This window comes from Spermophilus citellus (genome assembly GCF_964194105.1).
Source record: "Spermophilus citellus genome assembly, chromosome: 7".
NCBI lineage: Eukaryota > Metazoa > Chordata > Mammalia > Rodentia > Sciuridae > Spermophilus > Spermophilus citellus.
Genome location: NC_138188.1, coordinates 63,123,009 through 63,411,366, shown reverse-complemented (window position 1 = coordinate 63,411,366; position 288,358 = coordinate 63,123,009). Strand labels below are relative to the sequence as shown.

At 36.0% G+C, this 288,358-nt stretch overlaps 2 protein-coding genes and 1 pseudogene across 5 annotated transcripts; 1 reads left to right on the top strand and 2 right to left on the bottom strand.

Annotated features, from left to right (window-relative positions):
• Nucleotides 1–41,973: 41,973 nt before the first annotated feature.
• LOC308653299 (cytoskeleton-associated protein 2-like) lies at nucleotides 41,974–49,388 on the bottom strand (annotated as a pseudogene). The gene is made up of 4 exons: nucleotides 49,241–49,388; nucleotides 47,787–47,803; nucleotides 42,487–43,091; nucleotides 41,974–42,246 (listed from the first exon to the last, which is right to left on the bottom strand). The product of its transcript is annotated as a cytoskeleton-associated protein 2-like (transcript).
• A 111,106-nt stretch (nucleotides 49,389–160,494) lies between these two features.
• SERPINI1 (serpin family I member 1) lies at nucleotides 160,495–244,097 on the bottom strand. Of its 2 annotated transcripts, none has more exons than XM_081301136.1 (9): nucleotides 243,521–244,097; nucleotides 195,676–195,943; nucleotides 194,275–194,505; nucleotides 192,408–192,602; nucleotides 190,498–190,702; nucleotides 180,192–180,289; nucleotides 165,294–165,380; nucleotides 163,453–163,542; nucleotides 160,495–163,200 (listed from the first exon to the last, which is right to left on the bottom strand). In XM_081301136.1, the coding sequence occupies exons 2-9, from the start codon at nucleotides 195,923–195,925 to the stop codon at nucleotides 163,124–163,126; spliced, it is 1,233 nt and encodes a 410-aa protein (XP_081157262.1). In that variant the 5' UTR covers nucleotides 195,926–195,943; nucleotides 243,521–244,097; the 3' UTR covers nucleotides 160,495–163,123. The 2 variants fall into 2 exon arrangements, with proteins under 2 accessions (XP_081157262.1, XP_081157263.1); XM_081301137.1 differs by having other exon boundaries at nucleotides 243,532–243,649.
• A 298-nt stretch (nucleotides 244,098–244,395) lies between these two features.
• Nucleotides 244,396–288,019, top strand: PDCD10 (programmed cell death 10). 2 transcript variants are annotated; one of them, XM_081301138.1, is made up of 8 exons: nucleotides 244,396–244,550; nucleotides 264,297–264,509; nucleotides 272,785–272,838; nucleotides 275,340–275,457; nucleotides 276,792–276,918; nucleotides 283,052–283,130; nucleotides 283,390–283,472; nucleotides 286,534–288,019. In XM_081301138.1, exons 2-8 carry the CDS (start codon nucleotides 264,414–264,416, stop codon nucleotides 286,613–286,615), a joined length of 639 nt encoding a protein of 212 aa, XP_081157264.1. In that variant the 5' UTR covers nucleotides 244,396–244,550; nucleotides 264,297–264,413; the 3' UTR covers nucleotides 286,616–288,019. The 2 variants fall into 2 exon arrangements, with proteins under 2 accessions (XP_081157264.1, XP_081157265.1); XM_081301139.1 differs by lacking the exon at nucleotides 244,396–244,550 and adding an exon at nucleotides 244,626–245,093.
• Nucleotides 288,020–288,358: the final 339 nt, after the last annotated feature.

Sequence of the window (288,358 nt, the reverse complement as noted above, 5' to 3'; positions counted from 1 at the left end):
CTCTTATTTCCGTCTCTCAGCATCTCCCCATCCCAGATGGCCTAAGCAGTAGGATATGATGAGGGGTTGACACAAATCTAGTGGGCACTGACACAAACCTTCTGGCAAGGAGTGGGTAGGAGGCTACGATATGGAGACATCAATATTTTTCTTCTTTGCTATGTCAACTTGGAAGTTGCAAAGTTTGAATTACATTTGTAAATTTTAAAATTTTAAGCCCTATTTCTAAAGAAAATGAAGGCTCAGAGGATGCATCTGAAAATGGCTCACTCAAGTCTTTGCTTTTAATGATTGTGATATTTACTTGGGTTCATTTGTTTGTTTACATAAAATAGTAAAGATTTCAAAAATATTATTCTGAATCAAGTCAGGTAAATGATCTTCTAGTTCAATTTTTCTAAAGTATAAAAATGGATATGTGTGACCATTAAAATATTTTTGTTGCTTTTTATTTCGATGTATATTAGAAAAAAATTTAGTGGATTATTATTATAGCCCCAATAGTGAGAAGAGAGTCTGCCCCATAAATTTACTAAACAAGTTGACATCAAGTGATATTTATTTTCAAAAATTTATGGTAGTAATATAAAGTTTCTTTTGAATTGTTTTTATGTGTATATTTTTAAAATTAGTTATTGAAAAAGAGAAGAAGTAAATTGAAATGCTGTGCAAGTCATCTAAAGATTCAAAGGGACTTTGAAGGTGGTGGGGTGGTACCCAGCTTAGGTTCATTGCTATTAATGGCACACCTTTCTGCCCAGCTGTTTCCCTCTTCTATGCAGCGATGTTGGTCTCTTTTTGTAGCCCTCTCTCAGTCCAGGATCAGAAATATTTGATCTAGAATTTACTCTTCCTTTCTGTGACTTGATTTTCCTCATCTCCTAATTCACCTTGAGGATCTCACACTGCTTCTCAAAGCTCAATCCATCTACTCATTCTACCTAGTCAAGCAGAGAGCAGCTCCTACAATCAGAGAAACAGAGTATCTTTAACAATAGGAGTTTGGGATCTTTGGGTAACCGAGGGGTCCACAATATTTTCTTTTAATTTTTAATTTGTTTCTGTCACTAATCTGATCACCAACCTTTGCCCCTACAGTAGAATTTAACCTTAAAGCTAACACTCATCAACTACCTTGATAGATTCTTTTCTCACAAGCGGTTCAATATAGTTAACTAAAAATCACTGTTCATAGCTGTAATGTATAAGTAATGGAATTGCACTTCCAGTTTATGACATGAGGAAAATGGAAAGATTTTCTGCTCACAGGTTCTGTAACTACAAATTACTTGTCTAACAATTCACAGTAAATCTGTTAATTTTAAAAAGAATAGACTTTCCCCCTCTAAAGTATGATGTTTTATTATAAAATTTTTCTTTTTGGTCTTGCCATTATAAGTCACTTTAGAATAAAGTATCACTTTTTTTTTTTTAAAGAGAGAGTGAGAGAGGAGAGAGAGAGAGAGAAGAGAATTTTTAATCTTTATTTTTTTTAGTTCTCGGCGGACACAACATCTTTGTTGGTATGTGGTGCTGAGGATCGAACCCGGGCCGCACGCATGCCAGGCAAGCGCGCTACCGCTTGAGCCACATCCCCAGCCCCTAAAGTATCACTTTTAAGACCTGACCACATAAAGTGAGACACAACGTGTGTAGACAGTGGGAATACATATTCAAATACTCAAGATTTAACTTTAATGTGGTAACTTGGTACCTTGGCAACCTTATGGCACTTAAATCCAGCAGTGAATTATCCACTAACAAGAGGGTTTCGACTCGAATTAATCTTCTGAGAATCCTGTTAAAATTTTCAACTTGATAAGGGTCCCCCAGATCCTGAAATGAAATATTCAAAATCTAAGGGAAAAACAAATTTTAAAATGTAAGTTGATAATTATTTAAACTATTAGTTTTCATCTCTCTCTCTCTCTCTCTCTCTCTCTCTCATTCTTTATAATACTCATCTATCCAAACACAATTATATTGCAAGGATTTTCAAGGTAGGAGAAGGTGAAGCTTTTGATCAGAATTACTGACTGGTAAACAAGGTTCTCAGGGGAAGGAGGGGAAAAGAACAGAAACCTCAAACAGACTGAAATTCTCTAGGCATTCAGAGTGGAGTGGGTAAACTTCTGTTTGAGAATTGAATGATCAGCTATCTTTAGTCTTTTTTTTTTTTTACATGAGCACTCATTATTATTATTATTATTGGTTTTTGCATTATAATTCTTAATACACCTTTATACCACAATTTATCATATCTCTGTATATAAGATATGTTGACACCAAATGCGGGGAAAAAGGTACACTCATATACTGCTGGGACTACAAATTGGTGCAGCCAATTTGGAAAGCAGTATGGAGATTCCTTGGAAAGCTGGGAATGGAACCACCATTTGACCCAGCTATTCCTCTTCTCGGATTATACCCAAAGGACCTAAAAATAGCATACTACAAGGGACAAAGCCACATCAATGTTTATAGCAGCACAATTCACAATATCATTAGTCGTATTTGAAAATACTCAGAAATCACATTTTTAAGAACTTCAGAGTAAGAGAACATCCTCAAAGATTAAAACTATGATTTTGTTTTAAAGCAATTAGGGATGCATACCTAAAAATGACTGCATATTTCAAAGATAGTTGTTTTTAAGTTTTACACTTCACATCAGTCAACCTTGTTGCAAAGGAAATTAATCCCATTCTTGATGTTGGCATTGGTCTTGGAAACTATTCCTAAGTTAGTTTAACTTTTTTATTCATATTTTATCACCAATTTCTGTCAAAAATTTTGAGTAGAATGACAATCCCCCATTATAAATCTGAAGCAAAATAATTTGTTACTTAAGGAAATCTAGATATTGCTATATTGATAATTTTACACATTTAACATTATAAAATTTGATACTTGAAGTTTTATTTTACAAAAGTCAAAAAGGTCTTCATCTTAAAGGAAAACTTAAGAAATCATAAAAGATTATATCTAACATCTTTACTCATTAAATGTCACCTCCTGAGAGAAGTTTTCTTATTTACTGTTTTTTCCCAATTAATCATTCTATGATAGTTTGGAGTTTATATAGCTATTCTCTTACACTTACTGAAAGGTCAATTACATTTTCTTTGATAACTTATTAGAAAGCCCCTAGTCTCTTGATGGTATTCCCATGCTTTAAATTGCAGCTATAAAGAGTGAATTCATATATACACCAGAACCATTACCTCTAAGGAGAGTCCTGGGACTAGAGATCAAAACCTGGGATGTGTTGTTTACATTTTTATAATAAATAAGTAGGAATATTATTAAGTTTTTCTGAGAGTAGCATGCCTTTATTATTTATGAATATTTTAAAGTACTACAAAAAAAAAGCACCACACTAGGACACAGAATTCTATTTTTATATTAAGTTGTGTCACCGAGGGCAAATTATTTCTCTTTCTGGACTTCCTTTTCTTTTTTGAAAGGAAAGAATTTAGATAAGACCCTCTTGGAAGCCCCTCCCACTCGCTAATTTTATAATTTTAATGATATTATATCAGCCTGTGAAGCAAAGGAGGCATGAGGATTCCCAATGAGGACCTTTCAAACTCACTTTCATTTATAAAAGACTTAAAAGCATCCATTATAATTTGATCATTTCCACTCCATTTTGAAGAGGTGGATAGCACTCCTTTATAGTTACCAGTGCTTGTCTTTCTCAGTTAAACCTTCAGTCTTTTGCCCAAATGTGACTTGATTCAGCTGGAACTAGAAGCCAAAGGGTTACAGCTTGATGGCCTTGTAATGGTTGGGCTGACCAGCTGTAGGACTGTTTCACCACCAGTAGTTCCGTCAGCTGGATGGTTTCCAGCACACACACAAAAACCACAGCTCATGACCTTCACTGGTGACAAACTTGGTTTGTTCCCAACCAGATAGGTTGTTTCAGCTGATCAAAACTGTTAACCTGATGTGTTATTCAAGGGATCCCAGACTGCACCACAAATTTGTAGATGTGGATTTTTGTCCTACATTTGATATTTGTTAACCAAAAGGAACAATTTCATTTTCAATGACTGTATACTTTTTTCCCTAAAGTTCAGCAATATCAGAATAATATAAAACCACATATGTAACATGTCAGAATGAAGAGAAGGTAGAAAAATGAAACAAAGCCCAAACACCATACATTTGAGAGCAAGTTCTGAAGAGTTGCTAAAAGTTTTAGTATTTATGCTGGTAACTGTCCCTTAAAAAAAAATGGTGTCATAGTTGAATCAACAGGGAATAGAGGTTTCTTACCGTGCAGTCCTCCCAATTTTCTTGTAGCCATGTTTCCCATTTGTTTTTTTCAAGGACTCTTTTCTTTGGTGGCAAGTTACACCTTGCCTGTTGAAAAAGTAACTCTTCTTCAGAGGGTCCTCAGCAAAAATCAGAAGGTAAGATCTGGTAAGAAAGACTTAGAGGAACAGGACTGGCATCTTCACTTGGTATCTGGGTCAGTTGTTTGAAAGTTACACCCAATATCAGGATTAAGGAAAACATGGTTTCACTCACATCATATCCAAATAGTGTGAGCAGTCACAAAATGTGATTTAATCCACTATAATTTGCCTAATCCCGTTGACAGAGGAAGCAAGGAAGTGTCCCCAACTTTACTACATTCCCCACTTTCTGTGTGCTGAAAAATAATTTTTCTTGAAAATTGCCAAATAATCTTCCTCTCATATTTTATAAACCATATACACTTTGGTCCTCTCTATCTGCAGTTTCTGCACCCCTGATTGGTTAAATATTGGATGCAGAGTTGGCGGCTAAGAACCAACTGGGAGTGAGAGCTCTGATTTGGAAACATCAGATTCATAGGTTTGACAATAATTAAAAAATTTAAACCTCACAGCTCTTTTGTTTCCCCCACCCCACTGAAGAAGCCTGTCTTGATGGGCTCACTGCCTGGACCCTTTCATCATAGAAGGAGTTACAGGAGAGAGAGGAAATACCAAATCAACAGCTTAATGTTTTTTTCACCTTATTATTTTTGAAGAACGTTATCAGGAAAGTGAATATCGTAATCAAAAAAAAAAAAAACAATTAGGGCTCTGGCTCATCTTAATTTAAAGAGTTCATATTTGTGATACCTAGGATCCAAGTTTCTATAGATGATGGACACACAGCTTTGGCTTAAATTTTTTACTTTTATGGGCTTAGGATGTAGCTCAGTGGCAGAGCATTTGTCTACATTTGTGCCAGGCCCAGGGTTCCATCTCTGGAACCACAGAAAACAACAACAAAATGCAGCTGTAGATTCCTTTCTAAATCCAATTTAACAACATCATTAGAACAAATGTGATAGTAAAAATGCTTACTACCTGTCATTTTTATTAGACTACCTTAAATTCTGAGCCTATCTTTTGAAGTACAGAGATAATTTTATTACTTTTGTAGAACTATTGAAAAGACATAAAGGAGTTAGTTCTATTAACAGAAGAAAAAAGTCAGCATGTAGAATCAACTTTTAACCCTGTATAAGTTATATCGAGCCAAGAGAAGTGAGAAAAATCACTAGTACCTGAAGTCTTCATGTAATCCCTTTGGGGGATTGTGAAGTCACTCCTGATTCTCTCTGTCATCCATTCAAAATGAGCTCCCTCATCCTATCATTTTTCACTCTGAGAATCTGGCTTCTCCTGTTCAATGTCCGTATCATCACATCTTCCAACCTGGACTGCCCCTGATTTCTCTGCGATCTCCCTCCTTGCTTCTCTCCTCCAATATAAATGACACAAGTTGCCATCCAGCCTTCCTTTGAGCTTTAACATAGGATTCACATGCTCAAAATACTGTAGGAATTCTTACTGCTTACAAATCTCAGCTTGTCATCATGGCTGCCCTCCATCTTATCTCAATTTCCATTTTGAAACTCATTTCCCACTATTTTCCAACTGTATCTTCCAAATAAGTTTTGTTCAAAACTCTCAGGGCTAGCAAAAGCTGTCCTGCTTTTAGTTTGGAGTTGGGTGGAAGATAATCATGTGACTCCAGATGATTAATTTTAATTTTCAAAGTTTTATTTTCCACACCTGCAAAAACACAAAAAGGGCTTGAAGCCAGAACCCAACATAAGCTGAGTTTGGAGAGAAACCATGTTTGTTTGGCATTCATAGTGATTTTTAAAAACAATTATTTCTAATATTTTAGACCAACATATGCTTTCTTATTGCCACAGGCCCCCTTGGTTGTGTTACCCCAGGCAAATTTTTCTCTTTTATGATGTCATCCAGGCCCCTAAAAGCAATCCTGCAATAAATTATTTCAGTTGCCTCCAACTCTAACATATTGTGTTTCTACATGTCACACCTAGTAGCATTTTCTCCACTCTTTTTTTTTCCTGAAATGCACGACTCCCCTTATTTTAAAGATGAAGAAGAAGAAAAGTAACACTGAAGGCATCAAAAACAAGTTTTGCTTTTCTGGCATGTTTTTTCGAATTATGATGGGAAAGAAAGAATCCATTTCCAAGGTCTTATGGAAGCAATAAGAAAACAGCCCAATATTTTATTATTTTGATGCAAACATCAATTTTTCACCGAGGGAAGTGAAGGCTAAGGAGTTGTCTGGCCTTTAAGGTACCCAGAACATCTTATGACCCTGAGTGTGGAAGGGTCAACCAATTTACAAGTCAGATAACCTCAGTTAGGTGATGTGCTTCTTCATTGATGAATATGATTGTTGTTAAGTATCAAACCGTGGAAAACTGGAGTATTTACTTAATTGATTAGGGGTAACTTTGACTTCGTTGTTGCCTGTAACTCAAGCCTCGCCCAAATTTGGAAGATTTCTCTGTGTACTAAATCCCCCAGTGTTATTAAACTCTTCCCTGTATTGTTTGTTTGAGTGCTATTGATTTTCTGCTCTTTTAATTATTTCTCTTTACAGTAGCTTTCAAAGACTTCTTTGACATTGTAGGCCAAAGGTCACTTCCACTGTGAGCAGTTGAATTAAATTGGATTCTTTTTTTTTTTTTTTTTACTCGGATTTGGTTGGTTCATTGAAGAGAGATCTTAGCGGCTAAGAACTACAAGCTAGAATATCTGACAGCACAGGGACTGGCTTTTACCTGCTACCTCTGAGCTTGCTCTTTGTCTCCTCACTGGATTTGTAACTTGTAACAGCAGTCACTGAATTAACTTGCTGGGAGATTTTCAAACAGAAGGAATCTCTCCTTTAAAAGAACTCTGCCAACAGTTTGCTCTTTTGCTTCATTTAATTGGGAGAAGTGAAGTCAGTCTTGATCCAGCAATCAAAGCCTTGGGAAATAGCTGTTTATCACATACACAGGATAACCTTTCTTTTCCTACAAACTCTTCCTGGATGTACAACTGGGGCAACTGAGATCAACCGAGAGTTTTGTTGAGTGGTTCAGGTTTTAATCTAAAAGGAGGGTAATTCTTACCATGATGCTTTTCAAAGCATTTGTCTCCATCTCATAAAACAAACGTAAACTGACGTAAGGGCAATGAAGAAGGGACATCTATTTCCTCTATGGTTTGAGGTGATGGGATTTTTCCAGTGTTTTCCATCCCCTCGATCATGCGCTGTTCCTTTTATGACTAGTCACTTAGGAGAGATCAGGTGTCGTTAATGATCTATGGAAGGGAAATGTGCCTTTGTCTGTGCAGAGCAATGACATCCTCTGCATGAATGGCCACCATCGCCATTATGTGGGATTGGTTTTGCAGAATGATGATCCCAACCCCTGACCTGGCCACTTAAATCAGGGAGGGAGGGAGACCTGTGGACCCTCTGTGCGCAGGCTCATTTTCAGCTTTCTGTCACATTTTATTCCCGTCAGATGCTCCAGATTCTGCAATTCTACAGTTCTCTCTAACCTTGACCCTCCACTTGTACTCAGAATGCAATTTCTTTTTGCCCCTCTGACTGCCACCAATGTCATGAAGCCCCCCATCTTTACCAACTTTTTCACTTTTCCTTTAAAATGTATTCTCTCTTCAAGTCTCTACATTAGATTTTCTCATGACTATGGCCCTCAGATGATCTGAAACAGAATTTTCTGCAATAATTTTTCATAAATACACATTCTAGAACCCCACACCATACGAACTACCTCCGTTCTTTTGGGTGTAGGAAAAGGGAATCTGAATTTTTCCCATGCTATGTTTTAAAAAATAACTTGTGGGGCTAGGATGGTGGCTCAGTGGTAGAGTGCTTGCCTAGCATGTGTGAGGCACTGGGTTCTATTCTCAGCACTGCATTTAAGTAAATAAAATAAAGGTCTATTGATAACCGAAAATAACAATAATAAAAATCAAGCAACTTTCATTCTGCTCACTTTACCTCATGAAATTGCCCTCTCTTTTTCTGGAAAACTCCTTATACACATTAGACATTTGACTTCTACTTCCTATGGTCTCCTTCCTTCTTAATGTCCTAAAAATTCTCCCTCTTTGGAAAAAAATATCCTCTTTAAGGTTTTGAAGGCCAATTCTAACATATCTCTAGTAATGGTATTTACTAACATTTGAAAATATAAGACAGGGTTTAGCTGAAAATATAGTTGACAGAGTTAAAGCATAAGAATACACTTTACTTCAAAAAAAATGCTATTTCATTCTTCCTTTGTTAACTGAGTTTGAGTGAAAGAAGACAGGTATCATGTGGGCAAAGTAATGCCACTGAGAGGGAAACGAGAAGATGAATACATCTAAAGTCATTTTTCAATATCAATAGTATAAATGGACACTATAAAGTATTACTGCAACTCTTCAAATATAGATAAGAGTGTCAAGATGAGTGATGTTTTATAAAGACGAATACTCACTGAAGCAGGCATTACATCTTATTATTTCATTGGCTTATAGAGATATTAAAAATATGAGAAATGCATGGTCTTTGTTTTACAGAATTTATAATCTAGGCAAAATCCAAGGTCAAAGTCCTGAGAAACTGGAGTTCTGATACCCAAGGGCAGGAGAAGATGGGGTGTTCCAGTTTCCAAGAGAGAGCCAACTTACCTTTAACCTGCATTTTTGTTCTATCTGTGTTCGTGGAATGGTGCCCAATGGTGAGGGCAGATTTCCTGACTCAGTCCACTCATTGCAAAGTAAATTGCTTCTAGAAATACCCTCAAAGACATACCTAGAAATAATGCTTTGCCAGCTATCTAAGTATCCTTTAAGTCAAGGTGACATTTTAAATTAACCATCACAGTCCTCAGGATGTTACTGGGAGAAATCAGTGTTTGAATCAACATGTTGGATACAGAAGATTAGCACTCATCCATGTGGGTTGGTATCACATGATCTGCTGAGAGACCACAGAGAACAAAAAGGTGGAGCAAGGGTAATTCCCTATCTCTTTTGGAGTTGGCACAAGCATCTCCTCCTAACCTTGAACATAGAACTGAAGGTTCCCTGGTCTTCTGACTCCAGAACTTTCACTGGTAGGCTCTCAGGTTCTCAGGGCTCTGGACTCAGACTGAGTGTTACACCCTTAGCTTGCCTGGTTCAGACTCAACCTGAACGACATCACCAGATTTCCAGGTCCTTCAGCTTGTGGACCACATATTATAGGACTTCCCAGTCTCATGTAATCATGTGAATCAGTTTTCATAATTAATCTCATATATATTTTTTAGGAGGGAGATGTTTTATTTGTTTTGTCTCTCTGAAGAACCCTAATACATTTATGATTCTCTTCTGTTTATTTTGTTAACAATTAAATTAGCTTGAAGTCATCAATTGAAATGGCAGTGTTATTCATGATTCTGAAAAATAGTAGATAAAATAAATTTCTACAAAGGATTGCTGATTAAAATGAATACATTGATATCCAGTATCTAGATGATATAAATCCATGCAACCTTTAGAAGCATGTTTTGGTAATATTTAATGTCATGGCAGATATATTCACAATATCATGTTATGGTAAAAAATTAAAAAACAAAATTTTATGTCTGTATATATTTTACACTGCAACACTAAATGGAACCAAAAGTCATAGTGATTATTTTCTAGATAGCTTGTCTACAATTTATCCTTTATCTTTATTTTTTTTCAAATAATTAGTACTGAGAGAACTATTTATATAATAAGTTATGAGTATATTCTTATAGGTGACTTCACTGTATCAACAATTTGATGGTATAAGAAAAGGAAATTTTACTACTTCCATATAATGTCTTTTTTGCCTTAAATAATGAATTTTAATTTTTAAAAAATGTACTCAAAGCAGGTACACAAAGAATATGCACATTGGTTCTTCTACCTTTTCTTACTCTTGGGCAACGCAGTTGACTTCCTTGAATGTCATGTTCTTCTACCTTGTGCCAAGTGAGGTACTTACAAGAATCTGATGGAAGCTTTAAAATAAGAGAGAAGAGAAATATCATGTGGAAACATGCAATTCATTGACTTTTGTATATAAAAGGAATGCAAATCCATACCAAATATTCAGCCAAATTGAACTCCAAATGTCCAGTGATGTGCCTATAGATGTCATCCTAGTCCATTTGAAATTATGTATTCCTGTTCAACTTTGCCACCCCAATACCTCTGACTGATTTATGTTTGAAAATAAATGACCAAATGAATAAATATATGTAGCTATCATGAATCCACTCTACACCAACTCTGATATATCATCCGTTAATACTTACTGAACATTCATGAAGAATCTCATTTCATTTTAGAACAGTTCTGATAGGAAGCCTTCATTATATGTATCCTCTTTATTATAGAATTCCTCTAACTTGCTTCAACTGTGCAAGATGTGCCCGTGAGAGGTGCACATGCAATTTCCACTTCAAATTGTTGAGAGCCACAGCCAAAGGGCCCCAGCAAACTTCCAGCTGCCAACAAACTTCCAGCTACCAGCTGATGATTGGCTCACAGCGGCCCCAGCAAACTTCTAGCTGCCAACTGATTGGCTCCTCTCTGGTGATGCTCATTGAGCTGTTTCCCCGCCCTTTCAGACCACGGAGCTGCTCATTGGGGGACTTTCTTTTGGCTCCACCCACGTGACCCAGCCAATCAGCCTCAAGAGCAGGAGGAGTGGGAGAGGTTGAGAGGCTTGTGAGAAGCTGATGGTGGCAGTTGGGTTCAGAGGGTTTTTCCTGAGGAGCTGTGTGGTGTGGTGTGTGTGTTCTAAAAATAAAGTTCGTTTCTTTTGACAAGTGGCTCCTGAATTGTGCCCAGCCAGACTGCGGCATCAAATATTTCATAACATCTTCTTAAGTCATTCAATTGTTACAGATCTTGGTTTATAAGTTATAACCAAACATCCTGATGGCTCTTCTTGGGAAGAGTTTCAGTTCACTAACATTTTTTTTAAAATGTGTAGGCACCACTGAATAAATAGTTCAGGTTTGGTCATCTTCCTTGTTCTGGCCAGTATATCACTGACCAGAACATGAGCCAAAAGCACATTTGGGGCAATTTTATATTATTCTAATACTACAGTTGTATTCAATCAAAATTTCATATTTTTAAAAATATTTTTTAGTTGTAGATGGACACAATACCCTTAATTTATTTATTCATATTTATGTGGTGCTGAGGATCGAACCCAGTGCCTCACATGTGAGAAGCAAGTGTTCTACCACTGAGCCACAACCCCAGCCCCAAATTCCATATTTTTATACACACATACACACATATATAGTTAATGATAGTTTCAAGTTTAACAAAAACAAAAAAAAACTAGAAAAGAATATTATGTTAAACACATACATGCACCATAGATTCATTCTTCTGTTAGTCAGCATTATACACATATGCAAACAAACAAGCCCAGAATAATTGGTTTAAAATGTCAAGATAGTTCACTGAGCAGCATTTCTCATAGATTATGCTTTGATTCATCTGCAAATTTGTGTAACCAATGCAAACACAAAAGTATTTCCACCTTCAGATAGACTCTAGATTAAACCAAATTAAGTGTTTCCCTTTCTGACAAGACTTCTCAATGTATATGCTAATGATGCTAGTCTATGCTATGAAGTATTTCCCTAGACTTAAATCATAAAATCTATTATTCTTGGTGCAACACATGGGACCAGTGAATCCTACAGAGTAAAACTGAGAAATGTTGGCCTCAAATTAAACTGGAAAGAGGTGAATTTTTTTAAATACTAATTTACCATTGATGTTTTAGCTTCATTACTTACTTGTTAAATGACTTTGTTCCAGTAAATACAGAACTAATAGCAAAAGCTCTCTACCTTATTAACAGTAACTCTAAGAAGTTAATTAATACTTTGAGATCGTCCTGAGGATTTGCTAATGAGCTTTCAAGGAATTAAATTCTCCTTTTGAACTGTTTTTTTTTTAAACAACCAATAAACACAATGAATTTTAGATTAGTAAGGAGTATAGTGATCAAATTATTATGTTGACTGTTTATATGTTTATAAAAGCTTCTTAACGTGCTATCTGTTCTTAAAATTTTCCTTTTTCTTGCTTCTATTATAGAATAAAAATTACTTGCAAGTGAAATTCCCTGGGGCTGCCACAGTCCATTGCCTCTTTGTGCTGCTTTATGAGACTCCTACTGGAAAAAGAAAAGAATCTAAGCTAAAGCTGTATTTGAGAAGAAAGCTTACAAATTTTACCTGCTACCTAATTTTGTATAAAAAACCATTTTTTTTAAAGGAGCCTCATGTTTAATTTGGATCTTCTGACATTGTAGGAGAATGAGCTATTGCATCTTTGTTTATTTCCATAGAAGGTTGTCAGTGAGGTGCAGCGTATGACCACTGTTTATCAGTGAATAATTGTGTCTTGCCTTGTTTGTTTTCCCTTTTTAATTTTGACGAATCAATTGATTAATTTAGAGCATCATGAACTCTAGATTTCATTAATGTAAGTATTCTGAGTTTGTTAGTGTATGGATAGAGCACTGCCTAATGGTACACTTCATTGCATTTCATTCATTTATTTAAAAATATATATTGTAACTCATTTATGTGATAGAAACTCTGTCAGCCATTGGTGTTACAAAGTTGATAACTGGGCTTGAAAAACCAAATTTCTGTAATTTTTAAGGCAAACAGAATATATGATTGAAAAAATATATTCAATATAATATAGTGTGTGTTTTATAAACTTATCATTATACTTAAAGCCTAAAAGGCAACTGAGAAATATTTACCAAGGATGATATTCCAGAATCTGAACGTGAATGGAATGTTCTGTTCTTTGACAGAGCCGATGGAGGGTGAGTCTCACTTGGACCAGAATAGTAAGATGAATTAGATGGACACATATCTTGACCACTTGTGTTTTGCCCTGAGGAGCTGAGTGAAAGAAAATGTTTTAAGTGTTTATGCATCTCTCTTAAAGTCTTTAAAAGTAAATACCTATGTTTATAATAAAAACAAATTATAAGCATAAGCTTTTCCATTTGGAGAAGAGATAAATGATACTCAGGATTTTACCTAGACCTTAAAAGGATTTTTTTCATCTGTCCTAGTTGTAAGCATAATTTTTGGGGGGCTAATAGTCACTTTAGACAAATTCTCCCCAGTGGTAAGGGTATCTCTATGAACTGTGTGTCTTAGAAAATGAAACCTAAAAGTAGACACACAAATACACACACAGATACACACTCACACACACTCACACACATGAGGTACTAAGAAGTCAGCCCTCATGTTGGAATATCATTCTTACTGAAGCTGCAGATTGGGCATATGTGAGTATCCCCAGTCACTTAACAACTGCCCAATTATCCCTGTGTTTCCATTTCCCATTTTTATACTGCTAAGATAGAAAATATCTTTTCTGCTGTCTGGTACTAATTCTTTGGCTTACTATTCCTCTTATACTTTCTCTTTCTCCTGAGCAGTAGTTGTAAGTTTTTTTTTTTTCTGTAACTGGTGCTTTACATGACTTTAAGCCAGCTTTAAAAACAATATTTAAAGATGATTTGTATTAAGTAAAACTAGAAATTATATCTCTCTCTTTTTCTCTCTTGATAGATTATTTTCCAGGCTTCAAGAATCTTAAGAGAGAGCATTCCATGTTTTATAGCACAGTTACTAGATTTCTATACCATTTTTGCTTAACAAAAAATATTTGTCTTATATAGTGAGGTTGCCTTCATTAAATACACTATAGAGAATTTTTTTCATTTTTTTACTTAATTTCTGAACTGATACAGTAAGAACACTTTTATAGACATTATATTCTAAAAATAACATCATCATCTAAAAACTACAAAATCATGCCATTAAAAATACACAACAACAATCTCTATTATCAAGGAGAAAATGATTTCTCCATCTGCCATTAAACTAAAAAAATCAGAAATTTGTTTTTAAACATGTGAAGAAGTCAGAAAATATATGCCGCTCATATCTTTCCCACTTTAATAGTTTTTGATATTGTTTCTTGAAATTACCAATGAGCATCTTCTCATAAAAACAAATTAACAAACATTAGAAAAACAACATTAAATTCTCTGAATATTACTCCTAGAGCAAATATATCCTGATGTCTATATCTGGAATTTTAACCACCAATTATGAGAAAAAAAATTGAATGGAAATAGAATAATATACTTGAGAATAGACAGGGTATAAAAGTTTAATAGACTTTTTTAGTTCATTTGTTTTTATTGAAGTATACTAGCTATTTTCTTCCAAAATTAAATCAGAAAAATAAGAATAATGATCATAGCTAAAGGGTGTCTTGTGATTCTAACTACAATGACGAGTGTTCAATGAGGGGCTGAGCTAACAAAACAACTTGGAAGTCTCCCACTCTTTTTTTTTAATGTGAAGTATGAGACCTAGTCTTATTTTGCTTATATAATCTCCCTAAAGTCTGAGGGGGGGAAAGTTCACATAATTAAAATATCTGATAAGAAAGATTCAGTTTAAATGAGTATTTTGATCTGGAGAGCCACATATCAAGCTCAACAGCTGCATGCTGGGACTAAGTTTAAAAGTAAGTAAGCGTTATCTCGTCATCTCAGCTTAGCTTACATTAGATCTTTTTCTGGCTTATTTATTTATTTATGTGTGGTATTGGGAATCAAACCCAGGGCCTTGTCCTTGCTAAGCATGTGCTTTACCCCTTAGCCACATCCCCAGTCCTATTTTTTTTTTCTGGTTTACACTAGAAGAACTCTTTGTGACATTATTCTCACAACAGCTAGGCACTTACTAGAAGGTAACTAAAATTTTTTATTAAATTATTTATTTATCCTAATTTATAATGCATGATGTCAGAATGAAATTCATTTCATATTACACATATAGAGCATAATTTTTCAAGTCATTGATTATACACAAAGTATTTCCACTCCATTTGTTTCTTCATAAATGTACTGAGGGTAATGATGTCTAATTCATTCCATCACCATTCCTCTCCCCTTGCCCCCTCCCTTTTTCTCCCTTCCCTTTGCCCTATCTGAAGTCCCTCTATTCCTCTCATGCTCCCACCCATTGCCATTATGAGTCAACATCCTCATATCAAAGAAAACATTTGGCCTTTGGTTTGGGGGGATTGGTTTACTTCACTCAGCATTATATTCTCCAACTCCATCCATTTATCTGTAAATGCCATGATTTTATTCTCTTTTAATGCTGAGTAATATTCCATTGTGTGTGTGTGTATGTATATGTGTGTGTGCATACCACATTCTTTATCCATTCATCTACTGAAGGGCATCTAGGTTGGTTCCACAGTTTAGCTATTATGAATTGTGCTGCTGTAAACATAGATGTGGCTGCGTCCCTGTAGTTTGCTGTTTTTAAGTCCTTTGGGTATACATCAAGGAATGGGATAGCTGGGTTAAATGGTCGTTCCATTTCAAGTTTTCTTTTCTTTTTAAAAAAAAATCTTTGTTTTTTAGTTGTAGTTGGACACAATACCTTTATTTTATTTATTTATTTTTATGTGGTGCTGAGGATCGAACCCAGGGCCTTGCATGTGCTAGGGGAATACTCTACCACTGAGCCACAATCCCAGCCCCATCCCAACCTTTCCAAGGAATCTTCATACTGCTTTCCAGATTGGCTGCACCAATTTGCAGTCCCACCAGCAATGTATGAGTGTGCCTTTTCCTCCACATTTTTGCCAATACATATTGTTGTTTGTATTCTTGATAGCTGCTATTCTGACTGGAGTGAGATGAAATCTTAGAGTAGTTTTGATTTGCAGGTATCTAATTGTTAGAGATATTGAACATTTTTTCATATGCTTGTTGATTGATTGTATATCCTCTTCTCAAAAGTGTCTGTTCATTTCTTTGGCCCATTTATTGATTGGGTTATTTGGTTTTTTGGTGTTAAGGTTTTTGAGTGTTTTATATATCCTAGAGATTAGTGCTCTATCTGATGTGCTTGTGGTAAAGATTTGTTTCCATTCTGTAGGCTCTCTGTTCACCTCTCTGATCATTTCTTTTGCCAAGAAGAAGCTTTGTAGTTCGAATCCATTCCATTTATTGATTTTTGGTTTTAATTCTTGAGCTACAGGATAATACAAGTAAGTCTGTAGCTAGTACTATCCCTCCTTCCCTTCTCTTCCAGCTTTTTTTTTTTTTAAGAATAAGTTGAATAATGGTCAAGAGTCTCAGTTGAGAAGATTCTAACCAGTTAACGCCTAGTTAGACCTTAGATGACATTTAATTATAAAATCCCTGAATTTCTTTCTTTATTTTTAAATTGTAATTGGACAGAATACCTTTATTTTATTTCTTTATTTTTATGTGGTGCTAAGGATCGAACCTAGGGCCATGCACATGCTAGGCAAGCACTCTACCGCTGAGCCACAACCCCAGACCCCAAATCCCTAAATTTCTATTCTCCTATTTCTCTGGATTCCTGCCCTCCTCAGTGATAAGGGGTGGTGGCTTTTGGTAAAAACCTCTGGAACATTCTCAAAATCTTCTGTGTTATGCTACTTCTATCAAAAAGCCCATATGGGATTTTTCTTCATTCTTCTTATTTGTTTTAGAAATCTCAGCATGACAAAATGTTTCTAATTCTTTGGATTAAAAAATGAAAATAAAACTAAGGCGTCTTCCAGCTAATGTAACTAACCCAAACTCCTGCTGTGTTTCACTGAAGTCAAAATTGTAAGGCCTGGGCTGGGGATATAGCTCAGTCAGTAGATTTCCTGCCTCACATGCACAAGGCCCTGGGTTCAGTCCCCAGCAACATGACCACAACCCCTGCACCCCACCAAAAAACTTACAAGACCTGAGAGTCTCAGGAACCCGAGGAACTGTGAGGGCTGTGACCCTTGACTTAGTACCTCTAATTGTCAGTTGTGGATCTTTCAGATTCAGAGATGATGCAGATTCAGTGTGAGTGATAGGTTCCATTTGTATTCATGTTGTAACTTTCTTCCTTCCATTAGTAACATATTTATGCAGCTTTGTTGAATACTTGCCGTAGGATAGGCACCATACTAATGGCATTACATGTATTAATTCGTTTAGTTGATCTAATCACCTAACAAAATGGGCAGCATTATTTTCACTTTGTAGACAAGGAAACTGAGGCATAGAGAGGTGGGGTATCTTTCCCAAGTCACACAAATAAATGACTATGTGCTAACGACCAGGATTCAAATAAGAGTAGGATAAGCTGAAGTGCTGCTTAAATAGCTGTAAAGCTCTATCATTATCAGGATGCAATTGTTATTAAGGGAAAATCATTACTATTGATTTTTCTTATTCTGATTACTCCACTTAACCATGTATAAATAATTTCCAAATGAACAGAACCTGTAAATCTAAGCAGTTCTTATTTACTGAGAACAAAGGCCTTCTATAATAGAACTTCTGAGAATACCATTTCAGATAACATCACACCGTTTTTAAAACCCTCTCCTAACTCGCCTGCCCCTGAATAAAACCAGACACGTGCAGTTTAGTTGTTATATTGGTTTACTCATTTTTAATCTCTCTGCCTGCAGTGAACAAACAGTTGTCATAAATTACAAATCTAAACCTTTATGAAAGAGAAATTAATTTTATTAATGTTCTAATATAAAGCTGCCATGGAGAAGGTGCCAGGGCTAAAACTGTATAGCATTTGTCAGCCATGATTTATAGTATCTTTAAAAATAGGTGGCATTATCTGAATTGGCCATCTATTCTTGGTTTTTAAAGTATAGAATGACTAACAATAAGGAATCAGGTGAGCTGAGACTCCTGGGTGAAAAACAACAATATAACTTATCCATTCACGAGCACCTTTCTGCAGAAGATTGCAACATCCTTTACAATCAAGGATTTATAAGCCTCATAAATTGTCAGCAGCAATGGGTGCTATCTGTTTAATTAAAATGTCAAGTTGGTGATTATGTAACTTTGTAAGGCAAGTGAAGGAGGAAGTGAGATGGCCTAGTTCCTGAGGTGAAGCTGTACACTTGAGCTGAATAAAGTGACCTTGGGCACCTGTCAAACAGAAGGCCAGGGGCCTCCTTGAAGACCCACAATATTATCAAAACAGCATTGAATATGACTCAGTTTCTAAAGGTTCCATTTGTATTCATGGCTTCACCATTTGGTGTATTTGGGAAGGAAGGGAGTAGGTTCAGTTTTAATTTTCCATTAGCAAAGGGCACTCTTTCCAATCCTGAAAATCTTCTCCCCAAACAAACAAACAACCATTACTCTAGGTCTCAAATCCAGTGAGATCTGATTAAAACTGGGCACTTTCAAGAGGTTCTCAAATCCAGTGAGATCCCGCTAAAACTGGGCACTTTCAAGATATGAGCTAGAAGCAATTACAGTCAACTCTAGAGTATTACATTTGGATGAAAGGAGACACAAATTCAGCCTCTTTGATTGCATAGACCACTCTTCTTCATTTTCTTTTAAACCTAGAATTTCTGTCCTTCCTCTGACTATATTTTCTTCACTTGTAAATGGATAACGACTGTGCTACCTATATGCTAGAGATGGCAATAAAATAATAGAAAGTACTGTCAATGGAGTTCTTATAAAATCAGAAAAAAAAAATTCTAGTTTAAGTTGTTCATTTCGGAAATGCCAAATGAAATATGCCAGGTTTGAATTTGGAGATTTTTTACTACTTTCTGATAGCTCTAGATAATGTTTCTAGAACTAAAGCCATGAACTGAATAAATAATATTTCATCAGCTTTTCTGTAAAACTGTATCTTATAGTTATTCCAAAAATATTTCAGCTACCCCAAAGCCTAAGATTTCAACAGACCCATCTTATATTATTTTGTTTGTTACCACAAAACAGTGACTTTAAAATTTGAAGAATATATAACTACAATTGTTTTTTTTACAATCTGAATGAGTCAAATTTTAATTTTGTATGTCCCATTTTTATTTTTATAAATTTTATGTATTCATTGCTCCAGCCTCATGCTCAGTCTTAAAAACATCAAATGGTTCCCATTTTAAGGTAAAAACAAAAGTAGAAGAACAATTACAAAATATCTTTAGAAAGAAAAGTTGTAAACTTCAGTAGCTAGTCATGGATTCACTGACATTCATGAAAGCAGAAGAAATATGCAAATACCAGAAACAACAAAGATAGAGGGACTGAAATACCTCTATGCTCCCTCTACAAATTATGCTTAGAAACTCATAGAATTGGGCTGGAGTTGTAGCTTAGTGGCAGAGCACTTGCCTCACACATGTGAGGCCTTGGGTTCTATCCTCAACACCACAAAAAAATAAATAAATAAAAATAAAGATATGTGTCCATCTACAACAAAAGAAAGAAAGAAAGAAAGAAAGAAAAACTCATAGAACTACATTGTAGCAACAGATCACTTTTTTCTACTGCTCCCTATGTTGTCAGGACATTGAAAGCTTACCCACATACCATAACACAAGAGAGAAGATGAATAGAGACACTAAAGGGTATGTGATTGAGGTAGATCTTGCAAGCAAAAATAAAGTGCACAATCCCAAATGAAACTGACTATAGTTTAGGAAGTTGATGCGAATAAGATTCTTGTTTCTTGATGTACAGCAATGTGATCAGCGAGATACTAGTGTTCAGAAAACGTTCTTTCTTCTTTTTGTTTCCTTTTCTCCATCCCTCTTTCCCTCCCCACCCTAGCTCCCTCTCCCCTTCCCTTCCTTTCCCTGTCAAAATTTGAAGACTAATATTAAAGCTATCTTTGATTATTTTATAAAGAATATTATTCAACAGATATAATTATTAACATTATTTTACTAATTGAAAAATTAATAGTAACAGTAGAGATCATTTTATGGAGAGCTCTCAAATAAACCCTCTTGGTATAGTGTATGTATACTTTTAACATGTGGGAGGAAAATGAAGTTCATAATTCTGTGCAGAATATCTATCCATTTAAAAAGTATTATTTTACATGCCCATTTCTCCAAATAATGACACATTTAGATTTTAATATTGAAAGCTATATAATGTCTTGACACTGGTTGAGATGTAACACAGTAGGCTAACAAAAATTAAAATTTTCTCACTCTTTTGGTTTCTAATTCTCTCCCTAAGTATAATTCTTCTCTTAACTAGAGCAGTAAATGGAAGCTCTGAATAAATTCCATACAGGTTTCTGAAGCCACAATTTACTCAATTTTGAAAACTGAAAGATGAGAGTTGGGTTATACACCAACATGAAAACATTCAAGGAAACTTCAAACCCCTTAATTATGTGCATACTTTGCAAAACACTTAATGAGACTCATAAGTGAAATGTAGGAATGAGGAAACAAGGATTGGATTTTGGTCTGATAATCTGATTTGTGGCTTTAATGAGTTAGTACTAGTCTTGGGTTGTTGGTAGTAGTAGTTTCATTTCAATCTGGCTAGTTGACACTCGGATTGCCTTTAAGTTGTTTCCTCTACTTTTTTCCTTGAAATTCACACACGCTTTCTTAAAGAGTCCTGTGTATCTATGGACAAGCCATCACTAAAAGAGAAAGCCCAAGTCTCTGTGTTACAACATTAATCACAGGAATTGCATTGCATTTTTAACTAGCTGCCGGGCATCAGCAGTAACACAGGTTGCATGATTTTACATCTTTAAATAAACTTTCATCTGGTAACACTATCTAGGTTTGTTTGGCTTTTCTCTAAGTAATGACTAAGGTTACTTTTCATTTCATTTTCCTACCTTTGGGACATGTCTTGCAGGTGAAAAAAGTTCCTCTTGTCTTTGGAAAGTTATTTTTCTGAAGACATTTTTCATCATGTTCCCAGGAGGAGATCCAAGAGCTGTCCACCAAGAGTCTGCAGCCACCTTTGGGGGTCTTCCACGGATTCACCGTGACCAAGGAGACAAGCTGTTACCTAGCAACATGGCCTTTTAGAGGTATTGTTACCAGTCTCTTAGAGTTCATCAGAGGGATTCCTGTGCTTCTACAGCAGTGTTAAAAGTGAACACTGTTTACAGGGAGTTGGCTAAACTGTCATTTAACTGAATCTTCTTTACAGCAATATAAATGATAGAAATAAACCTCCACAGCATCCCTGAAATGTGCACTGTTTTCAGTCCCATTATTTCCTGAATTGTTTGTATCTAGACTGTGTTTTGCTGAAGTGGTGTTTGTGCAATGTGTCCCTCAGTATTAGGTTTCTTGCTCCTCTTCTATACTTTTCAGAACTAGAAGAATGAGCAAAAAGGAAGCATCTGATTCTTGCTTGAACTTTGCTCAGATAAAACCCCTTTGAAGTAAAGGTAGGAAATTCTGCCTTGTTCACAAAAAAAAAAAAAAAAGAAATAATACATTTTTTTTGTTCCAGAGCAAATATCATATTATATTTATAATCCTTTATTGGTCCAAGTTTGCTCAGAGTATCTACAAAACAGACTGAATTTTTTTCAACTTCATGCACTGAAAAAACAGAAGTACTGTAAATTTGAAACTTTCAATGTCCTTCTCCTCAAATGCAAAGTTTTAATGTGCTTTTGTGGACTGAGAAATTGCTGTTGGCCAAAACTACAGTGAACTCTTTCAGTCTTTTCTTGTTTCATAGAACAAGATCTTGAGAAACCATTTTACTCAAAATGTAGTCTTTAATCAAAAACATTTGTCATTTCTCAGAAAAATATCATGTTTTTCTTTTCATTCTTTTTTTCCTGTACAATAGTATCCATCTATGGACAAAAATGACTCAGTTATCTTATGAGTGTGTTTCATAGAGAGATCAAAAAAAGAGAAGTTTCTCTTCATATTAAGTTTCTGTCAGAACATCAATTTTATATACTAATGCTCCAGGCTAAAATTTAGCATAAAAATCTCCTGTGCTAAATATATATATATATATATATATATATATAAAATTTAACTTATTTTCCAAAGATCCACAAATTGATTTGTTCCTATCCAAGTTAGTATCATTTTTTAAAACTGCCAAAATTTTAAAATAGTAAGTCTAAATTTTCTGTGTCTGTTCCCTATGCTACAGGCAGAGATGACAAATGTCAGACAATTCCTTAATTTTATCTTTTCTCAGTGTCCTAGGAACTTCCCCAAGTTCAAAAATTCTAGGCCAAGATTATACAAAAAATGAATAAGATACACAAATCTCAAGTGGCCTTATCTTATCGTTTTCACTCTGTAGCCCACAGCAACTGCTACAAATCCCCACTTGCTTCAGGTGGAAGCTGTGTGACCTCATAGTGGCTCAACTCTGACTTTGCTTAGAATCATGTTGGATGCATTTTTAAAAATCCAGTGACTAGGTCTTTTCTCAACCAAATAAATAAAACTGTCAGAAGTGAGGAGAGTCCAGCCATTGTCTACAGTCAGCTCCTCCATTCACTTGCACCTTCGTCTCTACGTGGTTCAAGGAATATGCACCTCCATGATGGCTGGTCTCACTCTACAATATACAACTCCTCACCTTGAGGTGTTGTCTGGAAACCACACTGGAGTCCAGATCCATTCTCAGTGTCCTCAGTCTTCCAGATGACTTTCATACCTATTCCCTTTTCTTCATCTTCCCTATTTTTTATCCCTATCCTATTCTCACCTAGTAAACAAAAAGAATTTCCATATAGTATTTTGCCATCCATTTATCCACCTATTCTCATCTACCTGACCACTTACTGTTTCCCCTCTTTAACAAGTATGTCTAATCATTACTTTATCTTTGTGACTAGATCCTACCCCATCATCTCTAACTCAAACTATCAATCCAGAAATTTTCTGTCTCTACATTATCAATTTCTACTTTCTATTGGATCATTCCCACAAGGATATAGATGTGATATATTTTTCCCATTTAAAGCAAAAACTCTCTTTAGCTCTTCTCCCTGAAGACAGCTGAAGCTTCCATCCCAATGGATTACTTTACACTTATTACAGCATGTAGGAAAAGCATTAAAATTGTTGTCTATGGCTGTTGCCTCCAATTCTTTTCTTGATCTCTCTTGAACTAACTCAGATGTTTTCACTCTACTACTCCATTGAAGGTACTTTTGGCTGGATCATAAATAACTTCTGAGAGACTAAATCCAATGGTCAATTCCTAGTCCTTATTTTCTTGACCTACCTGTTGCACCTGAAACACACAGTTACTCTCTCCTCCCAGCATGCTTTTTATTTGACTTCCAGGACTCCACACTCCACCAGTTTTCTTTTGACTTCATAGCCTCTTTTTCAGTGGCCTACTCCAAAGCACAGTCTCTTAACACCTGTATGCCTAGAGCTCAATCTTTTGACTTCTTTCTTTCTTAACTCACTCCATTGATGATCTTATCCAGTCTCACAGCTTTAAAAACCATCTATATGCTAATGACATGACTCCAAAATTTATAACTCCAGCCTAGACCTCTCTCTCTTTATCTTCTCTCTCACTCATCCCAGATTCATATATTCACCTGCCCACTTGAAATTCCTTTGGGATGTCATATACGTATCTCAACCTAACATTTCAGAAGTCAATTTCTAAAATTCCTGTCCACATCAGCTGCTTTCATTTTTTCCATCTATTCAAAATAAAAATCACAGAATCCTCCACAACTATTCTTTGTCCCAAAGCCTACTGCATTCCTCATGAAATCCTATGAGGTGTCCCTTCACAGTATGTTCAGAATGGGACCCACTCACCCCTCCCTGGCTACCAGCCTGAGATGCAACCCCACACTTTTGAATGTCATTGCAACCATGGCAACAGCTGTTGTACTGGGCTCAAACTTCAGGCCATCCCTCCCTGTAGTCTGTTCTCAAACACAGCACTCATAATGATTTTGTTAAAATACAGTCACTCATCTGATCAAAACACTTCCATGATTACCCATCTCTCAAAGAATAGCATCCTTATAATGGATTACAAGGCAACCATTTATCTGATTTTAAAAAACAATATCTCAAAATTATATTACCTTTTTCATTGTCCATAAAACAATCAATTTATTCAGTTAAAAATGACTGAAGTTCTTTAACAGCTTCCAAGTTGACTAATATCAGTTAAGGATGACCTAAAACTATCAACAGAAATATTAAATTCACTCTAAACCTTAAAAGTTGTCAAGCAAACCAAAGGACTACAGGGAAAAGACTGCAAAGTATGCAGGATGCAAAAGCACAGGTGTCCTATAAAGGGGCCATGTCTGAAACACAGAGCTAATGGAAAGAAAAAAGAAAGAAAAGGGTGAGAAGGAAACATCACCTTACCCAGCAAAGATGAAACAAAGTTGCAGATAGATGGAATTAGGGTTGCTGATATAGTTTGAATCTTAAAATGCCCCTTAAAAGTTCATGTGTTAAAGATTTGGTGTCCAGCCTATGGCATTATGGGATGGGGAAACTTTAACACTGAGGCCTAGTGGGAGGTCTTTCAGCCATTGTGGGGGTGCCATTTAAAGGAAGACTTGGATCCCTGACTACTTACTCTCTCTCTCTCTCTCTCTCTTTCACTTTTCCACCAGGAGCTAAGTGGTCTTCCTCAAAGATGTGCTCCTGCCATGCTGTGCTGACTCACCACAGGCCCCAAAGCAGTGGAACCTATGACCATGTATTAAAACCCCTAAAACTGGGAGCCAAAATAAACCTTTCCTCTTTATAAATTTATTGTCACAAATATTTTGTTATATAACAGAAATTGACCAACACAGTTACCAACAGTTTAAGATTGGAAGATTTCCCTTGGTTTTCTAGATAAGTCCAAAGCAATCAAAGTGTCCTTAAATATATATATATATATTTTTTTTTAAGGATATATATATATATATATATAATATTAAATATATAAAAGAAGAGAAAGAAGAGTCAGTGTCAGAGTGATGCAATGGGAGAAAGACTCAACTGGCCACTGCAGGCTTCGTGATTGTAGGAGACCATGAGCCAAGGAATGTAGCTAGAAACCGCAAAGGCAAAAGAAAATTGATTCTCTTCTAGAACCTCTGGAAGATAGACTTGTCATCTACTTGATTTTGGCCAAGCAAAACCCAATTCTGAGTTTTGACCTCCAGAATTGTAAGATAATAACGTTTTAAGCAGCTAACATAGTGATCATTTGTTTCAAGCAGCCATAGGAAAATAATGCATCTCCCCACACAATTTCTTATTGAACCAGTTAAAAGCAAAAAACAAAAAACTCTGCTAAAGTATTTGACAGAAGAAGGCATCATTAGATTAGGATTCTATAAAATGGTTGTTACAAATAAAGCTGATGGAACATACATTTCTGTCTTTGTATAGACATATGTTTTTCCCTGCTCTCTGGTGAATATGTAGGAGTGGAATGAGAGGGGCATATGGGGGCTACATGGGAACTGCCAAACTGTTTCCCAAAGTGACTGTATGATTTTTACATTCCCACCTGAAGTAAAAGAGAGAACAGAATATGTTGATATTCAGTTGGTACAGCAATATTGGCTTAATTTACCCCTTTGCAATAGATGCATTGTACCTTTATAGAAAACTAATTGATCATAAGTGTAGAGGCCTATCTTCTAAACTTTTCATTATGTTCCACATTGAAACAATATTAGGCTTCTATAAAAATGAATAAAAATAAGGTATACAAGTCTGTATAGAACTACAGCAAAAAAATAAAATAAAATAAATCAGAAAATGAAATGTCACACATAACTGCTAAGAAAATTTCTTATTCCCAGAAAACAAGTATATAAAAGAAAAAAAAACTGTATTTGAGCCCTTCAACTGGAATTTAATATAAAGTCATGCATCACTTAATAATAGGATATGTTCTAAGAACTGTGTCACTAAGCAATTTTATCATTGTGTGACCCCAAGTGTATTTCTACAAACTAAAATGGTTTTTACCTCACTATGTGATAGAATCTCTTGGGACCACTAACATGTAAGTAGTCCATCATTAACCAAAATGTTATTATGTACTCAAAAAAGGTATTATAACTATATTCAAGAAAGTATTTGAAGTATTTGAAAATATATGCTATGATTTGTATGTGGTTTGTGCCTGACAAACTCATTGACACTTGACTCTCAATATAATGTTATTGAAAGATGGTGGGGCTTTTAGGAAGTCATTAGATTGTTGAGAAGGCTCAATGTCTTTCTCATTGGAATTCCCTGAGAGTGAGTTTTTCCTCTCCCCAGACTAGATTAATTTCCTCAAGAGCAGATTGTTATGAAACCTCTCATGTTTTTCTCTTTTATACATACCCATTTGCCCTTCTAACCTCTGCCATGCTATGAAGCATCATAAGGCCCTCACCAGATGCAGCCATCTGATCTTGAACTCTACAGCTTCCAAAGGCATGAGCCAAAATAAACCTCTTTTCCTAATAAATTACCCAGGCTCAGGCATTGTGCTATAACAACAAAAAAATAAACTAAGACAATCTATTATACCATCCTTGAATTAGCAATTTAAAAACTGAGAAGAAAAATGGACAAAAAATGGAGAAATGTAAAAAGAATAGATTGAAATGATTAAATAAAGATACAAAATCATCTCACAAAGAAGAAAAATTATAAAGTACTGAAGGGATAATAGACTCAAGCAACAAGTACTAAATGAAAAATAATAAATTTACTGTGAAGAATAGTAAAGAAAAAGAAAAAAAAAAGAAAAAAAGAGAAAAGAAAAAAAGAATAATAAACAGTATTATGAAGATTAATAAAATTCCAGTTTCTGACATGCCATCTTAACTATGTGATCAAGATTAATATCAGTATTAAGACAGATTGACATTAATGACTGATGTGTCACACTGAGAGAGGCACAACATCACTTGCATTGTGTTCTTGTCAAAACTACATGATATCAATCTAATGAGTGAACAACAGATTGCTAAAGTAATTGACAGAAGAAGGCATCTGTCAAAGGCATCTGCAAAACCATCACAGATTGGAAGACAACTTATGAAAAGTGGGCTCCCAGACTGGAACCTGGAACAAAAAAAGAGCATTATTAGAAAACAGTACTAATTCTTATAATCTATGGTTTATTTTATAATATTGTACCAATGTCTATTTCCTGATTTGGGGCAATGTGCTATGGTTATGGGAAATACTGGCATTAGAGAAGCTGGATGACAGGCATATAGAAACACTTTGTACTATTTTGGGGCACTTTTTAAAAACCTTTTTTATAACTTTATTTTATTTATTTTTTATGTGCTGTTGAGGAAAGAACCCAATGCCTCACCCGTGCTAGGCAAGCGCTCTACCACTGAGCTACAGCCCTAGCCCCTATTTTTTGTCACTTTTTGATAAGCCTAATATTGTTTCAGTGTGGAACATAATGAAAATTTTAGAAGATAGGTCTATACACTTATGATCAATTAGTTTCCTACAAAGGCACAATACATCAATTGCAAAGGGGTTAAACTTTTTAGCCAATATTGCTGTAACAATTGAATATCAACATACTCTGCTCTCTCTTTTACTTCAGGAGGGAATGTAAACATCATACAGTCACTTTGGGAAACAGTTTGGCAGTTCCCATGTAGCCACCATATGCCCCACTCATTCCACTCCTACATATTCACCAGAGAGCAGAGAAAAGCGTATGCCCATACAAAGACAGAGATGTATCTCCCATCAGCTTTATTTGTAATAACCAAAAACTGGAAACAAATGTCAATGAAAATGCGAATGAATTGAAATTGTGGCATATCCATACAGTGAAATTTTACTCACCAATCAACAGGGACTAACTCTTGATATAAATGAAATTTAATTCATTGTGACAGAAATCAAATCAGTGTTTGTCTGGACATGGGGGGACTGTGGGAGGGAAGGACAGTGGGATTATAGAGGTGCACTAGAAGAACTGTGGGTGTTGGATATGTGTATTATCTTGATAGTGGCAAAGTTTTCACAGGTGTATACAGAGGTCAAAACATCAAATTATTTTAACTGTGCAAAATTTATTATATGTCATTATACATTTGTGTGTATAGATATAGATATGTAGAAAGAAAGAAAGGAGGAGGAGAAAGAATAAAAGAAGGAGAAGGGCACGGAGCTCATAAAGCAGGAAGAGGAGGAAGACAGTAATACACAGAGGAGGACAAGAAAAAGGATAAGGAAAAGATAGGGAAGAGGAGGAGGAGGAAAAAGCAAGAAAGCAGAAGGAAAAGAACAGTAAAATAAATGCAGAGGCCTAATAGCCACACACATGTTTTAATCCCAAATATTTTGTGCTCATGGAAATAACCTTTTTCTCACTGATTGTTTTTATGAGTTATGTAGGTTTAAACTTTAAATTGGGCTTACATAAATAGACTACTGCTTTGAGCTGTTTTATACATGGGTGTTCAGATAAAGGGTTTATTTATTTATTTTGTTTGGTCTTGTTGTATGTTGCTTTTCTTTTTGAGATAGGTTTACTATGTAGTGCAGGCTGGTCTCCACCCCCAGGGGCTCCAGAAGTCCTCCTGCCTTAGCAGGACTGGGGATTCAGCCCAGGGCTTCACGCATGCTAGGCAAGAAGGGCTCTGCTACTGATTGACATCTCCAGCTGTTGTTGTTGCTGTTATTGTTGTTTGAGGGATAGTTTTGCTTACATTTTGAAAACCCCCTGAGTACTTGACCCTCAGAAATCCTGCTAAAGAGATGTGCATGTTTACTAGAGGTCAGGTCGATGCATTTTAACAGATTTAAAATTTCACCTTGGAGTGGCATCCTCTTTAGAGTGCTCTGCAGGTAGGTTGATTCATCTGAGCCCCCGCACCTCCCCAAACTGCAGGCAGAGTTGTATATTTGAATATTTTACAAATCAGTTTCTGTATAAGATTTAGATTGACAAAAAGCTTGTTCGTCACCGGAAATTCCCTTAGAAATTTCCTTAGAAAAGGAAACCAAGGGATGGGGGGGGGGCAGGAAAGATTGAGAATATGGCACCAGGAAAGGTCAGACTTAATTTGTAAAACTCCAGTGGTGGAAGTAAAGGAGCATCATAAAGTGAAGCATGAAATGAAGAGGAAATAATGAAAGTACCTATGGGTACCTACCAAGCAAGGTTACTGGGGAGGGCCTTACCAATCTCTGCTCAAATCTTTAAAACACACAATGTATAATTTTCTAAGCTTTGCAAGCTTTTTGTGATCATTACCTGTTGCTTTTATAATCTATTTTAAATGAGGCAATTTTATAGAGCAGTGGCATTTCTAGCTTTGTGCTAAGTTGGACAGGAATTTGGGATGTATTGAGGGGATATCAGACACTCTGAAACAATCAATCCTCTTTTCTCCAAATTCTAAGTCCCAATCTGTTTTGAAACCATCAGACTAGTAAGGTGATTCTTACTTGCCATGACAAGGCAGAGTAAGTGAATACACTTAAGAAGAAACTGAATGTTCTTGCTCCTGGAGTTAAGATTTAGCCATTAACCCAATATGTTTTTATTGAGGGACTGTGATATGCTGGGGGTTGTTTGGGGTTCTGAAAACAGAGTGAGGAACATACAAAAACAACCTCTACTTTCATGGAACCATGTAGAGATCAGGAATTTCCGTGGTGTAGATATGAGGCATCCTTTAAAAGCTCCTGGGTTAATGCAGGAATATTCAGAGATGAATGATTAGATTTTGAGAGCTGTAAACTAATCAATCCATCCTAATTTGAATGGACTAACTTGGTAGTAACTATGGACAGGTGGGGAGTGGCTGGAGGAGGTAAGTCACTGGTGGTGTGCCCTAAAAGTGTTAACCTTCCCTGTGATCTTTTTCTCTTTCTCTCTATGCTTTCTGGCCAACATGAATGGAGTAGCAGTCCTCTACCGTGCCTTTCTGCCATGATGTTCTGCCTCACCTTGGGTCCACGTGGACTAAACTTCTGAAACCATGGGCCAAAATAAACTTTTGTTCCTCTAAGTTATTCTTGGCAGTTTTTTTGGTCACAGTGACTAAATCCTAACATCAGCATCAAATGCTGACCCTCATTAATTACCACAATCTCTATATGATATAGTTATATTCGGTGATGATTTAAGAGATTATTGCAGAGTAAGGGGACTAATCTCATCTAGAAGTTCAAGTAATGGCTTCTATAAACAACTGACTAGCTAAGCAGTCTTCCTCTCTTCTTTCCTCCATGTTGGTCATTACCTACTGCTAGTAACTGACAGCTACAGTAGGTTCCCTGTCTATATTTTTACCACATTTTATCTTTTCTATCATGCTGAACAGGGACTGCTGTATCATCAGCATGAAGTAAGTATTGATTAAATGAGTGACTGAAAGTTTAAGTGTCCAAAGTCATCCTGCTGATATAAAAGATGAAAACAGCTCACAGCTAGTTGACAGGTGGCCATGAAAGCTGGAGAACCCTTCACAGGATAATGACTGGGAAATGTTTATGCGTCCACAGATGTGTTGTTGCTTATGGACAACATTTCAAAAGGCTATTTCAACACAAATTCATTTTTAGTTCCCCCAAAATCTGACCTGGAAGCTTCAGAAAAAAAGAAAGGTTTGTATTTCTTATACAAGTATAAAAAAAATAGATCAGAAAACAAGGCCAAAAGTGAGAAAAATCCCATGGCATATTCGAGGCATAGATGGATGCCATTTTCCACTTTTTCAGTTTCCATTCTTCGGGAGTGACAATAGTCATGAAAGGAAGCTGGGTTTTGCTCTTCTTTCTTTCCTGTGATGTGAACAGTGATGTGCTCAGTCTACCAGAGTTCTGAGGATCTGGCCCAGGGCATACATTAGGCACTCTGTGGCAGAGTAAAACCAGTGAACTAGAAGTGTTTGGAGAGATTGACTTTCCTAATTAGGAGAGAGCAAAAATCTTTTCTCCAAGGTCTGCAGCCATACCAATTAAAATAAAGTAGGCTAAGAGAGCTAGAAATACAAACTGGAAGAAATTGTTTTCAAGTAATAAAATTAATAGAAAGTCTGAGATGGGTTAGGTTTCTGTTATTTTAGATTTGTATTAATATCCAGGCTTCATAGGCATCTTCTATCAAAATTATATCTGTGGGTGTGTGTAATATGTATGTACAAAATATAGTCAGTGATTTTTTAAAATTTAACTTAATTTGCTTATTATAAATTCATATTGTAGAGTAGTAGTGGTTTCCGATTTGAAGATTTTATAAATATGCAAAATTTTACAAATTCATTAATTGCTAACAGATTAGCATTTTTTTTCTTCCAAATAACGGAAATAAAAACAACAGGAGGGGCTGGGAATATAACTCAGTTGGTAGAGTGCTTCCCACACATGCACTTAGCCCTGGGTTCAATCCCAAGCATCACAAAAACCAAAAATCACTTCTGAAACAAACAAAAATTACCAAGTACTCTAATAGGAAATATACTACCCTAAAATGAAAAATGATTCTTGAGCAAACTCTTTATAAGAGTTGACTATGTTTTCTTTATTTTCCTTATTTGCCCGTAGCTTTACTGTCACTAACTTGGGGACCAGGCTTTGGGTATTTGGGAGTGATAGCTCTGGAGTTCATTCAGAAAAGGAAAAACCCACAAAGGGCCATAGGGCATGTCATACTAATATAATCACATATTGCTGTATGATAACATCGCGTGTGCATGAAGAAAGGTTTTCTTGCTGTCAGATAAATAATGGGATGTTAACAACTCTTCCCTAGAGACCTAAATTATGAGCAGAGAGTATTTGGTTGAAAAAAATGTGAGGGAATAGGAAATGAATTTTTAGGATTGTCCTAATTCTGATTTGATAGCATTGTTGATTTTTAGAATATTAAAATTTTTCCTCTTACAGGTATCATCTTATTTAGGCTTCCACAAACTAGCTGATCAGTTCTAAATATTTTCCTTTAATAAGCTAAATGTTAATGTAACTCACTTGCAAATGAAAAATATAAATTTAAAAATATAGGATATGATATATGCTAAGGCTTCCATGTTGTTTTGTGAAAGCCTTTAAAATATTTATGTCTTCCAATCCTAATTAATTGCTTCTTTTTTAAAATTTATTTTAATTAGGTATATATGACAGCAGAATGCATTTTGATTCATTATACACAATTTGTACACAATTGTAGCACAACTTCACATTTCTATGGTTGTACACGATGCAGCAAGGCACCATATGTGCAGTCATAAATGTAACTAGAGTAATGATGTCCCTCTCATCCCACCATTTTTCCTACCCTTATTCCCCCTCCCCACCACTCCCTCCCATTTGCCCCCATCAAAGTTCCTCCATTTTTCCCAAGTCACTCCCCTTATGGATCAGCATTCACTTATCAGAGAAAACATTCAGCCTTTGGTTTTGGGGGATTGGCTTACTTGACTTAGCATGCTATTCTCCAACTCCATCCATTTACCTGCAACTGCCATGATTTATTCTCTTCTAATGCTGAGTAATATCCCATTGTATATATTGTGTATATGTACTACAGTTTCTTTACTCATTCATCTATTAAAGGGCATTTAGGTTGTTTCCACAGTATTACTATTGTGAATTGAGCGCCTATAAACATTGATGTGACTACATACTATAGTATGCTGATTTTAAGTCCTTTGGGTATAGACTGAGGAGCAGGAGAATGGGGTCAAATGGTGATTCCATTCCAAGTTTTCTAAGGAATCTCCATTCTGCTTTCCAGATTGGCTGCACCAATTTGCAGTCCCACCAACAATGTATGAATGTGCCTTTTCCCCCACATCCTTGCCAACATTTATCATTGTCTGTATTCTTGATAATTGTTATTCTGACTGGCGTGAGATGAAATCTTAGAGTAGTTTTGATTTACATTCCTCTAATTACTAGATTGAACATTTTTTCATACATTTGTTAATTGAATGTATATCTTCTTCTGAGAAGTGTCTGTTCAGTTCCTTAGGCCATTTATTGATTGTTTTTTTTTCTTTTTTTTTTTTTGGTGTTAAGTTTTTTGAGTTCTTTATATATCCTGGGGATTAGTGCTGTAACTGATGTGTGTGTGTGTGTGTGTGTGTGTGTGTGTGTGATAAAAATTTGCTCCCTAAATGTAGGCTCTCTCTTTACCTCATTGACTGGTTCTTTTGCTGAGAAGAAGCTTTTTAGTTTGAGTCCATGCCATTTATTAATTATTGATGTTATTTCTTTTGCTTTAGGAGTGTTTTAAGAAAGTAAGAGCCTACAGGAGATCCAAAATCGTGGAATAGAGGAGATCCCATTACTGGCTGCTCTGTGGCATGAAAAGCAGATAGGTAGCTTCTCTATAAGGTCTCTTCTAGATGGAAGACAACATCTCAGAGAGAGTGAGAGGACCCCTATACAGCAGATTTTCATAGAAATCGCCAGCGCTGTGACCATCTGCACAGAAATCAGAGCCTCTGGGCTCAAGTAAATCTCTAGACTCCAGACCCAAAGCCTGCAGTTCCAGCTCACACACAGCTCACAAGCAGCTTAGCAGAACCACCTATAAGCACCTTTGCAGAACTCCAGACTACACTCCATTCCCACAAAGGTCACTCGGCTGCTACCTATCCACAGCACAAGGCCATCACCCAGCTCCCTCCACATCACCAGACACCCACCGGGGACTGGAAGCAGACCGACTGCATCTTGGAAAACCTTCCTTACCATTTTTTGGTGGGTGTGGCTATCAGATTGGATTGTCATCTGAGCAGGTACCTGATTTCCAATCCACCCCCCATTGGCGGTAACTCAGGACAGTGACCACCCAACACAAGAACAGCTCTCAGTTGGACAGGAGTGCAGTGTGAACAGGGCACCACCCACCTGGTGTGAGCCTAGGGGTGAGAGGTCCCACAGTTGGGACCTGATAAGTAAGAGAGGAGAGGAGACTAAAGTCTAGAGCATAACAGCGAGACAAGGATCTGGGAAATATCCAGGCAAGAGGGAGAGACGATACCCAGGGCTCAAGTCAGATGAGTGGTCACAAAAAAGACCCATGAGGTGCAATTTTCGGCTTGGACTGGTGGGCGGTACTCCCCGCTTCCAGACGCTCCACACCAGGTCCAGTCTTTACACCCTGGTTACCTAGACACCTACTGGATGAGACAACCCCACCTACTGGATAAGAGAAAGAAATGGATCTCTGAGAGTATTTTCTTCTTCTTCTTCTTCTTCTTCTTCTTCTTCTTCTTCTTCTTCTTCTTCTTCTTCTTCAACCCTTCTATCCTCTGGCCCTCACCTCCCCAACATATGTAAAAACCAAGAATTTTGCATGACATAGGACTCTGAGGACTGAGTTACCTGAATAATATAATATAGAGGAGTTGCATAAGCCCCCCTTTTTTCTTTTTCTTCTCTCTTTTCTTTCTTTCTTTCTTTCTTTCTTTCTTTCTTTCTTTCTTTCTTTCTTTCTTTCTTTCTTTCCCTTTTTTCTTTCTTCTTCCTTCACCTTCCAAATTTTACTATTTTTATATCCTGCATTTTTCTAAATACATGGTATGTCTGTTTTATGTACTCTACTGTCTTCCCACATAATTGTTTACCCCAAATTACCTCCTATCTATTCTCCTGATACAAATCTTCTTCACTAGATTTCTCCTTCACATTTCCTAAGATATGTTAACCATATACCCTCACATTCTCTCCCCTCAACATATCGCCCTACACCTGACCCCCATTTCGTTGTTCACCTCCAGAAACTGTAAACCTTTTTATGAAACTACTGATTATATTTTAAATAATAATTGAGTCCAAAATTTCTCAACATTGAGACTAAACTGCAAATGTCTTAATAACAGCAATTTATTCATAGGTGATGTATGGTTGATATAGGGATCTGTTAACATTGTCCTTCCCCACAAAGGAGAGATCTTAGAACCCTTCAAGAGCACTACAAATCTATAGGGTAAAATCAATGACACACCAGATCCATAGAGCTGGAAAGGAAGAAACATGAGCAACATGAAAAGACAGGGGAAGAAAGTGCCACAAACAAATCAAGACAACACATCATTAGAAGCATTGGCAGCTATAGCATAAAAAATTACAGACAAATATTTAAGGATATACATGGTTAAAATATTTTGGGATGTCAAAGAAGATATAAGAGAACAAATACAGGCAGTGAAAGATCACTTCCACAATAAGCTACATAAACAAATCCGAGAAGCAAAGGATCACCCCAACAGGGAGATAGAGGTTTAAAAAAAACACAAAAAAAAAACAACTGACAAAAAAAAAAAAAGAGAAGAAAGTCATCCAACATGATGAAGATTTGAATCTACTTTTTCCTCTATTAGGTGCAGGTCTCTGGTCTAATTCCTAGGTCCTTGATCCACTTTGAGTTGAGTTTATGCATGGTGAGAGATAGGAATTTATTTTTATTTTGCTGCATATGGATTTCCAGTTTTCCCAGCACCATTTGTTAAAGAGGCTAACTTTTCTCCAATGTGTGTTTTGGTGCCTTTGTCTAATATGAGATAACTGTATTTATGTGGGTTTGTCTCTGTGTCTTCTATTCTGTACCATTTCTCTACATGTCTATTTTGGTGCCAATACCACGCCATTTTTGTTACTATATTTTTGTAGTATGGTTTAAGGTCTAGTATTGTGATGCCTTCTGCTTCACTCTTCTTGCTAAGGATTTTTCCAAATGAATTTCATGATTGCTTTTTTCTATTTCTAGAAGAAATGACAATGAGATTTTAATTGGAATCACATTGAATCCGTATAGCACTTGGGTAGTATGGCCATTTTGACATATTAACTTTGCCTATCCAAAAGCATGGGAGATCTTTCCATCTTCTAAAGTCTTCTTCACTTTCTGTCTTTAGTTTTCATTATAGAGGTCTTTCACTTCTTTTGTGATTCCCAAGTTTTTTTTTTTTTAGGCTATTGTGAATGGGGTCATTTTCCTAATTTCTCTTTCGGAGGACTCATCATTGATGTATAGAAATGCATTTGATGTGTGAGTATTGACTTTATATCCTGCTACTTGCTGAATTCATTAATTAAATAGAAGTTTTCTGGTGGAGTTTTTCAGATCCTCTAAGTATAGAATCATATCATCAGCAAATAATGATACTTTGAGTTCTTATTTTCCTATTTGTATCCCTTTAATTTCTTTTGCCTGTCTAATTGCTCTGGCTAGAGTTTCAAGGTCTATGCTGAATAGAAGTGGTGAAAGAGGGCATCCATGTCTTGTTCCACTTTATAGAGGGAAAGCTCCCAATTTTTCTCCTTTTAGAATGATGTTGGCATTGGTTGTGGATAGTTAGTTTTTATAATGTTGAGGTATGTTCCTCCTATCCCTAGTTTTTATAGTGTTTTGAAATGAAAGGGTGATGCAGTTTGTCAAATGCTTTCTCTGCATCAATTGATATAATTATATGATTCTTATCTTTAAGTCTATTGATGTGCTGAATAATATTTATTGATTTCCATATGTTGAACTAACCTTACATCCCTGGAATTAGCCCCACTTGATTTTGGTGCATTATTTTTTAAGTATGTTTTTGTATGCAATTTGCCAGAATTTTATTGAGATTTTTTGCATCAATATTCATCAGGGATATTGGTCTGAAATTTTCTTTTGTTGATGTGTCTCTGCCTTGTTTTGGTATCAGGATGATATTGGTTTCATAGAATGAGTTTGGAAGGATTCCTTCCTTTTCTATTTCTTGGAATAACTTGAAGAGTACTGGTATTAATTCTTCTTTGTAGGTCTTGTAGAACTCAGCTGTGAATCTATCTGGTTCCAGACTTTTCTTGGTTGGTAGGCTTTTGATGGCTTCTTCTAATTCCTTGCATAAAATTGATCTGTTTATGTCCTGTGTATGTCCTCTTTGACTCAGTTTGGATTGATCATATGCCTTTAGAAATTTTTTGGTGTCTTCAAGGTTTTCTATTTCACTGGTGTATAAATTTTCAAAATAGTTTCTAATTGTCTTCTGTATTTCAATAGTGTCTGTTGTGATATTTTCTTTTTCATCACAGATTTTAGTAATTTGAGTTTTCTCCCTCCTTCTTTTTGTTAGGATGGCTAAGGGTTTATCAGTTTTATTTATTTCTCAAAGAACCAGCTTTTTATTTTGTCAATTTTTTAAATCATTCTTTTGTTTCAATTTTATTGATTTCCACCCTAATTTTAATTATTTCCTATCTTCTACTACTTTTGGAATTGGTTGGTTCTTTTTCTATGGCTTTGAGATGTAATATCAGGTCATTTATTTGTTGACTTTTTCTTTGTTTAATGAAAAATGAGCTTAATGCAATGAACTTTCCTCTTAGCACTGCCTTCATAGTGTTCCAGAGATTTTGAGAAGTTGTATTGGAGTTTTCATTTACCTCTAAGAATGTTTTTATCTCCTTCCTGATGTCTTCTGTTATGCATGTTCAATAGCATATTATTTAGTCTCCAGGTGTTGGAGTAGCTTCTCTTTTTACTTTTATCGTTGATTTCTAATTTTATTCCATTATGATCTGATAGAATGCAGGCTATTATCTCTATTTTTTAAAATATTTGCTAAGATTTGCTTTGTGGCATAACATATGGTCTATTTTGGAGAAGGATCCATGTGCTGCTGAGAAGAAAGTATATTTGCTCATTGATCGTTGGAATATTCTATATGTGTCTGTTAAGTCCAATTTATTGATTGTATTATTGAGTTCTACAGTTTCTTTGTTTAGTTTTTGTTTGGAAGATCTATCCAGTGGTGAGAGAGGTGTATTAAAGTCACCCAGTATTATTGTGTTGTGGTCTCTTAGGTTCTTGTATATGAGAAGGGTTTGTTTGACATACATAGATGCCCTATTGTTTGAGGCATAGATATTTATGCTTGCTATGTCTTGTTGATATATGAATCCCTTAAGCAGTATGAAATGTCCTTCTTTATCCCTTTTCACTAGCTTTGGTTTGAAGCCCACTCTATCTGATATGAGGATGGAAAGCCCTGCTTGTTTACATGGTCCATGTGATGTGAGTGGTACATTTTTTCCCACTCTTTCACCTTAAGTCTGTGGAAGTCTTTTCCTGTAAGATGAGTCTCTTGAAGGCAACATATTTTTGTTGTTGTTTAATCCAATCTGTCAGTCTGTGTCCTTTAATTGATGAGTTTAGGCCATTCACATTCAGGGTTATTATTGAAATATTATTTGTATTCTTGGACATTTTTATTTATTTTGGGTTTTTAACTTGACTTGGTTTCTTCTTGGCCTTCCCTTTAGTGTAGTTCCTCCCTTTGCTGTTTTTCATTGTTGTTTTTCATTTCCTCCTCCTAGAATATTTAGCTGAGGATGCTCTGTAGTAGAGGCTTTCTTCCTGTAAATTCTTTTAACTTTTGCTTATTATGAAAGGTTTTTTTTATTTTTCATCAAATCTGAAGCTTAATTTTGCTGGATATAAGATTCTTATTTGGCAACCATTTTCTTCAGAGGTTGGTATACATTGTTTCAGGATCTCCTGGCTTTGAGAGTCTGGGTTGAAAATCTGCTGAGATACAAAGTCATCTCCTTTTATAGGTAATCTGATTTCTCTATCTTGTGGCCTTTAAGGTTCTATCCTTATTCTGTATGGTAGAAATTTTCAATATAATGGGCCTTGGTATAGGTCTGTTGTGATTTTGTACATTTGGTTTCCTGTAAGCCTCTTGTATTTGATTTTCCAATTCATTCTTCATATTTGGAAAATTTTCTGATATAATCTCATTGAAGAGATTGTGCATTCCTTTGGTTTGAATCTCTGTGCCTTCCTCTATCCCAATAATTCTTATATTTTGTCTTTTGATGCTATCCCATAATTCTTGGATGTTCTGCTTGTGGTTTCTTACCATCTTCATTGTGTGGTCAACCTTATTTTCAAGATTGTATACTTTGTCTTCATTTTCTGCCATTCTATCTTCCAAGTGATCTAGCCTATTGGTGATGCTTTCTATTGAGTTTTTTATTTGGTTTATTGTTTCCTTTATTTCAAGGATTTCTGATTTTTTTTTCCCTGAGAATCTGTATCTTTTTCTTGAAGTAATCTTTTGCTACCTATATTTACTCCCTTATCTCTGTTGGTGTGATCAATGGTTGCCTTTATTTGCTCTCTTATCTCCTTGTTAGAGTGATTAATTTTTGCCTGTATTTGCTCCTTTAGGTCATTCTTTAATTCACAGATCATTTTAATTATGTACATTCTTAATTCCTTCTTTGACATTTAATCAACTGTGCCATCCATGAATTCTGTTACTGTAGTATCCTGGTTTGTCTGGGGGCACTTTCTTCCCTTGTTTTTTCATGTTGTCTATGTGTATTCCTTTCTTGCAGTGTGGATCTGAGGTATTATGGTTTCTACCCTATAGTTTTATAGTATCTATGCAGATTATCTGTACATCACCTTGGTGTTGGGCTTCCAGACCCTGCCAGTGTCCTGTGATGAATGCTACTGCAACTAAAGGTGGTGGCAGCAATAGCAGAAGTAACTCAAGATAGCAGTGGGGGTGTCCCAAGATGAATGCAACCACTTTCAGAGATGGGGCTGAAAGGGTAGGCCTTACAATGGCTTTGGGCTCCCTGTTCTGAGATGCAGCTGTCTGTTTTTGCAAGGTGAAGGCTACTGCATGGGGAGGGCTATGGCAATGGGTGTAGTGTCCCAAGATGGAGGTGAGCTAGTCCTGGGCTTCCAGGTGGGCCCAGGGGGTGGTGCTGGGCCTAACCTGGGCCTGGGCTCCTACGGGGAAGTGGGTGGTGGTGGCAGAGGCAGCCCTGGGCTGGGACCTGAGCTCAGGTGTGGATCTACCCTGAGTTGCTTCTTAAGAGAAAGAGAGATTAATTACTAAGTGTCTGATATGTAATGAGATCACCATGTGCTCAATACTTCTTTTATTACACTCTAACTTGAATTTCCAAATTTAGTTGGCCTATGTCACATCACCTTTCAAGAAACAGCTTATGCCTAGAAACTTATAATATTTTTGTTACTTTCCATTTTAAAGTTGATTCACCTCTCATTACCAGTAAAACCCCAGTGCTTATTGACAAGGCCTAACAATGAGACCCCATTTCTGACTCTACTGTGTTGAATATCCTTCAGACTAGTAACCAGCCTTTTGTCTTTTGGGACTTATTTATTTATTTTTATTATATAGATTTTATTGTATACATACTAGGTGTACCATTTAAAAAGAATGAAAATCCTACTCTCGAAAATATAAGACAATAAATAAAACAAAGATAGTATATAAATGGCATGAATCTTAGACCAAATATGTGATCTTCAGATCCATATTACATAAGTAGTTCAATTGTTATTTTATAGTTCATTTATTTAAAACTGTAGAGTGATATAGGATATATGCCACTTAAATATTAGTTCAGGGCCTTAGAAAACAAGTTTGTTGGTGGCGTTTATGTATGGGGAAAAGAAAACTGTTCACTGTATGTAACTATCATGTCTAAGGGCTCATGATTTAAGAAAAGAAAGCCGTGTAAGACTTAATTATTTCAGAAATATTACCTACATTGAAATGACATTTCTTAAATATACATTCCTGCTGGGCATGGTAGTGTATGCCTGTAATCCCAGCTGCTTGGGAGGCTGAGACACAAGGATCATGAGTTCAAAGCCAACCTCAGCAACTTAGCAAGGCACTAAGCAATTCAATGAGACCCTGTCTCTAAATAAAATACAAAATAGGGCTGGGGATGTGGCTCAGTGATTGAGTGCCCCTTAGTTCAATTCCCAGTATACACACACACACACACACACACACACACACACACTGCATCCTGAACTCCATTCTAATATAATTTATAAACTCTCAAGTGAAGATATGGGAGCTGAAATTTTAATATAATCCAACTATAAAAGGAACTCAGACTAGATTGAAAGTTTCTAATATTCACTAAATTTGGCACTTTTTCATACACAAAGTACTTTCTCTTAGAAATGGGGTATTTAATTAAACTTCCTTTTTTATAACCTCAGCTACAATGAAATACAGAGGCCAACAGACTACACATGCAGATTCTCTATTACAGATAAAAATAAATAGCGAAGAGCTATAGGCAGTTCAAGGGACACAACATAGTACAATATTCTACAGTCTGGGTAACATAAATTTGGTGGAAAAGCAATCTAAATCTTATATGTGTTTATATTTGAAAGGAGTCACGCTACACATTTTAAATTTGAACTTTTTTATGATAGGGATTGAACTCAGTGGCCTCAGGCATGCTCAGCACACACTATACCACTGAGCTCTATTCCAGTCCCAGTTTTTTACTTTCATAATAATTAAATTAAGGCAAAAATATTGTCAATGTTCTGTTTAAAGGCAGGGAGGTACATCATAAAGCTTTAAAATATGTCAACATTAAACATATACTTTTATCTAGAACACCTCATTTCCCGATGATACATCATTACTGTACTTATATTTAGTAAAGTGAACAAGCTACCATTATGACAAAACCTATTTATATTTAAGGAGCACAAAATTCACATACGTTAAAGAGAAACTCAGTCTGTTGAGATTGACAAGGCAGGATTAGTTTCTTGATGCATCGAAGGAAAACTCCTATATAACATGAACACTAGTAAAGAAGCTCACTGCCATGAATACTTAGAATCTTTGCCAACTATAGACCTAAAGGAAGTAGAAAGCCACACAAAACAAAGGAAACCAAGGAATATTAAAAAGCCTCATTCCTCATTGGAGCTTTATTTCTCTTCTGTATCAATCTCAGAGTACGTAGGGCACAGTGCTGCATTAGGGCAGCATATGAAAACCTTGGTTTTACCTTCCAGCTCTGGCAACTGTTCCAGTGAAGACACACAAGGATAATGGTCTTTTAACATATCTGATAATTTAGAAATCTACTCTTGAAGATGTTGAGAACGTCTCACTGGTGTTAGAAGCTTCAGCTCCTTAAATGCAGAATTTGTTTTATCAGGTTGCATCTTCTTTTTTATACTTTGCAAGTATGGTGTAATATATATATATATATATATATATATATATATATATATATATATATATATATATATATATTTTTTTTTTTTTTTAAGACACCAAAATGAATTTTATTGGAAGACAGGGGAGGGGGTGTTGGGGGGGTGCTCCTGTAGAAGGTTCACCACCATTCCGGAGAAAGGGGCGGGCCAGGGAAGTTGTCTAGATACATTATATTTAATTAAGCAACTTGTTATAGTTTCTGTATCATGGGTTTTAACATCATTGGTTAGATCTTTCATTTTGTCATCTTGTTCCTTTTCATATTCTTTAAATACCACATTTCTATGACATGTATTCTCCATTTCTGGTTTTTCTGGCTGTAGGTTATCACCTATGTCTTCAGTGTTAACTTCTTGAACTTGTTCTTTGGATGCATAAGACTCAACATTTTCTCCCAAATTAACTTTTTCTCGACTCTTCATTTTTAGAATATCCACAAGGCCATGTCGCATCTCTTCAATAGACTGAGCCCCTGCCAGAATGGCCTTCTCTTAGATTGAGATAATATTTTCAGTAGAACTTGCAATTGGCTCAATACAAACAAGACATATCTAATATTTTACAAGTGTTTTTGGCATCTGGAATATTTTTAATTAGAACATTCAGTGTAACCAATATTTCTTCTTTTGGGCTTCCCTTATTAATCAGGTTCAGGCATTCAGAAATTGTCTTATTTACTTGCTCAGTAGATAACCTTTGTTCATCTTCTTCTGCCATGGTAGTCCAAAAGGACCCAACTGGTTTTTCATTTTTGTCCTTTAGTCGTGGGCTGGGTAACTACTGAGCCCAGGGGCCTTTTAAGTACTTTTCCTTTGCCAATTTTCTACTCGCTCAGACAAGCTCATTTTTGTTTTGTTTTCTTTTTTTTTTTATTAGTTGTGCATGACAATACAATGATCTTGACATATCATACATTTGAATGAAATGGGGTATAATTTCTCATTTTTCCAAGTGTACAGGCTGCAGAATCACATTGGTTATACAGACACGTATATACATACATACTGCAATACTAGTGTCTATTTTATTCTGCTGCCCTTCCTGTCCCCCTCATTTTTGTTTTCAGTTTCAGAATTTTTGTCTCTCCTTGGACTTGGTCCTTAGATGTCATCACTTTTTGGGCTCTAGGAATGCAAATTGGGCCTTCCAACTCAGGGGCAGCTGCAGGTCCTGGTACACAGCCAGGGATGCGACTCCATCTTGAACACTTGGGTATTGCGCAAGTCACCACCATGCCTCACCCCCGCCTTGTGTTTTAATTTGAGCTATCTAAACTGGTAGAAGTAAAAGGTGCCCAGTACTTTTACTGTTTCTGAAGTAATTTTTAATTACCTGAAGCTCCTGGGTAGCCTGGTAGTTCTGAGATAAGTAATTAAAAAGGATTGTGACAATAAGTAGTAAAGGAAAATATAAAATTATATTTTAAAAAATTCATAATCATTTCTTCAATGAATTACATGGTTCATTGTTGACTATTTCCTAGTGGCAAAATTTGTCCTCATAGATATGGTCGATGAGGCCAAAATGCAAATGTCTCACTGCTTATTAAATCATAGGATAAATCAATTTTTATAAAGAGATCTCATCTAAATTTAGATAAAATTATGTTCAAATTGATTAAAAATTCAATCATGGTTCATTAAAAGGCATTTCAACTTCTGCTGTGTATTCTAAGCACTATACTAGGTAATAGAAATACAGTAGAGAACAAGTCATATTTCTTCCAACATATTGTAAAGGCAAAATAAATGGTAGGAAATTATTAATTAGCATAAAAAATCTACAAAAAAACCCACTACAGAACAGGATAGAATCACTTAGAAGGAACACTTAATCTATTGGGGTGGACCAGGGCTAGAGCAGGCTTTCTGGAAGAAACTTTCTCAGGAACTGATACCTGGAAATTAATTCAGGAGTCAGGGAGGCCAAGAAAAGGCATAACTAGCCAAAAGCTGGAAAGAACATTGTGTTTAAGGGTCTTGGGAGTGAGTGTGCCTAGGGTTTTGAAGGAAAAAGAAAATAACAAGTGAGGGAAGAGGCTGAGGACTCAAGCCAAAATCTATGAAGAGCTTATAGACAGGGTAACAATATAAATTATCATCAGAATCAGGACGTTTATGAGACACTTTAAAAGGGGCACTAACTGATAGGACCCTGTAGCTAACAGGCTCAATACAATTCAGACAATCGGGGATATATTCTTACCCCCAAGGAATTTAGCTTGATCTTGACATAAGTGAGAACCATTAAGGAGTTTTAATAAAGAGAGTATTATGATATGGTATGGATGTTAACAAGGTCAGATGATCACATCAGAGAAATGGATTGAAAAGAGCAACATTAGAGGACAGAGGGAGTGTAGGAAAGTTGCAGAAGTTCAGTAATTGTACAGAGAGGATAAGCCCAGAGGAATTCAGAAGTGATCATTGACAAGACCTACCAGACAGAGAGGAGTGAAAAACAAAGATGACCTTTAAGATTTCTGACATTAACAACTAGAAGAATGGTAGAATCATGCACTAAAATTACAGCGGAAAAAAATGAATCCACTTTTAGAATGTGTTGGGTTTGAGAACCCTCAAGGACATCAATAGAACCTCTGGCAGATGCATCTCAAGAGAGTGACAAATGCAAATTAGGGATACAGATTTGAGAGGTGTCAATAGTTGGTTTTTTTTTTTTTTAAGAATGGGAAGCATGGGACTGAATCTGATTGCATAGAGAACATATGAAGACCAACCCTTGAGAAATACTAACCTTTAACAGATGAGGAGAGGAAAAAAGAGAACCCTTAAACAAGACTAGTAATGATTATAGAAATGGAGACCAAAAAGTAAGAGAGTAAGTGGGATGCTTTCAACACCGAGTGTGTTACAGGGAGACATCAGAACTGAAAAAGGCATTAAGATAAGGATAAGATCCCCTAGAGATCTTGTTAAGAGCAAATGTAATGAAATTAATACAGAACTCAGAATGACAGAGGGAAGGAGTAGATGATAGGCAGTAAAGATAAAGCAGAGTTCTCAAGATCTTGAGCTATAAAGGGAAAATGATGCACACTTCTCACCACTTCAGCTGCTGCTAGGCAGGAGCCAGACCCAGGAAACAGTGAAGGAAGGTGAGTAATTGATGGAGGGTAAACTAGGGAGATTAGAGACTAAGGATCCAGAGTTAAGATTTAATGATTTTTCTTAAGATTTCCCAGATGGACAATTCATCCATTATAACAAGAAAAGAGAAATAAAAGAAAATTTGTGAGTACAGGCACATTTATAGTTGTGATAGAGAAATTGGGAGAGCTCACCTCCCTAAGGCTTCACTTTTCTTGGGGAAGAGGTGAGGCTTTCAGTTGAGTGGGAGAGAGGGTGTGAGTAGAGAGAACATTTTCCTAGCAAAGAATGACATTTTTGTTTTGTTTTTGTTTTTACATACTGAGGATTGAACCTAAGGGTTCTCTACCACTGAGCTACATCCCTAGTCCTTTCTATTTTGAGACAAGCTCTTGCTCAAGCTGGACTGGAACTCATGATCTTCTTACCTCAGCCTCCCAAGTACAGGGGATTATAGGCATGTACACCAAGCCCAGCAAGAATAATTTAAATTTAAATTTAAAGTAGTGATCCTCAAGTAGATTTAAAATGAGCACTTATGAAAATTCTTTAGCTCTATGAGTAAACTGCTAAGATGTTACAATTAGGTCAAGGGGGACTATATAGAACAGGTAAATTTATGAGTTGGAAAATGAATGTTGAAATATAGGCAAAACCAACATTTTCCATATCGAGTGAGGGAATACAATTGAACTTTTATAAAAAGAATTTGCATGTAATATCTACAGAGGAAAATTATTCTGCAATGTATAAGTTATATATAAGATATAGAGTTGCAGAATTCCTATCATCAAACTCTAATCAAACAACAAAGAAAGGTTTGTTCTAGACAAGTGTCCAGGAAAACTACTGTCTACAGGATCATGATTGCTTTTTGTAGGAGCTGTGGTCCAAGAATGGTTTTGACCTTTTTTTTCCTTTTTATTAATTCTTTGTATTTATACCTAATGTTCATTTGGACATAATTATAAAAACATGGAATATAATTTGCTCTAAGTCAGTCCCAGTCCTTCCCCTTTCCCTCTTCTTTCTCCCCCATTTCCTTCCCTCTACTCTGCTCTCTTTCATCAATGTACTTGTAGTTTTGAAAGGTTTGTAAAAACACAGCAAATAGGTAACAAAACAAGAATACGAGATTATGATATAATAAGAAATATGAGATATGTATTTGATCTCTGTCCCCAGTACCTCACACAAAAGATTTTAAGACACTTATAATTTCCTGAGTGACAAAGGTGATAGGCACATCATTTGTTATAATATGAGGTCTTAATTTCTAATTTCTGACACCAGAGCTTCTAAAACCCCTGGAATCTTCAGAGTAATTAGAATATCTTTTTGTGCACAAATGAAATAACTGGTAGCTAGGGTCCCCAGATAGCTTAAGATGGTTACCAGAAAGACCAAGGCATGTGTTATGTTTTAGATATGAGGTGTCCTCCAAAAACTCATGCATGAGACAATTCAAGAATTTAGAGGTGAAAAATGATTAGATTACCAGATGTGTGACCTAATTGGTGGATTAAGCCACTGATAATTAACTGGGTGGTAACTGAAGGCAGGTAGGGTGTGGCTGGAGGAAGTAGGTCACTGGAAATGTATCTTGGGTTTTGCAGTTTGTCTGTATCCTGTGGGTGGAGCTCTCTTGGTCACCATGTCCTGAGCTGCTTTCTTTGCTCATAATACACTTTTCATCCTTTAAGTTGTTCTTATCATGATTTTTGGTTACATCAACAACAAAAACAAAAAACTCACTAGAACTGTATGACTAGATGTTGAGAACTTTCAGTTCCACTCTAACCCTGACCACCATCCACAGAGGGAAGAAGGGCTAGAGTTTTAACTAAATCACCAATGATTTCATCAATCCAGCCTGCTTAATGACACTCCCATTTAAAAAAGAAAAAAAAAAAACACCCTAAAAGATGAGGTTTGGAGAGCATCCAAGTAGGTAAAGACATGGAAGTGCTGGGAACAGATGCCTGAAGGAGCTCCACACACCTTCCCCCAGACCTTGTCCTGTGTACCTCATCATTTGATGGTCCATTTGGACCCTTTATTAAAAATTGGTCAACATAAATATAGTGTTCCCATGAGTTTTGTCACCCATTGTAACAAATTACTGAACTCCAGAAGGAAGTCATGGGGAACTCCAGTGTGCAGCCAGGTTGGCCAGGCCCAGGACTTGCAGTTGGCATCTGAAGTGAGGTGGCCATGAGACTGTCCCCTTAGCCTGTGTTTCTGATGCTAACCTCAGTAGATAGAGTCAAGACTGAATTGAATCGAATGGTAAGATAACATTTGGTGTTGGTAGAGTTTGGAGTCGGGAAAGAAGACTTGGTGTGGAAAACCCATTCCTTTGGTGTAAAAAGTGTTCTGGGCATAAAAGAATTCCAAATCTGACTCACAGTCACTTCTGTAGGACCTGTGAGTTGAGAATAGCTTTTATATTTTAAAGGAGTTATAAAAGCAAAACAAAGAAGACTACGTGGCACAGACATGTGTGGCCTCCACAACCTCTAATATTTGCTACCTGGCCATCTCTGAAAAAGTGTTGCTGACTAATATATTGACCCCTGCTCTAATCCAGGGGCCAGAAAGGTATGCCAATGGGCCAATCTAGACAGCTTCCAGTCAATCAAACCCAGAGCCCTGGGCATCCTATGCCAGCACTGTACCAATGAGCACACCCTCAGTTCCGTTTTGAAATTTTTAAGCAAGTTCTCATTGGAATACAGCCATGTGTATTTATTTACATATTGCCTATGGTTGTTTTTATGCTATTGTAGCAAAACTGAGTCCTACCAACAGAGAAAAGCAAAAAATACTATTCTAGCCTTTGATAGGAAAAGTTTGGCTAAACCTCCTCCAATGCATAGTCTCCAATAAAGTACACATTTATTGGGGCTAGAGTTGTGGCTCAGTGGCAGAGCGCTCGCCTACCACGGGCGAGGCACTGGGTTTGATCCTAAGCACCACATAAAAATAAATGAATAAAAATAAAGGCATTGTGTTCACCTACAACTAAAAAATATTTAAAATAAAATAAAATATGCATTTATTCCTCCTGTGTACATCTGTACTTTTTCCCCTTTAGTTTCTATTTTCCCCCTGGTTCTTTTGCTCAATTTTCCCGTTCTTTCCTTCCTGTCATCCATGATTCTTTCTGATATTCCCCCCCCCCCGTAATTCTTTCTTTCTACTTCAAATAGTTATAATATGGACTAAAGATACTTTAAAATGATTTAAAGGCTTAATTTTTAGATTCATCCTTAAATTTAAAATAAAAATTATATTTTTAATTCTCATCTCAATTTTCTAAAGTTAATCAGAAGTTACTTTCACTCCATGGCAAACATGTATGTACCTGTGGGTTTGTAGCCTTAACAGGAAAAGAGCTCCTCACCTGTGAGGAGAGGATGGAAGGCCTCAGTCCTCATCCCCACTCCAGGTAAAACAAGGGACGTTGTCTATATTTCACTAAGGAAACTTAGATGGTGACTTCCTACTGTCTTCTCTGAATGGCTCTTCTCTTCCACTGCTGTGTAGTTAAAGCAGTATGCAGTTGGGATTGACTACTGAAGGCACAACATCTGCATTCTTAAATATAATTTACAAAAACAATGTGAGTCATTGTATATTGTGTCATAAACATGTAATGTCAGCATTTTAAAAACCACAGTTTTTAAATGCAATGTCAGCATTTTAAAAACCACAGTTGTCCCAAACTGTAAAATGATTTATAAGAAAATATTTTTATCACCTTCCTCTGCCAATTCCCTTTTGCCTCTTTAATTCCTTACTGTTTTCTTTTCTGTTCACGCTGTACATGACTTGAACGTGATTTTCATCAGGATACTACCTGGGGCTTCTTCCTTTCCTAGTCTCTGAGTGATGTCATCTTCTCTGTTAGTTTTCACTACCAGTGGGTGATTCCTAGTCCGCATCTCCAACTGTGCAATCTGACGAGAGCTGTAGATGGCACCTGTGTCTATGTATAACTCAGGCATTCAGTTGGCATCTCCAATCCAGTATTATTGGGTTGAACTCAACACAGTATCACCAAGGCCACCCCATAAACTTTTCTTTCTATATTCTTCTTCACTAATCACAAACTTAAAGAATGATCCACTTTCTTTTACAACATTTTCAATCAATCTTCATTATTTTCATTGAGAAGAATACTAATGTTTACAATTTAGATTGAAATGTATCCAAAAAAATAAGATAAATGTAGGCATTGATAAAGGAGTGAACAGATGGATAGAAGTGTGATAAAGCAAGTATATTAAAATTAAAAATAATAAAAATATTTATTGTAGAATTTAGGTGGTGGTATTGTTGTAGGGGACAAATAAGGCAAAGCACCAAAGGTAGCAGGAAACAGTTTTATTTGACTGCAGCCAGGTTCAGAGGGTACAGTTTTCGCTGTAATCAATTAATCCACTGAACCCCGAGTTCAGGTAGTTTCAGAATTTTATATCCAGCATGTAAGGGAAGGGGCTCAGAAGTTCACAGTCTGCAGAAGTTCACATAAAAGCAGCTTTTTCTTTCACTGTTTTGGGAAAGTTAGCCCTTCAAGGACAACACCTGAGAAGGGGAGAGCTTCTTATCCCCTTTCTTTCCTCCCCCTGCCAGCTGTTACCTTGGAGCCCAATTGGTAATTTCTCTTATCTTAGATATGTAGACATCTCTTAGACATTTCTGTGAAGTTTCAACTTAAGACTAGAAGCCTTGTTAAAGGACTTGTCTTTTTTTTTTTAATCACATTTTGCATTTGCAAACACACTTCTACAAATTACTATACTGAATAAATGTTTGTGTAAAACTAGTAAAGGGGTTAGCACCTAGAGGGCTGATTTCTTCCAGACCAGTGGCCAAGTAAAACACAGCAACAGGAAAATAACCACTACGGTATATTGGTGTTCACTGTAAAAGTATTTATATTTTTTGAATTCTTCCGATCTTTTTTCATTAAAATACTGTTTTGTTGTGTGAAAAGGTTTTAATTGATTTTTTTCTGAAAGTTCTAATAATTAGATTTTACCAATTTTCATGAATGACAGATAAAAGTATAATGGTATATTTATCAATAAATGCAATGAAATACCATTTAGATATTCAATGAGTAATCAGTCATCCATTAAAAAAAAGCAAAATGTTTCTTTTTTTTTAATTTTTGTTTTTTCCAATTTGCTCCCAAAACATCTTCAGTTGCTGTCACTGTTTTGGCCTGAATTCTCATCTCTCACCTAAACTACTGCAATAGTCTCCTTGGTATTCCAGGAGTCATGTTTGTCCCTATGGGATACTCCCAAGAGAAATCTACCTTAACTGTTGCCGCTTGATGTGTTCACAGCCCCACAGGCAGCAAGTGTCACCTGGGATATTGCTAGAAATTCAGGCCCCACCAGGTATACTGAATCAGAATGTGCAGTTAAAAAGGTCCCTAGTCAATTGTATGAAGTTAGGTTTGAGAAACACATCTCTATTTGATAACTCTACCCTGCATCACTCCCTTGCTTTAAACCCTTGGATGGTTTCCTGTTGCTCACAGGTGGTGTTTAAGAACAATGCTTAATGAGCTTAATTAAAGTTTGGCTAATCTCTGCATCAAGAGTCTCATCTCGGCCGGGTACAGTGGCACACACCTGTAATCCCAGAGACTCGAGTGGCTTAGGCAGAAGGATCAAAGCCAGTCTCAGCAATTTAGCAAGGCTCTAAGCAATTTAGCAAGACCCTGTCTTTAAATATAAAACGTGCTGGTGATGTGGCTCAGTGGCTAAGCTCCCTGGGTTCAATCCCTAGTACCAAAAAAATAAAAATAAAAAAATCATCTCTAGCTTAGTTGTGTCACATGCCTGTAATCCCAGCTTTCTGAAGACTGAGGCAGGAGGATTACAAGCTTGAGGCCAGCCTGGACAGATAAGAAAAATCTTGTATAAAAATTAAAAATAGAAAGAGCTGGGGATGTAACTCAGAGTGTAGCTCAGAGGTAGGCAGAGTGGTTACATAGTGTGGTGAGGCTCTGGATTTAATCCCCAGTACTGGGAAAAAAATTTAAAAGTGGCTAGCTTTTTAATTTGAAAAATCAAATAATGTTAGAAGAGAGCCCACAGATTGGGAGAAAATCTTTACCACATGCACCTCAATAAAGCATTAATCTCTAGGATATGTAAAGAATTTAACACTAAAAATACAAACAACCCAGTCAATAAATGGACTAAGGAACTTAACAGACACTTTACAGAAGAAATACAATCGATCAACAAATATATGAATAAATGTTCAACATCTCTAGCAATTAGAAAAATGTAAATCAAAACTACCCTTAGATTTCATCTACTCTAGTCAGAATGGCAAGCATCAAGAACACAGGCAACAATAAATGTTGTTGAGGATGTGGGGAAAAAGGTACACTCATACATTCCTGGTGGGACTGCAAATTGGTACAACCATTAGGGAAAGCAGTATGGAGATTCCTCAGAAAACTTGGAATGGAACCACTATATGACCCAGCTAACCAAATCCTGGGTTTATACCCAAAGGACTTAAAATCAGCACACTACAGTGATGCAACCACGTCAATGTTTATAGCAACTCAATTCACAATAGCTAAACTATGGAACCAACCTAGGTGTCCTTCAATAGATGAATGGCTAAAGAAAATGTGATATATATATTCAATGGAATATTAGTCATTTTAAAGAAGAATGAAATTATGGGATTTACCAGTAAATGAATGGAGCTGGAGAATATCATTCCAAGCAAAATAAGCCAATCCCCCAAAACCAAAGGCCGAATGTTTTCTCTAATATGAGAATGCTAATTCATAATGGGGGGGGGCACTAGAGAAGAATAATTACCTTAGATTAGATAGAGAGAAGTAAAGGAAGGTGAAGGGAGGAGACCTGGGGATAGGAAGGATATTAGAATGAAACAGATATTATTACTTTATGCATATATATGACTGCATGACCACTGTGATTCTACAACATGTACACTCAGAAAAATGAGAAATTATATCCCATCTATGTATGATATATCAAAGCGCACACATGCATTCTACTGTCATGTACAACTAATTAAAACAAATATTTTTTTAAAAAAAGTGGATAGTTTCTTGCCACTATTCCTATTTCTCTTCTATCCCCAGCAATATGCCTAACTATCGCAGCTTTCTAATTTGAACATGTGTCTTTTGTCTCATTTTGTTTCCTGTTTCTAAAACACTCCCCCCACACCTTCTCCTTCACCCAAACTCAGTCCCATTTGTCTGAGGTAATTTAGCCTCTTTGCTCTTCTACTTTCTGTGTGTGCATATATGCATATCTTTTGCTGTGTTCTTGTATTGCAATTTTGTTGAATAATAATTTGTTAGTTTTCCCACTAGGTTCCTGAGCCTCAGGAGGCATGAAATGTGCCTTACTGGAAATGTATTTTTTTAACTTTATTTTATTTATTTATTTTTATGTGGTACTGAGGATCGAACCCAAGGCCTCGCATGTGCTAGGCAAGCGCTCTACCACTGAGCCACAAATCCAGGTCCAAGGAGTGTATCTTTTTTTGAAATTAACCCCAACGAAGGTAACAATTCTGAAGGTGTTTACTTCATTGTAAGATGTTAGTTTGTAGAGAGATTTCAACAATATGAACAAATAAGTAAAAAATAATTTTTATTACAATTGTACCCATTTAGCTATATATCTACCAACTTCCCCATATATATTTTGTTCTTATATCCATTTTCCATGTATCTAGGTTTATTCAAATAAAAGTTATTTCATTCATGTGCATATTCTGAATGCAAATGAAAAGCTTGTGCATTCATTCATTTCATATATATATATATATATATATATATATATATATATATATATCACCTTTAACAGAACAAAGCTAATCTTACTGAGATATAATGTTGTTTTGTTGTGTGTAAAAAGATCTTCTAAAGCTTGTTTCCCCAAAGTTATAGTAATTAGATTTTACCAATTTTCATGCATGACAGATAAACGTATGATGTTATAGTTACAACAATTGCAATGAAATTTTCTTTAGATATTCACAAAGCAATCAGTCATCCATCAAGAAAGCACAATTCAAATTTCATTTTGACTTTTTCCTGTGATATTATGAAAACTAAAGAAAGAATTTTATATTTGTCTACAGCTTTAGTATTAGTAGGGTAACTTGGAGCTGAAGGCAAAAATACAAGGACAGACTGGTAAAATAATAAAAATTTATTTTTTAAAAAATTAAATTTTAGTATGTTGGCAGAATTCATCTAACTTAAAATAATAATTTAATCCTGATCACACGAAAGTAAATAAACTAATTTCTGAGAAATAGAGATTCTCCTATTCAACCACCTTTCTTCCTTTCTGGCTTCCTTTTACAATATTTATTGAGCAGATAAACAGTTTAAAATCTTGTGCTTGTGGGAGAACAGAGCAAGGATGCTATTTTTTTAAGCTAAAGTGGCCAGAAAAGTCTTTTCTGAGAAGATGATATTGAATAGAAAACTGAATGACCTAAAAGAGTGAGCAATTTGGAGACTGGGAGTGGGATAAAATTATCCCAGGTGGAGGGAAGGACAGAAGGCTTGAAGATGAGGTTGAGTTTAGGATGTTTGCAGCAAAGAAGCAGCAAAGCCAGTTGGAGCTTAGGAGACCAGGTGTGTTTTAGGGACAGACAGGCAAGGCACCGAAGATAGCAGGAAACAGTTTTATTTGGCTGCAGTCAGGCTCAGCTTTTGCTGTAATCAATCAATCCCTTGAACCCCAAGTTCAGGTAGTTTCACAATTTTATACCTAGCATGTAAGGGGAGGGTTTCAGAAGTTCACATAAAAGCAGCTTTTTCTTTCACTGTTCTGGGCAAGTTAACTCTTCAAGGACAACACCTGAGAAGGGGAGAGCTTCTCTCCCCTCTTTTTTCTCCCCCTGCCAGCTGTTACCACGGAACCCAATTGTAACTTATCTTAGAAATGTAGACATCTCTGTGAAGCCCCAGCTCAAGGCCAGAAGCCTTGTTTATACATTCTACAAACTACTATACTGGATAAATGTTTGTGAAAAACTATACTTGGAGTGCAGATTTATTCCAGGCTAGCAGCCAAGTAAAATAGGGCAACATGAAAATAGGAAGTTTATCTACATTGAACTCTTTTGTAGAGAATCTTTTGCTGACACTCCTAAAATCAGCCATGGTGAAGATTCCTGGAGAAGCCCAGTTAAGATTTTTTTTTTTTTTTTTTTTTTTTTTTTTTTTTTTTTTTTTTTGTAGAGGAGGGGATGCCACTACAGTTGGAGTGTGATAGGAACATAGGTCAGGAGGGTAGGCATGGCCATTTTGTTTGAGTACCTTACCATTTTGAGAACACGGTGACAAGTCTGAATTTTATTCAACATGAGCTCAGAATCCATTAAAAAGGTTTAAGCAGAGAAAGTCTGAAATGATTTTCATCTTAGAAAGACCACTCTGGCTGCTATGTGGAGAAAGATCCATCATTATACAAGGGGGACTGGTCAGGAGGCCATCATAGAAGTTCAAGCGATCAGCAATACATGCTGAGATTTTGCTTCATGTAAGTAGAGAGAAATGGTTGAATTGGAAATATATTGTAAAGGTAAAACTGGCGAGATGTGTGTTTGGATTAGATCTAGGAGGGTTGAAGGGGAATAAACAAAGGAGACCCAGGTTTGAGGAATGAAGCGAAGAGTGTATTAAATTGGCTAAGGGAGGTAGAAATTTGTGGGGAAAATTGAGAATTAATTCCATTATGCATCAAATGGAAAAGGCAATCCAGTTATGTGTGACTGGGGTTCAGAGGGAAGATTAGGTTTGGAGGCATAATTCTCACACAAGATATGGTTAGAGGTTAGGAACTAGATGAGATCACCTAAGAAAGGATCTTTTTCATTTCTTTTTGTTTTCACCTTTACTTAGAGATGCCTGTGCTAACAGGAGTAAATTACTAGATCAAATTTGGCACTAAAATAACTTTTTAAAATAAGTATCTGTATTTTACTTTGTTGAAAAATAAGGGGGGGGGGGAGTAGACGAAGTACAATGACCAAAAATTTGCTCTCTCCTTGCTGTTACTTATAAAAATAAAAATTTCTAGTTTATCATACAGTAGGTTAAGTTAGCCACTAGATGGCAGATGTTACCATATTCCAAAAATCCTTCCTGAAATTAAACTGGTTACAAGACCATTTAGAATGACAAGTTGCAAAAATAAAATTTTATTAATTCATTCTCTTTAATTTTTTGGCTTTTAAAGAATTTATTTTGGCTAGAGAAGGAAATTGATCAAGTTATATTTTTCCATTCAGTGTATGTATGAATGTGTAACATCAAATTCCACTATTATGTTTAATTATAATACAGAAATAAAAATAAGAAAATGCTTCAAATAAAAAAAACATTCATTTTGTGGAATTATTTCTAGGATAGTTTAAAAAATAAATATGGAAAGATTAGGGGCTGGGGTTTTGTGGCTCAGCAGTAGAGCGCTCGCCTACCGTGTGCAGGGCCCTGGGTTTGATCCTCAGCACCACATAAAAATAAATGAATAAATAAACAAAGGTATTGTGTCCAACTACAACTAAAAAAATAAATATTGAAAAAAGATGAAAAAATTAAAGCTTTCCTCTATATTCAAGATGGATGATTTTGAAAGCAATTTTGGAATCTTGTCAACTCTGTGAAACATAAAGTGTAATCACAAAACTAGGTAACCAATTGTGTTTAAAAGACTATAAAGATGAATTTTTTCAACCAAGTCTGAATGGATAACCTTGTTGATCTTTCATCTTTCAGCATACCCCAAAGTAAAAGGAAATTATATATATATATATCACAAAGCAAAGCTAATATTATATTTATTGCTATATTGAACTAGTTATATGGCATTTAAATTTTTAAAATTTTTTTTTAGTTGTAGATGGACACAATATCTTTTTTTTTTAATTTATTAATGTGGTGCTGAGGATCGAACCCAGGGCCTCATACATGTGAGGCAAGCGCTTTACCACTGAACTACAACCCCAGCCCAACATTTAAAAATTTTGACATATTATTTATTCATTTGATTGGCATGTTGGTTTCTTATTCCTTATATGACAATTTAAATTTGAAATACAGTAAGGAAGAAGAAACCTGAGCTGGTAGAATTTTCTCACTCAAATTATGAAAATTGAATTTCAGAACTTGCTGAAGATTATTCTAATGGACCAGTCCCTTCACAAAGTTGCATATTACTTACATCTCATCAACGACTTGAAATATGTTTAAAGTAGCATAGACTTATAAAATGTGAACCTTTTTGTTTATAAATTTTCCAAGTGAAAATATTGATCTGTCCTTATTCTTGTTGTTTAATGATTTTTTGAAAATTCACTTCCATACTGTAGCTGTAGATATCTTGGAATATTTCATTCCGGACATCTTGTTTTGGAAGGGAAAAAGGGCAAAAATATTGAAGAATGAGAATTGCTTGGCATGGAGAAATTTTGGAACTAGATAATAAAGAATCATGGTCAGAAAGTAAGTTAAATTCCTTACATGATGTCTCCATCCTTCTGAGAGTGTGTTCTCCCACGTTCCATGTCAGGCTCTATCCTTGTCTTCCTCTTCTCTCTGCTGCCTCTTGTCAGTCTCTTTCCTGGCTTCCTCTTCTGCCTGTTTCTTAAATTCTCTGGCTCTCAGTTTTTTGTTCTCATCACTCTTCACTACTGCTCTGTCTACTCTTGAGGGATAATTTAATTCATTCCCAATGTTTCCACCATGATGAATTCACAGGTTGCTCTCTAAATCTTAGGAGGCTGTATGGCATAGAAGTTATACTTAGGCTCAGCATTAGCCACTTGGGTTTGAGTATTGGTCCCATCACTTAGTGATTAGGTAATCTTGATAAATTCCTTAACTTCATTGTTTCATTTCTATACTGTGTGGTATTGTAGGTTAGAATAAAACAATTCTTAGAATATCTTGTCCATAGTATCTGGCAATAAGTAAAAACCTAATAAAATATTTGGGGGGGGCACTTTCTTGGAAAATAAAGCCACGCTTATTGGATGTATCCATTCAGATGTAGATGTCTTACAAAAACCTCAAGATGATATATCCAGATCCTACAAATCAATATCTTACCAGCCCCCAATTAGTTCTCTATATACTTTAATGGCAATAGTGTCACCTAATTTTTTCTCTAATCATTCACATATATTCTGCCCCTATATCCTCTTGACTACCTGGTAAATATCATCTGGGTTTATTTCCTACAGCTGACTCTATTTATTCATTCATATTTTAAAAATTAATTCCATCATTGAATATGCCATCAATCCTACAGTTGGGATCTGGAGACATGGAAATGAAGAAGACAACTAGGCCCTCCTCTCTTGAATATATACACTACAGATGAAGCCTGACATTAATCAGAGAAGTTTCAAATCCTCAATCTCTCTCCTTAGCAATTCCTCACCTAGAACTTTACAATTATCTCTCATTATTTCCTCCTTCTACCATGTCTGTTAAAATTTATCAAAATTTTCTCCTTAAAATCCAAATCCAGCCAGGCATGGTGGTGCATGCCTGTAATCCCAGTGGCTCAGGAGGCTGAGGCAGGAGGATCATGAGTTCAAAGCCAGCCTCAGCAAAATCAAGGTACTCTACAATTCAGTGACCCTGTTTCTAAGTAAAATACAAAATAGGGCTGGGGATGTGGTTCAGTGGTCAAGTGCCCCTGAGTTCAATCTGTAGTACCAAAAAACAAAACAAAACAAACCCTCAAATCCAAATCTTAAAATACTGACCAGGCCAGCACCATTTTAAACAATGGATATGGTGGAGTTAGTTTTATTCTGAAATTGCAAGGGTTGTCCAATGTTGGGAAATCTACTATTGTCATTCATTAAATTAATGAACTAAGAAGAAAAAACATATATGATTATTTCTACTCATGTAGTATATGTGCTAGACAAAATGAAACACCCATTCCTATTAAAAATACTCTGTAAACTTCTTTTAGCTATTATAATTTATTCAACTTATCCCCAAATCTGGGGAAGTTTCAATGTTTAATATTTAAAATCTTAATATTTTTCCTTTAAGGTCAGGAACAAAGCAAAGATGCCTATTATATCCCCAACTTTAAACATTATGCTGAAGTTAATAACTATATTACTCTGAAGGGCTTCCATATCAAAATATTTTGGGCTATATGTCTTAAACGATTCTGGAGACTGAAAGTTCAAAACTTAGGTGCCAACAGGCTAGTGACCACTGAGGGCTCCACTGTGGGATTGTGGATGGCTACCATCTTGTTGCGTGCTTCTTCTTCCTTGTATGCATGTGGTATGTGGGATGGGGGGAGGAGACAGAAAGAGCCACCAAAGACACACTAATCTTATCAAATCAGGGCTTTATGCTCATTTATCCCTAAATCACTCCATAGAGAGCTACACAGGGAGTTAGGGCTTCAATATGTGAATTTTGGAGCACACAGACATACAATCCATAATACCAACCCATGCAATTATTGGGCATGATAAAGCAATTACTGTACTATCATAACAATAGGAAGCAAAGAGGTAAAACCTCATGTGAGAAGATGTGATGTGCAGAAATTTCAAAATGATCCATGGAAAAGTGTAATAAACAATAAGAGAATTTGGTAAAATAATATTTTAAAATGAGGATTATTAACTTTTCATCTCTGTGGTAAAATACCTGCAAGAACAACTTAGAGGAGGAAAGATTAATTCTGGCTCATTCTTTTAGAGTTTGAATCCAAGATTGGTCCACTCTATTGATATGCACTTATGGTAAAGATGAATATCATGTTGTTAAGAGTATGGTGGAGGGAAGCTGTTCAGTGCATAGCAACCAGGAAACAGAAAGAAAGGGGGGGGGGGGTGGGAAGGGCCAGGCAGGAAGATAAATCCTTCAAGGGCATGCTGAAGAGACTTAATTCCTCCAACTAGACCCCACCTCCCAGTAAGCTATACAGCTATCAGTGGATTAATCGGTTTGCTGAGCTAATCCACTGATGACAGCAGAACCCTCATGATGCAATCATTATTGAATGCACCACCTTTGTATCATTACGACGGGGACCATGCTTTCAACACATGAGCTTTTGAGGTCATTCCAGATCCCAACCAAAACAACAGTATAAAAATCAGTGTCATGGGCTGGGGTTGTGGCTCAATGGTAGAGCACTCGCCTAGCACACGCGAGGCACTGGGTTCGATCCTCAGCACCACATATAAATAAATAAATAAATAAATAAATAAATATATTATGTCCAACTACAACTAAAAAGAAATCTATATTTTTCAAAAAATCAATGTCATGTGTGTAAGTAAGAATGCGTAATTGAAGAATTAATCCTGTTTATGATAGAAAATATGAAAAAGAGAAAAAAGTATTTTGACAAAAACTTGAGAAGAAATTTCTAATATTCATATAAGCCATTCTATAAATAACTTCAAAAAAAAAAGAACTAGACCTAAATGAATGAAAAAACAGACCATAATCTGGGAGCAAAAAGAGCAATGTTAGGAAGATGTCACTTCTCACTTCATTTAAATTTAACTTGATCCTAATTAAATACCTGTAAGAATTTTTCTTCCCTCCATATCTAAACAAGTTAATTTTAGGAATCAAAAAGCAAAAAAAGAACAAATATATAAACTCTGAAGAAGAAAAGGAATATCAAGGACAGGAGCCCATGAGAAAAAAATACCATAAGGTCTCCATAATTCAAAACAGTTGATATTAGCAAATGATTAAGCAGAAAAAGCAGAATATCTAAAAATAGATGCAACTGCATATTGAAATTGAACATAAGTGGAACTTCAAATCACTGAGTAGAAGATGGACTTTTAAAATAAATGTTGTGATAACAGTATAGCCATATGGAAAAAGATAAAATTGGATTCATTTCTTACACCGTAAGCCAGGATACATTCCCAAATGGATCAGATATTTAAATCAAGGGTTAAAAAAGGAAACATGCATGTATCAAAAAAAAAAGCACTTGTGAATTATCTATAATCTGAGAGTAGAAAAATATTCCTCAATATGACTCAAAATTTAGAAACAAGAGAAAAGATTGGTAAATTTTATTACATAAATATAAAACAATTTTTACAGCAAAAGTATACCATAAGAAAGTTTAAAAACATACAATTGACAGGCTGGGAACAAATATATGCAAAGTATACCATCAAAGGTCCACTCAAACACAGTACAACAATATCTGTAATGCATAAAGAGCTTCTAAAATAAAGAAGAAAAAGAGTAAGGACCTTATAGCAAGATGGATTGATTTCCATTAAAATTCATAGAAAATAAATAGAAATTACATTTAACCATCTAAAAAGTTGTCCAGCCTCACCTATGAGGCAAAAAATATTAATTAGTCCCATCATGTACATTCATACATAAATCTGATTATATCCTTCATTTGGTGGAGAGTGTCAGATGGCTTTCCAGAACATAAGGAATAAAGTCCTAAAAGCATTGTAAGACTTCAAAATTAGGGTTCTGGCTAATTGCTTAGCCTAACCTTTCATTATTATCCAACTTCATGTTGTGATCACATGAAAAGTTATGTCATTTCACATACTTTTTAAAATACATGCATGTCTTTACTTATTCTCCTGTCCATAATGACCTTTCCTATCTTCTTTGCTTGATAAAGTCCTATGATTCTTTAAGGCTCAAATGTTAAATTTCCCTTGGAAAAATTTGCTTGCCCTTTGAGTTCCCATGAGATTCTACAGGCATCCATTAAAGCACCTTTTACAGAGTTTTGTGGCCACTGACTTTTGTTTTATTTATTCTTTTTAGTTATACATGACAGTAGAACGTATTTTGACATTATACATACATGGAGTATAACTTCCCATGCTTGTGGTTGTACATGAATGTATTGGTCTTGTATTCATATGAACATAGGAAAGGTATGCCCAAGTTCTACTATCATCTCCATTCCCATCCCCCATACCTTCCCTCCATTACTCCATGTCCCAATCTGGTGAACCTCCACTCCCCACACCCCAATTGTGAGTCAGCATCTGCGTATCAGAGAGAATATTTGACCTTTGTTTTTTTTTTGGGGGGGGGATTGATTTATTTCACTGAGCATGATAGTCACCAGTTCCATCTATTTACAGCAAATGCCATTTCATTCTTCTTTAAGGCTGAGCATATTCTGTATATGTAGCATATTTTCTTTATCTTCTCTTCTACTAAAGGGCATCTAGGTTGGTTCCATAGTTTAGCTATTGTGAATTGAGCTGCAATAAACATTGATGTTGCTGTGTCAATCTAATGTGCTGATTTTAAGTCCTTTGGATGAAAACAGAGGAGTGGGATAGCTGGTCAAATAGAAATTCCATTCCAAGTTTTCTGAGGAATCTCCATACTGCTTTCCAGAGAGGTTGCCTCAAATTGCAGTCCTAACAACAATGGATGAATGGACCCTTTTCCTCATATCCTCACCAAAATTTCCACCAGAAAAATTTTAAAACTCTTTCCTAGGAGGATCAATTACCTTGAGATAGATAATCCTGTCAAAATATTGGAGGAGGGGGAAGTAGTTTGAAGGCATTAGCATTTTATTTCCTTTTGAGTCAGCCCCCATCTTCCTGACCCAATCATTCATTATATAAACTGACTGTATTTCTGCTGTGGTCTCAAGGCTGCTAGCCCTGATCTATTTTTAATCAATTTAATTTCCTTGGCCAGGCATGGTGGTAAATACCTGTAATCCCAGAGGCTTAGGAGACTAAGGCAGGAGGATCAGAAGTTCAAAGCCAGCCTCAGAAACTTACTGAGACCCTGTCCCAAAATAAAAGGGATGGGGTTGTAGCTCAGTGCCCTGGGGTTCAATTCCCAGTTCAAAGGGGACAGGGGAAGTATATTTGAGCTTTGGACATCTGTGCAGTTGCCACATCTCAGCACAGATTGCTTGGTCAGTGGTGGCAGTTCTGTAGTGAAATTGATGTCACCTGGATCACAGGCCTCTACAATCACTGCAAGAGAAGCCACAAGTATTTGGCCATTTTTAGCTCCCATTGGGATGGGAAAATGGTTTCTGCCCCTTGCCAAGACTATGGTGGGAAGAATCTGCTGAACACAGATGCTTTAAAGTGCTCAGTGGCCAATACAATGACATATGTCAGTGTAAGAGAAACAAAATTATTTTCTCCTAATATGTAGCTGAGGAGGAGGAGGTTGAGGGATACAACAGGGACTTGGCAATGTCACAAGTCACATCTGGGTGGCACGATTTGTTGCTTCAAGGGCCAAGGTGGCACCCCAGGCACCAGGTCTAGCTTCAAGACAGAAAGAAGTGGACAGAGCTCTGCCAACTGCATCATCTTCCCTTTTATGGAAAAGGCAAAAGCTTTTCCAGAAAAATTCAACAGACATTTGCACATGTCTCTTTAACAGGAATTGTGTCATAAAGCCCACCCTTGAAATGAGGGAAACTGGGAAATTATTTAGTTGGATAGATTGCTACATTCTTCCCCACCCTGGAACACTGTTACAACAAAAAGGAAGAAGGGGAGACAGGATAAGCATTGAGTGCTGTCTGCTTCAATTAGCACTGGGCCTGAAAGGATGGTAAGAATCAGCCAACTTCTCCACTTGCCATCTCCCCAGAGAACCTGTATTAGCCTGCTTTCTGTTGCTCTAACAAAAATACAAAGAATGGTTACTTTATAAAGAGACAACATTTATTTATCTCAGAATCCAAGATTTGGCAGCACCTGCAATTGACCTTTGGTGAGGGTTGTTGTCACAACATGGTGAATGGCAATGGTGGGAGGACATGCAAGGGGTACAGATTGCATGGACAGAAACCTGGGGAGGGACGAGTCTTGTCCTTTTTATAACAACCCATTCTCACAGGAACTAAGTGAGGGACCATGAGAAATAGATAAGTCCCTCCTGCGGGCATCATCCCCAGTGACCAAATTATCTCACAGTAGGTTCCACCTCTTAGATTCTACCACCTCCACATTGCCACACCGAGGACCAAGGCTCCAGCCTATGAACCTCTGGAGGACAAACCACATCACACCATCACAAGCTCCAACAAAGCCAACATCATAAGAGCAGGATGTCCCAGTCTACAAATGTGTGCATGTGGGGGTGAGGAAGGTTGCTCTCAGAAGTCACTGGAAGCAGCCAGAGCCCCCAATCTGGAATCTTTGTGATGTCACACTTGATACTTCTTTCCTTCCCTGCTGTTGCCATGGCACTCTGGGTGTCAACTAGAAGAGGTCACTGGTGGCTTCATTTTGCTCAGAAGAGGAGACCTACTCAGAGCATTCTCCAATGACTTGAAGCCCCCAGCCAATGTCCAGTTGGACATGCTTGGATTATCCCCAGTATTTTTGCCACAACATGCTGTGGTTGCTGAATGTCAGTGATGTGTTCTTTGCCTTTCTGTAAGTCTCCGTACAAGCTGTCAGGTTTCTTACAAAGACATAGAAGGGAAAACAGACAGTGATATAGTGCAGAAGCAGGGAAGTGGAGAGAGAGGGTCAGGAGGGGAAGAAGGATATATATAGTTAGAAGCACAGAGGTCTAGAGTTCCTGATGCATTTAGGGAACTGTGGGAGGCTGGTAATGCTGGTGACATTTGGTGAAGTCTCCAGGGTCTGTCTCTAACCTGGATATTTAGATCCATCCTTGAAGTCTGTGAGTCCGACCTCAGGTGATCCAGCCCTTGTGGGGAGCTCTGGGTTGCCCCAGACTAGAACTGAGTCTTCCTCTGGTTTCAGATTCAGGTGGCTTGTCCAAAATAGGGAGTGGTACTTTGCCCTGGTTACTGGCCTCTTCTTTCTGGTTACCTTTGGCAATCTGGTGTCCCTGAACTTCTCTGACCTGGGCATTTTGCATTGAGGTAAGGCCTCAGACCCCTGGAAGAAGGAGGTGACACCCCCAAAGACTGATGACTATAGGGGTGATTTCTAAAGTGCTGACCCCACCTATGGCTCAGGATTCCTTCTCTCCATGCCATCATCACTTAGGCCCTGGCACTTCATTTCTCAATCCACTGAGGTGTGAAGAAACAGAATCCTGGAGGTTTTCCAGTTGCTTTAGAAGGGAGGACTGGGCAGGCTGGCAGAGAGGCCAGCAGGCTCTTCCAAACCATACAGCTCCCTCTTCCTCCTTCCCATTTCACACACGACTTCAAGCACTGGTCACTATTTTGAAGTGGGGAGCTCTATAGAGAGCACTTATGGCTAAAAACCCCCTTGTCTTTGACTGCCAGCCCATTGGAGTGGTCAGCTTGCTCAATAGGTTCCCCTGCCCATCTCCTCTTATCCCTTTTTATTGCCCAGTGATGCTGTGGGGCTTCCCTGAGTAGCCACATGATGGAAGGTCCTCCTTCCACTGCCCCAACCTGTTCCCATGCCTGGCTCCTTTGAGCAGGACCCCCAGGCAGCATACATTGCCTAAACATACCAAAGAGCATTTCAGATGCCCTGGTACCCTCATTGTTCCTTCCACCACCCACCCAGGACCACTGCATATTCTAACATCTGTGTGGAGGTGATACTCCTCCTCCATGTCCACTCACTCACTAACCCATCATGGTGCACATGGCCAGGACTAGCAATCCCACAGCATAAGTGGGCCAGACTGCTGAAAAAGACTCCCAGCCCTCTTGGTCACTTAAATCTGTTATTGCCTCTGTGTCTGTACCTGTCCTGAGAGGCTTTCCCTGTGTGCACAGATGCTAACATGGAAAGGGCAGAATCAAGGGGAAGAAAGGCAGCACCTGTCCCATCCCCTGGTTTGCTGATACTAGGTACCCAGACCCTTAGGCCAGCTGCTGCCCTGTTCTGGGGATCTTTGCCTGTCTTCATCTGGGTGTCCAAGTTGGAGGGTGTTCTGGGTTCTGAGTGCTCTTCTCTCATGTGCACACCCAGCACGGGTTTCCAACTGCAGAAGGCTGGCTGGACCAGGGAGGTCTTTCCATCCTCATCCAGTATCTGAGAAAATAGAGGCCCAGAGTTATTCTATATCCTGCTCTAAGCAACACCAGGAAGGTCTAGTCCCTAAAGACCTCATTCATGAGAGGTGACCTGATGAGCCATGAAGTCCTGTGCTCTAACAGTGGAAATGCCAGATTCTCCTTAAGATGGGAGCCCATGTTTAGGGCTAAAAGTAAGCAGCCTAGAGGGCCACTTTTGGAGGAGGCCTGAGCATTTGGGGTTAATGGACGCCAGATCAGATTAACACCAGCAGATACCCAGGAGCACTGAGAGGGGTTCAGTCCTGAGTGGTGTAGCCAACTGGAAGAAACTAGGAGTTTGGCGAGGCCAGAACCTAGGTGTGATTGTGGAGATGCAGAGGACAGGAGGACATTGCCTGTGAGAGGCACACCTGTGCAAAAAGGCACAGAACCCCAAAAGTAGAATGTTAAGGGAATGATGAGGATATGGCTCTAATTCAATCACAGGGTGGCGTGGGCAATGAAGCTGACTCCATGGGCTGTTGAGATTAACAAGGCCCAGAAAGTCAAGCATGGAATTTAGTTTGGATGAAGTAAAAACCTGGGAACCATGGTAGAATTTATCCACTGAAGGGCATCTAAGTTGGCTCCACAGTTTAGCTATTGTGAATTGTGCTGGTATAAACATTGATGTGGCTGTGTCCCTGTAGTATGCTGTTTTTAAGTCTTTTGGTATAGACCAAGGAGAGGGATAGCTGGGTCAAATGGTGGTTCCATTCCCAAATTGCCAAGGAATCTCCATGCTGCTTCCCATATTGGCTGTACCAATTTGCAGTCCCAGAAGCAATGTATGAGTGTACCTTTCCCCCCATTTCCTCACCAACACTTATTGTTGTTTGTATTCATAATTGCTGCCATTCTGACTGGAGTAAGATGAAAGCTTAGAGTGGTTTTGATTTGCATTTCTCTAATTGCTAGAGATGATGGACATGTTTTCATATACTTACTGATTGATTGTATATCCTAAGTGTTTGTTCAGGTCCTTGGCCCATTTGTTGATTGGGTTATTTGTTTATTTTGGTGCTTAGCTTTTTGAGTTCTTTATATATCCTATAGATTAGTGGTCTATCTGATGTGTGAGGGGTAAAAATGTGCTTCTATTATGTAGGCTCACTGTTCATCTCATATTGTTTCTTTTGCTGAGAAGAAACTTTTTAGTTTGAATCCATCCCATTTATTGATTCTTGGTTTTAATTCTTGTGCCATAGGAGTCTTATTAAGGAAGTTGGGGCCTTTTATTGTTAATTGAGTCAGGGTCTCATTAAGTTATTAGGACCTGACTAAGTTGCTAAGGCTGGCCTTGAACTTTCAATCTCCTATCTCAGCCTCCAGAGATGCTGGAACTATAGACATGCACCTCCATGCTCAGTTACACTCATTTTTTATGTTGAATAATTCTTGCATTCCTGGGATTAATCCCAATGGCAATGATATATAATCTTTTTAATATGTTGCGGAATTTGGGTTGCTAGGGTTTTTTTTAAAGGATATTTGCATTTATACTAAAAAAAAAAAGGCTATTAGTCTTAGTTTTTCCTATGATATCTTTGTCTGACTTTGGTATCAGGGTAATAGTTGTCCTCTAAAATGAGTTGAGATTGTTCCTTCCTCCTCTACTTCTTGGTAGAGTTTGAGAAGGAGTGGTGTTTATTTTTAAAGGTTTGGTAGAATTTGCCAGTGAACCCATAGTCTTCTTTAGCAGAGCCAACTAAGTTGCCAACCTTGGTGATTTTCCTGTTTTCAATTTTTAATTGTTTTAGATAGATTCTTACTAGTTGTTGGTTTTTAAGTAATTTAAGTGGAATTCTAGTATGAGTTCTATTTACATCATGAAATACTGCCTCTTGCAAGAATTTTAATTTTGCTTTGTAATAAGTTGTCATTATAAAAATGTTTTACATTGCACTGAGATTGATGTGGAAGATGTTAGTGTGTTATTGTTTTGTTTTGTTTTTTTGTTGTTAATATTTTTATTTGTTTTTAGATATACAAGACAGGAGAGTGCATTTTGACACATTATACATACCTGGGGTAAAACGTCCCATTCTTGTGGTTCTGCACAATGTGGAATTTCACTGGTTGTGTGCTCAGGAAAGCTATGTCTGAATCATTCCTATGTCTTTCCTATTCCCATCACACCTCCCTTCCCTTCATTCCCTTTTGTCTAATCCAATGAACTTCTATTCTTTCCTCCCCCTCCTTATTTTGTATTAACATCTGCATATAAGATAGAACACTTAATAGCCTTTGGTTTTATGGGATCAGCTTATTTTACTTTTGCTTGTATTTTTTAATTTTTTTAAATTGTAGATGGACACAATATATTTAGTTTATTTATTTTCATTTTTATATTTTTAAAAATATTTTTCTAGTTGTTGATAAGGTTTTATTTTATTTATTTATATGTGGTGCTGAGAATAGAACCCAATGCCTCACACATGCCAGGCAAATATGCTAACAATGAGCCCCAGCCCAGACCCTTATTTATTTTTATGTGGTGCTGAGCATCAAACCCAGTGCCTCACATATGCTAGACAAGCATTCTACCACTGAGCTATAACTTTAGCCCCTTGCTTTGTTTTTTGAGATGGGATTTCATATGTTGCCCAGGCTGGCCTCAAACTTGTAATCTTCTTGCCTTAACCACTGAGTAGCTGGGATTATAGCTCTAGCCACCATGCCTGGCTCAAGATGCCAGTTTTAAATGAAAGAAGATGTTTGTGTGGAAAATCTTAAGTGAGTTCATTGGTGAATATTTTATTTTATTTTATTTTGTGTGTGTGTGTGTGTGTGTGTGTGTGTGTGATCCAACCCAGGGCATTGCCTCACATGTGCTAGGCAAGAACTTTACCACTGACTTACACATTCCTTGTATGGTGTTTTATAATAACTCTATAGATTCAGATGATAACAACTAAGAATACAAAGAGCTTCTTTTTATTTGAAAACTACAAAAAGAAACAACAACAATAAAATACGTGGTGCTAAAATCAGTAGATTAATGAGACAAAACTTCCACACACAAACTCTAGATATCAACATGCAGGATGTTTACAGGGAAATGATTTCAGGATAAACAACCATGGAAGGAAGGGAAGGAAAGGGGAAGATAGGAGACTGAGCAGAGGGGAGTCATCTGAAGTAGGGGCCCAACAAAATCTCAGCAAGCCCCAAGGTCACATGGCCCTTCAACATTACCCTGCTTTGAAGCAAAATGGCTGGGCTTTTACACCCTGTAGTGATCACTCCTTGCATGCAATCTGTCCCAGGACAGAGGAAAGGCAGTCCCCAAAATTGGGGCTCTCTCCCACCTACACTCCACCAACTGGGCACATAAGTTTTTCACTCCTGGAGCAGAATCTGAGAGACACCTCTCAGGGTCGAGTCTATACATCTTAGCATATATGAAGAACTCAGTGTCCAATGTAAGTGATGGTCACAAATCAGGGAAATGAAATCTCAACTTCATAAATGATGCAGGAACCATGGTTTATAACTATGGAGAACATATATGGATTAGACTGTTAGCTCATCTTACCTAACATTGATTTCAAATGTTAAAGAATTGAAAGAAAAAGGAAACAATGTATCTGATATTCATGAGCTTGAAGGAGAGGGCAACACAATAGATGATGCTAATAAAATAATAGATTTGATTACATAAAACAAACATTTTACATTCACAATTTCACACAAAATTAAAAGGCAAACAACAAACTCAAAACACATTCGCAATAAACACACCAAAAACATTTAAGTCTATTAATATATAATTGTTTGGTTCTTTACATTCTCCTATCCTTCCCTCTCCCCTTTCCTTTGTTTTTCTCTAGCTTCTGCATTTGAGAGAAAACCTTCAACCTTTGAGTTTCTGGAATTGGTTTTTTCCACTTAGCATGATATTCATCCAATTACCAGCAAATGCCATCATTTCATTCTTTGTTAAAAGAGTAATCCTGGAGAGAGGGGGGGGGGGAAGGAAGGAAGGAAGGAAGGAAGGAAGGAAGGAAAGAAAGAAGGAAGGAAGGAAGGAAGGAAGAAAACCCAAGAGTTACATCAAAAGTACAGTAAGCTACCACTTCACACCCATTAGATGTGACTGAGATTGGGGATCCCTGATTGCTTCATGGCTGTGATGCATCTACTGCCTTGGAATGTTTCTTTGCAGGGGTACAGGATGCCCTGTTGCTATGGTGACCCCTCTCCCAAAGAGCCTCTGTGCAAGAGTCTTATCAGTTTATACCTTGATCTAAGGCACATAACCTCCACATATAGAGGAATTCTGTGCAGGACCAGACAACTACAATGTTTCACCAGCATTGCTACTTCTGAGCCTGACTGCTTAACAGAAACTTTGAACAATGGGATTCCCAAGTGCTGCAGGAAGCTCCAAGCACTGCAACAGTGATATAGCTACAGGAATGTTTCTAGCCCTGTAACTTTCTAGTGCACAAAGAACAATGCTTCTCTAGTTCTTTATTTCTTGATAATGAGACCTTATATGAGTCAACTTGCTGAGCCAGCTCTTCAGTCACTGTTTCTCCATCAGAATGCATTGTTTCACCTGATCCCGACTTTTCCACAATACCTCTGTGTGTGTCTTTCTTAATCCCCCATAACCCGTCACAGGTTTCTCAGGTTCAGCTATTCAGGTCATGGCACTATACTATGCTAATTTTAAGTCCTTTTGATGTATGCCAAGGAGTGGGATAACTGGGTCAAATGGTGGTTCTACTCCACATTTTCTGAGAAATCTCCATACTATCTTCCTGAGTGGTTGCACCAATGCAGTCCCACCAGCAATGTACTTTTCCCCCACATCCTCACCAACATTTATTGTTGCTTATATTCTTGATAATTGCCATTCTGACTGGAGTAAGATGAAATCTCAGTGTACTTCTTAATTTGCATTTCTCTAATTGCTAGAGATGTTGAACTTTTATATATATTTGTTGACTAATCATATTCTTCTGTAAAGTGTATGTTCAGTTCCTTAGCCCATTTATTGATTTGAGGGTTTTTAAAATTTTTTTTAGTTGTAGATGGACACAATACCTTTATTTATTTATATGTGGTGCTGAGGATCAAACCCAGTATCTCACACATACAAAGTAAGTTCTCTACCACTTAGCCACAACCCCAGCCCCAAATTATTTAGTTTTTTTTCCTTGATGTTAAATTTTTTGAGTTCTTTATATATCTTGGAGATTAATGCTCTATCTGAACTGTAGTGGCAAAGATTTTTTTCCCATTCTCTAGGCTCTCTTTTCACATTCTTGATTGCTTCCTTTGCTGTGAAGAAGCTTTTTAGTTTGATACTTTCCCATTATGGATTCTTGATTTTACTTCTTGCACTCTAGGAGTCTTGTTGAGGAATTCGGTTTCTAAGCCACTCTAATGAAAATTTGAGCCTACTTTTTCTTCTAGTAGGTACAGGGTCTCTGGCCTAATGCCTAGGTCTTTGATCCACTTTTGAGATGAGTTTTGTGCAGGGTGAGAGATAAGGTTTTAATTTCATTTTGTAACATATAGACTTCCTATTTTCCCAGCAAACAATCCCAATTTGCTGATGACATGATTCTACATTTAGAAGACCCTAAATATTCCACCAGAATACTTCTAGAATTCATAATCAATTTAGCAAAGTAGCAGGATATAAAGTGAACACCTATAAATCAATTGCATTCCTATACATCAGTGATGAATCAACTGAAAGATAAGTTAGGAAAACTGTCCCATTCATAATAGCCTCTAATAAAATAAAATATTTGGGAATCAATCTAAAAAAAGAGGTGAAAGACCCTTACAATGAAAACTAAAGACCACTAAAGGAGGAAATTGAAGAAGACCTTAGACTATGGGAAAATCTCCCATGTTCTTGGATAGGCAGATTAATATTGTCAAAATGGCCCTACTACCAAAAGCACTACACAAATTTAAAGCCATTCCTGTTTAGATTGCAATGACATTCTCACACAGAAATAGAAAAGGCGGTCATGAAATTCATTTGGGAAAACAAGAGTTCCAGCATAGCTAAAGCAATCCTCAGGAAGAAAAGTGAATCAGGAGTCATCACAATACCAGACCTTAACTTGTACTACAGAGCTATAGTAACAAAAAAGGCATGGTATTGACACCAAAACAGACATGTAGTCCAATGGAACAGAATAGAAGACACAGAGAAAAATCCACATAATACAGTTATCTCATACTAGACAAAGGTGCCATAAATATATGTTGGAGAAAAGAGCCTCTTCAAGAGATGGTGCTGGCCATTGACTTTCATGTTTGCCTCCACCATAGAAAGGAAGCACTTTCTTGTTCCAGTCTCTTAACTTTCCCAGTGCTTAACACAAGGTCCACCCTCAAAGAAGCTTACTAAATGTGTTGAATACTGTTATTATTGGGCATTTGCCAGAGGTTTCAGTATTTCCTATTCAAATTTGCTTTCAGGAAAAATGTCAAAGGGAATGGAAAAGCTCGAAAATAGATTCTTACACATTGTGTTTATGTACCACTCTGAGTCTTGGCTACTATTCAGTACTCTTTTGGTTAAATGATGAAGACACAGTTTGAATCAGCTCTGTGAATGGGCGATTTACTTGCTCTCTGTGAATGGGTGATTTACTTGCTTTTAAAAGCAAATATTGGTAAGGAGTTTGTCCTCAGTGTATTTCTCTCTCTCTCTCTCTCTCTCTCTCTCTCTCTCTCTCTCTCTCCTGATTGCTGCCTTTGTCTCCTTAAACTTACAGTCTCCATGAGGCAACAACTAGTAGCAAATACCTCTGGGCTCACATATTCTTGCAACTAGCAAAGGAGAGAGTTATTTACTGCCAGCTCTGATTAAAAACAGTCCCCAACAACTCCATGAAAAGACTTCAATTGGCCTGAGTCACACACACTAGGTTAATTCCTATGATAGGAAGGTAGGGTATGTGTCAAACCCATTTCCATCCTGGTAATGGGATAATGTGATTGACACAACCCAGCAGAGTCATATTTTGGAGTACAAGAGAAAGCATTCCCTAATGGAACAAAAATAACTTCTGGCGATACAGAGAGGGAACTCTCTACCATAGATGTGAAGATAAGAAGGATATTGGTAGGAATGTTTGTTGGTTTTGTTCTTAAAGTTTTCTTATTTCTTAACCCAATCAATAAATGGGCTAAGGAACCAGACACTTCACAGAAAAATAAATACAATCAACAAATATGTGGAAAAAATGTTCAACATTTCTAGCAATTAGAGAAATGCAAATCAAAACTACACTGAAATTCCATCTCACCCCAGTCAGAATGGCAATTACCAAGAACACAAGCAACAATAAATGTTGGCAAGAATGTAGGGAAGATGGTATACTCATACATTGCTGGGGGACTGCAAATTGATGCAACCACTCAGGAAAGCACTCAAAAATGTGGAATGGAACCATCATTTGACTCAGTTATCCCACTCCTTGTCATATACCCAACAGACTTAAAATCAGCATACTACAGTGACACAGCCACATTAATGTTCATAGCAGCTCAATTCACCATAACTGAACTATGGAACCAACCTAAGCCCTAGATGAATGGATAAAGAAATTGTGATACACACACACACACACACACACACACACACAAAATGGAATATCACTGAGCCTTAAAGAAGAATGAAATGATGGCATTTGCCAGTAAACAGATGGAACTGAAGAATATTATGCTAAGCAAAATAAGCCAATACCAAAGAATCAAAGGCCAAATGTTTTCTCTGATATGTGGATGCTAATTCACAATAAGGTAGGGGGGAGATAGAGGTTGTGGATTGGATGAGAGTGATGGGAGGGGAGGAGGTATGGGGGTAGAAATGATAGTAGAATGAATCAGATATTATTGCCCTATGTACAAATATAATTACATAATTGGTGTGATTCTACATCATGTACAACCAGAAGGATGAGAAATTATATTCCATTTATGTATGATGTGTCAAAATGCATTCTACTGTCATATATAACTAATTAGAACAAATAAAAACTCATTAGAAAATAATTTTTTTCTCATTTCTGATATATAAATGTTGTAGTTCAAAGGCATGTTAAAATTATATCATTTATGCTTACCCTATTTGAACATTACATTTATATACACATATTGAAGCATCACATAGTACTCCATGAATATGTAGAGTTTTTATGTGTTGATTTAATTTTTAAAATAGTAAATAAATAAGTGTATCAATAAAAGAAACAATTGATAAGGAACTGTATTTGGACACCCTTGTCTTTTCTTTCCCTCCTCTAATTATTGTTTAAATAAGCATCTACCCAAACTAAACTTTCATAGTTTGACAAACTGTGCACTTTTTCTACCACATGTATTCTCTCCACTCATTCTTTTACAGAACATATTTCCCCAAAAACCAAATACCGCATTAAAAAAAAACTGAAGAGAAGGGTTTTCTTATCTGTAAATAAATTACTGCTCAAGGATATTTTTGAGAGTGGAAAAAAATGGACCAAGTATTTCCATAATGTTCAGTCTTAGCCAAACTTCCTGATCACACATATGAAGCTGTTATAGCACTATGTTCAGAAAATTGGGTTGGCTGGCAAGTATTACCAACCAACTCTGGGAGCAGTGTGACTATAGTTAGGAACAGTGATGGTGAGGTGCTAGTCACCATGTTGGCTTGGTAGCCCCAACAGGCAGCTATTGCTTAGATTTATTTGATCCATATACTCTTTCTCTCTTCTTTTGGTTCACATACTTTTAGGAACCCATTATGTGCAAAATGGTAAAACTGTATCAATTGTGTTTACCCTGATTTGAACATTACATGATATATACACATATTGAAGCATCACATGGTACCCCATGGATGTGTAGAGTTTTTATGTGTTGATTTAATTTTTAAAATAGTAAATAAATAAGAGTATCAATAAAAGAAACAATGGGCCTAGAAAAAGAGGACAAATGAGAAAAAGCCCTCAAGGAGTCAGACCTCCATTGGGAAAGAAATATGCAAAACAGCTGAGTAGCATTTTCTAATAAGTAACTTTTCTTAAGCAATTTCAGTCCTTTGCTGAAAAGACATACTTTGTGTTTTATCTCTATTTCTCACCCTTTTTCTTACAATGAACATATATTTCAAGGATAATAATAAAATGAAATGAAGAATTATCATAAAATATAAAAGGATACATCTCACCTGGCATCAAATAGATTCAGATCACATTTGTGCCAGTCACCAGCTACGTGAACAGGGACAGGTTAATGAATCTCTCAGTGCTTTCTTCTTTTTTAGCTTGTGAAAAGGAGCTAATAATTCTACCTACCCAATAAGGTTGCTGCTATTAAATAAGATAAAATGTAATTAAAAGGTGAGTGCTGTGACTTGAATATAGAAGATGTACAAAATAGATTACACACATTGTTCTTGTATTTGTAAGAAAGAAAACTTCATTTGAAGCCTAGACAAATACAAAATCTAGGAACAAGGGGTGCCTGACCCAGTTTATTCTTTTTTTTAGTATTTGGTCAAGTGTGAATTCTTCAGATCACCAACTCTACACTTAACCTCTGGGGACAGCCTGGAGTTAACTGTTGTGGGGTCTCCAGGGTTTGTGTTGCTCTTGCTTCTCATGTTTGAGTTCTAGTGCCTAAAACCTCACCTCTGATTCTAATTATAGCCTTGGAACCAAGTGACCCTTGCCACCCTATGACTCTAACCTTGGGATTATTGTAGTCAGCATGTTTCCCTCTAATTGAATCTCTAGGGGGGAACACAGTGGTGGCTTTTCTCTTTATTCTTGTTCCTATAACACCATTTTGCAATTAAAGGGTATTCAGGTGGACATGAAAAAGGGTGACAGCTTCTCCTTGTGTCTGCTTTGTTCTCTCCCCAGCCACACCCAACCCAACTCTGGATGGCTTTCTAGCGTTTCTTATGCACTGTGAGGAAGTTAATTGCTGATGTCGTCCTACCCTCAAAGTTTGCTGCCTGTCAAACCAGGCTTTTTTTTTTAATAAACAGGAAACTCTTCATTTCTTTCTCATGACCAAATTCTATTTAAACAAAGAAAATGCATCCAGCTTTATCCAGTTTATAGGAATGTAACCATCAAATTAGATATATCCAATGTGGGTCAAAGCCCATTCACAGAGCATGGATTTGGCTCTAAATCCTGTTTGCATTAAATGAGTAAGTGGAGTTTATCAAACAATTGAAAGTATGTTACTCTTTAAGCATAATCTATGTTGCCAGCTGTTACTAGTTTATGGACTTTTTGGACCAATAGTGCATTTTAGAACTAAAAAAAGGAATTAAGAATCTGTGTACTTCACTGTTTTTTTTTTTTTTTTTTTTTTTTTTTTCTTAACAACACTCCTAGGCAGTCTACTTCCTCGGGGATTTCTTAGAAGAAGAGGTAAAGTTGACTGGCTGTGTAATTACTTGGTCCCCCACTTAGTCCAATGTGTATTTCATTCAAACTGTGACTGTTGTCACTGGTTGGTAAGTAACTGGTAGTTGAATCAATTTAGTAAAACATACACCAATCCCATTGTCTCAATGTTTAAAATTTCAACCAGTTCTGGCAGCAGCGTGGCATTGGTTGTATAATTTGACAAGGAGAGAAAATATGTCTCCATCAGATTTACGTCCAAAATGTACAAACTCCATAAATCTTCTCAGACACCCTCAATTTCCAATATTCAGTCCTTTTTTTTCATTATCCATTGGCGTGTCCCCTAAATTCTAGCTTACAGTCAGTAAACATTACAATGTGAACTAGTTATAAAAGATGAGGCAACACAAAAGAGATATAATCTCAAACCTGGGGCTATCTGGCTGCATAAAAATTATAATTACTCATAAAAATGCATGAATGTCTAGCATAGATGGGAACAACTCTTTATGAATGTGATGCTTTCCGGTCATAAAGTTTTGTAAAACCACGATAATAAAAAAGCAAGTGTAATTGAGGTTGCAAAGAAAACGAATGCTGTACAAGGTATATGATGGGCTAATCATTACATCCATTATGGGCCATTACTTTACCTATGATCAGAAGAAATTTGAATTAGACTCAAAAGAGTTTAGTTATATTTTAATGTATCACACAACCAGGCAGAAATAAATTTGCAATTATTTACATAACAAATATGCATGCAGGACTGGGGTCCAGTCGTGACTTGGCTACTCTTAGCATACCAGCCGAATAAGTGACTTAGGTCTTCAGCTTTCTACTGAACCATTTCAGAAGGCACCCTAGAGTTTGATGTTGTGGGTCTATTCCTCAATGTCCTCATCTGTAAAATGGAGATAATAACAGATCCTAAATCATATAGTTGGTGTGAAGACCAAAGAACTCAAAATGGCATCTGGGCAGGTATGGTAGCAAGAACATTTACTGAGCACCTGCTCTGTTTCAGACATTGTTCTATGTCCTAAGAAGGTGGAAATAAAAACACAGACAAGTCCTCTGCCCTCATCTATAATTAGCTTGTAGTACAGGAGAGAGAGAACCTGTAAGAATACAGTCTGAATAAGAAAACTAAAGATTACAACTAAGTGCTAAAGACAGAGGCTGAACTCACAGTGTAGATTGTGAATGGTATTTTCAATACCAGCAATACCAGCGTGCATATGCATGGTTACATAGGATTTATGCTTGGCTTTTGGTGCCTTCTCATTAAAGAATTAGTGAAAAGAATACCCAATGAATTCACTAGTGTCTGTTCAGCACTGCTGCTCTTCTCTTCCCTGTACTCTCCATGTCCTATTGCGTGTCCCCTCCTGGGGGCAGCCCATCTATCTCCAGGGCTGTAACTTCTTACCCTCTTGCCCTCACTCTGCATTGCATCCACTGAAGTGCTGAGAAAATATCAAAATTATTGCTAAGGAAGCTTTGCTTCCCCCCAATATGTTCTGTGTATAAGTCCTAGAGTTTTTATTAACAGGGAACATCTTTTCCCAGTGTGGCAGGAGGCTGGGGTCTTAGATCTCTCTGTGCTGACCACCCTACCTCTCACCAGCTTCCACTGGGGTTTTGCCCATTGTCTTCTCTGCTGTCACGATGGGTTATTTAGCTTACTTTGTCCGGAACAGTAGCTTTCTTATTAGGGTTTGAATTGAAAGCAGATTTCCCTCATTGAGCAGAAATGAGAATGCCCTGATGTTTCATATGTAACGCCATTAGGCTCTCCTAGCCTGACACAGCTTGGAAGGTTTGCTGCTTAACTCTTTCAGGTCCACTATTATGTAGGCAGCAAATAAAATATAGTGTAATTGCTAAGATAAAGTGGGTTCAACAGATTGAATGATAATGCCTACAATTGGAAAAATTACTCTTTGTTAGATCATTTATACTGCATTTGTAGTAGAAAATATCTGCTCCTAGAAGAGAAATCCCTGATATTGCAATAATATTATGCATACAGCACATAAGAGCTGCCCGGTAAAATGATTTTAAACTATTTTTCTAGAATTAATGGCAAATTGTAAAGACTGGGCCAATCTAGATCTATTTTAATGTCTGCAAAATTGAGGCATGGGGCCAGCAGAGAGAATATTCAGGAATTTGGTCTTCCTGGGCAAGCCTTCTTAAAAGGCAGATTAGTACAATTTCTTCTTCAAAGTAAGCTGAACTTTCAACAAGGAGCATTTCTTCAAGTTTTTGGCTTTTTTTTGTACTTTTTTTTTTTTACATAGACCATTGTCTGTGAGATTGCAACACGGGGGGACCATGCATCTCAAAAGGCAATACTAAGTTCTTGGCTATTTGTGCAAAAATCTGAATACTCAAGATTAGTTTCACAGCAAATTAAATATTTATCCATGCTTGATATTAAAGTAACACAAATCATACCTTTAAATATAATTTTAAAGTGTACCTAGAATTTACTTTGCCATCAGCATATTAGCTTTGTTATTTTATGTTCTATAAATTAAGTCCTATTATCATCATATCGGTTTTTAGGACGCCTAAACGGAGGCATGGAGAGACTTCAACATTTCAATCAGTATGTCCATCATTATGTATATTTCTAAAAGTGTAAGACTTGAGGAAAATGCAAAGTGAATAATTGTGTGAATAGAGGTTTCCTTGTAATTAGACCATCTTCAACTTTAAGTAATTCAAAGTCTATAATGGGGCCTCCTTCTTGTAAAGACATGATTCAGGAGGAAAGGTATTTGTCATTTAGATACAAGAATACTGCCAATGTTCATTGTGTTTTGAAGGAATAGTTGCTATGAAAGCATCTCTATTGGCAACCACCACGGTCTGCTATAATATATTATTTTTCATTTTGGATTGGTTGTGCTACTAAAAAAAAGTGTTTGTTCCTCTTCAAAGACAGATGATGTATTATATTCACTGTCTGAGCTGACAAGGAAGGGGCTCCTCAGCTCTGACTGGCAGGTGCGAAATCACCAGCTGAGAGGACCAACAATGAGACTAAGACAAAAAACACAGTTATGGAGCTTAAAAATGTATTTGTTTTGAGCTCAGTCTCAGTTCCGTCTTTATTTTACCATAGGAATTGAACTGTTAGAGTTGTTGCATTTCCTCCAGGGCCCATTGTTATCTCTCCTTGCTGAAATAGAGACAGCTACCAGAATCCATGTCAGAAAGGTGGGGAAACTTGAGCCATTGACTGGAGCAACTTTCCAAAGAAAATATTTTAAAATGTGGGCTTAGAGAAAAAGAAAAATACTTGAGAAGTTTCAACCAGTCTTTTTAACCTTGAGTAAGTAATCAGCTATTTGTTTACTTATATTAAAAGCTTTGTTTTTATTAATTTGAAATTTCCTGAAGTCTAGAATTTTGAAACTTTGTCATAATTGAGCATCCTATGCTTTACATGGACATTATTCAAGATAATTTGGGAAAGTATTATTCAGAAGACTTGTTAAAGTTTAATATGAGTTGATAAATATTTAGTCCTGAGCAACATGAGAAAAACTTCTGGCTTCTAGTGACAGGAGATCCTACAGCAAATCTACTTGTCGGAAATAATAAATGTGAGTAATTCTGTACTGTGTTCTCACCATGGAATTACAGTTTGAAGTGCAGCTTTGTCATTTATTAAATATCTGCTCTTAGGGACAAAATGAAAGTTGGAACCTCACTATCCCAAGTGTGGCCACTACGACACCTCAATTACTTCGAGCATCTCGAAAACTAATTGTATCTCATGGTCTTCAGGGAAGAGGAGGGTGTTTAAGACTCTGGCAGGAGTTTTGGTACCCAGGAGGGGAAAGCAGGCTTTCTGTTATGAAGCAAGAAGTGGGAGACTGATTTTATGATGGATGATGTTTGGAGGATATGGCCCCCAAGTATACCACAATAGCATAAGAAATATTTTGAGCCAAATGCAACTTAAAAACAAAATAAAAAAGAGAAACACGAGAAAAAATCTTCACCATTCTCCGAATGTCTTTATACTTTTCAAATTAATCTATTGTGAGTATCATTCAATATCAATACATAGAGATCTAAGTAATTGTTTTGAAGACTAAATGCATATGTGTACAGTAAATTGCTTAACCAGGATTTCCGTAATAGATGTTATGGAATTTACTTATTTTTCTTGTATTGAGAGACAATGAATGAATCTAATTTTCATTCATCTTTACACAATTTCCTAAAGATGAATTTTTAAGAAATTGTGATTTTAAAAGTAGAGGTACTTTTCAAAAAGTCAAGTGTATAAACTCAAATTTTCTTCCAGAAAGTTTGTAAGAATTTACATCCTTACTATTAATGAAGATAATTTGTTTTTACATACCTCAAGCATCACTAAAATGTATCATCTTTTTACTTTCCCTAGAAAATCTCTCTGTGGAAATCTGGGGAATTAGGAGGAGAAGAAAGGAGAAATGTCTGCAAAAACACTGTGAGTGACTCTCAGGTCTATGAAGGACTCTTGATTTGCATCAACCTCTAGTTTGTATGGTTAATAAATCCTGGGGAAAGTCTTGATCTCTTCTACAAAATTCAATTTTTATTTGTATTTGTCCACATTTTCTCAGATATGATTTAGATGGATACAGGCTATTAAATATAATGGAAACCAGTTCATCAGCGCTCTCCTTGAGCTCTTTTATAGTTCCTGTTTTAACAGGCAGAAGATAGTCAAGAAATAATGATTCTGCTATTTTCTAAAGATTTCAAATTTCTACACTTAAAAAAGCGAATTCCTGAAAGGGATGGTATTTGTGAAGTATTTAATATCAGTTCCCATGGAAAACTTAGACATATCCACAAGCCCAAATCTCTTAGGATTCCAATTTGCCAGATTGTCACACTCCCCAAAGGGACTTGAGCATCACCATGTGAATTACATGTCTAGCAGGAAAGAAGAGTATCAAAATATTTCTTGGTAAAGTTTAACTGTTAACTAAAATGGCAGTAATGCCTTTCAGTTTGGAAAGGCAGTGAAGTGGGACCTTAGTGGATAAAATCTTGTTCATGTCACTACCTGGATAACGAATATAAAAGGATAGTGCTAAAACCAAAAGCATGAAAAAGCGATATGATGTTCAACCTTTAATTTGTTTACTTAATGAATCATAATGATGGATTTCCCAATGTTGATCCATGAGATGCCATGGGTTTTAAATATAGAGAAAAAATAAATGGATGAAAAGATATGACTAGAATAAATTTAAAGTGCTTATTCCTAAACAGAAAAAAAAATACTGTCTCAAGCAAAGGTAGTTAGTATATAAAACACTGAAAATGTGAAACTGTGGCTATAAAAGACAAGTATTGGCTACTGGGGAGAAAGGAGAGTTTGCACCGGTAGGAGAAGCAAGTGTCCGGGAAAGTCTCCCTTTAAGGAGGTGGGAGGAAAAGGGCAAATAAAATGTTTTAATGATGATAGTTACTCATTGATTTTATGTATAAATAAAGACACAGATTATATACAATTCTTACAGTAGTAAGTTATATTTTAGGCCCATATTATAGGCAATTATAAAATAATACTCATTTAAAAGTGAAGGTAGGGATAGAAATTTAACAGGACTAGCAGAGGTTTTAATATGACTGGCAAGAATAGAAGGAGGGGTGAAACAGAAAAATAGTCAATAGTAAATAAGATAAGTAAATATGAGAATCATTTTACAATTATTAATTTGCACTAACTTCTAACAAACCAAATGGAATATGAATCTTAGTCTTTAAAAAAAAATAAAGAGATAGGGCTGGGGGTTGTAGAGCACATGCTTCACATGATGAGGCCCTGGGTTCAATCCTCAGCACCACATAAAAATAAATAAATAAATAAATAAAGATATTGTGTCCATGTACAACTAAAAAAAAAAAAAAAAAAAAAAGTAAATAAATAAAGATAGAGTTGGGCATGGTGGTGCACGCCTGTAATCCCAGCTGCCCTGGAGGTCAGGAGGATTGTGAGTTCAAAGCCAGACTGAACAATTTAGCAAGGCACTAAGCAACTCAGCGAGACCCTGTTGCTAAATAAAATACAAAATAGGGCTGGGGATATGGCTCAGTTTTCAAATGCCCTTGATTTCAATCCCTGGTATCAACAACAACAACAACAACAAAAAAGGTATGTGCTGCCTATAGGAAACAGATCTGAAATAAAATGAAGAAATAGGTTGAAAAAGACTCACAGAGGGGGCTGCCCGTGAGGATGTCGCGACCGCCCCCCTGTGCCCCTCAGCCCCCGGAGACACCGACGCAGCGAAGCCCGCACCCCCCGTGTCTTAGGTGTCCGGGCCCATATCCGGCCTCTCCCCTCCCCTCCTTAACCCAGAATGAGTGGAGTGGGCGAGTGCCGACGGCCTGTGGGAGTTGCCTGTGGAGCCAGCTGAGCGGAGGTCCGAGTGCAGCCGCTGCAGAACACACACTGAGCCCGGATCGGCTGAATTCAAACTCCCGTTGGCCTGCTTCCCACAGAAAAACAGCTGTGACTCAGCATTAATCCATCCGGCTGAAACAACTGGTCAGCCCTTCTCATCCTACAGAGGTAAATGCCTACAGAGCCTTCATAAGTAGTGGCCACAGGTTTGAAACGGGGCTTGGGAGAGACAGTAAGGACCCACCCGTTGCATTGGTCGCCCGGCAAAGGGAAACGAACTGTCGCCATTTGCAAGAGACACCACTATGGCAGAGAACTGACGTCATCAGACTGCAACGGAGGAGATAACTTCATTGAAATCTGCGGCTACAGTGACTTCTTCCCTTCCCTTCTAATACCTTTCCTCCCAAGCATCTAATAAATTTATAGGAGTAAACAGTAACTCAGCAGTCAAACAGAACAAGAAGTAACATGAGCAGCTTAAAAAAGCAAGGAATAAAAGGAGTACAAACAATGCAGGACAGCCTAAATATTCAGGAGGACCTAGAGTCATCAGAAAAATGGTCATATAAAGAACTCAAGGAACACCTTAGACAGATGGAATGGAACCTTAAAGAGGATACAACAGTGAAAGAACACATTGAGAATAAATTACATAAACAGATAAAAGAAGAAGTTAAGCATCTTTATCAGGAGATAGAGATTATAAAAATAATCAAACAATAATTCTAGAAATGAAGGAAACGATAAACCAAATTAAAAACTCAATTGAGAGTATCACTAACAGAGTGGAGCAAGTAGAAGTCAGAACGTCAGATAATGAAGACAAAATATATCATCTTGAAAAGAGTCTAGCCAACTCAGAAAGGCTGGTAAAAAATCACGAGAAAAACATCCAGGAGTTATGGGATAACATAAAAAAAACCAAACTTACGAGTCATCGGGATAGAAGAAGGTACAGAGATTCAAACCAAGGGAATGAGTAACCTGCTGAATGAAATAATTACAGAAAATTTTCCAGAAATAAAAAAGGAAACAGATATATAAATTGAAGATGCATACAGGACACCGAGCACACAAAATCACAGTAGACCAACGCCAAGACACATTGTTATGAAGATATCCAATATACAGAACAAAGAGAAAATATTAAAAGCTACAAGAGAAAGGAGACAGATTACATTCAGGGGTAAACCAATAAGGTTAACAACAGATTTTTCATCACAGACACTGAAAGCAACAAGGTCATGAAACAATGTATTTCAAACACTGAAAGACAATGGATGCCAACCAAGAATTCTGTATCCAGCAAAATTAAGCTTCAGGTATGACAACGAAATAAAAATCTTTCATGATAAACAAAAGTTAAAAGAATTTGCAGCCAGAAAACCAGCATAGCAAAGCATTTTGAGCAAAACACTACATGAGGAAGAAATGAAAAACAATAACCAAAACCATCAGTGGGAAGTGCCTCGGTAAAGACAGAGGGCGAGGGGAAAGATAATCATGGAGAAACAAACTAAATTTTTTAAAAAAAGGATAAACAATCAAACATGGATGGAAGTACAAACCATATATCAATAGTAACTCTGAATGTTAATGGCTTAAACTCTCCAATAAAGCGACATAGGCTGGTATCATGGATTAAAAAAACAAATCCAACAATATGCTGCCTCCAGGAGACACATCTGATTGGAAAAGACATACACAGGCTGAAGGTGAAAGGATGGGAAAAATATACCACGCACACGGTCCTCGTAAGCAAGCAGGGGTGGCCATCCTCATATCAAATAAAATCGACTTCAAGACTAAGTTAATCAAAAGGGATAAGGAAGGACATTATATACTGTTAAAAGGAACCATTCACCAACAAGACATAACAATTATCAATATTTATGCACCGAATAATGGTGCTGTGACATTCATAAAACAAATTCTCCTCAAGTTCAAGAATCAAATAGACCACAACACAATAATTATGGGTGACTTCAACACACCTCTCTCACCATTGGACAGATCCTCCAAACAAAAGTTGAATAAAGAAACTATAGAACTCAATACCACAATCAATAACCTAGACTTAACTGACATATATAGAATATATCAACCATCATCAAATGGATATACTTTTTTCTCAGCAGCACATGGATCCTTCTCAAAAATAGACCATATATTATGCCATAGGGCAACCCTCAGTAAATATAAAGGGGTGGAGATAATACCATGCATTTTATCTGATCAGAATGGAATGAAACTGGAAATCAATGATAAAAGAAGGAAGGAAAAATCCTACATCACATGGAAAATGAACAATATGTTACTGAATGATCAATGGGTTACAGAAGACATAAAGCAGGAAATCAAAAAATTCTTAGAGATAAATGAAAATACAGACACAACATATCGGAATCTATGGGACACAATGAAAGCAGTTTTAAGAGGGAAATTCATCGCCTGGTGGTCATTCCTCAAAAAAAGAAAAAAACAACAAATAAATGAGCTCACACTTCATCTCAAAGCCCTAGAAAAGGAAGAGCAAAACAACAGCAAATGTAGCAGAAGGCAAGAAATAATTAAAATCAGAGCGGAAATCAATGAAATTGAAACAAAAGAAACTATTGAAAAAATTAACAAAACTAAAAGTTGGTTCTTCGAAAAAATAAATAAGATTGACAGACCTTTACCATGCTAACGAAGAGAAGAAGAGAGAGAACTCAAATTACTAACATACGGGATGAAAATGGCAATATCACAACAGATGCTACAGAAATACAGAAGACAATTAGAAATTACTTTGAAACCCTATATTCCAATAAAATAGAAGATAGTGAAGACATCGATAAATTTCTTAAGTCATATGATTTGCCCAGACTGAGTCAGGAGGATACACACAATTTGAACAGACCAATATCAATGGATGAAATTGAAGAAGCAATCAAAAGACTACCAACCAAGAAAAGCCCAGGACCGGATGGGTATACAGCGGAGTTTTACAAAACCTTTAAAGAAGAATTAATACCAATACTTTTCAAGTTATTTCAGGAAATAGAAAAAGAGGGTGCTCTTCCAAATTCATTCTATGAGGCCAACATCACCCTGATTCCGAAACCAGAAAAAGACACCTCAAAGAACGAAAACTACAGACCAAAATCTCTAATGAACCTAGATGCAAAAATCCTCAATAAAATTCTGGCGAATCGAATACAAAAACACATCAAAAAAATTGTGCACCATGATCAAGTAGGATTCATCCCTGGGATGCAAGGATGGTTCAATATACGGAAATCAATAAATGTTATTCATCACATCAATAGACTTAAAGATAAGAACCATATGATCATCTCCATAGACGCAGAGAAAGCATTTGACAAAGTACATCATCCCTTTATGTTCAAAACATTAGAAAAACTAGGATTACCACCAAGGTAATCCCTATGGGGACTAATGCACTGTTGAGCTTAAAACTTCCTAATGCAACCATTTCCCCTCTAAACTTTCTTGCATTGTCTCACACATGAGCTTTTGGGGGGATACCTAATATCTAAGTTACAGCACTTGAACAGAAAATAAATGATCTTAATTTATTTTTTGTTCAAATTTTTTGCTTCTTAATTCTTATTGTGCACACCAATTGCCTGGAGGGATTGTCTCCCAGAAAACGCTGCTGCTGGTATATTTAGAACTAAAAGCAAGATAGTCAGTGTTGGGCTGGGGATGTGGCTCAAGCGGTAGCGCACTCGCCTGGCATGCGTGCGGCCCGGGTTCGATCCTCAGCACCACATACCAACAAAGATGTTGTGTCCACCAAATACTGAAAAATAAATATTAAAAAATTCTCTCTCTCTCTCTCTCTCTCTCTCTCTCTCTCTCTCTCTCTCTCTGTGTGTGTTTAAAAAAAAATCTAAAAAAAAAAGATAGTCAGTGTTATATAGGACCATATTGTATATTGAATACACGTAGCTCCCTAAATCTGGGTGTCTTCAAAGATTACTGTTTAAACCAGTGAAGGGTGGCATTTAGTCAGGTGAGAAAAGCCCCTGAGGAGGACTAATGCTCTATCCTGTTAGTGGATATTTGGAACATGCTTGGGCCATATTCAGCACAAATGATAATCAAGCAGGTGGTTACCCATTCCATCCATGCCTACAGGCCAAGGGCTTCCTCGAGCTCAGATAGTAGAGCTCAAATTCATACCTTCCTGTCTTCCTGTTTCAGGGGAAGCCAAGAGGAACACAGAAGGAACATTAACAAAACTTCGGTCTTGTGGCCTGCCATCTCTGTTCTCCAGAAGATACTGGGATCCTTCCATCCCTTCCTTCCTGCAGAAAGTCAGGTCACCCCGCAGTCACCTGAGTTCGTCACTGCATCATCGGCACAGCTCCATGAAGCTCCCACCTGTGCTCAGAAAACGGGCAGCCTCTGACCTGCAGTCTCAGCCTCTGACCTGCAGTCTCTGACTCTTACCACCCTCTGCCAATCCCAGACCCACCATACCTTTTTGTAAACTGAAAAGGTGACCCTTCTTGTGAAGATGGAGGAGTGGGATAATCTAAGGCATGATTTAGCCAAGTGGATGGGTGTTCCCCCTGGGCACTGGGCAAGTTACAATCTGCACCATTACTACTCCACAGAACCAGAACCATCATTCTCTTGAGAACACGGAAGCTAGGCCTCCACCCTTCCGGGAGGCTGCTCCTCCTAGATCTTGCCCAGCCACCAGCATGGTTTGTGGGAAGCCTTGCAGAGAACTGTATGGTAGCTGAAGCTCCTGATTGTCTTCGGGAGCCACATTGAGTTACCATGCCTTCCAGTCCTGACGCACCTCAGGGATCTGAAATATCACTGTAGTCTGGAGCGGTAGGGCCGTGAATCGTGACTTAGTCTTTTCCCCGATTTGGATAGCAAGGCATACCCCTGGGGTTGAACTACACTCATCTATTCCTTTGAAATCCTACCCCTTTGCCCTGTTTGGGATAGAATGCTCCATGGAAACTCCCTTTGTGTGTCCCCTTCTCTTGCTCTGCCTTTGGGTGTGGCCTTCCTAGATGTCAATTTGCTGACAGCAGACATCATGAAGCTAGAATCAACCCCCTGAAACCTGACCCCTTGCCTCATTTGAATGGCTTCTCCCCATTAAAGGGGTTCAGCACATGCTCTCTCCCTCTTTTTCCATGGACCCCTAAGGTCAGAGGAGGCATCACAGGATCCAAAGAAAAAGGCATTTCTCTGTCTCTGTGTGGTTATTTCCTTGCAGCCCAGTTCACCTAGAGTGACCTTGAGTGCTTAGTCATGGAACTTGACAATTGTCCACCAGCTGTCAATGTGGGCAGATGCCCTAATTGCTTCTACACTTGGGTCCGACTCCTCTTCTTCATTACTGCTGGGAATCTGACTAGTTCTACTGCCTGAGAGGTGGAAATTGTCAAAAGTAGTCCTGGATTCTTGCCAGGCCTCTCCATGATCTCTCTGTAGTATGACCTTAAATATACTAGAAAAGTCAGCAACCTAAAATTGCTTAGCCCTGGGAATAATAGGATTTGGTTCTCTTCTCCTTCCTTAAGTTGAATTTTTGATTGTTAAGTTTCAGGCTTTCTTTATGTATATAAAATGATTTAGGGCCACAATTCCATGGATTTTAAAGTAAAGTGCTCATAAAATTAGCTGTGAGGTAATTTTCCATTTATGGCTCTCTGATTTATGCTCTGATTGTGTAGAGGAGTGGTGTGTTTGTTTTATTGGTGATTATTTTGTGGCTTCTAGACTTTATGACTTAACTGGAGAATGTGGCCTCTGTGGCTCTCTTTGAAGTGTAGTACATGATTCACAATTATACATGCTCTGGAAATGTAAGGGAATGATGCATAGTCTCTGGTATTAGAATACAAATATTTAAAAATAGATATGTTTGTAAATATTTAAAGAGGAGTTCGCTGATCCTATTTTCAAGGGATTGCATCCTTGCTTTATTAAATTATCTTTTTATTTCTGGAGCCGTATGTTTATGCACTCTTGAGGCTATGTGCCTGGAGAAACAAGATACCAGTTTTTCTTTGGACTACAGCTTTTGCCATGCTCTTGTGTAATCTTTGTCTCATCTTTTTGCTTTATCTGAAATATTGATATTTTCAGTCCTCAATCCTATTTTGTTTGCATTTACAATTCTGTGAGTCTTTTTCTTTTTATTTTTTTTTATTGGTTGTTCACAACATTACAAAGCTCTTGACATATCATATTTCATACATTAGATTGAAGTGGGTTATGAACCCCCAATTTTACCCCAAATGCAGATTGCAGAATCACGTCAGTTACACATCCACAATTTTACATAATGCCCTATTAGTAATTGTTGTATTCTGCTACCTTTCCTATCCCCTACTGTCCCCCCACCCCTCCCCCTATCTTCTCTCTCTACCCCATCTACTGTAATTCATTTCTCTCCTTGTTTATTTTCCCATTCCCCTCACAACCTCTTATGTGTAATTTTGTATAGCAATGAGGGTCTCCCTTCATTTCCATGCAATTTCCCTTTTCTCTCCCTTTCCCTCCCATCTCATGTCTCTGTTTAATGTTACACTTTTCTTCCTACTCTTCCTCCCTGCTCTGTTCATAGTTGCTCTCATTATATCAAAGAAGACATTTGGTATTTGTTTTTTAGGGATTGGCTAGCTTCACTAAGCATAATCTGCTCTAATGCCATTCATTTCCCTGCAAATTCGACAATTTTGTCATTTTTTAGTGCTGTGTAATATTCCATGGTGTATAAATGATACATTTTTTTTTATCCATTCATCTATTGAAGGGCATCTGGGTTGGTTCCACAGTCTAGCTATTGTGAATTGTGCTGCTATGAACATCGATGTGGCAGTATCCCTGTAGCATGCTCTTTTAAGGTCTTCAGGGAATAGTCCGAGAAGGGCAATAGCAGGGTCAAATGGTGGTTCCATTCCCAGCTTTCCCAGGAATCTCCAAACTGCTTTCCAAATTGGCCGCACCAATTTGCAGTCCCACCAGCAATGTACAAGTGTACCCTGTTCTCCACATCCTCGCCAGCACTTGTTGTTGTTTGACTTCATAGTGGCTGCCAATCTTACTGGAGTGAGATGGTATCTTAGGGCGGTTTTGATTTGCATTTCTCTGACTGCTAGAGATGGTGAGCATTTTTTCACGTACTTGTTGATTGATTGTATATCCTCCTCTGAGAAGTGTCTGTTCAGGTCCTTGGCCCATTTGTTGATTGGGTTATTTGTTATCTTATTGTCTAATTTTTTGAGTTCTTTGTATACTCTGGATATTAGGGCTCTATCTGAAGTGTGAGGAGTAAAAATTTGTTCCCAGGATGTAGGCTCCCTATTTACTTCTCTTATTGTTTCTCTTGCTGAGAAAAAACTTTTCAGTTTAATTAAGTCCCATTTATTGATTCTTGTTATTAACTCTTGTGCTATGGGTGTCCTATTAAGGAATTTGGAGCCCGACACCACAATATGTAGATCGGAGTCAACTTTTTCTTCTATCAGACGCAGAGTCTCTGATTTGATATCAAGCTCCTTGATCCATTTTGAGTTAACTTTTGTGCATGTTGAGAGAAAGGGATTCAGTTTCATTTTGTTGCATATGGATTTCCAGTTTTCCCAACACCATATGCTGAAGATGCTATCCTTCCTCCATTGCATGCTTTTAGCCCCTTTATCAAATATAAGAAAGTTGTAGTTTTGTGGGTTGGTTTCTGTGTCCTCTATTCTGTACCATTGGTCCACCAGCCTGTTTTGGTACCAGTACCATGCTGTTTTTGTCACTATTGCTCTGTAATATAGTTTGAAATCTGGTATCGCTATACCACCTGATTCACACTTCCTGCTTAGAATTGCTTTTGCTATTCTGGGTCTTTTATTTTTCCATATGAATTTCATGATTGCTTTATCTATTTCTACAAGAAATGCCGTTGGGATTTTGATTGGCATTGCGTTAAACCTATAGAGAACTTTTGGTAATATTGCCATTTTGATAACATTAGTTCTGCCTATCCATGAACAGGGTATATTTTTCCATCTTCTAAGATCTTCTTCTACTTCTCTCTTTAGGGTTCTGTAGTTTTCATTGTATAAATCTTTCACCTCTTTTGTTAGGTTGATTCCCAAGTTTTTTTTTTTTTTTTGAGGATATTGTGAATGGAGTGTTTTCCTCATTTCCGTTTCAGAAGTTTTGTCGGTGACGTATAGAAATGCCTTTGATTTATGTGTGTTGATTTTATATCCTGCCACTTTGCTGAATTCATTTATTAGTTCTAGTAGTTTCTTTGTAGACCCTTTTGGGTCTTCTAGGTATAGACTCATGTCATCTGCAAATAGTGATAATTTAAATTCTTCTTTTCCAATTTTTATGCCTTTAATTTCTTTCGTCTGTCTAATTGCTCTGGCCAGTGTTTCCAGAACTATATTGAATAGAAGTGGTGATAGAGGGTATCCCTGTCTTGTTCCGGATTTTAGAGGGAATGCCTTCAACTTTTGTCCATTCAGAATGATGCTAGCCTGAGGCTTAGCATACATAGCTTTTACAATGTCAAGGTAAGTTCCTGTTATCCCTAGTTTTTCTAATGTTTTGAACATAAAGGGATGATGTACTTTGTCAAATGCTTTCTCTGCATCTATGGAGATGATCATATGGTTCTTATCTTTAAGTCTATTGATGTGGTGAATAACATTTATTGATTTCCATATGTTGAACCATCCTTGCATCCCAGGGATGAATCCTACTTGATCATGGTGCACAATTTTTTTGATGTGTTTTTGTATTCGATTCGCCAGAACTGTATTGAGGATTTTTGCATCTAGGTTCATTAGAGATATTGGTCTGTAGTTTTCTTTCTTTGAGGTGTCTTTGTCTGGTTTCGGAATCAGGGTGATGTTGGCCTCATAGAATGAATTTGGAAGAGCACCCTCTTTTTCTATTTCCTGAAATAACTTGAAAAGTATTGGTATTAATTCTTCTTTAAAGGTTTTGTAAAACTCTGCTGTATACCCATCCGGTCCTGGGCTTTTCTTGGTTGGTAGTCTTTTGATGGCTTCTTCAATTTCATCCATTGATATTTGTCTGTTCAAATTGTGTGTATCCTCCTGACTCAGTCTGGGCAAATCATATGACTTAAGAAATTTATCGATGTCTTCACTATCTTCTATTTTATTGGAATATAGGGTTTCAAAATAATTTCTAATTGTCTTCTGTATTTCTGTAGCATCTGTTGTGATATTGCCATTTTCATCCCGTATGTTAGTAATTTGAGTTCTCTCTCTTCTTCTCTTCGTTAGCATGGTAAAGGTCTGTCAATCTTATTTATTTTTTCGAAGAACCAACTTTTAGTTTTGTTAATTTTTTCAATAGTTTCTTTTGTTTCAATTTCATTGATTTCCGCTCTGATTTTAATTATTTCTTGCCTTCTGCTACATTTGCTGTTGTTTTGCTCTTCCTTTTCTAGGGCTTTGAGATGAAGTGTGAGCTCATTTATTTGTTGTTTTTTTCTTTTTTTGAGGAATGACCACCAGGCGATGAATTTCCCTCTTAAAACTGCTTTCATTGTGTCCCATAGATTCCGATATGTTGTGTCTGTATTTTCATTTATCTCTAAGAATTTTTTGATTTCCTCCTTTATGTCTTCTGTAACCCATTGATCATTCAGTAACATATTGTTCATTTTCCATGTGATGTAGGATTTTTCCTTCCTTCTTTTATCATTGATTTCCAGTTTCATTCCATTCTGATCAGATAAAATGCATGGTATTATCTCCACCCCTTTATATTTACTGAGGGTTGCCCTATGGCATAATATATGGTCTATTTTTGAGAAGGATCCATGTGCTGCTGAGAAAAAAGTATATCCATTTGATGATGGTTGATATATTCTATATATGTCAGTTAAGTCTAGGTTATTGATTGTGGTATTGAGTTCTATAGTTTCTTTATTCAACTTTTGTTTGGAGGATCTGTCCAATGGTGAGAGAGGTGTGTTGAAGTCACCCATAATTATTGTGTTGTGGTCTATTTGATTCTTGAACTTGAGGAGAATTTGTTTTATGAATGTCACAGCACCATTATTCGGTGCATAAATATTGATAATTGTTATGTCTTGTTGGTGAATGGTTCCTTTTAACAGTATATAATGTCCTTCCTTATCCCTTTTGATTAACTTAGTCTTGAAGTCGATTTTATTTGATATGAGAATGGCCACCCCTGCTTGCTTATGAGGACCGTGTGCGTGGTATATTTTTTCCCATCCTTTCACCTTCAGCCTGTGTATGTCTTTTCCAATCAGATGTGTCTCCTGGAGGCAGCATATTGTTGGATTTGTTTTTTTAATCCATGATACCAGCCTGTGTCGCTTTATTGGAGAGTTTAAGCCATTAACATTCAGAGTTACTATTGATATATGGTTTGTACTTCCAGCCATGTTTGATTATTTATCCTTTTTTTAAAAAATTTAGTTTGTTTCTCCATGATTATCTTTCCCCTCACCCTCTGTCTTTACCGAGGCACTTCCCACTGATGGTTTTGGTTATTGTTTTTCATTTCTTCCTCGTGTAGTGTTTTGCTCAAAATGCTTTGCAATGCTGGTTTTCTGGCTGCAAATTCTTTTAACTTTTGTTTATCATGGAAGATTTTTATTTCGTTGTCATACCTGAAGCTCAATGTTTCTGGATATAGAATTCTTGGTTGGCATCCATTGTCTTTCAGTGTTTGAAATGCATTGTTCCATGACCTTCTTGCTTTCAGTGTCTATGATAGAAAATCTATTGTTAATCCTATTGGTTTACCCCTGAATGTAATCTGTCTCCTTTCTCTTGTAGCTTTTAATATTTTCTCTTTGTTCTGTATATTGGATATCTTCATAACAATGTGTCTTGGCGTTGGTCTACTGTGATTTTGTGTGCTCGGTGTCCTGTATGCATCTTCAATTTGTATATCTGTTTCCTTTTTTATTTCTGGAAAGTTTTCTGTAATTATATCATTCAGCAGGTTACTCATTCCCTTGGTTTGGATCTCTGTACCTTCTTCTATCCCGATGACTCGTAAGTTTGGTTTTTTTATGTTATCCCATAACTCTTGGATGTTTTTCTCGTGATTTTTTACCAGCCTTTCTGAGTTGGCTAGACTCTTTTCAAGATGATATATTTTGTCTTCATTATGTGACGTTCTGACTTCTACTTGCTCCACTCTGTTAGTGATACTCTCAATTGAGTTTTTAATTTGGTTTATCGTTTGTTTCATTTCTAGAATTATTGTTTGATTTTTTTTATAATCTCTATCTCCTGATAAAGATGCTTAACTTCTTCTTTTATCTGTTTATGTAATTCATTCTCAATGTGTTCTTTCACTGTTTGAATTTCCTGTCTCGTATCCTCTTTAAGGTTCCATTCCATCTGTCTAAGGTGTTCCTTGAGTTCTTTATATGACCATTTTTCTGATGACTCTAGGTCCTCCTGAATATTTAGGCTGTCCTGCATTGTTTGTACTCCTTTTCTTCCTTGCTTTTTGATGCTGCTCATGTTACTTCTTGTTCTGTTTGACTGCTGAGTTACTGTTTACTCCTATAAATTTATTTGATGCTTGGGAGGAAAGGTATTAGAAGGGAAGGGAAGAAGTCACTAAAGCGAATGAGAGTAAGCAGGTAGAATTCAAGGAAGGGGGAGTAAGAAAATTGAAAAGAAATGAAAAGACAAAAGAAGAAAAAAATAGGAAATAAAAAAGAAAAAAAAATTTTAAATAATAATAAAAAAATTAAAATTAAAATTAGAAGAAAAAAATTAAAAAATTAAAAAACAACAAGAAAGAAAAATGAAAATGAAAAAAAAACCCAAATCAAAAAAAAGAAAAAAAAAGAAAAAAACCTAATAAATGCAGTCTTAGTGTTTGATTAACTTCTCTTCCAGTAGGTGGCGCTGTGCCCACCAGGCCCAGCTTCTGTCAATACGCGGGAACCAATTACTGTGCAGCAGCTCCTCCTCCCAGACTCGGCGAGTCTCCAATCCTGAGTGCCTAGGGCCTCCTCTTGTGTCTAGTCACTTCCCACTTTTCCTCTAGCCAGGCCCCTCTCACGGGTGCCGCTCACCACAATACTGGCTACACACCAGGTGTGCTGTCCCGGGAGCCCTGTTTTCATGAACGACTGGGCACACTCTCCCTGTTTGCCATTCCCTCAGACCCTAAGTTTGTAGAGCTTGGGGCTGAGAATCCTCAGCGAATTTTACTTGCCCTCTGGTAGCAACGCCCCCGGTAGCTGGTGCAAGAGACCTCAGCTGTCAGCACTGGTTGGAGCGGTAGACGGGAGTTCTGCGCCGCGGGTCCCGTGCCACTTCTGATTCCCTCGGTCTGGCTATCGCGCTCACGGGAGAGCTGGGAGGGGCCCTTAAGGTTTCCCCGATGTGTGGAGAGGGAAGGCTAGGGAATTACACACCTGTAGCCCGAGGTTTCAATGAAGTTATCTCCTCCACCGCAGTCTGGTGATGTCAGTTCTCTGCCATGGTGGTATCTCTTGCAAATGGTGACAGTTCGTTTCCCTTTGCCGGGCAACCAATGCAACGGGTGGGTCCTGACTGTCTCTCCCAAGCCCCATTTCAAACCTGTGGCCACTACCTATGAAGGTTCGGTAGGCATTTACCTCCGTAGGATGAGAAGGGCTGACCAGTTGTTTCAGCCGCATGGATTAGTGCTGAGTCACAGCTGTTTGTCTGTGGGAAGCAGGCCAACGGGAGCTTGAATTCAGCCGATCTCCGAGCTTCAGGTGTTCCCCGCATGGGCCGCCAAATGCTGCAGTCTGGCTGGGCACAAATCACAAGCCACAGAAGCAGGAACAAACTGTATCTGAACTTCACCAGCACACTCCACACATTCTCCCGGGGAAAAACCTGTATCATTTATTTAGATCAACAGATTGTTCATGTTTTACTATATTTTCTTTATTTATTGGTTCTTTTTTTAGTTATACATGACATTATGATATAATTATATAAGCATGGAATATATCTTATTCTAATTAGGACCCCATTCTCGTGGACGTACTCGATGGTGGGATACACTTAGGTATTTTTACATATGCACATAGGAAAAATATGTTAGACTCAATCTATTGTTTTTCCTATTTCTATTCTCCTCCCTTCCCCCTTTGTTCCCCTTTCTCTAATCCACTGAATTTCTATTCTTCTCCTCCTCTGCCATTATTGTAGCTTAGCTTCCACATATTATCAAAAACATTTGAATTTGTTTTTTTGGAATTGGCTTATTTCTCTTTGAATGATAGTGTCCAGGTCCATCCATTTTCTGGGCAATGTCATAAATTCATTTTTTTATGGCTGAGTAATATTCCACTGTGTATATACCATACAATTTCTTTTTCCATTCATCTGTTGAAGGGCACTAAGGTTGACTCCATAGATTAAATGCTATGAATTATGCTGCTGTTAACACTGATGTGGCTGTATCACTATAATATATTGATTTTTAAATCCTTTGGATGTATTCAGAGGAATGGGGTAACTGTGTCAAAAGTTGAATCCAATCCTAGTTTTTTGAGGAATTTCCATACTGCTTTCCAAAGTGTTTCCCAGAGTGGTTGCATCAATTTGCAGTCCCATCAACAATGTATGAGTGTGCCCTTTTTCCCACATCCTCACCAATATTTATTGTTACTTTTATTCTTGATAATTGCTAATCTGACTAAAGTGAGGTGAAATCTCAGTGTAGTTTTAATTTGCATTTCTCTAATTACTATGTTAAACTTTTTTTTCCTTTTCTCTAATTACTATGGTGAACTTTTTAATATATTTTTGTTGACAATTTGTATTTATTCTTCTGAGAAGTTTTCTCATAGAGTTTTTTTGTTTTTGTTTTTGTTTTTTGAGTCTTCTCCAGGATCATATCATTGGCAAATAGAAATAGCTTGAGCTTTTCTTTTTCTATTTGTATTCCTTCAATTTCTTTCTTCTAAGTGCTCTGACTAGACTTTCAAGGACTGTGTTGAATGGAAGTGGTGAAAGAGGGCATTTCTGAGCTGTCTAAATTTTCTATATCCTCCTGATTCAATTTGACTAGATCATATGTCTCCAGGAATTTGCCAATATCTTGAAGATATTCTAGCTGATTGAAGTATATATTTTCAAAAAGTTTCTGATTGTCTTCTGTATTTCAGTAATGTAGGTGGTGATATTTCCATATTCTTTTTTTCAACTTTTTACTTGTTCTTTATAGCTATACCTGAAATAGAATGTAAGTTTGGCCTATCATACATACATGGAGTATAAACTTCCCATGTATACGTGGTCATACACGTTGTGGACTGACACTGGTCATGTATTGTATATGAACATAGGAAAGTTATGTCGGATTCATTCTACTGTCTTTCCTATTCCCAGCCTCCCTCCCTTTCTTCATTCCCCTTTGTCTTATACAGTGAACTTCTATTCTTTCCTCCACCTGCTTTTGTGTGTGTGTGTGTGTGTGTGTGTGTGTGTGTGTGTGTTGCTGGGGATTGAGCCCAGGGCCTTATTCATGTAAGGCAACACTCTACCAAATGAGCTATGTCCCCAGCCATCCTCCTCTCCCACACTTATTTTGTATTAACATTTGCATATCAGAGAGAACATTTAACATTTGGTGTTATGGAATTGGCTTATTTCACTTTTGCTTTGTTGTTTTTTAAAATTATATATATATATATATATATATATATATATGTATGTATAGATAGTTGTAGATGGACACAGTAACTTTATTTATTTACTTATTTATTTAGTGGTGCTGAGGATCAAACCCAGTGCCTCACACATGCCAGGTTGGCACTTTACCACTGAGCTATAACTTCAGCCCCTTCCTTTGTTTTTTAGAGATGGGATTTCACTATGCTGCCTGTGCTGGCATTGAACTTGTGATCTTCCTGCCTTAGCCACCGAGTATCTGGGATAACAGGCCTAGCCACCATGCCTGGCTCAAGATGCCAGTTTTAAATGAAAGAAGATTTTTGTGTAGAGACTCTTAGGTGAGTTCATTGGTGAATTTTGTGTTGTGTGTGTGTGTGTGTGTGTGTGAGAGAGAGAGAGAGAGAGAGAGAGAGAGAGAGATGGACCGCTACTCAGCCTTAAATGAGTTCTAACACATGCTCTAATATGGATAAACCTTGGAAATGTTATTATGCTAAGTGAATTTAAAAGTGACACCCTTTATTTTCTTTGGTCTCAAACTGCTCCTCTGCAAGCCTTGTTAAGTCTTGCAAGCTCTGCATACTCTGTGAGCCTTGGAGAGAGAGAGAGAGAGAGAGAGAGAGAGAGAGAGAGAGAGAGAGAGAGATCTGGCAAAAGCTAAAAAGTAAGGAAAACTACTATTCTGAGCTTGAGAGGCAAAACCTCATACATAGGGCATTTCAACACTTTTTTCTTTGGTAAAATCAATCTCTTAGGTGTGATCCTATAGTTTATGTTTCCTCCAGAGACCAATTTTTACTCCACCAGTTGGTAATCAGGCCAGGTTGGATGCAGAAAATTATGAGACCTCTCCTTTGACCAACTGTGATTAGGTCATTTCCCAGGCCTGGCAGCAAAAGAAAATGAGGCATTTTTTGAGCATCTAGCTCCCAGAGCCTCTAGAGACCAGCACTTTCCACCCCTCTTTTTTGAGGATGAGGCTCCCCTCTGAACAACATGAAAATCCCAATTTTTTCAGTATGCAGGCTAGTAGTGAACCTGGTATAACTGTTGACTACAAAGCTCCCATCTGAGTAGGAGAAAACAGAACTCAGGCACCTGCACCAGAGAAAACTCTAGTTTTTGTTCTTTAGGGACATCTTCCTCTGAGCTTCTGATGACCAGCAAACCCTTCCCTCAACACATGGTTCTCCCAAATCTATTCCTGGCATCACTGGCAGAATAAATAAGGGTCTTTGTTTTTGCCTCATGCCAAAGACTCTGGAGAGTTCAGACTTAGAGGTATGACTGACCTCTCCTGCCACAATAAACTTCCAAATGTGATAACCCACAGGAAAAAAATGACCTATAAGGGGTATATTTCTCTACTCCATGGGCCAAAAAAAAAATCATTGGAGGGTAAGGAGGATGGATATCTAATGTCCTTAGATGCTTAACAAGCCTTTCCTGGAGGAGTTTATCAAATGGGTCAATTGAAAATGCCTCCCTTTGGCAGCCAAAGAAATTTGTGGACAGAAACAACAATGGGGAGAAGCCCTCTAGGTTTTTAAAAGCTTCATATGCAAACAAAGGGAACTCAGGCACTTCTTGTAAAATGTCCCTCTCTCTCAGTGGCTGGAGGCTGATCAGCTATGGGAGGGGACTGTTCAGGAGGAATGAGTGTGGGAGAGTGCAGTTCCACTCATCTGAAGGTGTGTGTCACTGGGGTTTTCACAAAGCACCTTTTCGTGGAACAGTCACTACAGGATACCCCATAAAGAAGGTCAGGAGAGGAGTCATGGGAGAAACCTATGAGGTCCACTGGGGAGTGGCCCCTGACAAGAATCTCACAGTTGTTCCAACCCTTTGTCCATCTCCATGCATTGAAGGCAGGCTGGGATTGGAGACCCTAGGCACTCATGCCAGACAAGGTCCAAACATGGATAGGATGGTGACAGATGACTTTGGCAGAAGCCAACATGCCTAACCTGCAGCTCAGGAGCCACATAGGCCATGAATCCTGGCACCCAAGTATTGTAGAGGCAGCCTGCACTAACTGCATTTAATTAGCTGACAGATGCCCATTATTGTGCTCCTAAAAGACAGACAGAAAGGCTCCTGTCAGAAAGATGTGTGATGCGGAGGAGCTTGCCCTGGTGATGATCCCTGCAGAGCCCCCATCTGAAACCTGCCTTGAAAATCAGCATGGTGTCTCTTCCCCACCCCCCATGTATTGAAGATTAAATACCCAAGAAATGCCAAGGCAAGAGCACATAGTTTTATTTAAAGGACAGAGCAGAAAAAGAGAGAGTCCTTTAGAGGACAGAGGTGGGGGGTCATTAGGGGGGATGTATCAAGAGTTGGTGCCCAAGAGAGTGGTGGTGTCAAGCACCTTTTATAGATTTTAGGATTCCTTTCTTCTCAGGTCCCCCTCTTTTGATCCTGCCTATTGACCCAAGGGGGAAAGGGAGCTATCCTAGTACCTCTTCCTGTGTTCCATATTTGCCCAGAAAGGCAGGTAGGGAGCCACCCAGGGCGGGTACTCATTAACAACTCCCTGCTGGAAGAAACAGTTCCCTGAAAGCAGGTGACCTTGGCAAAAAGTTGGAGAAGGTGGAAGTGCTCTGGAGGTATTTGCATTTTATTTCCTTTTGAATCAGCCCCCATCTTCCTGACCCAATCATTCATTGTCTACACTGACTATTCTTCTGCCCCCGTCTCAACGCCACCAGCCCTGATCTATTTTTAATCAATTTTCTTGGCCAGGCATGGAGGCCTATACCTGTAATCCCAGGGACTTGAGAGGCTGAAGCAGGAGAATCACAAGTTCAAAGCCGTCCTGGCCCCTTAGTGAGATTCTGTCCCAAATAAAAGGGCTGAGGATGTAGCCCAGTGCCCTTGTATTTAATCCCTAGTCTAAAGTATGGGAGTAGGGGAGTACATATGTGCTTTGGATATCGGTGCAGTTGCTGCATCTCAGCACAGACTTCTCAGTCAGTCGGTGGTTGAAATTCTAGAGTGAAATTGATGTCACCTGGATCACAGGCGTCTACAATCATTGTAAAATAAGCCACAAGTATTTGGCCAATTTCATCTCCCATTGGGATGGGAAAATGCTTTCTGCCACTCACCAAGACTATGGTGGGAAGAATCTGCTGAACGCAGAGGGTCTCAGGTGCTCAGTGGCCAATACAATGACACATGTCTGTATAAGAGAAACAAAGTTATTTTCTCCTAATATGCAGCTCAGGAGGAGGAGGTTGAGGGATAGAACAGGGTCTCAACAATGTCACAAGTCACATCTGGATAGCATAACTTGTTGCCTTAAGGGTCCCAGGTGGCACCATAGCCAACAGGTCTAGCTTCAAGTCAGAAAAAAGTGTGCAGAGCTCTGCCAACTGCACCTTTTTGTGAAAAGGAAAAGATTTTCCAGAAAACCTTGATAGACATTTTCACATGTCTCTTTAACCGGAATTGTGTCATAAAGCTCACCCTGGAAATGATGGAAACTGGGAAGCTACATACTTGGGTAGATTACTACATCCTCCCCGAAACTGGAATTCTGTTAAACAAAAAGAAGTGGAGATAGGATGAGCAATGAGCACTGTCTGCTTCAATTAGCACTGGGCCTGAAAATGGTGATAAGAATCAGCCAACTCCTCCCCGTGCCATCTCCCCAGAGACTCTGTATTAGCCTGCTGCCTGTTGCTCTAACAAAATACACAAGAATGAGTACTTTATAAAGAGATGGTATTTTTTAGCTCAGAGGCCAGGATTTGACAGCCCCTGCGACTGAACTTTGGTGAGGGTTGTCACAACATGTTGAATGGCATGTTGGTGGGAGGACATGCAAAAGATACAGATTGCATGAGCAGAAATCTGGGGAGGGATGAATCTTGTCCTTTTTATAACAACCACTCTCATAGGAACTAATTGAGGGATCATGAGAAGTACATTACTCCCTTCTGAGAGCATCGTCCCCAATGACCAAATTATCTCACAATAGGCCCCACCTTTTAGGTTCTACCACCTCCACATTGCCATACTGAGGACCAAGCCTCCAGCCTATGAACCACATCACACCATCACAAGCTCCAAAGAAGCCAACATCATAAGAGCAGGATGTCCCAGTTTACAACATGTGTATGTGGGGGGTGGAAAGGTTGCTCTCAGAAGTCAGTGGAAGCAGCCAGAGCCCCCATTCTGGAATCTCTGTGATGTCACACTTGATACTTCTTTCCTTCCCTGCTGTTGCCATGGCACTCTGGGTATCAACTCAGAAGAGGTCACTGGTGGCTTCATTTTGCTCAGAAGAGGAGGCCTATTCATGGCATTCTCCAATGACTTGAAGCCCCCAGCCAATGTCCAGTTAGACATGCTTGGATTATCCCTGGTTGTTTTGCCACTTTCAACATGCTTCAGCTGCTGAATGTCAGTGCTGTGTTCTTTGCCTTTCCGTGAGTCTCCAGGCAAGCTGTCAGGTTTCTTACAAAGAGATAGAAGGGAAAATAGACAGTGAAGTGCAGAGGCAGGGAAGTGGAGAGAGAGAGGGTCTAAAGGGGAAGAAGGATATATTGTTAGAAGCACAGAGGTCTAGGGTGCCTGCTGCATTTAGGGAACTGTGGGAGGCTGGTAATGCTGGTGACATTTGGTGGTGTCTCTGTGGTCTGTCTCTAGCCTGGATATTTAGATCCATCCTTAATGTCTGTGAGTCCGACCTCAGTGAGCCAGTCCTCGTGGAGAGCTCTGGGTTGCCCCAGACTAGAACTGAGTCTGCCTCTGGTTTCAGATGCAGGAGGCTTGTCCTGAATGGGGAGTGGGGCTTTGCCCTGGTTACTGGCCTCCTCTTTCTGGTCACCTTTGGCAACATGGTGTCCCCTAGCTTCTCGGACCTGGGCATCTTACACTGAGGTAAGGCCTTAGACCCCTGGGAGAAGGAGGTAGCACTCAAGTGCTGAGGCCTACAGGGGTGATTTCTGAAGTGCTGACCCCACCTATGGCTCAGGATCCCTTTTCTCCATGTCATCATCACTTAGGCCCTGGCACTTCTTTTCCCAAGCCATGGAGGTGAGAAGAAACAGAATCCGGGAGGGTTTCCAGTTGCTTTGGAAGGGAGGACTGGGCAGGCTGGCAAAGAGGCCAGCAGGCTCTTCCACATGCTATGGCTATATTGTCCTTTCTATAACAACCACTCTCACAGGAACTAATGAGGAATTTGGCCATTTTTATCTCCCATTGGGATAGGAAAATAGTTTCTGCCACTCACCAAGACTATGCTGGGAAGAATCTGCTGAACACAGAAGGACTCAGGTGCTCAGTGGCCAATACAATGACATATGTCAGTGTAAGAGAAACCCAGTTATTTTCTCCTAATATGCAGCTCAGGAGGAGGAGGTTGAGGAATAGAGCAACATGCTGCGGCTGCTGAATGTCAGTGCTGTGTTCTTTGTCACAAGTCACATCTGGGTAGCATAACTTGTTGCCTTATGGGTCCCAGGTGGCACCACAGCTCACTCTTCCTCCGTTCCATGTCACACATGACTTCAAGCACTGAACAGTATTCCAAAGGGTGGAGCTCTATAGAGAGCTCCTGTGGCTGGAAGCCCCTTCTCTTTGACTGCCAGCCCAGCATGGTCAGCTTGCTCAATAAGTGCTGAGATTCGCCTTCCCACCTCCTACTCACCCTTCTTGTTTTCTAGTGATGCTATGGGGCTTTCCTGAATAGCCACATGATGGCTACTGCCTCAACCTGTTCCCATGCCAGGCTTCTTCGACCAGGACCCTGAGGCAGTATATATCTCTTGTATGTATAGAAGGGCATTTCAGATGCCCTTGTGCCCCCATCGTTCCTTCCACCATCTACCCAGGACCATCCACTGTGAATACTGTAACATCTGTGTAGAGGTGAGTACTCCTCCTCCCTGTCCACTCACCAGCCCATCACTGGGCACCTGGCAGCACCAGTAGTCCCACAGCATAAGTGGGCCAGGTGTGGGTAAGAGACCATCTTTCCAGACTGCTGAAAGTGACTCCCAGCCCTCTTGGTCACTTAAGTCTCTTATCACCTCTGTGTCTGCACTTGGCCTGAGAGGCTGGCCCTGTTTCCACAGGTGTTGACATGCAAAGGGCATCACATCTGTGCTGAGCCAGGTGGAGTCAAGGGGAGGAAAGGCAGCACCTGTCCCATCCCCTGGTTTGCTGGTACTAGGTACCCAGACCCTTAGGCCAGCTGCTGCCCTGTTCTGGGGATCTTCACCTGTCTTCATCTGGGTGTCCAAGTTGGAGGGTGTCCTGGGTTCTGAGTGCTCTTCTCTCATGTGCACACAATGCACGGGTTTCCAAGTGCAGAAGGCTGCCTGGGCAGGGAGGTCTTTCCATCCTCATCCAGTATCTGAGAAAATAGAGGCCCAGAGTGATTCTATATCCTTCTCTGAGTGACACCAGGAGGGTCTAGTCCCTAAAGACCTTGTACATGTGAGGTGACCTGATGAGCCATGGAATCCTAATTGTACTCTAACAGTGGAAATGCCAGCTTCACTTCTTGCGGGTTGGGGTTGTGGTGTCTAGCAATGTGTGAGGCACTGGTTTTGATTCTCAGCACTGCATATAAATAAATAAAATAAAAAATATTTTTTTAAAAATTATTTTTTCTTTTTCGGTCAGGATTTCACTAAGTTGTTGAGGGCCTCGCTAAGCTGCTGAGGCTGGCTTTGAACTTGTAGTCCTACAGTCTCCACCTCCCAAGCCACTGGGATTCAGGTGTGAGCCACTGTGTCTACTAGTTTTTCACAGTTATAAGTAAAGGTGCTACAAACATTGGTGTACAGGCATGTGAGCATAAATTTTCATTTCTGTTGGGATTGGCATTACTAAGCCATAAAGTAACCATGTGTGGAACTTCATAGGAAATTGCCAAATTTGTTTTCCAAACCACTGGATCATTCCTAATTTCTACCAATAATGCATGAGAATTCCAGTTGCTCCACATCCTCACCAAGATTTGACACTGTCATTTGTTATTTCATTTTGTCTTTTCATTGTAGCCTGTCTAATAAATGAGTAGTGGCATCTCATTAAGGGCCCAGGTTGTTTTCCTCTAATGAGTAATGATATTGAGCATATTTACACATCTTCTTGGACACTGGTATGTCTTTGGTAAAGTATTTGCTCCAATCTTTTGCCCATTTACAAAAATGGGTTGTTTCCTTACTGAGTTTTAAAAGGTCTCTGTACTGGATTCAGATCTATACTTTGCAAATTTGTCTTGCAATCTGGTGCTTGTCACTTAATTTTCTTCTTCGTATCTTCCAAAAAGCTGAAGTTCTTAGTATCTTCTAAAAAGCTAAGAACTTCAGTGTTGGTTTGCCAACACTGGTGATTGAATCAGGGGTGCTCTACCGCTGAGTGTTGTTGTTCATTCTACAAGGAACATCATGTCCTCTGTAAAGAACTGTTTTATTACCTTCTTTCCAATCTGTGTGTCTTTATTTTTTTTCTTTTCAGTGTTGAATAGGAATAATGATAGGAGTGGGCGTCTTTGCCCTGGGATTCCTTTAGTATGACAATCTCTTGACTAAAGGCTCTTTCAGGAAGACTGTGGGCAGCATCAATGGGGGAGGGGGAGGCTGCAGACCCTGAGACAGCTGAACAGACAGAGGAGCCTCTCTGCTCATCACCTCCCATCCTTTTAGTCACCACCCCCCACTGCCATATCTGGTCCCCCTCCCACCTGTGACTCCTGTGCTTGGCCCTTATTCCTCAGCCCTGTGGTCTGCCTGTCTTCTCTCTCCATCTTCACTCCATCATTGAGTTTGCCTGGCAGCCTTTTCCCTTCCTCCATCCTGTGCTTCTTCCAGCCCCAGGTCAGGCCATAGGCCATTGTCCTTCCTCCTCTGCTCAGAATGAGGCCCTCCAAGTCCAGGATCCCTAGTCTCAAGGGACCTAAATGTGTTCTGCCCTCTGGGATTCACCAGGCAGGGCTCCTGTCCATTACTGGCAGCACCCATGTCAGGCACTGATTCCATGCTCCAACTTTCATTCCCTTCCTACCCCATTCTCTGACTGCAACTCCTCCTGGAGCCACTTGCTTGGTAGTTGGTAGCAAGGACTCTGGAGCCAGACCTCATAAGTCCAAATCACAGCTCTACAACATACCAGCAGGAGACCTTGGGTATGCCACTTAGCCACCTGCTCACTCAGTTTCCCTATCTGTACAAGAGGGAAAAGTGGGTTAATTCACAAAAAACACATAGAACAGTGGCTTGTACCAGAAAGTGCCCTATGTGCTGCTGTTACTATTATTACCATTGGTTCTCATGGTCATTTACAAATGTTTGTGCCTCATCTTAAAAGCCAAGCAACCCCTGCCTTAATGTCTCGGGCCTCCACTCCCCTGTTGTACCCTCTGTGCTTTATTCTATGATAGAGTTGACCCTGCTCACTAGCTCATTCCTTTACTTCCTGGCCCACATCAGCCCAGCCCCAGCCCTTGCTGTCACCGTGATGCTCTCATCAATGGCCAAAGCCAGCAGACAGTCTTCAGACTACTCTCCCTGGACTGGACAGGGCCCCTGAAAATGGAAGTTCCTGAAATAGCTCTCTTTTGTGTCTTATTGTGTAATTATTTGGGCTTCCACTCTGCAAGTACCTGGGTGCTGTGAGCTGGGTTGCCTACTTTTTCCCATGATACACTCTCTCTGCTCTACCCTGGCCACTCCCCACAGAGATCAGGGCCTGGTGTTGCTGTTGTCCTTGCCACCCTGGAAGTAGGCTGGCCATGCTGTTTGCAGTGTGATTTTAGCCCCCAGAATAGGGACTGGACTTTATTTTTTTGCTACTGCATATTGAACCCAGGGGCACTTTAGCACTGAGCTAATCCCCAGTTCCTACTATTTTGTATTTTGAAACATTTTCTCACTAACTTATAGAGACTGGTTTTGAATTTGCCATCCTGCTGCCTCAATCTCCCAAGTTGCTGGGATCTCAGGCTTGCACCACCATGCCTGATTTGACTGAGGCATCTTTGATGCCCTGAAATATTTCTGGCTGCAGGTGTATCTGAGTGGTAGAGCAAGTGCTTAGCATGTGCAAAGCCCTGGGCTTTTCAATCCCCAGCACATAAAGAAAAGGAATATGAATAAATAAATGAAACAACAAAAGATTCAACGTTTGGGGGTAGAAGAAAAGAAAGAAAGAAACAGAGAGAAGCCTGATGCCCTGAACTCTCTGGGATAAGGGGAAGAAGGAGAGTCAGCAGAAAGTTGAGCAGAAGATGCAGCAAGAGAAAGATGCCACTTGATTTAGGTCCTGTGGAGTGTGCAGGCATTTGAGACACAGAATTGGAGCAGGAGCCCCAGGAGTGGAGCCTGTGAGAGAAGATGATCTGGATGCTTCAGTGCAACATGAACTGATAGGATTCCATGTGGGCAGAGGAAGGTATTCAAATTTATTGCTCAGTCCTTAAAAAAATATTAACTATCATTCCTTTAAGGATTTTCTATACGTTATGTACAATCATCATTTTCTATATTTTATAAGCATCTAATCAAAAATTCTTTCTCCAAATTTAAAAATTCTGCAAGTTTTTTTTTATACTCTGCTATTAACTAAATATTTTTTTTCTGGTAGTATGGATTGAACAAAAGGCTGATTTACCACTGAAGCTATGTCCCCAAGCCTTGTTACATTTTGTTTTAATATAGGGTCTCACTAAGTTGCTGAGGGCCTTGCTAAGTTCCTGAGGCTGGCCTTGAACTTGCAATCCTCTTGCCTCAGCCTCCAAGACACTGGAACTACAGGCATGCACCACTGCACCTGGCAGGATATTAGTTTCTTATGTGCTATGAACACATTAAAGGAGGCAGAGCCTCTTAGAGCACAATGATTCATGTTGCTTTTTGGACATGGTGGGATATTCCAGAGCTGTTCTGGTGTGGAATCCTAGTTCCTTCTAGTGGAGAATAGTGTTGAAGATCAAAGTCTTCATGCTTGGGCTATGGGAGAGTTTAGGGTGGAGAGAGGTGCTGCTGGGCCACTTCCCATTTTGAAAGATATTCACTCGCTAAAGCTCTAGAGCTGTGGTGAGACTCAATCTTGGGAGGGGGTAATGGGTGAGGCTGATGGAAGGAGTTGGGGAAAGGGAAAGTAGAATAAGGGAAAGAAGAAGCCATTCAGTGTCCAGGGGAGGACTTGACCTTTGAGCTTGACCTTTAAAGTTTTGTGTACTGAAAGCCTTCAGCCCCCATTTCCTAGGTCATATTTTTTGTTGTTGTTGTTTGTTTGTTTTTGTTTTTGTTTTTTACTAGGGAAATATGACAGGGCATTCCCACTGCCACTTCTCTCCCAGATAGTGAAATTCAATTAAGACAAATGTTTAGGAATAATGAGAGGTGGGAAAGTGAGGTGGGAGCAGGGCGGTGACACTGTCTTTGAAGCAGTTGTGAAGCAGCACAAGGAGGAGCTTATAAGGTATCTGGAAGGACGTGGTGGGAGGATAGGTGTGGCCAATGGAGACAAAGCAAGGATGCTGCAAAGGAGGCACAAGGGGATGAGGAGCCCTGAGAAGGCAGGAGGGATGGGTGCAGAGTCAGCAGTGTCTGGGGAGAGCTGCTCTCAAATATGTTTGGGGAGGACACACTTCCCAGAATTCCAGGAAGGCAGGATGCTCTGGGTCACACTTGGGCTTCCCTGGCCTTGGAGTCTTGCTCCAGGCCTGTGTTGAGCCATAGCTTAGCTGACCAACTTAGGGGGGAGGGTCACTGGGAGATGGCTTTGCCCAATCCTGCTGATTCTGAGCTCCTCTTCCCATGCACATCTCCCTCCAGGGACAATTCCTTCAGGGGACAAAACCCTTCAACCATGGCACCCCTGGGACCCAAGTGAATTGGTAAACCAGAGGATTAAGTGGTGGACCCTGGGGTGGTGGAATAGGGTGAAGCTGAGTCTTCTTCCCTGGTCCCTTATCCCAGCTCCTAGCCCCTGACACTCACTATTCCTTTCCTTTGGGGTTTTCTCCAGGGCACCCTGGGAGCCTCTGAGAAGTTCCCTCTTCTTGCCTTTCTAGGTTCTTGCCTAGAGAAATGAGGTAGAGGGGAACTGCAGCCTGGATGAGGCTCTTAGCTAGTAGCTCTGGGCTCTGTACTTTCCAAGATGAGGCAGGAGGATGGTCAGGGAGTCCAGGCCAAGGTGAGTATTGACCCTTGCATTTAGCCTGTCACTCCCCAGGTTTGAAGGAAGCTGTGTGGCTCCAAAGGGAGGAGGGGACTGAGTGGGTACCCATGGCAGCCCTGCTCCTGCCCTGGTACTCCCTACCCTGACATCCCACAGACCTCCCTGGGCCCAACTCTGAAACTCTTACTTTTGATTCAGGTGGGCAGGCCCCCCCCCCCAGGGAGTGGAAAGAATGAAGCTCTCTTCAGGAGGTGAGGAGTGGCAGGTGTGCATTGGGAGAGGGGTGTCTGTAGATTGCACGTGTGTTGGGAAGGCCCCTAGGGTGGGACTGGCCCTGAAACTGAAGCACTTGGAGCTTAAGAAGCAGGATTATGGACCTGGAAGGTGCAGAGTCCAGGTCACAGGGCTTCAGAGCACACCCAGGTGTCCCTGAATAGACAATAATACTACACTGCTAACTAGCTGGTTGGCCTTGGGCCAGTCCCTTATCTTCCTGGGCCACAGTTCCTTCAGCTATTTATGAAGATTGAGACTAGTCCAGTAGTCTATAATGTTTTAAAGAATTATTTTTATTTATTGGAATTTTTTACTTGAAGTCCCATGTGAAACCTACAGAGTGACTCATGAAGAGTTCAGTGGAGTTGGTAACCCACACTGTCACCCAACGGCCTTTTTAGTGACTTATTGTGCTGGCCCTCTTCTTTTTTCTGCTTCCAGGGGCCCAGGGACTTGACTTTGAGCTGTGGGGTGGAGGTTAGGGAGAGCTCCATGTTCTGACTCTGTGTTTATCTTCCCATCTGCCCAGGGCTGCAGCAGGAGGCCCCATCCCATCCAGTGATGGAAGGAGTTGGGGAAAGGGAAAGTAGACAGGATGTGAGCCCCACATGGGGGCCTCTCAGGCCTGAGCCCTCACTTACTCCCCTGTGGGGAGTGCCCTGCCCCCATGACTGTTTAATCTTTAAAAATATTTTTTGTTGGTTTTTTATGGCTGCCATACCTGTCGGTTCTAGGTTCAGATAAGTGTTTCCTGGGGGTGTGCGGAGGTTCTAAGGGGCTGGGACAAATGCCTCCTGGGAGGGAAGAGCACTGCTCTCTGGAGACCCAAGCTCAGGAACCAACACTGTCTGGCTCCTTGACCTTGGGCAAGACACTCAGCATTTCTCTCATCCTTAGAATGTGGCAAGAGTAATAATCACAGCACCAGACCTGGCTGGCTTCCTGGGAAGGACTGAAGATGAGAGGAGAGAAAACTGACCAGCCAGGATAATACCAAGTGCCCCTTAAACTATTCCAGAAAATAGAAATGGTACTTATTTTTTATTATTTCTAGTTGTGTGTGCACAGCACATATGTGTATTCATTAATAGAAAGAGAAAAAGGGAGTGTGTGTATGTTTTTGTGTGTGTATATGTGTGTGTGTGTGTGTGTGTGTGAGAGAGAGAGAGAGAGAGAGAGAGAGAGAGAGAGAGACTGTGTGTGATACTGCATATAAAATGAAACCCAGAGCCCATATGCATAAGAGGCAAGCTAATTTACTACTAAGCTACATCCCCAGCCCATTTTTATTTTCAAACATGATCTCACTAAATTGACCAGGCTGGCCTCCAAATTGGGAGCCTCCCTCATAACTTCTCAAAGTGTTACAGGAATTCACTGCCATAATTGGCTTAGGATTTTCTATATGCAAATTCTTTCCATATGCAAATATTTTTTTCTTTCTTTCTCAAAAGGGTACTTTAAAAATTCTTTTGTCTTGTTCAATTTCTGTGTGTGTAACTCTTAATAAATATGATGTTAGAATTTTTATGAATATCCTTTATCAGGTGTTGAGGAAGTTTTTTTAATCATTGTGTGTGTGTGTGTGTTTTCTAAATATGGAAAGGTATTAGATTTTGTCAAATGTTTCCTCTGAATCAAATTATAATGTTGATTTTTTCTTTCACTATTAATGTGGTAATAATTAACATTATTCCAAGATTCAGTGTTTAATAATTAATAGCATGACTGACCATGTCCAAGACATGAAGATACTATGTTCAAGAATCTATGGGGAGAGAGGGAATTCCAACATGACGGCGGACGCAGAGAGATCAAGTCTCTGACCTCTTCAGCTGTGTGGGCATAGGGACTCGTAAACAATCTAAATTCTGTTTGCTCAGGATCACTAGGCAATGCTGAGCTGACATGGATCTGGGGCGAACAGTCTGGGCCTCTCAGAACACACACTGAGCCCGGATTGGCTGAATTCAAGCTCCCGTTCGCCTGCTTCCCGCAGACAAACAGCTGTGACTCAGCACTAATCCATCCAGCTGAAACAACTGGTCAGCCCTTCTCATCCTACGGAGGTAAATGCCAGCCCCGCCTTCATAAGTAGTGGCCACAGGTTTGAAACGGGGCTTGGGAGAGACAGTCAGGACCCACCTGTTGCATTGGTCACCCGGCAAAGGGAAACGAACTGTCACCATTTGCAAGAGATACCACCATGGCAGAGAACTGACATCACCAGACTGCAGCAGAGGAGATAACTTCATTGAAACCTCGGGCTACAGGTGTGTAATTCCCTAGCCTTCCCTCTCCACACATCGGGGAACACTTAAGGGCCCCTCCCAGCTCTCCCGTAAGGGCCCCTCCCAGCTCTCCCGTGAGCACGATAGCCAGACCAAGGGAATCAGACATGGCGCGGGACCCGCGGCACATAACTCCCGGCTACCGCTCCCACCAGTGCTGACAACTGAGGTCTCTTGCACCAGCTATCGGGGGCGTGGCTACAAAGGGCAAGTAAAATTCGCTGAGGATTCTCAGCCCCAAGCTCTACAAACTTAGGGTCTGAGGGAATGGCAAACAGAGAGAGTGTGCCCAGTTGTTCATGAAAACAGGGCTCCCGGGAGCAGCAGATCTGGCATGTAGCCAGTATTGTGGTGAGCGGCACCCGTGAGAGGGGCCTGGCTAAAGAAAAAGTGGGGAAGTGACTAGACACAAGAGGAGGCCCTAGGCACTCAGGATTGGAGACTCGCCTAGTCTGGGAGGAGGAGCTGCTGCACAGTGATTGGTTCCCGCGTATTGACAGGAGAAACATGGCCTGGTGGGCACAGCGCCACCTACTGGAAGAGAAGTTAATCAAACTCTAAGACTGCATTTATTAGTTTTTTTTTTTCTCTTTTTCTTCATTTGGGTTTTTTCTTTCATTTTCATTTTTCTTTCTTGTTTTTTTTTAAATTTTTTTTTACAATTTTTTTAAAAATTTTTTATTCTAATTTTAATTTTAATTTTTTTATTATTATTTTTTTAAAAAAATTTTTTCTATTTTATTTCCTATTTTTTTCTTCTTTTGTCTTTTCATTTCTTTTCAATTTTCTTACTCCCCCTTCCTTGAATTCTACCTGCTTACTCTCATTCTATTTAGTGATTTCTTCCCTTCCCTTCTAATACCTTTCCTCCCAAGCATCTAATAAATTTATAGGAGTAAACAGTAACTGAGCAGTCAAACAGAACAAGAAGTAACATGAGCAGCTTGAAAAAGCAAGGAAGAAAAGGAGTACAAACAATGCAGACAGCCTAAATACTCAGGAGGACCTAGAGTCATCAGAAAAATGGTCATATAAAGAACTCAAGGAACACCTTGGACAGATGGAATGGAACCATAAAGAGGATACGAGATAGCAAATTCAAGCAGCGAAAGAAGACATTGAGAATGAATTACATAAACAGATAAAAGAAGAAGTTAAGCATCTTTATCAGGAGATAGAGATTATTAAAAAATCAAACAATAATTCTAGAAAAGAAACAAACGATAAACCAAATTAAAAACTCAATTGAGAGTATCAATAACAGAGTGGAGCAAGTAGAAGCCAGAACGTCACATAATGAAGACAAAATATATCATCTTGAAAAGAGTCTAGCCAACTCAGAAAGGCTGGTAAAAAATCACGAGAAAAACATCCAAGAGTTATGGGATAACATAAAAAAACCAAACTTACGAGTCATTGGGATAGAAGAAGGTACAGAGATTCAAACCAAGGGAATGAGTAACCTGCTGAATGAAATAATTACAGAAAACTTTCCAGAAATAAAAAAGGAAACAGATATACAAATTGAAGATGCATACAGGACACCGAGCACACAAAATCACAGTAGACCAACGCCAAGACACATTGTTATGAAGATATCCAATATACAGAACAAAGAGAAAATATTAAAATATACAAGAGAAAGGAGACAGATTACATTCAGGGGTAAACCAATAAGGTTAACAATGGATTTTTCATCATAGACGCTGAAAGCAAGAAGGTCATGGAACAATGTATTTCAAACACTGAAAGACAATGGATGCCAACCAAGAATTCTGTATCCAGCAAAATTGAGCTTCAGATATGACAACGAAATAAAAATCTTCCATGATAAACAAAAGTTAAAAGAATTTGCAGCCAGAAAACCAGCATTGCAAAGCATTTTGAACAAAACACTACATGAGGAAGAAATGAAAAACAATAACCAAAACCATCAGTGGGAAGTGCCTCGGTAAAGACAGAGGGCGAGGGGAAAGATAATCATGGAGAAACAAACTAAATTTTTTTAAAAAAGGATAAATACTCAAATATGGATGGAAGTACAAACCATATATCAATAGTAACTCTGAATGTTAATGGCTTGAACTCTCCAATAAAGCGACATAGGCTGGTATCATGGATTAAAAAAACAAATCCAACAATATGCTGCCTCCAGGAGACACATCTGATTGGAAAAGACATACACAGGCTGAAGGTGAAAGGATGGGAAAAAATATACCACGCACACGGTCCTCGTAAGCAAGCAGGGGTGGCCATCCTCATATCAAATAAAATCGACTTCAAGACTAAGTTAATCAAAAGGATAAAGAAGGTCATTATATACTGTTAAAAGGAACCATTCACCAACAAGACATAACAATTATCAATATTTATGCACCCAATTATGATGCTGCGACATTCATAAAACAAATTCTCCTCAAGTTCAAGCATCAAGTAGACCACAACACAATAATTATGGGTGACTTCAACACACCTTTCTCACTATTGGACAGCTCCTCCAAACAAAAGTTGAATAAAGAAACTATAGAACTCAATACCACAATAACCTAGACTTAACTGACATATATAGAATATATCAACCATCATCAAATGGATATACTTTTTTCTCAGCAGCACATGGATACTTCTCAAAAATAGACCATATATTATGCTATAGGGCAACCCTCAGTAAATATAAAGGGGTGGAGATAATACCATGCATTTTATCTGATCATAATGGAATGAAACTGGAAATCAATGATAAAAGAAGGAAGGAAAAATCCTACATCACATGGAAAATGAACAATATGTTACTGAATGATCAATGGGTTACAGAAGACATAAAGCAGGAAATCAAAAAATTCTTAGAGATAAATGAAAATACAGACACAACATATCGGAATCTATGGGACACAATGAAAGCAGTTTTAAGAGGAAAATTCATCGCCTGGTGGTCATTCCTCAAAAAAAGAAAAAACCAACAAATAAATGAGCTCACACTTCATCTCAAAGCCCTAGAAAAGGAAGAGCAAAACAACAGCAAATGTAGCAGAAGGCAAGAAATAATTAAAATCAGAGCGGAAATCAATGAAATTGAAACAAAAGAAACTATTGAAAAAATTAACAAAACTAAAAGTTGGTTCTTCGAAAAAATAAATAAGATTGACAGACCTTTACCATGCTAACGAAGAGAAGAAGAGAGAGAACTCAAATTACTAACATATGGGATGAAAAAGGCAATATCACAACAGATGCTACAGAAATACAGAAGACAATTAGAAATTACTTTGAAACCCTATATTCCAATAAAATAGAAGATAGTGAAGACATCGATAAATTTCTTAAGTCATATGATTTGTCCAGACTGAGTCAGGAGGATACACACAATTTGAACAGACCAATATCAATGGATGAAATTGAAGAAGCAATCAAAAGACTACCAACCAAGTAAAGCCCAGGACCGGATGGGTATACAGCGGAGTTTTACAAAACCTTTAAAGAAGAATTAATACCAATACTTTTCAAGTTATTTCAGGAAATAGAAAAAGAGGGAGCTCTTCCAAATTCATTTTATGAGGCCAACATCACCCTGATTCCGAAACCAGACAAAGACACCTCAAAGAAAGAAAACTACAGACCAATATCTCTAATGAACCTAGATGCAAAAATCCTCAATAAAGTTCTGGCGAATCAAATACAAAAACACATCAAAAAAATTGTGCACCATGATCAAGTAGGATTCATCCCTGGGATACAAGGATGGTTCAATTTACGGAAATCAATAAATGTTACTCACCACATCAATAGACTTAAAGATAAGAACCATATGATTATCTCGATAGATGCAGAGAAAGCATTTGACAAAGTACAGCATCCCTTTATGTTCAAAACATTAGAAAAACTAGGGATAACAGGAACTTACCTTGACATTGTAAAAGCTATCTATGCTAAGCCTCAGGCTAGCATTATTCTGAATGGACAAAAGTTGAATGCATTCCCTCTAAAATCTGGAACAAGACAGGGATGCCCTCTCTCACCACTTCTATTCAATTTATTCCTTGAAATACTAGCCAGAACAATTAGACAGACAAAAGAAATTAAAGGCATAAAAATAGGAAAAGAAGAACTTAAATTATCACTATTTGCAGATGACATGATTCTATACCTAGAAGACCCAAAAGGGTCTACAAAGAAGCTACTAGAACTAATAAATGAATTCAGCAAAGTGGCAGGATATAAAATCAACACACATAAATCAGAGGCATTTCTGTATATCAGCGACAAAACTTCTGAAATGGAAATGAGGAAAAACACTCCATTCACAATATCCTCAAAAAAAAAAAAATAAAATACTTGGGAATCAACCTAACAAAAGAGGTGAAAGATTTATACAATGAAAACTTCAGAACCCTAAAGAGAGAAGTAGTAGAAGATCTTAGAAGATGGAAAAATATACCCTGTTCATGGATAGGCAGAACTAACATTATCAAAATGGCGATATTACCAAAAGTTCTCTATAGGTTTAATGCAATGCCAATCAAAATCCCAACGGCATTTCTTGTAGAAATAGATAAAGCAATCATGAAATTCATATGGAAAAATAAAAGACCCAGAATAGCAAAAGCAATTCTAAGCAGGAAGTGTGAATCAGGCGGTATAGCGATACCAGATTTCAAACTATATTACAGAGCAATAGTGACAAAAACAGCATGATACTGGTACCAAAACAGGCGGGTGGACCAATGGTATAGAATAGAGGACACAGAGACTAATCCACAAAGTTACAACTATCTTATATTTGATAAAGGGGCTAAAAGCATGCAATGGAGGAAGGATAGCATCTTCAACAAATGGTGTTGGGAAAACTGGAAATCCATATGCAACACAATGAAACTGAATCCCTTTCTCTTGCCACGCACAAAAGTTAACTCAAAATGGATCAAGGAGCTTGATATCAAATCCGAGACTCTGCGTCTGATAGAAGAAAAAGTTGGCTCCGATCTACATATTGTGGAGTCAGGCTCCAAATTCCTTAATAGGACACCCATAGCACAAGAGATAATAACAAGAATCAACAAATGGGACTTACCTATTAAACTAAAAATTTTTTTCTCAGCAAGAGAAACAATAAGAGAGGTAAATAGGGAGCCTACATCATGGGAACAAATTTTTACTCCTCACACTTCAGATAGAGCCCTAATATCCAGAGTATACAAAGAACTCAAAAAATTAGACAATAAGATAACAAATCACCCAATTAACAAATGGGCCAAGGACCTGAACAGACACTTCTCAGAGGAGCATATACAATCAATCAACAAGTACGTGAAAAAATGCTCACCATCTCTAGCAGTCAGAGAAATGCAAATCAAAACCACCCTAAGATACCATCTCACTCCAGTAAGATTGGCAGCCACTATGAAGTCAAACAACAACAAGTGCTGGCGAGGATGTGGAGAAAAGGGTACACTTGTACATTGCTGGTGGGATTGCAAATTGGTGCGGCCAATTTGGAAAGCAGTTTGGAGATTCCTGGGAAAGCTGGGAATGGAACCACCATTTGACCCTGCTATTGCCCTTCTGGGACTATTCCCTGAAGACCTTAAAAGAGCATGCTACAGGGATATTGCCACATTGATGTTCATAGCAGCACAATTCACAATAGCTAGACTGTGGAACCAACCCAGATGCCCTTCAATAGATGAATGGATAAAAAAAAATGTATCATTTATACACCATGGAATATTACACAGCACTAAAAAATGACAAAATTGTCGAATTTGCAGGGAAATGAATGGCACTAGAGCAGATTATGCTTAGTGAAGCTAGCCAATCCCTAAAAAACAAATACCAAATGTCTTCTTTGATATAATGAGAGGAACTATGTACAGAGTAGGGAGGAAGAGCAGGAAGAAAAGAATAACATTAAACAGAGTCATGAGATGGGAGGGAAAGGGAGAGAAAAGGGAAATTGCATGGAAATGAAGGGAGACCCTCATTGCTATACAAAATTTCATATAAGAGGTTGTGAGGGGAATGGGAAAATAAGGAGAGAAATGAATTACAGTAGATGGGGTAGAGAGAGAAGATGTGAGGGAAGGGGAGGGGGGATAGTAGGGGATAGGAAAGGTAGCAGAATACAACAATTACTAATAGGGCATTATGTAAAATTGTGGATGTGTAACCGACGTGATTCTGCAATCTGCATTTGGGGTAAAATTGGGAGTTCATAACCCACTTCAATCTAATGTATGAAATATGATATGTCAAGAGCTTTGTAATGTTGTGAACAACCAATAAAAAAAAGAAAAAAAAAAGGAATACAAAAAAAAAGAATCTATGGGAAGGGCTGGGGAAGTGGCTCAAGCGGTAGTGCACTTGCGGCCCGGGTTCAATCCTCAGTACCACATACAAACAAAGATGTTGTGTCCACCGAAAACTAAAAAATAAATATTAAAAAAAAATTCTCTCTCTCTCTCTCTCTCTCTCTCTCTCTCTCTCTCCCCCTCCCTCCCTCCCTCTCTCCCTCCCTCCCTCCTTAAAAAAAAGAATCTATGGGAAAACTGATTCTAAATACTAACTATATAGTATGTGATAAGAATGTGTATTATAATATAAAACCTTTCTACACATAGTAGTTAATTGCCAAAAACCATTCTTAGCTTAGGAAAGTAGTTTTCCAGATTTCAGTGTAAACTTCTAGCAACCTTCAACTCTTTTGTGTGGGAATATCTTATTTCTGTTTTCAAACTCTTCCACCCTGGCCTGAGTCTGGAGTATTCTTTTCCAAGCACAAGTGTGATTACCAATTTTGTCAATTCTTGCAATGATCTGATGAGATGTGGTCTGACATGTATCTTGCATTCATTGCAGGAGCATGTGTCCACCAAGGTGAGATCCTCCATGATGTTGAAGTCAGTCTTGGCCATCTCGCCAGTTCCCAGTTTGATGGTAAGTCTCAGACTATCTACTATATGACATTTTTTTTTGATGGGGGATGAGGGGAGACTGGGGATTTAACCCAAGGATGATTTACCACTGAGTATCATTCCCAGTCCTTTTATTTTTAACTGAATCATGGTCTCATTAAGATGCTAAGGACCTAACTAAGTTGTTGAGCCTGCCTCCAATTTACAATCCTCCTGTCTCAGCCTCCAGAGTTCCTAGAATTATAGGCATGCATTTCCATGCCCAGCTATACTTCATTTTTATATATTTAATCATTCTTGCATTCCTGGATTTAATCCAGTGGCACTGATATATAATCTTTTTAATATGCTGCTTAATTTAAGTTGCTAGGGTTTTTTCTTTCTTTTTTTAAGGATATTTGCATGTATACTCTTTTTATTGATTTTATTTTTAAAATACATGACAGTGAAATGCATTACAATTCTTCTAACACATATAGAGCACAATTTTTCATATCTTTGTATATAAAATATGTTCACTCCAATTCATGTCTTTATACATGTACTTTGTGTTTTTTTTGGCATTAAAATTCTTATTACACATATATACCACAATTGTTCATATCTCTGGTTGTATATAAAGTAGGTAGACACCCAATTTGTGTCTTCATACAAGTACTTTGGATAATGATGTATATCACATTCCACCATCCTTGCTAATCCCCTGCCTCCTTCCCTTTCCTCCCTCCCTTCTTTCCTATATAGAATTCATCCATTCCTCCCATGCTCCCCCTCCCTACCCCACTATGAGTCAGTCACCTTATATCAGGGAAAACATTTGATATTTTTTGGGGGGGGATTGACTAACTTCACTTAGCATTATCTTCTCCAACGCCATACATTTACCTGCAAATGCCATGATTTTATTCTTTTATTGCTGAGTAAAATTCCATTGTGTATATATGCCACTTTTTTTAATCCATTCATCCACTGAAGGGCATCTAGGTTTTCTCCACAGTTTAGTTATTATGAATTGTGCTGGTATAAGCATTGATGTGGCTGTGTCCCTGTAGTATGCTGTTTTTAAGACCTTTGGGTATAGTCTAAGGAGAGGGATAGCTGGGTCAAATGGTGGTTACATTCCCAGATTTTCAAGGAATCTCCATACTGCTTTCCATATTGGCTGCACCAATTTGCAGTCCCACCATCAATGTTTTAGTGTACCTTTCTCCTCACATCCTCACCAATAATTATTGGCATTTGTCTTCATAATAGCTGCCATTCTGACTGGAGTGAGATGATATCTTAGCATTTTTTTCATTTATTTCTTGATTGATTGTATATCCTCTTCTGAGAAGTGTCTGTTCAGGTCCTTGGCCCATTTGTTGATTGGGTTATTTGTTTTTTTGGTGTTTAGCTTTTTAAATTCTTTATATACTCTAGAGATTAGTGCTCTATCTGATGTGTGAGGGATAAATATTTGCTCTCAGGTTGTAGGCTCTCCATTAACCTCACAGATTGTTTCTTTTGCTGAGAAAAAAAACTCTTTTTAGTTTGATTCCATCCCATTTATTGATTCTTGGTTTTAATTATTGCACTACAGGAGTATTATTAAGGAAGTTAGGGCTTAATCCCACATGATGAAGATTAGGGCCTACTTTTTCTTTCTTTTAATATTTCTTTTTTAGTTATAGGTGGACACAATATTTTATTTGGTGCTGAAGATCGAACCCAGTGCCTCATGCATGATAGGAAAGCACTCTACCTCTCGGCCACAACCCCAGCCCTAGGGCCTACTTTTTCTTCTTTTAGATACAGATTCTCTGGTTTAATTCCATTTTGAGTTAAATTTTGTGCATGGTGAGAGAGAGGGGTTTAATTTCATTTTATTGCATATGGATTTCCAGTTTTCCTAGCACCATTTGTTGAAGATGCTCTTTTCTCCAGTGCACGTTTTTGGCACCTTTGTCTAATACAATTGTAATTTTGTGGGTTAGTCTCTGTGTCCTCTATTCTGTACCATTGGTCTAGTTTAAGGTCCGGTATAGCGATGCCACCTGCTTTGCTCTTCCTGCTAAGGATTTCTTTAGCTATTCTGGGTCCCTTATTTTTCCAGATGAATTTCATGATTGCTTTTTCTATTTCTATGAGGAATGCCATTGGGATTTTGATTGGAATTGCATTAAATCTGTATAGTGCTTTTGGTAATATGGTCATTTTCATAGTATTAATTCTGCCTATTCAAGAGCAAGGTAGATTTTTCCATCTTCTAAGGTCTTCTTTGATTTCTCTCTTTAGGGTTCTGTAGTTTTCATTGTATAGATCTTTCACTTCTTTCGTTAAGCTGATTCCCAAGTATCTTTTTTTTTTTTTTTGAGGATATTGTGAATGAGGTAGTTTTCCTTATTTCCTTCTCAGAGGCTTTGTCACTGATATACAGAAATGTCTTTGATTTATGGGTGTTGATTTTATATCCTGCTACTTTACTGAGTTCATTTACTAGTTCTAGAAGTTTTCTGGTGGAGTTTTTTTTTTGGGGGGGGGTCTTCTAGGTATAGAATCATATCATCAGCAAATAGTGCTAATTTAAATTCTTCTTTTCCTATACATTTCCCTTTGATTTCTTTCGTCTGTCTAATTGCTCTGGCCAGTATTTCAAGAACTATGTTGAATAGAAGTAGTAAAAGAGGGCATCCCTGTTTTGTTCCAGTTTTTAGAGGGAATGCCTTCAATTTTTCTCTGTTTAAAATGATGTTGGCCTCAGGCTTACTGTAGATAGGCTTTATGATGTTGAGATATGTTTCTGTTATCCCTAGTTTTTCTAATGTTTTGAACATAAAGAGATGCTGTATTTTGTCAAATGCTTTTTCTACATCTATTGAGATGAACATATGATTCTTATCTTTAAGTCTATTGATGTGATGAATTACATTTATTGATTTCCTTATGTTGAACTATCCTTGCATCCCTGGGATGAATCCCACTTGATCATGGTGCACAATCTATTTGATATGTTTTTTGTAGTTGATTTTCCAGAATTTTATTGAGAATTTTTGCATCTATGTTCATTAGAGATATTGGTCTGAAGTTTTCTTTCTTTGATGTGTCTTTGCCTGGTTTTGAGATCAGGGTGATATTGGCCTCATTGAATGAGTTTGGAATTACTGCCTCTTTTTCTATTTCCTGAAATAAATTGAAGAGTATTGGTATTAGTTCTTTTTTAAAGGTCTTGTAGAACTCAGCTGTGTATCCATCTAGTCCTGGGCTTTTCTTGGTTGGTAAGCTTTTGATGGCTTCTTCTATTTCCTCACTTAATATTGGTCTGTTTAAATTGTGTATATCTTCCTGACTCAATCTGGGCAAATTGTATAACTTAAAAAATTGTTCATGCCTACAATGTCTACTATTTTATCAGAGTATAAGATTTCAAAATAATTTCTAATTATCCTCTATATTTCTGTAGTGTCTGTTGTGATATTACCTTTTTCATCATGTATGCTGGTAATTTGAGTTCTCTCTCTCTTTCTCTTCATTAGTATGGCTAAGGGTCCATTAATTTTATTTATTTTTTGAAAGAACCAACTTTTTGTTTTGTCAGTTTTTTCAATAGTCTCTTTTGTTTTGATTTCATTGATTTCAGCTCTAATTTTAATTATTTCTTGCCTTCTACTGCTTTTGCTGTGGTCTGTTCTTTTTCTAGGGCTTTGAGATGTTGTGTGAGGTCATTTATTTGTTGACTTTTTCTTTTTTTAAGGAATGAACTCCATGGAATGAATTTTTCTCTTAGTACTGCTTTCATAGTGTCCCAAAGATTTTGATATGTTGTGTCTATGTTCTCATATACCTCTAATGATTTTTTAATCTCCTCCTGTTGTCTTTTGTGATCTATTGTTCATTCAGTAGCATATTGTTTAGTGTCCAGGTGATGGAGAAATTTTTATTTTTTATTTTGTCATTGATTTCCAATTGTATTCCATTATGATCTGATAAAATACATGGTAGTATCTTTACTTTTTTGTATTTGCTAAGAGTTGCTTTGTGGCATATAGTATATTATCTATTTTAGAGATAATATACTGTGCTGCTGAGAAGAAAGTGTATCTACTTGATGCAGGTTGAAATATTCTATATATGTCAGTTAAGTCTAAGTTATTGATTGTGTTATTGAGTTCTATAGTTTCTTTATTCAACTTTTGTTTGGAAGATATATCCAGTGTTGAGAGAAGTGTGTTAAAGTCACCCAAGATTATAATGGTTCCATTGTTATCCATTTTGATTAACATTGGCTTGAAGTCTACTTTATTTGATACAAGGATGGAAACCCCTGCTTGCTTCCACAGTCCATGTGAGTGGTATGCTTTTTCCCAAACTTTCACCTTCGGTCTGTGTATGTCTTTCCTATGAGATGAGTCTCCTGGAAGCAGCATGTTGTTAGGTCTTTTTTTAATCCAATTTGCTAGCCTATGTCTTTTGATTGGTGACTTTAAGCCATTAACACTTAGGGTTACTATTGAGACATGGTTTGTATTTCCAGCCATATTTGTTTATTTTTGTTATTTTACTTGAATTGGTTTTTATCTTTGATTAGTTTTTCCTTTAGTGTACTACCTCCCTCTGCTGATTTTTATTGCTGTTTTTTTAAATTTTCTCTTCATGAAATATTTTGCCAAGGATGTTTTGTAGTGCTGGTTTTCTAGCTATAAATTCTTTTAACTTTTGTTTATTGTGGAAAGTTTTCATTTCATCTTCAAATGTAAAGCTTAATTTTACTGGATACAAAATTCTTGGTTGGCACCCATTATCTTTTAGAGCTTAATATATGTTGTTCCAGGATCTTCTAGTTTTCAGGGTCTGTGTTGAAAATTCTGCCATTATCCTAATTGGTTTTCTCTTATATGTAATATGATTCCTTTCTCTTGTGGCTTTTAAAATTCTCTCCTTATTCTGGTGGGCATTTTCATTATAATGTGCCTTTGTGTGGGTCTGTTGTGATTTTGTACATTTGGCATCCTGTAGGCTTCTTGAATTTGGATTTACAATTCATTCTTCATGTTTGGAAACATGCTCCTCTAGAACTGTAGGCTTTGGGTCTGGAGTCCAGAGACTTACTCAAGCCCAGAGGCTTTTGTTTTTGCACCAGGGGTCACAGCGTGGGTGATTTCTATGAAAATCCACTGTATAGGGGTCTTCTCACACTCTCTGAGATGTTGTATTCCATCTAGGCAAGACCTTGTGGAGAAGCTGCCTGTATACTTTCTTAGTTTCATGTTACATTAAATAGATTGTTCATTCCTTTGGTTTGGACCTCTATTCCTTCCTTTATCTTTTAACTCTTAAATTTGGTCTTTTTATGCTATCCCATATTTCTTGAATGTTCTGTTCATAGTTTCTTATCACTTTTGCTGTGTGGTCTATGTTCTTTTCAAGATGATATATTTTATCTTCATTGTCTGATGTCCTATCTTCTAAGTGTTCCACTCTGTTGTTGATGCTTTCATTTGAGTTTTTAATTTGGTTTATTATTTCTTTCAATTCAAGGATTTCTGTTTTTTTGTTTTTGTGGATTTTTTAGATCCTCTATCTCACTGTTGAGGTGATCTTTTGCTCATTGTTGAAGTGATTTTTCACTGCCTGTATTTGTTTTCTTATATCTTCTTTGAGATCCCAAAATATTTTAACCCAGTATATTGTGAAATCTTTCTCTGTCTTTTTTCTGCTGTAGCTGCCAATGCTTCTAATGATGTGTTGTCTTGATTTGTTTGTGGTACTTTCTTCCCTTGTCTTTTCATGTTGCTCACATGTCTTCCTTTCCAGCTCTGTGGATCTGGTGTGTTATTGTTTTTACCCTATAGATTTGTGGGGTTCCAAGATCTCTCCTTTGTGGGGAAGGACAATTTTAACAGATCCCAATATCAACAATACATCACCTATGAACAAATTGTTGTTATTATTAAGACATTTATAGTTTAGTCTCAGTGTCCAGAAATGTTGGACTCAATTATTATTTAAAATATAATCAGTAATTTTATAAAAAGTTTATAGTTCTGATGGTGGACATTGAACTGGGGGTCATGCATAGGATAATATGTTGAGGGGAGAAGATGTGAGGGTATACAGTTAATATATCTTAGGAAATGAGAAGGAGAAATCTAGTGAAGAGGGTTAGTAGCAGGAGAATAGATAGGAGGCAATTTGGGATAGACAATTATGTGGGAAGACAGTAGAATACATAAAACAAACACATGTGTTATTAGAAAAATACAGGATGTTAAAATAGTAAAATTTGGAGACAGAAGAAAGAAAAAAAGAGAAAAAAGGGAAAGAAAGAGGAAAGAAAATTTTAAAAAGAGAAGAAAAAGGAAAAAAAGAAAAAAGGGGGGGCTTATACAATTCCTCTGTATTATATTATTCAGGTGACTCAGTTCTCAAAGTCCTATTTCATTCAAAGTTCTTAGTTTTTATATGTTGGGGATGTGAGGGCCAGAGGATAGAAGGGTAGAAGAGAAAGGAGAAGAGAGAAAAAAAGTACTCTTAGAGATCCGTTTTTTTCTCTTCTCATCTAATAGGTGGGGTTGTCTCATCCAATAGGTGTCTAGGTAACCAGGGTATGAAGACTGTACCTGGTGTGGAGCATCTGGAAGTGGGGAGTACTGCTCACCAGTCCCAGTAGGGAAATAGCACCTCACGGGTCTTTTTTTTGTGACCACTCATCTGACTTGAGCCCCCCGGTATCGTCTCCCTCTTTTGCCTGGAAACTTCCCAGATCCTGGTCTAGCTGTTAATTCTCTAGACTTTAGTCCCCTCCCCTCTCTTACTTATCAGGCCCCAACTTCGGGACCTCTCACCCCTAGGCTCACAGGTTGGTGGTGCCCTGTTTGCACTGTACTCCTGTCCAACTGAGGGTTGTTCTTATTTTGGGTGCCCACTGTACTGAGTTAATGCTGTTGGGAGGGGAGAGGAATTGGAAATCAGGTACCTGTTCAAATGGCGATCTGATCTGATAGCCACACCCACCACAAAATGGTGAGAAAAGTTTTCCAAGATGTAGTTGGTCTGCTTCCAGTGCCGGGATGTCTGGTGATGTGGGGGAAGCTGGGCGATGGCCTTGTGCTGTGGATAGGTAGCAGCCAAATGACCTGTGTGGAACCGAGCACAGTCTGGAGTTCTGCAGAGGTGCTGATAGGTGTTTCTGCTAAGCTGCTTGTGAGCAGTGCATGACCTAGAACTTCGGGCTTTGGGTCCAGAGTCCAGAGACTAACTGGAGCCCAGAGGCTCTGATTTCTGCACAGGTAGTTGCAGCACTGGTTATTTCTGTGAATATATACTGTATAGGGGTCCTCTTACACTCTCTGAGATGTTGTATTGCATCTAGGTGAGACCTTGTAGAGAAGCTGCCTGTCTGCTTTCTTGGTTTCATGTCACAGAACAGCCAGAAAAAAGACTTCCTATATTCCTCCATCTTCCTGCCCTCAAGAGGGTTATTCTTCATCTGTCAGCTGAAGTGGGCTGTGGTTCTCCTGGAGGGGAGCTTCCAGCATCATAATTGAACACTAATGTGTACCTTTGTGTTGCTGTTGAGGGGCACAGAGGGGCCCCAGTACAAAGGGAATCACAGCCACCACTGATTGAGCACTGCTACTGATTCCACCACTGAACCACTAAGTTGCATGTATAGTCATAAAGGGTATTAGTTTTAGTTTTTCTTGTGATATCTTTGTCTGACTTTGGTATCAGGGTAATAGTGGTCCTCTAGTATGAGTTGGGATTTGTTCCTTCCTCTTCTACTTCTTGGTAGAGTTTGTGGTGTTTATTGGTGCAAGGAGTGGTGTTTATTCTTTAAAGGTTTGGTAGAATTTGCCAGTGAACCCATAGTCTTCTTTAGCAGAGCCAACTAAATTGTCAACCTTGATGATTTTCCCCTTTTTCAATTTTTAGCTATTTTAGATAGATTCTTATTAGTTGTTGGCTTTTAAGTAATTTAAGTGGAATTCTAGTGTTGGTTCTATTGACATCATGAAATACTTCCTCTTGCAAGAATTTTAATTTCACTCTGTAATAAGTTGTCATTATAAAAATGTTTACATTGCAGCTGAGATTGATGGGAAAGGAAGATCCTAGTGTGTTATTGTTTTGCTTTGTTTTGTTGTAAATATTTTTACTTATTTTTTTAGATATACATGACAGTAGAGTGTATTTTGATATATTATATATACATGGAGTATAACTTCCCATTCTTGTAGAGTTTCACTGGTGGTGTGCTCATACATGAACATAGGAAAGTTATGTCTGAATCATTTCCATGTATTTTCTATTCCCATCGCAACTCCCTTCCCTTCATTTGCATTTTTCTAATCCAATGAATTTCTATTCTTTCCTCCCTGCCTTATTTCTTTTTAACCTCTGCATATAAGAGAACTTTTGGTCTTTGGCTTTATGGGATTGGCTTATTTTACTTTTGTTTCATTTCCTTAATTTTTTTTAAATATATATTTTTAGTTGTAGATGAACACAATACCTCTATTTATTTATTTATCTATTTATTTATTTTATGTGGTGCCAAGAGTCAAACCCAGTGCCTCACACCTGCCAGGCAAGTGCTCTACAACTGAGTTACAACTCAGACTCTTTTCTTTTTTCTTTTTCCTTTTTTTTTTTTTTTTTTTTGAGCTGGGATTTCACTATGCTGTCCAGGCTGGCTTCAAACTTGTGATCCCTCCAGTAGCTGGGATTATAGGCTAGCCACCATGCCTGGCTCAAGATGCCAATTTTAAATAAAAGATGTTTGAGTGGAGACTCTTAGGTGAGTCATTGGTGAATATCTTGTGTCATAGTGTGTGTGTTTGTCTGTCTGTGTGTAATATACTAGGGATCCAACCCAGGGTATTGCCTCATGTGAGCTAGGCAAGAACCTTACCACTGACCTACAGTAGTCCTTGAATGGTGTTTTACAGTAACCCTATAGATGCAGATGATAACAACAAAGGATGCAAAAGCTCCTTTTATTTGAAAACTACAAATATATATATATATATATATATATATATATATATATATATATAATATCAATAGATTAATGAAACCAAACCTCCACATACAAACTCTAGAGATCAAAACACAGGATGTTCACAGGGAATGATTTCAGGATAAGCACCTAGGGAAGGAAGCAAAGAAAGGGGAAGATGCAAGACTGACTGGAGGGGCAGTCCCAGCAGCAATGTATGAGTGTACTTTCCCCACATCCTCGCCAACATTTATTGTTGTATGCATTCTTGATAATTGTCATTCTGACTGGAATAAGATGAAATCTCAGTGTAGTTTTGATTTGCATTTCTCTAATGGCTAGAGATGATGAACATGTTTTCATATATTTGTTGATTGATTGTACATCCTCTTCTGAGAAGTGTCTGTTCAGGTCCTTGGCCCATTTGTTGATTGGGTTATTTGTTTTTTTGGTACTTAGGTTTTTGAGGGTTTTTTTATGAGTTCTAGAAATTTTCTGGTGGCAATGTTTTTAGTCTTCTAAATGTAGGATCAAGTCATCAGCAAATAAGAATAGTTTGAGTTCTTTTTTCCCCCCTATTTTTGTCTTATTCCTTTAATTGCTTTCTTCTGTCTAATTGCTCTTGCTAGAATTTCAAGGACTATGGTGAATAAAAGTGGTGAAAGAGAGCATCCTTGTTTAAGCTTTTAGAGGGAATGCTTTTAATTTTTCTCCATTTAAAATCCTGTTGGCCTTGGCTTTAGCATATATATAGCTTTTACAATGTTGGGGTAGGTCCCTTCTATCCCTAGTTTTTTCCAGTGCTTTGAACATGAATGGGTGCTGAATTTTTTCAAATGCTTTTTCTGTGTCTATTGAGATAATCATTTATTTTTTATCTTTAATTCTATTAATGTGATGAATTATGTTTATGGATTTCCATATGTTGAACCAATCCTGAATTCCTGCAATGAAACCCACTTCCTTATGCTTTACTGCCTTTTTAATATGTTTTTGTATGTGATTGACCAGTATTTTTCTAAGGATTGCATTTATGTTTATCAAGGATATTGGTTTGAACTTTTCTTTCCTTGATGTGTCTTTGCCTAGTTTTTGTATCAGGGTGATAGTAGCTTAATAGAATGAGTTTGTAAAGGGTTCCTGCCTTTTCTATTTTATAGGATAATTTAGGGAGGATTGGTGTTAGTTCTTCTTTGAAGGTTTGAGAATCTTTCTGGTCCTGGGCTTTTCTTTTTTCTTGTAGGCTTTTGATGGCATTTTCAATTTCATTGCTTGAAATTGGTCTGTTTAAATTTTTTAATGTCTTCTCATTCGGTTTGGGTAGGTCATGTGCCTCTAGAAATCTGTCAGTGCCATCAGAATTTTCTATTTTATTAGAATATATATTTTCAAAATAGTTTCTGATTATTATCTGTATTTCAGTAGTGTCCATCATGATATTTCCCTTTTCATCATAGATTTTTAACAGTTTGAATTTTTTCTTTCTTAAAAGAGAGAAAAAAAATAAAGTTAGCTTGCCTAAGGGTTGATCAATTTTGTTTATTCTTTCACAGAACCAACTTTTTGTTTCATCAATTTCTTTTAATCCCAACTTCATTGAGTTTGGCTTTGATTTTAATTATTTTATATCTTCTATTAATTGTGGTATTAATTTGCTCTTTTTTCCCTAGGCCCTTGAGATGTAGTGCTAGACTTTTTTTGTGTGTGTGTACCTTTCTATTCTTTTAATGAATGAGCTCAGTGCTACGAACTTTCCTCTTAGAACTGCCTTCATGGTGTCCCAGAGATTTTGATATGTTGTATTGCTATTCTTATTTACTTAAAATTATTGTGTTTATTTCTTCTGCTATCCATCTTTCATTCAGTAGTGAATTATTTAGTCTCTATGTGTTGATTTGTGCTTTTTGTCTTATCATTTATTTCTAATTTCAATCCATTATGGTCTGATAGACTGCAAAATATTATCTCTATTGTTTTGTCTTTGCTAAGAGCTGCTTTGTGGTCTACAATATGATCTCTTTTAGAAAATGTTTCATGTGCTGCTGAGAAGAAAGTGTATTTAGGTATTGATAGATGAAATATTCTATATATGTCTATTAAGTCTAGAATATTAATTGTGTCTTTTCATTCTATAGCTTTTTGAATTTAATTTTCTTTGGATGATCTTATGTAGTGTTGAGAGAATCATGTTAAAGTCATTCAGTATTATTGTGTTGTGGTTTACTTGATTCTTGATATTAAGAAGGGTTTGATGTACACAGATGCTCCATTATTTGGAGCATAAATAAATATTTATGACTGTTATTTCTTGTTGTTATGATTCCCTTAAGCATTATGAAATGGACTTCTTTGTCTCTTTTGATTAACTTTGGTTTGAAGTCCATTTCATCTGATATGAGAATAGAAAGCCCTGCTTATTTGTAAAAGTCATGTGAATGACCTGCTTTTTCCCTTCACTTCACTTTCGGAGTATGGATGTCTTTACTGATGAAATGAATCTCTGGAGCTCTGGAGACAGCATATTGTTAGATATTGGGTTGCTTTTTTGACACTGGAGATTGAACTCAGTGGCACTTGGCCACTGAGCCACACCCTTAGCCCTATTTTGTATTTTATCTAGAGAGAGGGTCTCACTGAGTTGCTTAGCACCTCACTTTTGCTGAGGCAGGTTTTGTTTTTAATCCAATCTGCAAGTCTATATCTTTTTATTGATGAGTTTAGGCAATTTACCATCGATGTTATTATTGAGAGATGCTTTTTATTTCCTGACATATTTTGAATAAGTATGTTTTTAGTGCCTGCTTTCTATTGTGAATCTTTTAACTTCTGTTTATCACAAAATGTTTTTATTTCATCTTCAAATCTGAAGCTTAATTTTGCTGAATATCCTATTCTTGGTTGGCACCCATTTTCTTTCAGAGCTTGGTATATATTATTCTACAACCTCCTAGCTTTTAGGGTCTGGGCTGATAGATAAATCATCTGCGATCTGAATTGGTTTACCTCTAAATGTAATCAATCACTTTTCTCTAGTCATTTTTAAAATTCTATCCTTCTTTGTATGTTAGACACCTTCATAATAATGTATCTTGGAGTGGGTCTGTTGTAATTTTGTATATTTGGAGTCCTGTATGACTCCATATTTGATTTTCCATTTAATTCTTAAGGTTTAGGAAATTTTCTGATTTTATTCATTGAAGATGGCATTCCTTTAGTTTGTAATTTAGAGCCCAGAGAGTCTTAAATTAGGCTTTTCATGTTGTCTCACATTTCTTGAACATTCTGTTCATGGTCTCTTAACATCTTTTCTCCATGGTCAATTTTATTTTCAAGATTATATATTTTATCTTTGTTGATTGAGGCTCTTTCGAGTGGCTTAGTCTGTTGGTGATGCTTCCCATTTAATTTTTAATTTGTTTTATTGATTTCTTCATTTTGAAGATTTCCAGTTGATTCTTGTGTAAAATATCTATTTCCTTATTTAAGTGATTTTTTTTTACTTCTTGTATTTTGTCTCTGATTTTACTCCATATGTCAAAAGTCAGATCAATCATAAACTTTCTAAAATTTTCTCTGAAATTTCCTCCACTATGGTGTCCATGGAATCTGTTGCTGAGGTGTTCAGTGTTGTTTGGGATTGTTTGTTCCCTTTTCATACTGTTTGTCTACCAGTCTATCTGGATGGATCTGAAGCTGCAGCATTTCTACCCTGTGAGCTTATAGTGTCCCTGTATGATTCGAGTACATCACAGATTAGGGGGGAACCCAATAATAGCAATAACCTATGCAAACAGTATATAGCAAAAGACAAGGTACTTCATTCTTATCATGATGTCTAGAATGTTAATTGACACAAAGAGCAGAAATAGTAGAATCAGCAATTTCTATCAATAAAAACAGTAAATAAATAATAAGTTATGTCTGGTATAAAATCAAACAATAGGTATTGACTATGACTTCCATCATATTAATTATTGCTGTAGCATTGGTGGTGGAGCCTGGAATTATATAAACCAATTAGTGTTGAGAGGTATTAAGGGTAGAGTTGGTTAAGAGGGAAGAAGAGATAAAAGGAGTTTTATTTAGCTTTTTTGCTGATGCGGCTAAAGAACCCGATGAGCACAACTAGAGAGGAGGAAATTTATTTGAGGGATTATTGTTTCTGAGGTCTTAGTTCATAGAAGGTCGGCTCCATTCCTTAGGGCTTGAGATAAGGCTGAGCATCATTGCAGAGTGTGTGGCAAAGTAGGCAACACATATCAGGGTGATCAAGCAGCAAACTCCACTCACCAGATACAAATATATACCTAAAATTAGACCCAAATTCCCACCTCCTCCATCCAGACTCTACCACTTCAGTTACCACTCAATTAAACCCTATCAGGAGATTAAATAACTAATTGGGTTAAGACTCTTAAAATCCAGTTATTTCTCCTCTGAACCTTTTCACATTATCCCACACATGAGCCTTTGGGGGACTCCTGACATCCAAACCATAATAGAAGGGCAAAAAAAAAAAAATGTTTGTAATTTCAAAAGGTGAATAGGGCAAATGGAGTGGTGACATGGGATGTGTTGGATATGAAGAGGGAGGAGAAAATAATAGAAGTAAAAATTTAATGAAAGAGTGGAAGATTGAAAGAAGAATTTGTCTGTTATTATAAGAAAAAAGAGAGAGGTAAATAAGGGAAATAGACTAGTGGGAAAGACAATAAAAATAAAATTGAAATATACTAATCAAAAACCCTAACCCTCGAAACCAGAGCAAGGAAAACTGTTTAAAGAGAGAGAGAGGATAGAAATGAGATGACAGAAACAAATATGTATAAATGTCCTTGAATCAACTAGTACACATTTAAATTTTAAAAAAGAAAGATATTGATGAAATATTAAGGAGTAGTTTTCATTACTGTGGACCAATTAATCAATGAAAATACATGCTCACTGTCTGTGTCCACCTGATTTTCTTTTCACTTCTTCTTGAGGTATGAACTGAGCATGGGAGTATGGGTCATGGGCTGTTGAGTTCATTTTTATTGTGCTGCTCACCAGGTTGCTAGTTGGGGTTTAAAACTTTCAACCTCCCATCTTGGCACAATGGGTAGGGATGGGAACAGCTGTCGACTCCACTCCCGGGGTGTTTGCCATTGGGTTCTGTGAGAGGAGTTCCCACAGGTGGAGTTTTGGGGTCTGGAGCTTAGGTTTAGTGAGGTTTCAGGTGCCTTATTGTGTATTGATTTGTTGGGCAGTATTGAATCAATGTACCTCTAGAGCCCCAAAGATGCTGATCTACATGGGGAGACTGTACCCCAGGATTCTCCCCAGGGTTCCACTCAGGGGACAGGGAAGCTCATCCTCCACTGCTTCTGTTGTTCTCAGATCTGCCTATTCTGGCCTCCCAGGGTGAATCCCTGAGCCCAGTGGCAGAACATCAAGCAACAGGCCAGGTGGCAAAGCAGAGGGTGCAGGGAGCTGGGGTGAGGTGGTAAGCTGAGTGGATCCCATATTTTAAATTTATTAGGAAGCACCACTTTACACTCAGTAGTTCTAGTTCCTGCAAGGCTATGATCTATCCTGATACATACCATGGATTTACCTACCTCCTTCTAAAGGTAATGATCCCTTGTAAGTTAGCCAAGATTTACCAAAAATGCTGAAATTAACTGCTCAGGAAGGGGCATTTTTGCTTTTATTTTCATATGTTCCTACTTGATGTAGACACAGTCCACTACATTTGTATGGCATGGTTTCAACTTAATTGCAAACATTTTAATCACCATTTTGTTTACAATGAAATATAGGTTGATGGATATTTCATTCATTATTATGAAGATTTTTCAAACACTATTATATACACATGCTTTTAAAAAACAAAAGTATTTTTTAATATGGTATTTTCAAATTCCTCAGCACACCCATCTTTCTGTCTCACAATGCAACTGATAGAGTGAGTACAGTGATTTGTTTAACTGGATGTAGTTTAATCCCAGTGGGGACACAGAAATGAAAAACCTGGCCTCTCTGAAAGAGTTTACAGTCTAGATCAACACCCTCAAGGCAGAACAATATTGAATATTATATTATGGTTGTACTGCTGAAGTTGAAGGTCAAGAAGAAGGAAATCTTAGCTTGCTGTGGGTATCTGAGAAACCATCATGATAAAGGTGTGATTAGGACATTCCTTGTAAAGAAAGTCAGGTATTACAGGGAATGGGAGCGTGATAAGAAAACAATTAGGTGCCATCCAGCACTTGCATGCAGGTAAACTACAAAATGCCTTTTCCAGGTTTGAAAATTCAAATATCCTCCCTCTCTTCTAGTTTTAAATTTGTCATCAGAATGTCCTGCTCATAATAAACACAATTTAGAGACCAGGATCCAAATCATGGGTTATGAGGATGGAGAGAAATGTGCAGGGCATACCAAGACTCACATCATGCACACAGAGAATGAGAAAACCTGGGATTGCCCGGTCTTCTGGTCTTCTGATTATGTATATCATGTATATTTACTCAAAAAAATACAGAAAATGAAGAAATATATATGTTTATATAAGAAAAAAATATATATAGCTATAGATGGACACAATATCTTTATTTTGTTTATTTTTTTAAATATGATGCTGAGAATTGAATCCAGTGCCTCACACATACTGGGCAAGCCCTCTACCACTGAGCCCCAACCCTAGCCCAGTGCTTTATTCTTATATGACCAATTGGAGATGATTCTCGTAAGCATTTAGGACTATATATTTTTAAATATATTTTGTAGTTGGGCACAATACCTTTATTTTATTTTTATGTGGTGCTGAGGATCGAACCCAGTGCCTTCCACGTGCTACACGAGTACTCTACCACTGAGCCCCAGCCCCAGCCCCCAATTAGGACTATATTTTATGCATGCGTTTATACTCAAATATAAATGTGTGTTGTTACATTTTATTAATTACCAAAAATAGAATCACATTCTATATCCTCTGTGTAATTCAGCGTTAAAAAATTCGCATTTAGTGCTGGGATCATGGTTCAGTGGCAGAGCGCTTGCAGGGCATGTGTGAGGCACTGGGTTTGATCCTCAGCACCACAAATCAATAAATAAATAACATTTTAAATTTTTTTTAAATTATCATTTACTCTGGGCTTATTGTCACAACAGTACTTGAAATATGCATACTAAATTTTAATATTTGTATGAATTTTTAAAAGTAGTATTGCTGGGTTAAAAGTGTATATTTTTAGGGTTACACAGAGCATTCATATTGTCCTCAAATATGCAACAATGTACACCACTAAAGCTGTATTTTTACATACTTACCAGTTTCTGGTATTATCCATGTTTCAAAATTCCTACTGTGAAAGCTCTTGGGAGACTGAGTGTGGAGGTAGGGGATGAGAAATAAAGGAAGCTACAAATTATTTATTTATTCCTTTAATTTTTTTTTAGTTGAAGATGGACACAATAGCTTTATTTTATTTATTTTTATGTGGTGCTGAGGATCAAACCAAGTGCCTCACACAAGCCAGACAAGTGTTCTATCATTGAGTCCCAGCCCCAGCCCAGGAAGCTACAATTTAATCAGCCTCTTTAGGTTGAAATTACTTGTCTTGTTTCAATTTTTCAATGCTATCATTTTGATGTATGGTGTGAAAAGTTTTCCATTCCTTGTGAATACCATTCAGTATTGATCTGTGTGAGGTTTGACTAATGCATGCACTGAACAAAATGGAAATAATTCTCCTAGTGCTGTTCCACAGCCTTGATTTTAGTAAGTAAATGAAAATAGAGTTACTCAGCTATTCCTTAAATGATTTCAAATGTCTATATCTACTTCAATATGAGAAAACTTTGGGCTTTTCAAAGTTGTATTTCTGACATAAGGTAAAAAATGTGTTTCTGTTTCATTTTGGTCCCTTAGACATCTCTTAATCTTAAATCACCCGTGTGTCACAAAATAGGACTGCTTGACTGAGAGTTTCCAGGTCCTCAGCAAGAGACAAATGTGTGCCAAACATGGGCTTTGACTTGGAGAATTCCCTCTCTAGAATGGGAGATATGGAGCATATGGATACTAATGATGAGCTTCATGAGGCGTATAAATTCCACACAGGAACAGAGGTGATCTGTTTTCACACCACACCTTCCCTGAGGAATCCCCAACCTCCTTCATGATTCTCTTGGGCATCATGTTCACCAGGAAACCCTGGAGTTTCCACCCGGGATGGAGACACATTTTTAATGCTTCTGTTAGACTCTGCATGTCTCTATATCAATAATTAACTGTAGTTTTTCTTTAATGACTCCTCTTTCCTATTTGGGGAGTAAAATGAGAACAGGTAGAATGATACTCATTTTTGCATCCTGGAGAAATAGCACTTGGCACAAAAATTATTTAATGAAATTTATTGGAATGTATGAAACTCAGATGAAACTGAGAGATGGAGTTCTGGAAGAGACATGAAAAGAATTTCGATTCAGTAATAATAGCAGCTTCTTTAAGAAGCCAGGATTTACAAAGCAGTTACAAAGGTGAAGTGAACCTGAGGAGAGAAGGTCTGGGACTCTGAATGGGGAGCAGGGGTCATCCCCTGCCACAGCAGACAGCCACACTTGGATGATTAAGAGCTAATAGATTTACTTAATTTTTTAGAAGTTGTGACATAAAATTCAAAGAAAATTAACATGAAATAAATTAGCCTTTATTTTAAAAAGAGCAATTCAGCAGAAATATTTTTTCCCTTAAAACAAGTGATTTTCTAAATAATTGGATGGACTCCAATTATTTGTAACTGTCTCACACAGCCTCTTTCTTGTCTCCCACATAACCTGCCCTCTCTACTATCCTTTATACCAACATTTTAGAACATTTATAAAATAAAGAAGTTAATATATTTGAATACAAAATGGAACATTTTCAGCTCACCATGTGATTTTTGTCATTTTAATCAAATCTATAAAGATAAGATTACATGCATTTTTATTCTCAATTTTTTTGTAAGACTTCCTTGTAAAATTTTTTAGGAATGGGTTACTTTGTCAGTATTATCTTTCACCTTCTTACCTCCATTTTCAAATTGAAACTCAGTTTTCTAGAGATTATCTTTAGATTAGAACTTTTTATTACAGAACAAGAAAAAGAATGTCTGACAGTTGGAAGGCATCTTGTAGCTTTCTTAAACTAATTATGAGCAAGTTGAATAGAAAGTCAAGTGCTTGTCACAATGCTCTGAAAAGAAAATAAATTTTAAAATCAAAAGACCTGGGTTGGCATCTTAGTTCTAACACCTAGCTTGTGCATTTTTTAAAAAAAATAGGAATTGAGTTGAAAGCAGTTGATGCCTGAACTAAATTGAAATATTGGGCTAAATTAAATGTTTTGGGTTTTTGATTATATACCTATTGAAATAAATATTCCAATAGAAGATACACTCCATTAATTTTTATCTATTTTTTAGAGCCATGAACAATGCCTGCAACATAGAAGGTTCTCTGTAAATGCTTTAAAATGATAGGCTCTAATGAGTGAATAGCTTTGAAGAAATAAGGCATTTAGCGCTAAAATGATCTGAATGTGATTCAACTTCAAGTAATTAAAGTTACATTAATGTTACTGATAATGGTATAGGTTATTAAAGTGCCATAAGATTATTTTAGGTGTTCTGCCTGTATAGAATGTGATAATGGAATTTATTGGGCTTTAGCATCTACTTAAAAATTTCCAGATTAAAAAAAAAGTCATTGAGGTATTCATTTCAGATCGGTACACCCTCTCTGTATGTTTTACATGAATAAAAATATGAAAGTAGGTAAAAAAAACATCCAGATATAAAGAAATACTGTTACCACCATTGTGTGGGAAAAAACTACTGTTTTTCCTTGTGCTTTTACTAATATAAGACAATTTTCTTTGTGTTTCATAGGGAAGACCAAGGAATATGATTTAATTATAGGCAGCAAATTTTGGCAGCAAACTGCTAAGCAAATTCACTCATTAATCTCTCCAGCCACTCATCTGTTCATAATAGTTGTTCCCTGGAATTTGGCAGGATGGATGAACCAGGAAGTGTGTGGTATCTCATAGTTGGATAAAGTCTTCTGTTTAATATTTATTAGGCATCCTCAGAGTGGTAAGTAACCCATGGAATACAGATGAGATCACAGTTCTCACCTTCAAAAAATAAGACATAAGCACCTCATAAAGCCTGTGCAGAATGAGGTGAACTTGCCAAACCAGAAAAATAAAAAATAAATTAAAAAAGTAATGACTGCTATTTTGCTCTATTTTTTCTATCTTGATTCCTTCTTGCTCAGTCTGAAGGAATAAATCTGAGACAGAGCAGATGGGGCATATCCAGCCTGTGTTCAGTTACCAGGCCATTGAAAGTAGACCCATCCATCTGTAAAGTGCTCTATTGAACTGCCTTTGTGGAAGGAAAGTTTGATTTGTGGTTAGGAGATAATAAATTTCATCAGTTTTAAAAAGCTGTGATACAAAGTTCAAAGAAAAGTTATTCGAGAAACTCACCTCTCTTTAATGAAGGCAGTAACCTGAGTCAGGAAAAAATATTCCTTTTAGAGTTTTAAAAATTTCATCAATTAGAAAGCAAGGATGCATTGACAGGTTGGTCTTCCCAAACCTGTGATGGGGAGAGAGAACTGCATCAGGTACCCTCTGGAGCATCCTTGAAGACAACCTTGTAAAACACAGCTATGCTTATAATAGGATTTTGGATCTCTCCCCTATAAGCAGTAAAGAACCATTACCAGCTTTGGTCACAGGTTAATCTGCAATTGCATAATCCAAAACAGCTACTGAGCACTTGAAATGAGGCTAGTCCAAACTGATATGTGTTACGGGTGTAAAACACACTAGATTTTGAAGACTTGGAAATACAGATTATCTCACTGATAATGTTTATATCACTCACTTCTTAAAATATATGTAGCAATATCAGACAGATGTTTTAAATTAATTCCACCTGTTTTATTTTACTGTTTTTTTTTAAATATGACTACTAGAAAGTTGACAACTGCCTGTGTGGCTTACATTCTATTTTTTATTAGACATCAATGCTGAATGTTGAATGTCAGGTGTAGTTTCCCATGTTGCCTTGAAATTGGCTTCTGGGATGTACAGATGTGAACAAGAAGTAGTTATTAACCCCACATTCTAAAGAAAGTAACTAGCCATTGGACTATGCTCCCTTTTAAATGAAGTGATGGGGAACTATTCCTCCTAATATCCCAACTTCAACCAGACAATACACTCCCCAGGTCAGTGTTTATGAAGAGAGACTTTCCATATATAACAAATTAAAATTGAAAAAAAAAAAGAATCCACTAGATAAAAATTGAGTCATTTGGAGCAATAGGAGTTTATGTTCAGAAAATAGGATTCCTCATGTTAACAGTGTTAATATGATAATTGTAATGGGTGATGTGTAATTCCAGTATGTATTTCTTGGTAAGAATACAGTCTCTGGGGGGGGGGGCAGAGAGAGAGAGAGAGAGACTGACTTTCCTCTTATCTCTCTGTGTTCATGTTCAATCTATCGTCAAACCAAGTGATGAGGCTAGAGGTTTGTCTGGCCATGTTGGCCAAGGGAGGGGTCATTCCCTCTTAGCAAGAATGCTGTACTCTCTCACTTCCTCTTCCACAGTGCTGCTGCTTGTATGTATGCTTACATGCACGTATATTCCAGAGAGCCTACTGCTTGCTTGAATAATTGTTCTCTTTATCACATGATGTGCTTAGCATTGGTTTCACCTGTAAGCCCTCATTCCATGAGCCTGGAAAGAACCATAACATCCTACTTCTCACTCGCCTCTGTTACTGTCCTGCTTGAATTCTGTGTATGGCTGCCCACTGTTGGCAAGACAAATCTTAATTCCTTGGAGGATCATAGGAGTGTGGCACTTGGTCTTTCCCTACCTTTCTAGCCTCTCCCTTCTGTTAACCCCAGTCTTTCTGTATAATAGTCAGATTGCATGATTAGGAATCACTCACCTTTACCTAAAATCATGTTTGCACTCATTAAACCAATATACATTGATCTCCTCATATGCATCAGACACTCTCTTAGGCATTAAAGATATAGAAACTCAATCAAATAGACTTTCTTCCAATAAAGAACTTACACTTAATATGAATAACATTTCTTTCTCTTAGCAAATTTCTTTCTCTTATCCACAGCTTAATCACTACTTCTACTATGAAACCTTCTTCAGATAGGATCAATGCTATCTGGTTCTGTAGTTTCTACTTATTGTTTGGTTGAACTTTGTGTCTATTATTTGATTATCTCCCTCACCTAATCTGATATTTCAATGACAGGAGAAGTGTCCTATCTTTGTGTCTACAAAATTTGGCACATTATGGGTGCCTAAAAATGCATGCTGAATTGCCTAAACCCTATTGTCCTTATTTAATTCTGCCTTTATTTCTTATTTTTGTATTTTCTATGAAGTTACATAACATCTAGAGACTTGGCAAGCCAAGTTTAGTTCAGAACAGTTACACAATCAAAATATGCTTTAAAGAGGTCTATTCTAAGCAGCATTGGTTGAATGACTTCACATATTTCTCTCTGTATCTCAACAATGAAGTCATTTCTGTTTTGGGGGCAGAAAGTAAAGTACAAAGCTCACCAAATTATTCTCAAAATTAAGGATAAAACAGCTGCTATCATTTTGAAAATGAAAAAAAAACTATTTTGACCACCAGAGGCTTATTTTAATGCATACAAAATAGAACTATATATAGTTAACACAGACTTGCATGTTGCTAAGTTATAATCACTGAGTCACTGATTAAGGAGTGGCTTACATCTGGGACTTGTCTTGAAAAAAAGAGTTTTTCCCCCATCAGGATGATTATTTTCTTTTCTTTAGTATTTGATAAACACTAAAATAGCCCAAGGTTTCAAATGGCAATCTTTGACACTTTCAAGCCAGCCGCTGAACTTTATTGATTTGTTACAGTAACAGAACTAGATTAAGAAAGGTACATAGTTGGTTAGTCCTAGGAAGTTCAGAATTTACAGGATGCAGAAATGCTAGGATGATCCTAAGCATTTAAAGTGGCATTAAGAGAGTCAAGGTCCCAGTCTCCTTCAGTATCTGGCAGTCCAGCAAGGTATGGGGACAACAGAAGCAGCTGGAGCCCAAGGTGAAGCATAAAGAATGGAATCATGGGAAGAAAATCAGGCAACGTGGTAGCAGCAGTCTGCATTTAAAATCTCTCAAGTACCAATAGAAGGATGGCCAAATCAGGAGATAACAGCATCAATGGATTAGACACAAGGCCACGTATTCCACACACTCCCAACAAGTCTGTACGTTCTTCTTGGTTCTCAAGTGCAACTCCACAAAAATGTCAAGAAATGAATCCTGAAATTAATGAGATTTATTTTTACCACCTGTTATAATGGGCTTGACATATAAATCAAGTTGACTTATGGGGAAAAAAAGACACTTCTTATTTTCTTGAGTTTAGGAGCTGGTATGCAAATATATTGCACTTCATTCCTGTGCATTTATATGAATTTCCAAAGAATATATTTATGAAATTGAAATTGCTGGAGCAAAGTACATGTATCTTTGACTTTTTGGTGGGTACTATCAAAATTGCCCTCTAAAATTATCTATATTTTTCCACTGATAGTGATGCCCCTTGCCTGTCTTTGCCAAATCACATAATTAACTTCTAAACGCTCAGTTGTTTGAAATATCTTCTTTGCCAGGAGTGGTAAAGCGCACCTAAAACCCCAGCATCTTGGGAGGCTGAGGCAGGAGGATAGCAAGTTCAAAGCCAGAATCAGCAACTTGCAAGATCCTAAGCAACTTAGCAAGAACCTGTTTCAAAATAAAATATAAAAATCGGGGATGTGGGTGAGTAGTTAAGCACCCCCAGGTTCAACCCCTGAAATGAACAAACAAAAACTCCTTTATTAGATTTCCATAGAAATATCTCCTTGGTTTGCTTCCAGAAATTCTTGCTCAAAGATTACTGGATTTATATCAATTCCACTTATATTCAATGTCATTAACTCATTTTTATCATCTATTTCCTTTTCTTTGATGAAATGTGGAACAGAGGAAGACAACAATGGGTCTAACAGTCATTAAATAGTAACTTAAATGTATTTCTTGTCCTAATAACATCACATCAGTGATTCTCTAAGTATTGCCTATGTGTGGACAAGCAGCATGGGTGAATACCTCAGAAATGTATTCTCCACACCCACTGAATGAGAAACATATTTGGTGGGTACTACTAAAATAGTGGAAGCCTCAGTACTTTGTGTTCTCCCCCTTGTTTATTTTTATTTTTATAATAATAATTATTATCAATTATTATTATTATTATTATTTATTGTTATTATTTGATAGCAGGGACTGAACCAGGGCACTTAACCACTGAGCCACATCCTTAGCACCCCCGACCTTTTTAATATTTTTTATTAGAGACAGAGTCTAGCTAGTTGCTGAGGCTGGCTTTGAACTCGTGATCCTCCTGCCTCAGCTTCCCGAGCCGCTGGGATTACAGGCCTGTGCCTCTGCGTCCAGCTATGTGTTCTTTTTATAGATCATATAATTCTAACGTGTCCAAGCATTGGAGAGCCACTGCATCATCCCTGTTTTTTAGACAAGGATATGAGAAGTGAGAAGCTCGCTCAAGGTCACCAGCTATCTAGCTTTGGGCCTCACTTCAAAGTTAGCTTGATGCTTCCTCCCTGGGTGGAGGCAGATTTTAATAGGAATCAATATGCTAGATGTAAGATGTGCTCTTGTAGGATGACAATATGGTAAAGGATGATAGTGTGGGACTCTGGGAAAAACCAAGAAGTGGCAAAAATCGGTGGATAACCAGGTGAATACTGATAGAGAAAACTGGGGCTCCAAAACTGGGAGAAACAGACACTGCCAACATGTTAACAGGGCCTGAAGTTGGCTGCAAGACTAGTATTCCTTTTATGCTCACGAATGTGTCAGATATATGGAGAACAGACAGTACACAGGGAATAGGCCCATGATTAATGGGTTAGAATTACAGTAGTGTCAATAATGTAGTAAAAGGATTGAATTTGGAAGAAGGCAAATTTATCTTGTCCTAAAATTAGAGTATTTTCATCAGGCATGATTATTAGTCACTGAAATATTTTGGTCCATTTCTTCATTTCAGGGAGGAGAAAATTTTGCAAAAGTTTGGATCATAAAAGTATATGGGAAAGAGAGGGCAAAGGGCTTTCATTTTGGAAGAAGAGAGAGTTCAGGGTGACTCATTACTAAGCACAAGAAAATTAATTCTGTGAAAAGCAGACTTTCCCTAACTTGCTTTGTGAGCTCACATGAAATATAACTTCAGCTGTGTAGAGGGTTGATTCAAGAATGTGACATTGGAAATGGAGTCCAGCCAGTGGATCCTTAAATGCAAGAGCCCTTTGAATCTGGAAGTAGGGCTGAGACAATTCTGACTTCTTATGATGTAGCTGAATGGCACAAAAGGAGCTCCCGAGGAAAAGGAAAAGGCAGTGCTTTTCTATTTCTGCCAAACCATGTAGCAACCAGAGAAAAAAAATTAATGACATTAGGAGAAAGTAGTGTGGGTAATGATGGGTAGAGCAACAGTCCTCAAACTTTAGAGGAAATCAGGATCATCTGGAGGACTTTTGAACATGGGTTCCTGGGCTGCATTCCCAGTTCTCATTCAGTAGGTCTTGGCAAGGCCTGGTTCCCTGGTGATGCTGGTGCTCAAGATCCACTGGTGGAAAGAAAACTGTCCGGATTTGGGAATCAGTAGAGAAAGGGTATGAAAGAGAATATATTCTTGTCTAGTCATCCAATTGCTGAGCGCCTTTGGACAAAGAAGCTTACCCTTTCTGATTTGTGATTTCTTCTTTGTAAAATAGGCGTGATAATAACACCAGCTTTAATAAGGGTGTCCAGAAGTGTTGGGAGGGCCATTTGAGGTGATGCAGGAAAGTGTTTATAAATTTTGGTTTATAAATTTGAAAGTGTTTATAAATTTCTTCTACTTTACTTAACACAGTTAAAAATAAAACAAAATTCCTCTATCTCCACACATTTATAGCCAGATGACTCTGCCTTGCTTTCTTGGGAATGATGTAGGCCAAAGTAGGTGAGCAGTTTCACAAAGATAAATTGGAGATTCTGGTAGACAATGCTGGTGGCATTGTCTCAACAGAGACTGCCCCCCCCCACATACCTCTTCTTTCTTGATAACAGAACATTTATTTTGTTCAAGAGTGGAATAGCTTTGTGCTCAAGGAAAAGAGTCCTTCCTTTAGCCCAGGCATATGAACCCTGGCTTTTTCTCATATGAATAATGTTAAGAAAATCAAATTCATATATTCAACAAATATTTATTCAGTAGTAAGCATCAATCTTGGTGCAGGGATATAAAGATGAGCAAGCACAACTGATAGTCTCCAATGGGAGAATTACCTACTGAATAATAACACAAATGGTTTCTACTGTGAAGAAAAAGGAGTGTGCGCAGTAAACAATGTTTGGAATCCTAACCTGATCTGGGGGAGGAAAGTGGAAATGGATATCAAGGAAGATTTCTATGAGTAAGTGGTACTCAAGGTAAGAATTAAGGATGGAAAGGAACAAACCTATTTTAAGCTTGTATTAAGTCTGTGAGATGGGAGGGGCTTTGTCAATTATAGAAATTAGAGAGGTAAATAGGGCCAGATAACAGGGTGTTTCATAGATTATGTTGGTAGTTTATACTTCAGCCAAAGAGAAAAGTAGGAAGTCACTGAGGATTTTAGCTGGCAGTCATTAGAGCAGATTTATCTTGAAAAAAAAAAATACTCTGGTTACCTATGAAGCAAACCAAGAAAGCATGTGAGAAACCCATTAATACATGAATAAAAGATGTGGTCACAGCTTAGACTAAAAGTGCTCTGTCCAAGATGGTAGACAGTAGCCATACGTGTCTATTAGCCTTTGAAATGTTGCTTATCCAAAGTAAGATGGCCTTAATTTAAAATACGCATCAGGTTCCAAAGACTTAGGAAAAAAGTAAGTTATCTCATTACTAATTTTTACTATCGATTACTTGTTAAAATGACATTTGGAGTATATTAAGTTAAATCAGATATTTATATTTCATTTTGCCTATATTTTAAAATAATTTTAATGTGGCTACTGGAAATTTTTAAATTATATGTATGATAAGCATTATGTTTAATTAGACAATGCTGCTCTTCAATTTGAGGTTAAGGAGGCTAACACTACACTGAACAATTTGATGATTTATGGTGGGAGAGAGAATTGTCAAAGATCATATTGCTGTTTCTGGTATTAATAATTGGATGGGTTTGTCATTTTTAGAGATAACTGAAGGAAGAGTGGGGTGAGGGAGGGTATGAAAGATAATGTATTCTTATTTTAGATATATTGAGTTTGATGTTCCTAGTGACAATCTGAGCAGAACATGAATTTAAATGTTGGTCAAAGATGGTAAATAAATCCATGGAAGTGGTTGAACTCAAGAGGAAGCTAAAAGCAAAAAGCAAAAAGAAGGGAAAGATAAACAAGCCCTTTCCAGACTGCAGTTTGCCATCTTCTTGCATTTTTATGTGGTGGAACAAGGGCATGAAAGTTCTTGGGGCCACTTTGAATAGGGCACTAATCCCATTCATGAGGACACCACCATTCCTGACCTAATTGGAACCAGAGTCTCCACATCCTAATACCATCACATTGGGGATTAAGATTTCAGCATATAAATTTGGGAGGGACACAAGTATTTGGTCCATAAAAGTACTATATTGTTTTGTAGGCTTTAAATTTTATAGAAGTGGTATCATACTACATGTATTTTTATTCAATATGATTTTGAGAATTTTCCTACTAATCACTGCAACTCTTATTCTTTTTAATACATAATATTCTCCTGTAGAATCTGTGATAAATTATTCATCCATTCCTGTTTTGATGGACATTTAGTTCATATTTTATACAAGGAATAGACACTACTTTTACAAAATCACAAGTTATTAGACTATTGAGCAGTAGTAAAAAATTTAGATGATGGGATTCAAAGAATACATTTGGCTGCAATATCTTGTAGGAATTATCTGATTTTGCTATGACAATGCAAATATCCATAGGAGTTCTCCTCACATATATGAACTCTATTAACAATTCATAATAATTTTAAATTATTCTGTTTAATTTTTAAAAAAAAACCCTTTACTTTCTGAAATACTGAAAAGAATTTAAAAAAGAAAACAAAACCTGTTTTTACCACTTTGTAATGGAAGTTTCCTAGGTAATCCCACAACTAGCAAAACAGAGACAGTTTTAGCCTTTTTTAAAGGTCAACTGAATTTTAATGTGCAATTCACCATCAAATTGACATAGAGCTACTTATTTTTTGGAACCCAAAGGTGGGAGTAAGGCTCATTTCTCTACCCCAGGGGCGCCACACATAATGGATGTCCAGTAAATATTTATTGAATAAATTGATGTGTGTATTGATTTGTAGCTTTAAGAGAAAATCTGAGAGGAAGCATGTTAGTGTCAAAATGTGGAGATGTTAGAAACATCTGAGTCTTTTATTTTCTTATGGAAAGAATACATACTTTAAATTGATAATATCCTAGGATATTTGAAATGTGGTTATGGTAATTTACAATAGAGTTTTGTCTGCCTTGATGGGTCTCTTTATTCAATACATGTTTGATGGGATTAAATCTTCAATAAAGAAATATCAGCAATGTACTGGCACAGAAATCACAATCCCCACTTAGTGATGTATGTGTATAACTACATACCATAGATATTTTTAGTAGAATTTCTAAAAGTTGATATTGATTCATTAGAAATGTTGTGGCTTCCCTTTTATCAATTGTTGCTTATTATTTCCTTGAATATACATGCAGATACTCAGCTTGTTTGCAGGTCTCAGACCCTGTGGATAATGCACATTTTCCTTCTCAAAACTGTTTTACATTTTTTGTTAAGGTAGTGATTCAAATAGTACTATAATTTCTATGGTGTGCATAAATGTCCCTGAAAGGCCCACATGTGGAAGGTCTGGTCTCTGCCCTTCGGTGTTCTTGGGAGGTAGTAGAACCTTTAGGTGGTAGAGCTTAGTCAAAGGAAGGTAAGTCACTGGGAGTGCACTTCTGAATGGCACATCAGGACCACAGGGCTTTCCTGTCGCTCTCTCTCTCTCCTTTCACCTGTCATGAGATAAGCAATTTCTTCTGGCACAATTCCACCATAACACAGTGCCTTGCCACAGGCCCAAAAGAGGCAAATTGATCATCAACGGATCACAGTTTTGTCTCAAAACTGTGAGACAAAACTTTCCTTTTTATAAATAGTTTTCTCAGTTATTTTTGTCAGTGCTGGGAAACTGACACCGTGATTTAGAAGGGAAATGAAAGTGATATCTAATGAACTAGATGGTTATAACCACTATTTGAAACATGTAGGTGAAAATTTGTTGCACACCTATTGGTGAGGATATAGCGTTACCTTCTGTGCATTTAATTTTAATTCATTTATTTGCTTAACAAAATTTGCAAGTGCCTGTGTGACAAATGAATCGTGTAATACCCCTGCTGGCTTTGCTTGGTAATAGTCAGCCCTGCGTTCTAACTATGGCAGCACAACTAATGTGCAGTTTAGAGTAATGGTTAAGAATATTAGTTCTTCCTCCAATAGACTTCCTTTCATTCATCCATTTATTTATATTTGATTTCTTCTTTTACTTATACATAAAGGTGAAATTCCCTGTGATATAACTGTATATGTGCATGATTTTATTAGAATTTGGGAGAGAGCATGGGAGGGAAAAGGGAGGGAATAAATAAACTGAAATCAAATTCCGTGTATGTATGCATTTGTTGGGATGAATCCAAAAAAAAAAAAGACGAAAGAAAGAAAAGAATATTAGTTCTGAAGAATGACCATCAGTACTTAAATTTTAGTTTTGTGATTCTGAGCTCAGCGTACAACTGCTTTTAGCCTTAGTTTCCTCATTAATAAATGGGGATAAAATAGCACATAGGTTAAGATGATAATGTGGTACAAAGCAATTGGCCATCACATAGAAAGTGCAGTGTCACTATGACAAAATTTGATAACAGTTATACTGGGCTAGAGTTGCCCCTCACTGGGTCTTCGTTTCCCCCAACTGTAAAATGGAAGGTTGAACTAGGTTCTCTTTAAATGTAAATTCATGATTACCTGGAAGCAATGAGGACTTCTAGCAGAAAACATTTGTTACCCGCATCACCTTACAGTCAATTAATCATGCTGGAAAGTCATTAGGGTCTAGTTAAAAGTGCAAATACACAGAGAGAGCAATTCTGGTCTTGAGAAGTTCACAGGTTATTTCCATAGTGTTTACTTTTATTAAAATTGTTTATTTTCATTGTTGCCATTATAATATTTAGAGCAGGTTATTTGGTTTTCAACATCATTTTTTGCTGTTTGTTTCTGACACCTTGAGTTTGAGAGTTTCATCCATTTTGTTTCAAATTTTGAAACTTACTCTCAGAGCTGAGTTCTTGTAATAATGGCTTGAACTCTGTCTCCCAGGGGGGAAAACACATGCCAAACTGCTAAATTGTCTTCAATTCTTCCCTCACCTGCACTGCTATAATTTAAAACTTCCATGGCACTGGAGAAAGTATTTTAGCACTGTTTTTTAATTCGTGTTGTACCTGTGAAATGAGGATGCCGTAAATATCCCCAAAGTAGGTTAGTTTATAAAGGATCAGTAAACATCTTGGCTTTCCAGAGAAAATAAAGGCCCAAACTAAAAATCAAAAATGACAGGGTAATGTATTTTAATAAATGCTCTATGAAAACAAAAAGGAGGTGTTCCCTGCAGCAGAAGAAGGGAAGGCTGACAATGAATGCCATTAAAAAAAATTAAAAACAGACTTTAACAGATTCTTTTTTAACAGTACTTAAAAAAAATGTTCTGTTGCATACTGTAAAATGCACAAAACCTCAGCTTGCACAGCTCAATTAATTTTGACAATTATTCACCCTGAGCATCCCTCTGCCTCACACCTTGCATAACATCCTAACTGCCTACCTATATGTCTGTCTCTCCTTCCCACTTTTTTCCACTAGAGTGAACTCTCTGAGGGTGGGGGATGAGTCAGTTTCCCTTGCCTGTCTATGCTCTTACCGAGCCTAGTGGCTGCTCAATAAATGGTGACTAGCTTAACAAATGAGTACGCATTCATTATTTGGTATCCCATTATACTACCTGGGTGCTTAGTGGTTCAGACCAGGGAATTGATGATTAGGTTAAAGGTTGTGCACACCTGTAACAGTGTCAGCCTGAAATTGTTGGAGAGGAATCATTTAGGCCTTTTAACTACAGTTCCAACCTGCTCAGAGAGTGGCCATTAGGCAAAAGATACAGAATTCTGGGGGCAAACAGAAGACTATTTTCAAGTACAGTATTTGGTTCTCATATCCAGAGGAGCAGATAAAATGTCAGTTGACTCACTGGGTGTGTGCAAAGGGGTAGCTAATGGTAGCAGACAACTCATCCTGCATTATTCAATAATTTTTAGTGAGAGCAACCTCACAAAGACCAAGGATTAATTTAAAATAGATTTGTCTTTCTGATTGGGGACTACATTGTTGCCTTGGGTAAGTATATTGCATAGTGTATTATTTTGAAAAAAAATGTCAAAGAAAAGAAAAATAGGAAGAAAGGTGTAAAGCATGTTTATAAGAATAATTAGTCATATGCATGCCTACAAAAATCACAGAAGGCTAACTGCTATGGTAAACAAACAGTCTCAAAGTTAGCTGCTTAACTATATGAGCTTTAGTTTTTGCTCATGCACAGGCCAAGTGGACTTTTCAGGTCCCATGGCTCTAGTGGGTGTCTCTCCTGTAAGTGACACCTCAGGGAACCAGATTCCTAACAGCTTTCCCTGGACATGCTATATGCCACCAGCAGGTAAGGGGAGAGAAGGAGTTGGAGGATAATCAAGTGCATTTATATTTGGATTCACACACACCTTTGGCTAGAATTGGGTTACCTGATTGCCTCCAACTGCAAGACAAGCTGGAGTATGTAGTCACTGCATGACCAGGAGGAAAAGGAACACATGGTGAAAAGGTAGCCTTTTTTTTTTTGTTTTTTGGGTTTTTTTTTTGTTCTGCCTTTTCCTTTCCTATAAACTGTCAAGTTCTTTTTTATTTTCTTATAATTATATTTAAATTTTAAAAATCTAATTCTTTGGGCTGGGGATGTGGCTCAAGCAGTAGCACGCTCGCCTGGCATGCGTGCTGCCTGGGTTCGATCCTCAGCACCACATAAGCACCACATACAAACAAAGATGTTGTATCCACCAAAAACTGAAAAATAAATATTGAAATTATCATTCTCCCCCCCCCTCTCTCTTTCTTAAAAAAAATTCTAATTCTTTGAAGACAAAATTTCTGGAATTTTGACATTAAGAGCAAACCATGACAGGTCTGATGCTAGACCCAAGAAACTGGTCAGAGTTGCAGAACAACTATGCATGTGACTTGGATCTAACTTAGGGTGTCAGTATTTAGGTGTATTCCCCAAACATCAAAGAAGTGCAAAGGATAGAAAAAAGATCAGGTGTGGCTGGGTAAATACAGCATTTCAGTGGTTCCTCCTAGAGCTTGCTTAAGGGTTGGTGGCCTGGTAGCATTCACATAAAGATTTCCCTGAAGCTGGAGGATTATAAGGACTGGGAGCTTGTTCCCATCTACCTCAACCATGCCAGTTCTCCAAAAAACCTACTACTCAGGAACTCTTGTCTCTGTGGAGAAATATTATGTTCTGGCCTTAAAATTCCTTCTGTTCCAAGACTGGAGAAATCTCCATGAGATTTTATACAAGGCAGTCAAGATATGACCTACCATAGGTGAGAAGCTGTTTTCCTAGTTTGGGGGACTAGGTTTGAGGATCTGAAAATTCTCTAACAATGTGGGAAGAACTAACTCGAATTATGAGCAGTAGTCTTTGCTGCATCTTTATTGTCCATTAAAGTGATTTTTTGTTTACCTTTTCCAGTTTAGCATACTGGTGGATCAATGGATAAGCATCTTTTTGCAATAAGTTTTGTGCAGAAGCAAATAAATATAGACTTCAATATAATTATGCAGCCACATGAGCATTACTTTAGAGACTATTTCTTTAGAAAGATTTTCTTTCTCCAAGTAAATAGTTTCTTGTCTCTCTTTCATTATGTAAATTAGGAATTCATGTCATGCAAATTAGAAATTAAAGTAAAAAATTATTTTAAACATCTAAATTAAAAATTACTGTTCTTATTTAAGTCAATTTATCAAACTGAAAACTGGGATAATGCATGTGGGCAGGTTTTCTTCGAGTGCAGAGAGAAGTCAGCATAACAAGGGAAAAATCAATCTCCTAAAGGTCTTTGTTATATATTTGGGATTTCTGTGACACTGGAGCTGCCTAACTAGCCTCCCAAGGAACTCACCATTTCTTCTCAGCTCCAGCTGCACCAAATATCAGCTTCTTTCCTGAAGTCATCTACTTATACAGTCATCTCTTTCAATTACAGTTCATGAGCCTAAAGAGTAAGGAAACTCTTTGTCTAACTTATATATGTATCACTAGTGCATGAAATATCCATAATCGTTAAATGAACAAGTATGGGGAAAATGTCAGTAAAAGGAAAAGTGATCACCGAAGTTATTGGTGGCAAAAGCTTTCATGTACTTAGTTAAAAGGATATGCTTCTGAAAATGTTTACTAAACCCTTCTTATTTAAAAAGTTAGGGACAATGTTAAAAAAAAAAAGTCTCCAAATCCATTTATGGCAAACCACTCAGCCCCTTCAAATTAAAACCTAAGGACACTATGAATATAATATTATTTTACATAATCAAAGAAATAGAAGAACTTTTTGTAATAAATTATGTGTTATCTCTTTTAGTAAAAGGTAAAAGCCACCACGGAAGAACCAGTTAGATTCACTTTCCCTGTGAGTTTGTCACTATAGTTGAAAAAGGTTTTTAGATTTTCCTTTAATCAGCTAGTGTTAACTGCAGGATGTGAATCAGAAGGAGACTTCACCAGGAAAGTTAACAAGAACTGTGAGTTCATTTGCTGAATGTCTCTTGGAGTACATTACCAAGAGAGAATTTTTTGTTCTTTCTTTTTGATAACCCAAGCTATGTTTTTCTTACAATTTTATCTCCATTCTGGCTGACAATGAAATCCTTCATGGGCATCAAAGACACGAGAAAATGGGCATCAAGAGCTGGCTCTAACCTTGACTTTTTATTTCCAATGAGTCAAACGTATTATTCCACTTCAAATCCGAGTCAGAAATAGGGAAGATAAAACTGTGTCATGAAAATGAAGATTATTTTACTTAAAAAGAGTGAAAGCTTCTTATTCTATTCTCTGAGACTTACCATTGAATGTTAGAGGCTCATTCTAGGGTGTTCTTTTTGTAGTTTTGTGTAGATCAGGAGAGTTAGACTAACATTGCCAGGTGCTTTTGTGCCTGTTGTGAGTTTTATTTTTTTGTCCATCTAACTTTAAATGTTCACAATATGTAAATCAATGGAAGTGTAACCGATGTGATTCTGCAATCTGTATACGGGGTAAAAATGGGAGTTCATAACCCACTTGAATCAAAGTGTGAAATATGATATATTAAGAACTATGTAATGTTTTGAACAACCAACAATAAAAATAAATAAATAAAATCTAATTTAATAATTTCAAAAAAAAATGTTCAAAAAAATTAGATACTACCTTTATCAGTGTATTAGGATTACAGTGACATCTTGTGGCATATCATTCTTCCTTTAAAAACTGTTGCCCAGTTAAAAAACAAAAACAAAAACAAAAAAACTACCCCTTAGCTTTATTAATATATGCTAACTAAAAAACTCAGAAATGATTAATTGAAGTGGTAACCCAGTGAACACAATCATTCCACTTTATTTGGTTTAAGTAGATATTTCTGAATAACTTAAATGAGAAACATTGTTTTTTAAAGATATTTTAAAATTTACCATTTATTTTCAAATTTCTTTTATCAGCATCTTTATGACTTAGGAAAAGTCCTATTAGTTAAAATCTGATTCACATAAAGACAAATTCAAAATTAGAAGTGTGCTGCAAAGAAAGTAGCATGTGATCAAAACTCTGACTTGTTAAATCCAGGCAATTAAGATAATCTCATCAGAGGAAAGTTTTTTTTATTAGAAGAAAGGATTTTTTTCAAACAAAGTTAAACCTTTGCTATTTAGAGCTGATAATTACCAGCTTCCTAAAGGACTACTAATTAGCAAGTGTGGTGTGTAAAGTAAGACCACGACTAAGCTACATTAAGAGAATAGACCTTTTTTTTTTTTTAAAGACAGCTGAACTAGAATCAATACCCCCACCCTTCCACTCTGCCCGCATCACATCGTAGATTAATAATGAGCAAGCTTAGTCCACTTCAGGTAATATAAAGTCCTTCTGCTGAAAACCATTGCTATTTATTTGCAGGTAGGCAGCAAATAGCAATGTAGATATTTGCTTTTCTCTTCTCTTGTTGTCTTCTTCCCCTTCTTACTCCCTCTCCTTTTAATTTTGAACTTCTAAATAACCCTTCTGTTAGCCTATAAAGTAATCCCTTTGGAACTGCACTTACAAGGAATTAGAAGTGACAAGGTTTCCCCTTTTATGTACCTTAATAAGCAAGTTCCTTATAAGTCTTGGTATATATAATATGCTATTTTGTGTGATTCAAGATGTCAACTGTAAGACCCTTTTTTTTTTTTTTTGTGGTGCTGGGGATTGAACCCAGGGCCTTGTTCATGCGAGGCAAGCACTCTACCAGCTGAGCTATATCCCCAGCCCCGAGAGACTTTTTTAAAATGTGCTAATATAAGAAAAAATATCAATGACAGGTATTCTATGACACATTGCCTAGAATATTTATTTATTTATTTAGGTACTGGGGCACTCAACCACTGAGCCACATCCAAGACCTATTTTCTATTTTATTTAGAGACAGGGTCTCACTGAGTTGCTTAGTGTCTCACCATTGCTGAGGCTGGCTTTGAACTCGTGATTCTCCTGACTCAGCCTCCTGAGCCGCTGGGATTACAGGCTGTGCCACTGTGTTTAGAATATTTATTTTTAAATTCATTCAAAACTCATTAAATGTGTTTTGACTTATTTAAATAGATTTTATTATATATCATACTTACCCATATTTTAAAATGAAAATAAAAATATAATATATAATGTTTCTAAATCACAAGGTCTGGCTCCAAATCACCACCACTGGTGCAGCGACTGCCATCTGTATTTGCCTCCACCATTGCTTTCCTTGTGCCAAGAGCACTGGTGAGTCAGCAGCCATCACTGAGTGCTCCAAGTTTTGTCTCCAGGACTTACTTCCAAGATGTTGACGCCTATTCTTCAGGTTTTGAAACTGGCAGTTTATCTTACAGAAAAATCAATGAAAGGTGTTACACAATAACCAAGATCTATGATGCTTCCCTAAATGGTCATTACCATTCTTTCTCAAGTGGTTTGCTGACTGAGACCCTAAGGGACAACAGTCATGCAACAAGATTACCATGGTCACAGGCAGTGGCCTTTAAATTGTGGCTGCTACCTGATCACTGGTGACCGCAAAACTCCATTCCTCACTCCGTTTTCATGAATGTGAAAATGTGAAAAATGATGTCCTTGAGAATAGATGAATATGGTTGTGTTAATGCTAATAGACAGTCTTTCCTGATGCCAAGGACTGAGTGCTTATATTCTTCATACACATTACAGATTTTAATCTTTAGTATAACCCTATGAAGTAAACGTTATTATTTGAGTAAATAGATGGAAGTTAAACAAACTGCTCCACTGACAGACATTTGATAAGTGGAAATAATTGAGGTTTAAAATTTATTCTGTCATTTTGAAATGCATATTTTTCCCCATAGGCCTCTGTTTATTTATTTATTTATTCTGGATATTGAACCCAATCATGCTTTACCACTGAGCTACATTCCCAGCCATTTTTATTTTTTTCATTTTGAGACAGGAGTTTTGCTAAATTGTTTAGGTCTTTGCTAAATGTTGAGGCTGGCCTCAAATATGGGATCCTTTTACCTCCACCTCCCAAGTAGCTGAGATTATAGGCATGTGCCATGGCACCCGGCTGGTAATAAATATTTAGGCAAAAAATATCAGAAAAAGGGGTCATTCGGTTGTATGGAAAATGATTGTCCTCTCATGGGCAACTTTCCTTGAGTAACAGAGTAAAGAACAATGGTGTGAACAAATGTTGGATTTATATATTCAGGAATTAGGACAAAACTATCAGAAGAGCAGAGAGATGAAACATTGTCTCTTATTTGAGAAGGAGAAAAAAATTCTGCATCAGCTAGAAGCTGTGACGACTGAAGAGGAAACATCTTCCGGAAATGCTATGTGTCACAAATAACCACTTTATTTTTCCTCAGGGAACACAAAATTCTTCAAATTTCAAAGAGAGGAAAAATGCACCTAAAATTACTGTATAATATAGTGTGAATTTGGACAAAGGACAGCCTGTGTTTCATTTGGTATAGTTTTATTCTAAGTTAGCATTCTTTTCACACATCTTTGTCTCACCAAAACCAGAAGTGAATATGAACATGATCTACCTCTAGCTTTTAGCTTATTAATGTTAAATTATTTTCTTTACTTTGAACCAATTAATAAAAATACTCTAATTCTTCTGTTGAAATCTCCTCAGAAGACAGACCCCTTTTTTTTACAAGCTATTTTTATGCGCTTAGGTTTCCAAATTCCCTCAAGAATAACTTTGTTGGCAGACATGAAATGAAGTGGCTGTTATAAACTTCCTATCCTTCATGTTTTCATAAATGAAAGAAAAAAATGTAAACCATCAAACACTTTTTCCTTTAAAGGAAATAAATGGTTTTAGTTTTCATAGTTCTGTAAAACTTTCAAAATTTGTATGACGCTTGAAATAGCTACAAATAATTTAAAATTTTATTTCTTGCAAAAACGTTTTCATCTCATAGTACAAATGTCTATATAGTTGAGAAAGTAAGTAAATAATTATTCATAAATTGGAGATTTTTGAGAATGGAGCTCTTTAAATCTCTGAATTTTGTTCTTATATTTTGCAGTGCCGATATTACTATAAACCAAAGAACAGAGTTTTAACATTTTTCTAAAATTCTTCCCAAGAACAAATTTTATGACATAGTATATACAAGACAGAATGTATCTAGAATAATTATAGCTATGTAAACATTAAGGTAAAAGTATAAAATAAAGTTGAATAAAAAAACGTCAGAAAATCTGAGCATTAAAGTTCATGTAATTTTGTAAAAAAAAAATACATAACATTTTGGCCTAATTAATTGCTTTTCCTTTTCTTTGCATTCTAATACAGAGTATGAGTTTCTGGCCGTGGATACGAACAAGCAAACTCAAACATGCCAGATTCATTCCACTGTCATTTCTGTTCCTATCCTTCTTCCCTTCCCTTTACTCACCCCCCCCCCCGCCACCTTTTAAATATATTTTGTTAGTTGTAGATGGACACAGTATATTTTGTTTTTATTTAATTGTGGCACTGGGGATTGAATCCAGTGCCTCATGCATGCTAGGCAAGTGCTCTACCACTGAGCCACAACCCCAGCCCCTCATTCCCCTTTTACTAACCCACTGAATTTCTATTCTCCCCCCCTCTCTTGTTGTGGGTTAGCATCATGTATAACTAAAAAGAAAAAGAAAAAGAAAAAAGAAAAAATATTCAAATACGCAGAGATACATTTCATAAACAAGCAGGAATAATTAAGAGAAAAGAAACAAGCAAATATAACCAAAGAAGGAAAAACATGCATGCATACATCTATAGACATATGTAGCAGGTTTAAAATGTAACAAACCATTGACCTTTCACCATTCTGAACAAATAGCATTAAACATCTCAGTAATTATGTGTGTACCTTAACATGACAGAAGGTACAATAAGAGATACTCATAATGTTAACATAGAATTACTGAAATGGCTGTTCTGTTCAGAAAAAAATTTTAAATGTGTAAGAACAACTTCAAGACATTTAGAGAATGATTGAAGTAAAGCATTTAAAGCTTTAAAAAGGATATAATTTGTAAAATTTACCTTTGAAATCCTAGTGATGGATTATGATTTCCATCAAGAAATGCTAAACTTGTATTTTCTTTAAACATGTTAAGATAAAAGGGTGAGATATATTTATTCAGGTTTATATCAGTAACTTAGATTCTTTTTCCTCAAAGGGTGGACCTGGACCAGTAGAATCATCATCATCTGAGAACTTATTAGATATACAAAATTCTAGTATTGGCCTTCAGACCTATTGAATCAGAATTTGAATTTTACCAAGATTTCCGTATTGTTCTTATGAAATCTAAAGTTTGAGAAGCAGTGATTTAGAGGATTTTTAAAAATAAATTAAGAAATGGAATTCACAGAGTATAAAGTATTGGACAATCCCTAAACTGCTTCATGAGGAACTGAATTTAATTAGGATACTAAATACTTTGACATCTCAACAATGGTGTAGAACATGGTATCCTAATGCTGGCTACCAAATGACATAGCAAAGTCTTTAAGAACTGGACTGCCATTGGAAAGCAAATCAGGATAAGCATCCTGAACCCAACTGGGTCAATTATCTACTAAAGCAAACAACAACAAAAATAAACGTTCTCCAATAAATTTAAATAGGAGACTCAACATAACTACAATACAATCCAGTATTACTTAGCATACAGAAACTCAGAAAACTCTTAAGAACTCACAAGGGAAAAAGAAAGTTAATAGAAGTAAAACACAAAATAATCAAAATATTAGAATTTATCAAACTCTTTAAAATAGTTATAACTGTGCTCAGTGAAGTAAGGGCAAACACTTTGAAATTAAAGTACAGTGAAGCTGAAACTACTCAGCAGAGGGGAAAAAAAAGTTATTTTAAAAGAATCAAGTAAAAAGGGCTGGGGTTGTGGCTCAGTTGTAGAGCATTTGCCTAGCATGTATGAGACAATGGGTTTGATCCCCAGCACCACATAAAACAACTAAATAACAAAATAAAGGTATGTGTCCATCTACAACTAAAACTAAAAAAAGAATCAGGTGAAAGTTTTATCACTCAAAAATACTACTGAAATAATTCACTAGATGGGCTCAATTGTACAAAGGGGATAACAGGAAAGAAATCAGTGAATGAACATAAATTAATAGTAATTAAGGAATCTGAACAACAGAAACAAAAAAATGTTTTAAAAAATAAAAAAGCCTCAGTGACCTGTAAGACAATACCAAAAGATCTAATTATATGTCATTTCAGTCCTACAGGAGACATAGATATCAAGACAGAAACTGTTTTGGAAAAAAAAGAGTAGCAAAAACTTCCTAAACTTTTTGACAGACACAAATTTACAGATTTATGAAACTTTAATTTTGAGGATAAACTCAAAGTAAACCACATCCAGCTACAAGGCAATCAAAGTATTGAAAACCAAAGATACAGAAAAAAAAAAGTCTTGAAAGCAACTAGACACAAATGACACCTCATATACAGAGAACACTAATTTAAATAACGGTTGAATTGTCACCAGGAACCCTGGAAGATACAGGACAATATAACAACAGTTTTAAATTTCTGAGGACAAAGAACAGTCAATTCAGAATTCTGTGTTCACTGAAAATATCATTCATGAATAAAAGTGAAATAGAGTTTTCAGATGAAAAATAGAGTAAAAGATATTTTCAGTAATAGTTCTGGGTCAAGACAGACAGTAAAGAAAGTTCTTCAGGGTAAAGGGAAATGATACCAGATGGAAACTGAAAACTTCACAAAGAAAGGAAAAACAACCCAAAGGGTTAACATTTGGGTAAATGTAACAAACTATCTCTCCTCTTAAGTATTTTGAAATGTGTATGACAATTGAAAGCAAGAATTATAACTGTCTGATGATAGGATTTCTCCAATTCACATACATGTAATACAGACAAGAACTAAAGCACAAGTGGGGATGTGAGGAAATCAACATTATTTTAAGGTTTCTACATTCTATATGTAGTATTAAAATATTAATTCTAGGTGGAAATTTTAATTAGAATTAAATGAAAATGAAAATTGTAATTCCTGGAGCAACTACTAAAAAGTATAGAAAAAAAAATAGTGAAAAGTCAAAATAGGTATGTTGAAATAGAGTAGTAGGAAAAAAATCCAAATATTCCCCCAAAAGGCAGGAGCGAGAAAGTAGAGGAATGAAAAAGAAACTAGGCACACAGAAAATGAGTAATAACATGGTAGACCTGAATCCAACCATATCAGTAATTCTATTAAATGACCTAAATGTAGCAATTAAAGATAAAGATCCTTGGACTGGATAAAAAGAACAAGAGTAAACTAAATGTTATCCAAAGAAACACACTTTAAATATAATAACACGGATAGGTTAAAAGTAAAAGGATGGAAGAAGTTACACCACGCAAATGCCAATCAAAGGAAAGCTGAAGATGCTATTTGATATCAAACTAGAATTGAAGTAAGGAAAATATTTCAGGAATAAGAACAACAAAAATATAACAATAAAAGAGTTAATTTTCCAAGAAGACCTAACAATTCTAAATGCATATACACCTATCATAGCTTCAAATTACACAATACAAAAATAGATAGATCTAAAAGGAAAAATAGTAAATAATATAATTACAGCTGGACCCTTAACACTCCTTTCTTCCTCAGTAACTGATAAAGCAGATAGAAAATCAGCAAAGATATGGCAGAATGATATAATCAACCAATTTGACCTAATGATCGTTTATAGAACATCCCCCATGCCCCCAACAGCAGGAGAATACACACTCTTTTCAAGTACGCATGAAATATTCACAAAGATACAACATAGTCTGGGGTTTTAATAAATTTAATTTAATAAATCTAATTTAATAAATTTAATTTAATAAATTAATACCATACAAATTGTTTTCTCTGACTAAAATGTAATTAAGCTAAAAATCAAATAGATGAAAATCCTCAGGTAGTTGAAAATTAAACAATATACTTCTTTAAACATTCATAGTCAAAAAGGAATTCTGAAATAAATTAGAAAATATTTCTAAATGAAAGAAAATGAAAACCTAACACATCAAAGGTTGAGGTATGTAGGTGAAGTACTTTGAGAGAAATTTTGTAGGATTACAAACTTGTATTTAAAAAGAACAAAGGCCTCAAATTATTAATATAAACTTCCATCTTAATGTATCAGAAAAACCAGAGCAAACTAAACACTCAGAAAAACAAAAGATGAATGCAGAACGGAGTTGAACATAATGAAATCTAAAACTTATAGTTATAAAGATCAGTAAAACCAATATACCTCCAATCAGACTGACCAAGGAGGAAAAGAGGTAGATGCACATTACAATATTGGGTCAGGACTGAATAAAGGGGACATCATTGATGATATTGGTGGCATTGGAGGATATGAGGAAATATTCAGAGCAATTCTACGTGTCTAAATCAAACAATTTTAGATGAAATGAATTAATTACTGATAGAACACAAATTATTCAAACTCAAGAAGAAATAAAATTTCAGTAGACTTATAACTATTAAAAGAAATTGAATTAGTATTAAACATGTTCTAAAAATACAAGTCCATGCCCAGCCAGGTTCACTGATAAATTCTGCCAAACATTTAAGAAAGAAATATAACTCATTCTATATTATATCTAAAAACATAAAAGAGAAAGAAACACTTCCTAACTCATTCTATGAGACTAGTTTCACTCTATTCCAAAATCAAACGAAGATAGAAGAAAACTAGGGACCGATATCCACCTTGAACATAAATGTATAAATTCTCAGCAAACACTAAATAGACCGATATATGAAAATTATTTTTATCTCTAGAGAGAAAAAATAACATCATAAAAGTGGGGTGTATCTGGGAATGCAAGCCTGGTTGAACATTCATAAATGAAGGAATGCAAGGCTGGTTGAAAAAAAATCAATCTGCTGCCTCTTCCTTGCCTGGATTTAAGGAGCTTGTCTGTAATCCCAGCAGGAAAACGGTAAAGTCTAGGCCAGCTGCAGTTGCAATCTTGGGTTCAATTCCTAGTACTACAAGAAAAAAAGGGAGAGTGCTTCTTCAAGCTTTGGAATAAATACCATCAAGCATCACGAAGAAGAGTAAATTGATCCCTAGTAAATAAAAATGGACTTGGAAGGACTTTCCTCACTTCTTGACACAGGAGAAAATTTATCAATGCAGACATTAAGTTATTAAAACAAGCATTGATCCTAACTAGAATAACATATATTCCATGCTTATCTAAATATGTCAAGTAGAATCTACTGTCATGTATAATTAAAAAGAATGAATAAAAATAAATAGAACAAGCATTAAAAAGAAAAGGAAAAAAAAGGGCAGACATAAAACACACATGCTAATGCATAACCATGATAAGAATGCAACGGAGGGTTTTCTAGTTCAGTTTCTAGGCAGAACAATACTAAATCCTCTTAAAGATATGTCATTTGGAGGTGGGTGAGAAGTGGCTCCTTCTCATCTGGGCCCACATATCAAATGGTGAGAACCTGTAGGATGCTGGTTTTGGATTTGCCCACACTACCCTTGCTTCTGTGTCTGCCTTGCTTTCTCCATCCTGATACCACATCACACTTAGTACTCCCTCTACCCCTATTATTACACCATTTCCAATGGAACAATGACTGAATTAGAACTATTTTAGGTTTCTGCTCATCTGGGTCTAGGATTTCTTTTTAATGATGGGCTTTGGTCAAAATTCAAAATTTTGCTTTTAATTTAATCCAGTGAAATTTTTTTTAAGTATTAAAATACTAATAGGCAGTCTAGGCTTCCTGGAAGGAAACAGCAACATTGGAACCTTGTTGGAATATTCTTTATTGATTCCATGCTTTCGGTGGTCTTAAAATGAAGTCATTCAACTGAAGAACCATGTGCCCTGTCTTTAAACAGATTCCCCCCATAATGGACAGTGATGTAGGGAGGCTGTGAGAGTGTGGATGGCAAAGTTACAGATTTTTCACCAACCATTTTGTGTATTACAAATAGACATCCATCTTATTTTCTCAAGATTACAATAAAGACCCCCATTTCACCAAGATACATTTCAAGTTACACTTGGCCAATAAGCAAAATACCCCAGGCTATTCTATCTTAAAAAGAAAAAAAAGTTACTCAAATAACAAAAATAGATATCATTACACATTTAAGAAGTTGATTATATAGTAAATCAGTGAATTATGTAAAATATACATATTTAATGAGAGTGAAATAAATTATTTACCATATTTTCTTTATTTTTATGAAGCAAATTTGTTTTTCTTATGCTTAAATAAATATTTCTGTAAAAGTGACGCTAACCATTATTTGTTTCTGGTGGTGGTATAAAGATTTATAGATTACACTCTATATAAGTATTCAGTCCACACTATTGCATAGATTAAAAAAAAAAGTAAAATCAGGATTTCAAATAAAAGTAAAAAACATAATTATTGTTGATTTCCTCCAAAAAATTGGTTCAAAGAGCAAAAAGCTTTGGTGCATGTTCTGTGTGTATGTTTATGTAGTAATTTATTCCTTTTAAAGGAAATGGAACTATACAGTGCTACTTTTTCCAGGGAAAGGACAATGTTGAAATTATTTTTTAAAAAATAAAGACAAAGGAAAACGTTGTACTGTCAGATATTATTGCATTCCATAAGCAAGCTCAAAACAAGGGAGAATCTATTTTCATTTAAATGACACCTAAATTGTATTAAAATATTTAAAAACAAACATTCTGAATGGGAGAACTTAATCTTATACCAGCTAACAAAAAACCGCATTTGGGCTTTATGAAATACACAGTGTCTAATGATGTTTATTCTTCCTTTACAGGTAATGCATTTAGTTGACTGATGAACAGATACAGTAAGGTACACAATGATTAACAAGTAGCAATATGGTAGTGAAGAATATTACAAACTCGGAATTCCAATACTGAATCAACATCAGTTAGGCCAGGCTGCATAAATTATAAATGAAAACAAGAGCATCTATTCTACAATAACTGAAGATTTATGAATAAACTATAAGTCCTCTCAAAATATAAGCTGTAAAAGATTCAGTGTTAAGTGTTATGTCCTTGGGTATTCATAAATTCTTTCATGGGTATTACCTATAAATGTCTCCATATTTTTAAAGAACATATTTCAAGTGTTCTAATATGCAGAGGAATTTTGCTTTTGTTCATAGCATGTAATAGAAAAGACCCTTTAGAGTAAAAACCATTTTTCCTTTCCTTGGACAAATGTATTACATTATTAATGCAGATTACTACTCCACGCCTCCCTGAATATTTCCAAGCTCTATGAAATTGTAGTCTTTCTGTTTCCATGTATGAAAATATTAAACATGCAAACCTTATGTTAAGTAGAGTTCTGTTATGGAAGTGAAAAACAGTAACGTCCATGGACAAACAGTAAAGGCTTCACTTGGGAATCTGTTAGAAGTATGCAATCAGTCCCCACCCCACAATAACTGAATGAGAATCTGCATTTGTAAGAAGATCCCCAGTTGACTACATTACACATTGATGTTTGAGAAGTGCTGATTTAATATACTTCACGGACTGAGTTAATTTTCTATAAGTTAACCATATCTAAATCACTAGTGTAGTCATGTCACTTAACATCAGGGGTATGTTCTGAGAACTGAGCCCTGAGGTACTTCATCTTTGTGTGAACATCAGAAAGTGTACTTACACAAATCTAGATGGTGCAGTCAATCACTTGATGTAGCCTCTTGATGCAGTTAAGAGATTGGGTAAGCACAAAATGTATGAGATTACTGCTGGCATCACATGACATATTGTTTTACAGTAAACCTTTTTTATTTTTAATAAATGGAAGGGGTACATTCTAAAATAATGATAAAAAAGCATCATACCATTTAAATACACAAACCAGTAATGTCTATAGGGTTTGCATAGTCCTATTTTTTTCTAACAGGTTTTGTTATGGAGCCTTACAGATATTCAGCTTGCATTTCCTTGTCCTGCCCTCTACACTGCAATGCTAATTTACCTTGGTGCTTTGATTCTGCATGATTATGAAAGACTTAAGAAGCCCCAAAACATAACTATTTCCAAATTCTCATATTGGTATCTGCATACTCCAATTTCTACTGAAATATCATTATTTCCAAATTTAACTGACAGGTATATGCATACTACTACTGCTACTTTTAAAATGAAAAACAGCTGTTTACATGTTCAATATGTACTTTTATTTTAAACAACAGCATAACAAACACAATGACATAATAGGACCACTACCTTAATACTAATAATATCCTTGACAGGTTGACCTGTAATTCACATATACTGTTTCTATCTGGAGCTATTTTTAACATTATCTTAAGATACACTGTAAAACACAAATCCTAAATATAGATCAGTTGCAAACATAATGTGCTTTGTTGCAGTTTTCCTTGTTACTCAAATGAAGTCATTTAAAGTTCCTCAAAATCATGTGCACTTGGGTTCATTGTTTCAGGATGCAGGACTCGTCCCATGAATAAGATTGCACCTGTGTTCATTTGGAAGTGAACAACAACACAAAAAAGGGTGAATAGAAGAATGTGCTATTTTCCTTCTTGCTTACAATTATCAATGTTTCAAGAAATACAAATACAAATTATTTTCACTTTTTGAAAAATCATTTGACCATTAGACATTATCTAATAAATTCTACTGTGGATGGAAGGGGCAGCCTTCCATTTAAAAAAGAAAGTTTCTTTGGGCCCTATTGGATAAAGTTGTCTTCTTATAACAGACTTACCAGTTCTCCTGTTTCTGATAAGAAAGAAAAATGGATGGTCCACAATAACTTGAGGATACAGCACCGCCATCCTACTAATTGCAATCATTCCTACAGCACAGAAAAAAAATTAATTACATGTCCATAGATGTGCAGAGATTAATGAATAATTTCTCAAAACTATCTGTCTATCCATCTAATGCAAAGGCAACAATTTACAGAAAACAAGATTTTAAAGACTTTAAGAGAGAAAAATTATAAAAGTATTAACATTTCTACTTGATTAAAACAAAACAAAACAAAACAAATCACAGGATTCCCTCCTTCCACCCCATCAAAAATAATAGGACTAGTTATTCTGCCTGTTACAAAAGTTCTATTCTCAGCCTAAGATAAATATTTGTGCTTTTATCAAAACATCCTTTCACATGGCGAGAGAAAGGGATGTGAAAGGATGTTTTGATAAAAGCACAAATATTTATCTTAGGCTGAGAAGAATGGGATAGACAGCAGAATACATCAGTCACCAGAAAGGCAATTTGTAAATCAATGGAAATGTAACTGATGTGACACAGCAATCTGTATACGGAGTAAAAATGGGAGTTCATAACCCACTTGAATCAATCTGTGAAATATGGTATATTAAGAACTATGTAATGTTTTGAACAACCAACAATAAAATAATTTAAAAAAAAAACATCCTTTCAGTTAGGGAAGGGGGAGAAGAAAGAAAAATCCTCGTGACAAAAAAACAAAGACAGTTTATGTTTTTCAGTCACTTTCTTCTGTTTGAATTGGGTCTATTGACAGAGCAAATCTCTAGAGTTCTAGTAGGAGGGAGGGCTGTCCGAGATTAAGGAGAAAGTGCAGCATCAAAACAAGCAATGGTGCTTTCTAAGGTGGGATGCTGAATTCCCCTTCCTTCTAGGATGGTTGCTGCAGTGTGGTTAGTTATCAGAAAAAAAAAGAAAGATTATGTAAGATTTCTGATGCCCAAGACTAGTGTTTCTACATCCTCTTTAAAACACTGTTATGACTGGTGAAGTTAGAAATAATGTGCTGCAAAACAAACATACAACCAGGAGTGAAAAGTTCTCAGTTAACTAGGAAAGTTAGAACCATCAAAATGATCAATGACATTCACCATTGTAATTTGGATGTTATTTATGTTGATTAAAAAATTATTTATTGGAAACTATTGTGTTATTAGTATTATTGGTTAATAGCACTTAAAATTATTTATTACATCTATGGTATACTCTTGCAAATGAATGTGCTTCTAAAAAATCCAAACTTTTCACTGACAAAATTAATAGTGAAGTTTCAAAAGTAATTAGGAAGGAAGAAAAACGTTTAAATAGGCATCAGGAAAATATTTAAAATATTTTAAAAGGCAGAACTGTAGGAAAATCATTCTACCAGAGCTGCCAGGTGTCCTGAGTTTCATTAGGAAAAAAACAAAGATGGATTTATAGTGCAAAGGGCCAGTGGACTGAGAACTTGCTTTACATCCTATTTAGAAAATTCTGGCTGGTTCAGCATTTGCTTGACTCCTAACTTAGGACAAAAAACGTTTTTTTTGGCTAGGTTCTGAAAATGATCCCCACCCCCATCCAAGATTATTTTAAATATTTGAGTCTAGGGAAGGCAAGAAGATTTTGGAAAACAGCTTTGTTTTTTTGTTTTTTTGTTTTTTTATTGGTTGTTCACAACTTTACAAAGCTCTTGACATATCATACTTCATACATTAGATTGAAGTGGGTTATGAACCCCCAATTTTACCCCAAATGCAGATTGCAGAATCACTTCGGTTACACATCTACAATTTTACATAATGCCCTATTAGTAAAACAGCTTTGTACCTGAGGCAGCAGCAGCTTCTGAGCCTTCTTCATTAACCTCTATGAAAGACTTGTGAATTGCTTTGGAAAGGAATAGCTCTTTGTTATCTGCAAAACAAGAATAAAGCAGAGGGTTTTATTCAGTATCAGGGATACAGAGACATTTGACCCTTTTGTTAAATGGGTTTTGGAGATGTAAGACCAAGATACTGATTAAAAAAAAAAAAAAGACAAGTGATAAAGTTACAAGATTTCACTTATAATAGGAGAGAACCATGATGATGTAGTTTCTAATTTGCCCTCATTGTCTATTCTCTTGTTAATTTTACCCTTCATTTTCACTGGAAATTTCCCATTGTTTATTTCTTACATTGTAAAAAAATGCAGAAAATCTGTTTTTAGCAGTGACTTCAAATTAGTTCATAACTCAAGATAAAAACATTGTATATAGTGCATTCTAATTTGAAATAAAAAGTACAAACTGAAAGCTGGAAAAAAACAGAAATAACCAGAATAAAAAAAAATGTTCTTTTTCTAAACCTAATATCTCATTAGTAGAATAATGTAGATATCCTTTGCAAAGAAAAATAAAATTGACTTCAAGTTTATAGAAATGTGAATAGATGTTTTAAAAAAAAATTGCTTCCATTCTAGTTAACAGGTTTATCTGAGGATTCATAAAGATATGTTTAATATCCAATAATAGGAAGATTATTTTTTTCCTTTAAATTGCCTTCTATTTATGCTTACTTTTAAATTAATGGTCATAATGGGTATAATTGTCCCCTCAAATTCATTTGTTGAAGTTCTAACTCCCAGTACTTCAAAATGTGACTATATTTAGAAATATGATCGGAAATTAAAATGAGACAATTAGGGAGTGTTCTAACCCATGATGACTAGTGTTCTTATAAGAAGGGGGAATTTGGACTTGGAAAGGTACAGATAGGTGAAAATTAATTTATTGTAGCAAATTACATAGGCTTTGATGCCCAGATAATTGGTCAAATATTATTCTGGATGTTTTCCTGAAGATGTTTTTGGATAAAATCAACATTTAAATCAGTAGACTTAGGCTGGAGTTGTGGCTCAGTGGCACAGCACTTGCCTAGCATGTGTGAGGCACTGGGTTCAATTCTCAGTACCACATATAAATGAATAAAAAATAAAGGCCTGCTGACAACTAAAAAAAAATTTTTTAAAAATCAGTAGACTTTGGGTAAAGTAGATCATCCTCACAATGTGAGTAAGCCTCATGCAGTCGGCTGAAGGCCTGAACAAAGGCTCACCTCCTCCTATCAAAGGAGAAAGTCCACCAGCAGCTTCCCTTTGGACTCAGCTACAATTCTTCCTGGAGTCTCTATCCTACAGATTTTGGACTTTCAGAGCCTCTACAATCCTGTGATCCAATCATTAAAATAAGTCTGCCTGTCATTCTCTCCTTCCCTTCTCATATATATGTATACCCCCCATGACCAACACCACATGCACACATTCTGTTGATTCTGGAGAATCTTGACTAATAAACCATTTTTAGATTGAAGGAAAAGATGCTATCTATAAGCCAAAAAGGAGGGTCTTGTAAGATTCAACCCTGTTAACACTTTTATCTCAGACTTCTGGCCTCTAAAACTGTGACAAAATATATTTCTGCTTTTTAAACCACTAAATCTGTGGTACTTTGTTATGGCAGGCTTAGCAAACCACAAAATGATTTTTTGTCTTTAGTTTCCAACTGTTACAACAAAACAATGACAAAATAGATACTCCAAATACATTTTTTTAAAAGATGAACAAGTAGCAGGGTAAGGATTATTCTAGTTTATGCCACCCTATTTTCTTTTCAGTTCCAAGTGGTTTAAGCCAAACTCCATTAAATAAATTTGTTGCTGATGTCTAGCACCATTCCATACAAACACAACAGATTTCCCATTAGACACTTTAGTAAGACTTTGTAAGAAACCAAGTTCTACTCACAACATACATTTTCCGTTAAAGTCTTCAAAAATACCTATTATTCTACATGCAGAGGGGATGATGTTTCTCAACATTTTTGATCCACTTGTTGCATGTACCTGATTATCCTGAATAAACATCAAGACAACTAACAATGGGCATCCCTGAATATACTTTTAATAGAAATATTATTTCCTCAGATCATATTTGATATTAAGATATAAGCACTGCATCATTAGTCAATCTCATAATTATAATACTTTCTTATGAAATACATTCAATTATTAGAAAAAAATAAAAAATAGTCAAGCTTTTTACATTTAACAATTAAGTATAATTAGCTCTCTCAAATCCAGGAGTAGTTATGTTTTGTTTTATTTAACAAGAGACAAAGTATAAATTGTGTTAAATAATCAAATGTATGTAGTTGGGAAAACTAGCATATGAATCCAAGACAGTAAAATGTACTAAAGATTTAACAGGTAAATGATGCCATTCTGTTTTCAGATACTGCTGCCAATTTTCATCAGTTTGTCAGCTACGGAAAGGTCATGTCTCAAGAACCAGCACTTTGGCTCTGACTACAAAATGACAGGGTCCAGGTCCTAAAGGGTAATGAACACCCACATTGCCAGTTAAGTCCTCCTCAAATACTTGGACAGGAGTTCTCAAAGACACTGAATGATATTTCAACTAATCAATCTGCACAGAAGAAAACTTCCAATAGTGACTAGGCCTGACATACTGGGTGCACTGGACTCACTGAAACAGGAAAAACCATTCATTTCTGGCCTCTGCTCCAAATGTTGTAACCTTCTGCCGTCAAATAACCTCTGTGTGTTCCCATTTACCCACGTAAAATGGTGGTGTTGGTGACAGAAATACTACAAGAAATACTTGTGGCAGAAGGATCAAAAAAGCAAAGGGTAATTCTCTGAGAGCTAATTATTTAGAAGATAATAAAATGGACAAGCCTTTTAACAAGATTTGTGAAGAAAAAAAGAGAGATAGCCTCCCCTAACAAAGACACAGAAGAGTATTTTGAGAAAAATAAAAATTAATATATGTAGTTTTCTGCAGATGTTTATAAACATAATGAAATATAATTTTAATATAAATTTCTTTATAAAACAATTGATAAATTTAATAAATGTATATATCTGTCAATCAACCTTCAGAAATAAGACACAGACTATTTCTAGTGCCCCCTAAAAGATTCTGTATGTTTCTTTATGCAGATAATTTTGAAAACAAACAGATTTTCTATGAAACAGGTTCTGTGTGGAAACAGATACTTTATAAATTAAGTCAAAAGAAAAAAAAGATCTGAATACTCCAATAACCATTAAATTTATTGAATCAGTAGACAAAAAATATTCTTAAAATTAAATTCAACAAGCCTAAATAGTTTTCTAGGCACTCATGTCCAAATCTTAAAAGGACAGGTAGGATTATCTGTTATAAAAACCACTCTAGATTCTAGAAAGAAAATAAAAGCTATGTAACTCATCCGTGGGTTGTCTTACATTGCTGCCAACATTGAACAAGGACACTATAAGAAAAGAAAACCATAAACTAAATTTAGTTGTTAACATCAATATAAAAATTCTCTAAAAAATCAGAATATAAAAAAAATAAGATATAAAAAAAAAACAGAAAATCAGCAAGTCACTATAACCAACATCACAGAAATATGAAGGATGATTAGACATGATTACAAACAACTATATGCCAAAAAAACTTGATAAACTAGAAGAAATGGGCATACTCTTAGATACATATACTGTACCAAATTGAATTATGAAGAAATGAAAAACCTGAAAAGACCAATAACAAGTAGTGAGAACGATACTGAATCTAGGTTTGGAGTGTAGCTCATGTGTATAGCCTGGAATAGCACTGCAAACAATAAAAAAAAACAAAACTTTTCTACTGAACAAAAACCCAGGACCAGATGACTTCACTGCTAAGTTCCACAAAACATCTAAGGAAGCATTAACAACAGTTCTCCTTAACTTATTCCAGGAAATAGAAGTGGAAGGAAATCTTTCCAATACACTCTACAAGAACAGCATTATCCTGATTCCAAAACCACATAAGAACACAACCCCAGTAAAAATCAAACAAGCAAACGAAACCTGATAGGTAAATACCTTTATTAACGCAGATACAAAAATTCCAAGCTAAATATTAGCAAACCAAATTCAATAGCACTTTAAGAAGATTATTCACAAAGGTCAAGTGGGATTTATGCCAGGAATGCAAGGATGATTCAATATAAGCAAATCAGTAAATGGGATATATCACATTAATGGAATAAAGAATGAAAACCATAAAATTATCTCAAAACATGCAAAAACAAGCATTTGATAAAATTCAACATCCCTTCATGATAAAAACACTAAACAGTTACATACAGAAAGAATACCTCAATATAAAAAAGGCCACAACAGCCAATATTACAGTGAATAGAGAAAAGCTGAAAGTGTTCTAACATCTGGAACAAGACAAGGATGCCTACTTTTACCACTTTTATTCAACATAGGCTGGAGCTGCTAGAGTAATCAGGCAAGAGAAAAAACATAATGCTATACAAATTGGTAAGGAATTCAAATTATAACTCTACATTGTATACTACTAGAGAAATTAAATGCTGTACTCCCTTTTTTATACAATGAATCAAAACACATTCTGCTCTCATGAATAACTAATTAGAACAAATAAATAAAATACTTTAAATTGTTACTGTTGTAGATGACATGATCTTACATATGGAAAACCCACAAAATTCCATGAAAAAGTATTAATACTAATAAACAGATTTGGCAGTGTTGCAAGATAAAAGAAATGAACATACAAAAATCAGTAACACTGCTATATGACAATAGTGGTTTATCTGAAATAGAAATCAAAAAAGCAATCCAATTACAATAGCTATGAAAAAGTACTTAAGAATAAGTTAACCAAAGTGATGAAAGATCTCCACAATAAAAATTATAAAATACTAATGAGAAAAATTGAAGAGCTCACCAAAAAGTAGAAATCTATCCTATTTTCATGGATTAGAAGAATCAATGACTAAAGTGTCTATACTACCCAAAACAACCTTAAGACTCAGTATAATCCCCCCAAAAATGTCAATTGACATTCTCTACAAAACTTACCAAAGAAGTCCTAAAATTTCTATGGAAGTACAAAGAATAATGAAGAGCCAAAGTCATGTTAGCAAAGAAGAACAAAACAGAAGGCATTAGAGTACCTTACTTTAAAACATACTACTAGGCAGTAGTAATCAAACCCCTCATGGTATTGGCATAAAAATAAACAAAATTAAATGGGATAAAGTTCAGAGCCTAGAAGTAAATTCATGTATCTACAGTCAACTGATGTTTGACAAAGGTGATAAGAACAAGCACTGGAGAAAGAAGTCTTTTCAATAAACGATGATGGGAAATTTGTATATTCACATGCAGAATAATGAAATTAGATTGCTATCTCTCATCAAACACAAAAATCAACTAAAAATAACCATTATTAAGACCTAAAACTATGAAACTACTAGGAGAAAACATAGGGAAATGTTTCCTCTTCATAGGGAAATGGGCAAAGATTTTTTTGCACATGACCCCAAAAGCACAGGAAACAAAAACAAAAATATACAAATTGAACTACATCAAACTGAAAAGTCTCTGAACAGCAATGGAGACATTCAACAGAATGGAAGAAAATACCATAGAGCAGTAGAGGATATTTGCAAACTATTCATTTGAAAAGAGTTGATATCTAGAATACATGAAAAACTTAAAAAAAAACCCTCAATGGCAAAATAAACAAAGAAACAGATTAAAAAGTGGAAAATAAACCTATATAGACATTTCTCCAAAGAAGACATAAAAATGGTCAGCAGGTAGATGAAAAAAAAATGTTCAACCTCACTAATCATCAGAGAAATGCAAACCACAATGAACTATCACCTCACTTGAGTAAGAATGACTTCTATCTAATACACTAAAGATAACAAATGCTGGCAAGGATGTGGAGAAAAGGATACTCTTGCACACTGTTGTTGGAAATGCAAATTAGTACAGCCATTATGGAAAATAATATGCAGTTTCTTCAAAAAAATTTAAGTAGAACAACCATGTAATCTAGCAATCCCACTCCTGGGTACATATCCAAGGGAAATGATATCAGTATGTCAAAGAGACATCTGCATGCCCATGTTTATTGTAGCACTGTTCAAAATAGCTAAGAAATGGAAACAACTTCAGTGTCTATCAACTGAGGAACAGACCAAGAAAATGTGGTAAATATACACAGTGTAATACTATTTATCCTTAAAAAAGAGTGACATCCTGCCATTTGTGAAAACATGAATGGAAATGGAGACCATTATGTTAAGTGAAATAAGCCAGGCACCCAAAGATACATGATCTTACTTATATGTGGAATCTAAAAAAGTAGATCTTATAGAAATTGAGAGTAGAAATGAAATTATCATCGACTAGGAAGAGTAAGGGGGAAGAGAGGAAGAGAAAAGGGAAGGTTGTGAGTGGTTATTAAGCTATAGTTCAATGGAAGCAAGAAGTTCTGGTGTGCTATTGCATAGTAGGGTGAATATAGGTATTGTAGGTAAATTTTCTGTGTTGGCTAAAAATTAAATTTTAAAAAAAATCAGAAAATTAAGCTCAGAAACATATACAATGAGTTTCAACATTTGCTTGAATGTACCATGACACAGCAGTGCACAACTGTACCACCAACTGCTTCCAGGTCACATTGATGTTTCCCTTGGATAATCTTAACACCCTTTGTCCCCTCTCCTGCTTCCTCTGCCTCCACCTTGATGCAGGCCTGCTTGACGTGCAAGCTAAGTGGCTGCCTCTGCTTTACACATTCACTATCTGTCACCTCCATGCACCGTGCTTCAGGTTATTTGAGCTGAAATAGCTGGAATTTTACTGTGTTTTGTTTCTGCAGACCCTACCTCAACCTCTGCTGTACAGTGAAATACCTGTCACCTTCTGAGGCCCAGCTTCTAGCTCCAGACTTTCCTTCTTCTCTCCCCTGATCCCTATATCTTTAAAGTGGATCTGACCACTCTTTCCTACTGAAGCCAAAAACTAATTTTATTGAAGCCTTCATCATATATCACATCTGCATTAATAACTCTCTCTCCCTGGACTGTCAACTTCCTTAAGCAAGGTCTTAGTATTCCTGGTTTCTGGCTATACCTAAAAAAAATGACCTGACCAAAGTAGAGGGAGTTTCCTGGTAAGTGCAGTTTTCTTGTATTTAACTCGAAAGAGAAAATTTCAGCAACTGTTGAATGAAAGTAATAGCTATTTTATACTGTAAAACGCCCTTAGTTGGTTCTATGGACACCATGACCACAATTCAGTTCACAATTGTGGCTATAAAGTTTGTTCTTGAAAATTCAGAGCAGCAACAGAGGAAAAAAGTATAAAACCCACACACAGGCTAAAAACTTAAATATCTGATCAAGTAGAAGTGTAAAGGGAATAGGATCCAACAATCAGTATTACCGTCTGTTGCACAGACAGGGAAACAAAAATTGAATCTTAATGTTCAATTCCCACAGCACGACTAACTGCTAAATTAAGGTGAGTGAATCTACACAGATATAAACAAGACTTAGGATGCTTAACTGTCAGAAAAACTCCATCCTTTGATAAACATGAAAACAATGTGACAAGTAAGAAATCATATCACAGATACTGAAGAATAAAAGAAAATAAAGCTTTCCCCTACCTTAGACAATCTTCAAGCAGCCACATTAAAGTACAATAAATTGTAGCTAAAAGTTGTTTAATTAAGCATGTTTGGGGCCACCCAATCTTAGAAAGATATCAAGTCCTGCAGGAATCTAGGCAAGGTCATTGTTCCTTACACCTGCCCTCCCATGTTGCTCATTCTGTGTAATTAATGTCAGTCCAAACCATCTGTCCTGCTAGGCTGGCTTTGCGCTCCTCCAGGGCCTGCACCTAGCCTGTTTTATACACCTCATCCATAATATTCTGCATAATGTCACGTACTAGGTATGGACTTAGGTATTTGATTGAATTAGAATGTGAGGACTGTTAAGGAAACTTACACTGATGGCTTCATCTTACTGGTTAGAGAAAAGTTAGTTAATTTCTCAATGAATAAATCAAAGGCAAATCCATTTAAACTCTTTTTTGGTGGTAGTGGTACTGGGGATTGAACCCAGGGCCTCACACATGCTAAGCAAGTACTCTACCATAAACTATACCCCCCAGCCTCCATAAGCAAAAAAGAAAAAAAGAAAGAAAAAAAAAATCTGTACACAGGCCCTAACCAGCCTCCTCTTTTCTTCTGGCCAAAGGAAATTCTGCTGCCAAATAAACTGGTCTTAGTTTCCTCCAGGCAGCGTGGAACCAGGCTCTTTACAATGGATAAAATGGGAACAGGGCCAATGCACCCTAGGTTTCCCAGAGAAGAGCTGGGCAAAAATTCAAACTCTTATGAAGAAATCAGGACAAAATATTAAGGCATTCATTCAGTCACTGAGCAAATATTTATTGAGTACCCTCTCCATATGAGATATTGTGCAGGATGCCAAGGCTCTAAATATTTGAGATTAACATAACGCTGGCAGGATGGCCTTCATGCAAGCCTAGGCCACTACTTCCTTTGTGGCACTGTTACTAAACACAGCCAATTTAAACAAATTTCTACATGCTTAAAATAGCAAAATGAAGAGAATATCATAATAGAACCTTAGATACCCAAAGTGTCTCTATGCTTTAGTCACTAAAATATTTTTAGCTTCTGTCCCACCCATGAAATTCAGAAAATTTTCTACAATATTTCTTCAAAGGGAGAATAGCATTTGTTGTTTGTTCTTCTGGATAGATTTTTGTTTCAGAGACAGCAAATATTTATTTACTTGTTCATTCATTTATGTACTGTGCACCTACTATGTGTCAGACACTATTGATGCACTGGATCTACCATGAGGAACTGATAATAAGAAGAAAATCGATATAAACAGAAGGACAGTAAAGGAAAGCAAATCAATAAGTGACCACAATTTCAGGATATGGTAAGAATAACCAAGAAAACAAGATAAAGTGATGTGTAGGTGAGTGATTAGAGCCATTGAGGAGCTGGTGTTTGACAAAGAACACGAGGAAAGCATGTCTGAGGAAGTCAATGTCAGCTGAGACCAAAGGAATAAAAAGGAGCCGGCTGTGGAAAGACCTGAAGGCAGAGTTGCATTTCAGGTGGAGATGAAGATTAATGCAGAGGTGGATACAAGTCAGCCCTGATCTGGGACCCACTGGGGGCCCCATGTGGCAAGGAGGGCAGAAGAGAAGAGCTCTCACTTGTGGCCAGGTATCAACCAGTGCCATTACTCACTTTCCCTTTCAGCATCAATCCTGCCCTTCCAACACCATCCTGGACTCTGGGGAGAGGACAAACTCTAAGCTCAGTCCCTGCTTTTGAAAAGCTCTGGGCTTAAAGACGAGAATGTGTACAAACTGTCCAAGGAAAAGGCAAGATAAGCAATAACACAGGTAGGTGCAAAGTGCTACCAGGTTCCAGATGAAGAATAGTAAACCACCTAGGAAGGAGGAGGGGTGTCAGGGGGAAACTTCTCAAAGAGGGTGACATTTGGGCTGGTTCTTAAAGTAGAAGAGTGAAAGTCAGAGAAGAGGGCATAGATAAGCAAAAAAAAAAAAAAAAAAAAAAAAAAGATTGTATTTGCAAAGTGAAAAGAACAAAGGGGATGACATGAAAGTCCCATTTGGAACCTGGGCTATGAGAAAGTGGAGGAGTGGGCAGGTGACAAGTATAATTTTAGGAGCTTTGACTATAAGGTTAGAGCCTGAGTTTTGTCCAGAAATAATGGGACACACCTGTTATAATTTTAGAAGACACCTGTGGTAGTAGCTGTGAAAGTTGAATTGAATGAGCAGATAGCTCAGGGCAAGATCAAGTTAGCTGTTGCACTAGCTCAGGCAAGAAGGCAGAAGCAGAACTGGAATTGTAGCAATGAAAGAGAAAGGAACCCTCTGGCTTACAGGTGCAAGGAGAAAGAGAACAAACAAGGGCAGGATGTAGGAGCTGGTCCAGCGTAAATCCACAGCACTTGAGTCTGACCTGAATGTGGCTTTCTCTTTGTCTTCTTAATTCCTTTATTTTATTGGCTTCTTTATTAAAGCTTATATTTCATGCTGAAGGATTTAATACTCACTTTCTCTTTCCCCTTACACCTTCCAAGAGGATTACCTATTAATCCAAATGCTGACAGTCATTCATTTCCATTACAAAAATAGCCCCACTCTATAGCAGGATCCTCACCGAAACTAGATGAGCATTTTAAATGTAGCCTGAGAAGAAAATGATTCTCAGCACTCTCTCTGTTTACTGTATGGGTATTTACTGTGTTTTATGTTAATGGAATTTAGCATCAAAAGCAATGTATATCAAATTGAAATGAAGAAATAAACATAAAAAATATGAAGCATCTCATCTTATTCTTTTCTCCATTCAGTGAGAACTAAGAAGGAAGCACTGTGGGGGGCTCTGAGGAAACATGCATAAGAATCTATCTTTGGGTTGTCTAAATTCTATCAGGGAATGTTAAACACAAAAGTAACAATAATATAAGATGTGATATGCGCCATAAAGAAAGGTACAAAATATCAGGAATTTAATGAGTGATTACTTTTGGTTGGTATAATTATGGTAGCTTGATTTTGAAGTTGGGATACTTCAGCTGAGACTGAGTTCAGATGGTGTTTCAGAGCTGGGCAGGGTGGCATATATCAGTAACCTCAATGACTCAGGAGGCTGAGGCAGAAGGATCACAAGTTCTGTGCCGGCCTCAGGCCTCAGCAACTTAGAGAGACCCTGTGTCAAAATGAAAAGTAAAAAGGGCCGGGGATGTAGCTCAATGGTAGAGTACCCCTAAGTTCAACCCTTGGTACAAAGAAAGGAAGAAAAAAAAAGTATTTCAGATAGGGGAGATTTCATAACCGTGGGGAGCTGGGGAGATGAGACACAGAGCTGGAACACAAGTAGTGTGTGAAGAATCAGCCAGAAAAAAAGGCTGGAGGGAGATGAGGTCTCTGGCCCTGTGGAGCAGTGGATGGCACTGCAGACCAAAGCAGGCTTTGAACAAGACTTGGAATGATCTGAGAGTAGGTCTTAAGGTGAATTTTCTCAGTAGTGGTGGATGAGACAGATTAGACTGGAGAGAGATTGGAAACTATTAGAAGACTATTGAAATAGTCCAGGGCAGGGGTAATGAGAGTCTGAAATAAGAGTGGTTGCAGTAGAATGCAATTTCTTGATAGAGTGGATCCCAGAAGTCTTAGCAAAGGAACTCAAGTCATTCCGTTTTTCAGGAAGCAAGAGAAGGTGAAGCAGTTTTTGTTCTCTATTTTCTAAATCACATTTGCTACTTTGGAAGAAAGATAAAATTTTCATTATATAATTGAAGAATGTATCAATGTCATGGTAGGACTGAATTGTTCACTGGGTGCTTTCAAGTATACCAATTATATTAATTCCATTAATATAATTTTAAAACACCTTTTCTAATTTTTAGCTAAGAATTTTAATTGAAAAAGTAATACACACACAAGGCAAAATTCCAGTGATGTATGAAATGAAAATGCTCTCATCTAACAAGCTCCTGTTCTAGAGGCAACTACTGTTATCACTTTTTGAAATGCAGTTTGAAAATGTCCTCTGCATTCAAAAACCAATACACATGCATACACATACTCTCCTCTGCCTTTGATTCAAAAGCTCCCATTTGCTACTTAATTTTCTTCTTTTCTGCTTCCATTATGCATGCTCTCACGGAAGGCTTCTTAACCTCTTCACTATTGACATTTTGTATTGGAAATTTTTTGTTTTAAGGAAACTGTCCCAAGCATTGCAGAAGTTTAGAGCAATGTGTCCAGTAGGTAGACAAATCCCCCAATTGTAACAGCCAAAAAGGTCAAATATTTCCTGGGAGTGTGGAGCAGGGAAAAAAAATCATCCTTGTTGAGAACCACTGTTTCGATAAAACATGTGTATCAGTCTTAATTTTATTAAACCCAGCTGTTATGTCTTTCTACCATAAGTCCTTCAAACCTTTTATGTCAGGCATGACATCACAATCATTTCTTTTTTCTTTTTCCTGATATAGCACTTTTCTCATCTACCTGCCTCTCTAGCAGTTGTTTAATGAAAGGAATAAACGGCATGGAAGGCAATTAATGTTACATATCCTCATCACTATCAAATTCTCTCTTAAAAAAAAAATAGTAACCAAATGCATGCAAATCATTTTCCTGGGTAGTTTGGTAGGTTATATTAGAATTATAAGTTTTCATGTTACTTAGTTTTCATGCTATTTGGAGAGGCAACAATTGAGCTATGTACTAGTTAGGATACTAACTAGCACAGGCAGAGCATTTGGTGTCCAAATAAATGATGCAGAGATAAATGCTATCAAATTTAGAGGAAGTAGAGAGGGGAATTTTATACTTGGGACAGTAGATAGTTTTTGAGTGAACTATTCAAAGATTAATTAGAAAGAAAGAGCAAGAGAGGAAGAAAAGGACAGAAAAGAAAAGCTACATGTATTAGTTGGAATGATCATCACTGCTAGAGCTACCAACATTCTGATAAAACTAATAACATACAAATCAAATAATTCCTGCTGAAATTTTGAGAGGTTGGCTTTTGTTCTTTCAAGTGATCCTGAAGACCTGAACTGGATGGTGCTTAAGAATAGCAAATGCTAGATTTCTAAGTGATATTATAAGAAGACAAATATTCCAAGAAATGTAATGCTTAAGATGTGTGCAAAGAAAACTTTTCCCTCCATCCATTTTATCCTTCTGTAAACATTGCTGTGTGCCATGTGTGTGTCAGCCCTGTGCCAGGTACCAGAACAGGATCTGTGAACAGGACACTGGGCAGGATTTGATCCTCATGGAGATTTGATCAAATAAACAGATTTTTTTTTTTTTGCATAGAGAATATATGAATTCTCTGAGCGATTCTAGTGTCATTTCGAATCTCCAAACCATCTGCATTCATACTGCATATTTATGGTCCATTGTCTCTGTACATAGTAAAGGCAATTAAATATTACCTTATAAACCTTCCAAATATGTCGGAAATTATAAGGTACACTGACCACAATAATTGATTTGCCGCTGCAGTGCTACTCCCTCAGGACAGAGAGGCAGCAGATATTGTATTTGTGTAAAATAACTGCCTGAATGTTTGGGTGAGGCAGTGAGGAATCACTAATCAAACTGAATAGAGAGAATGTTGAGAAAGGAGAATATAATTATCCAGTTGGAATTTGGCCAGTATTGTAAGACAGATTCTCTTCATTCCCGAGGAAGAGAGCATTCCAACTTTAAGTTGTGCTGTGCTTCAACTATTAATGTATTTCTGACTCAGCTAAGAGACACCATATGATCTTTTGAATCTCCACCAGTCCTACCTTCTTGGCAACCCCAAGGAGGAGTTCCAAGCCCTAAGAACTTGGATATGAGTCATGAAAACTTTACTCAGGGAAAACTCATTTCTCTTTTGTAGACAGGAACATTTATATCATAGACATTTAGAAAAGCTCCACTAGTGCTTAGGGCTGTAAGCTCTCTGAATGAAAGGTAGAAGTTGTGGTACCAAATACATCAGTATCAACTCACTGCCAAAAGCTGCATGCTGCTTAGAAAACAATCTACACAATACAAAATCCAGGAGGATAAGGGATTATCTGATCACATACTCCTTGAGCATTTTTTAAAAGCTATGACCCCCTTCTCTGTCTCTCTCTCATATGCACGCATGCTAACAAAAGTGCATGCACATGCACGCGCACACACATACATGCCCCCTAAGCAATTTCAGAAGTGGGGGCATCTGTTTTCATTGAATTCAGTCGAGGTTTAGAAGCTATAGTTTGGTGAACTTAATTGTTTATAGGCTGCCGATTTAGGAGAGGAAACCTAAATTCTTCCTTGTAACATGGGAACTGCTAAAAAAACAAACAAACAAACAAACAAAAAACACCCTTCTATTACCTGCATGCTCTCTAATTGAAGAAGAGGGTTCAATTAAATTGCATATAAAGGGAACATGCAAGTTGAGTTGCTTGATCTTACTATATAACTATCCTTATATAATCAGAAACCAGATTCTATTTTTCCTGCCTTTCAAAGAAATGATATAAAATAATATAAGCCTTAAACTCACTATTGCTTTTTTTCCAATGATAAGCTCCTTGGGGTTAGCCACTTAAAAACACATCCAAAATTATTTTAATTACACATTCTAAATGCTTTAATGTTACCAACATTTCATGAGTTTTTACTCCGAACAAGTTAAGGTTCTGAATCCAGTAATTCAACTTGATTTTTCCTTGGGGTACTTAGAATAAATTACTCAACACCTCAATGAGCCTATGTACTTTGAAGTTACTTCTTCAAAAACACTGTTTTTTATTGAAGACTCAGAAAAAGGTTTACATCATCTCGCTGGGTATTCTTTATTCTTTAAAAAGAATCTTTGGTCTAGTCCTTACAGCAGGGGGCACTCATTTATCCTCTCTTCTTCTCTTTACTATTATTGATTACACTGGAACATATTGAGATATTCAGTCAACACACGTATTGATTCTACAAGGCATTGTGTCAGAAGGGATGACCTCCTGGAGAATATGATCTACTATCAAAGACAAGACATACACCACATAATACAAACTTAATGTTATAACTGTATTCATAGTTTTACTTGAAGAAGTTAAATATACTTTTTGCTAGATTTACTTGGCAAGTGATAGCTGAACTTTACTTCTGAATTCCATGGTAAATAGAAAATTTAATATTCCTGTTTTTAAAAGCATTATTTTATTCTGTAAAGAATAATGTTTCTTAAAAATTGGTATTCATTTCTTACCAGACAGGGCTGTCAAATTTGCATCTTTGATGAAAATTTCAGTTATTCCAAGACCCTTCAAAATGTCTTTTAAGTCAATTTCCTGTTCAACTGTGAACCTGAAAAACATATAGAGGTAAAGTATTTAGTTACAGAATCTTGTTACTTTGGACAAGAATTAACTGTTAAATACGTTGATTCAAAAACTCTATTTTGTAGAGGGTAAATTATGTTAAAACTTGGTTTTTTTCAGAGGTGGGTACTGGGGATTGAACTCAGGGACACTTAAACACTGAGCCACATCCCTTTCCCTATTTTGTATTTTGTTTAGAGACAGGGTCTCACTGAATTGCTTAGCATCTTGCCATTGCTGGGGCTGGCTTTGAACTTGCAACCATCCTGTCTCGGCCTTCCGAGCAGCTAGGATTACAAGTGTATGCAGCACCACCATGCACTGCTAAACTTGGCTTTTGATTGCAAGAAGCATTTGATTGTTCTTTTAGAAACAGGGGGCATCAAAGACAATGATGTAACAGAATAAGATTTAATTTCATGAGTTAGAAAAACTATGATACAGACAGAACTGCAATATACAGTCGAATAAATGAATTTTGAAATCAAGAATCATTAATTGCTATGTAAATCTTATAAACAAGTATCTTTCAAAATCTTTTGACCTAGTATCTACTATGTTTGATTTTTCAAGCTGGTAATAATCATAAATTTATCCAATGTATTTTATTTTTTACTTAGTATTTTGGTCAATTTATGCTGCTCATCCATCCTCTACCATGGACAGGATTAAATAAGAGACAAGTTCTGCTATAAAATTAATGCATTCAGCATTTCAACTCCACAACAACTATCACATTAAAAATGCGTCTTCGTAGTTAAACTAACTTTGAGAACATAAATAAGGGTGTTATCAAAATATTATCACTGATCAATGAAACTGAGTAAAATATCACATTCTAAAAACTGTAGGCATTTATAATGAAGAGTTTTTTTAAACAAAATAAAAGTGGCTTTCAATTTTTTTATTTTATGGACTTAATGAGTTATACATAAATGTGCACCAATTTTGTAAAAAGAAAAACAACATTAAATGTAGTGGTAATAAACAGAATATTAACTTTAAAAATGGTTTCCACACTAGAGCCATATTGGTTAATATGGAATCTCCCCCAAACCAATGAATTGTATCACCAATCTTTGTAATGACAATTATGGACCAACATGCCTACATTAACACATACACTTTTAAAAAGGAAAGATGTTTATTAATTTTTAAGAAATCATAAATACTGGTCAGAAGTAAACATTTTCCTTTTTCTAAGATGTTGCCTTTTGATAAATACAGCTTATCAATATAAATTTTTAGGCAATAGATTATGCCTTTAAATGAGTTATATCTATGACAGTCACTAAAATTATATCAGCAATATTTCTAATGTCTTAAGAAGGTCTAGAAGGAAATAATTTTTATAAACAAGCCCAGATATGAAGAGGATTGATCATGGAAAATCAGTTTTAGCAGGTTTATGCTTATGGAAAAATAAGTTCAACAGAAAGGTAATATGCAATATCAAACATATTGATGTAAATATTGAATTCTACCACATTTTATACTTTAACTTGGATTTAATATTATTTATTTTGTTTTATACCAAAAGTAAACACTGATCATAAAAATAGAATTGTTCTAGGGTACACAGCTCACAAAAGGAACAGGTAAGAAAATCCAGTGTCTCAGAGAACACACCCAATGGCTCAAGGTGTATGTGTGTGTGTGTGTGTGTGTGTGTGTGTTTATTTTTGAGCACTTATAAGGAGCTTCCTATACATCAAAAACTGTCCCAAAAGTTTAAACACCACATTAATTTAAATGTCATGCCACTTGGAAGGTATTATTAGTATTATTCTCAGGTAATAGAAAAAAAAAGAAACTAAGTGGCAGAAGGTTAAATAACTTGACTAAGGTCATTCAGCTATTAAGTGGCAGAGGTGGAATCTAGATTCAAGTAGAATTATATAATATCTTGATTCATTTAAAATAGGAAAGTAAAAGAAAATACCAGTAGTGGGTTCTTTATACTTCTTAAAAGCAACTTGATTTGTTTCATACTCTGGCTGGCCGGTCAGGCAAAGATGAGAAATTTATCCAGGTGAACTTGAGCGAGTTCCTTAATTGTTGACTCTCAATTTTGCATGTGGAAAATGGCAATTATAATATGTACTTCAAAATATTGTTAAAAAGATAAACAAAGCCTCTAATAATTTTCAGATGGGGATGGCATGGGTGGACATGCAGTGTAGGGCAGAAACTATCAACACTGTGTATCATATTATATGTCATGTAATCATAGGTACTCTATGTTTGCGTACTAGTAGTATTTGGAATAATTTGGTTAAATAACTAGATTAGTCCCTGCTACTTTAATCATAAATTAGTTAAATCCAGTATTTGTTCATTTCAGTATTTATAATATCTTGCATAGGACAAACCATATAGATTAAAATGAAATAAAATCTTGGAGTTCATAAGATGTTTTGTTCAAAGTTAAAGAAAGATGTAAATAATCTCCATTTATCCATGTCTTACCTATTTTTCTTGCTAACCCATTGAAAATAGTTATAATTCAATTATTATATCTTTCCTCTTAATATAGACTAATTATTAATATAAATAATCTTTGTCATCTCTCTACCTTGAATGCCTCCTATGTCCCAAGCACTATGAAACTCACTATGCATGTAGTATCCCATTTAATCCCTTCCATCATGATCTCAAAAAGCACAATGATAGGTATTATTTTTCTCTAAGATGTAGAACAAATAGAAGTTTAGAAAAGTTGTGCAACTTGACCTAAGTACACGGGTAACAGGTGGTAGAATATGAGGATATGAACTAAGGTCTTTCACCAATCACTATAATTTCAATAATAGTTTTAAAAATAAAAAAAAAAACATTACAGGGAGATTGTATTTTTCACTTCTTAAAATAAAAAGCCACAACACTACTTCTTATTTTTTATTTACTTTTTTGAGGTATTGGGGATCAAATCCCAGTCCTCATGCATGCTATCACTGAGCTCTATCACTGAGCTACTTCCCAGCCCCATCACTATTTTTAAAGACAAAAGGAATACCTATTTGTTAACAAAGACAAATAATATCATCATACACTTGAAACTTTCTATTTGAATAAGTTCAAGAGTCATGTAAAGGGAAGAAGCATGAAAGCTGAGGAGAAATGTGAAACAAGTGTTAGAAAAAAATATATATCCCATGTAGAAGATTATAAAATCTGTAAGCAGTCGAGAAATAATCAAACCTTTTGTAGAAAAACCCAAAAGAGAGCATTCATTTTAAAGAACAAAATCATATGGCTTATGATATTTGTCTTTTAAACACAAGAAACTAAAATGCTTTATTAATAGATAATAGTTTCAAAGCAACAGGATGGTTGGTGGTTACAAAATGGAGCAGTACTTCACATCTTTTGATTTCCAGTACTCTGATCAAAAATGAGAAATCTGAGACTACAAAAATCAGATGGAATGAGAGCACAGCAAGGTGCATTTCCATAATAAGTATTATGATATTTGATGTTGATTCTAGAAAGATACTCTCACACCCAAGTAAAGACTGTCAAGGAAGGGCACACAATGGAGAGAGCAAAATTCAAGAGAGAAGAGTGCTTTTTTTTTTATCTGTTCAGATAAAAGTATATGTAAAGCTGCCTATAAGATTAACACAAAATAAGTACTAGGACTTAAAATGAACACTTAGCCAATAAACATTAATAGAATAACCATACGATGCTTACTCTTTGTTAGGTATTATTCCAAAGTGCTTTTTAGATATATACACATATATTTTATATATTAGACAATTGTTTTTTGTTTTTGTTGCTGTAGTGAAAAAAATTGGAAGAAGATCTGGCAATCTTCTTTAAATCTTAAAGATGTACAACTGTGTATAAACATTGTGGTATTTCACTGGGTTTGATAATATAACAAGGAGGTATAGCATCTTACATACATTTTTGTATTTTGAATAAAAGTTCAATTTCAATTCAGCATCTAGTTCTTGTGGAATTTATTGTTCAGGGGGAAAAAATCAGAAGAGTACAAAAGTAATTGCTCCTTCTCCACTCCACCTGCCAAATACCCTATCCTTGTTAAGGAGATTGTTTGGAATATGTTTGTATAAGATCCAGTCTGGTAGAAAGCAAAAGTATCTTTCAAGCAGGAAAAGAATTTGGTCAAATTATAGAAACCCAAGTTTGTTCTTTCAAGCAGGTCAAATTACAGAAATGCAATTTGCCCTCTCAAGCAGGACAAGAACGTGGTCAAATTACAGAAATGCAAGTTTGCATTTTCAGAATAATAACTCTACATGAATAAAACTATACAAATAATTTGATACAGAGTAAACCTAGAATACAGCTATTAGAAATATTTCTACCTTTGCTGAAACTGGGTCACACAAATCATTACTTTTCATTGAACATTTAGTGGACCCTAATGCTATAAAATGGAGGGAATGGACAGTTTCCCATTGGTTACTAAAACATGTAAGTATTTTACAACTGTCGATCTGTTAAAAAGGGAAACAAACTTTATCTTATTTAACCATTTAGTTAGCCTTCTCATCTGTCATTAGCCATGCAGAAGGAAAGTTTGTAGAACTCCTGGAAAAATGGATAGATGGTATTAGCTGTGCCTGGTTTAGTAACAGGCATTAACATGAGCAAGTGAGCTAAACCATTTCATAATTGAAGAGTATTTCTTAGAAAATGAAAATTTAATTTTCTTCTGCTGGCACATTCAATTTCTCAGTGGACAGCACCCGAAGGCCACATTTTCTTATGAACATGGTCGAATTAGAATGTATGATACTTATTAAGTATTCATTTAGCATTCTGTTAAAATACTCCAAAATGACTATATCTTCACAGAATTGAAGCTTTTGCAGAGAGTATACTTAACTTATGGAATTTAATAAGAGAAGCATTAGTACTGCATTGAATTTCTCATATTATCAAAAGAAATTTTCTATAAAATTCAAGGGAAAATACAAAAATAATAATAAAATTTCACTAAATGATGGTTAACTTGGACTAAACCTTGTAAGGTCCTTGCTAAACATCTAGACAGCCATCTTAAGTGACAGCTGTCATTTTTAAGAAAAAGTTTCAGGGCCTTTCTGAGAAAGGCTCACGACTCCCTCATACCAACCCCACCTTTAACACTCCGCCCAGCTCTAATCTCTGAGCCTGCCCCATAAAAGTCCCAGAACTCAAGCCTGTGTGGCCTCTCTCCATCTATGTAGAGATGGGCCTTTATTTGTCAGCTCTGACAAATAAACTCTCCTTTATATCTCTGCCTGGTCTCCATCTTTCATTTCTCACTTGCTCATCTCCTGGTTCCTCACTTTCCTTTCAGACCTAATTTATATAATAATTTAAATTGAATTATTACTGTTTAAAAGAATATTGTTCTTTGGAGTTAAGATACATTGTTTATAATATTAAGTATGTCAAAGTCAATTATATATTTTCAAAATTGGCTTTGTTAGATATTCACTAACTACTTCTCCTTGAAAATAGAATCACAGTGACATCCTTCTATATAAATCTATTGTTATATTGACAAATTTCTAGACATATGTGACTTGCATAAACTGAATCAGGAAGATATAGAAAACCTAAAGAAACCAATATCAAGTAATGAAATTGAAACAGCAATTAAAATCTTCCAAAATAAAAGCACAAGGCCATATGAATTCTCAGCTGAGTTCTTCCAGACCTTTACAGAAGAACTAACACCAGTCTTTCCCAAAATTTTCCATAAAATTGAAAGCAAAGGAACACTCCCAAATACATGCTACAAAGCCAGTATAACCCTGATACCAAAAGGAAAGATACACCAGGGAAAGAAAACTACAGACCAATATCCCCAGTGAATATAGGGGCAGAAACCTTTAATAAAATATTAGCAAACTGCATTGAGAAACATCAAAAAACTAATATACCATGATCAAGTAGGTTTCATTCCAGGGAGGCAATGTTGGTTCAACATAGGCAAATCAATACATTTAATTCACCACTTAGAATTTAGGACAAGAGGGCTGGGGGTGTGGCTCAAGTGGTAGCGCGCTCGCCTGGCATGCGTGCGGCCGGGGGTTCGATCCTCAGCACCACATACAAACAAAGATGTTGTGTCTGCCGAAAACTAAAAAATAAATATTAAAAATTCTCTCTGTCTCTCTCTTTCTCTCACCTCTCTCTTTAAAAAAAAAAAAAAAAGAATTAAGGACAAGAATCAAATTATCATCTCAATAGATGCAGAAAAGGCTTTTGATAAAATCCAGCACCCATTTAGAATTTACCTCAACATTGTAAAGGCCACTTACAATGGAACCCAAAGCCAAGATCATACTAAATAGAGAAAAACTAAAAGCATTTCCTCTAAAATAGGAACAAGACAATGCACTCTTACTATTCCTATTCAATACAATCCTTGAAACATTAGCCAGAACAATCAGACAAGAAAAGGAAATTAAAGGGCTACAAATAAGGAGAAGTCAAACTGTCTCTCTTTGTTGATGACGTGATCCTGTATTTAGAAGACCCCCACCCCCCAAAAAAGAAAACTCTGCCAGAAGACTTCTAGAGCTTATAAATGAATTTAGCAAAGTAGGAGATACAAGATCAATTCCCCAAAATAAATAGCTTTCCTATACTACAACAGTGTTTCAACCAAGGAAGAAATTGGAAAAATCACACTATTCACAATAATCTCAAAAGAAAAGAAAATCTTGGGAATTAATCTAACCAAGGAAATACAAGAGCTCTATGATGAAAATCAAAGAACATTAAAGAAGGAAATTAAAGAAAACCTTAGAAGATGGAAAGATCCCACGTTCTTGAATAGGCAGAATAAATATTATTTAAATGGTCGTACTATCAAGAGCAATATACAGATTTAATGCAGTCCCCATCAAAATACCAATAACATTATTCACAGAATTAGAAAAAACAATTCTTAAATGCATTTGGAAGAATAAGAGAACCAGAACAGCCAAAGAAATACTAAGCAAGAAAAGCAAATCAGGAGGCATCAAATACCTGAGTTGAAATTATATTACAGAACTGTAGTAACAAAAACAGCATGGTATTAGCATCAAAATAGACAGGAAGATCAATGGAACAGAATACAATATGCAGAGATAAATCCATATACCTACAGAGAACTGATATTTGACAAAGGTGCCAAAAATAAATTGTGGAGAAAAGACTGCCTTTTAAACAAATGATGCTGGGAAAACTGGATATGTAGAAAAATGAAACTGGAAACCTATCTTTCACCCTGCAAAAAACCTCAAATTGAAATAGATTGAAGACTTAGGAATTAGACCAGAAACCTTATAATCTCTAGAAGAAAATGGTCAACATTCCATCACATAGGTGCTGGTACCAACTTCTTTAACAAGACCCCCAAAGCACAAGAAATAAAACCAAGAACCAATAAGTGGGATGCTATCAAGCCAAAAAGCTTCTGCACAGCAAAGGAAATGAGGAAGAGTGTGAAGAGAGAGCCAAAGAATAGGAGAAATTCTTGGTCAGCCACTCCTCCAATAAGGGATTAATAAACAAATGACTCAAAAAACTTAACACCAAAAAAATGAACAAACAGACAAACAAACAAACAAAAAACACCCCAAAATAACCCAGTCAATAAATGGGCAAAGAACTAAGCAGAAACTTCCTAAAAAGAAAAACCACAAATGGCCAAAAACCATGTTTGTTCAACAACTTTAGCAATAAGGGAAATCCAAATCAAAATTATACTAAGATTTCATCTCATGTGAGTCGGAAAGGCAGGTAATGATCAAGAATACAAATAATAATAAATGCTGGTGAGGTTGTGGGGGACAAGGTACACTTGTACATTTTTGGTGAGAGTGAAGAAAGTATAACCACTCTGCAAAGTAGTATGGAGATTACTCAGAAAACCAAGGATAGAACCACCAAATGACCTTGCTATCTCACTCCCTGGTATTTTCCTAAAAAATCTAAGATTGGTATATAAACATTAAGATGGCTATATACAGTGATATAGCCATCTTAATGTTTATGGAAGCACAATTCACAACAACTAAAATACAGAATTAACCTAGGTATCCATCAGTAGATGAATGGATTAAGAAATTGTGATATTTTATATATATATATATATATATATATATATATATATATATATATATATGGAGTTCTCTCTCTCTCTCTCTCTCTCTCTCTCTCTATATATATATATATATATATATATATATATATATATATATAATACATATATATATACATTCTACTCAAAATGGAGTTCTACTCAGCCATAATAAAAGAATAAAATTATGGCATTTGCCAGTAAATAGATGGAAAAGGAGACTGTCATGCTAAGTAAAGGAAGGCAAACTCAGAAACTCAAAGGTTAAATGCTCTCTCATATGCAGAAGCTACAATAAAATAAAGAAAAAGAGGAGGGAAGGATAGGATAACATAAAGGGAAGATCAGTAGTGTAGAAGAAAGAAATCAAGAGACAGAGTAGAATATAGAGGGATAGGTAAGGGGAGGCAATGCAGAATGAATTCTTTAAAACTCATATATGTGCATATATAAATATACCACAAGGAACTTCACTTTTATGCACAGGGAGAAAAAAGCAATCAAATACAAACAGATGAGTGAAAGAAAGCCTAGTAGAGTGGAGGAAAGAGAACATGGGAGGGGAAGGCAGATGGGAGGAGAAAAGGGTGGGGATCATGAACTGAAATCAATTTGCATGATATATGTTTGTCAGGATGAACCCTGCTACTATGTATAACTATAAAGCTTTAATTAAAAAAAGAAAATTACTGTCAAGGAAAATGATACATATTAATCTCCTAGCTAAAACTAAAATAATTGAGCAATTTGGGTTGTTATTACCTTTTTTATAAGCAGACAATGGTATGTGTGGTTATATATTATGTTTGGGTAAATTATGAATATATAACATAATTTTCTAGCCAAAAATATCTGCAGTTTCAAATAGATCTCCTTAACATACACAACAAAATCAACTAAGTGTTTTTTGAAAAATAGGCATTTACATAAGACATAAATAACATTTAAATAAAAATTCCTAAATCAGAATAAATATGAATGAGTTTTAATAATTCAGCTTTAATATTATTGTCTTATTTACCAACTTTCAATATTCATATATAAACACATTTTCTTAATGAGTGTTAAAACTGTGCTGCCACATATACACATAGATGATCTGTTATATACTGATATGTCTTGTTTTCTAGTTGAAATATACATATTATGTCGATAGACAGGTTATATGTGATAACTGATGTAGCTTTCCTACTAGGTTTTAAGGTATTCATAGATAGAATAAATATTTTCACTTACCGTGTCCCTCTGATGGGACAGAAAAGTGGCGCTATTCTTAAATCACAGAAGGAAAGCAAAACTCACAAAAGGTAACGTTATTGTGGGATGGTAACAGGTAATAACATGGAGGTGCAAGAGCAACCAAGAGGGAGGGTCACCTGCTCCAACAGGCACTTCATGGAGGGATTTCTAGAACTGTGTCCAAGCTGATCCTAAAGCCTAAATAAACAATTTGGGGCAACAAAATGTGAGGAGGACATTTTGGTAAATGCAAATAAATGGAGACCCAGACATGAAAAGAACATGGTGCATGTGGCAATACTACAAGCACATGGATGGAACATGCTACCAAATATTGATGTGATGAGTGGCCAGAGGTGAGGCAGATGGAGTGAATGGTGGTCAGGACATTCTGGTAGCACAGATCTTATTCATTTTGAGCACAGTTGCATCTTCTTGCTTATTTATGGTTATACCTCAGCACCTAGCAAAGTGACTTTCTTGCAGTTCTTAATGACAGAGATGGTTTTCTCTTGAGCTATAATCAACTTTCATAACGATTTACAAAAGACTGTCAAAGCAAATGAAATTTGGAGACATTTGGTTGAAAAAAATCTTATAGAATGAACCTAAAGATATTGAATCATATCTGAATGTAGGTCTTGTATATTGTACTGAATGAATCAATAAATGAACGTATGTCTCTGAGCAGGACCATTTGAATATGAAAGAATCTGAAAGAGCAGAAAAAGGAAAAGAAGAAAGAGGTGGGGGAGAAGAGAGAGGAGGACACTTAAAAATTCAAAAACAATTGCAAGAATGTTTCTGAGTCAACCCATCCCCTCATGCTGTGGGAGGGATCACACAGGACCCCTCACCTGGGCAGGTATACTTCCACTTTTTGCTTCTTCACAGAGTTGGCCCATTCTTCAATCAGCTGTGCTTTGACCAATGGCTCCAGAGTGGCCAGTGGAACTTCCTGTCTGGACAGTACCAGCATCATGCTTATCTCATCTCCCTCATATGGTATTTCTAGGACTTGGTAGATACCACCAGCTTCATTGGATCCATCACTAAATTCCCCTAAAAAAAGGAAAGAAATATAGTAAAAGACCCATTTAAAAAAATTAAATTTATTATAACTTTCTTGTTCTAGTACGTGTGAAATAAGAAATTCTGTCATCTGAAAAAAAGAGTTCATTTGAAAATACACCCTGAAATTTAAATGATTCCTCAGTCCTGTAAAATTTATTTAATTTTAAAATCCTCAGAATTATTTCACATAGTTATAACCTATTCTCTAGACTTATTTTTTAAATGAGATTTTTCAATATATTTAAAGAGTATCATTAGCAACAATGAAAAACTCTGGTTAGAACAACAAAGCCCTGGCTTCAAGTTGGACAGAAAGCACATTTATCATTATCTGCCCTTTTTGGTGGGGGTGGGGGTACTGGGGATTGAACTCAGGGGCACTTGACCACTGAGTCACATCCCTAGCCCTATTTGTATTTTATTTAGAGACAGGGTCTCACTGAATTGCTTAGTGCCTAGTTAAATTGCTGAGGCTGGCTTTGAACTCCCAATCCTCCTGCCTCTGCTTCCAGAGCTGCTAGGATTACAGGCATGCTCCACTGAGCCAGCCTCTGCCTATTTTCAAAGAATGGGAAACCTGACTTTGAAATACTTGGTACTCTGATATCACTACAACTATAAATTGTAAGGCCAGGGGTACACAGCTGAAATGAAATCTAAGCCTCCTTCAAGAGTTGTCTAGTGTATTTATGATGAATAAGATCTCCAAATCAGGTAATTAGATAAACACGGTAAATTGGCTTTGTATTATATGAACTTAGCCAAATTATTTGGGCTTTAAAAAGTCTTTTTAAAAGCAGCAACAAAAATAAAACTTATGTCCCACTGCTTTAAATTTTCTCCATTTTCAAAAATAAGTGTAATGCTTTTGTTATGAATATTTTCCTATAGCGGACACAGGTTTTTTTAGACATCAAACTAAACATTTTGATTTTCATATAAGTGGATATTTTTCTTTCATATTTTGACTATTAACTTGATTAATAGGAATTATACTCTTTCAACATTAAACATACTCTGAAATAGAATATTCTAACATATATTTGGCTTAAAATACATTTCTGCTTATGACTTAACAAATTATTACAATTCAATTTTGTATATAGGAAGAAACTTCTAAAGGGTGCCATAAAACATCTTTGAAAATAATGCCAAAGAGATTGAATAATATATTTGACCACAGACTGTAGACTCTCAATAATTGAAACTGTGAAGGAACAATTATTTCTGGACACACACACACACACACACACACACACACACACCCTTGATATCTATCAAAATTTTAAAGAAATAGAAAAGTTTCTTGTGTAAGAAGAACACTTATAAATCAAAAGGTGATAAGAAACTCAAATCAAATCTTTTAGTGAATCACATAGTGCACTAAAAACATCCCAAAGTCAGTGATTTATAGAATAAATCAGAACATTTTTGCACAATGCCAGATTTTTTTGGATGAATAAAGCCCACTCAGCAGGTGGGATCAGCTTTATAAATTTAAGAAACATATTGGAAAACTGTCAATGTATATGATACTCACTCAATATCTAATTACAAGTCTTTGAAAATGCAGCCAAGGAAACTGAATTGTAGCCCAAATTAGATCAACAAAGAGTGTGAGTAGTGAATATTTCATGTTATTTCTTAGAAATCTGTCAATATGCTACAAGAGGAAAGAAAAAAAATGTTTTACCATAATAAAATTCTCCTTGTTGATACATCATTGGAATCTGTACTTCACTTTCATCATCTTTAGTGAAGGAAAAGGTTCTAGTATTTTCAGGTCTAAACTGTGACTTCCAGTTCCCCTTGAAATAGACAGCATTGATGAGGGCCAGATGAGTGGCAGCATCAAAATCCCTTGGGGACACCAAATCTTTTAGCAGATCTATTTGGAGAAACATAAACAGATGAAAATTCAGTTAAATTGGAAATTGAAGGGGAAATCAAAAGATTATCAATTCACTAACAGAGTGGTCCATAAAAATTATACACTAAATTTAAAATAAAAAATAAAAATTATCTTTCAAAGGAAAAATGTTACACATGGATGTGATTATAGAAAAGACAATTAAGGGTATCAAAACAACAATGCTACCTAACATAATACTAACATCAACTTAACATCATCTTTTTTTTTTGACACCCAAACTACAGAGACACATATGATAGAATCTCAGCCTTCACTGCTATCTAGTTGCAATAGTGCATATGACACTCCTGACACAAAGTAAGCACTCAAATGTTTCTAAATGTATGGGTGAACAGCTGATTAAATGCTATCCAATCCAAACTTTCCCCCTGAGAATACTGGACATATTCCTGCCAATGCAACAACTGCACCTGACGAGGTGACATCAAATGAGCTAAAGCAAATGGAACTCAAAATGCATTGTTTTCTATCTTTTGAAATGCTCAAATCGATTTTGAAAGATATTGGGTCTTTACTATTTGCTAAATGTGTCTAAAAGAGTTTGAAAACTGACAGATTTTAATAATTTAACCTTTTTCAGGTAGGCTATTATTCTTGATTTTATTATCTGAATGCCAAAAAAAAAAAATGAAAGAAAAAGAAAAAGAAAACCACTAAAATGCATATCTTCTATTCTACATTTTAATCTCTATTTGAAAAACAGGACTGGAACTTGCTCTGTAGTCTCTCATTATCTTGGTCATAGCAATTCTTTTTTTAATGTCTTTATTTTATTTTTTTATGTGGTGCTGCAGATCAAACCCAGTGCCTCATTCATGCTAAGCAAGTGCTCTACCTCTGAGCCACAACCCCAGCCCCTGGTCATAGCAATTCTTAAGGCACAGGATGTCTCAACATTTTATGAATTATAGTGTTCAGTGTATCTGATTAGGATTTTTTTTTTGGTTCCAACTTAAAATTTTAGATTACCATTATTTGGGGAATTGATGTAATGAACAGCTAATCTACCTTTAATTAGTCTTTTTAGATTTTAATTTCATTTATTTTTGTGGGTAAAACTGGAAAATAAAATGGTTAAAATATGAAACATATGGAAATCTTAAATACATATAAGAAATGAAATTTAAAATAAAATATATCTTTTTCTAATTTCCAGCTAAAATTGGGCTGCTTTTAAAAAAAATAAATCCTACTCAAATTGTTTTATAATCAATCAATTTTTGTGGTTCAAAAGCCAGTAAATATCTTTAAATTCTGATTTTAACTAATTCTATTTTAATCATATTACTAAGAGTAACCTCTGCCATTCTATCTAATAATAATTTATCGGTCAGCTCAAGCAACATTCCATATAGTACTTACCATTACTATTCAGAAACCCATCAATAAGAGCCCAGATATCAAGTGATTAGTGCCCAAATCCTTTCCAATGCCTAAAGATCTAACTCTTCCTTAGTGTTCATTCATAAGCAATATCTCTAAAATGGACTGTAGCCTACACAAAATTGTCATTGCATACCCAACTCAATGCTACCTAACATTCAAAATGTGAAAGGAGTGAGGGGACAGATAATTTCAGAAATAAAAGATGCTTAAAACTAAGCTATTAAAGAAAGAAAGAACATACTATTTGTGTTATTTTCCACCCACGTATTGATGTGGTTGGCCACAGCTACATTTTGACTGAAATCCACATGATTTACTTCTGCATTAAAGTATTTTTTCACCATTTGCAAAAACTCATCATTGATATGAAATCCATTTTGCACAAAGAGGGAATTGGCAATTTTCATCACATATTGGCTCTCTTCAGCAGCTACCATGTTTGAAAAATCCTTTAAAAAAGAAAGTTCATCTCCTGCAAGATGACAAAGACAAATTTGTTAGTGGAACAAACATGGCAAAAGATCAAGGATAGTGAAAGAACATTACAACCCAGCAAAGGACATTAGGAGAACAGGGACCCAAGGAAAAAACAGGATACTCTCTACATTAGCAATGGTAAAGTGGTTCCAATGCTTATGTCAGTTCTGGATGTTCAAATTAACTTTTTGTAGCTTACTATTCTCAACTGATATTATTTTATATTTCATTATCTTGCTAGAATCTACAAAGTAAGAGTGTTGTTTTTTTTTAAGTTCTGTCTCAAAGTACTCAGGTTACTCTCATTAAATGAGTCTTATTTTATTTTGAAATTATCAGGAAGCACTAAGTTTAATTATCTAGTTTAAAATTCATGATATTCCTTTAAATTTTACTCTCATATGACTTTTTAAATCTTATAACTAGAAAATCCATTAGAAATTGTTTTAGTTCTTAACTTTCTTTTAAAAAAAAAAAAGCCTTTATTTTATTTATTTTTATGTGGTGCTGAGGATGGAACACAGTGCCTCACCAGTGCTAGGCAAGCGCTCTGCCACTGAACTACAACCCCAGCCCCTCGTTCTTAACTTTTTAATGAATTAATTCATATATACACTAGAAAACTTACAGAAGACATCATACATCATATCAAAATGACTATAAAATATCTTTTGGCTAGAAATTTTCTCTAATACATATAAGTTTAATAATAATAGAGTATTTCAAAAAAATATTGTTATTTATACAGTAAGTATAAAGTTGATTTTAAGCAAAAATTTCTGATATTCTCAGAAAACCAAGTTGCCTTCATCGCACTTATTACAGTTGTCATTTTGCATTCATTTGCATCATAATTGATGAATACAGGCCTTTCTAGATAGGAAACTCCAGAATTATTTTTTGTTTTTCTTTATATCACTTTGGGGTTTTTTGAAATGATAATCATTTTGAAATGAAATAATTTCCCTAGATTCACTCAGCCAAGATGGAGTCAGGAATTAGCAAATTAACCTTTCTCTCTTCTTAATCCTTCAAGTTGGCCATGTCATCTCATAAGATCATTTCTTGCCCTGAGTAAACATTGCTGCCTCTGACATAGGACAACATAACTGAGTTCAAAGTTAAGGCCAAACCATCCTGAGAAGTCAAACTCAAGCACACTTACCATTTTTCAGGTTGTCATATCCCATTGAATGGCGGATTTCCTTTAGAGTGGACCCCTGAGAGCCAAGTTCCATCATTCCCATGGCAAGAGCAATACTCAATGGAGAGAAGAGAATATTTTCATCTTCCCCAGTGACTCGAAGATGGTTATACATATTCACTGACAACTCAGCAATGGTATCTTCAGAGAAAGTGGCCCCTACCACCATACTGTATAGAACCAGCACAGAGAATAGTCCAAGGAAAGCCATACTGGAATAGGTTCAAGCCTAAAAAAACAATAATTTGCATATTAATTGCCAGTTATCTCAAAGCTATAGAGTATAAAGTAAATATATAAGAGATTATTTCTTGGGAAATTTGTGAAGTGAACCAAACATTTCTAAACATACATAATATTAATAACTCTAAAACAAATTAAGGATGTGTGGGAAAGTCCTCCTTTTTCTTTATCTTTTTTTGGTGCTGGAAATTGAATCCAGGACCTCATGCATGCCAAGCAACACGCTCCACCACCAAGTTAATCCCCCAACCTCTAAAGTCCTACCTCTAATGATTCAATTAATATTCAAATAAACAAATAACATTGCTAAGTTCTGAGGATTTTTTCAGGAACAAGATAACCATGATTCTCACCTTCATGAAGTTTAGAGTAAGAAAAAATACATATACAAGTAATTCTAAAGTCATGCTTGGTGAGGCTAGATTAATAACTTCATAGCCTCACCACATATTTTGATCATGATTTTGAACCAACTTACCCTAGCTTCTAATAAGGTACATAGTTCTACGACAAGGGTAACGAAATTCCAAAGATGTTTACAGGGCTTGAGATGAACTAGTGAAATTAGGCATTTGAAAATGTTGCTTTTGGGGCTGGGGATGTGGCTCAAGCGGTAGCGTGCACGCCTGGTATGCGTGCGGCCCGGGTTCGATACTCAGCACCACATACCAACAAAGATGTTGTGTCCGCCGAGAACTAAAAAATAAATATTAAAAATTCTCTCCCTCTCTCTCACTCTCTCTCTCGCTCCCCTCTCTCACTCTCTCTTAAAAAAAAAAAAGAAAAAGAAAGAAAATGTTGCTTTACCCATTTACTACAATTTATTAAATTAATACACCTTACAACTATGTTATCAGTTGATAAAAAGAGATTAGACACACCCATGCCACAAGTCTCAGTTTATTCTGCCCAGGTTGCTGAACTCATGGAAAGTGATAACCAGATACAGAAGGCGCAGACTCAACACAAGCCTGTGAATTGTTCCTCACATGCTGGTTCCCTATGAGTTTACTGTTTTCAGTGACAATCTTTGGGCAGGGAGGAACCTCTAGCCAAAGTTGAGAATGAAGTTGAATTCTTGCTACAAAATGGTCCTTTTATACTCAGGCTTATGTTACCATTTCAGCTTATACTAACCAATTGGTGGTTGTTTTTGAAATGAGCATTTCTAACTATCAGGATTAGACAATTCTAGAACCAAACAGAAGGGCATCAAGGTCCCATTTTCCCTTGGGAAAAGAAAACATCATTCCCCGATCCTTCTGAGTTTCATTTTTGCCTCTCAACATGCCAGTATTCTAGCAGCCCTGTCTCTCCACCAATAGCCTGACCAGTACACACTGGGGACAGGATCCCCCCTTTTCCTTGTATTCTCCCACTCGGTCACTGCAGGCATCTGGAAAGCAAAACTGTTTATTCAAATAATTAAGTAACTTATTTACTCTTGATCAATTTTGAAACTCATCATTAAAATAACACATAAACTGCCACTGAATAAACACATTAGGAAAACTGCATTTTAATTAGGACTCGGCATTAACAGTCTCCTCCATTAATCAAATAAGAGAGTCCATACACATTTAACTGAAGAATAGTTTATTTCCAACAGGGTTTTGTGTCAGAAGATCCTAATTAGTCCTATAATGTTTGAAATTCTAATTTCAGAGAACTGCCTGGTCAATTTATAAGTTCTTCATATTTTCGAGTTAGAAGCATCTATTTATTTATTTTTTTCCCAAGGTCCTCTCCCCTAACCCTTTCCTTCCTGCTTTTGTATTTAGATTTGAATAATTCTAGCTTGTATATGAAGGCATGAGTCAATATGGACTCTTACAACCCCTGCTGCTAATGGAGTGGCTGCTACTGGGGCAAGGCAAGCTATGTAGCTCATGCAGCCCTGGGACAGAAGCCAGGTCTTAAGAGCCTACCACCATTGGAAGGCTGCAGCTGCTGGAGCATTCTCACTTCTTTTTGTGCTCCAGAAAATTCCAGGACTAGATAGAAATAGAATAGATGGAAATTTCTCTCTCTAGGTTCAGGAGGAAATTTAACAAGTCCTCCTGTAAGTTATAAAAGGACTTAAGACATATCTAGTATTTAGTGCATAGATTGTAATGCTACTTAGAAGAATTCAAATCCAGTCAGATTCAAAAGCCCATCATCTTAATCACTACACTATACCATCTTTGCTGAAAGGCCAAACCTAGGCCTCATTACTCATTTAACACTACTCATTATCTAGTACAAAACAAAGAAACTAAATTCATTATATGACAGTTGTTTCTGTTAGTCAATAATACAGCTATTTAGAAACTACTACCATTAGGACAGCTCATATTTCAGGCTATTAAAAATATTTTCTTCATAAAAACCAAAAATATCCCAATCAATGACCAATTAATACATTCCAGAAAACAAAGGTAGGCCTATCATATGTTTATAGGCATTTTTATTTACAAATGAAACATCATGAGATAATCATAGCTAACATTTTCCACATACTTACAGAATATATCTTATTTAAACTTTGTAATTGCCCTTTAAGAAGGAACTCTTACTGCCCCTATTTTATAAATGAAAATGCAATCTTAAAGATGTTAGGAACTTGGCAATGTCATATGAAGTTGGAGAGCCAGGACTAGAGCTTAAATCACTTGACAGTGCCTCAACCACTAAAGTAAACTCCTTCTGCAGTGTTTGGATAAACAGGAAGATATGCAACTTGGAGAACAAGACTTGGATTTAAGTCCCAGGTCTGATATCATGCTGCATAGCCTTCAACAAGTCATGTGCATTCTCTAAAAACTTGGAAAGTCCCTACCTCACAAAACTATTTTACAAAAAAATGTGTGAACTACTGATTTTAAGCTGCAAGTTTTACTAATGGTGAACATTATTATGAGAAAATACATTTTGTAGACATAGTTGCCAAGTCAAAAAAGAGGCTATAGAACTAAGATGAATATTTTATCATTGCTGTTGGCCCATCTAATATAGCACCATTATCTATGAATTCAGCCAAGATCACAGAGGTAACACCAACATATGAAAATACATAGAAACAGGCTTTTGTCCTCAGGAAACTCACATCATTGTGCCCGAGTATAAAACGTATTATACTGGTTCTTACCTTTTTAAGAAAATAAGTCTTTTAAGGACTAGGAGAAGGGTAAATCAACCTTTCAAAAACATGCATACACATGGATAACTGAAAATTATATCTGGCCAGGATATTCAATGGGCCTCAGATGAAGAACCCTTGGTCTACAGCAGATGGTCCAGATGCAAAAAGAAGCAGTGTTTGCTGGACCTGCGGCCGTGCAGTTTTTCCTTTAGCAGGGCGGGGAGGATAGTGAAGCCAAAACTCCTAAAGTGTCTTTGGGCTTCTAGAGAACTCCTAGGAAAAGCACCCATTATGTTTGTGAGTGAGGGCTCTTCCAGGGCAGTAAGCAGCAGTGTCCACTGACAACATGTTCTGCTAGGGTATTTGGAGCCTGTGGCTGTGAAATAGCAGTAGCAGTTCATGCCAGGGAACATTTTGGTAAATATTGAAAGAACTCTGCTTTGGAAATGTATGTTTTTGGCCATAGTTAAGTAAGCCTTCCTCCATTAAAGGCCAAATTTGTAGATTTCAGCAAAATTACCTCTGCTAGCCGGGCACAGCCCTTCTGAGCCTACCTACCCACACCTGGTTGCTGGCTGTCTGCACCTCTGTTGCCTGTGATTACTCCTGATTGCTTGGAGGCCTTTTTTTGGTGAGGGGTGGGGTTTCCTTTCCATGCTCTCCCTTGTTAGTGTAGACGTTCCCATGAATCTAACTCTGGCCTTGATTTCGTCTCTGCTCAGTAGTAAGCCATGGAAAGTAATAAACCACCGAAAACAAAGATACTTCAACTATGATATCCATTCAGATTATCTGCCTCCCCCAAAAAAGTAAAATTCCATTTCTGGTTTTATTTTTATATTTATTTCTGATGTACATTGCTAATTGTTCATGGGCTACTTATTCTTCAACTCTTGTGGATTCTTTGCATACAAGATAGCTTACACAGGACCCCTTATCTTATTAATCAAACTCACCTATTTCCTTACAATATCAGTCTTTGACTCTTCTGCATCTCTTTCCCCCTCGTGTTCAATGGATTGTGAACATTTATTCCATACTGCATCCCTGGTGTCTCTCCCTATTCAGCCCATGGCCACAACAGTGATTCTTGTTCCCTATGCATTCTCAAAGACTATGCTACTGGTTCCCAGTCATTCTTTGAATCCTTGCTTACTACCCTCTTCACTCCAACGTATCAATTGCCTTCAGATCAAACTGTCTCGATGCCCTATGGCCAGTTTATTACCTTATTTACCAAACCTCACAATCTCTCTCAGTCTTGAGCCTCCTTTGCACTGTGACCCACCATAACTTTCTACCCACAACTCTTGTTCATGGATCCTGCAACTCTAGTGAGACCCCTCTGTACAAAATATATCTCAGTATGTCTCTCTCTTGTTGCTGGTTTATGTAGTTTTTTTTTCCTCCCTAAAATTACCCCAACCCAGTTCCATATGTTCAAATCCTAAACATTCCTCGAGATTCTATTCCAATTTTACCTCCTTCATGAATACTCTCCTGGCCCTTCAGGTAAAACTGCAACTTCCCCTTCCTCTGATATCTCACCACATTTTTTTTTTTAATCTCTATGTCTGCAACAGCATACACCACTGCTTCCTGCTGTTAAAGATAATTCTATATATGCATCATCTCTTTTCCTAGGTTTATTGAGGGCAAAAAATAGAAAGTATTCATCTTTTATATCTTAGGTTAATCGGAATAAGGACATACTGCATTATATATAGTAGGTGCCAAATCAATATTTTTTGCATTAATATAGCACAGATATTAAAGCACAAGATGCTGCATAGGAGTCACTGAAGCTTCTGAGTTCTTGAGGTTAATTTAATCTGAAGCCTTAGGTAGTGGCTCATTTCCATTTTTTTCCCCTTTGATAAAGTGTTTCCTCATTGAGTGTGAGGCCAGCTTTCCCACTGGACAAAGTGGTATTGTCACCAGCACTGGCACAAAACAATGGCTGAACATGTGATGCATTAACAACAGGTACACCACCTTGAACAGTCACAAAAGTGGCACTCAAACATTACTGTATTAACATCAATCTACAAAATGCCAGGGCCTCACGATTAATCATAATAATCAATACATTCTCAAATGAGCTTCTCTCACATGGAGACTTACGCTGGAGATTTATTATTTTCAAGCAAGTGAATAAAATGCCTTTTTATAAAAATCACAAGGGACTGCAGCACTAGAATAGGAGTAGATCGTGCTGCAGTAGAAGAAAAGGAAAAAGTAATTGAGCTATGAATAAACGACCACTAATTCTTGCATTTTTCCTCCCTGATGCCAGTGGTAGGGGTTGATTGTGTGCATGTGTGTAAGTGTATATTATTTTAAAAAACACTTCATTAAACCAGGGAAATAAATCTTCTTGTAATATCGAAGTACAAGAAATCACAAGACTAAAACCAGCATAATAAAAAAGATACTTCAAAAAAATATCTTTGGGAATTAATCTTATTTATAAGGAGATTGATGCTGGGGATGAAACTCCGTGGTAGAACACTTGCCTTGCATGCACAAGGTCCTAGGTTTGATTCTCAGTACTGCAAAGAAAAAAAAAACCCATTTATTCATAAATGCATCTTATTGATTTTTTAATAATTCAATTCTTTCAAATTTTAAAAAATGTTGTCATAGTTGTAAGTTGAAGAAAAGGTGGAGGTGCTCCCAACAGCTGAGAAAACTGGCTGAAAAATGTTCCTTCCTTTGGGGGGAAAATACAAGAATGAGAGCTTAACACAGAGAACCCTGTCTTAGAAGTAAGTCCTTTCATCTGTTAATTTTCAGACTTTTGCATGGAGAGGATTAGTAATTATTTTTAATATCTTAGAAATATTGAGGGAAAGCAAGACAGGGTTGCTAAATTTCTATTGATTATGAACACACTTGAGTGGGGGTAAAAACAAACCAACAATAGCCACAGCAAAACCTCAACAACAACAACAAGTCTCTTACAATCACATGAAAGAATAAACATTTCAAAACAAAAATGACATTCCTTTAAAACTAATATATTTAAATTAATTAATTTCACTATTCTTCCCCCCCCCCCCACTTTGCCACAGATTGGTAAAAATTTTATCGAGTGTTTGGGAAACTGAGTTTTTGGGAAACACTGTTCTAATTCTGCTTAGTACTAGCTTCACAGGAACATTTGCAATAAGTTGAAATCTCTAGGCCTTTGTTTCCTGACTTTCTAAGAGAAAGACTTAAATTAGATCAACAGCAATAAAGGTGGAAATTTGAGGAAAAAAAAATTGTCCAAAAACAGAAAAGGCACTATCTTATGAAAAAAAAAAAAAGAATCTGTATTTTAGTAATCTGTAATTTAGCAATTTTTCATGAAACATGCATTGTGTTCTTTGTCTACCTCAATTTTAACTATTTTGAAACTGGAATAAATCTTATAATCATTATCCAAAGAAAGCAGCCAGTCCTCAGGCAGAGAGCCAAGCTGTGACACAGCTGTCATTTCTGATGCAGGTGTCACAGCTGGGGCAAGTGTGAACTTGAAGTTACTTATTAATTTTTGTTCCCTCAGTGGACTTATTTCTACCACGGGTACTGCCTTTCATAGCTGAGTTTTTCCTTAAACTTGAATCTGGAATTCTCCTTAATAGGGCATTCTGGGTATATAGACAAGAACAGAAAGGGCACTGGAGGATATAAATGTACTGTAAGTGAAGAAAATATCCATCTCTCAAAGAATGAACAAACCAATTTTCTTCAAAACAACAACCAAATGCTTTACAAAAGACCCAAGAATAGAAGACATGTGCAAACAGATAAATCTGTTCAAGTAGATAAATCTTTTGTCCTTGGGATATACAAAAGAACTGTTTGTTGGATACCAAGCAGTACAGCTAAAAGCAGAGGAATTTGCCAAATCTCTCAGAATAAATCCTGTTGCTTTCAAAGGCAGGAAAGATATGTGTGTATGCTATGCTACAGACTTCAGTAGGTGATAAATTGTTGAAAACTTCCTAAGTTTCAAAATTACCTGTAAAATTTTAGGTATATAATTAAGCTGAAGTGTATGTACAGGGTAGGAATGTGGGGATAGACTACTCAAATAATCAAGTGGAAATGTAGAGAATTCCAAAATTCTTTGAAATGTGTTATGCATGATTCTTTCCATCAAAAAGCACTAAAAAGGTTTCAATCAAAACCTGCATTGTAAAATGATCCTGTGATATGCATGATAAATGATGATCAGAAGTGATTCAGAGGAATGTGAAGGCTTAGATTTAAATCTTTATTTACTGTAAGGGCAATATGCCATGGTATGAATAAATACAGTCCACTATTATTTTTTTAAAGAAATGTACATTTTTTTTCCCTTTAAAATTTTCTTTCTCCCCCAAAAAGCTGTTATTAAATTGAGATATCTGTTAAAACCAGAACCAAGGAAATAAGGAATTACAAAAAGGGCTTAATTCTGTGATTGTTACTATCTTAGAAAACAATACCCAGATTATGGTACCCTGTTGTGGTGTTTATTTTATTTTATTTTAATTATTATTATTTTAATATTTATTTTTTAGGTGTAGATGGACACGACACAATGCCTTTCTTTCTTTCTTTCTTTTTTTATTTATTTTTAATGTGGTGCCAAGGATCAAACTGTCCTGTCCGGCCAGGTGAGCGCTCTCCTGCTGAGCCACAATCCCAGCCCTGCTGTTTATTTTAATTTAAATGTCCTTGGAGGGCACTGTTGCTGGAACTGGCTTTATTCTTAGGTTCCCACATCTGCCCTAAACACCTTCTCTCTGAAATTTCAGAGTCTCAGGAAAGAAGGCTGAGGAATGTAACCATATCTGGACAGACTTTATCATAACATATTATCTCTCAGTCTCTTTCAAATCCCAAAAGGAATCACTGACAAGCTAATTGCTATTTCTCAGGTCGATGCATTTCTCCCAAGATCATGTATGACTCCTCTAAACAGCCTACATTCCCCAAATCTCTCTTCCTTACAAAGAGATTTAGGATTAGAGTTAGGGTTAGGGTTAAGCTCAATCATGCTTATTCACATTTACAAATTTTGTTAAGGGCTTTCTCCTGTTAATCTATTGTTTGTCTGTTATCAGACTCAATTATCAAACCCTCAGAGGTAAAGTCTGAATCTCTCTATGGTACAAAGTTTAAACCTAGCTTCCTTTTCTTTTGTCTCTCTCTGCCCACCCAGCAAGGTCACTGTGACCCTTTTCATGATTTGCAGTTTTCAGTAGATACATGCCTATGCTCTTTTTCCTATACTATTGAATGGAGAAGAGGGAAGCTCTTCAGGTATCTCTCAAACAAGGTCAACTTGGGAAAATGTCAGATAAATCAAAAGGACAGAATCATGGACAAACTTACAGAACTTACAGAAAGTTCATTTGCCAGAAAAAGAAAATATAAAGAAAGAGTCCAAGATGATAAGTAGATGTCTTGTAGGGAAAATGTTACATAATCTAAAACATACATTTCCAGGCTATCTGACTCTGTTGCTTTGGACGTTTCTTGGAATTTTGGACAACTCTAAGTTGTAGAAGACTGACAGTGATGTAAATGTCTCTTGAGCATAAAAATACACAGCATATATGCATGATGGAGTGGCATGTAACTGATTATTTCTCTCTGGGTACTGACCAGTTTTGCATCTACTCAGCAAATGTATTTTGGTATTCCTAATGTATATTGGTCTGCTTTGTGAATTATCTCCCAAATTGGTCATAATATCTTGCAGGTTCTCTCATTAATTAATGCTCAATTAATGAGCTAAATGAAATTTTAACATGTAGTCATTTCATATTTGTATGAAAGTCAAGATTGTAAGCTTTAAAAAAATAATTATCCTTCATCTGATTTTTTTATTTTTTTTTAAAGAGAGAGTGAGAGAGGAGAGAGAGAGAGAGAATTTTTTTTAATATTTATTTTTTAGTTCTCGGCGAACACAACATCTTTGTTGGTACGTGGTGCTGAGGATCGAACCCGGGCCACACGCATCCCAGGCGAGCACGCTACCGCTTGAGCCACATCCCCAGCCCTCATCTGATTTTTTAAATCCTTAAAGCTAGACATTTTTCTTTGAAAAATATTATTTTTAATGAGATAATCCAAGGGTCAGAGTAAGAAAGAACTCAAATACTAGCCTTTTCTTATTCACTAAATACTCCTTGATTATTGGTTGAATTACTAGTGTACCACTGATACCTCAAAGTTATTTGGGTAAACTGTAGCTGGGAGTTACTAGTCATATGACCACTTGCACTGACCTGGCTGTGCTACAGATCTAAATTTCTTGAGTATTTTTGCATGCATCCAAGAGGAAAGCTGGGCCTGATGGCCTGCTCATTTAGGGACCGACAAATCTAGTCCTGAAAATATAGGAGCACAACCAAGGAAAATTTTGTTGTGGCAAAATTCCCCAGAATTTCTAAAGTGCTTTGTTAGAAGTTTAATATATTAAGTCTGGATTCCTCAACATTGACAGAAAGGTTATTGGAATGAAGATGAACTGTGACTTAGAAGAAAAGTCTGCCTTCCTTGGCAATGTCTGAAGCTTCCAAGAAGCTTTGAGTTTTCCTGGAAGTCTCCCTAGGTGGTAACATTACCTTTCCATTAGGGATAGGGGATCTGAACCTCCAAAAAACATTTCATAATGATCATAATCTCATGGGAAATTGTTTTAATCTAGTAAGTGGAGGTTGACTAGTAAATATCTGGTCAATCCTTTTCTCACCTTAGGCCATAAGTAATTTCTAAAATTAAAAGCTAAAATACTTCTTAAAAAAACATTTTTATTTGTAGATGGGCACAATACCTTTATTTATTTATCTTTTTTAAAAAATTATTTATTTTTTAGTTATAGTTGGACACAATATCTTTATTTGTTTATCTTTATGTGGTGCTGAGGATCAAACCCAGTACCTTATATGTGCTAGGCGATTGCTCTACCACTGAGCCACAACCCCAGTCCTAAAACACTTGATTACTGTGGCTGGGGTTGTGCTTCAGTAGTAGAATGCTCACCTAGTACATGTGGAGTTCGATCCTCAGCACCACATACAAAAAATAAATAAAATAAAGGTATTGTGTCCATCCACAACTAAAAACATATTTAAAAAAAGTACTTGGTTACTTTGTGTCCTTTAAAAATTAGACCAACACTGTTAAAGAAAAAAGTATTTACGACACTTGTTAAAGGTGGTCCAGAAGAGTGTACTCAAGAGGGACTACTGCAGTGGATATTTCATGCAATTGGGGAGAGGTCAGGTGTAGCTTTAAATACAAGAACGAGTGGGAATTTCCAGCCAAGGAAAAGTATGGAGATCAGTGGATGACTAAAAGGAGACTTAAGCAGCAAGGGGAGTTCTGTACAAACAGAATCTTGCTGGAGGAAGGCCAGGGTGATAAAAAAGATGGGGAATCGGATATCAAGGGTGGGAGAGCCTTGCTAAGATGACCCTGCAGTGTTCTTACTGAAAACTGAATAAGAAGACCCAGGGCAGAGGTCAAAATCAGGGCTCAAAGGAGCATGACTCACATTCAGTCAAGGAATCCTTATCTTTGCTGCCCAATAAAACTTTCTGCAATGACAGAAATGTTACATGTACATGTTTGTCCAATGATGTAACCACCAGCTACTTGTGGCTGTCAGGTACTTGAATTCTAGCTAGTGCTCCTAGGGAACTAAATTTTTTAAACTTAAATTTAGTTTAAATTTAAATAAATGGTTAATGGTTACCTAATGCATTAGACAAGGCAGAACTAGAAGTAGGCTAAACAGATCAACGTTTCATAACACTGTTTCTTAACCAAATAGTCCGTAGTACAAGTATTTAAGACAAAAAAAAAAAAAAAAAAATAAGTAGCATGAACCCTACAAATCATGTTTCTATACCTAAGATATTTTCATTTAAAAAACAAACTCCCTTTTCTCAGGAGATCACAAATAATAAAGTGCCTCCTTTGGAATTTCAGAATCTTTGGTTAAAGCAGGTGATTACTGGGGAAAATAAAATCAGTGTCAACAAAGCACAGTGAACTGGCAGGTTCCCAATTGTCCTGGAAATGTGATTTAGGCTTTCCATAAAACGGTAATGAATAATTCTCTTTGGCACAATTGAAGAGAATAAGTACTTGCCAATGAATGACTTCCTTTGGATTTGTGTCAGAAGAGCTAAAAAAAAAAAGTGACATAGGAGCCCTAAGCCAAATTCGGGAAGTAGTTTCAGAAAGATGGGTGAAGGTCATCAATCAAAGTCACATGTCCTCCAAGTCCATTTGGGAACCAAGCCAGGCATTAATGGTCTTAATTTACCCATTAATGTCTTAAGAGATCCCTACCCTTTGCTCTTTTCCCCAGACACTGTCTGGCCTGGTTGTTTACAAGAATATGAATGTTAATGCGGGAAACACCTTGTTTAGCTCCTAATTTTGTAGGTAAGAAACTGGGTGATTTTTGTGGAACAGCTTTTCACGCACAAAGGATATTTAATGGATTAGAGAAATACTTAAATGTGCATGCAAGACCTAGGATTTCATTTACTCCATTCACTCATGCAGTAAATACTAATCCTTGCCAACTATGTGCCAGTCCCTGTGCTAGGTACTAGGCATCCCAGTGCCTAGGATAACAAAAGCATCCTGCCTTTGTGGCATTTTCTTTTGTGTATTAGGTCTATGTTTTTCAAATAGATATTCAGATTTTCAGTCTGAGTTTTTAAAAATTAGATTTACTAAACATTCTTTATTAAAATGTTACTTATATAATAACATTTAAAAAAGTTGGCCCTGTTTCTGAAAACCTAAAAATACATCCCGAGATGTAAGGTTACTTCTCAATTATATTGCCAATGGAGGAAGCTGTCGTCTGACATACCTTCAGTCATTCACGTATTCATATGACATTTCAGTATGTCCTGAGGACTGGGGAATGAAGTAAAATTTTCAGAGAGGTTATTTTAATGCACAAAGCAAAAGAAAAAAAAAATCTTTACACAAAGGCTTTCATAGCTTTCCAACTCAGTTTCAAGTTTGTCTTGTAAATGTACATTCAGAGCCACAAATATGCTATTTTAACACAATAACATCCCAGTAGAGGAAAGCAGTATACAGGGCCATATATAAAGGATCTTTCTTCTCCATTTATAAAGGCCCCTAGCTTTTTGCCCCTACTTCCTTTCCCCCTTTTACTTTCTCCTCTTCCTCTTCCTTCTCCTGTTTTGAATTCTCTGACTCTCCCCACCACAATATTAGCCTCAGCTATTGTTATTTTGCTCCCTTATCTGTAACCTGTGACCTTACATTATAAAATCACATGTGAGGGTTTCAGGACATTTCCTTAACTCTCCTGAGATGAAATGCTTAGGTTCAGTTGGCTTCAGTTTCTACGGAGGCCATGCAAAACTACTTTCTTATTTTGGCTAATGACCATAATGTTCCCAAGATGAGCACTCTTTCAGTTTGATGGCTTAGATTAACAGGAATATGACATCAACTAAATATGGAAGGATGTTAAGATCAGCTTGAATCTTGTGAAACAGTTGTTTTTTTAAGTCAAAGTGGTCAAGTATCAGCAATGTCACATGCTACCTACTGAGCATTTGTTGAATGCAAAGTTGAAGAGTAGAAATTTTTCAAAAAATTAGTTTTTGTGGTGCATTGTAATTACACATAATAGTGGGATTCACTGTTATGTATTCTTACATTCACATGATATAATTTGGTCAATTTCGTTCCCCTGTACCTTCCCCTTCCCTCACCTCCTCCTTCCCCCTTGCCCTTTCCTCTACTTCACTGGTTTCCCTTTCATTTTCATGAGATTCCCCCTGCCTGTTTTTTTTTTTTTTTTTTTTTTTTTTTTTTTTTTTTTTTTTTTTTTTTTTTTTTTTGCTTTTTGCTCTCCAGCTTTCACATATGAAAGAAAAATATGACCCTTGACTTTCTGAGTCTGGCTCATTTTTGCTTATTATAATGCTCTCAAGTTATGTTCCTTTTTCCTGCAAATGATATAATTTCATTCTTCTTTATGGATGAATAAAACTCCATTGTGAATATATGCCACATTGTCTCTATGCATTCATCTGTTGATGGACACCTAGGCTGGTTCCATATCTTGGCTATTATTAACTGCACTGTTATAAACATGGGCTGCCCATCTCCCCATCCCATGCTGACTCTAATTCTTTTGGATATAAAATGATTATATAATAATATAGCTGGGTCATAGGATGGTCCTGTCACTAGTTTTTGAAGACTAAAACTTTCAGATGCTCTTTTACTATTTTATATTCCATACAGTTGTTTTGATGTTTTTTTTTTAAAAAAAAATGCATACTAACTTAGAAATCCAGAAAAAAAATTCCTTAGTATGATTTTCTCCATAATTCTTTTTCTCACCTTGTACTAGAAGTGTTAGCCATTAAGAGAAAGGACTCTCTAATACAGACTACCAATCTAAATGAAATGCCTCTTCCTTAACCATAAAAACACTCATGGTTCACACTGTTTTACCCTGAGGAAATTAAGTGACGTGCATTGTTTTATAAATATTCTTTTTTTAGGACTACAGACTGTGGCAAAAATGAAAGTAAGAATATGTCAAAAATAATTTGACTCCTTTGCTTTTTAAAAGCTCTCATATATTTAAAATAAGAAATTTCCTTGACATTGAGTAGCGTTGTGCTAATGCTACCTGAAAATACCTGCCTGGTAATGCTATTTATAAATGTTGTAATAGGAGAATTTCTAAAAGAAACTGGTTTCCTCATCCTGTTCCTTGCTGTGAAAAGGCAACTTGTAATTTTTATTTCTGAGTATGGGCAAACAAGTAGAACATAAGTTGATATAAAAAGGTTCTGAGGAAGTGTTCTGGTTATATTTCCCTGTAATTTTCAGAACAGCATTTTTACAATAGAGTAACAGCTTTAGGAAGTGTGTAGAAAGATGTGTCAAGGAAGTCAGCCAGTGTTAATGCTGGGGAGGAGGGAAAAAAAGTTGGGGAAGAATTGCACTTCTCCATGAGGCACTTAAAATGGTAATTGACCACCTTTATTTTCAGAGATCAGGAGAGAAATGGATTTAATTATTTTCTTCTGAATCTAATTCAAGTTTAACAGTCCTCATTGGCAGGAAACTATCCCTTACCGAGCTCATACACCAGTAGAAAGCTTTCCCCATTATTGGACAGGTGGAATGGAAGGCATAGTTTATGGGTCTTATATTGTAAGCACCCAGCATCCAGGGTCCTTGACATACTATTAGGATTCACTGCTCTTCCTCTTAGTTAACCACTGGAAGATCTCAAAAGAGTCACAATGAAATGCAGGCAAAGATTTTTCTTTTTCTTTTTCAAAGGGAGAGAGAGAGAGAGAGAGAGAGAGAGAGAGAGAGAGAGAGAGAGAGAGAGAGAGGAGAATATTTTTTAATACTTATTTTTTAGATTTCGATGGACACAACCCAGCGCCCCTCAAATGCCAGGCGAGCACGTTACCGCTTGAGCCACATCCCCAGCCCTGGTTTTTCTTTTTCTTAACTTTTGGTTTACTTCTTATGTATCTTAATAATTCTCAGAATTTAAATCTAGCTGTGTCAGAGAAATTTCAGAGACTATTTTAATGACCCAAGGATATGTGTCAGAGACTATCATGTAGATATAGATTCGAATTCAAAGTAAACTGGAATACAATTGAATAGTTCTCTTGACTTAACATTTTTAAAAATACAGAAAATTAGTCCTGCAGAAAATAACTGAATGATGGCTATCAGACTGCCATGAGCATCATGGAGTTTACACTGAATCAGACAGCTCTATCATCCTACTAAGAAAAAAAATGAAAGTCAAGCTCAATTCAAGTGCAAGAAAAACTACCCCAATGCAGGGGCGAGGGGTCCCCTGTCATGTTCTCATTTATGGAGTCTACATGTGAGTAGCTGGGAGCTAGACTATCTAAAGAACTGCTAATAAAATTCTAGGAAGGTATGTGTTTCAAACTGCAGAGAGAAGTTCTTCCCATAAAATACATTCTTTGACTTCAGTTTTTCCCTCAGGAACAAATTACTTTAAGGAATTCTAGAACTGGAAAAATAATATAATGGATCATGCATCTCTATAGACAAAATGCAAATCATTGTTAATTCTTATAACAGGCCTACAGGTAGATGGACATAACCCTGCTTTGTAAATTAATAAATCAAAATCAAGTCAATTTAGGGTATCTGAACTTTTGTCTGAAGCCTTCAAATCCCATTCCACTTCACTATGCCCTGCTGGTCCCATTGGATATGAGATTTAGAAATCATCCCTCCACTTCTGTTAATTTAATGCAGGAATTTTCTATGCCAGACTGACTCTGGGGAATTCCATGTGTGTGCACACAGACATATGCACAGCTGTTCCTCTCAGCTTTGACTCACTAGTGATGAGGTAACTCCTAATATTGGGATGAAATCTCACTTCCTTTAACACACTGATCCTACTTATGGCAAATAATGCTACAAGTGTAAATATAGAATATATTAATTAATGTCTATCTACATTCTGATTTATTACAGTACTTATATTTTTAAAATTAAAATCAATTAAATAGGTAAAACATTCAGAGTATAAAATTCAAGGGGTATAAAAAAGTGTAGCCGGGCACAGTGGTACATGCCTGTAATCCCAGCAGCTTGGGAGGCTAAGACAGGAGGATTGCCCATTCAAAGCCAGCCTCAACAAAAGCGAGGCACTAAGCAACTCAGTGAGACCCTGTCTCTAAATAAAATACAAAGTTGGGCTGGGGATGTGGCTCGGTGTTCAAGTTCCCTGAGTCCAATCCCCAGTACCAAAAACAATAACAACAACAACAAAAGTGTGCATACAGTAAAGGTTCTCTTTCTCAGACTCCCTTGTCCCTTGTCAGTCAATTTCTCCAGGTGAAACCAATCAATTTTATCTTTTAGCGATATTGTATGCATATACAGCATCTGTATTACCCCTTTTCTTACAGTAAAAATAACGTAATGTATATTCTATGCATGCTCTTTTGTCTTATAAACAATATAAGCTGAGACTATTTCCTATAAATAGCTTTCTCCATACTGCTTTCCATAGTGGTTGCACCAATTTGCTATCAGCTTGATAGCATTTCGCTATATAGATGTGCCATGATTTATGTAATTAGCCTCCTACCAATGACAATTTAAACAATGACAGTCTTTTAATATTACAAATAATGTTGCAATGAGTAACTTCAGAAACATATCATTTCGCAGGTGTGCAATTATCTCTGCAGGATAAATTCCTAAAAGTTAAATTACTAGGTCAAAAGACACAAGTACTTATAATTTTTGCAAATACTGCCAAATTGCCCTCCACAGAGGTAAGATCATTAAAACCCTAGGAATACACTCAAATAAGGAAGAGTTATCTGAAAGAAAAATTAAAATGATTCTGAAGAATAGGCGCAAAAAAGATCAGCATACTTCACCTCCTATGTAGTGTTCTTGCTAAAATAAGGACAAATGAACATATTGGATATAGGGGTACCATCAGGAAGATCCAAAAAATAGGAAAATTCACAAGACAATTGGTACAATTTTAGCAAAATCTGGTAAGAAAGAGCTGTGATAGTTGGGGAAGCAGGGAGATATGACTTATAAGAGATTAGGGTGACATCAATCAATTGAAATACCTAAACGTTATTTGAATCCTGGTTGAAACAAACCATAAAAGATAATTTACAGCAATTAAGAGACAGTTGAGGGAAAACTTAGGATAAACGAAAATTGATGCTTCATTCTTACACAGGAATATTCAATATTGTACAGATGTCAGTTCTCACTATACTACTCTATAAAGTTAATATAATTTCAATAAAAATAGTAACATTTTATGGGCTGGGGTTGTAGCTCAGTGGTTGAGCACTTGCCTCATATGCGTGAGGCACTGGGTTCGATCCTCAGCACTACATAAAAAAATAAATAAAAATAAACTGTTTAAAAAATAGTAACATTTTAAAAATTATACAAGCTAACTCTAAATGTCATATAGTATAAGTTAAGCTACAAGAATAGCAAAGAAAATTCTGGGGAAAAGAATAATGATATGAAGGTAAAATCCATTAAAAAGTTATAATAATTAAAATAGAATGGGTCAAATACAATTAAGTATATAGAATGTAGCATTTCAAACGAGGGGGTTAAGACACATATTTTGTAAAAACTGGTACAGAGAAAACAGGAAATCCATGTATTTACAAATTTAAGAAGGTGCATACTTTATATCTCAAAATAAATTGCAGATGGATAGATTTTTAAAAGTAAAATATAAATTTTTTAAATTCTAGGGGGAAATCATGGGAATTTTAAAATATATGCTTATAATATATGCATAGTAATATATAATTATGTGATAATAACATGTTTATTAAATTAAATAATACATAGTATTATATATTTATATAAATATACACACATACATATTACATATATTTTTCATATATAGATATGATATATATGTGCTTTTTATATATACAAACGTACATACATACAGTGTTGAAATGGAGGAGGCCTAAAGGTGGCAAAGTCCTAGCCTCCATTAAAGGAAACATTAATAAATACAATTGTCCTAATATAAAAAATATGTATGGCAGAAAACATATAAGTCAAAACACGAATGACAAAAATCAATCTTCTATTACAAAAGGATAAAGGTCAACAAAGGACCTGTATAAATCAATAAAACCAACAAGAATAGTATAGAGAAGTGGGCAAAAAATATGAACAGATACTTCACCAAAAAGGCATTATAAATGGCTCTTGAACATATAAAAAAGTTTTGTTTTTAATTGCTAAAGATAGAAAATCTATAATTATTAGAAAAATAAAACTCCACTGAAGTAACTCTAGTCATTTATCAGATTGATAACTATTAGTCACATATAAGACTGGTAAAATACAATATTAAGACTTAAACTCTTGGGGCTGGGGTTTTGGCTCAGCAGTAGTACACTCGCCTCTCATGTGCAAGGCCCTGGGTTCGATCCTCACCATCACATATAAATAAATAAAATAAAGTTATTGTGTCTAACTACAACTCCAAAAAATAAATATTAAAAAACAGACTTAAACTCTTAATATTAGAGAATAACCAAAGGGTATTTGACCTGTGGGAAAAATAGATGGTGGCAAAAAGGGAGTCATTTCTCAAAAGCTATAGTACATACCTAGAATCTCTATTGTCTGGGTATTATGGTTATATCTCAGTTATACAAAGATCAAAATATCAGATGATTCCTTTTAACAAGAACGCAAGTGAAGAATCAGAATAAGCAAGAACTTGAAGATATTTGAACAGTCAAAAATAAAAATTCATAAAGATACAAATCTTGTATTGAACCTTGTATAGTTAATTCGGAGGGGTAGGTCTTATTTCCTAACCCAGAATATATACTTTTATTGTTAGTACAATCTTAGTAAATATGCTTTTTTTTTTTTGGTTTCCTATTTTTAGCAATTAAAAACAAAAGTTAGAGGTCGAGGCTCCAGGAGACAGGCACAATGACTTCAAGAAGAAGGCATAAAAAAATGTTGGTGTGCAGCAAAAGAAAAACCATGTAGACCTGACAGAAAGTTTCCTCTGATAATCATGGTTTTATTGCAGTACCAGGTCTGGATATTCATGATGATGCCCTTGAACTATTTTAAACATATTAACTTACTCTACTCAGTAGACTGAGTGCATAATATATTGTCAGATTAATTCTGGGAGCCATCTGAAGCAAAATACTGAGTGTTTAGTGGGATATGATTCAGTTGTTTAGAAATTTCAAACAAGATTCTTCTTGGATTTATCTAGTATATTACTGCAGTTAAAAGGCAATTATAGGGGGCCTGGGGATGTGGCTCAAGCGGTAGCGCGCTCGCCTGGCATGCGTGCGGCCCGGGTTGGATCCTCAGCACCACATACAAACAAAGATGTTGTGTCCGCCGAGAACTAAAAAATAAATATTAAAAAAAATTCTCTCTCTCTCTTTCTCTTTAAAAAAAAAAAGGCAATTACACATTGCCATTGGTGTGCTTTTGTTTTTCACCCCTCAAGTCAGATTTTCTATTCTTTGATAATTCTGGATTGAGTAATATCTAACTTACCTTATGACTACGCACACAGGAATACTTTGTGGGTTTATGACCTTATTGCAGAACATGGCCACATGCCAAGTTTTAAAATTCTTTGACTTAACATAATTATGTTAAGAGAGTGAAATTATGTTCATATTTGAATCCTCATGGCTTAATAATTGCAGCCATCAGCACCATCTGTTGATCACCGTCCTAAGTGCCTGTGGCAGAAAGGCTGTCTGAGGTCAATTTTCTTTCTGGTCATGGCTCTATTTGCTGTTCCTTACTTTTTAGCCATTAAAATTGATGACATTTTAAAACTCTTCAAGTGTTTTTTGCAATAAAGCTACAGACAACAAAAGGGGTCCTCGGGGGAGGCAAGTTATTTTAAGATTTAGAACCTAGTATGATTAGATAGTGAGTATGTGATCTCTATGGATCATTAATATCATTAATGTGAGGCAAAAGTCCTAGATAAAATGGCTTCTGGGAGAGCATAATTTATTCAGAATGACATGGCTTTAAAATGTTTTTATAACCCGTTATTAAAAAGGGAGATAATAAAAGTATTTCTCTAAATCAGCACTTTTCAGTGTTTGGTCTGGTGAATTCTGCATAAGAATTTCCGAGCAGATGGGTAGAGTACAGTTTAGGGGCAACATCAACAAACTCTTAAATCAGAAATTCCAGATATTGACCTCATTCGGCTACATTTTTAAGGGGTACACCAAGGTAACTGTCCAACATGTTGGTAGGATATCAACTAGAATATGCCTATTAGTAAAACTGGTTGAAACAAGGTAGCGGTGGTCTGAGAATAGGGAAAGAGGAATAAATATCTGAACATTCATTATAAGTAAGGCGCTAGATAAGCCAGCTCCTCTATTTCTTTACAATCTAGCAGCTATGACTTTTACATCTGTGTCCAGAATTATTGTTTAATATCTATTCTCTTTTTAGACTGAAGCTCCATGAGGACAGGTACCATATCTTCCTCATTCAGAAGTATCTGGGCCTCACCCACTTCTTGGTCTGTGCTCAATATTTGCTGAGTGAATGATTTAGGCATCATTTACTATCTTAACTCCTGAGTCAGCTGAGACTCAGAGACTTTGGTTAGACTGGCTAGGAGTACACAGTGCACAGATAGTGGACAAAGTTGATCAGGACTGGTCAGGCTCCTTCCCTTCAATAACCCCTTCTTGTCATGGACATTCAATTGGTTTGTAAAGGGAGACTTCTATTTTGTCTGTTAAACTTCCAAACCTTTATAATGGAACTCATTAAAAAAAAAAAAAACAACTTACATAGAATAGTAGAATTTGGTCAATATTCTAGGGCTGGTACTCAGTCAAGGGAAATAAGAGAGTGAGGGAGTGAGAAGAAGCACTGGACTTTTAAATACTAAAACCAGGAAAAAGACATTGAATTGGTGAGTTCTTAAAGGAGGCTTCTAGGAGTAAGATGAGGAAGCAAGCCTTACATGCTTGGGATTTCAGGCCCAGGATTAGCAAGTATAAATCCTAAAGAAGCAGTGTGTCTGGTCATTCCAAAGGGCAGCAAGAAGCCAGAACCGCTGGAATGGAGAAGGTCAGAAGAAAGCAAGTGAAAGCCTGATTAGAGCAAACTCAGAAAGAATGAGGGAGAGAGACATAGAAACTGAGCCAAGGCAGCTGTTTTGAAGAACAAAGAAACAAGGCAGGAGCCTGATGAAAAGGGAGCAGTCAAGAGAGGATTTTATTTGTTAGTTTAAAATGGGGGAAAAACAGCATATTTCTTTCCTCATAGTAATGCTCTAGCAAAGGGGAAAACTGATTATTTGGGAGAGGGGCATTGCAGGAGAGGAATCAGGAGTAGAGAGGAGATGGAGAATACCAGATGAGTGATTGGCCTTAGACAGAGGCACAGACAATATATCTACAGAAACAGGAAAAAAGATAAAATACAAGGCTCCTAAGGCTTTGAGGTGGGTAGATGGCATCGTGGGAAACTATATAAATTGACAGATAGGTCCCCTTTTCTCTGTGAAATAGGATGTAGGTCCTTAGCCCAGGCCAATCCTGGGAGAAGTATGGAGAATCTGCATTTAGAATATTTTTCTACTCACATATAAGAACCATATTATGCCATTCTGCTTAGACATATGAAAATATCTTAAGCACAGACTCTTGCTAAGGCTGTGTTTCTCATCCTTGGTTAGAATTAGCTTAGAAAACACATTGCACAAGTAATGGATTTTGAAAAATAAATTAATACAGATTGAAAGCCTTCTCCTCTGTTCCCACTTGTATTGCAAATTTATTCTCTCAAAATTATTTCATGTTCTGAATGTCACTGAGAAATTTAGTAGATTGCTGAGCTGTACCCCAGAAGTGGGTTTCCAACCGTAATTTAATTGGAAAGGTTGTAACGATGTTTCACCATATGGGACTGCCAGATGTAATCAATGCAATAGAAGTTTGAAAAAGACATTATTGAGTGTGTTGAAGCACATTTTATAAGCAATGAAACCTATCATTTATGCAACAGAAATCACTCTAATGTCTTATGAAATTAGCGCATCAGTAGAGTATACAAGTATTAGAGGGTTAATGTAGAGTGAGTAATCATGGTTGAAAGGTAACATACTATAAAGTAATAAAGGTCCTTCTCACCAGTCATCAGTCAATACTTTAAGTCTAACATGGTTTAAAGTTTTTGCATTAGTATGTTTGGTGATACAATTGGAAACTGATACAACTGGGCATTTAGTTTTATTAACAGAGAAACTATATAAGGGCATCAGCTATTAAATATAAACCTATAATTTTTCTCTACATATTTTTTGTTTTTAGTTATACATGACAGTACAATGTATTTTGACATATCATATATACATATCATATATACCATTCTAGTGATTGTATGTGATATGGAGTTACACTGGTTGTGTATTCATATATGAACATAAGAAAGTTATGTCTGATTCATTCTACTATCTTTTCCATTCCCATCCCCCTTCCCTCCCCTATCCCCCACCCTATCCCATCCCGTCCAATCCAGTGAACACTCCCCTCAACCAATTGAAATTGCATCATTAAACTTTCTGCTTATTATTTGGACTCTTTAATTCTCAAAAGTTTTGCAATACTGTGTCTAGTCTTGCCACAGAGAAACAAAACAAAAATGGGTATCTCAAATGTATCAAGTCTATCATTCAAAGATCTGAAAACAGGTTCAGAGCAAAAGATCACACCAGAGTAAATGAGATATGAGGCACTCCCCCTCCAGTTAGCTTGAAGAAAGAAGGTTCTTCAACAAAGAACTTACCTGCCCTAATTGCACATCAGGAGAAGCTGTTTTATCAATGTTGAATCATATTCAAATATGTCTGTGTATTTTTTTCCATATGCCTGCCAACAAAACAAGGACATTCCAAAGCTGATCCCAAACCACCTGCCTTGCAGAGAATAAAATCATCTGGTTTTACTCTTTCCGACCTTGGCCATACTATAATTTTCAGGATTGTGGTGATGAGTGGATCTTAAATATTAATGCCTTAAATCTCCATGATGTTGACCTCACCCTCCTCACAGGCTACTCTGAACGCACACGTGAAACCAATGAAGAAAAGACAATCTTGGGTTTAATTAGATAAATTTAAGAGAGATGGTCCACTTAGATGATCCATAGAGTTTCAATAGGTTAAATGTTGTGAAAGTAATTGAGACACACATGTACTGTTATGGGTTTAGATGTGAGGTGTCCCCCAAAAACTCACATGTGAGACAATGCAAGAAGATTCAGAGGAGAAATGATTGAGTTGTGAGAGTCTTAACCCAATCAGTGAATCAATACCCTGATAGGATTAACTGAATGGTAACTGAAGTGGTAGGGTGTGGCTTGGAGATACATATTTATATCTGGCCAGTGGAGACCTCTCTTAATGCTTCCTGGTCACATGTTAACTGCTTCCCTCTGCCACACTCTTCTACCATGATGTCTTGCCTCACCTTGAGCCCTGAGGAATGGAGCCTGCTGTCTATGGACTAAGACCTCTAATATATCTTTCTTCCTTTACGTTTTCTGGTTGGTTCTTTTAGTCACAGTGGAGAAAAAGCTGACTAAAACGTGTGTGTGCGCGCGTGTGCGTGCACACACACACACACACACACACACACCTTGGAGCTGGAGCCATTCTCCCAGAATTGTGAAAACTCTTGAATTTAAGCTGAGGCAGCATGTTTAACCCAGAGTCTGTTAGAATATCAGAGGATTGGAGGCCATATTCTCTGGTGAGTAGCCTTCCTCTGCCCTGGTGACAGAACAGTAGTGTGATATACTAAGAGTTTCAAAGCCTCACAATCTTATTTCCTCTTAACATAAGCTATCCAACTGGTGGTAGGCCCTTCTACTACCCAAACCGCTGCCACTTTGGTACGATCACACAGAGAAACTCATGGGGTCAGCCAGCTGGACCAGAGACACAGGGGCGTGAGACTCATTTCAGCTGTGAGTGAGGCAGAATTTTAAATAGATTCTAAAGTAATCCCAAGAGCAAAGTTAATGTGAGGAAAATAAAGTTTACTTTCCTTCAGTAGTCTCTAAGTGGCCCTTCACTGGTGGAAGGACACTAAATGTTTACAGATAAGTAATAAAAGAGACTTCGAGGACACTGTGTGTGCTTCAAGGCCAATTCTGAAGTACTTTTGCTGCCTTCTCTGGAGGCTCAGTGAGCACCATCCCTGACCAATTTCTACTTTTTTCTTTTACAACTCACCTCTTTGAAGATGACACAAAACTATCATATCCTTTTTTATACCAACAGTGGCCAGTACATTTTTTGGGGGGAATGAGGGGGTAATGTGGACTGAACTCAGGGGCACTCAACCACTGAGCCACATCCCCTGCCCGATTTTGCATTTTATTTAGAGACAGGGTCTCATTGAGTTGCTTAGTGCCTCACTTTTGCTGAGGCTGGATTGGAACTTGCAATCCTACTGCCTCAGCCTCCAAACCTCTGGGATTACAGGCGTGTGCCACCTTGCCTGGCTAGTAGAGTGTTTTGACTTGTAGATTCTATACAAAATTTGATTCATAAGTTCTAAACAAATAAAAGAGAGAAACAGCTACAGTTTTTGACTATGAATAAGAAAACTGGATTAAAAGTAAGAACACTTGGACTTGACCTCTGACTCCACCATTCAATAACCTGTGTTACTCATGTCAAATCTTTTACTTTTGCCATAACTCAGTTTAAAAAGCCATAAAATGGGATTAACAATATCTTCTCCATCTTCTTTATAGTTATGAGAATGAAATAGTGAAGCCCAGACTTCTACAGCAAGGAAAATGGGATTTAATGGGTAGCCTTAGGCAAGTCACTAAAATGTTGGCATTTACTTCCTGTGTCAAGTCTAGATCATAAAAGCATCCTTCTGTAATTTTTTTTTCTTGGTGTTGAAGAATGAACCTAGCACCTTGGGCTTGCTAGGCAAGTGCTCTACCACCAAGCATACCACCACCCCAGCCCCACATCCCTCTCTTTAAATTTCTTTTATAAAAAGCCATTCAAATGTAAGAAAATTTTATAGTTTTTCTAATTTATTTAGAAACATTTAAAATTTTGATTTAAAAACACTTGACTTACAAAGATGTTGAAAAAAGTAGCGTGCCCATATATCCTTCACTCAGCTTCTCCAAATACTAGCATTTATTTTAGCTAATGCACAACTATTCAAACCAAGAAAGCAACAATGATTATTATTAATTAACCTATGTCATTTATGTAAGTTTTGCTAGTTATTACACTAATACCCTTCTTTTGGTCCTGGATTCTATCCAGGATCCCATATTGCATTTAGTTGTCAATGTGTTGTTAGTCTCCTCCAGTCTGAGAAAAACTATCTTAAGGGGTACAGTTAGGATTATGTAAATATCCTTTTTTGAATAACAATTTTGGCCACTAATTTAAATATTCATTTATGATTATTGTCTGCAACAATTATTAACATAATATTTGTCAAACTGTGATTTTTCTACTTTCATCATTTTCCCTCTGCCCATCAATTATAATTCTACTGTAAGGAATAGCTGTCCCTTTTTTCCATTTATTTATGTATTCAAATGATTTATGTGTGTCAGTCTGGACTCATAGGTATTTATTTCATTATATGGGCTGTAACACATTTTTCTCATTATTTTTCAAACTGTCCAAAACTTACTATGTCTTTTTTCAGATGGTTCAACTCCTATAGATCAATGCCTTGCTAAAAATCAATCCATCCAAAGAAACATCTGTTTGAAGATGTGGCATAAAAGAAAAAAAAAATTGAAAATGTACGCTTAAAGAAGAAGAAAATGTGTGGGATACCTGGGGACATGGTACACTGGATCTAGACACCTGCAGATCCAAGAATGAAGACTAAAGACTCACAGGGATACAGAAAATTAGGAATGCTGAGTAACCCTGACATTTATAATATGGCTGGATATGTGGCCATAGGGCATTTAGCAAGAAGAGCATTTAGGGACACTTATGTCCCTGTTCATCTGAATGTACAGAGAAGAGTACAATGTATGATTACAAGTTCAAGTTCAATGGCCATCTTTGAGAAAGAGAGAGAGAGAGAGAGAGAGAGAGAGAGAGAGAGAGAGAGAGAGAGAAACAGAGATATCACCAACCCAGGCTATATCAAAAAAATGACACAACTTTTGGAATATAGGTAAAAGTCAACCTTCAGTTTGATTTCTACAACATAACCCCCATACATAAGACAGATCACATTCTTTCCTCTATGCATTTGTTCATCGATTCATTTATTAATTCATCACACTGACTTATATTTTGAATGTTTAATATGTCCCAAGCCCTGTGAAAACATCATGTATAAAAACAATTAAACACTCTTCAGTGACCTTGCTGTTCAGTGGAACTAAGGTCCCATCAAAAGGCTGGTCTTTGAAAAAACTTTGAGTTTTACCAGTAAAAATGAGAGGGTTTGTCTTTGATCTTTAAAATTCTTTCCAGTACTAAGTCATTTGATACTATGATTAACTAACCTGATTATATAAAGGTAGCTGTTCAATGTGTCTCTCTCTCAAAATATTCTAGTCAGTAATTGATATACTTTTCTTTCTTTAATAAATCTTTTGTAGCTGTTTGAATACTTACTGACTCTCACAGAGCTGACTCTCTATGGAGAGAAAACCTCATTTACATAAAGCTACCAACTCTATTTTTCACACTGTGGCTTAGACTTGTAACATAATCAAGAGTCAGCTGAGACTCAGAATACATTATTTTTAAATTCTGAGGAATAAAATTGGTTACATACTGTAGCTTCCACTCAGCTTTTTGGTCTTCTTTTCATTCATGGCAATGAAATAACTAATCTAATTAATCACGGTGGATTAGAAAGTACTTTCATGGCACATACTTATCTATGTCTTCCAAAACAAAAAAGATGCCTCATCTCAGGACTGATGACCACATATATTTATTTGGAAGTTTAATTAAGAAAATAATTTTGGAAAATCAGCAGTATCTACCTGTTTTTATACCTAACATCAAACTACTTCAGTAGTATAAGAATCTCAGAGACTGTGAAGAAAGTAAAAAACAGAATGAAAACCAAAATTTAAAAAACCAACAAACTATGCCAAGATATTTTATTTTAGAAAGACTATGACAAGCTATTTATCAAATTCATACCTTACATATACTGTAATCCAAATGTGAACAGTCGGTGACATTAGTCTGCACAAGGTTCCATTACCAAACACAGACTTCTCCTGATTTGCTACCTCCCAGTCTCTAAACCTAAAACAATCTTTTTCTTTTTCTTTCTTTCTTCTTTTTTTTTAATTTGTTTTAATTAGTTACACATGACAGTACAATGATCTTGACATATAATGCATTTGAATCAGATGGGATATAATTTCTCATTTTTCTGAGTGTACAGGTTGCAGAATTACATTGGTCATGAAGTCACATATATAACCACAGCAATAATAATGTCTATTTTATTCTGCTGTCCTTCCAGTATAGCTTTGTCAAAATGGACTTTTTGAAGTAGTCAGGATTCTTGTTTTCTTTTAACACAAATTTTCACTTGCAAATTAATTATAATATATCGAGCCTACCAGTATCTTTGATCATTTTGCCTCTTCCAAATCAGGGGTAAAGATATGCTGCAGAATATATATATATATATATATATATATATATATATATATATATATGAAATTACTCTAAAAGGAGGTTAAGTTAGAGTGATCATCACAATGTCATGTGCTTTTTTCATGTTTTCTTAATTAGGAAATACTCTCAAACCATCATCCTGACATAATGGATTAAAATGCATTATTTTTTTCTATACAGATAAATGCATTATTTTTTTCTATACAGATAAATGCATGAAATAAAGACATGAAATTATGGGTTAATGTTTACAGTACAGATATGACCCAGTAACCTATTAGGACTGTTGAGAGACTAGAATAAAGGTCAAGAAGAAATAGGCTTTTTTGAATGAGTATGTTGTGAAAGTATCAGATCAGACAACAGAATGTCTCAACTGCCTCAGGCTGCAAGAAAGAGTTATCAAAGATATTTGTGAACAGTAGGGAAGGAAGAAAAGAAGTAACCTGGGGAATCCAACTAGAGGATCAGATAACAGAAAAAGTGCTGGTAGGAATCTAGGAAGCAAAGAGCTACTATGGGTTGGAGAAGGCAAACAAATAGTTTATTCCTGAACTCCATGGGAGGCATGCAGATCAGCCAAGATGAGAAATCATGAAGTGGAAGGAAACAAAAGGATTTACTTAGCTGGGAGCCCTACAGAGAGTAGCAGCCTGAAAATGAGTTATACTGTAACTAAACAAAAAATGAGGGTGTGTTCAATGAACTTTCCTTCTTGAATATAGCTCTACAGGAAATTGTCTTTCTTCTAATAGATTTATCTGATTAGTGATACTCGGTATGTTCCAAAGATGTGTAAGTTCAGATTTTGCACTGTGGATTTCTTTAAAGCTAAGTCATAAATCTTAATGATATTCTATGTTGACATTTAAAATATTCAAATTTGAACAGCCTCTATATACTTTAGAAAGCTTAGCTTTATGCTAGAATCTGTAACTTAAGAAAATATATGCCTCATAGAAGCAATTAGGATACTAACACCTGCTTAAGTATTTTAATTGCAAAAACAATCAAAATGCTTGTAAACATTTTACAATTATAGACCAGAGGGCTTTAAAAGGCACTTTCATCTTTTCCAATGGCTGAAGTTGTGTCTCTGTAGCCCAAGGTCTTGCTGTAGCGTGTGGTTCAATTGGTTGATGAATTCTCACTTCACCCATTTCTGGGACTTGTTACATCCTGTGGTGATTCCAATCCTCATTCCTTTCTCCCTCCTGGATTTCATGCCCAATTAACTGATATAAAAATGATTGCAGAGCTCACAAATTCTTAAACTGGATGAAACAAAGGTAAATGTGGCATAACAGTTTCTTCCAACTACAGTCATTGAGAATATAAATATTTCCCTTGAAAAAGGAGATTGAACTAACATTAATGTATAATTTTGGGGAGTAAGAAATTTATTCTCTTCCCTTTTTAAAAGTTACAGGCTAGTGAATGTCCTTAGAATTAAATACAAAGTAATACACCTGGAAGTACATTCAATCAAACATTCATTCTGATATTTCTTATCAGAAGACAGTGGTATCAGCATGGAATTATTTCACAGTTTATCATTTATACATATACACACATTATATTTCTTATATATTTATATATCATAGATTGATTTCTCATACATATTTTATATTTTATTTATTTTACCATATATATTTATATCATATTTCTCACACATATCATATATATTTTATATATGGTTTTTAAAGTGTATATATGTATATGTATATTTATTCACAAGTTTTCTAAAATGTTTAGAAAGTATATGTAAAATACATATGCTTTAGCCTTCTATCATTGACATCTTCTTATACACAGTCCATTTATTAGCTATTATTCTAGTAACATTGGTTCTAGGTAAGATGTGGATATGTGTTTCTCAATCTCTGCCTCAGTACAAATGAAGAATAAGATATATTCCTCATCAAAAATATCCAGTTTATAGTATGCAGTCATCATATAAAGGCCACAAAGATTATTCTAATGTACCCATTTCTCTGTCCCTCTATACCATCTCTAATCTTCATGAGGTCCCAGAGCTTTTGAAAACCACTGTTGTAAAAAATGTGAGAACTGGGGGCTGGAGTTGTAGCTCAGCAGTAGAGCACTTGCCTCGGTAGTGCACTTGCCTCCTATGTGAGGCACTGGGTTTGATTCCCAGCACCACATATAAATAAGCAAATAAAGTAAAGGTCCATCAACAACTTAAATTTTTTTTTTAAATGTGAGAACTGTGTTTTTAAAAAAGGATTCTGACATTCATTGAATATCTACTATATACCTAGCACTTCAAATTTTTTGTCTATTTTGTTCACTGCTGTATCCCCAGTGCTTGGTAAAATAGCACATACTTAATAAATATTTGTTGAATGAATTGATTTGTTTTCTCTTTTGCAAAGTAACTTTCTCTTGACACTGTGAGGGGATAAGTAAAAGGAAATAGGGATATAGCTAAGTGGTAGAGTGCTTGCCTAGCACATGCAAGGCCTGAATTCAATCCTCAGTGATACAAAGAAGTGAACAAAATAGACAAAGCATCTTCCTTCAAAAAGCTTACAGACTAGGTGCTCAAAAAGTTAAATCATCCAAAATGAAGATGTGATTTGAATCCAACCCTATGTTCACATAACATATCACACTTCGAGAGGCCCCTCTTTATCACCTCCTCTTGTGAACAATCAGGTTATCCTTAAGCACCAAGATCCAATTCAAGCAGACACCATATACTGTGCACTGGACACAGTGGTGGACAGTGCAGACGAGGGCCTTGCTTGGAGCTTACAAATTATATAATGAATACACATCTGAGTAAGTGCAAACTGTGTCAAGTATAATGAAGAAAAAATAATGTGTACTTGAAGGGATAACAGAGTCCTATTTTAGGTTGAGAAGGGGATCAGGGAAGGCCTCTCTGAGAAAGTGTCATTGAAGCTGAGAGCTGAAGTTTAATAAGAAAAGCAGTATTCCAGAAAAAAGTAACAATATGAAGGCGAGAGGACAGGAAAGAACTTGTGATTTCTATGAAAAATTGACAGACTTTAGTGAACAAAACAGAAACAGTTGAAGTATACAGGGACCAGGACATATAGGGCACTCTACACAGAAAGGATGTTGTTTTTTTCTTCTAAATGCAGTGCAATATAAGAAACTTACATTTATAGGTCAGAAACTAGAAAGTCTAGAGTGGAAGCCTAAGAACAAATTGAGTGGTTTCTGCAAAAATAAATTGAGATAGGGACCCACAAGGCTGCAATAGAGATAATTCTGGGTGTATTTACTTGAGAGATAGACTGGAAGGGACATACATAACACACAGGAAGGGTGAGCCAATATAGCTCCCAGGTTTCTCTTGGAGCAAATGAATGGGAGGAGGTGAACTTACATTAAGATGGAGGTTAGTTTGAGAGCAGACAAGGATCACAAATTTTGTTTCAGACAGATAAATCCAAGATCCTATGAAATACCTATTTAGATAACTAAGGAAGTAATTGGATAAATGAGATTAGAGGCCAGAGTACACATCTTGGTATAGATACTTTGGGGAAGTGTGAGCATACTGAGCTATCAGATGGATGAGATTTTCTGGGGAATGAACAAAAGAGAAGGCATATAGTGAAGCTCTGGGAAATTCCAATAAGATTTAGTAGGATGAAGAGAAAAATGATCTTCCATTTCTAATTTGGAACAATACTATCCAGGTTAGAATAGTTAAGGGGCTAGCATGAACCATATGAACTGCCTTTTGTTTTTTTCTTTGTAGTTCCAAAGCAGTCAAATATTGTCAATTTTATAACATTCAAACTTATATAACACAATTGGAACAAAATTTATTCCGATTATAGGACAGTATACAGTTTTAAAATGTTGTCCTTAAATACATGAGGGGCAATCATTTTGCTGGTATTAGAGACTTCTTTCTGCCTTATGTACTGAAAAAGGTATTAGAACAAATCATACAGGATGCTGCATTACCACTTGCCAATTAGTCTTACCCTGACAATGGAGCTGACAGCCTGAGAATGCCATTGACACTCCATCACCATGTTCTGACTGCTGAACCCTTAATATTATTCCCTGAAAATAAATCTACATATTTGACACAGTATGCACTTGCAATTTTACACATCTCTAATTCTTCATCTGGCTTAAGAAAAATGTTTAATTTCCTACTTCTTTCTACAGGTAAAAATATATATACATATATTTAAAGGAAATTAATAGAGATAATTAATTGCTTCATTATTTAATCTAAACTTGTGAAAACTAGGCTTTGAAAAACTCTTCTAATACAGTTTGAGTTACTTTGTATAATTATTTGGCCAATTTCATTTTACCAAATAGCCATATTCCAAGAGTTATATAAATAATTCAATAGTATATATTAAATTTACCAAGAGGCTTACAATCTAAAGTTCTGACGAACTCTTGAAGTCTCTTAGCAGATAAAATGAAATATGTGAATTGGGTGAGAGTAGGAGTACCAATCTATGGCCATTCTATGTAAAAGTCTATATTTTTAAAAAATACCATTTTTTTTAAAATATAAACTTTGCCAAACACAATTCAGTTGTGACAAGGTGAGGTAGAAGGATTTTGAGCTACTAAGTTGTCAGTTTAAGACATCTAACTTAAAATAACCTCACAGTGCATTTTTTTTTCATTTGTATCATCACCAGACATCCTCTAGTTTTATCTGAAATTAGAAATTTATTTTTCCCCCATACAAGGGATTGAAACCAGTTGAAATGAGGTTCACTCTACAGTGACTGAGCTTTATCCCTAACTCTTTTCATTTGTTTTTTTTTAAGAGACAGGGTCTCCTTAAATTTCCTAGGCTGGCTTAGAATTTGCAATCTTTTTGCCTCAGCCTACTGAGTCATTGGGATTACAGGCACCTACCAGTATGCTTAACCTAAAATTAGAATTTTTATTTATTGATTTTGTTATTTTTAAGGGGTCATATTTATCATTGTAACTATCCTAATTTTAAGAATGCAAGAGAATTCATCGTAACAGAATGAAAGCTGTGATATAGGAACACCTTAGAGTAACTGGAACCACTTTTTAGAAATATATAAAGAATTTTGGTTAGCTTTGAAGTATAATTATATCACAGAACCATGTTTGGCTAGAAATAAATGTAAACTTAGAACTATGGAGTAATACATGGGGTGACCAATATAAATTTCAATTTCTCATTTTTATCATCGGTGTACTGGGGATTTACAAGAGTACTTACCTCATAGAGTTGTTAGACAAATATACGCATGTAAAGGTAACCAGCACAGTGCTCAGGTCATAGTAAAAATCCAGTCTTGAAATAAAACAGTGAGTTATTCAGACTCTTCCTCTCCACAGCACCCACTACCTTCTTAAAACCTTTTATCTCTTCACATACTAATAATTATCTTCACAAACAAGTGTCAGGAATACATGATTGCAAACCCCTATTGCTCAGGGCTGTTTTTTTCTCTTTCATTAATCTTTGGTGCAGGCATCTTGTTCTTATTTCCCATGCCAAACTGCATAGCTGAAATAACACTTCCCATTCAACTGCCTGAATTCAACTTGGAAAAGAGAAACGTTATGTAATGTGTACTGAATCATTTCATATTCACAGGAAAACAAACATTTCAACATTAACTGGTTTTTAGATATTTGGATAAAATACACATGTAGTTACACATAGGAAAAGTAAAGCTTTAGTTTCCTAATTTCTCTGAATAAGTCATCCTCACTGGGTTTTTACCAATAGCTATGAATTTACTTGTTAAGCACCAAGATTTCTTTATATTTGAATAACTGGCAGGAAACTTTAAGAAAATGTGTGACCCATTATTTTCCCCAGAAAACTGAAAATATAACAATTCGTTCTCTGTCAGGTCTGAAGTTCACCGTTCTGAACTTACTAGCCCTGATCCTCAATCATCCAGCTAATACAGAGTGAACACCACCTATTGTCCCATGGTACATGTTTTTCTGGACTTCTCTACCAGAACATGCCCCCTTTATTAACTGTGCTTTCTTCATTTCATAGATTTCTTCTTCCGTCTTTTCATCTGTGTTTTCTATCACTGAATTATTGTTAATTTGTCTGAATGTACCAATTAAATAGCATTAAACTGAAAAATTAAAGGTTATTAAAAATAATCAGGTTCTGTATAAAAATTTAAGGGGTTAACTGATGAATAAAATGAATTTTTCAGGCAGAAAGTTATCTGTATTTAGAAGCCTACTTCCTGTGTTCTAGGGTGTGTTACTGGGAATTCCAGATCCATTTGATTAATGAGATCTTCCTGTTATAAGTCATTCTAAAGGAGAGGAAAAGGAAAACATTATTTAAAATATCAACTGGTACACTATTATATTTAAAATGAAACTAGGTTAACAGTGTTCATCAACCTTTATAGTCACATGACTCTTATTAAAGATAGCAATTACTATACCATGTCACATATGATTAATGGTTCTCAGTGATGGATAATTCATGCTAGTGAGCTATCTGCATCCTGTGTTTTTATGATAGTAAAATGCATAGATGTCTTAATATGTTTTGTGGAAGAGAAGACATAAGAGTTAAACCAACATATAAAATCTTTTAGTTAGGGTAACACAAAAGGAAGGTGCTAAATAACCATACTAGAGCAACAAATACACAAACAAAAACAAATAAAACATTAAGATTGGAAAGAGAGAAAATAAGATTGTACTTTAATGTAAATTGACTTCCTTAATCTAAAAGCAAAGGGAGAATATTAAAATAATGGTCAATCAATGTCTTAGAATCCATTTTTGTATTATCTGAAGCAAACTAAATGACCAAATACAGATGAATGAATACAATCCTTTTAAGACAAATACATCTCAATGCTCAATGCCTGATTTTTTAGTTGATTTACAATTAATATTTTTATAGGTTTCAAAACATTTTTTTTGTATTTTGGCAAAATCATACAACACAAAATTAGCCATTTTAACCTTTAAGTGTATACAATTGGTAGTTTTTAAATTACTAAAATTATTTTTTACTTTCTTATTGATCAGACTTATAACTTTCTCATTCCTTCAGCACTCCTTCCTTTACTTAATCCTGGGGTAACAAATTCAAAAGCTTACAGAGGCAGGGAGGCCAGGGAGGCAAAGGACCAAACTAGCTAAATATAACACAAAAGAGAATGGTGGTGATTGTGTGGAATCAGCATTCAAATAAAAGTTCCCCTCCACACACACACAATTGCTTTTATCTGTGGACTGACTTTGGACCTGCAGCAATTTCCCTTGAACCTGCTTCATTATTGCTGTTACTCAGGGCCACTGTCATCTCCTGTACTTCCTCATAGGTTCCATTTTTAGTCTTTATTATTCTTAACTTTTCATGTTCCTTTACTTTTTTCCCCTGAATCTATACCTGACACGAAGAATCATGTTCATACTTCTCTTTCAGATTGTTTTTATTTTGGTCTATTAAATCTTCACTATAGATTATACCTTTACCATTATATCAGATTAAAGATTTTTGTCTTGAAGTTTGTCTTGTCTTATACAAATATGGCCACCATAATTTACCTTGGGAAATTATTCCTTTGTAATCCCTTTTCCTTTACACAGGTATTGTTCAGATTAAGTTTTTTTCTCTTTTCAACAGTATGTCAGTTTTTATTTTTCAATAAGGAAATATAACCGTTGATAACTGCAATCTTTTTGTTTAGCATGTTGTCATTTTAAAGTTTTCATTTTTAGTTTTTGCTTTGATGACATTTCTTTTGTTCTTAAATATTTTCTGTGAATATGAAGACTAAACCATCTACTGACTCCATCATTTGCAAAATAAGGAATTTAACATTTTCTTATACATCCTCCTGGCTTTCAAATGATCTGGGATATTTGATCTAGGATAATATTATTAATTTTTCCTGCTATAAGGCTTCTTATAAGAATTATTTTAAACATCTGAATCATCTTAATACAAAATAGCAGCAATTATTTAAATCTTGTTCTATCACTTTATCATCCCATCTTAAATTCTTGATTTGGCCAGCAAAATATGTATTCATTATTGTTTTTGTTGGTAATGGTGTTTGCCCTTTTATGACTGAAAAGATTTTTCTTTTGTCCTTGCACATGCTGAATATAGTTCAGCTGGATAGAGAATTTTGAATCATAAACTTACTCCACTGTAATTCTGTACATATTGTTCCATTACCTTCTATCAGTAAGTGCTACACAAGGAAAGTCTTAGGACAGGTCATATTTCTATTCCCTTTGTTTTTAATCCACTTGGAGTTTAGGGGTCTCTTCCTTCTTCATTTTAAAATTCTACAAAAAAATTTATGTGTGGCTAGATCTTTCATTCTCTTTTCATTAATTTTGCCTAGTGTTTTATGAGGCCAAATGATGTCAAATGAAGGGTTTCTTCTGTATTATTTTTGTTGTCTAGTCAAGGTTCTTTATAACTAAATCTTCTATAACTTGTCCTTTTGTTATCTTTTTTATTATGTTCATTTAAAAAGTAACACCTTTATTGTAATATAATTCACCCACCATAAAATTGCATACTTTTGAAATATGCAATCCAGTTGTTTTTTAAAAATGTTCATAAAGCTGTGCAATCATCCCCAATTTTAGACTACTTCATCATACAGGAAAGAAACCCCATAAATGGTAGCAGTCATTTCCCACTCTCATCCATTCTTTAGCCCTAAACTACTTTGTCTATGGATTTGCCTATTCTGGACATTTCCTATAAAGTATGAGTGCTGTATTGGATAATTTTGCTTAGCATGTTGTCAATGGTAATTCTTGTGGTATTAATCAATATCTCATTCCTTTTAATGGTCAAATAATATTTCATTGTATGCATATATAACATTTTGATTTTCCATTTATCAGATGATGGACATTGGGTTGCTTCTTCCTTTTGGTTATTATGAGTAATGCTGCTATGAACATTCATATACAAGTTTTTAAATAGATTTTTTTTCTTTTTCAATTTCTCTTCTGTGTGTGTATATATGTATATGTGTGTGTAGAGGAATTGCTGGCTCATATGCAAACTCTGTGATTAACATTTTGAGGAATGGGCAAAATTTTCCAAGATGGCTGCATCACTTTATAATCCCACCAAGAATTTATGAGGATTTCAATGTTTCCAAATTCTTGCCAATATTTGCTGACATTTTTACTTTAGTCATCTTAGTGGATGTGAAGAAGTTTCTCAGTGTAGTGTTGTTTTGTGACTAATGATGCAGTGAATCTTTTTATGTATTTATTGGGCTATTTTTAACATCTTGTTTGGAGAAAAAATTCTGTTCAATTTCTTTGTCTATTTTTAATTGGGTTATTTGTTTCCTTGAGTTGTGAGAGTTATATATATTTTTTGGATAAAGTCTCTTCTCAAATATTTGATTTGCAAATACTTTTCTCCTTTCTGCCTTTTCTTGATTTTGTCCTTTGAAACAGGAAAGTTTTAAATTTCATAAAATCCATTTATTTATTTTTGGCTATTTGTAAGAAACACAATTTAATTTTTACTTTTTAAAGCCTTTATTTTTTTTTAATTTTTTGTGGTGCTAGGGGTTTGAACACAGGGCCTTGCACATGCTAAGCGTGAACTCTACCACTGCACTACATCCCCAGCTCCAAGAAACATAATTTAGTCAATTTTGTCCCCTAGTACCTCCCTTTTCCTTCACCCTGGTACCCTTCCTCTATTCTAATGGTCTCCCTTGTATTTCAATGAGATCCCATTCCATCTTTTTTTTAAATATATTCTACATATAAAACAAAACTTATAACCCTTTTTCTGAGTTTGACTTATTTTGCTTAACACAATTCTCTCAATAACCATGCATTTTCCTGCAACTGATATAATTTCATTCTTCTTTATGGCTGAATAAAACTCTATCATGTATATATAACACATTTTCTTTATCAATTCATCTGTTAAGAGACACCCTAGGTTGATTCCATAACTTGGCTATTATGAACTGTGCTGCTATAAACTTGGGAATGCATGTATCTCTATATAGTATGTTGACTTTAATTCTTTAGAATAAGTACTAAGGAGTGGTATAGCTGGATCATCACTTGTCTTTTGAGGGACCTCTATACTGCTTTCCAAAGTCGCTGTACTAGTTTACAATTTATATTTTGTCACCTGTGCTTTGGTATGATAACTTAGAAACCATTGCCTAATCCAAGGTAATTTCTTAGGACTCTCAATTCTGTTCCCCTAGTACAGTTACCTACAGTTCTACATAACTTTTAAGATTTGTCAATTTCTGAAAAAAGGGTTAACTGATATTTTGATACACTGAATCTATAGATTAATTTGAAGAATACTGCCATCTTCACAATAGTAAGTATTCCAATCTCTAAACAGGAGATGTCTTCAAATTTTTAGGTCTTATTTTGTTCAGTGAAGTTTTGTACATCATTTGATGATTTGAGTATACAAGCTAAATTTGTTCTTAAGTATTTTGTTCTTTTAGTGATATTTAAATGGTTATTACAAAATTTTTATTTTTGAATGTTCCCTGCTAGTGTTGAAAAATGCTAATATAAATATAAAAGATTTCTTTATATCCATGTTGTATTCTGCAACTTTGTTATACTTGTTTATTAGCTCTAATAGTTTTTTTTTTTTTTTGGTCCGTGTGTGTGTGTGTGTGTGTGTGTGTGTGTGTGAGAAGCCATTCTCACATGTGACTGAGATACCTCCCTGACTGGGTGTAAGGCGCTCAGACCAGCTGCTGTCAGAGCTTTCCCCACCCTTTCCAGGTTCAGGGCTTGTCCCTGTGGGGGTGTGGCTGACCATTGACCAGGAAACTAATCACTGACCCTGACTTTGGAATGCTATCTCCCTCCGCCTTCATTGGATGGAATTTTCCCTTGAATTTTTTGTTCCCCAATAAAAGCCCACTCTCTGGCAGTAAATTTTTTTATGTGCTTCTTCCTCTCTCCTGCTAGTCTCTTGTGTAAACCTCGCTACGGCCAGGTGGCTCCAGGAGAAGCCTTCTCCGAGCTGGGCAAGAAAAAGGTAAATTGAGTTTTATGTGTCTTTATTTTGATCTCACTAGTTAACTTCTTTGTTTCGAACCTCTAGTAAAACATTAAGTGAAACTGTGAGCACGGACGTCCTTCAGTTACTCTTGATCCGCAAGGGAAATATTTAGCCTTTCCCTTTAAATATGATATTAGCAGAGCTTTTGGTAGATGTCCTTTCATAGTTGGAGGAAGTTCCTTTATATTCCTAGTTTGCTAAATAAATGTTTTCATCAAAAAAGCATGTTGAATGTTGTCAGGTATTTTTTAATCTATTGACATGATCATGTGTCTTTTTTTTTTAATCTTTATTTTTTTATTTTTATGTGGTGCTGAGGATCGAATCCAGGGCCTCATGCATATGAGGCAAGCACTCTATCACTGAGCTACAGCCCCAGCCCGAAAATGTGTCTTTTATTATATCGATATGGTACAGTGCACTGATTAAACTTCATGTTAAATCAACATGACTTTCCGGAATAAATCCTCCTCAGTCATGGTATTGGTGTACTAGTATTTTGTTGAACATTCTTTGGGTTTGTATTCAAATTTTCTATTTCTCAAATTTGTTTCAGTAGTTTGTATTCTATCAATTTGCCCATTTCATCTAGGTGATTTGTTACCATATATTCATAGTATTCCCTAGTAATCATTTTTATTTCTGTAATATTATTAGTAATATGATTCAATTTTTAAGTGTGAATTTCCTCTAAGTCCTAAGAAGTAACTTACCTTTATTGTTTTAATTGAGCATGATTTCCTATAATACTCAATATATTGTTCAGGGTTAATTAACTATATTTTAAAGTATAGGTTTACTTTTCCTACATTTAGGTTACTTGGCTCTTATATGAATCTCTTTATTCCCGTAGAATATTTTATGCAACTTTTGAAAATTTCTTAGAATTGTATGATACACGATCTAGTTTCCTGTACATTTATTTCAGGGGAATGAAGACAGGGGAAGTTTAATTTAGAACTTCAAATTTCCATTTGACCAGAAGTTATAGGTCACTTAAAATAATAAATCATAATAAAATGAAATCAAACATCTAATAAAATAGCATTTAATGAGCATTAATTACTACCAGGTACTGGGTATTGTATGCTGTGTGTAATCTAATTATATCAACATATACAGCCTTTGAGTTAAGTTGTATATCACAAAACCAAGATTTAGAAAGCTTAAGAAACATACCCAATATTATATAGCTAATAGTGACAGAACAAAAATCCAAACCCAGTTTTGTCTGACTGTGGAACTGATACTCTGAACCAGTGATAGATCAATTTTTTTACAAATAGCCAGACAGAAAATATTTTAGGGTTGTGGGTCATCCATTCTCTATCCCATTGGCTGAACTGTGTTGCTGTTTGACTCAACTCCGCTGTTGTCATAAGAAAGCAAACAATATATAAATGAATGGACATAGTCATGTTTCAATGAAACTTTATTTACAAAAAAGAAGATTGTGTGATCACAAACCATAGCTTGCCATTGCCTGCAATTAACCAACATAACCATGCCGCCTTCCTCACAGATGTTCTTCATTACCACAAAGTTCAATTTCTTCTGCTTCTGGGCTTCTAACAAAGTAACTATTATAATATCATAGTTATAAGTTACATGTCTCATTCTTACATAAATTTCTTTATAATATCTTTTTTAACTATACTGACAAAAGATTTGCCAGGCAGTAAGTGACTTTACATATTTTGTTATGTCTCCCTACAGCACCCAACCCCATGCTACAGATTGACTATAGAAGAACTTCCCAGTAAAGTCACTCAATTAAGAAAATATGGTAGAAAACTAGAAATCAGGCAAGAAAGATGTTGTTATGGAAATGCAAAGAAAACTGTAATATAGCCAAAGTTCTTTGGTCAACATCTTTCATAATGAGAGTTTTTTGTTTATGTTTTAATGAAGGAAGAAAATCAGAATTACTTGTTGCTATTTTCTCCACTTTGACATTCTCTTCCAGCTTCCTTCTCTCAAGGAATCATAATTCATTAAAACTGTATTTCCAAGATGTGACAATGTATGGAATGAGCCATAATTTAGGTAGTAATCACTATATAGATGTTGATAATATTTTCCACATTTTAGAAATAGATAACAAAACCATTTACTAGGGTGACGAATTTTTAGAGTGAGCTTACCACTAGAGAACAAGGGCTAATTTTGCTCTGTCAGATAGCTAAGCAAATCATCTTAAAAGGAATCATATTTCTCAGTTTTTCTCTCATTTGTATTAAACCTATATCTTTGAGTGTGAAAGTGTGTGTGTGTGTGTGTGTGTGTGTGTGTGTGTGTACACACAGGGGGTTGAATCCAGAGACCCTTTAGCACCAAGCTATATCCCAGCCCTTTTTTTTTTTTTTTTTTTTTTTTTTTTGAGACAGCATCCTGCTAAGTTGCTGAGGCTGGCCTCAAATTTGTGGTCTTCCTGCCTCAGCCTCCTGAGTCAGTAAGATTACAGATGTGCACCACTGTGCCTGGCTACACCCATATTCTTAAATACAGTCTATTAAAAGAGAGTCTTGAATTCTTTAAGATTTAAGGCAGGTTTATAATAGATTTATCAAGTTTTACTGAAAATGTTCATATGAAAATTGTAGGAAAAGTAGTAGATATAGTTATTGGTAGATAGCTTTTAAACTAGACATACCATCTGTCTTTGAGGACTGGCATTACCTAGGTACTTGAAATCTTATAACCATCGTAAGTGAAAACTTGATGTGGGAAGGTTATGCTAATATACCAAGAAAATATACCATGAAAGCTGGGGGCGGGGGAGCAAATTGGTAAGAAGGAATAAAATTTAAAATTAATCTGGTTAATTTTACTATAATTTCATCATAGTATAGCTGATATTATTGACAGTTATCCAGAAAACTGTTTCAAACCTTTTTTTTCCTTGCTTCATTCACCAGAGGTAGAAGTTCTTGCTATCAGAACATCTCTTAGAGTTAGGGAATAACATATGACATAAGCCAATCAATGCACAGAGGACACTTTCAAGAAGTCTTTGGGAAAGTTTATATTTTCTGGTTAAAAGAGAATACTCAACAGGCACAGCTGTCATCCATTCTTCCTTCCTAGGCTGGAATGTGATACCTGATCAGCAGAAGCATCTGTCTTATAGCAAACTTGACAGAAATCTTGAGGACAACACCCTGACAATGTTGAGCCTCAAACCAAAAAGCATATGACTACTGTTCTCTAGATTGCTTGTTCTAGAAAAAAAATGTCTATTGTTTTATATCATTGGGCCTAAACATTGTAACTGAAAACACTTGTAATTGATGCATATTTTAAAGCTAATTTTTAAATTGATAATCATTTGGGGCCATATAACATGAATAAAAATTTGCTTTGAAGATAATTCTAGATAAGATTCTTTTCCATCTCTTTCAAAATATTGATTTTATGTTACAAATGTCAACTAATCTGTTATATTTTAAAAAACATGAGTAGCTATTAGGCCTTTGTAACTTTAAGTTGTGCCTTTCTTAAAGAACAGAAATTTTAAAATACAGGGGGAAAACATTTTATGACAGGTTAATTTATGTATCTTGTGTCCAAGACCTCATATTTCAAAAAAAAAAATGTTTTCTGAATTACCCCAAGCAAATATTAAACCGTTTTGTATGTAGCTGTAAGAATAAAGGCTTTGTACAAATTTCATCTGGTATTAAATGTAGAAGAATTTATGATGTAAGATACTATTTAAATTGCCTTAAACATAAAACAAGTGATTTAATATCTGTAAGCAATTTAGGATACTATGTAGAGGTTTCTTAACTGCAAGGCTGAACATACCTTAAAACATTAATTGCTTCAATAATTTTAAATTGCTTTGTCAAGTACACAAGTAAATGCTCCAATGCCTTAACTCAAGAGAATGGCAAAAATTACATTTCATAACATACTATCTGTAGCATTCTATCAAGAGGTGAAAAAAAACAATAAAATTAACTAGCTCTTCAAATTACACAGAGTTAAAAAAAAACCCTCAAATAGAATAACAAAATTTAGATTATCAAGAAAATTACAAAAGAAATAACAAGTGGGTAAAACATCAGAAGTTTTCCAGTGAGGTCTTTGAGTTCCATTTTAAAAATAAGTAAATTAATTAACAAACAAACCCAAGATGTTAGGGGAGCTGATAGTTACTCATTGAATTGTCAGACTGTGCTTTAGAAATCATGTTGTGATATTTGAGCTCCTGTTACTGGTAACTCTGGAACTAAATGTTACCTGGGGAAAATAATACACTTAGGAAAATAGGGTTATTAAATGAAAGTGAGTTTCAACCTCCTGCCTTGCCACACTAAATTAAGAGCTCTGAGATGCTCAGAAGCTCCTTTCCCAGGCTAAACCAGAAGGGGGCCCCAAAGCAGAGGCTGCAGCCTTAGGAGCCAGGCAAGCTTCAGTAGTTAAATAGTACAGAACACAGCACTGGACACAGTTAATTCCAAGCCTCAAAACATATTCTTTCCCTGACAGGGCTCAAAGATAACAAGTATGATGTAATTCAGGTTTAATAAGCCTTAATAAGACCCCAAAAGCAAGAATGTCACTAAAATTAGAACACTGAAGACGAGTTAAATAGTAGTTAAGATAAAGCCTCATGTTACATTTATCTATTTTTCTGGAAGTCCTCTATTTCTATATGTTAGGAAAAAAAAGTCATAGAAAGAGTATCTGTGAGGGGGAAATGTTACTTAGAAGAACATTTTTAAAACAGCAGAATTCTACAAGCAAGGAGAGAAAAGGAACCACGCATAATGCAAAAGGTAGTCAATGAATAAATTCACATTTAAAACACACATGCAAGGTTATAGTTAATGACAATATTTGCTCTACTCATTCAGAAATCCAACAACAGAGAACAATATTTATATATTCAATATGCAACTGTTGTGGGCAGAGGGCTGAATCTGGTAATATAAAACATTTGTCTAAGAAAAATTCATTTTTTATGGTTATACTTGTTTGTAAAATGATTCTTCATTATAGCTTGCCAAATAGCTGAACAAATAGTTACCATCTACCAAGTTCAGATTTTGTATAAGGCTCTCAACATATAAATTCAGGGAAACTTTTATAAGATATACACACACACACACACACACACACACACACACACACACACCAGGAAGATAATTATGAACTCAGCTAAGACACAAAGCATTGTGCTAACCATTAAGAATAATGCCAAAGGAACAGGAAGACAAAGAAGAGTAATCATTAGATCTAAGATAAGTCACATCTATCTGTATGTTAGTAAAAATATTAAAAAGCAAAAGGCAGTTAAATTCCTGCTATAATTAATTTTATTACTAACAACTACTTAGAACTAACTAGAATTGTCCAGGTGTTAAGTAATAAAAGAAAATTCATACTGAATTTTTAATTTTAACACTAATCAGATTAATTTGTTTCTGGAATGTGAAATCAAAACCAATAAATGCCCAACTCTATGCATTTTAAACAAAATTCGCGTGACTTCTTTTCTTCTTTTTTTTTTAATCGGTGGGGGGGCAGTGGTTAGAAAAACAAGAATTCAGTTTTTATAATAAAATAATTTTTTAAAGATAAACATCAACAAAGGTATGTCTCAAGGGATGTAAGGTTAAACAGAGGTGAGCCATTGGCTTCCCTAGCTATAAAGTGAAGAACTTAGGGGTCTCTGATAGGAAGGCCCTTTCTCCTCACCCACATTCCTTACCTTTGGGATGAATTTAGAAACCCTGACACTCAAAAGTTGTAGATAAATCTTTGCAGCCCATACAGTCTAAATCAAACTGGGCTTAAATAACATTTCTGCAAAGCTAATTAAAACAATGACATTCTCAGAAGAGTTAATATACAATAATCATTCTTTGAGGTACACTGAATCTTGTGTATCAAAGTATTTAATGTGCACATTAAAAAGTATTGGCCAATAATGCTAATTCATTAAGCATTATTCTTACAAAGCAAATTCTTAATGCTGAGCATGATATAAGACTAAGGATCAATGGGAGACAGAAAAGAAGTACATGGTCTTCAGGCACTAATAATCAAGTCACCTAAAAACACAAATACCAAACTTTAAGAACTAAATTCTAGAAACCTTAGAGGTAAGACTGAAAAATAAAGCAAAACTCTTATTTGAATATAACAACAGAAATTTGCTCAGCAGGATTTAACCTTAGGAATTTGCATAAATAAGTAAATAAACAGATTTTTAATCATCTTTATTGGCTAGTTCAAGTAACTTTTATTAAAGGATAAAACAACATTTAAGTTTTTGCTTCTTTTTAAAATTTTGTCCAAAGGATAGTTGTCAATGTACATAATCTTTTATACTTTAATAATACATGTGTCCTCAAATTCTAATGAACTAATGTCTTGACTTCAGTGTATTTAACTGGAGAAAAGTAACATCTGCACTATGGATACAGAAATTAATGATAGAGAGGGAAAGATCATATTATCACTTATAAGTATTTAACAAAAAAATAGCAAAAACTTTTTCCTCTCTGGTTAAGGGTACTTTTTAAAGGTAGTTTTCTTCATATCTATCCCCGCCTTTCACTGCACCAAAATCATTCGGTCTTGAACCTTTAAGAATTGCTCTTTTGTGTCACATGCATCAGTGAATCATTCTGTTAAAAATCCATGCTATCAATTATTTTTTACTCAATAGGCTTTAAAGTAGAATTTTAAATTTATAGAAAAGTCCAAAATATAGTGTAATTTGAAATTACCAAGTCTTTTGGTTAGAGAACAATCATCTCCAGAGCAATTTCCATTCAAGAGAAATATTCTGCACTGTGTTGCTTCTTTCTCATCATATATTCACTGACAGCCTTACATCTGTAGTAAAACTTAAGAGCCCAATAAATAATACGATTTTCAAACAGGGAGTATTATGCATAAAATTAATGTGCTTTCTCAACACCAATCAAGAAAAGTCTTCAGATTATCTGAGATTGAATGTGAACACCAATTTAAGTGAGTGAAAAGAATCCAGGTAACAAAGAGCCAACGATTTTCTCCCACAAAAAACAGGGTCTTCTCACTCCTTAATGATACAGAAACCCAGTCTCTTTCATTGACACACTTAAAAGGATCTAAATCTTAAAAACAAGAAAACTTGGCACTTTCATACCACAAACTCATTCATTCCTAATGAGATTCTAGTCTTATGATACCTTAGAGCAGAAGACCTTACAAACAAAGCTCAGATTCAAAGTATATCTGAATTTCAATTGTTTTGTTACAAATCATCTTCTACCCATTTGCTTGTTTATTGATTGATTCTCAACAAGACTTATTGCTAGTACTATAATTAACTGTTATTATTACATGGGGAGGGATATAACCTAGTGACAGCAAGTATTCCATTTCTAAAGCCCGAGAATCTAAGACTCTGATTCAGGACAATACACTTCATCATACATAAGAGCATACACAACTTCCCAAGCTTCACCAAAGCCCTAGTGGTTTTTCTCCCCAAATCATTTTCACAAGGTCACATCAGCTATTTGGATTAATATATTCTCTAGTGATGTAGCAAAGATACAATGTGATCCTTGCCTTGGCTGCTAAGTTTAGTGGCTACTGTTGCTTTTTCTTTCTTTTAACCTCTTTGCAGCTTTTAATACTTACCTGATCTGCTTGAAGACAATCTAAAAGTAGCAGTTTTTCTAAGATTTGTCTATCTGTGTATTCCTCTGGTGTTTAAGAACATGGGAGAGGAGGAATGTACACTGATATATTACTTAAACTTATTCATAGTAGCACTCGGTGGAACTAAACTTTAAGCTATGAGAATACCTTTGAGCCATTTCTTTTCAAAAAGGAATTATGTGTATATACAAAAGTAAAATCCAAAATCCTAATCAAGAATGCATTAATACAGAAGGTAATGACTATCTTATTGAATCTAGTAAAAAAAATCAAAATTAAAGTATTCAGACTCTGAAATATTCAATTGTCACAATGAAGGCATTTCAAAACAAAATATGCAGCAATATGCTATGATTAAAAGCCCTATAATCTAGGAAACTCTGTAATAAACAGAAAATTAAAATAAAGTAGACAAATGGATTCTTACCAAGTTTCTAATAAGAAAACGCTGTAATCCTGACATAGTGAAACAAAGGCTGGTGAGACTTTCATGTTGACCTAACATTTCCATTGATAGGTACCATAATTACATCCAAAGGAATACACACATGGTTTAATACGAAGAGTATTATTTTATGACGCTATCTTTATTTAAAATTGGAGCCCATTATAACACATACTAAGAGTAATCATTTAACATATACTGTCTAAACAGAGGAAAGAACCTCACACAGCTTTTCTTATACTCATGTTTTTAAAAATGTACAAATGTTACTGGACAGAAATGAGAGAATAAGGAGCAGCAATGAAGTACACCATATGTTCCCACTGTAGGCTGAGTCCAGGTCTTTGTTTCAATATCCCAGAGCCACTAGAAAGAAAGCTAAGTATCTATCCATTAAAATATATTTTCACGTTTTTGCTGGCAAAAGTTATACTTATGATAGGTTCAGTCAGAATCCATCCTATCCTATTCCTGCTTACATTTGCTTCTTTAATCCTGATCTCTTGCAATTCTAGGGACCTGCAATACAACCACCCTGGATAACAGGTCGGAAGCAGAATAATCTTTAAAATCAATGTGAAGAATAGACACCGAAGAAGAATGCAAAGTTATTTTGAAATAGTTCTTAAGTAATTTTATATCAAAGACACAATTCTTGCTTTTTAACAGCTACGCACCTATCCAGATATCATCCACCTTGTCCTCAATTAGCAGGATTTCCCTCAATCTTGAGATCTCCCAGTTTTAACGGTGCAACTCAAACCAAAAACACTAGCCACGCCCTTTATACTCAGGGTCAAGATACCTTTTGCACACCCCACCCCCGGCCGCCCAAAGTCCAAAAATGTACATCGTTCACCCGAAGGGGACTGTACCGGTTTTCTAACCCAACGCAGACTGTTTTAGCTGTGCCTTGATACAATTCCTATTAGGTGCTTTCTCCCGGGCAGTGTGCGGACGCCGGGAAGAAGCACCCACGCTTACCTCCCACACACCTTCAACCCCTGGCGGGATGCGGGAGCTGATGCTCGGAAGATTGCACTCCACTCAGCTCTTGTTCCTGTTCTGGTCTCTCCCGGGAAACTACAGTCCAGGCTGTGCTTCAGCTTCTACTGGGACTCAAGCTCCGCCTCCCCCTCTTCCAGTTGGCGAATTTGGCAGCTGTTGCTCCTCCCCCTTGCTGTTCCGGCTGCTGCCGATGCTGGAGGCGGCGGGAAGCGGCAGCCGGTGGCCGGTGTAGCTTCCCGCTCCCTGCACTTGTGCAGCAGCTCTGCTCTGCCTCTTCCCTTTCTCAACGGGCCCCCTCTCCCCACACTCAGTGGCCTCACACCTGGAGTTGGCCGCCCCTTCTAGGTGCCCCTGCAGGGAGTCCAGGTTCAGCCTATCCCTCCCCAGTCCGTGGGTTTGGTTGCTTGGTGTGCCTGGGGCTTTGCTGCTCGTAGGAAGCTGCTCTTTCGGTTGGGGCGCGTCCCCACACCACACCCTCCCTCCACACCAGCGAGTTCCTTGAGGCTTCCTCTCCGCCCGCGTTGCTCACTCAACCCAGCTGCCCCACGTTCCCCGCGTCGGGCCCCCCACCCTCTTCCTTCCTCTGCTCCGCTAGCCCAGCCCCTCCATGGGTGAGGCGCCTGCGGGGCTGACAGTGCGCCCCGATTGGCGCAGGTGAGAGCTGGCCCCGCCCTTCCCCTCTTTTCTGTGCACCCTCTCTCTTCATCTCACCTCCTCCCGCAAAGGCAGGGAACTCTCTTACTATTGGCTAGCAGTGTCCCCACCCATCGCCCTGGGCTCCGCCGCTTGGTTTGCCGGGAAGTGTAGTCTTTCGAGTGCAGGAATTGCTAGTAACGCCGGCGAACGGGACTACGAGTCCCCATAGAGCGCTGCGCGACTCCGGCTGGGCAGGATTCCGGACAACGCCTGGTTCCTCTCGGGTCCTTCCGGCGTCGCCGGAGTGAATTGATCCGGGAGTTGAAGAGGGCTCCAAAGGTGGGAAGTGAAGTCAGTGCCTCAGTTGCCGGTAAGGTGTGACTGTTCTGTCCTAATCACCGTAGCTCCGCACCGAGTAAAAAAGGTCAGGTCACTCGGGGACCGTGGCTGAAACACTCAGGCTTGGCTCTGGAAGGCGGAGCGGACGGGGCTGGGAGCGGGGCCCTATGGGCGTAAGTGAGGTTACCCTACGCGAGTGGCGTAAAGCGGGTTTGTAAATGCCGCCTGCCCCGCTGGGGCCTGAACGCCTCCAGGAAGTCTCCTCTCGGTGGGGGCGGAGGGGAAGGGCGAGGTTGGTCTCTCTGGCCCAGGGAGCGAGGAGAGGGCGGATGTGCCCGGGGTGGGGTCCCCTAAAGGTGTGGCTTGGGGGAAGAGAGGTAAGGCTGCTGTTTCCCCCCTTGCTTTATAAGCAGGCTAGGGAAGACTGGAGGAAGGAAAGGGTGCTTGGGAGTCTGCTCTTGGGGTGATCAGGGTTATGCCCTTTGAGGGGAGAAGAGCGCTGAAGAAGGAAGAATCAAATGTTGACAAATCTACGGATTCAGTTCCAGTTTTAAGATGTGGCCCCTTTGAGGAGGTAATCTGTCCCTAAGCAGAAAAGCTTGACCCTCTTAGGTGTAATACCTAAGATATATTTAGTCCTGAACTGTATTCACCACGCTTTCACTTTGGGATGCTGATAAGGAAACTGAGGGAATAAATGACGTGTCCAAGGTCACACACACAGAGACAGATCTTCTGAATCTAGTCAGAGTGCAGGTTCTGAACCAGAACTGCTGTCTGAGAAAAAAAAGTGTGTTCTTTGGAAGGAGTGGGGGAAGTTGCAAAGTAATAGTATTTTATGTATTTCTAAGAAGCCATTTGTAAGGTGAAGAGTTTTTTTTTTTTTTTAAAGTGAGGTGAAACTCCCTCCTCATTAAAGGATTCTAACCTTTTAGAAAAATAAAAAGAAAGGATCAGTGAATTGGAGATTTTTTTTTCTTAGAGAGCCTACTTCCACAGACCATTTTTAAGGGTGGGTAATGTTTAGCAGTTAAAATAATACTCCTTTTTCTTCCTACCTTACTCATTTTGTAAAACCGAGAGCAGTTGGGTTGGAATTCCTTAACAGAAGTTATTTTACACATTTTGTTTTCAAACAATGCAACATCAAGAAGAGTTTATAGTGCCATTATTAGAAAAGACATGTTGCATTACATTGAGGTAATTTTTTTTGTTTCAGAATTCTATTTTTCCCTCATTTTCTTGACTTCAGAATGTGTGAGAGAGACAGCAATGATGTTTATATTTTTTATTGAACAGAAAGCAGTGCACTTTTTCTAGACTTATTCTCTAGAATTTTTATAGCTCTTGAATGTGTTATTAGATAGTTTTTAAATAGAATTGTAGGCATGTATTCATTGACCTCAAGACTTATTCTTGATAAGTTTATATACACAAAGGCATAAAATTATAGTTACCAGAAAATCAATCATGGTGTATTGTTTTATAAGTTGTATTTTGAATGTACTCTTCAGTTATTAAGATCATCAACAATTTGTCTTAAAAATGAAAAAAAAACCATTTTCTAGGATCAGGTATTCTGCTGTGAATATGGTTTGATTTTAATATGACTTAAAATACAAGGAGAGGTATGATACTACAGAATGAAATAAAATCAGGAAAAATGTAGCATCGTAAGTAAAGTAGTACATAGTATGGAAGAGCCAGCTAAACAAATGGAAAATAATGTGGGGATAACTAGTTTTGTGCTAGATGAAAAAAGGGTGTGGTAGTTTAGGTAGACTGTAAACTGGACATGAGTAAGTGGTGGTATAGCAAGAATATCATTGTATTTTCTAAATGGCAATGTGGACATTGCCTTTTGTTGGGAAAGGCATAAGATGAGCTTGGTATGTAGTTATGTGATGATGGAACAAGTTTTTGAACTAAGAGGAAAATTTGGAAATAAGAAAAATTGATATAAAATACTTGTTCTGAGTACATTAATTTTAATCTTTAATTCAGTGCTACCACTTAGTTCTCTTTATCTCTGAGGTTCATTATAGTTTTGATATTTTGCTTGTTTGGGGATGACAGAGTAATGTTTCTGTTGTATATATCATCCTCAGTCGCATGCTAGAGTTCACAGAAAGATGTGTAACTTGTGTTTTTATTGTGGTTTACAGCCCACCAGTGTCCACATTTGTGGATACCTTTCAGGAGCCTTTTGTGTCATTTTTTTTTTTTATATATCATCTCCTATAGGACTTAGGTTGTCTTTCATATACACCTCTCTCTCAGGGATGTAAAGTCTATAAGAACCGGGGCTATATGTTGTTTATTATTGTAATCTCAGTAGGTAGAATAATTGGATACTGATTTACAAAGAATAGAAGAGGCTCAAGTTGGTCAAATGTCTTGTCCAAGGTCATGTGTCCAGTGATTGGTGAGACAAAGTCATAACCTAATATAGAACTTTAATATTGTGCAATAAAAACTCAGTTCCCTTAGATTATTTATTTTATTTGAGAAAAATACAACATGGCTTAAATATTTAATGCTATGAATCCTTTTAACTTTCATTAATACTGGCAATTTATCTTCTGTGCTTTATGCAGCACTCCATTCTTATCCCCAACCATTCTCATTTACCTTCCTGACTTGGGAGCTTTTTAATATGTTTCATCTCCCTGCCTGGTCTGTATTCCCTTACCTTACAAAATCTGGCCAACTTTCAGTCAGTTTTCAAGTCTCAGTTTAAACCTTGTACCTCAGAGGAGCTTTGACTGTCTTCATCCCAAAACTGTGATCTTCACCATCTCTGCACCTTTTTGCCATCCATATTAGAAACTTATTTACTTCTGTACCTATTTGACAAATATTTATCTTATTCACTAAACTGTAAGTTACCTGAGCAAAGCCTTCTTTCTCATTTATGGGTCTTGCTCTACTACTTACAGAACCTGGCACAAAGTAACTGTTGAATAAATATTTGCTGAATGAATGAATGAATGAATATATTCATGCAAAGTGTCTCCAGAACTCTGCTAGGGACAGAAATACAGAAAAGACTAAAACAGATATGCTTCCCACCTAAGGAGAATTGAAAGATAAGATTTTTCAAATGAACTAAAACATAGGAAATTTAGATTAGATGGAAAGGATTTATTGCCTGAAATTTGGAATATAAATTGTAGAAAGGTGTTTGTTTTTTCTTGGAGATCTCGAAACTCCAGATAGGTAGTTTTCTATGTGGAAATGACAAAGGAGTCATTTTCATTTACAGAAAAATTTCTGTTTAATGACAGTATTTTGGAGAGTTTATTCCTGTTCTGGTTTTTATTGTTGTTGTTTGTTTGTTTGTTTTACAGATAACATTGTTTATAAATTATAGGTGTAGAACAGACTTTTCAATGGACTTTCTTCTTCCCTAATGTTATCTCATTTTTGCCCTCAAAACAATTATTTAGGTACTATTGACACTTTTTAGCTAAGGACACCAAAGATATAAGTAAATTTACTAACTAAACATAGAAAAATTAAATTGCTGGAATTTCCAGCAGAAGATGCCAGAGCCATGGTTTAAATTGATCTGTCTCTGCTTTTTCCATTTTCTTTGTTTTTGTTTGTTTTTAACAGTGCTATTTTCCTGTGAATTTCATCTTTAATATCACTTGCTTCAGACAGGGTGACTTTGGAAAATTGAGTAATTCTTGTCTCAGATAATCTTATATTTTGAGCTTCTTGAGAATTTTCATAATACTTCAGTGGGTCTCAAAGTAATACTTGCTTTAAACCTAGAGACTTACAAGAGTAAAACGATTATCATTTTAAAACATGGAAATAAAATTTCATGGATAAATTGTGTTATGTTTTGGTCTTAGAAACAAATTTTGTAATCTTTTGCAGCACCACACTAATGGAATAAAAAATATACCCAAGAGCTCTGAGTTGCTGTAGTCTGATATTGCTTTCATGGATTTACCAATGCCGTCTCCCACAAGATATTGTCAGAAAGTGACTGCTGATACTTGGCTTTAAAATTTGATCGTGCTGCTAGTTTTCCTTATTAAATGTAAGGCTTTGCTAAGTCCTAAACTTACTTTTAAAAGTCAGACCTAATGTTATTTGAATAAGGATAACAATTTCATATTTACGTAGCATAACCAGAATATGGAAGATAAAACTGAGGTACTGCTTCTTATATGTTTTTGTATTATTAAAGTTATTATGATAAGTCATGTAATTAAGAATTTTAATCCAGAAAATGATTTTTTTCCTGTAAAGTATAAAAGTGATGTAGAAGTTAGTGTGATTTTGTAATTTTTGAAATATAATAAGTTGGCAGTCTCAGAGACTTATGGGATGGATATACACACGTGTACACATAATGTAAAAAATTAAAGCACTTTTATTGTAGTAATTAGAAGTAGTTTATTTACTGAAAGTTAAACAGTGTGGTTTGATGGTTCACTTTGTATGAAGATGGATTTTATTTCATTTAAGCTGCAAAATTTAAATGTATCTTAGATATATCATAATATCACAATTCTGTTTCTCAAGGTCACACTTAAATTTTGGTTATGGGAGACCTGTTTTTGTTTTGTTTTTTAATTGCTCAAAAGTGATTTGAATGAATTTAATCAGTCTTCTACAGTTGCCTAGAATCAGGTGTTTCCTATGGGGTAAATGATTAAAACAGAAAGAAAAGGGGAAAAAAAGGAAATATCGTCTTTAGCAAGTTTATGAATTATTGGGTAACAGCAATTGAAGATACTAAGTTATTATCATTTACTCTGTTAGGCCAGTCCCTTGAAAAGAAATTTGCCAAAGGTAAGTCTAAATTGCATAGTAATGATCCCTTGGGTTATTCACATATATCTTTATTGAATTTACATTACATGTGAAATTGCCTTAAATCTACTTTGGAATGAGCTGGAATCTAATATAATAGCTAACATTCATTGAGCCTTAACTAATTGCCAGGCCTAATAGTAAGCATTTTAAATGGTCTCTATGTAATCCTTACAACAGTGCTAGAAGTAAAGGTACTATTATCCTCAATTTAGAAGTGAGGAAACTAAAGTTAAGAGAGGTTGAAGAGTTTGCCCACGGTCACAGGACCTGTAATTGCTTGGAACTAGGATTTGAATTCCCTAGCTGGCTGATTCAGTAGACCAGGTTTGTAATCATTCCAGTAAATATGTTCATGATTAAAGTCCATTGGAAAACCATTTAACATTGGAGTTACAGTTGCAGAGAAGTTATCTTAGTTTCTAAGGTCAGTGTGGCTGGCATGAATTACTTAATATTCATACTTACTTTTTAAAAATGTATTAGGAACTTAACATAGAATCTAACAATTTCAATACATTCCGTTTTTCTGTAGCATTGGAATAGATTACTGAAGTATCTGATTTTTTTATATATAGAAACTATTGGAAAATAAATATGTATGTTATATTATAAAAATCATGTGGCAAGCTACTCACTGTGAGAGGCCTTGTGATTGTGACCCATAAGTCTGACATAGGGAGTAGCAGACCATGTCTCTTACCTCTCTCATTCTGGGACTTATGCACATGGAATGAAATTTTTATCACCTACACATTTCAGTAGCTAATTTTCTTTTTTTGTTTTTTCCTAAAAAAAAAAAAAAAAAAAAAAAAAAAGTTAAGAGGGTCCATTGAACTTTTTTGGGGGTAGGTATATAATGATGCAGGTGTGCTCCCTAGAGTGTTATATCAGCCACCCTGTCTTTCCTCAGGATGACCAGGAATCCTGCTAAGATTGGAGTCAAGGAATGACAAAACCATAAGATGTTACACCTCTGCTGTCTTTTCATACTTACAGGAGATTATATGCAAGGTTATACCAAGGTTATGCAAGGTTGTACCAAGGTATATGACCAAAAGCCTTTTGAGAATGTTAAATGAGTCAGCCCTGGCCTCTAGGCGGCAACTGCTCCCTATACTAATTCAGATTGTTTCAAAGCTTTCTGAGTTTAATTCTAAAGGATTTTGGATAATGTTAAGCTCTTGTTTTCATAATTATTTATACTTTATGGATGCCTTTACCCATATTAAATTTGGTATTTTGGTAATACTTGTCAAACCTTGAGCGATTTCCAAGGTTCTTCCTTAACTTTGGTGTTCTTTCTTAGAAAATGAATTATAGTTTTGCAAAGTGAAAATTCCAGGAGGAACTGTCAATGCAGTATTAGAAATTACCATTCTGTTGCCTTCAAGTTCTTGTGACTAATAGCATTTGTATTTTAGATGAGTTTGGGAACAGAAGTTGATGTTCCGTAGAACCTTTGCCTCCTTAGTACCTAGTGTTAATCAGTTGAGCCAGGGATAATTAGTTATTTGGGGGTAAAGATTTTATTAACATGTGGTGCAAAGAAATATTATAAGATACAAAAAATGCAGGTTGTATCTTTTAGAAGACCTTAGGCAATTAGGAATCATTAGTGAAAGAGGCATCTAAGTTTTTTTGGTTTTTGTTTTTAGTAGTAGGAATTGAACCTAAGGGTACTCAATCACTGAACCACATTCCCAACCTGTTTTTGTATATTATTTAGAGACAGGGTCTCACTGAGTTGCTTAGGGCCTCACCAAGTTGGGGAGGCTGGCTTTGAACTCCTGATCCTTCTGCCTCAGCCTTTGGAGCCACTGGGATCACAGGTTTGCACTATCTTGCCCATTCCATCTAAGATTATAAGTGATAACAGAGCAAGTAAGCAAGACCCAGAGTGACACAGAATCCTTAAATGGACATGCACTTTTAAGTATACAGTAAGAACATAAGAATACTCCTGAGAGCTTAAGTTGATTTGAATTTTTAAATGCTTTTAAAGGAAATCCTTAACATTATAATGGAGAGATTCAGAGATCACAAACACTAATGAAAAGGAAAATAGAAAGCTACCATGCCTCAGTGAAATACTTGTTCAGTTAAGCAATTCCTAAGTGTCTACATCAAGAATTTTATGGGCAAAGATGAAAATGTTCAAGCAGAAATTTTGTTTAATGCTTTTGTTAAGTGTTTTCACTTAAATTTTGATAAAGTCAGAATTTAACAAAAGTTTAGACACTAGAATGGGGCAGGGGGTGAGATTGACATAACTAAGGAAATTTATATTTTTCTCCCTGAGCCAGTTGTTTCTAAGTATCTAAGAAGCAATTTGTTCCTATTTTTTGTTTTTGTTTCTATTTTCCATCAGCCAGTTCAAAACTAATGAACTCTTTGATTCTGTTGTCAACTTTTGATTAGCCTGAATGAGATTATCCCCCTTATAAAGAATTATCTGCAGAAGATCTTTGATCATATCTTGATTTTTACTGAACTAACCAGCCTTCTTCTAGGTCACAACTTCCTTTGTGAAGTTGACTTTTGTACATTGAGTGAATAAAGGATGATTTTTAACACCATTGTGGTAAATAGTTTTAAAGATTATCAGAGGGTCAGATTATTTTAATATCCTAAAATTCAGTAATTTGCTTTTAGTGATATGTAAATTTCTTCTGCGGGCCCAAATTTATTATTCCTCCACTTTGGTAGATGGGGGAGAAAAGGTTTTGAAAATATGCTGTGTAAGTGCTATGACATTTTGATACCAATATTAGAGTATCATTGTGTATGCTGTGCAGGGGATAGACTAAAGGTGAGGCAACAGAAGCATCTAGATTACAAAATTAAAGGAGGTCCTAACTCTATATCATGCAAGTCAGAGTTTGTACTCTGGGCATCTGGTTTACCTCACCCCAGTTGCAGCCCTGATACCATGTCAGGTTTGTAGAACTTTGGATATAATATCAGTACCAGCATGAACTGAATGTTTATTGGGTGTCAGCCACTGTATTTAGTATTTTAAGTACACTTAGTACTCTTAACAACCCTGTAAAGTGAATACTTAGTATCAGTATTCCAAATTTTAATTTATGGAGGAGGGACAGGTGGGTAAGAGCTCCTGTGAGAGTGAGGGACTAGTAAAGAATAGGTATTGAATACATTTATTGGATGAATAAGCAGGTTAGTATGTTTTATGTATAGGGAGATAGAAGATTTTCCTTGAAAAAAGTTCTGTTGTCTTAAAGAGTTTTGAATTTCTCACTGTGTTTAGAAAGAGTTACTAAATAACTTAAGTGATATCACACAAGAATTTAAACTCAGGCCGTTCTGTTTTAAATCTAAACACTTATCTCCTGTTTTGTGCTATCCATGTAAAGAAAAGCTTAGTTACTTCTTGCCCAGTCTATAACTGTATGTATTAAGGAACGGTACTTCTCAAAATATGTAAGTGCACTTGACATGATGCAGTTAACTTTAATTTTTTTTTTTTTAATTTGTTTTAATTAGTTATACCTGACAGTAGAATGCACTTTGAGACATCATATATAATGGAGTATAATCTTTCATTCTTCAGGTTGTACATAATGTAGAATCACACTGGGTCATATAGTTATATATGTATATAGGGTAATAATGTTTGATTCATTCTACTACCCTTCCTACCACATATTCCTCCCTCCACTCCCCTTTACCTAAAGTAACTCTATTCTTCCCTAGCTCCGCCCCCTTTCACCATTGTGAATTAGCATTAGAATATCAGAGAAAACATTTGGCTTTTGTTTTTTGGGGATTGGCCCATTTCCTTGGCATGATATTCTCCACCTCCATCCATTTACCAGCATATGTCATAGTTTCATTCTTTAAGGCTGAGTAGTATTCCACCACATATTTTTTTTATCCATATATCTGTTGAAGGGCACCTAGGTTGGTTCCATAGCTTAGCTATTGTGAATTGAGCTGCTGTAAACATTGATGTGACTGTATGACTGTCATATGCTGATTTTAAGTACTTTGGGTATAAACCCGAGAAGTGGCATAGCTGGGTCAAATGGTGGTTCCATTCCAAGTTTTCTGAGGAATCTCCATAATGCTTTCCATATGGTTGCACCAGTTTGCATTCCCACCAGCAATGTATGAATGTACCTTTTTCCTTAACATCCTTGCCAACATTTACTGTTGTTTGTATTCTTGATAATTGCTGTTCTGACTGGTGATGCAGTTAATTTTTAAGGAGCATCAGAGATTTAAGCTGTAGCAAGTTAAAGATCCACAAACTTCTGCAGCTAAGTACCTGAGAGTGATGATTGAATTAACCACATTCTTGAGTTAGTCTCTAGTCTTGAAGTTTGGGGTCTTGGCTATATGTTAATTGAGCCACGGTTGGCATAAAGAGCCGGTCCATTTAGAGTAGTTCAGTTTGGCTGACTACTTCACAAATCCCAACACAATAGGCTACAGTAGCATTGTAATGTATTTAGTTAAATTTATCTGTCACCATTGTGGTTAGTTTTTTTTTTTTTTTTAGGAAATTTCTGTTGTCTTTTGTTATGGTTTGGGTATGAGGTGTTGCCCCCACCCCCACCCCCAAGCCTCGTTGTTAATGCTGGAATGCTCAGAGGTGAATTGATTGTGAGAGCTGAAACTTAATCAGTCCATCCTAGTTTGAAAGGAGTGAGTGGTAACTCTAGGCAGGTGGTGTGACTGTAGGAGGTGGGTTACTAAGGGTGGCATGCCCTGAAGGAATATATATATCTACCCCAAGGCCCTTTCCCTCTCAATTCTTCTTGCCAGCCCCTGAAGTGAGCTGCTTTCTTACACAGCACCCTCGGTCATGACAGGATGCCTTATCTTTGGCCCAGAGCAACAGACTCTGCCCTCTATGGACTGAGACCTCTGAAACCATAATAAACTTTCTCTCCTCTTAGCTGTTCATGTCAGATATTTTGGTTACAATAACACAAAGCTGACTAAAACACTTGTATTTCCAAATTGTGAAAGTTGGACATTACACTAAATTTTAATATTACTATTTTTATCATGTGTGGTGAGGATAAGGATAAATTTACTGGTTAAAGACTGAGATCTGGAACTGAGGTATGGAAAAATATAATGGCTCTTCCAGCTTCCAGTAAGGTTCTGTCCCTAGCCGTACTAGGAGGCCACTCACCTTGTTTTTCATAATATTTTGTTCATAATTCTTGAGTAGTGATTGTTCCAGAGCAAATTTCAATTTGTGGTGGAGAGAAGAGATTTTGCTTGAGAAAAGACTCTTAAAAAGGTTTAAAATCATGTATCAGTTCTTCTGCCTTTGAAGAATCCTGATAGCCCTGACTGGGGGATTATGGAGGCCTGATTTCTAGAGAGATCTCACTTGTCATTCTAGATTAGATTGCATATGTATTTTCTCTATTTAATCATAATAGCTAATATTAAATAATTACTATGTGTCATGCACTGTTTTGTCTGTAATAATATATTAAATCTTAACAACAACCTTAAGAGATAGATGTTATTACCATCTCATGGATGAGAAAATTATACTCACCTTTGTAGTAACAGTGCTCTTAATGTTATTTGATATAATTGAAATCCTCCTATTTCTGTTTTCCTTTATGTAATGTTGTGATTTAAGTTTCTTGGGATCTCACTATACTTGTGTTGGCTTTCCATAACTAAAACAAAATATATAATATAACCAACTTTTGAAAAGAAAAGATTATTTTAGCTCATAGTTTGGAAGCTTCAGTTCATGTTCTGTTTGCCATGTTGCCTTGGGCTCATGGTGACATAGCATATCATGGCAGGAGTGCATGGTAGGGCAAAACTGCTAACCTCTCAAGCCAGGGAGAACAGAGTAAAGAGGGGAATTCTTCAAATTGAATGCCCACATTCATTTGAGGACATGCCCCCAGTGACCTAAGGAGCCCATCTCTTATTTACCACTGCCTCCTAATGTTGCCAACCTGGGGATCAAGTCTTTGGGGACATTCAAGATCCAAACTGCGGTATTTGATTCCTGGCTTTTAAAGGTTTATGCTTATGTCACAGAACAAAATTTATTCAGTCTGTCTCTAATAAGAGTCCTAAAGTCTTAACTGTTCAGCATTGCTCAGGAGTACAAATATATTTTCCTGCAAGACTCAAGACATACTCAGCTAGGAACCCTGTAAAAAATCAAAAAGAAAGTTAAATACTTACAAGATACACTGATGGGTCAGAAACTGGTATATATTCCCATTCCAAAGTGAAATCTAGGATAATAGAAAGGAGAAATCAGTCTAAGATATCAGTGAAATCCAGCAGGATGATCATTAAATCCTTTGACCTTGTTGATTGTAGCCCACAACTCTCTTGGGCTGATTCTTGCTGGCTGCTATACCTTTCCCTAACAAATGTTGCAACTTGATGACACTGCTGTCTTCCTGGAATCTCCCATTGTGGCTTCAGCTTCAGCCTGAGTTCCTCTCATTCCCCTGTCAGGGGATGCTTGGAAGAACTCAGACCCCACAATCTATCATTATCTGACATCCAGGACTTTCCTTTGAAATCTCCATGCAAACTGTGTTGACTCCATAATTTCTGCATTTTGCATGACTGCAAAATCAGTGTCACATGGATGATGCCATGGTTGGCCACTAACTTGACCTATACCTGGACCTGCCTGATGATCCACTTGAACTGCAGCTACAGTGGCCTCTGAATATAGGAAATGAATCCCAGGGAAACATGTACCTAAGTGGTTCTCTTGAGCAGTGTATCCCAGGCTCAAAAGAATCTGCCCTAGAAAGTGTTTACAAATTTATATTTCTAAGTGTTTGAGCCTGTGATGAGTGGAATGGTCTTGCAGTTCCTGAGATGTCCTCAATCCTTCACATTGCCCTGGTGCAAAACTTTGACTTTTTATCTTTGTTAGTATCTCCACCTTTTTCCATGTTGTTGTTGTTCTTTTTTTCTTTGGAAGTTTTTAACCTTTCTTTTCTGCTGCTCATTGTTTCAGATTCTCATGTCAAGTTTGGCTAAAAGCAGCCAGTATTCTTTACTATCTTGAAATTTACTCTGCCAGATAAACTAGTTCATCACCTTTTATTATGGTCTTCCCTTAAAGCATCAGAGAATGAACAAAATGTGGCCAAATCTTTTTGCCATGGTATAACAAGGATAACCTCTAGTCCAATTGCCAGTCCTCATTCCCATCTGAAACCTCATTAACCTGGCTTTTGCTGTTGGTGTTCCTGTCAGCATTGTTTTGAGCGTCCATCTGCATCACCTGTTAAACTCCATTTACAGCATTCTTGGCTTTCTGTAGCCTGCTCCTCCAAACTTTTCCAGACTACTGCAAACCAATTCCAAAGGCTCCTCTACATCCTTCAATATAGCTATAATTAATAACTTCACTTTGGTACCAATTTTCTGTTACTGTTGTGTAATAGTTGAGATAATCCACTTCTAAAGAAAAGAAAAAGCTTATTTCCGCTCATAGTTTTGGAGGTTCTAGCCCATGATTGGATCTGTGTCTTTAAACCTGTGATGGGGTAGCACATCATGGCAGGAGTACATGGTGGAATAAAGCTGCTTGCATGATCCACGAAGCAAAGGGAGAGAGCAAGTGACCAGGGAACTCACGGTCCACTTCAAGAGCATGCCACCATGGGCTGGGGATGTGGCTCAAGCGGTAGCGCGCTCGCCTGGCATGCGTGTGTCCCAGGTTCGATCCTCAGCACCACATACCAACAAAGATGTTGTGTCCGCCGAGAACTGAAAAATAAATATTAAAAAAAAAATTCTCTCTCTCTCTCTCTCCCCTCTCTCACTCTCTCTTTAAAAAAAAAAAAAAAAAAAAAAAAAAAAGAGCATGCCACCAGGGATCTAAGGATTGCCCGTTAGGCTCCACATCTTTTAAGTTTCATCATTTTCCAATACATCACCCTGGGGATCAAGGCTTTTAATTAAATGGTTTTTGGGGAACATTCAAAATTCAAACTATAGCACCTCTAGAAAAAAAATATTTTAAGTTTGAAATGACTGTTTATAAGTATGCTCAGATGCAAGTTTGTCATAATGTATTGAAACATACTGAAACTAACCATGAGTGATAAAGTAAATGGAGTTAAGTACTGGACACTTTTACAGGTAGGTATTCTTCCATCGTGAGATACTGTGGCTTTAATTAGCTAATGTTTATTTACAAAGACAATTTAAGAAAATGATGTTTTATTTAGAACTTACCTAATAACTTAGTACACACTTGCTTTATCATTCATATTTACAAAGATGTTGAAGTTAATATCTTTCTTATATGCAAAAGAAAAAGCATAGCTAGAGTGCTTGAACCATAGCTAGTGGTTATCAGATACCTGAAAAATGTAACTGGGCAAAGGGGAGTGTCTTTCCATGTTTAATGAAATAGGTTAAACTTTCCAGTGAAGTGAGAATCCATTATTGAACACTGTACTTTCTTTAGATTGTAGTTTAAAACAGCCCAGATCCAATGATTGGTAACTTAAAATTTAATATAGAGACTTTATGGCTTGGTTTAGAAATTGCCTTGTCTCATTTTTTAACTACATCTTTTTTTTTAAGTGTGTAGCTTAGTTGTCTTCCATTTATTTCAGTCAGAGAGAGGTAAAGTTACTTGCTTAGAGACAAGGTGGTTCATAAATGATGGGACCAGAATTTGAGCCTGTGTTCTCAAACCTGAATTCTTAGGCTTTTTTTCCCACATTTTTATGCACAAATTGTCCATTGATATTTTTTAAAAGCCTAGAAAAAATTATTGAACACACACATATACAGACAATAGAGTACCATAGTGCTTTATATTAACTATTAACAAGACATTATTTCTAGATATCCCCAGATGCAAAATTCTATAACCACTGAAATCATAGTAGTGCATATTTTGGGGAGGTTGAATTTCACATAACCTATTGAAAAAGAAAACTAGAGGAAGACTGTGAATTACAGAAAATATGGTTTGTAGAAAAAGATAGTGATGTTAGTATATCCTGACGACTTCAAGCTTATTTGGGTCTAAGTAGGTAGGATCATCTACTTAAACCCTATTCTTCTGTCTCCATTTTTCCTAGCTTTTCTCTTCCAAATTTTATTTTTTATTTGGAAATGGCTATAACATTCTGGCATGAGAAAACCCTAAAAGGTATAAAGATAAATAACAGCCTTTCCAGCTATATAAAATAGCTATACTGTGATCTGTACAGTCTTGGAAAAAATCCAGTTTCTCTAGGATCTGGTGGGTGATTCTTGAGAAAAAATCAAGGAGGAAGGAACCAACTCTTGAGAAGGACCTCTTTACTAGAATTTGTTAATAGTTTTTATGATGTAATAGTTTAATCTTTTTAACTTCTCAGGAAACTACTTTTGAACCTATAGTAGATACCAATAATGAAATAATAGATTCACTGAATTTTAGAGTACCAAGGCCTTCCAGGTGATATAATTTCACCCCCTTTTTATTTATGATGGAAAAATGAGATCAGTAATTAAATGAAACTTCCACAAAGTCAGAACCATAAACTCCTCTCCGGGTGCTTTGTGAAACTTAATTTTACCTGTATCCCTGAGGCTGGCCTTAACAGCCAGCTTTTCTGACTGTCCAGTGACTTGTTTTTTCTAGACTAGTGCCTCTCAGCCTGTGTTTTTCTTGAGAATCATCTGGGTTATCCACTAAAAATAGATTCCTGAACCATTCACTCCTTGGAGGTTTTGAGTAAGTAGTCTTGGGGATAGTATTTTTAATAAGCACCAAAGTAATTGTGATGGCTTAAGTCTTCAGACACCTAGGAACTAATGCACTTGTACACTTCTTCCTAGAGAAAGATTTACATTATGCTAAACGCTGAATTATGTTTTGGATATTGCTTATGTACAAAGCAAGATTAACTTAATGTTGGAAATTCTTGTACTTTGAGAATCTTTAACCATTAAATTTACATCAGTATGTTTCTGGTATCTAAAAGACACCCAAGTAGTCCTAATGAAAAAGAGGCATTAGAATATATGACTGTTTTACATGTAGTTTTATTTTCATGTAAGTTTCATTTGCCCTTTCATCAAACATTAATTGTCTGCTGTGCTGCCTGTAATGTCTCTGTGGGAAATAGAAATACACATGAATCTGAACATAAACACATACATTCTGCTAAATGCTAGAATGATTCAACTTTTTAAACTAAATAGGCATGAACATTTTGTTGAAGCTTCAACATTCATCAATCATTCCCTTTTTGCAGGGGAGGGATTATAGGAATAACAGTTTACAGGACCAGGTGAAAAAGCTGAATACTAAATTTAACTTAAAAAAATAAGGCAGAATCTGCCTACAAATGTTTCATGAATGTATCATGTGAAGAATTTACTTAGGAAGTATTTTTCTGTTCAAGAACTGCATACACCAGTACTGAGGACTTTGGCTGTAGCATTATCTCATACCCCAGATGGAATAAAGGGAGTCCGTTTCAGGAAACGCTGATTCTGAGCCTAGAGATACAGTAAGTGTAGTTCTGTAAGTGACCATGCCGGTGTTGGCTGGGAAGGACAGAAACCCTAAAAGACTTAAGAGTTTGGTAGTGAAGTGACCAAAAATCTATTTTTTTTTTTTGTATCCTCATTCTAAACAAGTGATTATTGTTTTAAGCCAGAAAGATATTTAGAGCTGATTCATCTTGTGTTAGATGTTAGCTGTATTTTGAATATTTAAGGAAATAAGGGGAAGTATAAAGGAAAAGATTGCTTATATTCTGTTTGCAACCTTCTTATAAAGAGGTTTTCTTTTTTCAAGAAAAGAATTGTTAAGAAATATGCCTTTGGTCTAGGTTATCATCATTTACCTTTTTATGGTTCTGGTTTTTGTTTTGTGTTCTGTGGATGCTCATAGTTCAGACACAAAACTTGATGCAAGCTAAACAATTTTCCTCCAAAGCAATACATTTGAAATGGGAAATAAAGTAGTTTTGCTGTGTTGCCACCATACTGATATTACATTTTTATTATTAACTACTAATTGTGACTATAGATTAGTCAATATACCCTTTTTAGACTTTGTTCCTAATGTAGGTTCTACTCAGTATGATCACTTTTAAGGCCTTTCCAGAATCTGGGATTTAGAATCTGCCATCTTTAGTTCTCTATATACTATTTGTGACTATAGATTAGTCAATATACCCTTTTTAGACTTTGTTCCTACTGTAGGTTTCTACTCAGTATGATCACTTTTAAGGCCTTTCCAGAATCTGAGATTTAAAATCTGCCATCTTTAGTTCTCTATAGGAGTGCTATCAGCATTCACCCCAGAAACCAGTACTCCTTAGAGGGTTGAAACTTTTGTTAATGTGCTGCTCAACTGGGAGGACATGGTAACGCCCATACTGAAACCAAGGAACCTTGTGAAAGGGTCAACATCTTGCTTTTCCCATAACAGGCTCTGTTGACTTGGAATAATTACAGATTGTCCATTGAACCATTTCAAATGAAGAAACGTGGAAGGAGTGACAGAAGCGTATTTTAATTTGAATTAAAAATTGGAGGATAATTCAGATTTTATAAATCCTTACAAATCATTGATTTTTAATTTCATGTAAATACCAATAAAACTAAGTGGCTCCAGTTTGTGGATGTGTATTCTGAAAAGTTTGGTTGTAAATTGTTTTTTGGAGCATTTTCCACATGAACAGTATTAAAACATGGTGACGTATGATAGAGGCTAGCTACCTGTTGAGCACATAATGGTGCTGAAATATTGTTCTTTTTGGTGACAAATGAGAGCTGATAGTGCTATAAAATTAATTTTAAAGACTGTTGAACACTTTTTTTAATTCAATGCCAGTATTTACAAAAGGTAAAAATTAAATATTTGAGCAGTTTTTTTGTGGTACATAAGTAAAGATGTATTGTTAGGAATTCCGTGGTTCTAACCATGGAATCTGATCCTTTGACGTCTGTCACCCTTTATGTTTATAGTGATATGCATGTGTTCACAAGAGTGAAACACAAAAATGGTTCCATTACATCTGTTCTCTCTGCTAGTATTTGCTCTCCTTTTTACTGAGGTCTTGGAAACTCAGACTCCTCTCTCACCAGCTCAGTCTCTTTGCTCCTGTAGAGAATTTCCACTCCCATTATGTAAGTACACGACTCTTTGAAGGTTGCCCCTTCACATCATCAAGAAATGGGTGTTTTTTCTTTAATTGATTTTTTTTACTGAGGGAGCTCTTCAGGTTCTGTCATTGGTCCTGTTTCACCATTTCTCTTGCTTTTTCATTGGTACCATACCTTCCTGCTGCTGCTGTTTGTACTCTGCGTTCATTTCATTCTTTTTATTTTCACTAACATCGCTACATTTCAGCTTCCCTTCTTTATTCCCAGTTTATTTATTATGAAGAAGTATTCCCAATTTACTTTTTTTAAAAAACGTTTTTTTTAGTTGCGGACAGACACAATACCTTTGTTTATTTATTTTTATGTGGTGCTGAGGATGGAACCCAGTGCCTCACACATGCTAGGCAAGCACTCTGCCAACTGAGCTACAACTCCAGCCCTCTCAATTTATTTCTTTATTTTTTCACTTAGAAATAAATTGAGAGGGCTGGAGTTACCGCTATTATTACTAATTAAGTAATTACATAGGAACGTTAAGACCAAAATTGGTATTTACCTACTTGCTCTTGCTTAGTGTCCTGGTCTTATTCATTTCTTACATTGATGTACTAGGTCTCTTAAATTTTCATTGCCTTCACCTTCTGTTCCTCCATTCTCCCCTTTATGCTGTGACCAAAGCCATCTACTTAAATCAACTATAGGATTAGATAATGGTTTTCTCTTGCGCTGTAGAATAAAATATAAGAATTGGCTGGTTGGCTTTCTTTCTTTATTTCTTTTTTGGTACTGGGGATTTAACCCAAGGGAGCTTTAACCACTGAAAGACAAGGTCTCCCTGAGTTGCATAGGTCCTTGCTGAGTTGCTGAGGTTGGCTTTGAACTTGTGATCAGTCTGCCAAAGCCTCCTGAGTAGCTGGGATTACAGGCCTGTGCCAACACGCCAGAGTTGGCTTTTTGTTTTTTTATAAAGCTAGGGAACAAATTTCATCTCCAAAATATGAAAATTTTATCCATGTTTACAGCTATTAGAAAAGAACTAAATGGTGTCAGTAGGTACTAAGTTCCTCTTCATTAGTAGGAACATGATAAAACACTAAGCTCTCAAATTTAACAGGTTGTTGGAGCTTTTTGAAACAGCACTCTAGGCATTTGATTGCATCTTTCAGACTGCTTAAGTCTTAGAACTGCCCAACACAGATAAATTTTTAATGACCAAGAACTATGTTCTGGAATGTGCTAAACATATATTTGTTAAGTAAATGAGTAATACCTGGGTACTTTGAGTACATTTGAGTGGAGAGAATGTTCTTTATTTTTACTTCAAACTTGGTTTGTTAAGTGCCCTGCCACTTAACTATATCCCCAGCCTCAGATTTGGTTTTGTGATGTGAGAATATTAGATCTAAATTCACAGTGCTGGTTTCAAATCTTGGGATTCTGCCTGAGTGACCTTGGAGCAAGTTATTTGTCATCTCTCAGTGTACTTTTGCATCTGTAAAATTAAAATGATAGTTATTGTGAAGTAATCCTGAGGATTAAATGCATGGCAAAAATGTTTTAGAATGCCAAGTGCTTTACAAATAGTAGAAATAATTCAAAATAAATTATTTCTTGTTTGTTCTTATTTAATGTCGGTATATTACTACTATTACTCTTTCACCTTATAATTAGGATCATTTCTTAGTTTAGCAGAAGAAATAAATAATCGTTTTCTTTTAAGAAGTAATAACCTTCCCAGCTCTTCAAAGCAAAATTTCTTTTATTGTTGAAATCATTATTTTAATTTCAAACTACAAGCATTTCTGGGTTTTTCTTCTTTCTCAGTTTTGTTTCAGATTTGGGCAGAGATTCCTAGAGTTGTTCTAAATACCAAAAAGTACCACTGGCAAAACTAAGTGACATATATTTTTCTAAGTGGATCACATTTGCTAAAATTCCCAATTTTAAGATTTTTCTTAAATCTGGTGTTTACTACATTTTTGCTGTAATTTTAAGGTGATTAAGTCAACTAACCATTGGCAAAAAAAGTTTAATGATGATATTCAACAACTTAATTCTTTATTAATTTTTAATTATTTCACTTGTCTCTACATATGATCACATATTTTATATTTTGCAACTTTAATTTTATATTACCTATAAATGCTGTAACTGCATGTTGCTGATATCTTTTCTCAGACTGTATATGATGCAATTAGATATGTCATTTTTATCATGGTTCTTCATGGAGCAATCACTGTGTTCCAGTGAAGCCAGTTTTTGAATCACTGTTTTGTAAACTAGTACCTTGCTAGGGATGTTAGCTTTAGGAAAAGGAAGTTCTTGAGTCTGTCAAGAAAAAAAAAGAGATGTCGTGCTGACCATGGCTTTCACAAGTAACAGATCAGCTTTTTATAAGATGGGATACAGATGCATGCCTGTAATCCCAGCGGCTTGGGAGGTTGAGGCAGGAGGATTGAAAGTTCAAAGCAGGGGCTGGGGATGTGGCTCAGCGGTAGCGCGCTCGCCTGGCATGCGTGCTGCCCGGGTTCGATCCTCAGCACCACATACCAACAAAGATGTTGTGTCCGCCGAGAACTAAAAATAAATAAATAAATATTAAATATTAAAAAAAAAAAGAAAGTTCAAAGCAGCCTTAGTAACTTAACAAGACCCTGTCTCAAAAATAAAAAGGGCTCAGAATGTGTCTCAGTTGTTAAACACCCCTGGGTTAAATCCCCAGTACCAAAAGTGGGTGGGAGGTGAGCTCTATAATTTGGAGAAGAAAATTATTAGTATTTGTTGTTTCCTTTCAGAATGAATTTGTGTTGTTCCTTTTCTCTTTTACCAGGTCTGTGTATGTTTTGTGCCCAGCTGTTTTATAACCCACAAAAAGAGAAGAAATTTGCAGTGAATGAAGATTCCTCTGCATTTTAGCATTGCTTTTTCTACTGTAGTTGGTTTTTGAATGAGGATGACAATGGAAGAGATGAAGAATGAAGCTGAGACCACTTCTATGGTTTCTATGCCCCTCTACGCAGTTATGTATCCTGTGTTCAATGAGGTAAGTAGGTAAACATTTTCTGGTGATCACTGCTTTCATACATTCGTGTTTGTTCTTTCATATAACAAATACTTCTGTAGATGAACTCCATCTATGTGTTAGGCATGTGTCGGCCCATAAAGTAGTAAAAACAAAACCACACGGATATGCCACCTCCCTCTAGATCTTGTGCTGTAGTGGGAGAGCATAAAGAACACAATTATGTAAATAAAGAATCATAATAAGTGAAATGAAGTAAGAAAAAAATGTATTAAGGAAAAATGGTATGTGGGACCTATTTTAGGGACAGGGCTCACTGAAAAAGACACATGCTAGGGTCTGAAAGAGATAAATAAGAATTACAGTTGAATATAAGTACATTTTAGGTAGCCAGAATAGCAGGCACAGGGACCAGAGATCCTGATAAATCATCGATGATAAAGTACTTATTCAAAATTGATATTTGGAAGATCCCACTGCATTTGTATCTGGAAAATACATGCTTGTTTTTTACTGGAGGAATTTTCCTGGATTTAATATCAATACATTTTTGGTTTTCTTTTAAATTAATAGAATAATATACGTAAGAGAATTTTAGAGCTGAAAGTTTTAAAAAATGTTATTGAATTAATCCTGTTCTGGTGAACTGAAACCCTGAAATATGAAATTATTTTCCTAAAATTACCTTGGACTAAAATCAAATCTAGGTGATCTGACTCTAAACTCAGTGGCTCAGCTTTTTTTTTTTTTAATACTTTTTTGGTATTAATCAAATTATCTTTCATAAACCTAAATTAGCCTTGTTGCTAGCTCAGCTGGAAATTTTCACCATTTCCATGATTTTTCATCTGTTTTCTTTGATACTGAGGAATGAATGTAGGCTCTCATACATGCACTTTCCCATGGATCTGTAGCCCTGGCTCTGTAAAGTATTTTTATTAGAGTAAAATTCTGGGTTTTAAATCTATATTTTCCCACATTACTGGGTTAGAGTATAGTTGACATATTTTATGATCTGAAGTCTTGGGGAGGCAATGGAGGGTAATACATAAATACTTTGAATAAGAAAACTCCAGGTTTAATTGCAAAATCAGATGTACATATTGGAATTCCAAACATTATTTACCAAATAGTATCAGGTTCTGTGACTATAAAAGAAAATTCAAAATAAGGACTATGAAAAGTTTTTATCTCCCTGTTACAGAAAAGATTCTGGAGGCAAGTGGTCCAAGTCTTGTATTATCATAACTCATTGTGATTAGAAACTCAAGTTCTGATCTTTTGCTTCACCATCTATTAGTAAGATCTCAGCATGCAGGATAGCTAGTTGCCCAAGCTCCATCCATCATGTCCAGAGTTGTCTGGAAGGGGCACAAGTGTCATCATGTGACATTCTGCTTCCAGCTGAGTCTCCTTCCTTTATGTAGCCCTTTTGAAAGTTCTGCTCAAGACTTCCATGTACATCACATTTGTAAGAACTTGATATCGTGACCAAACCTAGCTGCACAAGAGCTTATCCCTGTTAAAGCACTACCGTGATAGCATCAGAGGCACTCTGTCCATAAATGGCAGCTATTACCAACACAACAAAAATTCTACTGTTTTGATGTTGTGATACTTTATACATTCATTGTAAGTAGTAATTTTTAGAAACAAGTGCTGTTTGGGAAATACTCCATGCCAGCCATTTATTTTCCAAGTATTCTGCTGGAATCTGGAGGTATGAAAAAGAACACAACATAACCTGTTCTCGAGAATCTACTAAGGAACAGAGATATTTAAGCAAATACATTGCTTCATTATCCTTGTATCAGGAATGAGGTGTGGAGACAGTCACTGAAAGCTAATAAGTAACCTTGTGTTGATAACAATTATAATTTGAACTTCTTGGATAATCTGAGAACCATTGTCACAATCCTTTCCAGAGGTTTGTATCCCATTTTTTCATGTCTGTTTATCTAATTTGATAGGATTGTTGTATTTATCTATTTAAGTCTCCTTGAGGAGAGAAAAATTTATATCATAGAGCTTTAGTTTAATAATCTAGTTAAGGGAGAGAAATGAAAAAAAGCTTTTGTTCTAGCTATGTGGTCTTTTTTTCTACACATGGAAAATGGCTATTTGAATCCTGACTTAAAAAGTCAAGTTATATAGAATGTGGGGCTCTGATAAAATGAACCATTGGGATTAATATTGATTAAGTTTTTCTTATTGATTTATAAAAGAAATTAACTTGAAAGAAGTGACTATGAATGAACTGGTAAAATCTCTTCCATAAATAAAGGTAGTGATTTTTCTCCAGATGAGATCGGCTAACATGTGGGTTTACTGGGCTTAGAATACATTGCCAAATTACTCATAGTTGGTCCATGAACAAATTGTTGCAAGTAAAGTTTGAAAATGAAATGGTCAAATGTGGCAGACTGAGAGGTACGCAGCAGATTGTCATAGTCTAATTCACAAATTGAATATGCTTATCTAACATAATAGTATCAAGTTTCTAAAAAGTTATTTCTGTAATGTATTAAAAAGCATGGTTAAAACTCTAAGGGGTTTTAGGAATAGTGAAGGTAGTTTCTTGGGCTTTTATCAGAATGGAACAAAATAATTATTGTGTCTTCAGATGTGAAGTGTTTGGTTAAAAAATATTTTAGCCAGCCAGGCACAGTGGTGTACACCTGTAATTGCAAAGCTCTGGAGGCTAAGACAAGAAGATCTTAAGTTCAAAGCCAGCCTCAGCAAAAGTGAGGCACTAAGCAACGCAGTGAGACCTTGCTCTAAATGAAATACAAAATAGGGCTGAGTATGTGACTCAGTGGTTGAGTGCCCCTGAGTTCAATCCCTAGTACGGGGGCGGGGGGGGGGGAGTATATTTAAGCCAATACTAGCATTATTCTCTGGCATTCCAGTGTGTTAATGTAATATCAAAATAAGATACCTAATGAATTAAACATTAATATTTAACGGTAGTTCAACCATAAATTCTTCTATAAGTCTGCTAATGGGGAAATTATAGTTTAGCGTGGCTTTGTTTTTCTGTACTATGCAGTTTTAAAGATAAAAATGGTTTCAAATTAGCCTTCCGGAAAATAGTACCACAGTAAGCATAAATATTTTACTCAGATAAATGGTGCACTAAATCTTATCCACAGTGTATTATGAGTGAAAAAGCTTATTCATTCTCACCTTAACATTTTGATACATAATAGCTACAGTGGTAGTCAAGAAAATCATCTTTTAAAAGATTATATACTGGGATATACTAACATCTGGGGGAAATTTTAGTACTATTACTCTGCTTACAAGTCAAAGTTATTGATGGTATTCTGAGAACTTGAATCTTAGAAGTTAATGAAGTTATTCTAAGACAACAGAAAAGGATTGCACTTGTTTGATTAGCTGCTGTCACGTGTATTGCATGTGTTCTAAATGTACAGTGAATTAGGTCTCCTTATAGCATAAAGGTTTGATAATGATTGGTTTCCTAATGTTGGTTTCCAAAAATCTCATGCCAAGTCTTTAGATCAGGTTCTCATGTAACTGTTTCATTCCGTACCACTTCTTTGTATATGGAGGAGGAAAGAAATGCCACTCACTTCTTCATTCCAGGAAACAATAAACTGTGTGTCTCCTTTTCCTATGACCTTTTATAATTATTATTCTGAAAAGAAATGCAATATCTGAAGGAATACATGTCACATTTTAAAAAATATGAATGTTAGATTACCAAAGGTTTAATGTTTATTAATAAAACACAAAAATATACTTATAAAATAAATATCATTCCATTCAGAAGCCTGTGAATCAGCTATTTCTGCCAACTTTTGGCAGATATGGAACTCTTAATTTTTTCTAGTAAGCAGATGAATCCTGAATCCTGGGAATGCTTCTGCAACTTGACCTATCTACTTTTTATTTTTCTCCCCCCCCCCCCGACTTTTTTTTTTTAAATACTGCTCTGCCACATTAATAGTAGTACACTTAGTTGACATAACTCTTGTAATAAATGTGCTGATGTTGTATAATATAACATACTTAGAATACTACCAGGCATACAGTAAGTATTAGGATTCTTTCACATTTGTTTTCTGACAATATTATGTTCAGGCACAATTTTGTATACTTGCCAATTAAAATTTTAATGGAATTATTTTTGTACTCATTTGATGGCTCTGCTTTTTTACTAGATAGTTTGGCAACCCCAGTAACTGATTCTTCTAGAAACATATGGAGAATTTAATATGAGTAAAATAGCTGATTGCATATTTGTGGCATTTTGTTTCTGTTCTTCTGGCATCCTTATTTTTTGACCTGTCTCAGTTCATTCTAATTTGAATCATAAGAGGTGTACCTGGAGTTTTTAACTTTATGAGTTGGCCCAGTTTAAATTCTTTTAAGAAATAGGATCAATAATTTTGTGGGCAGGCGTGTAGGGGAAGGAGTGTCAACATGAGAAAATCAAATCTTGCCTGATTTTGAGGAAGCAAGTAGATTTGTAGGCAGTTCAGAACCAATTAACCTAATTATTTTGACCTTTAAAAAATAGCTTGCGTAAGATTTTATGCAAGGCTTTTGAACACTTGAGCACCAAAGGGCTAATTGGATTTTTTTTTTTTTAATTATGGCTTTAGGAAACTAGCTTGATTTTGGAAAAGTGTAGAAATGAATTGATATTTCTAGAAGGAGCAGTGTAATAAATGAGCTTTCTGTAGAATCAAATTATAGGTAAGCTTTTAAAATATTTTTGTAAATGCACCAAAGAGTGTAAATTTGACAAGTTTGCAGTTGATACTAAGTGCTCTCAAAAGCTGTCAAGACTAAGCTTTAGAAGGTTGAGTAGGCAGAATGTAGGATTGAGATAAGACCTGATGTTGAGCTCTCAAACTTGTCCATTTCTTCCAAATGTGCTTCAGCAGTCACTTTTTCTTCTCTTTTAGGTGAAATGGAGTATTATGTATCCTTTTTTCTCATTCTTTTATATGGAAGTTCTGTATGACTGAGGCCCAAGGAGTGCCTTTCTTTGTTCAGATATCCATTAATGCAAGATGCAGTTGTAATGTTCCTCCTCCATTGGACCAAAAATATGTGCCAGCATTCTTCAAATAAGTTAGGATTCTGTAAATAAACTTGGGTTCTGTAAATATTCAAAGATGATTATTCCAACAGCTTACAAAATGTTGGACTCAGTGGAAATATTGAAAAAAATGGAAATTTTTTGCTGTTCTAGACTTCAATAAAAATCTTCACATCCTCATATGTTACCTGAAGAAATCCCTAAGTGGGAGATCTTCTAAAAAAGATGATTTTAAGAGGCCAGGCCACTTTAATCAGTTCAAATGCCATCTTTATAAAGACTTTCCTTTCAACTTCAGCTGATCATCCCACAGCTTTTTATGTAACTACTTACCTAAATTGCTCTCTGGAGGTAAAGGACAGTGGCATGTTTCTTGCTATTTCATTAACTTCTTATACATGATTGAAATTGAAGTGTGTGTTAGTTCTTATAGAACAGAGTTACAGAGTTGATGATAGGATAAACTTCATTCTGGAAAGTGAATAAGAGGAGTCAGGTAGCAGTAGTGACTTGTGCAAATTTTGTAGCTAGACAGATCTCATATGAATATCATCTCTATTAGATGTTTAACATTTAAAAATTAATACAAACTGAATTTTTGTCTCTAGAAGATGGATAAATATGCTAATATCTGTAACTTAATTTATTGTGAAAATATAGATACTCTATAGGAAGATACACTAGAAAAATCCAAAATAGGTATTTAATAAATGGTAACTCTTATTAGAATATTATCAAAACTTACTACCATCAAGAAAGGCACTCGTAAGATGAAATGAAATATTTTGGTTAAATCATATCACAAGTGAGACGGTTAAAAGAAAAGCACTTTTTAATAAAGGAGTTAACATATTTTGGTACCTAAGTTTTATGGGCTGGAATTATAGATTTAAGAACAGTTTAGATAAATTTATGGATTAATATTACTTCAGTTCAGATGATAGGTGTGTGCCTGGTACTGCCCTTGGACATGGAGTCAAAAAGCCTGTTGAATTTATTGCAAAGCATGTAGGTGTGTAGTATACCCCAGAATGACTCCCAGGAGAGTTCTGCTGAGGTACTTCACAGCTCAGACTATTGATCTAGTAAAATATGTCTGACTTTCCTACGACTTCCCTTTTTTTTTGTAAGATAAATATGTAAACTAGAAATCTGGAGTTGTTGATTTCTATTTTGGATAATTTTACTAGGTCTTCTCTAGCTTTTCTGGACCTTTTACTTCCTTGATCCTTTCATATACCAGTTAGGGCAATAGAGAATGAGTTAATGTTGCTGATACTTGAAGGCACATGTCTGACTCAGACCTTTGACTTGCTGAAAGAGGTCACTGTGGTGTAAACCCAAATAAGGAAATGAGTTTTTAATCAGGAGGGAAACATTCATCCTGTCTGCCGCCCCTACCTTCCCTTGCACAACAACTTATAGTGTGCTCAACTGTATTGTTATTTTAATTACTTAAGTAATATTCATTATAATTACCTGAATTGTATGGAAGTAGAAAAGCTATTTCATTTTTGGAAACATACTTTGCTAATTATATAAACTACTTTTATAATAAATTCTTTTTCTATATTTGCTTACTAGGTCCCTACTGTCTTCCCTTTTACATACTTATTACAATATTAGATTTTATAAGCTTTGTAGAAGCCAAGTTAGTACTAAGCTAAATGGCTCTTTTTTTTTTTTTTTTGAGAAACAAATTACTTATTTTGGGAGATTTTGCTTAACACTTAAGGTAAATAATTTGTAGGCAGATTGGATTCATGGCATTCTGTTTTATTTAGAAAATAAATTGATATAAAGTACTTGATCCCCTACATGTGGATATAAATAGATGTGATTTGTTTATTTTGATATGTCATTTATAAAAGAAAACATACTTTCATTGACCTATGGGATTGGAAGAATTATTTATTACATAATATGACATATTCTTGAAGATTTTGTAGAAATATTCACCTGCATTAAAATGTATAAAGGTTAAATTGTTTTCTATCATTTAATATTGTCCCAAATAAAAAATATATGCAGTTGGGTTATATTAATTAACCCAATCTTAGGGACTAACAAATTCTGAATTTAACTGAAGTTAGTTTTTTTAAGCTTGGCAATTAACTCTTCAACAGAAAAGTATTTTTATGAAATTCTGTGCTTTCTTTGGTTCACTGGAAAATGAAGTAATATCAATATTATACTATTATTTAATAATTATCAACTTATTTAATATATAATGTGATGTATATAATAAAGACATTTATCTTTTATAATTAATAAAACTATACATTTGACATAAAATTAATGCTGTTTGAATTGAACTTTATTAGTTCATTATATATAGGTGTGTGTGTGTGTGTGTGTGTGTGTGTGTGTGTATAAATAAAATACTGGGGCTCATTTTGACATAATTACACAATCCTAGAATATAATTTGCTCCAATTCAGTTCTCTTTACTTCCCCTTTCCCTGCCTGCCTCCCTCCCCATTCCCTTTCTTCTACCCTACTCATCTTTATTTGTTTATAGTTTTTCTTTTTAAATTAGTGCATTATGGAAATATATAAAGGTGAAATTCACTGTGGTATGTTCACATGTGTTCATAGAAAAGTTTAATCACTATTTTAGGTGATCATTTCTTAATACTGGTACAGTAGAATATAGGTGGTAAGACTCTCTGAAATCCATACCATTCGGTCTTCTGAGTATCAAATAGATCTTTCCTCATCACAACTTGCTAATCAATAAAATGAGAATATCCATTTAACCTCTGGTTGAGGGGTTGAAAAATAACTAAAAAGAAATAAGGTGGTAAATAGAATGTTTTCCGTTTATTGGTCATTTTATATTCATCACACATAGACACATTGGAATATATTTGCCTAGCAAGACTACAGCTGTGGCAATGCAGCATTAAGAGTTCACCCTTAAGCCTCCATATTTTCAGTAATTCAAGTAAATTTGTTTATTTTTTTCTATAAGGACTGACTGTTATTGTTACTTTGCATTTTGTACTTAAAAAGAAATAACTAAAAACATAATTATTCAAAGGTTTTTGATGAAAATTTTAGATAACCTATTTGAAGGATTAAAATTATTTATAATCATTAACAGGTACTTTTGTTAATTGAACAGTGTATATATTGATATGATTATAAGAGAATGGAATATCAGAAATGTGCTTTTCCCAAGAAACTGATACTAATAATGATTTAAAATTTTTATTGCAGCTAGAAAGAGTAAATTTGTCTGCAGCTCAGACACTGAGAGCTGCTTTCATTAAGGTAAGATACAAATAATTCATGATTAAAATATATGTAAAATATGTGTAAGTCTAAATACTATTTGATAGTTGTCAGTTTATTTGCTTTTAGAGGAAAAACTTTTTAGGCATCCACGGGGTGGACTGGAGCAGATGCTGTAAGATATATATTTTACTTTATCACCTACCCCCATACCCTCTGGGCTCTTTATAGGTTGTCCTGTCTCTCAGGTTGAAAATCACTGAGCCATAAGAGTGTACATTTTTCCTTTTAGTATATTTGTCTCACATACTGGCTTCTTTATTAAAGATTGGATACCCTTGGAGTTCAAGATTGAATTCTGAGGAGAAACTTGCAAGTGCAGGTAGATCATCTACTTGTTTGTCAATCAGAGACATTCTGTAAATTTAAGTTTTTAAACTGAGAAGCAGTTTGCTTAAATAGGACCTTAGCAAGAAGACACATAACTATTATTGCCAAACTATGTGCCCAGGCATCCTGGGGCCTCACAGCAAATTCAGAAAGGTGCCGTGAAATATTTTTTTGAAAGCAAAATGTGATATTCAACATCTTTTTGATACTGCCTGAACTATATCTTAAAGTAGTTGTCAATTTCAACATATTATTACATTGGTTTGTGTTCCTTTAAATGGTATAATAGCTTTGTGAAAGTGGACTGTTGGTCTCTGCTCAGATAAAAAGTAAGCACCACAAAATAATCTATGTAATAGAGGAAATGGAGGTTGCAGGTTCAATCTGAATCTAGTTTCTGAGAAATTGCTTAGTGCCTGATACATGCAACATCTTATTAATAAGTATTCAGGAATGAAGTAAATACTTTTTTTTCATTGTGTATCTATTATTTACTAAGGTTACTAAGTGCTTAGGACATAGTATTTATTATGTTATTTGAACCTAACTACTTAATAAACAGCATAATCAGATATGTCTTTTGACATTAATGACATTGTAAACTCAGAAAGTTAAAGACCTCTGTAAGACTTGTAATATTTCAGATTTGCCATTGAGTGGGGGAAGGCAAATCAATTTAGTCTTTAAAACTTTTGTGTTCAGACATACTGCACTTAATTCTTTTATTCCTTAATATAATTTTTCTGCTGACATTTCCTGAAGCACATTGAGTAGTTCCCCTGCCTCACCACACAAGTTAATTATTATGGAGGTAGATTTAATAATGTTTTGAGAGGGAAGGTAAAGTACTGCTACCAAATACTGCATTAAATGTAATTTTTTCACACTTCACCTAGTTAATCCTGTAATAACATATCTTAAGCCATATTTGAATAACTTTTCTTTTAAAGGCATCTTTTTGTTTGTTTGTTTCTATCTTAAATATATCCATGGCAGAAAAACCAACATAAGCTATAAAAGAAATGAAATTCATTTGGACACACTTTATTGTTATTAATCTATCAAAGTGAATAGTGTTCAACAGCAGTTGAAATGATAGTAGGATTGAGATAAATGTATATATTCTCTTTTCCCATTTCATTCCACGACCTTTCAGTTTTTGATATTTGAGATCTAATAAGAAACAAGATGTTATAATGGAAAGAGCAATAGGAACAGAAGAAAGCTGTAACTGCAGTGATATCAGAGTGGAATTGAAGAGGCAGAGGTTAAGTGTACTTGACACATAAGGAAGCAAAAAGATTGCCATCTGATTAGGATCATAAATTGTATTTCTATTTGCTTTCAATATTAGGGTAAAAAAATCATCAACAATAAGGATTTAAATTGGCAGGCATCCTAAAGGAAACAAACTTTGAATATGATTTTTAAAAAAATTAAATAAATGTGCCCAGATTACTAGGAAAAACAAAAATTTGAAAATTAGCCTCATTAAACTCAGAACTCTCTATATTCAGTCTTCATATGGCTAGAAGATATTAATTCTTAGTGAGTCCAAGTAACAGAACCAATGCAAATTCACTAGTGCAATAAACACAAAAGATAGTAGATGGTGTTCTGAAAGCTAGTGAATATTTATGCCACAGAAATTAAACAGGATATTAAAATTATTATGGAAAATTATATAGCTTCAAAAAAACTATAGAAGAAATTCTAGTTTTTGTTTTATTTTTGGTTTTCCTGACATTTTTTAAAATGTAAATGCAAAGGATTTGCCCAATACCAGTGAAATGAGTTACTGTTTGATCCTCAAGTTGCAATGTTAAACTAAAAATCCTCAGTGTATTTTAAAAGAGTAATTTTATGGATTACCAAAATATATATGATTGTTGTTTCTTTGTTATTAGTTTTATTGTGAGAGAATATAATGGATAATTAAATATTAACTAGTTTATGTTCAAATGGAAACTGGGAACTTTGGATATAGTAAAAGTTACTAATACACAAGCTCTAACAAAGCATACTTGCTTCACAAATACTTCTGGTGTTATAAGTAATCTGTCTACGACATTCCCAACAAATTCTCAGCAGTGAACTTTAAAATGCTGTTTCCATGTCTCTGTTTCAAAACTGGCATTTTTTTCTTATAGGCTGAAAAAGAAAATCCAGGTCTCACACAAGACATCATTATGAAAATTTTAGAGAAAAAAAGTGTAGAAGTTAATTTCACGGAGTCCCTTCTTCGAATGGCAGCTGATGATGTAGAAGGTATCAGAACGAACAGCCTTGTTCAGTTTTATAGTTGTTGAAAGTACTTCTCCAGATCATTGTCACTTGACAAAAGGTTCTTCCTTCCCTCCTCTCCCTTTACTCTTCTTATTGTAATGATAGTAGAAGCAATCTATATAAAATAGAAAAGCAGCTCTTCTTTGTTTTTATCTAACATTTGTAAAATTTAATGGTATGAATCAGTATTTGCTGATAATGCGTGCTTTAATTTTTTCCCCATTAGTAAAATATATAGCAAGTTCCAGTTTCACTATAAGCTCTGTGGGATGGTTACTTTATTTTCTATTGAGTTTGAAAGTGATGAGCATTTTGTTTGTCATTTTAAACTTTTAGTACGGCATTTCTTTTTTCAAGCAAATATTTGGGACTTCTTTTCTCTCTCTTTTTTTTTTTTTTTTCTTTTGTAGTTTTGTTTTTTGCTTTTAAAAAATGTTTAGAGGGCTGGGGTTGTGGCTCAGCGGTAAGTGCTCACCTAGCACATGCATGGCCCTGGGTTCAATCCTCAGCACCACATAAAAATAAATAAATAAATAAAGGTGCTGTGTCCAACTACAACTAAAAAGTAAATATTAAAAAAAAAATAACAATTAGAAATGGGTTTTATTTAATATTAGTAGCCATTTTCTCAGTAATTTAGAAAATAAAAAGGTATAATTTTACATGTTTATTAAGAGAAAACAAATAGGAGATGTTTTAACTGATTCTGTGATTTATAGTAAAACTTTCATCATTGTTTAAACAAGCATTTGCAGCTTATGTTAGATTGAATTGATAGAGTTGCATTGCTTCCAGATCCACAGTGAACCTGGTGATAAGCTTATTTCCCCTCTGCCAAAGACTGGTTGAACCTCTTCAAAATTGCTATTCTGTGACCCCGGCCCTTGTGTTGGATTTGTGGTATTGTGTTTTTCAGTGAGATTTCAAGAATATGTTGAAAATTTTAGTAGGTTTTGGGGATTTGACATAATGAACTGTAATTATTTTTAGTATGGGTGTTTAAAATTATTAAACTCAACTTTCCCATTAATTTGTTGTTTTTTTTTTTTTTTTTCTGAACACTTTAAGGTATTTCTGTTTACCCTAACTTGGGAATGCTTAATTTTTCATCCTCTAATTTTTTTACAAAGTGGAAACCCTACTGTTACTTCTGGACTAAATTAAACTCTAATGAATCTTCTTTGCAACCTTGTCTTTTCTAACTATCTGACCTTTCTCTTCCCCCACTCCCTTTGACCATAATTGGAAATTCTTTGACCTGAATTTGTCAGGGAATTAGTTGCATGATGTCTTTCATTTTGTGCTTGTCCTATCAGAGTATATGATTGAACGACCAGAGCCAGAATTCCAGGACCTAAATGAAAAGGCACGAGCACTTAAACAGATTCTCAGTAAAATCCCAGATGAGATCAATGACAGAGTGAGGTTTCTGCAGACAATCAAGTAAGTGATTTTTTGTTTTGGTTCTTCCCTTAATAGCATTTCAAAGGAACTGTATATTCTAGATTTTTTTTTAAATTTTAACATGATATTAAGTTGAAATATTAATTTTAATGAAATTTGAAAATTGTAAATGTTGCGTTTTTGTTTATTTCAAAACTGGCCTAAGAGTTTAATATTTTCAGAAGGTTTAATTTAAAAACAACAGTGACTAAAATGTGCACAACAGTGTAATTTGAACTGTATAACTAGTGGAAAAGTATAAATGTCAGATTAAAATGAATAGAGAAATTAGATAAATTGAAAGAATAGTAATAAGATACCAATTTTGTTAATGATTTTTATTGTTTTGTGGCATGTCATGAACACAAATAGAATCATATTGACCAAAGTGTGAACCTCCAAATTCTTGCTGGTAGTATACAAGTTAACTAAAATAGAATCTACCAAGGGACTATAGTGCAGGCTGGCTGCAGAACAGCAGCAAGAAGGGTAATTATAACACAAATGTGCTCAGACCTGGGCACTTTTTTTTAAATAATTGTATCTTTAGTGATAAGCCGTGCTACGTATCTATGAAGGTTTGATATTTAAAATAACATTTTCATCAGATTTTGCTTCAGATCATTGAAATAGGGGTTATAGGATCAATGCCATCTTAATAACGGTAAATACCTATATAGAAACCGTTTTGTTTCAAGCCCTATTTTAAACACTTTACCTAAGTTAACTTATTACAATTTCTGTAAAAGAAGGGGAAATTGAAGCACAGGAATTAGGTATTATTCCCAAGGTCTTATACCAAGGTCTTCTCTGCTGCTTTCTAATCACGATGTTGATCTAATCTGGCAGTTGTCAAAGGTTTTTATTATTTGAAAGAAGTATAATAAAGAATGTTTTATGTAGAATGCCAGTATGTAAGAGAGATAACAGTATTTTGATAGAAATAATAGGCCTAGAACCCTCATCCTTTTTTCTTTGACACCCCCTTTTTTCAGCGGGGAACCCCTGGGGCAGATCTGCTAAAGCTTTTGACACTAGGGAGATACAGTTTGAAAACCACATTAATAATAGCTACATTTTAGTCTTGAGGAAGTTGAACTCAGGAACTGAAGAGTGTTCTCCATAGAACAGTCTTTGTCCCATTTATTATTAATAGATGTTTTATTGGGACTTTGTCTCATTTATGGGGAAATAGTAATAGTTCTATCTTCTAGAGTGTAGGTAGCATAACTGAATTAAGAGTAATGGCAATGTAAATTTATTTCCTAATCATTTTAGGAAGAATAGTTTGCCCTGGTATGTTTTTAGATATGTATGTTATTTCTAAGTGTTAAACTCAGCCATGTATGAATAGCATAGATTGCTAAGATCTAATTATTTGTATCAATGTGATATATTCTGGTACATTTTGATACATGTCATTTCCACTGTTAATTGTTGGACTAATAGTGGATAAAATCCCACCAGAATAAAAAATGTTGCATCATTCAAGCACAACACATTGTGCAATTACTATTTTATCTTTAAAATATTTTATTTTCATATTCAAGGTATTTATCCTACTCAACCATTTATCTTAGCAACATTTTTCATTAAGCATGTGTCAGAACTGCTATACTGTGTATTAAAGGTGATGCTATAGGTTGTATTTAAATAGTAAAATGATTCCTGACAACTAGTAACTGTGCTTTTTTTTTTTTTTAATGTATTAACAGACTTAGGTTTAAGTCTCCATTCCTCCAACACGTGGTTCTGTGCTCTTACTTATAAGTTGCTTATCTTCTGTCATTTTTATTTCCCCCTCTTAAAATGAGGGTGGTATTTGTGAGAATTGAAAGAAATCGTGTACATAAAGTCTTATATAGTATATACTCTAGTATCTAATCAAAGCATGTGCTAGCATTGTGAAAAAAAGGATAGTTTTATTTTACCCCCAGTTCTGTATCTGAAACTCAGTGGTAGAGTGCTTGCCTAGCATGTGGATCAAACTGAGTGATATCCAGCACCACACACAAAACAAAACAAAAAAATTCCCAAAGTTGATGAGAAAAAAAAATGATCTGGTAAATAGTTTCAAACTTCTTTTGATTAATCAATGCCTCTGTTTGACTACATTTGAACTTATGCAGATATTTTATAGAATTAACTTGTAGATTTGTTTTGGGGTACCAGAAATTGAATTCAGGGGCACTTAACCACTGAGCCACATCCCCAGACCTCCTCCCCCTCCCCCCATTGAAACAGGATCTCTTTAAGTTGCTGAGGCTAGCTTTAAACTTGTCATTCTCCTTCCTCACCCTCCTAAGCCTCTGGGATTACTGACATTCATCACTGTACACAGCTGTAGATTTCAAGTCTGAGGCATTCAAATTAATAGTTTACTAGTTGAAACTTGATTTACTAGATCAAAAAAACATGCATTTTGGGCTGGGGATGTGGCTCAAGCGGTAGCGTGCTCGCCTGGCATGCGTGCGGCCCAGGTTCGATCCTCAGCACCACATACAAAGATGTTGTGTCTGCCGAAAACTAAAAAATAAATATTAAAAAAATTCTCTCTCTCTTTCTCTCTCTCTCTCTCTCTCTCTCTCTCTCTCTCTCTCTCTCTCTCTTTAAAAGAAAAAAAAAAAAAAACATGCATTCATTGGTTTACTCTTTGTGGTCTATGTGTGTATATTCCAGTCAGTTTCACAATGGCTTCAGAGTAGTTTTTCTAGAGTTGTCTAGTACTGGGGTTTCTTCCTTCAGGGTGTTGGTATAAGTATATATCATTTGGATTGGGGTGGCGTGATTTACTTTTCCATGTTGTTTTTTTTTTGGGGGGGGGGGGTGTGCTAGCAATTGAACCCAGGGGCACTTAACCACTAAGTTACATCCTCAGCCTTGTTTTGTATTTTATTAGAGACAGGGTCTCCCTGAGTTATTTAGGGCCTGAGTCAGTTGCTGAGGCTGTCTTTGAATCATGATCCTCCTGCCTCAGCCTCTCCAGCTGATGGGATTACAGGCATGCTCAACCATGCTGGCTTCCATCTGTTTTTTATAAAATATGTTACATTTCATCTGATACTTGTTGTCTTTCAGAAAGTGTATATGTTTCCCAAAAGTTGCCCTACTACTAAATAGCTGCAAATTGCTAAATTTCTTCTCGTTTCACTTACACTCTCTGTCCCTCATCACAGAATCCATCTGCTCCAAACTTCATCATTATAGGATAGTTTTATTTTACTCCAGTTCTGTATCATCTTAAGTATTTTTTTGTGCTGGTGTTTTCTCATGTAGGAAACAAACTCTCAGGTAATTACTAATATGATTTGCTTCCCTAAAACAAGCCTTGGCGTCATAAACAAAAATTATTTTCTGTGTACATAAGGAAACATATTATTTGACATAAATTATTTTAGATTGTTTATAGAGCACATTTTTCAGCATTTGGTAAGCCATTAGCAGTGTCTTGCCTAATATCCAAGTTGAAGGCCAAGCTTAAAGATAAACAGACTTGGTCAATAGAATCTTTTTCTTTTTTTCGATACCAGGGATTGAATCCAGGTATTCTTAACCACTGAATCATATCTCCAGCCCTTTTTTACATTTTATTTTGAGACAGAGTCTTGCTGAATTGCTTAGTGCTTTGTTCTTACTTTGAACACAGTTTCCCTGCCTCAGCTCCCAAGTTTAGATTATAGGTGTATACTACCTGGGTTGCCAATAGAGTCCTTTATGAAAGTTCTGTGCCAATAAGGCATCAAATCTTGTTAGCTCCTTGTCCCAAAAAATAATTTTCAGATGTGGCTTACTAGCAGTCACCTAGCAGGGTTTTTTTTTAAGTTTTATTTTTTGGTAAGTGACTTTCCTTTCCCTGTTTTAAAAGTAGAGACAGATTCTCCTGTATAAAACACATATATATGAATAATTTCTTTTTAAATTTTTGGTTTTTGTTTCATTTTTTTCCTTATTTTTCAGATTCCAAATTCTTAAAAGCAGATGTGAGGTGGGGTCTATCAAATCTCTCCCTTCTCTCCCTGCCTTTTCTTTTCCCTCTCCTTCCATATGTTAAATACCCTATTTCAGAACCACTCTTTTGACCTGTATCCTGTATAGAGAAAGAATATGTTCGTCTTATTGATCGACCCTGGAAGCACATTTTTATGATCCTGTTTTTGCAGACCATTAAATATAATACACAATGGGATTTTATGTAAATTCTTATCACTATATATTTTATTCCTAGATAGCTGCATTGTGAATTTGATGAACCTTGCTCTCTGAGTAGATTTAACATTTATTATTTCTGGATATTGTAGTTTTTCTTGGAAAATAGGATGGTCATATGGCACCATTTTATTAAATAGTGATGGATTTTTGTACATCACAGCGATGTAGAAAGATCATATTTGGTTGAAAATGAAAAGAGCTGTTATATATAGTCAAACATTGGCCCTTGGCGAAGTGCTGTTACTGAACTGTAGACCAAAAAAAAGTGAATAGATGGCATTTCTGTGTGATATTCATTGTCCTATTTGAATATGTAATGTTTTAATGTTTTTGCCTAATACCAATGTTTGACATACAGGATGAATAAGTATTTATTTAAAAATTTAACTATTTTATAATAGTTTAAAATGCTTTTATTAAATACACATTCTGTATGCCTATAATTATTTGAATTTCCACATGCTTATTTACTGAAAACTATGCTGACAAACATGCACATGCTCACAGAATCCTGGACACTGACCATTTTTTTGTTCCCCCAAAGAGTGAAGCTGAGATTTGTTTTTTTTTTTTTTTTTTGTTTTTTTTTTTAGGTATGAATAACTAAAAAATGACATGTGATTAAAAAATTAGTAATATTTATTGTTTTAGATGGTATGCATCTATGTCTTAATTCATATCTTCAAGTTCATGTTACATTTGAACAGCAAAATCTTTAACAGCTAAGAGAATGGATGTAAAAAATAGAAGTCCTCCACCCTTAGAGAATGTGAGACTTTTTGAGAATGCAGTTATGTAGAGTTCATATTGACAGAAAAAAAAAATTGCTATGAAGTTAGAATGTGGAAATTGAAAAGGGCATAGATATTAAAGACAAGAATGGTTCAGAAAAATGTTACATGGTTAGGAAGGAAGGATAATCAATTCAAATGAGAGTTATTGATCTCTTTTTCTCTCACAAAGAGTAGGAATATGATGATGCATGTATAGTCAAAGGATGATTGCTGGAAAAGTTAAGGTAGGGTATTTGGATCTTGTCTCTCCCATTACTTTAAGTATATTTTCCAAAAGAAATAGCAAGGTTTGAAAGATATTTAGTTGGTAGGTGGAAGTTAAAATGTCATTAGGAGAGAAGAGGCCTCCTCTCGGGAGGAAGTGCCTTTTTGTTTGTTTGTTTTGTTTTGTACTGGGGCTTGAACACTGGGGCACTTGACCACTGAGCCACATCCCCAGCCCTATTTTTGTATTTTATTTAGAGACAGGGTCTCACTGAGTTGCTCAGGACCTCACTAAATTGCTGAAGCTGGCTTTGAACTTGTGATCCTCCTGTCTCAGCCTCCAGAGCCACTGGGATTACAGGGGCCCATTGAAGAAGTGTTTTAACATTAAAAACTGATCGGTGGGCTGGGGAATATAGCTCAGTTGGTGGAGTGCTTCCCTTGCATGCGTGCAAGGCCATGGGTTCGATCCCTAGCACCACAAAAAAAAAAAAAAAGAATAGTATATAAGGTGAAATGTTGGTTAATGCAGAAATTAGTTACATGAAATGTAAAATTTTATAAAATCATTTATAAAATAACCGAAGTGTAGAGTATGGTAGCTTGAATTTATTATATGCGAATTCATTAATTCAATACATTGGCATTTGGAAAGTAAATCAAAAATTGATAAAGAAAGACATAGGGATAGGAATACTTTCTTTTAAAATTGATAAATGATAATGAAATCATGTTGATTTAGGAAGACAATTAGAACCTTAGAAAAATTTTTGAAACTAAACTCCCACTCTAACCAGCTAATCAAACATTGGCCCATGGTAAAGTGTATGTATGATAATCCTGAGTCTGCTATTAGTAGTTATACGTGCATGCACATTTTGCTTTCAAATATAGTTGATTTTGAAGATTGTTTCCTTTCTTAACAGGGATATAGCTAGTGCAATAAAAGAACTTCTTGATACAGTGAATAATGTCTTCAAGAAATATCAATACCAGAACCGCAGGGTAAGTAGAAACCTTGCTCCTTGCCACCCGAAATATTGTTTACACTTGGTTATATTATTGAATTAAATAGTAAGAGGATTTGATTATTGAAAATTATGTTATTAACCATTAGGTTTGTACTCAATTTAAATATGCTGTTACATGTGTTTAAATAGATATTGCTAAAAATGATGCTCTGAAACATATATGCCATATTCTGTGTAAACTCTAATCTTTGACTTTGTTGTTTATTATTTTTTTCTTGCTATTCATAATGTAGGCACTTGAACACCAAAAGAAAGAATTTGTAAAGTACTCGAAAAGTTTCAGTGATACTCTGAAAACATATTTTAAAGATGGCAAGTAAGTAATGTTGTTTTCCTTTTCTTTTAAAATTGAATAGATAATGTTGTTTATATGATATTAAAACCATGTAAATTAAGCCCTTTTATTAAAATATTGGTAATGCTCAGAGCAGTTAGTGACAAAGGCAGAGATTATTAGAAAATGAATGGCTGCTAACCCAGCTATTAATGTAGTCCGTAGCAGGAGTTGTTAGAATTTTTCAGGAAAGGGTCAGATAGTGAATATTTTAGATTCTAAGTCTGTGGCAACTGCCCATCTCACCTCTGCTGTTGTGACACAAAAGCAGCCATAGGTAATATAACTAGTGGATATAGCTATATTCTAATAAATGTTCATAGACACTGAAATTTAATTTTGTGTAATTTTCACCTATCACATAATGTAATTCTTTTGTTTTTATCTTTAACCCTTTAGAAATATAAAAGCATTTTTACCAACTCCTGAAGCAATGGTTCTAAAACTTCAGTAGTTCTGATTCTGTAGATCTGGTGTGGGGGTGGGGGACAAGAATTTGCATTTCTAAGAAGTTTTCAGGTGATAATGAAGCTCCTGGAGATCAGTATGCTATCCTGTTTGCATTTTAGAATCACTTGGGGTCCATTTTTTTAAAATCCCTTTTCCTGGACTTCAGTTTCAGAAATTCTGACTCATTTATCCCAATGTGGGTCTAGGGTCTAGATATTTGGTGAGAGAGCATTCCAGGTGATTTTAGAACACCTCAAGGGGGCTGGGGTTGTAGCTCAGTGGTAGAGTGCTTGCCTAGCATGTCTGAGGCACTGGGTTTGATCCCTAGCACCACAAAAATATTTATATAAATAAATAGAATAAAGGTATTGTGTCCATCTGTAGCTAAAAAAACAAAAACAAAAAACAAAAAAAAAAAAACAAAAAAAAAAAACACCGCAAGGGTTAGGATCCAGTCCTGGAAAGGAGGCTTACATTGGATTTTATGGTATCATTCTTTTATGTAAGATGTATATGTAAATTTGGAGTGGTTTTTAAGTTTACATTGGATTGATCATAGAGAACTATAGAAAACCTAGAAGTTTTTGTTTTTACATATATACACATATTTACATATAATGTATAAACTGGTTCAGAGGGCAAGACATGTTTTCTGTAGCTTTCTTTCATATGGATAGTTCTTTGTATTTGAAGTAAAATGCTAGGAGTTTTGTGAACAAGCCTGTTTTCTAACAGTGTTTAAGGTCTCAAACACCTATTCTTTTTGATTCATTGGAGCTTTAAGATCCCTATGTACATACCAGACCATTATGATATTGTTGTAGTAATATTTTAAAATAAGGAAATGCACTGTAATTCTAATTTTCAGTCAGTTTTAACAGTTCAAACAGGTTGAAATATTTACATTTATCTTATACATTATATCATATTAGTGATTTTACTTATATGGATTTTATTCCATAATTCTGAGAAATGCTTCTTTTTAAAAATATATATATATTGTTTATTTAGTTGTAGTTGGACACAGTACCTCTATTTTATTTTTATGTGGTGTTGAAGATCGAACCCAGGGCCTCCACATGGCTAGGCGAGCGCTCTACTGTTGAGCCACAACCCCAGCCCCAGGAAATGCTTCTTAATGACTTCATTTTGTAAACTAGATTTAATCTGAAAATAAACTTATCTTTTTCTTTCATCTCCTGTGCAAAGTTCAAATAACCAAAAACATTAAAAGATTAATTTTCACAATGGCATCATTATTTCTTATTCTAATTAGTTAATAAGAATTACGGAATAAGCACATTGAAAGGTAGAAATTTAGAACCTACTTTTCTTTCTTTTTTTTTTTTTTTTTTTTTTAAGAGAGAGAATTTTTAGTATTTTAATTTTTAGTTCTCGGCGGACACAACATCTTTGTTTGTATGTGGTGCTGAGGATCGAACCTGGGCTGCACGCATGCCAGGCGAGCACGCTACTGCTTGAGCCACATCCCCAGCCCCCTAGAACCTACTTTTCAATAATCTGAATTTATTTACTGTGTCATGTATTATTCAGCTTCTTGCTGATACTTTTTTTTCAATTGAGCAGCTTCTTTAAATTCCAGTTTTTTATGTATGAATAACATGCTATAAGTTTTGTACCTGTTTTCTGAAAATGGAAAACTAATTCTTAAGTCATTTTTTAATAGTAGGGGTGAATTTGCTTTGATTGATCTTATCAATTTCTGCTTCTTTTTTGAGAAATGTCTGGGATAAAAATACAAATCTTGACTTTGCTAAGAAATCAGTAAAGCTGCACTGTAGGACTAGGGCATCAGTTTTTTGTTCCAGTTCACATAATGATGGACCATTAAGACAATATGGTGGGGGGCTGGGGTTGTGGCTCAGTGGTAGAGCGCTCACCTAGCACTTGCAAGGTCCTGGGTTCGATCCTCAGCACCACATTAAATAAATATATAAATAAAATGTATTTTGTCCAACTACAACTGAAAAATATTTAAAAAAGAATATCGTGGAGCATAAAACATTTTTAAGGAGTATATTATTGTACATTGTCAGGTCCTAGATGTTGAAACCACATGCTTATTTTATTTCAAAAGTGTATTAATTGTAATTTGAAAGAAGAGAAAGTTGGTATAAATCAGATTAGAAGTAATTTTTCTTAAATATTTATCAGGCTCTTTTGAATTTCAGACCTTGAGAGTGAGTATAATACTTTTCCAGATTTTGTTGACTTCTCTGAAACCACAGCAAGAGATCACATCTGAATCCTCCTTTGGCTAGTTATTTGACTTGTTATTTGACCTGTGAATGAACTTTTCTTGATTATTGAGGGACTGCTATCATTAGCAACCCTCCAACACCTTCTTGCCAGCCAGAACCACCAGGGGGCAGTAATTCCTAGACCCTATAGTTTGAAATGCTACAACACCATTAAATCCCAAACTAGAATGAAAGTTTTTAATACTTACTACTGATGTTTTTATTTTCCCAAATGATTTTGTTGCTACTGATACATGTCATTAAGGATAACTATTTTGAAAGGATGAATTTGGGGGGTGAAATTAATGCATGTTCTTTTTCTTTTTAAACAGGGCAATAAATGTGTTCATAAGTGCCAACCGACTAATTCATCAAACCAACTTGATACTTCAGACCTTCAAAACTGTGGCCTGAAAGTTGTATATGTTAAGAGATGTACTTCTCAGTGGCAGTATTAAACTGCCTTTATCTGTAAATTTTAAAGTTTGACTGTATAAATTATCAGTCCCTCCTGAAGGGATCTAATCCAGGATGTTGAATGGGATTATTGCCATCTTACACCATATTTTTGTAAAATGTAGCTTAATCATAATCTCACACTGAAGATTTTGCATCACTTTTGCTATTATCATTCTTTTAAGAATTATAAGCCAAAAGAATTTACGCCTTAATGTGTCATTATATAACATTCCTTAAAAGAATTGTAAATATTGGTGTTTGTTTCTGACATTTTAACTTGAAAGCGATATGCTGCAAGATAATGTATTTAACAATATTTGGTGGCAAATATTCAATAAATAGTTTACATCTGTTAAACATTTCTTTACTTGAAAAAAGATGCATATATATATGTGTGTGTATATATATGATCAGAAGACCAAGACAACTTGGTATAATATCTAAAGAACTTCTAATGGGAACTTACTAGCAGTTTATCAAATAATAAAGCAACAAGAATTCCTATTTTTTGTCCTTAATCACTTTGGGCAAAAAGTAGTCAACAGAAATATTTTTGTTATTACATAGGGGGTACTGAATATTTTTCCATTATTTCCAGTCTGTTTTAAGAGACTTCTGAGAAAGAGAGAGCAGTTTATAGTGTCTTCACACTATAATGCCACTTTTGGAACCATGTAACATTGTAGATTTTACTCTGACAAAGTAAGTATTTCAGGTATGCTGGGCCCTAGTAAGCTTTGCACATCTCTTTTTCAAAAATAGCCACAATTAATAGTAATTTAAAGTTATACCAATAGTTGGTTTGAAATTGTCTTGAGTGTTACTATTATATACACTCTTTAAATATGTACAATTTTGTTTCACCATAGAGAAGTTTTAAGGAAATTATGTATTAAGTATTCATGTTAAGTGATTTCATTTTTCAATTATAAAATAAAGGAAAAAATAAGAATTTGTTTATCTTTTATAAAGATATTAAACTAAATTCCTGTTGACAATATAATTTTTTGCTATAATGCAGTTGTTATTTTTTGCTCCATTTTTTCAAAATGGATTTTTAAAGACTTATTATCATTGACCACATAAAAGTAAATCATCTTGTTAAATAGAAACAAGAAATATTTGGGAAGAAGCAAAAACCTCGATAGATATTGGATGAGATATCATAATTTATGAACATTTTACTTGATTTTTCTTCAAGGATACATAGCCAGTAAGACAAATAGAATTGGTGACTTTACTATTTATTTTGGGCATAAAGTATCATTCACTCTTAGAAAAAAAATAAATGATTATTTGCAGAACAGACTTGTGAATATATGAAGAAAGAAGAGTTTTATTTGGAACATGCCTTTCTTAACAGAACTTGGCAGTTACCAGGCATGTCCCAAATCACTTGTTTTATAAGCACTCTTTCTCTTTTATTGCCGACCATCTCTGGCCTTCTGTTTTCATGAACTATGCCCCCAGAAAGGGGGCTAATTTTCAGGACGTCTTTATATGGAGATTTTGCTGTTTGGGATGTTTAAAATACTCCTTCCCAATACTTAACAACATGAGTTTGTTCTTTTGTTTAGTTTTTTAAGATTATATATTAATAATAATCAGGACATGTGGCTGGCAAACTAATGTAAGCCCTTTATAATTTTTTTAACTATTTATGGAAATAATTTCCAATTTACAGAAAATTTCCAGAAA

What these genes read in the sequence shown, in the direction of transcription:
- PDCD10 (XM_081301138.1), top strand. Translation starts at nt 264,414, where the DNA reads ATGAGGATGACAATGGAAGAGATGAAGAATGAAGCTGAGACCACTTCT. An exon ending in TGTATCCTGTGTTCAATGAG is followed by an intron (nt 264,510 to 272,784) that starts GTAAGTAGGTAA and finishes TTTTTATTGCAG; the next exon opens with CTAGAAAGAGTAAATTTGTC. An exon ending in GGCAGCTGATGATGTAGAAG is followed by an intron (nt 275,458 to 276,791) that starts GTATCAGAACGA and finishes TTGTCCTATCAG; the next exon opens with AGTATATGATTGAACGACCA.
- SERPINI1 (XM_081301136.1), bottom strand. Translation starts at nt 195,925, where the DNA reads ATGGCTTTCCTTGGACTATTCTCTGTGCTGGTTCTATACAGTATGGTG. An exon ending in ACAAGGAGAATTTTATTATG is followed by an intron (nt 190,703 to 192,407) that starts GTAAAACATTTT and finishes TCCTTTTTTTAG; the next exon opens with GGGAATTTAGTGATGGATCC. An exon ending in AAATTTGACAGCCCTGTCTG is followed by an intron (nt 165,381 to 180,191) that starts GTAAGAAATGAA and finishes CTTGTTTTGCAG; the next exon opens with ATAACAAAGAGCTATTCCTT.